Consider the following 288,358-nt stretch of genomic DNA (forward strand, 5'->3'; position numbering starts at 1 on the left):
TTCGTCCATGCAAAGAAAAGTTCTGTGAATACCAATTAGGTATGTAAACTTACTTGAAATACAATTCCCTAATCTATCGTTGCCTGTGGAATCTCCTCTTATCTTGTTTATTTTACCAAGTGTCCCAACCTTTTAATTTATAACCTGGGAAGATGGTACAGACAGACTTACACAGTCTCCTTGTGAGACTTCTTGAGCAATTCTAAACTCCGATTCTACTTTTAGAGAGAAAATGTCTTCCCTCATGTTCATATGAAAAATATACAATAAACATGCTTTACATATATATATATAATCACTATAAGTGCAATGTTTTATTTTATGTAATAAATCTTTTTAAGATAGTATCATGCTATGGCCAGCTTTCTTTCCTATTGATTCTACCATCCAACATGGCTGCGGACTCTAGGAGACGCTGAGGGGGATATAGCCATCCAGCCTGTTTCCTGTCATTTCCAGCTCAGGATTGCAAGCTAAAGGCTGTGGCTGGGTTATAGCCAAACGCCCTTTATGCTTGCCATTCGGTAAGCAGGTTTTTCATACGGTGTTGTGCACTTTTCTTTTTTGTGTGGAATCACAGTGGTGCCATTTAAAGGAGAACTGGTTCTTTCAATTTGCTTCAACATCTGCACAGTTTATCTATTCATATATGAGGACTGTTTCTTCCTATGGATGTTTATATTTACATTTTTTATTATTTGTAGTTTATTTGGCGCAGTTTACTTAAATTTTTTCTAGTTCTTATGTGTATATCCCACAATAAGCTGCTGCCTATTTTTTTATTTTTTTTTCATTTAATGTGTCTAGTGTGGTATTCCCCCTTGTTTTTCCATACCCTATTAGACATATTTCTATGAAATAAATGTTCTTCTTTATGTATATATTTTTTTCATTTAGATTTAACCCCTTCCATACAGGGCATTTTTACCCCCTTCCTGCCCAGACCAATTTTTAGTTTTCAGCGCTGTTGCACTTTGAATGACAATTGCGCGGTCATGCAACACTGTACCCAAATTAAATCCTTATGTTTTTCCCCCCACAAATAGAGCTTTCGTTTGGTGGTATTTGATCATCTCTGCGTTTTTTTTGCTCTATAAACACAAGAAGAGCGACAATTTAAAAAAAAAAAAAAAAAACACAATATTTAATTTTTGATTTAATAAATATCACAATTTAAAAAAAAAAGTTTTTTCCTCAGTTTAGACCGATACGTATTCTTCTACATATTTTTGTTAAAAAAAAAAAAAAAAAATCGCAATAAGCATATATTGATTGGTTTGCGCAAAAGTTATAGCGTCTACAAAATAGGGAATAGATTTGGCATTTTTATTATTTTTTTTTTTTACTAGTAATGGCGGCGAACTGCGATTTTTATTGTGACCGTGACATTGCGGCGGACACATGGGACACTTTTGACACCATTCACATTTATACAGCGATTAGTGACTGGCAGGGAAGGGGTTAACACTAGGGGGCGCTGAAGGAGTTAATATGTTCCCTAAAGTGTGTTCTAACTGTAGGGGGGAGGGCACTCACAAGGGGAGGAGATGTGTGTTCCTCTGTACTGGGAACACAGAATCGGGCTCCTCACCTCTGACAGGAGGTGGATCTGTGTGTTTACACACACAGATCCGCACTCCTGCCGTGATTACCGGGAATCGCGGGTGCCCGGCGGACATCGCGGCCACCGGGCGTGCCAGGTCACAAGCGGTGCGTGCCCTAGGTCGCCAGGAAGAAAGGACGTCATACGACGTCCACCCGGATCGAGGAAGGGTTCCTGCCGGTGTCATTTTATAATGGCCCAGTAAGGAAGAGGTTAAGAAGTCACTGTTCTTATTAGTGTGTATTCCTGTGTGAGGAAAGGAGAAAAAGCACAGGAGATTTCAACTACAAGGTGAGGTGGTTATTCCACGTAAGGGTCTGACAAAAGAGGCTGTGAAATGCGTCACCTGTGTCCCCCTGCTTATGTACCATTGTGTGCCGATGTTTTTACTTTTCCAATAAATTCTACTTGCATTGTGTATGGGAGTATTACCATCCTTCGTTTCTTCACACAGGCAGATGACAAAGGTGCCCATTTTTACATAGGCATCCTCCTTCTCCCTGAAAGGAATTATACACTTTGACGACCACCCTGGTTTATGCAGTCAGACCACCGGGACCCATGGATCTTTGAGAAACAGGCTTGAGTGTGTTCATAAGATCTCTGACTTTGAGGAAAAACAGTAGCTTAAATACAAGTGAAAGAAGGGAGGGGCTGCGTTTTAATGTATATGTGTCTACAGGGCCGATCCGCCCTATAGGCTCACTATGCAAGCCGCTTAGGGCCCCACAAAGCTGCGGAGAGCCCCCAAATTACTAGAGGCCCTGCTTCTCAACTCGCTGGCTGCATAGGAGAAGAGGTAAGAAGTCAGCACCCCCAGCTTCTCACTTTAATGTAAGATGTCATTTCCGACAGCAGAATACCCCCTCCCCTGGCTTCTCAACTTTAATCCTTAATGTGACATGTCACTGTCGGCAGCCCCCCCCCCCCCGCTTCCTTCTCAACTTTAATGTGACATGTCATTTTGCTTAGGGCCCCAGGGAGGTCAGGATCGGCACTGTGTGTCTAAGGCCCCGTACACACGATAGAATCCATCCGCTGAAAAATCCCAGCAAATGGGTTTCAGCGGATAGATCCTATGGTGTGTACACTCCAGCGGATCTGTTTCCGCGGATATTTCTCCCCAGATCGAATATTTGCTGACATGCCAAACAAATCCATCTGCTGGAATCCATCCAAACGGATGGATCCGCTGGTCTGTATAGACTCACCGGATCCATCCGTCCGAAGGGATCCCCCGCATGCGTCGTAATGATTCGACGCATGCGTGGAATTCCTTATATGACAGCGTCGCACACGTTGCCGCGTCATAATCGCGGCGACGGCGCGACACGTCATCGCCAGAGGATTTCGGCGCGGATTTCAATGCGATGTTGAGTACACTCCATCGCATTAAAATCTGCTGAAATCCTCGAGAGGATTTATCCGCGGAAACGGTCCGCTGGACCGTATCCGCGGATAAATCCTCCCGTGTGTATGGGGCCTAAGGGTTATACAAACTCAGTAGTTTCTTATCATGATTTAAACTGCCGACTAGATAACAAAAAATAGCTGCTACATGAATCAGCTTAACCACAGTGACTCATAGGGTGTGTAAAAAAAACAAAGGTTACCGATGCGCTATAAAAATATAAAAAACTGATAATAAATAATTTGAAAAAGCTGCCAGCACCAAAAGTCTTAAATACAAAAAACTCAATGCAGTGTGGTTAAAATGTGGATACAGCACTAACAATGTTGAAAATAATTAATTGATTTAACAATTCCTAAATGTAATGGAGAAAAAACTCTAATGCCGCGTACACACGACCGTTTTTCATGACGTGAAAAATTACATTTTTTAAAATAGTAATTAAAAACGATGTGTAGGCTCCATAGCATTTTTCTTGACGTGAAAAATGGGCATTAAAAATTTAGAACATGCTCGAATTTTTCTCGTCGTTTTTTTTCACGTTGTCGTTTTTCACTTCGTGAAAAACAGTTGTGTGTAGGCTTTAACAACGAGAAAAAAACGTGCATGCTCAGAAGCAAGTTATGAGACGTATGGTGGCAAAATTGGCTTTGTGCAGAGCATACCGCCATTTTGCCCTGTGCTAAAAAGCACATACTCCGTCTTAATGAAATAAGCCATCTTAAACTAAATAAATTCACTCACCATATATTCCCTGCCATTCATTCAGTCAAGAGACCTCACCAAATGTTCTCATTCCTTCTAGCTCCCAGTCATCACTGACCTGGAGCAGCCTGCTGTTTTATTTATAGGGTCAACATCAGTAACAAAAGGTGTGGCTTCACAAAACAGCCAATCAGACATGTTGTATACTTTCAAAAGAACCAATCACAAACATGTGATTCAAACAATGCTAGTAGTGGTGTGTGCAAATGGCTGGGGGCAGTGACCATGCTCTGTGAGAGACAAAGGAATCAGACAGCATGGTCACTGCACAAAGCCGTGTGCAAACCAAACCAAAGCCAATGGCCCGGATTCAGGTAAGACTTGCGCATTATTTGCGGAGGCACAGGGCAACGATTTTGCCCTCGCAAAGAATTTGCGCTGCCCTCGATTCACGGAGCAGTAGCTCCGTAAATTGCGAGGGCGCGCCGGCAAAATTGCCCGGCGTAAGCGCGCGCAATGTAAATAATCCCGCCGGGGGCGGGAATCATTTAAATTAGGCGCGCTCCCGCGCCGAGCGTACAGCGCATGCTCCGTCGGGAAACTTTCCCGACGTGCATTGCGGCAAGGACGTCATTTGCTTCAAAGTGAACGGCGTCCAGCGGCATTCACGATTCACTTACGCAAACAACGTAAAATTCGAACGTCGCAACGCGGGAACGCCGGGTATCCTATAGCATTGGTTACGCAGGCGCAATTGCTACCTGAATCTGGGCCAATGTTGCAAACCATACTAAATCATGGATCAGATAACCATAATTCTGGTATAGTTATGCTACAGTTTTTGTCATTTAATGCAGTCGACAAGAAGTGGCCAGTCCCTTGCTGAGGCATAAATGAACGTCCCTAAAAGGAGCTCGCAAATCTGCTGTGTCCATGAAAAGGTGTTTGGGCCAATGGCCTTCCACCGTCTGTATGCGTGAATACGCTCACTTGAGCACATTACAGCAAAATCGACAATGGGGGGACATCTGACAACATACATTTATAGAAATTTCCACAACAGACGGGAGCGCTTGTTCTGGTAAAACTAGCGTTCGTAATGGAGATAGCACATTCGTCACGTTGTAACAGACTGAAAAGCACGAAGACTGAAAAGCATGAATCATCTCTCACCAAACTTTTACTAACAAGAAATCAGCAAAAGCAGCCCCAAGGGTGGCGCCATCCGAATGGAACTTCCCCTTTATAGTGCCGTCGTACGTGTTGTACATAACCGCGCTTTGCTCGAACATTTTTTTTCACGATCGTGTGTATGCAAGGCAGGCTTAACAAGAATTACGTCGAAAAAAACGTTGTTTTTTCTAGAACATTAAAAATGGTCATGTGTACGCGGCATAAGAATGGAAAAGGCAAGATACCAATGAAAACAAAATAAATGAATGAAACAAAAACACAATATAGTGTAAATCCGTGGATCAAAAAGTGAAAAAAGCAACACTAGAAACTGAAAACAAAACAAAGTTCCAAAGTAAAATAAATGAATCAAAGTCCCAATATAATGTAAATCCGTTAATCAAAAGATTTAAACAGTAAAAGTCTGTGTAAAGTATAGGAATAAAAAATATTTTGTGAGAAGAAATCCTTCATCCAAAGTACTTCAAACCCAAGTGAGTAATGCATCTCCTCACCGACTGGATTGATCACCTTAGGTAGTCTCACAGAGCATAAGGAATTCAGTCTCCCAAAAACCTATATGGATGTCTGGGTATGAGACTAGATCCATGACACTCGAAAAATAGAAACAAGAAAAGCTCCCATGGTGTAGTGCTCAATACAAAGGAATTTAATAAACTAGATGAATTGCACTTACAAGATATCCAATCTTAATGAGCGGTGAAGTAAACGCTTCAGTATACAAGCTAATAAATATAAACTAAATAAACTATATAATTAAAATCCTGAAAGGTGTTTACGGATTCCCGGATTGCATAAATGGATTGATTTGTCTACGCCTATAATTAGCTAGTCTATGGAGACACATTGCTGCTAGTAAAAACAATCTTACATTTATTTCCCAAGAAAAGTTGAATATTCTAACTTCACACATTAAACAGCCGAGTATATTTATACAAAAGAACAAAGAAACTTATCGTTTCATCGACTGGTTCTGGATGATAAAAGGGAACAAGCCAAAGGCTCACATGAGCATGCAAGGAACAAAAAGAGGACAAGAGGACTCTTACTCTTCAGTATGTGCTTTTAACATTCATTCCCCTCACCCATAACCACCCCCACTTGCCTTTCCTGTCCAACCAGATATTGCCAAGGTATTCCTTCTTTTCTGTTTGAAGCTTGTATCACCCCAGGTGGTCTGGAGACAAGCCCTTTTGCTATGCAGATTCTAATATGCTACCAAGCTTTAAATGTAAATTCCAGAACTATGATCTTAAACCATGTTGCTTTCCAACATATGCCGCTTTGCGCCTAAAGGGCACACATCACCTTCTTCAGACATGGCTCCTATTGAACAGTCCATAACTGTCTTAAAGCGTGTCGCTCCCCAACATGTGTTTCAGAACCAGTACCTATGGAACAGTCCTTAACTGTCTTAACGTGTTGCATTTTTCAACATGTGCTTCAGAAACAGCTCATATGGAACAGTCCATAATGGTCTTAACGTGCTGTGCTTTCCAACCTGTGTTTCCAAACCAGTACCTATGGAACAGTGCTTAACTGTCTTCCAAAATGTGCTTCAGAAACAGCTCCTATGGAACAGCCCATAATGGTTTTACAGTGTTGCGCCTCTCTACATAGGCTTCAGAACTAGCTCCTATGGAACAGTCCATAATGATCTTAACGTGCTGTGCTTCCCAACCCCTGACGCTCTGCTACTGGGTGACACACCAACATCCTTCTTCCGTGACAGCTTCCATGTCACCATTCTGTGTCTTCTCCTTTCCGATATCTTCAGGACGGGGTACAGTACAGGCAAGGGGTGTTCATTCACCAGCACACACTCGGGGCAGCATATCAACCAGTTTTCAGATACAGAGTCTCGAGGAGGGCCTTACTCGCCCATATTACTAGACTAAAATACACCTTTATCACACTATACCATGACATAAATCAAACCATTACCATAATATATGCATATATATCAGGGCTCAAAATTGTAAGTCCTGAGCTACTAGCCAGGCCTCAAGGGTTACTCGCCACCAGTTGCCCCACCCAGCCCCTAATTTCGCCCCTAAACACACCCTCATAAATTTCAGGAAATGACACTTAAATGTTTTATGCAGAATTAAGTTAAAAAAATAAATCTGTATCCGTGCCCACCAATGCAGCCTTGTGTCCACCAAATGCAGCCCGTGTCCACTATGCAGCCTACCTGGTTCCTGTGTGCAGGGGAGGAGAGGAACAGGAGAGCCGCCCAGGTGATCAGAGAGCAGCGCGGGGAACACAGGATAACGGTTTTCATTCTACTTTCTGTGTTCCCGCCACGCAACGTCATATTTAGCCCCACCCCCTGGCCGGGGAACTGTGATTGACAGATCACCCGTCACCAGGATTGGACAGGTGATCTGTCTATTAAAGTTCCGGGACCAGGAGGCGGGGCTGGATCTGATAGCGAGTGGCGGGCAACACGGCAATTAAAATGAAAACTGTTATCCTGTGTTCCCTGTGCTGCGCTCTAAACACCCAGGCTGCTCTCTCTTCCCCCTCCGCGGTCACTGGGAGAAGGACTCCCATTACACACAGGCTGCTGGCTGTGCTCGCCCCCCCCCCCCCCTGGCAGCCCTTCCTCGCCAGACCTCAAAATCCACTCGCAAAATGCGAGCAGGCGAGTGGATTTTTTGAGGTTTGATATATATGATCCATCCAATTATACCTCCCGCTCCCAACCTCCTATAACTCTTTATTGTAGATACGGGTCGGGAGTAGGCAGGCTTGCTCACAGTGGTCTTTCCTACCACAACTTGGCCTGTCTGCGGTACCTCAGGGCTCTGAATTGGCAGCAAAGTCTCTAATTTGTACGAAGAGACCCTACCGTCAATTTGTCCCTCAACCTTCATAGCTAAGCGGGAGAGCTTCCTATATATGTTTTGAGTCTAACAACACATAAATCTGAAACAATGACAAAACACACAAAGTTCCATCCCTGTGACTGGATTTCAGTGACCATGCCCAGGGTATATCATGCACCTCTACCTGCTGTTAGGTTCAAGAAACACCCTAGTTCCATGACTAACGTTCCATCGGTATCCTTTAGGACAAAGAGAAAACTCATCTATGTCCCAAATAATACCCAGGTGCTTCCTTCCCAGCAATGATGTCTCCATCCAGAACACAGAGTGGAATATCTTCCCAACATTTTATCGTTCACCCCTGTGTATTGACCTGGCATGCAAAGGACATCATGGTCATGCCTTCGACAAAGGGAAAAAATCAACCTGCCCCCAGCTTCTGTACTCTCTGATCACATGTGGGAAACTTAGCCACAAATGCAACAAGATAGAACCCCCAGTCAGTAAGCCAATTAATGCCACCAAATATACAGACCGAGTCAGCACTTCTGTACATGGGATCATACAGCAGAACACCGTTCACAATCCAAACTAGTACAGCCCATCCAGGCATTCGACCACCACTTCTGATTAGTGTAAGCGACGTGTTTTGGCAAAGTATTACTGAGCTACCTCATCAGGCCACTGCCCCTCATACAGAGACTGTACAATCAGCCTGATATTGGTTGATAACTCCGCCTGCCCCTGCATGCACGCCAGAGCCAATGACATATTTCTGTCCTGTACCATTTCACAATCTCTACCAACCTCTCAACATGGTTGACAAAATCTTGAGCAGCTTTACACTGGGTATTTATGTGACCTGTTAAATGTTATTAAGAATGTGTTTTTGTTTCATTCATTTATTTTGTTTACTTTGGTATCTTGCCTTAGTTTTCCATTCTTATGCCGCATACACACACAACAGTTTTTTATGATCAGAAAAAATGCAATTTTTTTAATTGGTCGTGAAAAACAGTCGTGTGTATGCTCAAAGAGAAAAATGCTCGTTAAAAATTTAGAACCTGCTCTATTTTTTCTCGTTTTTCACGTCGTCCTTTTTCACGTCGTGAAAAAACTGTTGTGTGTACGCTTTAACGAGGGGGAAAAACCGCGCATGCTCAGAAGAAAGTTATGAGATGGGGAAATTGGCAAAAGCAGCCCAAAGGGTGGTGCCATTCGAATGGAACTTCCCCTTTATAGTGCCGCCGTACGTGTTGTACGTCACCGCACTTTCACAAACGTGTGTATGCAAGGCAGGCTTGAGAGGAATCATGACAAATCACGTCGAGAAAAACGTAGCTTTTTTTCATGACATGAATAACGGTCATGTGTACGCGGCATTAGAGTTTTTTTACCATTACATTTAAGATTTTTTTCATCAATTGATTATTTTCAACAGTATTAGAGACTCATAGGGTTTGTTTCTATGCAAACTGTTAGTTAAGCTGTTTATGTCAAAACGCATACATAATACATACAAAAGTTCATTCCTAAGAAAATGAGGGGAATCTAAAAGTCAGTTATTTTTACATTCCATTACACTCCCCAGCTATTTATACTTGTCTTCTGCTCCATTCACCCAACAGAGGAAAAAGGAGAAGCCCTGTATCAGGATCAAGTTGCTCTGGTTGGTACATGCACTGGGTTAAGATAACTATCTAATCGCTCTGGCATCTTCCACGGCATAGTGGGAAAAAGGGCAGTGAGAAATATGCTCTCCTTACCTGGAATAAACCAATATTCCACCCCCGCTGGCGAACGGAGCAGCAGTGGAGCAAGAAAAGGTAGGTATGTGCAGCTGGAAGGAGACAGCAAAGTGCCTTTTTTACAGGATTTTTTAGACTCAAATCTACATCTTTCTATGTTGCTACATGATGTTATTTTTTCAATAGCTTGATACATCATTAAAGGGGTTGTAAAGGTAAAAAATGTTTCCCTAAATAGCTTCCTTTACCTTTGTGCAGTCCTCCTTCACTTACCTCATCCTTCCATTTTGCTTTTAAATGTCCTTATTTCTTCTGAGAAATCCTCACTTCCTGTTCTGTCTATAACTCCACACAGTAATGCAAGGCTTTCTCCCTGGTGTGAAGTGTCATGCTCGCCCCCTCCCTTGAGGGGGGGGGGGGCGAGCAGGAGAGTCAGGACGCTCTCTACGTTGCAGATAAAGTAGCTGTGTGTTATGTGGGCGCCCTGACTCTCCTGTAGTCCAAGCACAACACTCCACACCAGGGAGAAAGCCTTGCATTACTGTGTGGAGTTATAGACAGAAGAACAGGAAGTGAGGATTTCTCAGAAGAAATAAGGACATTTAAAAGCAAAATCGAAGGATGAGGTAAATGAAGGAGGGCTACATTAAGGTAAAGGAAGCTATTTAGGGATTTTTTTTTTACCTTTACAACCCCTTTAAGGGGTGTATAATTGTCAGCTATCAGTATATATTGGATAACTGTTTATGAGCACTGTATAGGAATCGTACCACCCCTTTCTGAGTGGAATATACGGTTTGAGACTTCCTGTAATTATAGAACTTTTAATTTGCGTTTCATTTTCCTACATAATTAATGGATCGTAAAAACCTGATATCTTTAGATGTAGGCAATATAATACTGTTAAGAACTTACTGTTGGCTGGAAGCAAATCTTCATAACTGAATTAACTATTTAATATAAGGTTATGGAAACAGCCATACCGCTTATAAAATAATGATACTCATAACCAGTTCCTTTCCACTGATCCATTTGTGGATCTCCTTATTATATCAGGAAACAATTTACGGTCTGTCAATAACATTAACTTTCTAAATATGTTTCCCTGCTTTTAATTTACTGTACCATTTACTGTACAAGTCATAAACAATTCTTGAAAGCCTCACTCTGGGCTGCTTATAAACGTATCAATGCAGTAAACCCCCTTCCACCCTATGCATAGGTTTAATGCTCATTTGGGTAGGGGAAAGGGAATAAATTCAAATAATTAAGTTATCCCTTGCTCATTTCATTTTGGTTTTGCATCTCATGTAAGGTATTTTAAGAGTGCCCCTTTAATCACTTCACCTCCAAAAGGTTTACCCCCATCATGACTAGGCTATTTTGTGCAATAGGGCACTGCACTAGTTTGACAATTGCGCAGTCTTGCAACTCTGTACCCAAATAAAACGTATGTCCCTTTTCCCCCCACAAATAGAGCTTTCTTTTGGTGGTATTTGATCACCTCTGTGGGTTTTTTTTGTGCTATAAACAAAAAAAGACCAACAATTTTGAAAAAAAATATATATATTTTTTACTTTCTGTTCTAAACCACATTCAATAAAGAAGATAAAAAAAAAATATTTCTTTATCAATGTATACCAAAATGTATTCTGCTACATATTTTTTTGTAAAAAAAATCCCAATAGGCGTATATTGATTGGTTTGCACAAAAGTTATAGCGTCTACAAACTATGGATATTTTATTTTTTATTTTTTACTAGTAATGACACTGACCAGCAACTTATAGTGGGACTGCAATATTTCGGTGGACAAATCGGACACCTGACATTTTGGACACTTTTCTGGGAACCAGTGACATTATTACAGTGATCAGTGATAACAATATGCACTGCCACTGTACTAATGACACTGGCAGGGAAGAGGTTAACATCAGGGGAGATTAAAGGGTTAACTGTGTGCCTAGCTAATGTTTCAGTGTAGTGGGGGAGGTACTTTTACAAGTAGAAGGCATGGATCGGTGTGTTTCTGCTTTACAGAAACACAGGATCCATGCTTTCTGTACTGACAGAATAACAATCTGCCTTGTTTACATGTGCAGACTTCCATTCTGTCAGTGTACTGAATGATCAAGCGGGTGCCAGCAGATATCGTGTCCGCGGGACCCGTTGATCACCTTCCACTGTGTGAAATCACATGTTGCTCTACATAAAGATGACCTAAGCTATAAGAAGATTGCCAAGACCCTGAAACTGATCTGCAGCATGGTGGTCAGGACCATACAGCGGTTTAACAGGACAGGTTCAACTTAGAACAGGCCTTGTCATGGTCGACCGATGAAGTTGAGAGCACGTGCTCAGCGTCATATCCAGAGGATGGACGTATGAGTGCTGCCAGCATTGCTGCAGAGGTTGAAGGGGTGGGGTCAGACTGTCAGTGCCCAGACCATACGCTGCACATTGCATAAAATTGGTCTGCATGGCTGTTGTCCCAGAAGGAAGCCTCCTCTAAAGATGATGCACATGAAAGCCTGCAAACAGTTTGTGGAAGACAAGCAGACTAAGGACATGGATTACTGGATCCATGTCCTGGGGTCTGATGAGACCAAAATAATCTTATTTGTTTCAGATGGTGTCAAGCGTGTGTGGTGGCAACCAGGTGAGGAGTACAAAGACAAGTGTGTCTTGCCTACAGTCAAGCATGATGGTGGGAGTGTCATGATCTGGGGCTGCACGAGTGCTGCCGACACTGGGGAGCTACAGTTCATTGAGGGAACCATGAACGCCAACATGTACTATGACATACTAAAGCAGAGCATGATCCCCTCCCTTTGAAGACTGGTCGAAGACTGGCACAGTATTCCAACATGATAAAAATCCCAAACACACCTCAAAGACGGCCACTGCCTTCCTAAAGAAGCCGAGGGTAAAGGTGATGGACTGGCCAAGCATGTCTCCAGACCTTAACCCTATTGAGCATCTATGGGGCATCCTCAATCGGAAGGTGGAGGAGCACAAGATCTCTAACATCCATCAGCTCTGTGATGTTGTCATGGAAGAAGACTTCATTGGCAACCTGTGAAGCTCTAGTGAACTCCATGCCCAAGAGGGTTAAGGCAGTGCTGGAAAATAATGGTGGCCACACAAAATATTGACACTTTGGGCCCAATTTGGACATTTTCACATAGGAGTGTACTCAATTTTATTGCCAACGGTTTAGACATTATTGGCTGTGTGTTGAATTATTTTGAGGGGACAGCAAATTTACACTGTTATACAAGCTGTACACTCACTACATTGTAGCAAAATGTAATTTCTTCAATGTTGTCACATGAAAAGATATAATAAAATATTTACAAAAGTGTCAGGGGTGCACTCACTTTTGTGAGATACTGTATATGAATATGGGAATGTATTTTCTTGCGTACATATACATGCATTTAATTTAACACATTTAAAAGGGTAATTTCAGCCCAGACTTTGTTTTTAGATTTTGATGGAAAAGGGAAGAGCATTATCCAGGGTTAAGATGTGAAACTTTCTCAGTAGTTAAACTATGCAGTTTAGCCCTATTCTTTGTTAATATATAGTGTGTGTGTATATATATATATATATCTCTTTCACAATATAAATTAACCCCTTGTAGTAGAGATTATCTGCAGCTGAGTTGCATATATTTGTTTTTGTACTATAAAGGGTTTGTGTTTGCTTTTTTTTAACCCCATCATGACAGGTGATACAAAAAGTATGCTGCTGCTACAAAATGTATTATGGACAGCAAGTACAGGTTTGCTTGCAATAAACGGCCCTGCCTAAGACATGCGAGTCTATCATGCATAATATTATATTACAGTCCTAGATACGGTCAACGGTACAACAAATAACATGAACTTATTTTTTTAATTAATCAAAGTTAAGTATTTTAGAAAATTTGCGCTGCACTCTTGATATTTTTTGTTTTGTTTTGTACAAGTGAGATGATATAGCTAGCCATATATTCATGCTATTGTTTAAGATTGATTGCGCGGATAGTTCACATTTTCCTTTTTTAAATCACAGTCCTGTCTCAAAATCTGCAAAACAGTTGATTCTTTAAAAAAGAAATTGATCTCCAAGTATGATAATATGTACCAGATTCAACCTCTATAAATATATATATCCCTTCTGTTAGGCCCCTTTCACACGTGCGGACCGTATGTCCGCTTTTTCATCCATCTGTTTGCGGATGAAAAAGGGACATACATTGGTCCCTATGAGATTGTGGGTGTCAGCGGATGTTCATCTCGATCTCGTCCGCATCCGCAAAGATCAGATTCTGCCGACGAAAGAAAACCAGATTTTTCCTTCCGTCTGCGGATCGGATGAACACGGACATACGGTCCGTGTTCATCCAATCCCTGCATAGGGGAGAGCGGAGAAAAGACAGGGTGGTCCCGCCCCCTGGGCGGTACTGTATTGTGTGTGATGTGTTTAACACTTTCTACAAGTTTCTGCCTAGTCACTCCTGAATGAAGGCTAGTACCCACTTTGTCAAGATTACTGCTGTGTCCGTCCATGAATGAAAGAGAAAGTAGTATTAGAGCACAGACGAACGCTAAATTATCTCACTGCAGGTCAAGATGGGATGTGTAAGGTATTTCACACTGACTGTTGTATATACATTTCTGATAATGAGGACATTATTAAAAGGACATCTTGCCAAGATAAGAACTACAGAATAAAGCCAGAGATATTGCTAAAGATGAATGGAACCCCTTTAAGGGTTTAGGAGGTTTTGGCAATTTTTTATATGGCATAGCAACATGGTTACAGAAATTAGGCGCTTACATTGTGATGTTCCCATTTCTCATATTTGTTATTTTCTATCTCATCGGACTATGCCTCTGTGTGACCACCCGCTGTACCAACAAATGGTCCACCAGCACCGATGATCCCATTATTGTGAGAAAACTAAGAGAGAGCTGAACAGCACGCCATCTCTCTGCGCCAATTTAACAGGAGTAACCAGCAATCGGCTGAATGTAACGTGGAGAAGAATGGTGTCAAATAAACAAAAGGAGGGAAATGACATTTGCTGTATTGTTCATTTAAGCAAAAGAGACTCCATTTTATTCACGCTGTTGAAATGTGTTCTGTAACTCTCACCTAACACACAGACACATCATCTTCTGCTAGAAGCTCTCTGTCTCTACTCCCCCCTCCAGGTTTTACCTTTGCAATTGTTCTATTCGCTAGCTTCTAATAATATATTCCTATTTGTTAGCTTTTAACCACTTAAGGACCGGACCGATATGCTGCTACATGACCCAAGGGGTTTTTACAATTCGGTACTGCGTCGCTTTAACAGACAATTGCACGGTCGTGCGACGTGGCTCCCAAACAAAATTGGCGTCCTTTTTTCCCCACAAATAGAGCTTTCTTTTGGTTTTTATTTTTTGCGCTATAAACAAAAATAGAGTGACAATTTTGAAAAAAAATGCAATATTTTTAACTTTTTGCTATAATAAATATCCCCCAAATACATCTAAAAAAAATATTTTTCCTCAGTTTAGGCCGATACGTATTCTTCTACCTATTTTTGGTTAAAAAAAATCGCAATAAGCGTTTATCGGTTGGTTTGCGCAAAATTTATAGCGTTTACAAAATAGGGGATAGTTTTATTGCATTTTTATAATTTTTTTTTTTTTTACTACTAATGGCGGTGATCAGCGATTTTTTTCGTGACTGCGACATTATGGCGGACACTTCGGACAATTTTGACACATTTTTGGGACCATTTAAATTGCATTCTTTATTGTGAAAATGACAGTTGCAGTTTGGGAGTTAAACACAGGGGGCGCTGTAGGATTTAGTGTTCACTTAGTGTGTGTTTACAACTGTAGGGGGGTGTGGCTGTAGGAATGACGTCAACGATCGAGTCTCCCTATATAAGGGATCACTTGATCGATGCAGCGCCATAGAAAAGCACGGGGAAGCCGTGTTTACATACGGCTCTCCCCGTTCTTCAGCTCCGGGGAGCGATCGCGACGGAGCGGCTATAAACAAATAGCCGCGCCGTCGTCCCGGATCGCTCCCCGAGGGAACACGACCGCCTCATGTAGCGGGGGGGGGGGGGGGGGGGGGTCCCGATCGGACCCCCGACCCACGCCTAGGCAGGGACGTACAGGTACGCCAATGTGCCTGTACGTGCCATTCTGCCGACGTATATGTACATGCGGCGGTCGGGAAGTGGTTAATAACATACCGTATTTGCCGGTGTATAAGGCGACTGGGCGTATAAGACGACCCCCTATTTTTCCAGTGAAAACATTATAAGTATAAGACTACCCCCCTTCTGAGGCAACACCATTTAAAAAAAAAAAACATTAGAAACATTAAAAAACACAAAAGCAAGAATGCCAGTTACTCATCCGCCATGCTGTGATATGTCATACAGTAAGGCCTCTTTCACACGGGCGGATAGAATGGTGCTTTTAGCTGCAGATTTTCTAATTTTCTACCGCAGCTGAAAGCACACAATGCTTTCCTATGGCCCCCATTCACACACTACGTTTAGCTGCGGTTTCGTTGCATGCGGTTTGGTGCAGATAGAAAAAATGGATTTCACTGCGTCCAGGAACGGCTTTGCGCAGCTATCCGCGAATAACTGGAGGTAATCGTGGTGATTTTTATCTGCTGCGGATAGCAGCGTGAAGGTGGGAAAAAAAAAAAACAGGAAGCACATCAGAATCGCTAGGTATACCTGGGAAATGACACAGGAAGTTGATTAGAGGGCTAGAGGAAAGAGGAGAGTGCAGCATGGTGATGGCGGCAAGAGATCTCTCACACAAGGCCATAAGAGCCCTTGTCCATGAACGACCAGAACCAATGTCCAGGATACGCAGACAGGGTAATGAAGAGATTGAAGTGGGAGGAAGTGTATCGATTTCTGACACCGAACTGGGACAATATGTCTGCTAGTGAACAAGATGGACGAGGTGAGTGCTACATTTGTTATGTATATGTTGTATATGTTGATCATAGTACCATACAAGCTCAAGATTTACCCCATAAATGACCAGGCCATTATTTGCAATAGAGCAGTGCGTCACTCAACGTTTATTCATATATATTTTGCAGGAAAGGATATTTACACTAGATGGAGATCTCTACGCGACCGCTACAAAAAAAAAAATCAATGAGGAGAAGTCTGCTAATCGAAGGGGAGCACCCTCGACCCCCTGGAGGTCTAACCCCCATGCAGAGGCTTTATCGTTTTTAAGGCGTACCACCGAGATGCGTCTGAGTATATTTATATTTTTTTAACTATTTGTATTTTTAAGGACCCCCCTCTACACTGTGTATTTTGGCAGGCAGTTTAAGCGCTATGCTGTGGAGCGCCTAAATAGCACCTTAATATAAAACTCCTGCACTACCTGAGTGCTTTCACACTGAGGTGATGCGTTTGCGAGACTGCTCCAAAAGTCCTGCCAGCAGCAGCTTTGGAGTGGTGGTATGTTTCCCGCTCTTTCACCTCTGCTTCCGCGTTAATACCGCTGGCAATGTGTTTCTGCTCTGCCGAGGTGCATTACGGTCTGTATTAACCCTTTTTTCGGGCATTAGCAGGGGTTAAAATACCACACCGCTAGCGGCCAAATACCATACTCATACGGTATAGTGCCACTAAATACAGGCGCTACACCATCACCACACAGCCCGCCCAGTGTGAAAAGTGGCCTTATTAACGCATTGTGGCCATATAGCCACAGTGTTCCATTCATTTCAATGCTCCTTCACCACTCCAAATATGCTGTCCTACCAGTGCACTGCTACCATGTGAAAGCCTTTGGGCAGCAGCTGCATTTTATGGCCAGTTTGTAAGCGATTTTTTTTGTGCAAAATCGCTACAGTGTGAAAGGGGTCTAATTAAAACAGGAAAAAAGAGGATGTTGTGAAAGGATTCTAAAACCTTGCTTGAATGTTACCCCAGCTACAGATAGAGGGCTATTCGGTAGTGTACACATTACAGTATTCTGCGAACACGCAAACCATTGTATGGATTTTCTTTTTTTTACAATTCTAATGTTTTTTCAAACCTAGAACTGTCTCAAGTGTTTCCACAAGAGTGAGGCCCAGAAGTACGTCACCAGAAAATGATGATGCAAGTAAAGAAACAATTTCAGAGGCAGTACCCAATGAAAGTCAAGCAGGCACTACCTCCATCCACAAACAACTCACAACTTACTACTGACACAACTGGTGTTGGTACATTTTAATATTCGTGTGTGGGGTGTGGTCCGCATTCATCTCTTTTGGCCACATTAGTCTTTGGAGGTGTCCACAATACTTGGCTTTGTAGGTCTTGCTGCTAATATAATTAAGTGTGTTTTTGGAGGCAAAATCAAGTGCCTATGTCTGATTTATTTAAAACAGGTGCTGCAAGCTCTGCCACTACTTTAAATATTTTGGGCAAGCATCAGGTGTGGCAGTTGCTGTCCACCAAGTGTGACCTCTACTTCAAAAGCATAATCTGTATATTCTATCTATTTGCAGGCAACTTCTGGTAGGAGAGTCCAGTCTAGTGCTACCACTCGTCGACCACGCCGTACTCAGCAAGAACCCCCTTTTGAACAATATTTTGATCGTTTACTTGAGGAGATGAGAAATCAGTCACAAAACCCAACCTCCAAAAATTATGAATTCCTCAACATGTATTTGAGGATGTGACTTTCTGTACTCAGGGAATTTCCAGCAGAAAAGCGTACAGAAGTCAGGGGTGATATATATACCGTATTTATCGGCGTATACCTGGCACTTTTTTGCCCTGAAAATCAGAGCAAAATCGTTGGTGCCCGATATACGCTTTCCCGCGCCGAGTTTGAACACTGCGCCGGCATATACCAAGCGCAGTACACTCGTGTATATTCGGGCAGGCTCGGCTACTCTCGCGCTCATGTCCTGGACGTACAGGACGTAAGCGCGAGAGTAGCCGAGCCTGCCCGACTATACCAGAGTGTACTGCGCTCGGTATATGCCGGCGCAGTGTTCAAACTCGGCGCAGGGATCGAGCGGGGAGGACACCGCAGGACGCCGGACCCGACAAAGAGGACACCCGAAGCCGCAGACGGATGCTGGACCCGACGAAGAGGACACCCGAAGCCGCAGACGGACACCGGACCCGACGAGGCCGCCGCGCAAGACACCAAAACTGTAAGTACTAAAATGTTTTTTTTTTTTTACAGGAATGCGGGTCCACTTTAGGGGTGCGCACTATACGCCGGAGCGCGCAATACCCCGATAAATACGGTATACATATCTAACCTACATAATTTCTGCGTGCAAAGAGCAACGCCCATATCCTCGATTTCAGCCATGGGGGTCAAGGTTTTAATACACCTAGTGGGTCATTTAATAAACCGTTGCCAAGTCAACAAGATCATGAAACCACACCTGCCTTGAACCCATACGCAGGACCCCCGCCAATGTATACACCCCTTTCGCATCTCACCCTGGTTTGCAAAGGATGCATTTTCAGCCACAGCAAGGTAGTTCACCCTCATCTTCCCATTCCGGATCAATAGTAGATGTTGGTAGTGAACCAAGCCACTATACCCAGCGTTCCTATCCAGTTTATGAAAACTTGTAGTTTTCTTCCAATGTGTTATTTATATTTTATTTTTCAGTTTTTGTTAATGTTATGTTTTTGATACTTTTAAGCGAACAAAAGGTTAGGTTTATGGCACTTTAAGCAGGGGTTGTAAATAATAATTATTTTCCCCTAAATAGCTCGATCCACCATCACTTACCTCATACTTCGATTTCGATTAAACGTCCTTTTCTTCTGAGAAATCCTCACTTCCTGTTCTTTTGTTTGTAACTTCCTGTTCTTCTGTCTGTAACTGCACACAGTGATGCAAGGCTTTCTCCCTGGTGTGGAGAAAGCCTCTTGAGTGGGGAGGCACGACAATGGAAAAGTATTTCTTGTAGTTGAAGTAGCGGGAACCGGATTTTGGTGGTTTGATGAGACGTATGTGTTCCCCATCCAATACACCAATGCAATTTGGGAAGTTGGTCTTCTCCCCAAATTCTTCCGCTATCTCCTCCCACAGACTTGATGTTGGTTCCGGCATCACTGTTTTAATCTCTTCCCAAACAACAAGGCAGGTACTGTGCACTATGGTAGACACAGTGGAGATTCCCATTAGGAATTGATGATAGTGAGAGGTGAAACTGGCACCAGTGGCAAGGTATCTGCAATACAAAATTGAGAAGAGTTCATAAAATATAACAAAACTAAAATCATTAGACATAGAAGTAAACTGTAGATATTAATTAAGGGCAGTGATGCCAGACACATCGCTGCTGTGATATAGATGTACACACACACACATACATATATATATAATATGTATGACTTATGTGAATAGTAACCTGCATGTACATGAGCTTCATCCATTCATGATATGGAAAGCCTACCTTAACACAAGTAACAGCCGTTCCTCTGGACTTCTCTCTTCTCATATTGGTCCTGGTTCTGGTCAGGCGTCCTCCAACAAGTCCCAAGAGCTCATCAAAACTTGCCACCGACATCCTCGTGAAATGGAAGAACTTGTCTCCGTGAGACCTCAGCTCACAGTACATGAGGGCAAAGTACCTGATAGACAGATGCTGGGAGGTTAAGGGATGGACCCAATAACGACGAGGACATCTAAACTCAATTTCTCTTCTCTTCATCCTCATCATCAGCAATATGGTCATTGCAAGCAAACTATAAGCAGTAATTTTTCCAAATAAATTGAGAAAAAACACACAGATCTCTCCTCTCTCTGCAAAACTGCACCGCACACTGAGGCAGAGAACAAAGACACAGGTTTGCATGCAGAGAAGCGAAATGCATCATGGGTAGATCAAGGGACAAGGGACAAAAAAGCTGTGGGAGTGACTATACATTTCTACCGCCGTTAAACGCAACCGCATGTAAACGCATGTAATCGCGGTGTGCAAATGCAGCTGATCGCTGTGCCTGGAGTGTTGATTTTCTGATAAAATTATGATGCTTTTATCTGCGGCAAAACAGCCGCCCGTGTGAAAGGCGCCTAAATCAAAACATTAATAACACAGACAGATTTCTTGAATGCCACACCTCTGGAAAGTAGATTTTTTTCTAACCAAACCTATACCACATTTTGGTTACATTCTATGGGAATTGTCCACTAAAATGCATTTAATAAATGTATTAAAATTCACTAGTAATACAACCACCCCCCTGCCCTATGTCCCAGATTCACCTGTTCCTCTTGGGTGCATGGGACCTCAAAGGCAAACAGCAGGATATATAGTAAATGGGAGATCAGTGAATGGATTTACCCTGTGAAGTATGGCGAGCGATGTATTCTTTTAATGAATACAAAGCCTGCTTGGATTGGCAGAGGCTGTAGCATCATCAACCATCATCTCTCTCTCTCTCTCAAAGCTCTCTCTGTTACTCCAATCCAAGCAGGCTCTGTGTTCATTAACAGAATACATCACTCGCTGGGATTGGCTCAGCGGCGAATACTGTAGGTGGCTGAATCCACCTACAGTATTACCGGACATCCAGCGGGCATCCAGGGGGCTGACATCCTTAGGGCAGCATTCTTTACCCAGCGTATAAGATGACCCCCGATTTTTTGCCTTTTTTCTAAGTGTAAAAGGTAGTCTTATACGCCTGAAAATATGGTATTTCTATTTGTTAGTTTTTAATAACATCTCACACCACCCCTTTCTTACCTATGTATAAAATAACACGTAATATTACATTTTGACACTGAAAGGACATTTTACACACAGTGATTGTGTCCTGTGTATCTGTTCCTGCATCTGCAGTATTAACTTCTGTTTTTAGAATCTCAATCAGAAATAATTCCATAACTACCCTTTACCAGCCCTTAGCCTTAATGCTAACAGGCTGGTTCTTAGAATTTGTGCAAATATGTCTTGATAGTTGGATGCCAATTTGGAAAGCGGCTTTATTTGCATTCGCACTGTCCTAGTTAACACCCACCTGTAAAGGTGAGCCTCCATGAATAAAAACTAAACTCCAAAAAATGAAAGGTGTGGGCCAGGGACAGTAATGATGGGGAGGAAAAGGCAGATGATGGAAGTCCTACAACCAGGAAATGAGGTGGGCTGAATCCGATGTTCTCACAGTGTGCAATGAAATCTGAGCAAGCAAGTTCAGTAGAAGTGCAAAACTGGAGTTCAACTCTAAAATTTACAGCAATAATACACAACATAATACACAACACACCAAAAATGAAAACGCCTGTTAAGTGTTTTATTTCAAAGTTCAGGTCTCCTGCAACAGGTACTGTCTTACAAAATTCTACTCTTTATAGAGTAGGAATCAAAAAGTTTCAGGAGTAGAGAAATTCAAATATTCTTGGTTCAAATAAATTAAATATAAACACTTTGTCAAAAGTAGCATCAAAAATGACCTTGGTTGCATATATGTCTCTTGACATCAGAACGGCGCTTGTACAAAATGAACATTCACTCCATATGGTCTGCAACACCTTGCAGAGCAGACCCTGTTGCGCAGCAAAGGGTTTCAATAAAATCCAAGAGTCCCATGCAAAAGTCTTATAGTAAAAATATTCCAGTATCTGTGAAAAAACTAAAGCCCTTTCTCATTCTCAGTAGGATCAGCTTTCAGGTGTCTGCACAGTGACATAATTTATACACTGGAGTCACTGTGCAAAAATTTTGGTCCATTTCTGCAATACAAATGAACAGAACAAGTGTACCTGATATATGTGCATCATGACTAGAGGTGAGGTACAGAAGGTCCCTGATGTCCCATTATAGGACTAAAATAGATGTGTGCTTGCCTCTGTATTGCACATGTCAAAGTCTGTGGTTTCAAGATGACAAAGGCCTACAAATAAAGTAGGTGTGTGTGCCATTCGGTTCTTCAGGCTGAGAGGAAGTGATGAAAATATAAAAAGGAAGGTGAGTATTGGGCCATGATGGTAAAGTGATGGGGTTGTCCTTGTAAATGTACAGGGTAAATAAGCCAGAAACGTATCATCCAATAACACATGCCTTCCTGGCTATACTCCAGTAAAGAAGCTTGGTAAAAAGTACAGATTTTTTGGGGGGTTTGTTTGGGATTGGTGATTACACACAAGCCGATTCTCAGCCAAGAACTAGCCATTATTCTGCCTGTGTATGGGACAGTCCCCAACTTTCAAGGAGGTCAGATATCTACTTGATCTTGAATGCCTAGCGTGAACGATGACAGGCAAAAGGGAGTTAAGGTCAACTTTAGAAACAGCTGGGTTATACTGGTGCCTACAGGAGAATTGGACAATGGTAAATAACAATGTTGGCAAATAATGTAGGCCAACCTCCTATTGCTAGCATACTGCAGCTTGTAGTAAAGCAGTACCAAAAGCATGATCATAAACACAGAGGGGGTGGGACCCGTGTCCCTCAAGGGACTTAAATAAAAGCATTTTTTGGTGAACACAAGAATTCAATCTTTTTTCACTTGGACATTGAGGGACACAGGATGTCATTAACATTCGGGACATCCAAAAGTTGGTCAACCGAGGGGTGGGCAACACAGCAGCAAACCACTTACAAGCCCAATGAATACAAAGGAACTGGTCACTGTCTGCAGCTCAACCCTATGTTTCTTATGCCCAAAGCTCGTCTCAGATGGGGTCTGAACATCCACCTGGCAGAATTTAGACAATGTGCGAACAGAAAACATAGTGGCAGCCTAAGATTTTTTTGGTAAGACTTTTCCAAGCAGCGCTAAGAAAAGACGTCCATTCTAGGAAACTAGTTATTGGTGCCCATTTAGTAAGCTAGATGGGTATATGCAGCACATTTTGTTTAACTTGGAGTACCATTTACTAGAAAGTAGAATGCAACTAAATGATTGTTCATTGTTCAGAAAGTATTCATATTGATAAAATGTGCAAAAACAAAAAAAAGTAGTAAGATAGGGCCAAGTAATCTCGGCCTAGTGTTTCATTATGCCAACTTAGCCTGAAGAGAGATCCTATATGATAAGCAGCAGTATTCAGTGAGCTGACCAATGCTGATCATGTGCACTACCAGGATCAGCAGAGTTACTTTTTTGGTCTTTAAGTATTCCCAAGCCCCCCTCCCTCATGAGATAACTGCCTGGCATGCCACCCATAAGTGAAGGTATCTCCAGTAATGAATGGGCAGCGTCCTTTTTGGGAACCGCTTGCCCAATGCCAAGTGCTTACAATCTGATATCAACCAACCAGGAAGGAGCGATGGTGACATCTTGTTATAGAGATCTCAACCCAACCTATTTAATGGTAGAGGTCTTTACGTTTTATGCACAATCTGTATATAAACTACCCTAATGCCCACTGTTAGGAAGGGGGTAAAACCTCTCCTGTTAACTATGATTATGCTGCTTCCTCTCCTTTCCAAAGAGACCAAGCTTAAAGATTTATAGAGTTCTGCCAACTCAGGGACCTAGCAATGTCTAGACATATGTACACCTAACATCACTGTAATGTCTGACGCCAACAAGGGAAAAACTCAGGTTGTTTTAGCACTGGTAGAGATTTTCTGATGGTAATAGCTTTTCTGTCTTTGAAGAATCACATGGTATTACCCAAAGTGCAGCTAATAACACTGCTTTAAATGATACTAAACAAATGTGGTATATTGCAACTGCTAGATGTATAAGGTCAAATGTCTCCTTCAGATGCAACTCTATCAAACGACAATAAGGAAAACAATGTAAAAGATCTCAAACACAGTCTTCCATTAACTGTGATCACACAGGGCCATTTGAGAATACCCATCATGTATGGAAAATAACTGAAGTGAAGGGTAATTCCTGAGCTGTAGAGTTCAAAAGAAATCCATGTCTGAAAAGTCAGTTTAGACTCCTCTCCAAGTAAATTTCACATTGTTTGTAAATCCAGAAGCAGGCACAGATGTGGACTGGTTCTAGAACTGACTCAGATAACTCTCGCTCTTCTGGTATGAAATGTTAACCATCACGCATTATTCATATTAATGCTGATCAAGCTGTTATGGACTAACCATAATTCAGTCTAGGAGCATCTTCAAGTTCTCCATGTTTAACCGTACCTCAGAGGTTTACCATATTGTAGAAAAGATTGGCACTAGTGGAGTATGTGGTCTATATCATACTTTTCACAGAACTTGTTGGTAAAAGGGATACAGGTCAAGTATTCAATCCAAGTCCAGTTAATTGGATGTACATAAAGCCAGATGACCAAAGAGGCAAAGAGACCAATAAAAACAAACAGCGAGATGATGATCATGACTCTCTTGCGATACTTGTCAACTGTGCCAAAAGTAATGTATGGAAGGAAGGCGAAGGACAGAAGTAGACCACTGATGAAGCCAAAAATGTGAGCTATGTTGTCAATCCATGGGAGCAGTCCAAACAAGAACAGAAAGAGGACGATGCCAACAAGCTTAAAGAAGGCTTTCCATGGTTTGGCCAGTATCTGCCAGCTCTGGAAGAGTTCAACAAAAAGGCATGCCAAGAGACCAAACTGAGATCCGGCAGGACCAACCTGCAGACAAGGAGAGAAAAGGGAAACATTAAAAGAGAACGTAACAAAATGCAGTGAGGTTTTTAGGTAGAATTCAAGGCAAAAACAAATTTTACATGGTAAGGTCTGTTTATCCTTATACAACCAAACTTGTCTGTCTAAAGTTTCATTTTAAAAGCCACAAGCCAAAAATTCACAGCCAATGCCTGGATATGTTTCGAACTATCTGGTGCTTAATTATAAAGCCTTAGGCCCCATACACACGAGAGGATTTATCCGCGGATACGGTCCAGCGGACCGTATCCGCGGATAAATCCTCTCGAGGATTTCAGCAGATTTCTATGCGATGGCGTGTACACACCATCGCATTGAAATCCGCGCCGAAATCCTCTGGCGATGACGTGTCGCGCCGTCGCCGCGATTATGACGCGGCGACGCTGTCATATAAGGAATTCCACGCATGCGTCAAATCATTACGACGCGTGCGGGGAATCCCTTTGGACGGATGGATCCGGTGAGTCTGTACAGACGAGCGGATCCATCCGTGGGATCCGATTCCAGCAGATAGATATTCTGTGCATGTCGACAAATATTTATCTGCTGGAATTCGGAAATATCCGCGGATAAATATCCGCCGGAGTGTACACACCATAGAATCTATCCGCTGAAACCCATTCGATGGGATTTATCTGCGGATAGATTCTATCGTGTGTATGGGGCCTTAGGATTAAGAATCTGTTGGCGTGAAAAACACATAAAAGGCATTAGTTGCAAACAAGTGGATTTGTAGCATTGATCTTAAAGCCTAAGTGAAGCCAAAAAAAAAAAAAAAAACACAAACTGAAATATCAGCACAAGAGACATAACTTACAGTTTGATGTGTCCCTTGTGTTGACTCTTCCTCGTTTTAGTAGGAATCCTCCTCGGTCCACCAGCCCTCTCCGCTCACTGTAATCTTCCTTGTGCGACAGCGGTTAATACAACTAAAGGACTGTCAGGAGCGGTCATCAAGAGAGCCTGACTATACTTGTCTTTTCCTGCCAGATCCGCCATTCGTAAAAGCTGTACTACAGCTTCTATGAATTAACCAGAATCTAGATTAATAGCTCTGCCCCCCTCCATTCTGGCATCCTGAGAGCTTTGCCTGATCAGGACTGCTCAGGATTCAGGCAGAGCAGGGGCACTGAATGCTGCTGCAGTTATCTGCTCTGCAGGCATCTCTAAAAGGGCCTGTGCTCAATACTTATCACAAGTTTTATTTATTTTGTTAAATTGAGTCAATTTAAAGTGATATTAAAGCCTCAGCTTAAAAGAAAAATAAATAAACAAACATGTCATACCTGCTCTGTACAATGTTTTTTCACAGAGCAGCCCTGAACGTCTTCTCTGGTCTCCCACCGGTGCTCCTGGCTCCTCCACCTTGACCAGTGCGCCCCCAATCGCAATCCGCTTGCTATGGGTGCACTGGTGCATACTAGCTCCCAAGCCACGCTCTATGTGCCCATAAAATACAGAACCGTGGCTCAGCCTCGCCCCTTGCCCTCTCTGCTGAGTCAGCCAATGAGGAGAGAGAGAACCAGGACAGCCAAGGCTCCCGGCTGGAATGAGAGGGATCTCAGGTGAATATTGGGGGGGGGGGGGCTGGCAACACACAAAGTTTCTTACCTTTGCCCTTTACAACCACTTTAAGACTAGGTTCACACTGCTGCAATGTGATTTTTATCTGACTGCACCAAAGTAGTTATAGGAACCTTTTCTGAAAATGCTCCATGCCGAGTCGCATTGATGTGAATGGACACCATTGAAATCAACGTGATTTCCCTTGTCATGCGATTCTGTGAGACTCAAGTCACATGTGAAATCACACTAGTGTAAACCAGGCCTAAGAGCCTTTAACACAAAGACACAAAACAGTTTAATTTTCAAAGCACATCATTCAAGACCTATAATGAGGGCAAGGACAAAGCTGGATCCCTGGACACACAAGTTTCCTTTTATTAAATTCAGCAGCTACTGTATTTGTGGCTGCTAACTTTTAATATTTTACAAACTGACCGACACTCACAAAAGAAATAAAACATGTACAAATTAAACTGCAAACAACTGGAAATTAATCAGCTTTGCATAACACCCTGTTGTGATTTTTCTTTTACTATACCATGTCATCAAAATAGAATTTGCTTTATTGTTATGCAAAGACAAAGGCACTAACAGAAAGGAGAATATTATCAGGAAATAACTGACACTCTGAACCAGGGGTCTCAAACTGGCAGCCCTCCATCTGTTGCAAAACTACAAGTTCCATGAGGCATTGCAGGGCTGACAGTTACAAGCATGACTCCCACAGGCAAATGCATGATGGGACTTGTAGTTTTGCAAAAAACTGGAGGGCCGCCAGTTTGAGACCCCTGCTGAGTGAGTCTGAACAGAGACCAATATAAACATTTATGGCTCGGGAAAGTACAATGACCAGTGAGAGCGACAAACAGATCCTGGCTGCCTGAACACATATTAATGACAGGCTAGACACATATAGCTAGATTCAGGTACGTTGCCGCAACTTTAAGGCGGCGAAGCTTAAGGCATTTAAGCTACGCCGCCGTAAGTTAGCGAGGCAAGTACATGATTCACAATGGACTTGCCTGCTAAGTTACGGCGGCGTAGCCTAAAGCGGGCAGGCGTAAGGGCGCCTAATTCAAATGTGTGTAAGGGGGCGTGTTTATGTTAATGGAGCTTGACCTTACGTTTTTGACGGGTTTTTTTTAACTGCTCATGCGCATACATTTCCCAGTGTGCATTGCGGCTAAGTACGCCGCACGGGCCTATTGATTTCGACGTGGACGTAAACGACGTAAATCCCTATTCACGGACGACTTACGCAAACAAAGTAAAAATTTCGAATTTCGAAGCGGGAACGGCGGCCATACTTTAACATTACTATTCCATCTATTAGATGGAATAACTTTAGGCCTGATAATGCCTTACGGAAACGGCGTAAATGTACTGCGGCGGCCGGGCGTACGTTCGTGAATCGGCGTATCTACTGATTTGCATATTCTACGCCGACCGCAATGGAAGCGCCACCTAGCGGCCAGCCTCAATATTGCAACCTAAGATAGGACGGCGCAAGCCGTCGTATCTTAGATATGTTTAAGCGTATCTCTGTTTGAGAATACACTTAAACATAAGTCGGCGTAGATTCCGAGTTAGGTCGGCTTATCTGTAGATAAGCCGGCCTAACTCTTTCTGAATCTAGCTAATAATCTCAGGTTAATTGCATGAAAGCTGGAAAGTCAGACACGAGAGGGAGATGTACGTGCCCGAGAGAGTCACAGGTGGGTGACACAGAAACACTTTCATCCAGTACGGTGCAATAAGTAAAGATACCGAAAGATTTTAAGGAGACCAGACATCAATGTTATGTTTATGACAGTCTTCCAAAGGGAAGGAGAACAGCCTTCTACTAATAAGGGTGGTTACATGAAATGTCAGGAAGCAAACAAACTCCTGCGCACGGGTGGATTGTCCAACAGTTATTCAATATTCCACATGGAACACACCAACAGTGTCAAAAACAGTAACAGTGGCCTTGCTGCGCTCTGATGAAGTGACACACCTCTATCCCCCCTATTCTGAAGTGCGGGTCGAGGGGTATCTACCACATCGTTGTTGACAAGCCTACTATGTCAGTTCTCTTGTGAGTAGTTTTTCATTACCATTTTATTTTATTAAATCTGTCAACGGTAACACACTAGGCTGGTGAGCCTTTCTTTCTTTGCTTTTGACATGAAATGTCAGGATTTAATTCCGTCCAGCTTGGTGCACATGTGGTAAAGGGGCCGTTTCCATTTTTTATCTGAAAAATCTAAAGTGCCTACAGTAATTAGGGAAAGGCGGTAGGCTGGGATAGATTTACCCAATGATAACTGCTGTTCCTCCAAAAATGCCTATGTCTGAAATATTTCCCCATGCCTCCTCCACAGACACACATGCCGGCACACACAGCAATCCCATAACCCTCCTCCGCAGGCACAAACATGGTGATACTTACAACACTCCCCCATTGACACAAACATACTGGTGCCCACAGAGCACTCCCTCATCCCTCCTCCATAGACACAAACATAGTGGTGCCCACAGCACTCCCCCATCCCTCCACCATAGACACAAACATACTGGTGCCCACACCATTCCCCCCATCCCTCCTCCATAGATACAAACATACTGGTATCCACAGCACTCCCCCATAGACACAAACATGCTGGTATCCGCAGCACTCCCCTATAGACACAAACATACTGGTGCCCGCAGCACTCCCTCATCCCTCCTCCCTAGACATATAGTAGTGCCCACATCACACCCCTATAATTTTCTGGGGGCACAGCCCCACTGCCAGAGATATTTTTTAGTTGCCTAGAGTTGGGCTTTAAACTCTACATGACCTAAGTGTCACAAGAGAAGCTTGAGTTGGTTGCACCACTTGTATAAATCTATTTACAATGAGAATGTAATGGTGCTAGAGCTACATATAAGAAGGCAAGTAGAGATGCAAGGTATTTACACTGACTCACCTCTGCCCTATAAGGCAAGAATAAGGCACTGGCCAAGTTCCCTGAGATGCCACTCAGGATGTAGATGATGGAAATACGAAGCCAGCCTGCCAGCTTCTCCAAGTCACGCAGAACTGTCATCTGGAAAATCACTGAAACCAAGCAATGAATTACCCTAAAAAAATAAAGAGAGACATAATCAAACTACAACATTCGATCAATATCACAGTACTGAAGATACAGTGCCTTGCAAAAGCATTCATCCCCTTGGCTTTTTACCTATGTTGTTACATTACAGCCTTTAGTTCAATATTTTTTTTTAAATATATACATAAAACTATTTTTCAGAAATAAAAAAATTATATTTGGCATGTGCATATGTATTCACCCCCTTTGTTATGTAGCCCATAAAAAGCTCTGGTGCAACCAATTACCTTCAGAAGTCACATAATTAGTGAAACGATGTCCACCTGTGTGCAATCTAAGTGTCACATGATTGGTCATTACATACACACACCTTTCTGAAAGGCCCCAGATGCGGCAACACCTAAGCAAGAGGCAACACTAACCAAACACTGCCATGAAGATCAAGGAACTCTCCAAACAAGGAAGGGACAATGTTGTTGAGAAGTACAAGTTAGGGTTAGGTTATAAAAAAAAAAAAAAAAAATCCAAATCTTTGATGATCCTTAGGAGTACAATCAAATCTATGATAACCAAATAGAAAGAACATGGCACAACAGCAAACCTGCCAAGAGACGGCCTCACACCAAAACTCATGGACCGGGCAAGGAGGGCATCAGAGAGGCAGCACAGAGACCCAAGGTAACCCTGGAGGATCTGCAGAGTTGGATAGCAGAGACTGGAGTATCTGTACATAGAACGACAATAAGCAGTACGCTCCATAGAGTTGGGCTTTATGGCAGAGTGGGCAGAAGAAAGCCATTACTTTCAGCAAAAAACAAAATGGCACATTTTGAGTTTGCGAAAAGGCATGTGGGAGACTCCCAAAATGTATGGAGGAAGGTGCTCTGGTCTGGCGAGACTAAAATGTAACTTTTTGGCCATCAAATAAAACTATGTCTGGCGCCAACCCAACACCGAAAGAACACCATCCACTTTTTCAGCAGTCTGGACTGGGAAACTGGTCAGAGTTGAGGAAAAGATGGATTGTGCTAAATACAGGGATATTCTTCAGCAAAACCTGTACCACTCTGTGTGTGATTTGAGGCTAGGACAGAGGTTCACCTTCCACTGCTAAAGCAATACTTTAGTGGTTTAAGGGAAAACAAGTAAATGTATTTGAATGGCCTAGTCAAAGCCCAGACCTCAATCCAATAGAAAATATGTGGTCAGACTTAAAGTTTGCTGTTCACAAGCGCAAACCATCCAACTTGAAGAGCTGGAGCAGTTTTGCAAGGAGGAATGTCTCAGTGGTAAGATGTGGCGAGCTCATAGAGACTTATCCAAAGTGACTTAGAGCTGTGATAGCCACAAAAGGTGGCTCTACAAAGTATTGACTTTAGAGGGGTGAATAGTTATGCACATTGACTTTTTCTGTTATTTTGTCTTCTTTGTGGTTTGCTTTGCAGTGATAAAAAAATATATATATCTTCAAAGTTGTGGGCATGTTCTGTAAAGTAAATGATGCAAATCCTCAAACAATCCATGTTAATTCCAGACTGAGGCAATAAAACATGAACAATGCCAAGGGGGTTAATACTTTTCCAAGGCACTGTATTTCAATGTTAATACTGGCAATACAAAATATAGAACATGTCTGAAATAGAACAAACATTTTGGGTCTTTGGTTCTTGATATAAACTCCCTATTCACATTTCAGTGCAGCTAAAGCATACCTTTCAATTATTAGCTAGAGTACAGAATTACCTAAATGAGAAAAAAGTCAGCTTACAGGTACCAGGCTACACTGGAAACAGACCAATTACTTTTACAAAGTACTGGCACAACCAAAGAAATTCGTTTTTTAAGTGAGCTCCAGCCCAAACTTTTTTTTTTTCTTATTAAATGTGTTTATTAGTAGTTTAACCACTTGCCTACAGGGCACTTTTACCCCCCTCCTGCACAGGCAAACTTTCAGCTTTCATCGCAGTCACTCTTGTGCGGTCATGCAGCACTGTGCCCATATGAAATTGTTATATATTTTTTTCACACAAATAGATTCTTTTGATGCTATTTAATAAAGACCAAAAAAAAAAAAAAGTTCATCTTTGTTTTCCGTTATAGAATGTTGCAAACAGGTAATTTTTCTCCTTCACTGATGTACGCTAATGAGGTTGCACTGATGGGGCAGTATTGGTGGGCATCAATTCTCAGCACTGCTGGGTACTGATAACCAGGACACGGACGATCAGAGCCCTGATTATCAGTGCAGAAGTCTCCTTTCATTCACACTAGCAGGTTACCGACTCTCTCCTCACGCTGTGACAGCGTGAGGAAAGGAATGTGGATAACCAGCAAGTGTCTTTACATCGTGAACAGCTGTGATTGGACACAGCTATACGCATTGTAAGGAGCCACTGATTGGCTCTTTACCCCGATCTATGATCAGCTGTGTCCAGGGCTGGACTGGGACAAAAATTTGGCCCTGGACTTCATCCAGACCGGCCCACTTGAATTCAATAAAATGCTGCCCCCACCCCCCCGAAAAATCACGCCCACCAAAAGGCCCCTACATCCATTATTGTATATCATGAGAGGGTGAGAGAGAGGGGAATGAGAGAGGGGAATGAGAGAGAGAGGGAGGGTTGAGGGAAAGGGGTGACAGGGGGTGGGTGAGAGAGGGGGGTGAGTGTAAGAAAAAGAGAGTGAGTGTAAAAGACAGGGGGTGAGTGTAGGACCCCTTTTTACACTGCGGCGTTTTTTAGGCGCTTTGGGGCTAAAAATAGCGCCTGTAAAGCGACTGAAAAACTCTTCCGCTGCAGTCCCAGTGTGAAAGCCTGAGTGCTTTCACACTGGAGCGCTGCCAGGGCGTTAAAAAAGTCCTCCAAGCAGCATCTTTGGGGCGGTGGAGGAGCGGTGTACAAAATGCTCCTGCCCATTGAAATTAATGGCCACCGCAGCTGAAGCGCCTGCAAAGCACTTCGGCAGCAGCGCTACATGGGTGCATTTAACCTTGAATTCGGCTGCTAGTGGGGGTTAAAAGCGCCTGCTAGACACCGAATAGTGCAGTTAAAACGACAGTAAAGTGCTGCTAAAACTAGCAGTGTTTTACCGTCAATGCCTGCCCCAGTGTGAAAGCAGCCTAAGAGTCAGGGAGTGAATGAGACAGAAGAGGGAGCTGAGAGACAGAGGGGGGGAGCTGAGAGACAGAGGGGGGGGGAGCTGAGAGACAGAGGGGGGGGGGAGCTGAGAGAAAGAGGAGGGGGCTAAAAGAGGGAGGGACTGAGAGACACGGAGACTGAGAGACAGAGGGGGGGACTGAGAGACAGAGGGGGGACTAAGAGACAGGGGGGTCTGAGAGAATCTCTGTTTTAAAAAACGGCCCACTGAGCCATCGGCCCACCGGGAAACTCCCTGTAGTCCCTATGGCCAGTCCATCCCTGGCTGTGTCTAAAGGACCCATCGATCACATAGCGTGCCACCCGCATGCTGCAGCGGGTGCGATCATGGGAGGACGTCATACAAATTCCTCCCAGACTTGGCCGACTGTGCTGTAGCCGTCATTATGCTATAGCATGGTTGGCAAGTGGTTAAACAAGTAAATAGTGTTACAGTACAGCTTGTTGTAAAGACAATGAAGAATACATGCGGTAGGTCAAATCCTACTGCGAGATTATGGATGGCCCAGAGATGCCAGATGATGAAATTCTTATACATTGTGTCCAATCATTCTGGCTTCTATCTTTTCATGGAATATGACTGAATTTATCCTTGACTTTGTTTCTGTCAAGGAAAGGGTAAGTGATTTTCTGGCTTTGCCAATGGTTTGCTTGTCTGCTGTTAGAACATACAATAGTAATTTGCACTTGGTTTTGGAAAAGCATGGAAGTTTTTAGAGTGCATGTTTGGCTTAAAAGAGGACCGCAACGTCCATTTGTTCGAAGACCATATTGAAAAAATATTCCCAGCAACAACATTTTTTTTCCCAGTGGGGAAAGGGCTAGAACCTCTCTGGTCATTACTCCCATGTTCCCGTTGGGTAGAATTTTTTTACTCCCTGTATTGCCGACACAGATAATAAGGCTAAAACCCCAGATTTACTCTACGAAAATGAAAGGTTTCAGCTGAATTCTACATAGCTGTGAGAATATAATTCATATTACACAGTGGAAACTTTATCCCCCTCTAAAATCTATTCAAAAATACATACCCAGCATGAAGGAACAGTGACAGCCACAACCTGTAAAACTGATCTGGCACTTCGGGATTCAGAAATGGCAGCAAGCCACAAACTTCATCTAAACAGTGGACCTGTGGACAGAGAAGTTGATTTACAGCAGTGTATCTTGAAGACAAATACTTCTTAAACATCTCTAAATGGGGATGGAGTCTAAATACAAGGTCCCTATGGTCTCTCATTCAAGTGGCAATGACTGGCATATTGGCTTCAAAATCATTGACAATCTTTGACAATCAAAACACTGCTGTTTTTGATCTACCTCCTCTGCAAGACCCATAAGTGCCTCTAAACCAGTTTTAGATGGTGAGCACTTGGGCATCTACTTCAAATCATAGAGTGCCATGGCTACCCTTGAATCGGCTCCAACATCATATCTTAAAACAAAGTGATGAGCAAAGAAACAGAACAACAAATCTGTGGAATTAGTATCAAAAATAGACTCCGATGACAAATAAGAACACTCACCTCTTAGCAGCCGGTGTCCAGCTTGTGATCCCGAGAGCAGACAGGATGACAGCCAGCCTTGAGAAAGAAGGAATTGCCCTGGAAATTATTTGCTGTCTCTCCTCCACCCCTTTCCACGTAGCAATGTCAGTGTGGTGCACAAGATGCGGCCATAGACACTGGCGGCCTTTCATCCCCTGTGGCAGGTTCAGTACATGAGGACAGAGATTACTGAGGGCATACTGTCTTCACCTAAGTTTCCATTGGTTATCCTTGGTTACAGAGGCACAACCCTTCTTTTGATCGGCTCCATGCTGAGGTTCTGTCTTGGTCGCCACAATGCAGTAAGAGATGCTTCCAGAATGTAGCCATTCCTGGTTTCTTCGTTGTAAAGAAGAAGAGTGGTGAACTGAGACCTTGTATTGATTATAGGGGTCTCAATCGTGTCACGATTAAGAATGCTTATCGGATTCTGTTAATTACAGAGTTATTTGACCGCTTCAAGGGAGCAAAGGTTTTCATGAAGCTTGATTTGAAAGGGACATACAATCTCGTCAGAATAAAGGAGGGTGACAAGTGAAAAACTGCGTTCAATACTAGAACAGGTCATTATGAGTATGTCGTAATGCCTTTTGGCCTTTGTAACGCTCCAGGAGTTTATTAACGATGTCCTCCGAGATTTGTTGCAGTTATGTGTGGTAGTTTATCTCGACGATATCCTCATATTTTCCAAGTCCCTGGAGAGCCACCACACAGATGTCTGTCGTGTACTTCAGAAACAGAGAGAACAATCTCCATTGTAAATTGGAGAAGTGCAAATTTCATCGTGAACAGGTTAAATTCCTAGGCTGGCATGTCATTTCCACTGCTGGTTTTTCGATGGACCCAGAGAAACTTTCAGCAGTCCTAAAGTGGCTCGACCCCTGGGTTTACGTCCTCTGCAGCGTTTCCTTGGCTTTGCCAACTATTATCGGAAGTTTATTCGTAACTTCTCATCTCTGACTGATATGATCAGAAAGGACGGTAACCCACAGAGTTGGTCTCCGGAGTCCATGAAGGCCTTTGAGAATCTAAAGCTGCTCTTGTTTCTGCTCCTGTGTTGGCACATCCTGATCTTATGTTGGCTTTTTTCCTGAAGTTGATGCTTCCAAGACTGGAGTTGGTGCCCTTCTGTCTCAACATCCTAGCTCTGAGAGCGCTATGCATCAGTGTGGCTACTTTTCCAAGAAACGGTCACCTGTGGAGCGCAATTACGAGATTGGTGATAGAGAGCTGTTGGCGATCATTTTAGCTCTGAAAGAATGGAGACATCTCCTCGAGGGTACCACTGTGCCGGTTCTAATTCTTACTGACCATAAGAAGCTCACATTCTTGTCTGAGGCTAAACACCTCTCTCCCAGAAGGGCGCAATGTTTTAATTACATTGTCTCATTCTTACCCGGTACTAAGATGTAAGGGCTGATGCCTTGTCACAACAATTTTCCTCCACTTCCAAGAGGGAGTCGGTTCCGGTTCCTGCGATTCCTCCTGATCGTATTCTGGCTACAGTTCGCACCAGTCTCACTTCTCCATTGGGTAAAAAAATTCTTGCTGCTCAGGCCGATGCTCCTCCTGAGAAACCGTGTGACCGTTGTTTTGTCCCAGAGAGTCTCCGTACTGCCGTGCTCCAGACTTACCATTCTCCCAAGGCTGCTGGCCACCCTGGGAAGAATCAACTCTCTTGGGTCATTTCCCAACAATTCTGGTGGCCTAGTCAATGTGCTGATGTAACCGCCTTAGTAGCTGCCTGTTCCGTGTGTTCACAGAGTAGGACTTCACTACACCTTCCAGTGGGCCTCCTACAACCCATACCCAACGGAGAGAGATCCTGGACCTACCTGTCTATGGATTTCATTGTGGAGTTACCCAACTCCCAGGGGGGGACAGTTATCCTTATAATGGTTGACCGGTTCTCGAAAATTTCTCATTGTATTCCACTTAGGAAGCTGCCCACTTCTAACTGGCTTCCATTTTTTCTCAAAAGATCTTTCGCTTACACGGTCTACCCAAGGCGATTGTCTCAGACAGGGGTAGTCGGTTTGCATCCTGGTTCTGGAGAGCTTTTTGTGCACAGTTGGGAATTCAGCTTGCTTTTTCCTCTGCGTATCACCCGCAGTCTAATGGGACTGCAGAATGAGCCAATCAGTCCTTGGAGCAATTCCTACGTTGCTATATTTCTGACCATCATAACAACTGGTCAGACCTCTTACCGTGGGCGGAGTTTGCTCACAATAGTGCCTTGAATTCTGCTTCCAGATTATCCCTGTTTACGGCATACTATGGTTTCCAACCTTCCATGTTGCCCAACTTGTTTGTTCCACAGAGTATTCCTACATTAAAAGGAGCATCTCCATGGTCTTTGTTCCACTTGGGCACACGTCCAGGAGGCTTTCCGACATGCTAACGATAGGTACAGACTTCATGCTGACCACAGACGCCTGCCTGCGCCTTCCAACCAGGTTGGGGACAGAGTCTGGTTGTCATCTCGCAACCTCCGACTTCGTGTTCCTTCTCTAAAGTTTTGGTTTATTGGGCTGGCCTTTCCGTATCCTTCGCAGAATTAACCCAGTGGCTTACGCATTGGACCTTCCTCCTAGTATGCGCATCTCAAATGTGTTTTTATGTCTCCTCATTGAAACCTTTGGTCTGCAACCTCTTTGCCACGTCCTTACCCTATACAGGTTCAGAACCATGAGGAGTATGAAGTACAAACCATTGTTGACTCCCGTAGGTTCCGTGGGCGCATAAAGTACCTGGTGCATTGGAAAGGGTACAGTCCGGAGAAACGCTCTTGGGTCTCATCCTCGGACATGCATGCCCCTTTCCTCCTCCGTGATTTCCATAGACATTTTCCCCTCAAGCCCGGTGCGCCTCTGAGGGGGAGGGGTCATTGAGGAGGGGGTACTGTCAGGGCTGGGCTCAGCCCTTCAATCTCTGAGCTGGCCGCTCAGCTTTCGGCTAATTGTCAGCTCCTATCTCTACTTAGTGACTCACCTGTTGATGATTCTGCTCGTCAGTCCTGCCTACTTAAGCCTTCCAGTTCAGATGATCTCTGCCTTTGCCTTATTCAACATCACAGAGACCTCCTGCATTCCTGTTGAAGACTTGTTTGGCTGACATCCCTTCTGGCTCCGGATCCTGCTTGCTGTTCTACTACGTTCTTCTCTGGCTCTATGACATTTGGCTTGGCTGACTATCCGATCTGGTTCCTGAACTCTGGCTAGGTTTTGACTACGCTTACTCTGTTTATCTTTTTATTATTATTAATAAACAAGTGTGATTTAACTGTACTTCCGTCTCGTTCTGATTCATGGCTTCTGACACTGTCCTGCAGGACTTGTCTGGACCTGCTCTCAGCCTCATGAGCTGGACACAGGTTGCTTAGATGTGAGTGTCAATATTTGTCAAAGAGTCTATTTTAGATACTGATCCCGCGCTCTTGCTGTTCTGTTTCTTTGCATGTCACACCGGATTGGTCCCAGGATCCATGATCAGGAGCTGCATAACCACTTGAAGACCAGGCCTTTTTCTGACATTTGTTGCTTAAAAATCTGGATTTTTTTTCCAAAAAATTACCTTGAACACCCAAACATTATATTATATTATATATATATATTTAGCAGAGACCATAGAGAATAAAATGGCGTCGTTTGCAATATTTTATGTCACACTGTATTTGCGCAGAGGTCTTGGGAAAAAATGCACAGTAAAGTTAGCCCAATTTGTTTGTAGAATGTGAAAGATGATGTTAACGCCAAGTAAATAGATAGCCAACATGTCATGCTTTAAAATTGCGCACAAATGGAATGGCGACAAACTACGTTACATAGACGTCACTTTTTTTAAACAGTTGCCTGTTTAGAGTTACAGAGGTCATCTTGCGATAGAATTATTGCTCTCGCTCCAACGATCGCAGCGATACCCTGTAAACACTGTTTACATTAGTGGGCACAACTTGCGCATGAGTTCGCTTTGGAGCATGAGCACGGAGGGATGGGGCCCTTTAAAAAATATTATATATATATTTTTTTTTTCACTGTCCCTTAAAAAAAATATTTATCACTTTTACTGCTGTCACAATGAATGTAATCATCCCTTGTGACAGTAATAGGCAGTGACAGGTACTCTTATGGAGCGATCTGAGGTCTATAAGACCCCAAACCCCTTCTTATGCAATTAAAAGTATTCAAAACTCCAAGATTTGCATTTTGTAATAATTTTAACATTTTGAAAACTGGTGCGATTGGCTCCAGAGTAAACCGGTGGTGACGTTGCTTCTGGGTTACTACATCCGAGACCCGATCAAAGCTGTTTTCGGGTCTCTGGCCAGCTGGTGGGCTAATATAGACTATTATTAATGTCATGTGTATGTAATAAAATATTTATGTCATATTTAAATGATTATACAGTTGGTCTACACAATCTCATTGTTAATCCTACAAAGTGATGATCACTGACCTGTGAACAAAGTGTTGCCTCTTCATGAAAATATCCATGCATGAAAGTACAATACTCCCGAGTTGTTATTTCACAACTAAAAGAAAAAGAAATGAATATGCAACACATTAGCACACTTACAACCATAAAGAATCCTTCAATAGCCTAACATACACCAACTGTAGTGTTGACGGTCCTCCACTGCCTATACAGGGAAGGAAAGAATGCCATATAATAAACATTCAGTGCCAGTTTTACTACAGGTGCAGAAATAATTAGAGCAAAGAACCAAGGGTAATGTTGTGCACATCTGACCTGACAGAATGTCGCACGGTAGTTCTATACTGAAGGAGGCCGACTTATTGCAAAAAGTTTTTCTTAACCACTTATATGTTTTTTAAAAGAAGAGGTCTTAGAAGATAACAATGGTGGGTGTTGCAATTCTTTATGTCACACGGTATTTGTCAGTTAAAGCGACGCAGTGCCGAATCGCAAAAAGGGGCCTGGTCCTTTAGCTGCATAATGGTCCGGGGCTTAAGTGGTTAAAGAGTGTGGTTAAAAGAGGGATGCAACACCATGGTAAACATGGCCCTGTCCCAACTTTTTTGACATGCTATCAATTTCAAAATTATGTCGTCCCACTTTTTTTCTCTCGTGGTGATTTACTATTTTAATCGGTACTGAGACATTGCGGCAGACAGATCGGAGACTTTTGACACCATTGACATTTATACAGCGATAAGTGCTATAAAAATACACAGATTAGTGTCACTGGCAGGGAAGGGTTTAACAGTAGGGGTGATTAAGGGGTTAAATGTGTTTCCTAGTAAATGTTTTACTGTGGAGGGATGAAACTGACTGGGGGATGAGACATATCGCTGCTGTTTGCAATTACTACAAACAGCAGATCTGTCTCTTCTCTCCTATCAGAACGAGGATTTGTGCGTTTACACACACGCGCGCACACGCGAGGCCTACAGCAACACTGAATGAGCTGCAGGAATATCTGGCAAGTTCTGGCTGTGTGGTACATGTCACAAAAATCTCCTGTATTCTATATATGTCTGGGCTATGGGGCAGAGTGGCAAGATGAAAGCATTTTCTTATGAAAAAAAAAAAAAACATCCAAGCCCGGCTAAATTTTGCAAACTTATCTAAAGTCTCCCAAAAGCATGTTGGAAAATGTGTTCTGGTCTGATGAAACCAAGGTTGAACTTTTTGGCCATAATTCGAAAAGATTTGTTTGGTGCAAAAAGAACAATGCACATCACCAAAAGAGGCATGGTGGTGGCAGCATCATGCTTTGGGGCCGTTTTTCTGCAGCTGTAATAGGGGCCTTCAAGGTAGAGGGAATTATGAACAGTCAATATTGGCACATAGCCTTCAGGCTTTCAGCATGACAATGACTCAAAGCATACATCCAAATCAAAAGAATGGCTTCACCAGAAGATTAAAGTTTTAGAATGGCCCAGCCAGAGCCCAGACCTGAACCCGATTGAAAAAAGGGATTTTTGTACTCACCGTAAAATCCATTTCTCTGAGTTCATAGACGGACACAGCATCCTTTGGGTTATGTTCTTCCTACCAGGAGATTTTAGGCAGAATTCTTACAGCACTTAAGGTGTTAAAACTTTCCTTCATGCCGCTCCTCCCAGGGGGCGTGGCTCCCCCAGGCATAACCCACACCCTGCTCCAGCAGCTTCAGTTCGTAACAAGCAGTACAAACCAAGGAGGGGTGGGTGCTGTGTCCGTCTATGAACTCAGAGAAATGGATTTTACGGTGAGTACAAAAATCCCTTTTTCTCTTTCGTTCATAGACGGACACAGCATCCTTTGACCTTAGGGACGTCCCCAAGCAGTGTCAAAAAAACGAGGGGTGGGAAAAATAACACAGCAAACAACAGGTTACACCCCAAACAAAACCGGAGTTACTCAACGGAGGAACTCCAACCTTAAACTGCCGCCTGTAACACCCTGCGGCCGAATGAGGCATCAGAAGATGCACTCACATCCACCTTATAAAACTTTGAAAAAGTGTGGACCGACGACCAGGTCGCAGCCTTACACACCTGTAACACAGAGGCTTGGTGTCGGAAAGCCCAGGAGGCTCCAATCGCCCTGGTCGAATGCGCCGTGACCCGAAAGGGAGGCGCCCGCCCCTTCAGGGCGTAGGCCTGAAGCACAACCTGTCGGATCCACCTGGAAATGGTGGCCGACGAGACTGCCAGGCCCTTACTGGGACCGGACACAGACACGAACAGCGAGTCCGACTTCCGGAACGGAGCTGTCGCCGACAAGTAAACTCGAAGGGCCCGAACCACATCCAGAGAATGTAAAACGGCTTCCTTCGGGTTCTTCGGCTGAGGACATAATGATGGAACAACAATGTCCTCGTTAATGTGAAAGGCCGAAACGACCTTCGGAAGAAAAGAAGGTCGCGGGCGCAGCACCGCCTTATCCTGATGGATGACCAAGTAGGGGGCCTTGCAAGACAAGGCCGCCAGTTCAGACACTCGTCTGATAGAGGTAATAGCTACCAGAAAGACCACCTTCTGCGACAAAGTCAGCAAGGGGATCTCCCGAATGTCCTCAAAGGGGGCACGCTGAAGCGCCGAGAGGACCAAGTTCAAGACCCAAGAAGGTAGTGGAGGGCGCACCGGGGGGGCCACATGCCGGACCCCCTGCACAAACGTGCGAACCAAAGAGTGCGCTGCCACGGGACGCTGAAAATAAACAGCCAGAGCAGAAATCTGACTCTTGATCGTGCTCAAGGCAAGAGCCTGGTCCACTCCCCGCTGTAGGAACAGCAGGATCCGGGACACCACGTAAGTACGGGGGTGCCACTTCATCTCCTCACACATAGAGATGTATGCTTTCCATGTACGATGATAAATTTTTCGAGAAGTGGACTTCCGTGCACGCATCATGGTAGAGATTACCGGGCCCGACAGGCCCCAGTCCTTCAGTACCTGGTTCTCAACAGCCACGCCGTTAAAGCCAGTGACCGTAAAGCAGGATGGAAGATCGGGCCCTGAGACAGGAGATCTTCCCTCAGAGGCAGGCGCCAGGGGGCGTCTGCCACCAGACGTACCAGACGTACCAGGTCCACGTACCAAGAGCGACGCGGCCAATCTGGGGCGATCAGGATCGTTGGAATCCCTTCGGCTTCCACCCTGCGCAGGCGGGGTAGGAGCCTTAGAGGAGGGAAGGCGTAAATCAGGCGATATTGACCCCAGGGAGCCACTAACGCGTCTGACGCGTCTGCCCACGGGTCCCTTGACCTGGCCACAAACCGTGGTACCTTCCGATTGAGACGGGACGCCAGAAGGTCCACGTCTGGAGTGCCCCATTTTTGGCACAGGATCTGAAAAACCTCCGGGTGGAGAGACCACTCCCCTTGATCCAGAGTCGTGCGACTTAGGAAGTCGGCTTGCCAATTCAGAACTCCCGGAATGTATACCGCTGACAGGGCCGGAACGGACCTTTCGGCCCACCGAAGTATGTGAGCGACCTCCGTCGCCGCGGCCGAGCTCCTTGTGCCGCCCTGATGATTGACGTACGCCACGGCCGTGGCGTTGTCGGACTGGATCCTGACAGGACGGCCCTGCAGCTCCAGGGACCACCTGACAAGGCACAGCTTGATCGCTCGGAGCTCCAGGATATTGATCGGCAGGCGGGACTCCTCCTGAGTCCAGCGCCCCTGGGCTGACTGGGTGCCCCAGACGCCCCCCCAGCCGAAGAGGCTGGCATCCGTCGTGACCACTGTCCAGCGGCACGGAAGAAAAGACTTCCCGGACCGAAGCACCGGAGACGTCAGCCACCATGCCAGGGAAGACTTGGCCAGATGGCTCAACCGAATCTGGCGATCCAGAGAAGATGGGACCCTGTCCCATCGTGACAGAATCTCCTTCTGTAGTACCCTGGTGTGGAATTGGGCATACGGAACCGCCTCGAAGGAGGCCACCATCAGACCCAGAACCCGCATGCAGAAGCGAAGAGACGACCACTTCTGGGTCGACAACTGTCTCACTGCAGATTGCAGGGTCCGCAGTTTTTCCGATGGGAGGAACACTTTTGCCTCCCCCGAATCCAAAACCAGCCCCAGGTGTTCCAGCCTCTGGGACGGAACCAACACTGATTTTTTGAGATTCAGAAGCCAGCCGAACTCCTGCAGAGTCCGACACGTGATGGACACGTCCTCCTCTAACTCTGAGCTTGAAGAAGCTCTCAGGAGAAGGTCGTCCAGGTATCCCACGATAGCGATCCCTCGCTGCCTTAGCAAGGCCAGGATCGGGGCGAGCACCTTGGTGAACACCCGTGGTGCCGACGCCAGCCCGAACGGGAGGGCCACGAATTGATAGTGGTCCTCCCCGATCGCAAAACGCAGATACCTTTGGTGGCTTGTGCAAACGGGGACATGCAGGTATGCGTCCATGATGTCCAAGGATGCCATGAAGTCCCCCTGGTGGAGGGCCGCTATGATAGAACGGACCGACTCCATCCTGAATCGCTGCACCTTGACAAAGGAGTTGAGGGCCTTTAGGTCCAGGACAGGGCGAACCCCTCCCTTCTTGGGAACCACGAACAGATTGGAGTAGAACCCCCGAAACCGTTCCAGCGAGGGAACCGGCACAACCACCCCTCTGTCCAGAAGATCCTGGACAGCCCCGGACAGGGCTAGCCGACGATCCGGAGGAAGCTGGAGGTTGGATGGAAAAAATCTGTTTGGGGGACAAGAGAGGAACTCTATCTTGTACCCCGAGGCGACCACCTCGCAAACCCAACGGTCGGTCAGAAGAGAATTCCACCGATCCGCGAAGTCGTGAAGCCGTCCCCCCACCCGAGACCCGGGCGGGGGCAGACCTTCATGCGGAAGCAGGCTTGTCCGCAGGCTTGTTTGGTTTGTTAAACCAGGGGCGCTTACGCCCGGCAGCAGGGGCTTTTGCCCCTTGCGGACCTTTTCCAGCCGCGCTGGGCGCACGAAAAAAACGCTTAGGGGTAGTAAAAGTAGGACCTTGCTTGCGGCGAGGTTCCTTACCCTTCCCCGACTGAGGAAGCAAGGTGCTCTTACCTCCAGTGGCATCCTTAATGATGTCATCCAGGGATGCCCCAAAGAGCCGTCCGCCCTTAAAGGGCAAATCCACCAAGGCCTTTTTCGAGGACTGGTCAGCCGACCAGCACTTCAGCCATATAAGGCGGCGCAGAACCACTGCGTAGACAGAAGCCCTGGAAAGCAAAGGAATCGAATCCATAGCCGCCTCACAGAGAAACTTCTGACCCTGAATCAACTGCTCAGCCAGGTCCCTAGAGGACTCGGAAGCACCCTGGACCTCCAGATCCTGCAGCAGGAGCTTCGCCCTTTCAGTTAGCGTCTGAGCAACCAGGGCGCCGGCCAGAGCCGGCCTTACCGCCGAACCCACCACCGAGAACAGGGAGCGGGCCACGGCCTTCACTCTCCTATCAGCGGGGTCCTTGAAAGCAGGAGCCCCCTCCACAGGCAACGTAGTAGCCTTACTCAGTCTGGACACAGGAGGGTCCACCGACGGAGGAGTGACCCACTTTTTTAAAAAGTCCTCCTCCAGGGGGTAACGGGTAGCAAAGCTTTTAGGAACAGTAAAAGCCTTTTGCGGTGTATCCCATTCCTTATACAACAAATTGTCCAAATAAGGAACACAAGGGAATACCTTAGCGGTACGCGGTGGTTTGCGGAATCCAAAAGGGACTGACACCGCTGGTGTCTCCGCCACATCCTCTAAATGAAGAGTCTCACGTACCGCAGTTATAAGAGCTCCAACAAATTCCTTGTCAGCAGACTCCGCAGCAGAGTCATCCTCGCTGTCCATGTGGGTTAAGCCCGCATCCTCTGACATGACAGAACCAGAAGCAGCAACAGCGTTATCAGATTCTGCGTCAGAGATATCCCCAGAAACAGCCTCTGGGGGGGGCGCTTTTTACCCCCCAATCCAGCACTGGCAGCTTCAAACCTGGTGAGAAAAGATTCCAGGACAGCCGACACCGATTCAACAGATGTGGCAGGGGAAGGGGCGCTAAGGGTTAATTCCGGCATTGTGAGGAATGAGGGGCCTGATTCAGGCTCCATATTGCAGCTGCCGTGTCACCCCCACTGCCAATGGCAGGAAAAAAGTCCCCCACAGGTCACCTCCCGGCCGCTAGAGCACAGTCTGGGGCCCCCTGAGACTCACCACCCCCCTGGTACAGCGCGGTCTGTGAAGGACAAGTGTGTGCTGAGGAGAAGCTGCAGCGCTGCGTCTGTCCCCTCAGAGGATTTGCGGTCTTTTTTCCCCGCCGAAACGGCCACTAGAGGCCGAACTAGTGCCGAAAACGGCGCCGGCCACAAGAAAATGGCCGCCGAATAATACAAGCGCGGCTCCGGCAAAATGGCCGCCATTGCGCAGTTTTAAAAAGACAGTGTACCCAAAAAAGACAGTACACCAAAACAGCACACAGCACACACAAAAATGCCCAGAATGACCACCACAGTCCCCTGCAGCGACACAGAACAGCCCCAGCCATACCCGAGTGAAAAAAATATGAGCCCCAGGGAAAAAAAAAAAAACCCTGCACAGCCGTCACCCAAAGGGGGAAGGAGGGAGAGGAATAAGGGAGAGAGGAAAGCAGGGAAAAACCCTCAGTCGACCTCCCAAGGGAAAACATTCCAGCCAGACCACTTACCTGAGTAAGGGGCCACTACTTACCTGTCCTGCGACTACCCGGCTGGAGGTATCCCAGACAGACCAACGTCCGCGAACGGCATGGTTGTCAGCCAGACACACTGTGACAAGGCCATAGAGACCGGTCATATGTGTGCCCTAGAACCGAAGTTCCCCGGCCGCCCCTGGAGCAATGGGGCCTGTCGTGGACGTCCCAAAGCGGAGCTGAGGGCCGGCACACGCTCGAAGGCCGAACCTGGGGGGACTACAAGGGTCGAGGACCCAGCCTGTCACCCAGTCGGCTGTTGATAGAAGAATCGCAGGATTCAAAAATAAAATAAAAAAGCGAGGAAAAAACTCGCAAGATGCAAAAAAAAAATAAAAAATTTGCAAGAAAAAACTCCAGAGTCCAGGACTCCAGAGAGAGCCTGACTCTCCTGACGGTTAGGCAGAAACAAACTGAAGCTGCTGGAGCAGGGTGTGGGTTATGCCTGGGGGAGCCACGCCCCCTGGGAGGAGCGGCATGAAGGAAAGTTTTAACACCTTAAGTGCTGTAAGAATTCTGCCTAAAATCTCCTGGTAGGAAGAACATAACCCAAAGGATGCTGTGTCCGTCTATGAACGAAAGAGAAATCTGTAGGGTTATCTGAAGAGTGCACAGGAGATGACCGTGCAATCTGACAGCTTTGGAGCGTTTTTGCAAAGCGTGGGCAAATATTGCCAAATCATACCCAAAAAGAGTGCTGTAAAAAACAAAACAAAAAGGTGCTTCAACGAAGTGAGTGAGAAACTTGTATAGCGCTACATATGCGAACTGAATCGCCTCAAGGCGCTTCTCGTATCCATTTCCTACTATTTTTTTGCCTTCAGAATAGATGGGTTTTTATTTTTTTCTGAAGGCCTGATGATTCCTGGTTGGTAAAGCGTTCCATAGTCGAGGTCCTTGGACTGCGAATCTTCGTTCTCCTTTGGACTTGTATCGGGCCTTGGATATTTGGAGTAGATTTTGGTTGGTAGATCGAAGGACGCGGTTTGGGTTGTGACATTTAAATTTTTCGCATAGATATTGGGGTGCACTGTTTTGTACACATTTGTGCGTCAGGCAGAGTGCCTTAAACGTGATTCGATCTTTTTATGGGCAGTCAGTGAAGGGACCTAAGCGAGGGAGAGATTGATTCCCATGTTTTTTTCCCTGTTACAAGTCGTGCCGCCGTATTCTGGACGACTTGTAGACGAGCAATTTGGTATTTTGTGAGTCCGGGGTAAAGGGCGTTTGCATAGTCGAGTCTGGAGTTTATTATCGTTCCCACCACGACTGCTATGTCTTCTTTTGGGATAAAGGGAATGAGTCTACGTAGTAGATGCAGCAGATGGTGGGATCCGCTGACTACTGAACTTATTTGTGCATCCATTGTCATGTCGGAGTCAAAAGTGACTCCAAGACTTTTGACTTTGGTGCTAGGGGTGATGGTTTGTCCCAAAATGGGCGGGGGCATCCATGTTGTCGTAGCGAGTCTTTTTCCGTTGCCGTGGAACAGAAGAAGTTCTGTTTTTAAGCCATTGAGTTTAAGGTAACTCTCCGTCATTCAATTCTCTATCAGAGATAATGATCCTTTATCCTTTAAAGCGGGGGTTCACCCAAAAAATTTTTTTTTAGCATTACATTCTTTTTTTTTTTTTTATTTGATTGTCGTACATACCGTATTTTCACCGCCGCTTCCGGGTATGTAATCTGCGGGACTGGGCATTCCTAATTGATTGACATCCTTCCGACCGGCGCATACAGCGCGTCACGAGTTGCTGAAAGAAACCGAACGTCGGTGCGCAGGCGCCGTATAGAGCCGACTCGCAGTCCGGCTTCTTTCGGCAACTCGTGACGCGCTGTATGCGCCAGTCGGAAGGATGTCAATCAATTAGGAATGCCCAGTCCCGAAGATTACATACCCGGAAGCGGCGGTGAAAATACGGTATGTACGGCAATGAAATAAAAAAAAAACTGCCGATTGTCATTCTGACAATTCGGCTGAATGTAATGTTAAAACATTTTTTGGGGTGAACCCCCGCTTTAAGTATTAGTTTAAGGGTCTACACCCTCTATGCAACCATATTTTAGTTATTTGTCCTCCACCTAAAAGATTTCAGTTTGTTGTCCATCTGAGTTGTACAGTTTATAGGTCACAATAAAAAAGGTGGAAAAAGTTCTGAAATGATTTATCGTTGTCTCAATTATTTTACATTACAAAACCTGACATTTTAACAGGGGTGTGTAGACTTTTTATATCCACTGTATATCATCTATTGTTTTAACAATAAAGGCTCTATTTTAGAGTTACATGCAACCTGGATTATTGCATGCCAGCAGCCTGATTGATGGCGTGCTTCTCATCTTCTGAACCATTACGCATGAAAGCATCCCAGCTTTTTGCCTGTATTGTTGTTCTTAGGCTTCATCCCGTATAGTGTAAAATGTTAAAAATCAGAATTAAAAACCAAAACCAAAAAAAAAAAAAAAAAACTCAGTTTTTTGACCATCTGCGTTCCATTAGAAAGAATACTCTTTAATGGCATTAGAGGAAATCTTTCCAATAGTGAGGGAAAATTGACAGTTGTCACAGCAACAAGTTTTCCCACTAAAAGTTTCCTCCTCTATTCTTGTTCGGATAACAACTAAAATTTTAGGAATTTCCCTCACTTTAGTCCCAGTTGTCACAGGACAAATAAGAGTAAATCTCCCTAATGGGGATAGACAGCAATAACAACTGCACAGGGGCAGGAACTTCTTACCATAACAAAAAAATAAAGAAATGGTATTGGCTTCAGATAAGTATCAGGATGATTTCACATATAAGCAAAATGTACGTGTTAAAAAATACCCCCCCCCCAATAAAATCCACCATTTTGTTTGCAAGCTGGTCACACTTTCTGTACTCATTCAGCACCCTCACCTTCCTTTAGTACCAATACAACAAGGCCGTCCTTTAATTTCACAGTCCATGTGCTTCAATCCAGTGTGGTTATTTTTGGGCTGGTATGTGCATATCTAGAGAAAGATGAGCAATAGTGAGAACATTGATGGGTCATTTACCCACAGGCATGGCACTCTGTCTAACCCTATGACACTTACCGGCCATTTCGTGATGTCATCAGGCCAGACATGTGGTGTGATGGAAGCCGGCTCCTCACAAGTCCTTTAACACATCAAATCAACAAGGTCAGCTGAAACATAAGCCCACGTCCAATGCGAAGTATAACAGTAAACATTGATTGAACATTGAGGGTGACAGTGACATCATGACAAAAGTAATATGCGAATGGCAGACACAGCATTTACAAACAAGTCCAACAGCTTTAACCACTTCCCGCCCGGCCTATAGCCGATTTACGTCCGGGAAGTGGTTATGAAATCCTGACAGGACGTTCTAGAACGTCCTGCAGGATTTCATGCCGCGCGCGCCCGTGGGGGCGCGCATCGCGGCGATCGGTGATGCGGGGTGTCAGTCTGACAACCTGCATCTCCGATCTCGGTAAAGAGCCTCCGGCGGAGACTCTTTACCACGTGATCAGCCGTGTCCAACCACGGCTGATCACGATGTAAACAGGAAGAGCCGTCGATGGCTCTTCCTCACTCGCGTCTGACAGACGCGAGTAGAGGAGAGCCGATCGGCGGCTCTCCTGACAGGGGGGGTTCGCGCTGATTGTTTATCAGCGCAGCCCCCCCTCGGATCGCCACACTGGACCACCAGGGATGCCCACCCTGGAGCACCAGGGTGGGCAAAAAAAAAAAAAAGCCAGCAAAAAACAAAAACAAAAAAAGTCTAAAAAAATAATAAAAAAAAAAAAAAAAGATGCCAGTCAGTGCCCACAAATGGGCACTGACTGGCAACCTGGCAAAAATCAGTGCTGCCACCCCAGTGTCCATCAGTGCCACCCCAGTGTCCATCAGTGCCACCCCAGTGTCCATCAGTGCCACCCCACAGTGCCCATCCATGCCCAGTGCCCACCTATCAGTGCCCATCTGTGCCACCCATAAGTATCCATCAGTGCCGCCCATGAGTGCCCATCAGTGCCGCCCATGAGTGCCCATCAGTGCCGCCCATGAGTGCCCATCAGTGCCGCCCATGAGTGCCCATCAGTGCCGCCTATGTGTGCCCATCAGTGCCGCCTATGTGTGCCCATCAGTGCCGCCTATGTGTGCCCATCAGTGCCGCCTATGAGTGCCCATCAGTGTCGCATACCAGCGCCGCCAATCAGTGCCACCTCATCTGTGCCCGTCAGTACTACCTCATCGATGTCCATCAGTGCCATCTCATCGGTGCCCATTAGTGCCGCCATATCAGTGCCCATAATTGAAAGAGAAAACTTATTTACAAAAAAATTAACAGAAAAAAATAAAAATGTAATTTTTTTTCCAAATTTTCTGCCTTTTTTTAGTTGTTGCGCAAAAAAAAAAAAAAAATCGCAGAGGTGATCAAATACCACCAAAAGAAAGCTCTATTTGTGGGGAAAAAAGGACGCCAATTTTGTTTGGGTACAGTGTAGCATGACCGCGCAATTGCCATTCAAAGTGCGACAGTGCTGAAAGCTGAAAATTGGCTTGGGCGGGAAGCTGCGTAAGTCCCTGGTATGGAAGTGGTTAAACATTAAAAATCTCCCCTACATATGCAAACATTTAATGTCTGTGTGTTAATATATGTATGACCCTAGATATAGGCTAGGAGGTAATAATGGCTCAGCAGGGGCTTGCATTGAAGAGATGTAAACATTATTCATTACCTAGGAATTAACAGGCTTTGATGTGAAAGTCAAAGCCATGTTCCTACGGCTAAGCCAACTTATCACTGCTGCAGGTTAGCTATAGAACAGCACGTGTTAGAAAAGCTGGCTTCAACTCAAACGGGACATCGGTTTACAAGCAAGATTAGTGCCACTAGCTGCAATAAATTCTCTACGACAAATAAAACTACATACATTTGTGTTTAATTTACCGACACATTCCTACACTTACACATAAGTAATAATCTTGATGGCACTGTAGGAATAACTTGTTCTTTATTCACAAATTGCAGTTGCGGACAATGATGTACAATCCATAGCAACCAATTCGAATGAACAGATTTTGGCTGATGAATTTTCCCCAATTGCTATTGGTTACACACTCTGCTCAAAGACCATAAACTAAGAGGGCCACACATTGCACATCAAAATCTTCACTGAGGAGGACTAGTATAGGCGTTTTACAGTTTTTGGGAACATTATTTTTATTGTTTTAGCAAATAAAACAAACACAGTACAACAAAAAGAAGACAATGGACAAGGCACAGAACGCATTGGCAACCAGTGTTACAACTAGTTCAACTAAGGCCCTTTTCACACTACAAAATAAATCCGTTTTAATAATCCGTTTTAAAATCCGTCAGATAATGTTAAAAAACGGAAGTTATACGTCCTTTATAAAATATCATTAAAGTCTATGGGATTTTTTTATGTTCCGTAAAGATCCGTAATAGTCCGTTATAACATACGGACGTTAGTTATAACGGAATATGTGACGGGTCTTGCACTATTTTTTGTCAATTTTTTGTCCGTTGCAAGTAACGGATATATTAACGTCCGTTATATTTTAACATTGAAGTCTATGGCACATGGACGTTAGTAAATGTCTCCGTAAATGTCCGTTATGTTAACGGACGTTAATTTTACTGAGCATTGATATTCAGGGGAACCCCGCTGTCAATTTAAAACAAAAATGACGTGCGGTTCCCGGTAAATATCCATAACCAGACCCTTCAGGTCTGGTATGGATATTCAGGGGAACCCCGCCGTCAATTTAAAACAAAAGTGACGTGCGGTTCCCGGTAAATATCCATAACCAGACCCTTCAGGTCTGGTATGGATATTCAGGGGAACCCCGCCGTCAATTTAAAACAAAAATGACGTGCGGTTCCCCCTAAATATCCATAACCAGACCCATTATCCGAGCACGTTGACCTGGCCGGCCGCAGAAAAGAGGGGGGGACAGAGTGCGGCCCCCCCTCTCTCCTGAACCGCACCAGGCCACATGCCCTCAACATGGGGAGGATGTCCCCATGTTGATGGGGACAAGGGTCTCATCCCCACAACCCTTGCCCGGTGGTTGTGGGGGTCTGCGGGCGGGAGGTTTATCAGAATCTGGAAGACCCCTTTAACAAAGGGGACCCCCAGATCCTGACCCCCCCCCCTGTGTGAAATGGTAATGGGGTACACTGTACCTCTACCATTTCACGAAGGAAGTAAAAAGTATTGTAAAAAAAACACACCGACACAAAAGAATAAAGTCCTTTATTAAAAAAAAAAAAAAAAAACTCCAGCGCTGAAAAATCCACTCGTTCCCGGCTTCCTGCGTTGTCCTGATCCTGCGACGGGTGCGGGTGATCTCCCGCGATGAGAAGATCCAGCGTCGGGTGATCTCCGCTCCGGCGATGTAAAGATCCATCCATCCGGCGCAGCAGCATCCCGGACCTCCTCTCACCGCTGGGCACAGCCCAGCGAATGAGCGGCTGAAGCTGTGACATTTCTTATATAGAGGAAGCAGAGCCACCCGTCAGGTGACCCCGCCCCCTCTGACGTACCCTCTGCTACGTCACTGGGGAAGACCAAGAAGAGGAAAGACCTTTCCTCTTCTTGGTCTTCCCCAGTGATGATAAACCTCCCGCCCGCAGACCCCCACAACCACCGGGCAAGGGTTGTGGGGATGAGACCCTTGTCCCCATCAACATGGGGACATCCTCCCCATGTTGAGGGCATGTGGCCTGGTGTGGTTCAAGAGAGAGGGGGGGCCGCACTCTGTCCCCCCCTCTTTTCTGCGGCCGGCCAGGTCAACGTGCTCGGATAATGGGTCTGGTTATGGATATTTAGGGGGAACCGCACGTCATTTTTGTTTTAAATTGACGGCGGGGTTCCCCTGAATATCCATACCAGACCTGAAGGGTCTGGTTATGGATATTTACCGGGAACCGCACGTCATTTTTGTTTTAAATTGACGGCGGGGTTCCCCCTGAATATCCATACGACTTCTGGAGCTGGACTTCAAGAAAGGGTGAAATGTTTTTTATTAACGGACGTTAGAAAGGAATGATATAACGGATGTATACGGATATATACGGATAAACGGTAAAATATTTATCCGTATGTATCCGTTATTAAATCCGTTAATAAACGTCCGTTAATAGGTGTAATACGGATATTATAAAACGGACATACAATCCATAGTGTGAAAGAAGCCTAAGATCTACTAACCACCCACACCTCCCTCCCTCCCACCAGTGCAACAAATCCTACAGAGCGGATCAGGAGGGATAAATAAAGTAAAAGTAGACTCCACTGTAGAGCATTATTACACATGGTAAGAAAACAAATACCATATGGCTTTAATCCAGGAAATAGATAAAGTAGCAACATATAGAACAGATCAAAAAGATATTAATCAGGTAGGTGTCAGCAGGGAAGCCTCAAACCAAGTGTTGTCATAGCAGACAGCCAATCATGCCACACTTTCACTTTCTCAGACAACCCCTGCTCGAGCAAGTAGCTTTATATAGGAGGCAAAGCCTTATTAATCAAGCCTTTCCAAAATGTCAAGGAAGGGGCCTCAGGTTTTTTCCAGTGCAGTAACATAGGCTTTTGAGGATGAAATAATGAGATAAATAGGAACGTCCTCTGCGCTCTAAGAGGTGCAAGCTCCTCCACAAGCCCTAGGAGACAGACTGAAATAGTCAAAGGAATTGGAAGGGCAGTCAAGCTCATGAAAAGTACGGGTGACAGATTGCCAAAACTCCTGTATCTTCAAACAGTGGCAGAAAACATGGTCAAAGCCATCTGGAGAGGATGTGCAACGCCGACACTCTGCGGAACTAGAACTGGAAATTCTGTCTAGTCTAGCCAGGGTATAATAGATTCTGTGAAGCAGTTTAAATTGGATGAGGCAATCCCTATCCAACACCAGAGTTTTGAAAGGGTAATCGCACATATCCCAATCAGCTCCTTGAAAATTGGGAATCAAAAGGTAGCCACTGTTCACTGCATTTATCAAGTGCCTTTGGGCGCACAGTAAACAATTCCTTATAGACTTCTGACAAAGGTTTAACTACATCTGCACACAGAAGCTGATCCAAGTAAAAGGACCAAACCTCCAGGGTGACAGAACAAAAAACTGTGCGACAAAATTCATGTCCCAACTGCAGGTAGCGAAAAGGTACCAGTTTGAGAGACTAAATTTGGATTTCAATTGATCAAACTGTACAGAAGGTCCCTGCCTCAACAATATTCTTCACATGTTTAATCCCACATTGGGCTCAAAGTATAGGATCCCAGACGGCACTAAAAAAAGAGAAAAACGGAGAGAAGAGAGAACATGCAACCCCCTCCAGTTGCATTACCGTCTGTGCCTTGTCTAATGCACTGTAGCATGCATAAACTCAGTTTGGGGTAGGATAACTTGGGGACCCCAACAGTCCAAATTAGAAAGGCCTTCGTATGAACCCAGGAGAGAAGCTTCCAACATTAACTGCATCTCCATCATCCCTAAGCAGCCATCGTCACACAAATACCATTTGTCTGTGTAAAAAATATTTATAAAAGGTCCGGCAAGGCAAAGCTACGCTGACCCAAGGGTTCTTGAAGAACACAAATCCCTAGCCTAGGATGAGACAAGAGAAAAAAGGCAGAAACTGAAAAGACTGTCAATTCTCTTAAAATATGATAGAGGGACCCAGATAGAAGAAGAATTACGCAGGAAATAGGAAAACTGGTAAAAAAAAATGTTTAAAAAAAAAAAAAAAAGACGGATCTGGCCAAGGATAAGGCAAATGCTGCCATACGTCCAGCCTGCATTTGACAGTAGGGACCAAGGGCAGGAGGTTAAGTGCTGTATAACCCCCAACTCAAAAGGAAAATCTTTAACACCAGATACATAAAACTGGAAACCCAAGGTAAAGGACTATTGTGGTCCACTTGGGCCCGAGCCCCTTCAATCGATGGGGCTCGACTGGCCTTAACCCAATTACCCTTAAGATCAGAATACTTGGCAAAATTATAAAAAAAAAAATGTAAAACTGCTCCCACAGAAGGGCTAGGGTTTGGCAAAAAAAAAAAAAAAGAAGAAAGGTCAACAGCACAGAGAGCTGTACATTAATGGATGCCTCCCACATCAAATGCCCCCACCACCGCGACTTCGGAAGGGTGATGGCAATAGGATCCATAATAAGCGCAAACAGGGATGGAGAGACCGGACATCCCCATCGACCCCGCATATACATTTTAAAAACGTCCCACACCACAGGAAGAGCAGACAAGAGAGATATTGTCCTCCCAATAGCTAGAAAAGGAAGGTGCAACCTGGGCAGACAAGACTCCACCTCTTAATATCCCGGACTAAGTCACCCTGCACCATCCCTGACCCGTGACAGGAATCCAAGGAGAATAGATAAGGGGGTTTGGTCAGAGACCTCCTGGGAGATAGCTGGCACCCTGCACCACTTGTAACAAGGAAGCATTAGCAAATGCCAAGTACATCATCGAGGAGGATCATAGGTTTTAGATAAATGAATAACTTCTAGTATCAGGATGTTTCCATGGCCACAGTTCAGTCAAGGAGGCTGTAGCCGCCCAAGACTCCGAAGAGAAAGACCTTGTCAGGTTAGAAGAGTCAAGCGCAGCATCTACTGCATTCAAATCTCCTGCTAGAAAGGGGAAGGTGCATGCAGGAAGCCAATTTACCCAACAGGTCATACAATATTTGCACCTGGAATGGTGATGGTACATAGGAAAGGGAGGTCGGATCATATTGGTCCCATAAAGAATGATGAAGGGAATCTGGTAACCGAGGATGGGGAGATGGCGAAGGTATTGAATTTATTCTCCTCCTCAGTCTTCACAAGGGAATTGGGGGGCTTCAGTAACCAAAACTGCAATGTTTATCCACATAACATGTCACAGGAAGCACCCTCAAGGATAACAGAGGACAGAATTAGAACTAGACTTGCAAAAATGTAACATTAATAAGTCACCGGGACCAGATGGCTTGCACCCGAGGGTCCTTAAGGAACTCAGTCAAGTAATTGCCAGACCAATTTTTACGAACATTCTACTGACTGGAATGGTACCAGCTGATTGGAGAAAAGCCAATGTAGCACAATATTTTAAAAAGGGCCAAGATATATCCCTGGGAATTACAGACCAGTTAGCCCAACATCAAATTGTATGGAAGCTCTTGGAGGGGATGATAAGGGACTGTATATACAAGATTTTAGTAAGGACAATCATTAGCAGTAATCAGCATGGATTCATGAGGAATCGTTCTTACCAAACCAATTTATTAACATTCTATGAGGAGGTAAGCTGCCATCTAGATAAAGGAAGGCTCGTAGACATGGTGTATCTGGATTTTACAAAAGCATTTATGGACCATAGGGTGAGTACATGTATTGAAAACTGACTACATGGGCGAGTTCAGAGGGTAGTGATAAATGGGGAGTACTCAGGTACGGACATAAAATCACACACATAGGTTGGACTTGATGGACTTATGTCTTTTTTCAACCTTGCCTACTGTGTAACAAACATTCAAACACACCATCTAAGTAAAGATATTAGCAACAACAATTAGGTAGCGACCCACATGATCAAAGATAACCTGATGGGCTGGTACAGGGGACCGCCCTACTAATCAAAATAGACACCCCCTGGGCATAGGTACAATAAGTAGCACGCAGACCCCTCTGCACCCATGGGCGGTGTAAGGTCAAGACTCGGTTACCATCCAAATGGTTCTCCTGTAGGAAAACAATATGAGGTTTGATAGGTTTGAGGTATTAGAACATCAAGGCTCCCAAAACCTTTCATTCAAGCCTCCGATGTTCCATGACACCAAATTAAGTGAGGACACCAACATAAAATAAATTTTGGAGTAAATAACCACCAGGATAAAGCACCCACAACCGGAACAAAGGATTTCAGAGAACTTCACAGAAGAGGTATTGCAGGCAAGTAAAAAGGAAATATTGCACACGACTCACCAACAAAACATTTGAACTCACTGCTGCTGTGTAAAACTAAACACACACCAAAAAATCAGATACACACAGCCTGTACTCTGATTTTTACCCAATTATATAAGAAATGTGACCAATAATAATAAATAAAAAAAAGTCTACTAGTTCAATAAACAGCTGCAAAGGGACCGAGGCTCCAAACCATAGGAGGCAGAAGGACATACTGTATTTTAAAGAGTGAGAGGGCAGAACTGTACAATACTGTGCCACGGTAATGGGACCATGCAACCACAATCTTCATACTGGCGAGTGCAGTCAGAAAAACAAATGATCTTCAGGCTCAGAAGTCAATACGACTCTTACAACAGAAAGTAACATGGATACAAGGCAACAGGAACAATGTCCCAGTGAGAAATCCAAAAGGTATAAAGGGTGCCAATTCATTTGTTGGCCCCTATGGGCATATCAAAGAACTTCATGGTCCCCGATATGGTACTTGGAGCTGCTGACTTGGATCGAGCATACTATAAGCTATGTCTTTCTCACTCAGCCTACGTCAAACCTTGGTGAGGGATTAATTGCGTTTCTGTGTCTTCGACAAAAATCTAGGAAAAGCATTGATTTGTTTTTTTCAAACTGCAACTCCCGTCACTTCCTAGCTTCAGCAAGAATCATGTCCCTGTCTTGGAAATTTAAGAAGTGTACCAGGAAGGGTCTAGGGGGAGGGCCAGAGAGGCGATTGCCAGTGGGGACCCTGTGAGCCCTCTCCACAACCTCAGTAGAAGGGATATTTGGCATATCTAGCAGCTGTTTAAAGAAGGACCCAGTAAAGATGGCAAACCTACCACCCTAATTATACTCCTCTGCCAATTTTCTGCATCCTCCACCTTGCTCAGCAGGGAACCAATCAGTGACTGCAGGTTGGATAACTACACCTTATGAAAGTCCCATTAATCTTCCACAGAGCTGATGCAATCTTCAGCCTCTAAGTCACCCTCTGATCTTATCCAGATCATGGTGGATTAGTGTGCACTCCGAGGCCAGATGGTCAATGCGAAGCATGAGCACCACCTTACAGCCCTCTATTGCATCCAGGATAGGCTTGGTGATTGCTGCTGGATCCTGATCTGCTGTTTGGGAGGAACCAGGAGCTGCAGCCAGCAGCGGGGAGCCTGTCCCAGGAGAAGGTTTCGAGATGTTCGTCTGCATCCAGGATGAACGATGTGCACCCGCTCCAGGAAGAAGACAAGATGGCACTGGGGGAATACGTGATGCACCTCTTCCTGGATCTTTGCAGCTTCGGGTACTGTGGTGGCATCCCTGAGCCTTTAGCCAAAATAATAGTGAGCACAGAGGGATCCAGAATAGGCAAGGATGCAGAGGCTGCCGCTAAGACACAGAAAAGTGTCCTTTAAAACATGAGAAAGGAACGAATGATCTCTGAGCTCTCGTTCTGCCCATTCGCCCGAGCTATTGAAATTAATAGAGATGGCTGACAAGCTTCGATGCCTCATGCTACTTAAAGGAGAAGTATTGCTATAGTTCAGTGGATCACAGGCGTGCAGTTCATTCTACACTCACGTGACCCGTTTTCAGGCAACAGTGGACTTTACGTCACTCAGCCGATCTAGGCTCTGGATCGATCACGACTTTACAGCCAGAATCCACCCAGATGCCTGGATCGGCAGCTGGCTGATCCTCTCAGTGAGCCGCTGGGCCAGCAGCTCCCGTCCCCTTCACAGTCCAGCGCGCCAGTGAGCAGTGGGGGGACAGAGCAGAGAGCTGGTGACTGACAGTGATTAGCAGTCTTTGATTGCTCGGTTTTCAGTTTATGAAACAGTGGGGGACAGATGCAGAATCAGACCGATGCTACATCTACTTAGGAATGATTTTTTTTTTTTTTTTTAACAAACTTTTATGATGTGTTAACTTAACACATCACAACACTACTGTTCTTTTGTGAAGAGCACTGTGTGGTGCCATTGTTCTATTCATGGCAGGCATTAAAGGGTGGTTATGAGGCTTTAAAAACTGCTAAATACTATAGAACAGTGGTCATCAACCTACTAACAGGTCAGGTTTGCAAGATAACCGAAATACGTCACAGGCGATATAATTTGCTGCTCAGTGATTGCAGTATTCTAGTCTGCATCTCCCCAAGGTAATACATAAAACCTAGCCTGTTGGTGGGCCCTGAGGACAGGGTTGATGACCACTGCTATAGAACATTAAAATTACAGGCTTTAGATGTTCATCAAATCCATTTTTTTGTGCAACTCACCGGGGGTCTTGATGGCACACAGCTCCTGAAACTCTCTTCTGACCATCCTGCTCAGGTGCATTATGTTCTGGCCACTTTATAAAAGTTGCCAGTGTTTCCTACCAGTGGAAAAAAAAAATACCAAAAGAATTGTAGATTAAGCTGATCTCCAGGCAAACAGCTAAGTATATAAACTAAATGCATACATGCCTTGAAAAAGTATCTCCACATTTTGTCATGTTACAACCAAAAACGTAAAATGTATTTTATTGGGATTTTATGTTATAGACAAACACAAAGTGGCACATAATTGTGAAGTGGAAAGAAAATTTGAAATGTTTTTCAATGTTTTTTTTACAAATAAATAGATATGTTTAAGTGTGGTGTGCACTTGTATTCAGCGCCCACCCGAGTCACTTTGTAGAACCGCCTTTCTCTGCAATTACAGCTGCAAGTCTTTTTGGGAATGTCTCTACCAGCTTTGCACATCTAAAGTGTGACATTTTTGCCCATTCTTCCTTGCAAAATATCTCAAGCTCTGTCAGATTGGATGGAGAGTGTCTATGAACAGCAATTTTCAAGTCTTGCCACAGATTCTCAATTGGATTTAGGTCTGGACTTTGACTGGGCCATTCTAACACATGAATATGCTTTGATCTAAAACATTCCATTGTAGCTTTGGCCATATGTTTAGGGTTGTTGCCCTGCTGAAAGGTGAACCTCCACCCCAGTCTCAAGTCTTTTGCATACTCAAAACAGGATTTCTTCTAAGATTTCCCTGTATTTGGCTCCATCCACTCCATCCATTTTTTACGGTGGGGATGGTGTGTTCAGGGTTATGTGCAGGGTTAGTTTTCTGCCGCACATAGCGTTTTTCTTTTAGGCCAAAAAGTTTAATTTTGGTCTCATCTGACCAGAGTACCTTCTTATGCGTTTGCTGTGTCCCCCACGTGGCTTCTTGCAAACAGGACTTTTTATGACACTTCCATAAGGCCAGATTTGTGGAGTGCATAAATAATCGTTGTCCCGTGGACAGATTCTCCCACCTGAGCTGTGGATCTCTGCAGCTCCTCCAGAGTTACCATGGGCCTCTTGGCTGCTTCTCTGATTAATGCTCTCCTTGCCTGGCCTGTCAGTTTAGGTGGATGGCCATGTCTTGATAGGTTTGCAGTTGTGCCATACTCTTTCCCATTTTCGGATGATGGATTGAACAGAGCTCCGTGAGATGTTCAAAGCTTGGGATATTTAAAGTTTAAACGCTTTAAACTTCTCCACAACTTTATTCCTGACCTCGCTCTGTGTGTACCTTGGCCTTCATGATGCTGTTTGTTCATGAAGGTTCTCCAACACAGTGGTCATCAACCCTGTCCTCAGGGCCCACTTACATTCCAGGAGAGAGAGAGGGAGAGAGGGAGAAGGGGAGGAGAGGAGAGATATATTTTTTGCCCCTGTACTTCAGTTTTGGGCACCAGTTCACAAAAAGGATATCGGGAAACTGGAGAAAGTGCAGAGAAGGGCAACCTAATAGATAAGAGGCATGGAGGAGCTCAGCTATGAGGAAAGATAAGAGGAACAGAGGAGATTAAGGGGGATATGATCAATATGTACAAATATATTAGGGGTCCATGTTGTGACCTTGGTGTTGAGTGTTATTCACTTTAAGGTCAACAGAGAGGAGAAGGGGACACTCTATACGCCTAAAGTAAAATATTTAATCTCCAAATAAGGAAAGGTTTCTCCACAGTAAGAGCTGTAAAAATTTGGAATAGACTCCCTCCAGCTCAGTAGATTGCTTTAAAGCAAAGGCCTGGATTCTTTCCTAAATGTACATATTTGGGTACTGACATTTATAGGCAACGTTGATCCAGGGCAAACCCGATTGCTTCTCAGGGGATTAGGAAGGAATTTTTCCCCTGCTGTAGCAAATTGGATCATGCTTTGCTGGGGTTTTTCGCCTTCCTCTGGGATCAACTGTGGGTATAGGACTGTGTATATAGAATCGTATGATATTTATTTTTATAGTTAAACTGGGTGGACTTGTGTCTTTTTTTTAACTTGACTATAACCAGGGCCGTCTTTAATATGGTTTGGGCCCTGGGCAAACATTTTTTTTGGGCCCCCCTCCAGCTTATTTTGGGCCTGGCTGGTTCACATGTATGTGTTTTGGCAGCCCTCATTTGTGCAGGCACAGCAGCCCATTGATTTGAATGGGCTTCCATGCCTTTGTTTCCTGCAGAAAAAAGGTGCATTCAGCATTTTAAAAATACATTTGCCTTGAAATCCATTCTGCTTTTGCACCATGCTACTTACCTGCAGTTCTTGCACACACAATCGCAATGGTTTTTAAAAGTGTGACCTAAACGTCTAAAAATGCAGCAAGTTTGACAGTGCGGGAACTGCAGATAAGTCACAGCAGACAGCAGAATGGACAGACAGTGCTGTATTTCATTGCTTGATGGGCATAGGTGTGCCGTGTACGCAGCCTATTACATGAGGCATGCGCTTTTCTTTGCAGGAAACGCAGGCATGGCGGCCCATTCAAATGAATGGGCTGCTGTGCCTGTGCAAAACACATACATGTGAACCAGCCAGGCCCAAAATAAGCCCATCAAGCAGTTAAATACAGACAGTAATGCCAGGTGCTCTGAGGCCTTACTCAGCCTGGACTGCAGGTCTGGTCTGTGATTTAAAGAGTTCCTCTATTTTACACATGGCATGGCATGGGGTCCCATGGTGCTAAAGCAGAATGGACAGACGGTGCTGTGACTCCCATGCCATGCCATGTGTAAAATAGAGGAACTTTTTAAAACACTGACCAGACCTGCAGTGAAACATCAAATATTATAAAGACTTTGGGCACACTTTACATTAGCAAACAGTGACATTACTTGAGGAGCAGGACATGAACAAGAAGTCAGCCTTTTGTAGATCAAACTGGGGATGCTCTAAAATCACATTCTAATTCACTTTTATATACAAGCAGCACCCAGTGGCAGGAAGGGAGAAGTGCACGTCTAAAGGGAAGCCAGGGGTGCTGTACATTTTAAAACACTGGGAAGGGACACTGACTGCGTGCCGCTGATGATTTTCAGCGCTGATTTGTGGTCAGCACAGGGGCTTAACGGGCGGCTCTGCTTTGGGCCCCCAACAGTGACAGGGCCCTGGGCAGCTGCCCCCGTTTGCCCTATGGTAAAGACGGCCCTGACTATAACTATATGGAAGCCATTTTGCAAAGGATTTATATTTCTGCCCATCCATAAGATATACACAGCCTCATTATAAAGCACAGCCAAGGAAATGATGCCACTTACAGATAAAGAATACAGTGGTGTCTCCCCTTCACCCCCAGACTGCTGACTGGACAGTAAAAAAGCAGCAGGAGACTGATGAGGTCACCGGTCTGCTGACAAACCTCTCTTCTCCTATTAGCATGTTGTCAGCACCTTTGCATGAGGCAAGTTTGTCTGAAAGACAGGAAGTCCCAGTGCTGCCCCAACCTCTTCTGAGCTGACGGCTAGTTTTATGGGGGATTGAAAGGGGCTTATATGAAGTCAGATTCCATACACGCACTAGTTTATTACTTGAGAGCTCAGCTTTAGGTACACATATTGCACTGAAAATGTTAAACTGCAACTAATCTTGTGTCTAAAGAATTTTTCTTTTTAGCTGGACAATTATTGTCATTGTAACAGGAGTGACTTTAGGGGCACAGGGTGAATGAGAACCCCACTATGGTCCGTGCTAGTCACATTTAATGCGGTCAGATATTGTATATATATATATATATATATATATATTGTGTGTTGGCTGATGTATACTAGTAAGCTTGCTGTGATGAAAGGGGTGGGGTGTGATTGCATTCCATTGTCTATTGTGGTAATTAAGTCTGCTATGTGGATTGGAGCTTGGTAGACAGTCTGCATACCTATTATGGGATGTTCAAGTGTTTTGCTGTGAGGAAAGGGGGGGGGAATCACTCCAGCAACCCCCCCTGCTAAGACTGTTTACTGAAGGAGAAGTTTGAACACACCTGACCGGTATCACCATTGTCATTGGACAATTTAACCCACCCTGTTTCCCAAGGGTGGGAGGGATGTATTTTGAAGAGGAATGTATTACCATGTGCAGATAATAAAGATTCATTCCCTGTTTTGAACCTCAACCAGAGCTGTGTGTCTCGTTTCTGGGGGTAATTCTTATCGGTCGTGTTCGTTTGCCTGATTGTGGAGTGTCGATAAGGTGTCTTGGGTGGAATGGAATATCGTGTACGGATTTAACCCCTGTCCCATTTGGGGTTCCGTTACAGTCATCTAGTGGCAAATTAGTGTTTATGTGGTTAAAGCAGAGTGGTGCCCATCATTCTTGATTCCTTACCGAGCAAACCCGCTTTAGTGTCTGCACACACCCCGATTTATCATTTTGAACGCAACAGCCTGACTCCCGTTCTAGATCATGCTCTCTGTGAATCAAGCGATCAATTTGTGCATCCCGACGTATGCAGGGCGAAAACTTTGCTCCAAGGTGAATCAGAGCTATCTGAAAGATACAAAGTCCAGAATATAAAATCGGGTATAACTAGTCATGTAAATAAAGGGCAGATATCAAAGTATTTTCAGGAAAAAAAATGAAGGTGCACACCCTACCCCGTTTCCACATGCACTTACCTTCATGGGTGATACGTCTTCACAATCTATGCAACCGGGCGCAGTGGGACCTGTAGTTTAAAAACTGTGCTGTTCCTCTTCTTTCCCTAGGGACACTGGGATGGATCAGAGTGGTTCTGATTGGTCTGCACCAGGCTGTGTGGATGGTAAATCTGTTTCGCCAATTTAGGCAAGTAAACGTGGGGGACCAAGGGGAGGGGAGAGTGTAGGGTGCTAGTTTACCTTTTAATTTTTTTCTAAAAAGGTGAACACTTGAAAAGGGGAACTGTACTTCCAAACCCGAAAGGAGTGAACTCCTGCACAGTCATGGGCGTGACATCTTAGGACGGCCAATAGAAATAGCTGGGGATCAATACCTGAAAGCCCCCAGGCTTAAGATGTCAGTGAACAGCAGGGAGATTTGGGGGATCACAGATGAGTGTACTTCCACTTTGAAGTGGAACTAAACCCTCCTGTCTTTTACAGTTAAGGAAGCTGCCATTTGGTCTGTTAGATCTGCAGCTGCTATAGCGCTGCACATGTGATCAATTAGGACTCCGGCCATTTGATGTTTTTTTGGAAACAGTTAAATTGATGGGTTTAGTTCTGCTTTTAAGAAAATGTGAAATCACATGGGAGGATGGGAGGGCCAGTGGGGATCAGTGCTCCAGACCATATAGCAATGTGTCACGGCCCATTCCCTGCACCCCTCTGCATATTGGAGGGGGTGGGGGGGGGGAGAAATCACACTCTGTTCTACACACTGCTGATCAATGTGCTCTACTGTACGAACTTCTGACCTCTGTACAGTGCCCCCACTCTGCCCTGCTGACCCCTGTACACTGCCCTACATACTATTGACAGCTGGACATTGCCCTGCATACTATTAACCACTGGACACTGCCCTACATACTACTGACCCTCGGACAACGCCCTATAAAACTAATAAACCCTGGACATTGCCCTACATACTACTAATGCTGCGTACACGCAATCGATTTTCGGCATGTAAAAAAAAAGTTTTTCAGCATGTAGAAAAAACAAAGTTTTTTCCAACTTCATCGTTAAGACGTTGCCCACACACGGTCGTTTTAAAAAAATGCTCTAGCAAAGGGCGGTGACGTACAACAGCACTATAAAGGGGAAGTTCCAATGCGCATGCCACACCCTTTGGGCTGCTTTAGCTGATTTTGTGTTAGTAAAAGACGATGTGCGCTTTTCAGTCTGTTACAGCGTGATGAATGTGCTTACTCCATCACAAACGGTAGTTTTACCAGAACGAGCGCTCCCGTGTCATAACTTGCTTCTGAGCATGCGTGGGTTTTTCACGCTGTTTGAGCCCACACGCGATCTTTTTTTACAACCCGAAAAACAACATCGCTTAACTACTTGCCGACCGCCCACCGTCGTTATACGTCATCACTTTAAAGATGAATATCTCGGTAACGGCAGCAGCTGCTGCCACAACCGAGATATTCATCTCTTCAGTGGGCGGTCCGGTACACGATAACGGCGGTCTCCGCGGCGGATTCGCCACGAGATCGCCGTTATCGGTGGCGGGAGAGGGCTCCCGCCGCTCTCCCGCGCCCTCCGCCGCTTACCGTAGCCGTCGGTAGCGGCGGAGGCGATCGGGACCGTTCGGCAGCTGAGCGAGGTTACGAGTGAAGGAAAAATCTCCTTCACCCGTCCCCATAGCTCTGGCGTCTTAAAGCAACATTTTTTTTTTTGTCATTTGAAAAAATTACATTTTCAATTTTTTTTTTTTTTTTTGCATTTAAGCCTAAATATGAGATCTGAGGTCTTTTTGACCCCAGATCTCATATTTAAGAGGACCTGTCATGCTTTTTTCTATTACAAGGGATGTTTACATTCCTTGTAATAGGAATAAAAGTGATAATTTTTTTATTTTATTTCAGTGTTAAAAATGTTAAAATAAATAAAAATAAATCCGAAAACCAAAAATTTTTTTTTTAAAGCTCCCCTTCCCGACGAGCTCGTGCGTAGAAGCGAACGTATACGCGAGTAGCGCCCGCATATGAAACCGGTGTTCAAACCACACAAGTGAGGTATCGCCGCGATTGTTAAAGCGAGAGCAATAATTTTTGCCTTAGGCCTACTCTAACTCAAAAAATGCAACCTGTAGAATTTTTTAAACGTCGCCTATCGAGATTTTTAAGGGTAAAAGTTTGACGCCATGCCACGAGCGGGTGCAATTTTTAAGCGTGACATGCTGGGTATCATTTTACTCAGCGTAACATTAAATTGGGCCAAATTTATTGTTGTCTTATTTTTTTATTTAAAAAAGTGAATTTTTTCCAAAAAAAGTGCGCTTGTAAGACCGCTGCGCAAATACGGTGTGACAAAAAGTATTGCAATGACTGCCATTTTATTCTCTAGGGTGTTAGAAAAAAATATATATAATGTTTGGGGGTTTTAAGTAATTTTCTAGCAAAAAAAAAATGTTTTAGTCTCGTAAACACCGAATCTGAAAAACAGGCCCGGGGCTTAAGTGGTTAAAACGTTGTTAAAAAATGCAGCATGTTCGAAAAAAATTTTGGTCGTTTTTCAGAACCCGAAAAATGATGTGAAGCCCACACACGATCGTTTTAAATGACATTTTTTTAAAACGTTGTTTTTTTCATGCCGAAAAACGATCGTGTGTACGCGGCATTACACTTGCCAGAACTCAACCTGGGTAGTCAGGTGAGAACAGACAACTGAGCCAGAATTAAGGTCATCCAGGCCTAAAACTAGTCAAGCAAGTCAGCCTGCAGTACCAGTTGTTCTGCCTTCATGATGGGCTCCAATGGTTTTGGGGTGACCATTTACTCCCCAGGCATGAAACAAAATAGTAAATGTTAAATTTCTCACTCACCAACGCCATCTTTTCAAATAGGCCAAGTTAATATTTTTACAGCAAAGTTTAGTTCATGCTACCCTTGCTATTTTTTTTTTTTGAAGGGTACCACACCCCAGTGAGCTTTCGTCTCTTCCATGTTGCCAAGGTAGCTCTCCACCTCTTAGAGTTTGCCTACCCCTCACTTTTCAAAATTTATATCCATTGCAACGAATACAGGAGCAGTAGAAAATTGACAGCATGGAAGTGTAACGGAGAGAGGTGTATGTGGTCACTATGATAAGAGGTCAGAACATTACACTTACCGAACTTGGGCCTATCCAAAAGTTTTCCTGCTGTATGTATTTCACACTCTCATACACACCTTTGTTCCTAAGGACCTAAAAAACAAAAGACATAAGCTATAATCTGCTACAAAAACATGGAAAATATAGATGTAAATCAATATGAGATATTGGTCCCTCCATTTCCACACGTTTAATACAATATTTATCATTGTAAATACACCACTTTTGCATGTGATTTTACATGCGTTCAGAAGTGTGCAAAAAACACGATTCGTGTTTGAGGTGCTATTTACAGTTAATGGCACACAGACACAGCAAGCAGATGTGCGCAAATTTTTTTTGCCAACCGCGCCAAAATGCTCAGCTGAAAAAAACACACAAAGAATGAAAAGATATGAGCTACTCTTTCGCACGAAGAGCAGCTCACTGAAATAAATGGGTTGCCTTATGTGTGTAGTGTGATACCTGACTTTGTGTGACAGTGTGAATGGGCTCTTTCTGTTGTTGGGAAATATTTATTCAAACACATTTAATACAGGTTCCTTCATGACACTGATGTTACAGAGCATATGTAAACATATATGGGTTTTATTAAGACAGAGTACAGCAGAGGCAGTTTGCTTTCATATGTATAACCCTGTATGAACAGACCAGCATTGAGGAAAATGAAGTGTCGCTTCTCTTATTCACAGTAAGAAAAATATATACATACAAATACACTGAAAAACAGTGGCGGCCCATCCATTAGGGGCCCCCCTATAAAAGTGTCCGGCCCCCTGATCCACATTCCGGGGCGCCGGACGCATGGATTCAAAAAAAAAGGGGTGTTTTTTTTTGAAGCACGTGATTAGAGGCAGAGGCTCCAAAAAAAAAAAAAAAGTGGGCTTGGGGTGCAGAGCACTGCACCCAAGGCCCACCCAGTTGTGTGACAAAAGCAAATGAATATTCGCCATTGTAACACGGATTCTCCTTCAGGCCAATCTGGAAGCAAGTCGTCACCCAATTGGCCGAAAGGACATCCAATCGGATTGGCCGACAGGAGGAGGGAGGAGACACAGGTGATGTGAGGCAGCAACCGGACAGAACAGCTTGGAGCACTGCCAGCAAGATGGGGTAAGTGAGGGGCACCAACCTACTCAACCGACCCGGGGGGGGGGGGTGTGTGTGTGTGTGTCATCCGTGACAGGTGGATCGTTTGTCGCCGCTGCCCACCCCTAAAAAAGAAAACAAAAAAACACCAACTGCCACTGCAAAAAAAAAAAAAAACACACATTCAAGTTAAATCTGTAGGGCATTATTAAAAGAAAACATTTTTATGAAAGCAATTCAGTCCCAAAACAAAAAAAAGAAACAAAACCAATATCTGTTCATTTTAAAAGGAAGCAAATGAACGATATTAGGATATCAACTTGCCAGTTCAGTGGCGGTGTGTTGCGCAAATCCAATGGGTGCAATGCCATATGTACCAATGGCAAGCAAAGTGATGAGCACATGGACAACTGTGACCCAATAGGTAAAGTAAGGCCTGCAAAAAGAATACAAAAAATAATAATAAGTTGACTATGCACATGCCAGCTATGTTCCTAAAAAGTGCATATGTGCACAAAACTTTTGCAAACTATACAGCTTTAAAACAAGTCCCAACTGACCTCTGTACTACAGGCAGTGTGGAGTAATTGAACTGCAAAAATCACAACAGACTTTGCTGTTTAGTTTAAAAGGCTCATAGAAAATGATAAAGGAGCTGTGATTTCAAAGTCTCGGTTAAGATTTTTGAAGATGAAATTCTTCATAATGCCTGCAGTTCAAATAGATAATTTTTAAAAGGTATTTTAATGCTAGTGAGAAATGTGTGTTCCATAAAAAAAACATACTTTCCCATTAACCCCTTGCCAACCGGCGGCTGACTATTTACGGCCGCAAGGTGGCTGCCAATATACGGCCTCCGGCCGCGCGCCACTGGGGGGCACGCGCGCCTGGCGGCCGCGATGTCCGCCGGGCACCCGCGATTGGCAGTCACAGAGCCAGGGACGTGGATCTCTGAGTGTAAACACAGAGATCCACATCCTGTTAGGGAGAGGAGACAGATGGTGTGTCTCTTGTACATAGGGACAACCATCGGTCACCTCCCCCAGTCAGTCCCCTCTCCCACAGTAAGAATCACCTAGCAGGGAACATATTTAACCCCTTGATCGCACCCTAGTGTTAAATGTTGTTTGGCAGCCACGTCGCACGACCGCGCAATTGTCATTCAAAGTGTGACTGTGCCAAAAGCTGAAATTTCGCCTGGGCAGGAAGGGGGTATATGTGCCCAGTAAGCAAGTGGTTAATGTTGTGGACAATGCAGCTACCAAAATGTGAATGATTAATACCATATTAAATCTCACCTGTGACTGTCAATATGCTCCAGTTGGTTCTGCACTGTGCTGCTTATACTCCGCCTGTAGGTTCTGTTTAGCCAATTCCCAACAACGCCGAGGCCGTAGAGGCGCTTCTTACGATCAAAGGCAAAGTGTTTTACCTGAGATGCAATGCGCTTCCCTCTACGAGGGTGGACAGCCAAAGTAGGAGAAGGCCTCACAAATTCTCTCCTGCAAAAAATAAAAACATATCATTGCCTCTTAATCATCAAAACAATCTCTTGCGTTTATATTACGCCTAGAGTTTTTTCACCATCCTGTTCCTTTTCCTTGTGACCTGCAATAATGACAGCTGCACTCTTATAGGATGCAATGGTCACAATTCACTTACCTTTATTATTTCACATAAATACCAATATCCTGTGTAGTGCAGGCATTTTTGCCTTTTAATATTATATTAATGTTGTGCAGTGTTATTCCATGGCTAATGCTATAAATCGGTATTTGGCACCACCTAGTGGCTAAAACGTGAAATGGACTTCATTTATTTTTGTTTTCAAGAACATGGTGAAATATTATGCAAATGACCTACCCATGAACACTCGGGGCTGAAGTGCATGCTGGGTAGGAGATAAAAGGCCCTGAGGTGGCCATCTTGGGTCTCTTGTCCCTGGGACGCATGGCCTGCCAGCAGAGCTCTGTTTGTGTGTGGGTTCCATAGAGCTCTGGCCTACATCAGGCGGAGCAGAACACCCCTTTGATTCTGCTTTATACCACAGCGTGCTGGAGCAGCCATGTGGTCGAACCAGAGACCCTTGAAGGAGGTAACTGAGGACTCTCGGTCGCCTGTGAAACAGAACAGCGTGACAGTGTGGTCGCAGCAAACAGACTGAGATCCTGTGGAGCTGAGGTATCCATTTGTCTGGACCTCGTGTGGTGAGAGGTCTGATGCTCAGAACTTTGCACTGCTTTTCACACACCTAGACTGATTGCATAGTGTTGCTGGGACCGGTAGTTCCACGGAACAGTTCAGTTCAATAGAGTCACCTGTGCATAGTCCTCAAGCCTGATTTAACTATTTAGTGACTACCGCTGGAGGTACATTTCTAAGAGAAGTACACAGATACTTTTCACAATTTAAGCTACTGTCCTATGTTGTTCTACATTGCTTTATTGATCAGAGAACCCTTTGGATTACAATCTTTGTCTCACAATAGCTAGCAGAAGACAGAAGAAAGAAGACCAGAGAGACTGTACTGTATTCTTACCGCAAGGCCTTGCAGTGCTGTTACCACTTACTAGAGGCTGTAGGGGGAATATTGAGTTAATTATACTGCGATATATCATTCTTGCCAAATACTGTGTGCCGCATAGTGGGTTTCACAGTGTCTACATGGTGTGCTGGAAGTGGGAAGGTGCTCGGTGCTGAGGTTGTTGCCAGAGCATTAGTCCCACTTGGAGACACTCCTGCCGAAGCAATACAGGTGGCTCTCAGACGATTGCCACCTACAATCTTTTGTCTCATTATTGTATACCAATTGTGGTTCCATGTTAACGATAAAACCTGTTCTAGTAAATGTACCTTTTGTTTTAACACAATTTGTTGTGAGGCTTGTTAATTCTCCAAACAGGTGTAGCAGTGTATGCCCGGGTAACAACACAGGTAAAGTGAATATAAACTGTGTCTATTCACCTGTCTTTTATTATTGAGCTTCACACCAGCACTGCACCACAGCTGTGTCGAGGGGAGTGAGACCAAATTATTGGAGGTGTTAGAGCAGAGTACAGGCCCAATCAATCACCAGCGACTCCTTCGGGGGTGAGCGCTACACCTGTTTGCTTACTTTTGGCTTTGCTCAAAGTAGAGGTAAAAGCATATCCATGTTCACAGAATATGGTGTGCAGGCTTGTCCCAATACCAATCCAGTGGGTTAGTTAATGTAAAGAAGAAAGGATCGCCACTACTCCCAACCAGTTAAGATGAATAAATGATAAGGAGCAGCCTCAGCCTACATGTCTCCACCAAACCATACATCCTGATGCATTTTGTCCTGCCCACCGGGGCTTAGTCATGACTATAACTAAACCCCATTGGGTGGTACGCAATGCATCAGGGTGTGTGGTTTGGTGGAGATATGAAGGCTGAGGCCGCTCTGTTAACATTTGTACTCAGAGTCTCAGGTTACCGTACTAGGAAGGTCTGAGGGGAAACGGAAAAGTGACCTGGGGTGTGCCGGGGTCACGTGGTCAGTATGCCTTAAAAGGGGGCATACCCAAGTAGAAGTAAAAAAGAGAAGAAATAGCAAGAAAAAAGGGGGAAGGGTGGGTGGGACATGAGAAACCGACGACAGGAAAAGGATAGCCTTCCACTTATTCAGCTGGGTTGGTTAAGGGTAGCGACAATCCATTCCTCTTTATAAATACCAATGTCATTTAAGTCGATAATGGCTTGACCACCAATGGCATTCATTAACTTGGATGCCACGGTTTACAAGTTAAACATTTTAGAGTGTGAAATTTATACCATATATCACAGCACACGCAATTAAAAAACTGTAGAAACCTCTATAGCCTGTTAATAGTCAAACGCAGCTTGCTAACAAGGTGGACTTGTGCTGGACATCAGTTTAAGATGCTTCTCAGATCATTCCTAGTCCACTGACAATTTAACCTCCTAAGCAGAATCAGCCTACCCTTGCAGTACACAACACTCTGTACTGCATTAGAAGTGGCAGGTTATAACCATAAATGGTTAAGCAGGCTTCTTCTATATACCCATTTCAGAGCTCTGCTCTGACTTATTCCATTTTGTGTAAAAAATAAATAAAAGCTTTATACTCACCTGGAAGGACTCTACTGCACCCACAGTATCATTTATACTTACCAACAAAGCACTGCCCTGTTGGTATACACCAGCAGAGTTAGCCCTCTAAACCAATTTGGTTTGGCAACCACAGTTACACTAATAATTCTACAGTGTCTTGAAAAAGTATTTATACCCCTTGACATTTTTCAAATTTTTGTCATGTTACAACCAGAGCGTAAATGTATTTTATTGGGATTTTATGTGATAGACCAACACAAAGTGGCACATAATTGTAAAGTGGAAGGAAAATGATCAATGGTTTTCAAAAATATTTACAAATAAATACAGCGGAACCTTAGATTGTGAGTAAAACACGCTCAGTTGGTACAGATGGCGGAGCAGAGGTATCTTCTAGCATGAGAGGAAAGTCTTGTTATGCGACTCATTTTCTTTCCACCACTGAAGAGGATCACCACTTCTGTCAATTACTGGCTCCTTCAAATAGAGATAAAGTTCATCATCCAAGCCGATTCATGCACATTCAGAAAAATCCTTTGCACGATGCCCCAATAGCACGCCAACCATGGCATCAATTCGACTACGATGAAGATTCTCTTCTGCTCATTGTCTTTTTTGATGTTTGTCTGTTTTTGCAGCATCCTGCTATTCCAGATTAGTAACCTGCTCTTCCAAACTTGATCTTTCTCCATGAACCTTCAGCAGCTCGTGTTGATCTTCTGTCAGACATTATTTTGCCTTGGCCAATACATCATCAGAAGAGAAAGAATGATTCTTGCATCGGTGAGGCTGTTCCTCATGACCAGCCTGAATGTTTTAATGCCATGTGTGTTGGGTCCTTAATTCTCTTGAACACTCTCACACACAGGATGACAGATGACACAAATGCGTTGTGTTGACCTCTTCAGTGTCACGTCCTCTATGAGGAACAAGATCAAGATCAATGATCAGCAAGCGGACAAATATATCCCCCATGTTCCCCCAGAGCTTGCTTCTGTTCCAGCATTCTTTGCAGCATGTGAAGTGTTGAATTCCAATGTGTTGAAACAGCCTGAATTTCGCTGTTTTGGGGTAGGCCAAGGTCTGCCTAAATGCACCTCAGTCGCTGCTTGTCAAGAACTGAATAGTGGAAATGGCCTGTGCACCTCTTCAGCATGCCAATCGTATCCATCAAAGCTCTCTGGCTTGACAGATGATCATTTACCACAAGTTGCAGGGTGTGTGCCAAGCAACTGAGGTCAGACACTCCAGCAAGCCTCATTCCTCTCACCATGTTTGCGCCGCTGTCATGAAGCACAAGCATCACTTGGTCTTTGTTTATTCCCCAGTCTTAAAGGGGTTGTAAAGGTTCATTTTTTATTTTCTAAATAGGTTCTTTTAAAGCGGAGGTTCACCCAAATAACTTTATACAAGACTAAATTCTTTATACTACCGGCATGTACAGTAGGCACTTTTTTTTTTTTTAGGCTGTACATACCTTATAATCTATATTCGCAATCCGGCTTCCGGGTACTTCTCCTGCAGGAGTAGGCGTTTCCAAGCTGAGCCGCAATGTAATCCGGGCGTTCGCCCAGATGATTGATGTCTATCAGAAAATGTTCCCCCCGGCGGATAAGGCCCCGCCCCCCATATTGCGTAGGCGCGTCACGGAGTTTCTGAAATGAGCCGAACATGTAAAGGGGAGAGACTGCTCTACACGGCGCCTGCGCACCGACTAGGAGCTGTGTAGAGCCGACTGCGCAGGCCTTATCCACCGGGGGGAACATTTTCTGATAGACATCAATCAGCCCAGATTACATTGCGGCTCAGCTTGGAAACGCCTACTTGCCGGATTGCAAATATAGATTATAAGGCATGTACAGCCTAAAAAAAAAAAGTGCCGACTGTACATGCTGGTAGTATAAAGAATTTTATATAAATGTTATTTGGGTGAACCTCCGCTTTAAGCTAGTGCATTGTTGGTTAACTTACCTTTTCCTTTGATTTCCCTTCTAAATGTTTTTTTTTGGTCAGAATTTCTCACTTCCTGTTCCTCCTCAGTAAGCTGTTCTGAATGACTAACCCGCAACCAGAACGGCTCAGATGATGGGGGCAAGTTTACAGAAAGTGAGAAATTCAGACAAAGAAAAAAAAACATTTAGAAGGGAAATCGAAGGAAAAGATAAGTGAACCAACAATGCACTAGCTTAAAGGAACCAATTTAGAAAATAAAAACCAAACCTTTACAACACCTTTAACCACTTCCGGACCGCCGCATGTACATTTACGTTGGCAGAATGGCACGGACAGGCACATCAACAAACCTGTACGTGCCAGCCCAGACGTGGGTCGGGGGTCCGATCAGAACCCCCCCCCCCCGGTACATGCAGCGGTTCCTGTGGCTGTCCGAGCGATCCGGGGATGAGGGGCGGCTGTTCGTTTTTGTCCGCCCCCTCCGGATCGCTCTCCGCAAATCCGCGCGCTCCCCCTGCGTGTCACTTCCTCCTCCTGTGTAAACACAGGAAGAGGGAAGTGATGTGATCTCTCCTCTCGGCTGTATTTTCAACCGCCGCTGAGGAGAGATCACATCACACAGTGAGTCTGCACAACACTACACTGACACCAGGACACACAGGCACATTAACCCCTTGCGATCACCCCACCCCCCTGTCACAGTGTCACTGAATGCAGTGATCATATATGTACTGATCACTGCATTTAGTGTTTTAGTGTGACAGGCAGTTAGTGTTAGGTCCAGGGTAGCCCCCGTACCCCCACAAAGTTTTAACCCCTTGATCACCACCCTAGTTAACCCTTTCACTCTCTATTGCCAGTGTCACTAAGCAATCATTTTTCTGATCGCTGTATTAGTGTCGCTGTTCCCGCTAGGTAGCTATTTTTTTTTTATTGCGATTTTTTTTTACTAAAGACATGTGGCTGAATACATTTTGGCCTAAATGTTTGACTAAAATTTAGTTTATTTGATTTTTCTTATAACAAAAAGTAAAAAATATATATTTTTTTCAAAAATGTCGCTCTATTTTTGTATATAGCGCAAAAAATAAAAATCGCAGAGGCGATCAAATACCACCAAAGAAAGCTCTATTTGTGGGAAGAAAAGGACGTGAATTTTGTTTGGGAGCCACGTCGCACGACCGCGCAATTGTCTGTTAAAGCGACGCAGAGCCAAATTGTAAAAAACCTTTGGGTCATTTGGCAGCATATTGGTCCGGTCCTTAAGTGGTTAAAGCATGCCTAGACACATTTCTCTAATGTACTCCCCAGTGTGGGATCCTTGCATCACCTTTGTATTCAACACCAATTGCCTTTTATTCAATCCGCTGTCAATGAAGTGGCATGTAAGACTCATTAGTTACTCTGTTGGTTTGAGAATACTTTTCACTGTTCAGTGGGTACCTTGCGGCTCAGCTCTGGACATCAACCGCTGAAATCCACAGCCAGACACTATTGTAAATGGTTGGTTATCCGTATCCATCATCTCTGCAATTGCTTTGTCCAGCTGTTGGAATCTTCCATCGGAATTTAGCCACTTAGCTTTTTTCTGAAACGTATGTTTTATTGTTTGGTGAGATTGTGGCATTTCACTTTGTGATTAAGTTTGTTTTCTCTGTGCTTCATTATATAATTCAACATGATGAACTCTTATATGGGCCCAAAGATTTGACGTATTTCTATTTTTTGCAGTTGATCCCATGCTCACATTGTTTGTGCATGTGTTGCACACTGCAGCTTTTCCTGCAGATAGTTGAGACGAGAAATAGTGCTGGCTGGCACCTTGCTGTGGGGGGTGGGTGCTGGCTGGTACCTTGCTGTGGGGGGTCGTGGGCGGCTGCTGGCTGGCACCTTCCCGTGGGTGGCTGCTGGATGGCGTACCTGCCCAAGAGACGAGGAGAGGAAGGCTTAGGCCCAGTGCACGGAGGCACAACAAAGTTGTGTGCACGTTCCGCGCACTGTCTGTGGGCTACTGGGCCCCAAGCAGAAGGCCATGGCCCGCAGATATCAATATTGGTCTAGTTTGCGACAGATACCGATGTTTCGAAAAATGCGGATATTGGCCCGCAATAATCGCCCTAGCCGACAATCGGTCGATCCCTACTTTTCAGATATTTATTTGTAAAAAAAAAAAAATTGAAAACCACTTATCACTTTCCTTCCACTTCACAATTATGTGCCACTTTGTGTTGGTCTATCATAGCTATCTTTAAATAGTGGGCCGCAGTCCGGATCAAGTCACTGTCCTATCTGGACCCACCACGGTCAGGCCATTTAGGAGCCGTCTCTTCCCCTCAACTGCCACTAGCACTCTCATCTTCACAAAGTTGATATTGGGAGGTAGCACAGCGATGGACGGAGGGCAGGAGCTAACTGAATGGTTGCTAGAATGCAGAGCAGTCCTAGCAACCAATCACAAGCTGGTTAACAGGAACAGTTGTGCAACTCCGGCCACCACCCAGAATAGTCCTGCCTCTCAATGTCAGCTCTAGACCTGCTGTACCTCCCGCTCTCTGCCCTGTGTAAGGTAGAAGATGGGTAGAGGGCTATGTCACTGCTAAGAAAAATGGCGGGGAAGCTGGAAGAGGGGGTGATATGAAGGGGGTCGGGGAGAAAAATTTGAGGGGGGTTGGAGTTAGGTACTTCAGTGTGAAGGGGGGCGGGCGGTGCTATAAAGGGCGTGAGAACATTAATGTGAACGGGGGGGTGAAATAAAGGGGGTCCGAGGACTGTAATGTGAAATGGGGGACTGTGATGTAATGGGGGGGGGATCTTAATGTGAAAGGAGGTTGTGATAAAAAAGGGAGGGGGTTTGTGATGAGCAGAGGGGACTGAGAACACTCATGTTCTAACGGGGTAGTGATATGAAGGTTTTGAGGCTAGGTTCACATCACTGTCATTCTGCGTGTAGGCAGCCCATTAATTTCAATGGGCTGCCTTATATGCAGAAACGCAGAAAAATAAGTCCCTGACTACAAGAATCAAGCGTGATTCGGACCTCTGCTGAAAGGACATTTTACTGACTGGACCTCCTGAATTTTAATTCAATACCCCTAGTCCAGGGATCAAAATTTCAAGTCCTGAGCTACTAGCCAGGCCTCAAGGGTTACTCGCCACCAGTTGCCCCGCCCAACCCCTACCCTGCCCCTAATTCCGCCCCTAAATACGCCCTCATATATATTATCTCATGAAATTACACTTAAATGTTCTATGCAGAATTAAGTTATAAAAATAAATATTAACAACAACTTTATCCATACCCAAAAATACAGCCTGCCCGTGTCCGCCAATGCAGCCTGTGCCCACCAGTGCAGCCTGTGTCCCGGTCCTCAGTGCAGCCTGTGTCCCCAATGCAGCATGTGTCCCCAGTTTCAGGGTGCTACATACAGAGTGAAGACTTCGGGTGGTTGCAGGGTGCAGTTAGGTACAGGGTGCAGGGAGGTACAGGAGGGTGCAGGTAGGTACAGGAGGGTGCAGGTGGGTACAGGGTGCAGAGTTCCACCACCAAATCACCATCCTGGACAGCACTGTCTTCCCCCTCCCAGCACAGACACACATTCCCCTTCCTGTACAATTAGCTCTCCCCTCTGAACACAGACCTCAGATACAGCACGGCTCAATCCAGTGAGAGAGATGCCCCTCCTCCTAAGCTCCTCTCATGACCTGTATGACACGTCAGAGTTGGGGAACAGCCGCCTATCAAAAGCTTCCCCTCCGTGGTTGTAGTGTGACAGGCAGCGAAGAGTGATGCTGCAGGAGTGCGGACGGGTGCAGAGAATCTGCCCTCCTATAGTGATGCCAGTGCTGGGGAACATAACAGATTTCATTACAATAGCTGTGTTTCCCTGCCCTGCGGCGTCATATACAGCCCCTCCCCCTTGTCCGGGGAACTTTGATAGACAAATCGCCTATCAAAGTGCCCGGACAAGGGGGAGGGGCTGTATATGACGCCGCACGGCGGGGAAACACACAGCTATTGTAATGAAAGCCGTTATGTTCCCCACTCCACAGCGCTCTAATCAGCCAGGTGGCGGTGGCGGCTCTTCTCTCTCTTTGTCTACGATCGCTGGGACAAAGGCTCCCATACAACCCGGACCGATGGCGGCGCTCGCCGCCCCCCCCCCCCTCCAGGCAGCCCACATTCGCCCCCCTCAAAATCCACTCGCAAAATGCAAGCAGGCAAGTGGATTTTTTGAGGGCTGCCCTAGTCTTTCACATAAAATCCATTTATGTTTTTAGTTGTAACTTCACAAAATGTGGAAAATTTCAAGGGGTATGAATGCTTTTTCAAGGCACTGTATATACATCTCAAAATAGAATTCATTGCAATACGTTTTTCTTTAACATACCTTCCCTTATATTCTTTCCCCCACATCTTTATGTTAGCCAAAGTTCTGGGAATGGGTTATGGAATTCTAGCTGTAGAGTTATCCAGTTTTCTCTTAGTCATTACAAGATAAAGGTTCCTCTTCCATCAGGTTTTTATGCTATTCATCTTAAGATGAGACCCTTTTCTTAGTGCATGTCTTCTGTTGGTGGTGGAAAGCAGTCCGAGCGCATCATGAGATATAGAGATACAGAGACATCCTGCCCCTTTTGAGCTTCAGTTCGTTAGAACTTTCCCACTGGATCACCATTCACTCTATTTATAAACTTCTAACATTTAAATGGATTCTCCGATTCATCTTCTTTGCTTTGGCTAAAAATATTATTACCAAGGGACATGTGTACATTGGACATAAAAGTGGTTTTGGCTGGGGAACAGACACAGTTTCTGTGCTGCAAAGTACAATTTGAGCCCTAAATCAAATCATTTCTAATGATTAAAACATAACTAATGCTGTATGGCAAACAGTAAGGAATGGGTTATATGATAAAGCACAGGTCAAACCTCGCTACAGATAATATTAAAAAGGATCCTTGTGTAATCTATTGTACTGATGGCTTTAGCTAAGGCTGAATGTGAATCAGATATAACATACACACTTGTCGAAATGTTTTGGGAATGACACAAATATACATTTTCACAAAGTCTGCTGCGTCAGCAGGGGTGGACTGACAACTCATGGGGCCCCCGAGCAATAGAAGATTATGGGGCCCCCGGGCTTACAGATGGCCACCACGCCAGGAGGCATTGCATAGGCAGGGCAGCTAAAATCTCAGGATTTTCACATCAAAAGCATGTTGGTTTTGGACATATCAGGGACAGATGTAAAAAATAAGAAAAAAAAACACAGCTTTTTACATACTGTTCCTGGTTTTATTGAGCCTGGCAACCCTGATGAGGCCCCCTAGTGGCATGGGGCCCTCGGGCAGTGCCCGAGAGTCCCAATGGTCAGTCCGCCCCTGTGCGTCAGTATTTTTATTTTTGTCAGATGTTACTATGGTATACTGAAGTATAATTACAAGCATTTCATAAGTGTCAAAGGCTTTTATTGACATTTACATTAAAGTGGTTGTAAACCCGATTCATGAAATTTGAGCTGGGCACATATATCTGCAGTGTTTTGTTATCGCTTTTCAATAAGCCAAGTCTTATAGCTCTCTTCTAAACAGTTTCTCTGTTATCAGCCTGAGAACTCCTGACATTTTTTAGACAAAAGCAGCCTGAATTCTTTGTCAAAGGAGGTTGCTAAAATAGATTAGCAGAGAGCAGCTTGTATTACAAAACAGCTCTGAGAGTCTCTGCCTATGTGGAGAGAGGGTGTATGTCTTTCCTCCAATCAGCAATGTTAACTATCTTGGCTGTATGCCCAGACATCACACTCTGTGTTAACCAGGAAGAGAAAATCTCCTAACAGGATCTCAACTTTCAAAACTGTATATAAATGTGAAGAGAGCAGATATACATATAAAACCTATGTAGGGAGATTTGGTTGATCTCTGTGTATCATCTGAGGCTGTTCACTTCACTGGGTGTATGGAGGATTTACATCCACTTTAAGTTTATGCAAAGAGTCAATATTGTGTTGACCCTTCTTTTTCAAAACCTCTGCAATTCGCCTGGCATGCTGTCAATCAACTTCTGGGCCACTTCCTGACTGATGGCAGCCCATTCTTGCATAATCAATGCTTGGAGTTTGTCAGAATTTGTGGGTTTTTTTTGTTCACCTGCCTCTTGAGGATTGACCACAAGTTCTCAATGGGAATAAGGTCTGGGGAGTATTCTAACCATGGACCCAAAATGTCCACGTTTTGTTCCCCAAGCATTGTTCATCACCAAACTGTTTTTGGATGGTTGGGAGAAGTTGCTCTCGAGAATGTTTTTAAACCATTCTTTATTCATGGCTGTGTTCTTTGGCAAAATTGTGAGTGAGCCCGTTCCATTGGCTGAAAAGGAACCCCACACATTGATGTTCTCAGGATGCTTTACTGCTGGCATGACACAGGACTGATGGTAGCACTCACCTTTTTTTCCCTCGGAATGAAATGTCTTTACCCAGTCATCAGCAGTCCAATCCCTGTACCATTTGCAGAATATCAGTCTGTCCCCAGTGTTTTTCCTGGAGAGAAGTGGCCTCTTTGCTGCCCTTCTTGACACCAGACAATCCTCCAAAATTCTTCCCCTTACTGTGGCTGCAGATGCATTCACACCTGCCTGCTGCCATTCCTAAACAAAGCTCTGCACTGGTGGTCCCCCAGATCCTGCAGCTAAATCAACTGTAGGGGACAGTCCTCGTACTTGCTGGACTTTCTTGGGCGCCCCGAAGCCTTCTCCACAAAAGTAGTGGAAACGTTGTTTATGGGATCAAGTTCATTTTAATGGCAAAGAGGGACTTTACAATTGCAATTCATCTGATCACTTCATAACATTCTAGATTATATGCAAATTGCCATTGTAAAAACTGAGACAGCAGACTTTGTCAACATTATTATTTGTGTCAGTCCCAAAACCTTTGGCCACTGCTGAACAAATAAATACAGCTTGAAATTCATTATTAAAGCGGATGTCCGCTCAAAAAAAATATTAAAAGCCAGCAGCTACAAATACTGCAGCTGCTGACTTTTAATATTAGGACACTTACCTGTCCTGGAGTCCAGCGGCGTCTGCAGCAGAGGACGAGCGATCGCTCGTCACCCTGCTGCTCCCCCCTCCATCCATGGTGAGGGAACCAGGAAGTGAAGCACTCCGGCTTTACTGCTTGGTTCCCTACGGCGCATGCGCGAGTCGCGCTGCGCCCGCCGATTGGCTCCCGCTGTGTGCTGTGAGCCGAGTGTTCCCAGCACACAACGGGGGACGGACGGGATGTCAGAAAAAAAAAAACGTCTTTTGCCCGTGACGTGTGGCCGGAAGTGGGTGCAAATACCTGTCTTTAGACAGGTATCTGCACCCCCTCCCCCCTGAAAGGTGTCAAATGTGACACCGGAGGGGGGGAGGGTGCCGATCAGCACGACTTCACTTTAGGGTGGAGATCCGCTTTGAGTCAATTTTTTTTTTAAATACAATTAGAATAAATAAGTGCCTGGGATATGTGTGATGAATGCAAATATGCTAGCAAGGAACATGTTAATAGGAGGAGAGAGTAGAGGACAAGAGTCTGATCTTTCACTGCCCAACTGGGAGTGGAGAGAGGGCACCAATGTATCTTAAATCCATTTTGTTCATTAATGTAATGCAGAGGTGGTGAGGCTCAGCAGTCACACAGGGCAGCATCACCAAGCATGCTGAGGAAGTGGTTTATCGGCGTTGTCACTTCAGATAACCCTTACAGCTATACAGCGATGTAGCAATCACTTGAGGCGGGATCCAGGGATTTATCCTACAACACTTCCTCTAGACACAGGACACCTTTTGGGACCTTACATTTCCTCTTCAGAGAGTCAACCCTCTAGCAGCCTCTGTGATGATATCATTAGGGGCAAAATGAGGATTTCTTCACTTGTATAAAATAAAATAAAAAAAGAAACATGGCTGCATGCTTATATAGGGGAGAGGGACTTGACACGCCCAAAATTTTGCCTAATCAGAAAATGACTGTTTTTAATAAACAGCCCACTAGTTGGCGCTTTTCCTTTTTATACACGCAGGAGTAGAGGGGGAAATCGCATTCGATTCTTTGCAGTGCAATTTGCGCACACGCACCACAAAGTATCGGTATTTGACCGAAAAGTATTGTTACTTGTACTCACCGATAAAAAAAACTGCATCAGTGTAAAACAAGAACTGTTTAATGTTACACCATCTAGTGACACCCAGCGAATTGGTTTTCTAAAGGAAATAGACTGTTCACTTTACAAGTGCAGTTGCTCCAGAGCTTAGCAAATTCTGTGCAAAAAAATTTCTTTGCATGTGATTCGGTATTGTTTTGCAAATGAAGCTTGTACTCATTTACCAAGCTCTGGAGCAACTGCACTTGCAAACTGTACAATTTATTTGCCTTTAGTAAATCAACCCCATAGTTCCAACGCAGACAACAATGTCTTCACAAGACTCGTAACCCTTGTACACACGACCAGTTTCCTGCCAAGAAAACCGGTCTTCTGTATACTTTGTATGCACGGTAGCATACAATGTTAGTGTGGGGTGTAGCAAGATGGCGGCGACTGAATCGAATGTGACGAGACACTGCGTTCTTGCCATTCAAAAGAACGGCGGGTTTTTGTGTGGCCGTGTGTATACACGGCTTTTCAAGGCAAGCCTGCCAGGAAAACGTTTTTGTTTCCCCAACGGGATTACCGGTCGCGTGTACTGGGCTTGGGGGGGTACTTTTAAGCTTTTTGAGACCAGATTACATTGGTATACAGGAAGTTACAAATGGACACAGAATCAAGTGATGTAACCTTTACTCCAATTGCAGAGTAATGTGCAAAGCTGTACATGTCTCAGCACGATATTAGGGATACTCACCCACTTGAAATGGGAGCATCATCAGTTGTTGTCACAGGCGCTCGGAAGTAAGCAGCAGAGAGAGGAGGAGATTCAAAAACGTCATCTGGCATAGAGAAGGTTTCATCATGCATGTCCACCTACGGCAATCAGAAAATTAGAAAAAGCAAGATAAATATCAGCATCACACCCCTCAATCTCACAGCACTTAAAGGTCTACCTGTCATTAAAAAAAATAAAGCCAAGCAAAGAGAAAAGGAAGCTGAAAGCTAAAGCTCTACTAACTTATTTTAAAAATTCTAAAGATTGAGGTGATTACAGAAGTTGATGGTTTATGTCTCGCCCATCATACTGCCACCAAGCCTCTGTAGGAAGGGGTCATTCTCCAACTCCTGAGCTACATACTACTTCCAGATCAGTGCAGCAGAGTCAAAACCAATGTTCTAATCTAATCCATTTATAACTAGCAGAGTGGAGCTGCACACAGATGATGCAATTTACTGCAATAAACAAAAATGACCAAGCATTTAATCCAGCTGACAGCTAAATGATTTTAACTTTAGATCGTCTCTTAAGGTTATATTAAAATCAGGGGTCTTTGTTGCATACATCTGCAAATATGTGTGAACTGCCACCACCACATAATAGCACATCTGCCATGTGCTCAAACTAATACGCAGCCCAGCGTGAAAACAGCAGCTTCTATTGATGGCTCCTCAGACAGGCCTTTTACTTTGTGATAAATTATCTGTACCTGTACTACATTAAAAACGTTGCTGTTCTATATCAGGGGTCTCCAAACATTTCAAACAAAGGGCCACTTTATTGTCCTTCAGACTTTAGGAGGGCCAGATTGTGACCAGCAGGGGCAGAAAATGTCATGGGGCCGGCATCGGTGAGAATAAATATGGCCTCAGGGTTGGTGGCCAAAAGGAGGAGGCGTATTCCCCCTATTAGTAGGAGGAATAGTATCCCATCATTGGTATTGGTGGAATATATAGTGCCTCACATCAGTGGGAGGAATTGTGCCACAAGGGCCGGATAAAGGCTAGCAAAGGGCCCCTTCTGGCACTCGGGCCGCAATTTGGAGGCCCCTGTTCTATATAATGCTTGTGTCTCTCTCTGATATTTACTTTATTACTGGTCTGACTTTCCAACTTAACAGCCGATTCCTTCAGACTTCTATTCCACTTTCCAATGACAGTGTATGGCAGTGAAAAAAAAAAAAAGTACTCTAATTGGATGGAGTGAAGAAGGGTGGTGGTCAATGATGGAGCTTAGCAACAAACAGTAACATCAGCCATCGAGCAGCAAGACTTTACTTTTAAACTAGAGTACGAGTTGACTTTAGGCCTTGCCCCTTATGCAAGAATGACTGCAGCAAGTAAGTGCGACATCCTGAGACGCTAAAGTAAAGGGCGAACAAATATCAGTGGGAGAACTGGAGGTACAACTGCTAAAAACCAACAGGCAAGCTTCGCCCTCACTCTCCAATTTTCTTTACAAGTCAATCTCTTTCTTTCTCTCCAACATAACAGCTATGCTTGCCACAACTCTCATTTAATCTTTTAACAGAAACCTGTCAATTAATATAAAATTTAAAGTGATTATAAAAAGGTTGTGATTTTTTTATTTTTTAAATAACAAACATGTTCTACATACCTGTTCTGTGCAATGTTTTTGCACAGAGCAGACCCCCCCCCCCCCTCCTCTTATTTTGTTCCCCCCTCGCCGGCGGTCCTGGCCCCTCCCCTTTGCCGAGTGCCCCCAAATACCTCTTGCTATGAGGGCACTCGAGGAATGGACGCTGCTCTCAAGCACATCTCTGGATTTAGATGGGGCTCAGGTAAGCATAAGGAGGGAGCCGCAGCCAGAAGGTTTTTTTTACCTTAATGCATACAATGCATTAAAGGAATTGTAAACCTTTGGTTTTTTTCACCTTAATCCACCCCCAAGCCCCCGTTTTACTTACCTGAGCCCCAAACTTCAGTGGGCGCAATCCCACGTTGTTCTCCCTATGCCTGATCGGCCCTTCATTGGATAGATTGATAGCACAGCAGCCTTTGTCTCCTGCTAATCTCAATCAAATCCAATGATGCGGCCGCCGGGGGGTGGGACCGAGTCATACATTCGGCGGCTATGGATGCCGATTGTATGGCATGGGAGTGCACCCACAAGGTAACCCCCTCGGGAGAGAGCTTCCCAGAGGAGGTTAGCTCTTGCGGGGAGGAGCCGCGAGAGCCGCTGTGGGACCCCAGAACAGTTGGATCGGGGCCAAAACTAACTGCACAGTGGAGGTAAGTATGACATGTTTGTTTTTTTAAATCGAAGCTTTAGTGTCACTTTAAAAAAGGTAAAAAAAAAAACCTTCTGCCTTTAGAACCACTTAAAATAACAAGTCCTACTCGCAACAAAACCCATTTGAATTTTCTGCAGAGCTCTTTAGTGCTATGGTGTGAATAGTCAAGTGTAGCACCTCAAGCACACCATCTGCTGACTACAAATGGTACACTGGAAATATTAATCTGACATATTCCCCCCCAGCAAAAAGTAAATTTTTTATTTTTATTTTACTTTTAGTGCCCAACATAATATAATACTATCAATTCCCTTTAAATTGTCCATTTAACCTCACCTTACACTTATGTACTGAAACTGCAGTATACAATTTTGGTGCATTTATGTTAGGATGATGATGCTGGTGTTGAGTGCTTAACCCGTACCTCTGTTAGAGCTTTATATGTGCTTTCTGTGCTGTGAATCTTGAAAACAAGTTTTATTACATAATCAGAAAGTTTCTTGCCTTACTGAAGAAGGAGGAATCCAGAGTATCTGGGGCATCTACTGTGTCCTCATCCATAAAGCTTGGATAGGCAAAGCTTCTCTTCTGTCCGGCTTTCCTGCTGTGAGGAGTGTCTAGTATGGGGCGACCCTGGAAAATCAATTCAAATTTTAAATAAAATTCTACATGTTGCATTTTATATCTGCAGTACATATCATGTCAGAATATTAAGCTGCAGTGCTTGACATATGTGCATATACACATGTATGGTAAAGTAAATGTAAAATGCACCATGCTGGCAGCTTAGTCAAAACATAGCACATGCATGCACATTAAGAAAATAACCAATTGAAGATTTTTATTTTTTATTTTTTTTTAAAGAATCCTTCCTGAGATTAATTAAGCAAAGTATATTGGGGTTTGGCTAATTATTTTCTAAAGCAGAACTCCAGCCAAAAAGATGATAAAAAGAAGAACCCATTAAAAATCATGACATGAGGAGTAATTATGATCTTGATGGCCCACAATACTTGAGCACCTTGCAGCAGCAGTCAGTTCAGTGAGGGAAAAAAGTATTTAATCCCCTGCTGATTTTGTACGTTTGCCTACTGACAAAGAAATGATCGGACTATAATTTTAATGGTAGGTATATTTTGACAGTGAGAGACAGAACATAAAAAAAAAAAAAAATCAGAAAAAACACATTTAAAAAAAGTTAGAAATTGATTTACATTTTAATAAGTAAAAGTATTTGATCCCTTTGCAAAACAGGACTTTGTACTTGGTGGCAAAACCCTTGTTGGCAATCACAGATCAGACGTTTCTTGTAGGCCACCAGGTTTGCACACATCTCAGGCGGGATTTTGTTCCACTCCTCTTTGCAGATCCTCTCCAAGTCATTAAGGTTTTGAGGTTGACAATTGGCAACTCAAACCTTCAGCTCCCTCCACATATTTTCTATGGGATTAAGGTCTGGAGACTGGCTAGGCCACTACAGGGCCTTCATGTGCTTCTTCTTAAACCACTCATTTGTTGCCTTGGCCGTGTGTTTTGGGTCATATTCATTTTGGAATACCCATCCACGACCCATTTTCAATGCCCTGGCTGAGGGAAGAAGGTTCTCAAAGATTTGATGGTACAGGTACATCGTTTGATGCTGTGAAGTTGTCCTGTCTCCTTAGTAGACAAACGCCCCCAAAGCATAATGTTTTCACTTCCATGTTTGACGGTGGGGATGGTGTTCTTGGGGTCAAAGGCAGCATTCCTCCTCATCCTCCAAACACAGCGAGTTGAGTTGATGCCAAAAAGCTTGATTATAGTCTCATCTGCCCACAACACTTTCTGTTCTGAATCATTCAGATGTTCATTAGCAAACTTCAGAAGGGCCTGTACATGTGCTTTCTTGATTAGGGGGACCTTGAGGGCGCTGCAATATTTTAGTCCTTCACGGCATAGGGTTTTACCAGTTTTCTTGGTGACTATGGTCCCAACTGCCTTGAGATCATCGACAAGATTCTTCCATGTAGTTGTAGGCCGATTCCTCACTGCTTTCATAATCACTGAAACTCCACGAGGTGAGATCTTGCATGGAGCCCCAGACTGAGGGAGATTGACAGTTATTTTGTGTTTCTTCCATTTGCAAATAAGCGCACTGTTGTCGCCATCTCACCAAGCTGCTTGGCGATGGTCTTGTAGCCAATTCTAGCCTTCTGTAGGTCTACCATCTTGTCCCCGACATCCTTGGACAGCTCCTTGGTCTTGGCCATGGTGGAGAGATTGGGAATCAGATTGATTGATTGCGTCTGGGGACAGGTGTCTTCTATACAAGCAACAAGCTGAGATCAGGAACACTCTTAGGCTGGGTTCACACTACTACACTACTTTCATCCTACTTTGCTCTGTGTTCAATGTTTCCCTATGAGAGCGTCTTGTAGCGTCCTACACAAGTCGGTCCGACTTTGAAAATGCTCCCTGTACTACTTTTGGTCCTACATTGATCCTACTTCAGGCCCATTGAATATCATTGAAGTCGGACCAAAGTAGTATCCTGTTCATGAAAGTAGGATGGATGTAGGACCAATGTAGGATAAATGTAGGACCAATGTAGCAGAGCAAAGTAGGATGAAAGTAGTGTAGTAGTGTGAACCCAGCCTCAGAGAATGCTCCTAATCTTAGCTTGTTACCTGTATAGAAGACACCTGGGAGAAAGAAATCTTGCTGATTGATACTAATTTCATGCATTAAAATCAAATTTATAACTTTTTTGAAATGCGTTTTCTGGATATTTTCTTTGTTATTCTGTCTCTCACTGTTAAAATAAACCTACCATTAAAAAATGTAAACGGATTTATTTTTTTGTCAGTGGGCAAACTTACAAAATCAGTAGGGATTTAAATACTTGTTTCCCCTCATTGTATGCATCTCTCAACTTCAAGGTCATACAAACATAGTCACAGCAAAAAATAAAAGAATACAAAAAAAAAAAAAAAAAAAAAAAAAAAAAAAGCAGCTTGCGCACAATATTAGATCTATCATATAAATAAGGCTGCATTCACACCTAGGCGTAGGCAATAGCGTCGTTTTCCGGCGTTTTTTTTAGGCGTTTTTTTCGCGCGTATTCATGCTAATATGCGCGTTTGCATACAGCGTTGTCCGACGTTTTTGTACTTAGACGTTTTTTTTTTAGCCAATAGGAAAAACTATCATCTTTTCATCACTTGTTGCTATGTTGGTAGATTTTTTAAATCTTCTGCATGGGCGACAAGTTCTATTGACAAAACGCCTGTAGCAAACGCTTGTTGTCGCGCAATACGCGCGTATCTGGCGTTTTACATTGATTTCAATGGAAAACCAAAAACGCTCAAATACGCGCATATCGCGCGTATTGCGCGACAGAAAAGGGTCCAGAACTTCTTTTGACTACAGGCGATGCGCGTCAGGCGCATCAGCGTTCAGATGTGAACCATCCCCATTGACTTTCATTGCTTTTCGTCCCTCTGGCGTTTGTTCGCGTCGCGCTACATGCGACAAAACGCGAAGGTGTGAATGGGGTCTAACCCTTAAAGGAGGAACTGCTGGCTGCTCTCATAATTTGTAATAAAAACATCTTTGCAATGCTGAAGCTTCCCTCCAACCACTTTGCAAATTATTTTATATATACTGTGATTCTGTACTTGCCAAATATGCTGAAATCTCCCCCTACCAAGTATGGCTGCAATAATTTTAACTGTGGGCAGGTGAAGCTGCTGCCTGTTCACTTCCTGGATTTACACAGACACAGAGGCACACCTCCAGCTCTCATTAGCCCTCTTATAACTCACCCCCCCTATCCGGCAAACTCAGAGAGAGAGAGAGAGAGAGAGAGAGAGAGAGAGAGAGAGAGAGAGAGAGAGAGAGAGAGAGAGAGAGCGCTATGCATGATGTCATAAGCCTAGGCTAATGACCAGACAAACAGAAAGTGGGCTGTATAAAGGTATTTACTGGCAGAAAAAATGTTTTACTATCCAAAGTTAAAACAACAAGGGCAGAGGATTTAATAGATGGAAGAATGAAAAACAATACTAAAGTGCCATATGTATATATAAAAAAAAAAAAAAAAAAAAAAAGTGTTGCGCTTATGGAAACCCAATATTACTTTACTGCGAGAATAATTAGTGAAGATCTGTGACGATAATATGTGAAACTCCAATAAAAAACTGTCTATGAAATGATCACCGAAAAGTCCTTCTGTGTCAAAATGTGAAACACGAAAAAGTTATCTTCCAATGTGCTCAACTAGATCTACTTCACCACACCTGGAGGCTTACCAGAGAGCCATGACCCCCCTTTAATGAGTAGTCATATTGCACATAGATGTTACAAATGCCATAGGATCAATGTAGCTATCAAATTCTATCACATTTCTCTATAAAATCATCTCAGAACATCACATGCATGGGAAAAGGAAAAAAAGAGCCAAGCGCTCCCAATAGTGTTATTCTTTTTCTAATAATATTTAATATTTGAGTAACAAAAAACCCCACACACAATAGTGCTATGTATTCACAGTGAATCAGGACCCAATCCGTACACTTCGGTCCGACTTCTTCCTTCATTTTTCATCACAAATTCCCGGTGACGTCATTTGTGACGAAATGTGTAGTGTAGAGTGGGACGTCGTGGCATCATCACCCAATTCACTGTGGATACATAGCGCTATTGTTATTATTTTATGAGAGTGTCTTTAACCTATTTTTAATTACATTTAATATCAGATTTACAATATTGGGAGCACTTGGCTCTTTTCTCTCTTCCCATGCACACGATGTTCGGAGGGGATTTCTTGAGAGACATGGTGGAATTTGATAACTACATTGATCCCGTGGTGGTTGCAACATCTATGCGCAATATTCAATACTCATTAAATGGGGGTTATGGCTCTGGTATGCCCTCACGTGTGGCACAATGGAGTGGAGTTCATGTAGTTGAGCACATTGGAAGATTACTTTTTTTGTCTTTAACACTGACACAGAAGGACTCTTGTGATCATTTCATGGACCTTGTTTTTTTTTTTTTGGAGTTTCACATAATATTGACACAGATATTCACGAACTGTTCTTGCATTTGCGTATTAATGTGTTTGGATTAGTTCTGCATTACATTTTTATAAACACTATTTAAATGATCAACACAAAATTGTGCACATAATGTAAACATTCATGTGCATGTTCAGGTTTACAGTACCTAAAAGAAAATGTAATAAATGCTGCTTAACCTTCCATGTTTGGTTGCTGCATCAGTTTTCTTAATTTTTCTCCCATTTCTTTTTACCTGGCAAACTTGCCAGCAACACTCTTCCTGTCCTAGGGTGACAACGTTCACTAACTGTACATCTGTAGAGAAGCAGTGTTGTCACCCTAGGACCTAGGATAGGATTACAAGAATTCCCCCCTCTCCTTTACTCCATAGCATGGGGAAGGGGGCTTCTGTAGTTCTCAGAGAAAGCTGGAAACCACTTCACTAATAAAGAGTGCAACACAGGCAGAGAGCACAGAAGATATTGGCTCTTAGGTTTTCTGAAAGGATCACCAGGTATTCAATTACACTTATGGAACAGATATAACAAAACGTTTCAGTTGATTTAACAGACCAAATACAAAAGGTAATGGTTAGAGATTGGCTACCCTTTAATATCTCAAAATGTAATTGGTAGGGTGAATCCAAGCTCTGATGCAGGGTTTTCCATCTCCAAAATTGAAGGTCACTGAACAGACTGAGTGTAACTCACCTTTATAATAGCGGCTGCAGCACGGAAACTCATGTGCGCCACACTCTCTCTCTTCCGTCTTGGAAAACGGCTATAGCCTGAACGCACACTGGTGAAAGAGGTTAGTGATAGGACTCCAGGGGTCACTGGGGCAACTCCTACGTGAGGGGTTCGTGGCCGATCCACCTCATCAGGTTGACGAAAGGCCCTCCCCCGTGCCAATGGATCAACAATCTGATAAGGGGAAAAAAATAAAAAAAAATAAAAAAAAAAAGAGAGAAGAAGTTAGTGAAAACACAGAAGGTAACTTTTGCATAAATCTTACTATTGAAATCTTTCATACACAGAACCAACAGTTACTTATTAACAGAGACACAATTCCATAAAGTCCAACCAAAAGACAAAATAACCAAATTGATATTATGTTAAATTTCAGGTCTCTTGAAGAGCTAGGGGGACCGATGGTATCAGAAGCTTCTTGATGTGTTGGACGCCTGTATTCCTGCTGAGCGCCATTTATTCTCCTCGCAGCCGCTACATCACTGATCATGTACAGACACTTTGGATGGCAGAAGGAACCACAGAGCCCAGCAGGAGGACTGGGTATCTGATGCATACTAATAACAATCTGGACTTGTACAGCAATGCCTATAGCTCTCCAAGACCGCAAAGGTTTACATTTTTATTTAGACTGATCGAGTTGGTTTGAGTGTTTTTGTATTTCCTGTAGGTGCAGGTTAACAAAAAATAAATAAAAATCTTGTTATGGTCATGGCTTCTTAAATCTTCCTTCACATTAACATTTGTAATGAATTATGCATTATTTGTGATTAAGGAATTCGCAGCGCAACAGTTCCAACTAAAAGGTCCAGCAGAACATCCATTTAGGTACAAACCATTTTCGCATTTGGTTGTACCCCAATGAGAAGTAAGACCCAGTACTCTAGACCAGGAGGTCTACAATGACAAAGCACCTGTGCAAACCCCCATCCTTAATGAACAGTGAGCCCTGGTTCACATTGATGCGATTTGGCATGCCAAATCAGCGGCAATTGCAGCGTTTAAATTGGTGCGACACTGCATTTGCAGCGCCGCACTGATTTTCAAAAGTAGATCCTGTACTACTTTTGGCGATTTCAGGGTGCCATTTCCATTAACATCTGTGCTGAAACTGGTACAGATGTCTTAAAGTCGCCCCCGAAGTCGGGACTGACATGTGGGAATGAAATTGTGCGAGTTCAGCTAAACTTGCATGATTTCATTCCTGCAGTCAGTGTGAATCTAGGCTAAAAGTGAGAAAAGTGTTAAAGTGTTGGGGCTCCTTTTTGGGTGTCCTGAGGGGCCATCTGAATAGCAAGGGCATTTGATAGGTAGTGAGGTGTAATATCGCCTCCTCACTGCATGATTTATAGTGTTTGTAAAGCCATTAAAAAAAAAAAAAAAAAACATACATGTTACACTTACCTGCTTAATGGTTTTGCACAAAGCAGACCCGATCCCCCTCTTCTCGGGTCCCAGAGAGTGCCCCGGGGACCCGAGCAAGCAAGCAAGCTGCTTGCTATGTGTGTGTTTGCTCCAGAGACACTTCTGTGTCCATAAGACAGCAAGTGAGAGCCAATGGCTCCTGCATCTCAGAGGCCAATGAGGGAGGAAATACCCAGGAGAGCCTCGGCTCTTGTGCACATTGCCGGACCAGGCTTAGGCAAGAACTAGGGGGCCTGAGGGGGTAGCTGTACACTTAAGGTTTTTTACCTTCATGCACAGAATGCATGTAGGTAAAAAGCCTTTAGAACTACTTTAACCCCTGTAATGCTGCACTACCTGCTACAATCGCATGCACTGCATAGGATTGTGGCAGAGCCCCACTGAACTCAAGGGGCAGGTTTGACAGGTGGTGCTGCTTGTCAAACTCTGCACTCCAAGATAAAAATTTTGAATCCAACAGTTAAGGCTACATTCATACTTCTGATAAAGTGCATGAAAAAAAAAATCCCCAACCCAGTGTTCTTCAGGACCAAAATCAGCCAATGTCCAGCTATAAGTTTCTGTAATATACAGTTTTGCTCATAAGTTTACATATCCTGGCAGAATTTATGATTTCTTGGCCATTTTTCAGAGAATATGAATGATAACAATCAACTGTGTTTACCCTTTATAAATCATAATGACAAAACAGAAACTACCCAAATGACCCGGATCCAAATTTTACATACCCCACTTAATACCGTGTATTGTCCCCTTTTGACATCAATGACAGCTTGAAGTCTCTTGTGGTAATTGTGGATGAGGCTCTTTATCTTCTCAGATGGTAAAGCTGCCCATTCCTCTTGGCAAAAAGCCTCCAGTTCCTGTAAATTCTTGGGCTGTCTTGCATGAACTGCACCTTTCAGATCTCCTTAGAGTGGCTCAATGATATTGAGGTCAGGAGACTGAGATGGCCACTCCAGAACCTTCACTTTATTCTACTGTAGCCAATGACAGGTCGACTTGGCCTTGTGTTTTGGATCATTGTCATGTTGGAATGTCCAAGTGCGTCCCATGCGCAGCTTCCTGTTCCTCCAGTATTTTTTTTATAACTTACTGTATTCATCTTTCCATAAATTTTGACCAAATTTCCTGTACCATTGTAGCTCACACATCCCCAAAATATCAGCGATCCACCTCCGTGTTTCACAGTAGGAACGGTGTACCTTTAATCATAGGCCTTGTTGACACCTCTCCAAATGTAGTGGTTATGGTTTTGGCCAAAAGGCTACATTTTGGTCTCATCACTCCAAATGACTGTGCCAGAAGGTTTGAGGATCGTCTTTGTGCCGTTTGGTGTATTGAAAAAACACAAAAACTGCGCTACAACACAATGATTTCAAGGCAGCAGCTATCGTGCGAAGTACACAATCAACATAAATAAACAAAAAGCCGCGCCAAGTAAGTATGAAAAAACCTCTTCTTTTAGAGAGAGAGGTTAACAGAAAGTCCAAAAAAGAGTCCTTATATTGATAAGCATAAGCTCCCAATATAACATCCGACAAATGTAATTCCTTAGACGTTGCTCGTGTTATAATACTGGATCTTTCAATCACCCGGTGACATATCATACAAATCGTGAGATCCCTCCACCGAGAATAATGAGCCTCTTACCAGATGGCAAGTAATCAGAGCAATTGGCTATAGCCCAGCCACGGCCTTTGGATTTCCCAGAAGTCACAGGACAGGACCAGTAGCGACACGACCTTGGCTTAACAATATTGGGCTTATATTGCATGCAACGGGATTTCACCAACTTCACGGGTACTTTTTTCTTTACAGTCACATCACCACTGCTGCCTCCTGAACTGTTCAGTGATCCAGATCCCGACTCTGCCAGCGGCTTTTTGTTTATTTGTGCTGTTTGGTGTATTGTAAGTGAGATACTTTGTGGCATTTGCGTAATAATGACTTTCTTCTGGCGACTTGACCATGCATCCCATCTTTATTCAAGTGACTCCTTATTGTGCATCTTGAAACAGCCACAATACAACACATCTGAAGTTATTTGTGTTTTTTTCTTTGCATCGCAAACACTTTTCCTGGCAGTTGTGGCTCAAATTTTAGTTGGTCTACCTGACCGTGGTTTGGTTTCAGCCAGAACCCCTCATTTTCCACTTCTTGATTAGAGTTTGAACACTGCTGATTTGCATTCTCAATTACTTGGATATCTTTTTATATCCCTTTCCTGTTTTATACAGTTTAACTACCTTTTCCCGCAGATCCTTTGACAATTATTTTGCTCTCCCCATAACTCAGAATCCAGAAACATCAGTGCAGCACTGGATGAAGGATGTAAGGATCTGTCAGGAGTCCAGAAACTCATTTACCTTTTATACACACACACACACACACCAATTACAAGCCAACAGATCACAGATGAGGATGTTACCTTTAATAGACATTCAAACCCCTTTGTGTCAACTTGCATGCATGTTATGAGACCAAAATTACCAGGGTTTGTCAACTTTTGATAAGGGCTATTTGGGTAGTTTCTGTTGTGATTATGATTTATAAAGAGTAAACACAGTTGATAGATAATAAATGGCGTCAGCCAAACACTAACCATGAGTGAAAGAAAAGTTTTTGTGTCATTCATATTCTCTGAAAAATGAAAATGACAAATTCTGCCAGGGTATGTAAACTTATGAGCACAACTGTACATTCAGCAGAGGCATCAATTAAGGTTTTAAAGGGGAGGGTGTGTACTCTTAAGTATAGGGTCTGCTTTTTTGTTATGGATTTGTTTTTGTTATGGATACTTTAGATGTTCAGAACGAATGATAAACTGTGTGATTTGACAAATTTTCTGACCCAAGTGAACCACACTGAGACACAATCATTGCTTTAGACATCCAAATTTTCTCCTTTGATCAGTTTTCTGACAAGACTCTAATTGGGAAATGCTGGTTAAACCTTCTGGCAAGATTTAAAGGTAAACATACCTTGGGCATTCGGCAAGTGGCAGGGGACTCTGTGGCCTGGAAGGAGGGCGTTTCCTGGCTGGGCAGTTCCATATCCCTCTGATACTGAGGTTTAAGCTTTCCATATCGGAGGCTGCAGTGATGAAGGCTTTTACGTTGCCACTGTTGTCGCTTTCCTTCCCAATCATTGCTTACGCCAAACCACTGGGCTGTGCCCCTGTAAAGAGAAAAGAGTCAGCTCATCTCTAGCAACAAGGAGGATCTGATCTGATCTCCTTACCACAGTTTCATATAATTTGACTTAGATTAATTTTAACCTCCGGGTTATTTTAGGGTTGTGGGAGGAAACAGGAGCACTTAGAGAAAATCCACCGACTCAACACAGTGTCCCTGGGGGCAGGGCCGGCCCTATGATGGGACCGGGTGGTACCATGGGTACCAGGCAGCACTTTTAGGGGGGCAGCATACTGATACCCGCCAGCCCGTTCTGCCACCCAAATAAAATTGATGTCCTTTTTTTCCCACAAATAGAGCTTTCTTTTGGTGATATTTGATCACCTCTGCGGTTTTTATTTTTTTGTGCTGTAAATATATATTTAACTTTTTGCTAGAATAAATATCCCCAAAATTTATAAAAATAAACTATTTTCTTCAGTTTAGGCCAATATGTATTCTTCTACATATTTTTGGTACCAAAAAAACAAAAAAAAAACACAATTAGCGTACATTGATTAGTTTGCGCAAAAGACATTGTGGCCGCGGGCAATTCACAGGTCCATTTATACTCCTGGATACATGTATAGAGCCATGGCAGGTCCTTTTATACACCTATATGCATGTATAGAGCCATGACAGGCCCTCTTTATACATCTATAGAGCCATGGCAGGTCCTCTTTATATTCCTTTACATGTAAAGAGTCTCGACAGGTCCTCTATATACATGTATAGAGCCATGACAGGTTCTCTTTATACATCTATAGAGCCATGACAGGCCCTCGTTATACTCCTTTATACATGTATAGAGCCATGTCAAGTACTCTTTATAGTCCTATATACATTTATAGAGCCATGACAGGTCCTCTTGATATTCCTTTACACGTAAAGAGAAATGACAGGTCCTCTTTATACTCCTATATACATGTATAGAGCCATGACGGGTCCCCTTTAGTTATCATGATATAAAATAATAAATGTGGGGGCCTTTTGGTTGGCGTGATTTTTTTTCTGGGGGGGCAGCATTTCATTCTTGGTCCCAGGCAGCACAATGTCTTGGGCCGGCACTGCCTGGGAGGAATTAAACCCATAAGCTTCAAGGGAAAATAAAAATCATTTTGCAAATAGCAAAATCTTTCAATGAGGACCTGCAACAGGACAACATTTGTTTGTGAGGGTGTTAGTAGATTGGAGCCTTAAAAAAAAAAAAAAAAAAAAAAATCAGGGGTTCTACATAAACATATCCATACACCCCCATGAAAAAAAATATATATATATTACATTACATTTGCTTAGTTCTGATGAAGAGGGCAGCTTTGCACCCCTCAAAACACACTGACTGCCTCTGAAGGAATAAAATACTTTTGGACTCTAATCTATGAGTGTGGCGCTTCTACTTCCTCCCTCTTTTATTACACAGCGTAGTCTCAGCAGAACACGGCTTTCCTGGAAATCCACAAAATGTTTTCAATATACCAAATGCATGCAAACGTCTAGCTAGTAGGGGAGTAGGGATGTGGCTTCTAAAAGCCGTGATGTGTAGTCTGCTCCCGACTTTAAAAGCTCACATATTACAGTTGAATGTATCTAAAAACCAGGATAATGGAAAGGGTTCACAGAAAGAGAGCCAGGGTGGTAATACAGCTTAATAAAGTCCTCAGCCACTTCCGCTGGAAACCATCAAGTAAGCACACCACATTACATGTGTATGGTAGACGTGTTCATTGCTAAATTATTTCAAGAATCTCTTTTCTTACATACACCAATTATAATTTTTTTGGTTACTGTCGATTTCCTGCTTCGTGTTCACACCATTTTCACCCCGTTTCTAAAGCTGCAATAAAGCGCCTGCCTGCTCACAGGGTTTTTTCTTTCTTTAATTTTTAATTTGAAAGGGAACTTCACCCCAAAAAAGGAAACCCTAAAGCATAGAGATCCTCTTAGTTGGCATGAAATGGGTCGCTGCGTTTCGTGGGCAAGGGCCACTTCATCAGGACCATTTAGTCTCTCATGCTGGGGTAAAAAAAAAAATTCATAGAAATTATGGTAAGTGCCGGTTCACACAGGGGCAACGCGACTTACAGCGCGACTTTGCATGGCGATTTGGAGGCGACTTCAGCATGACTTAGCGCAACTTACAACACGACTTGAAGTTGCCTCCAGGACAGGTGACTTCGGCTGTGGCCAATCACAGAATAATCAGCTCTGTGGGAGGGAGGGGTTTGCCTGAGTAAACTATTTTCTTTCCCATTACCATGATACCCCCTATTTTGTAAACGCTATAACTTTTGCTCAAACCAATCAAACGCTTATTGCGATTTTTTTTTTACGAAAAATATGTAGAAGAATACGTATCGACCTAAACTGAGTTTTTTTTTTATATATTTTGGGGGGATATTTATTATAGCAAAAAATATTCATTTTTTTCAAAATTGTCACTTCTATTTTTGTTTATAGCGCAAAAACTAAAAACCGCAGAGGTGATCAAATACCACCAAAAGAAAGCTCTATTTCTGGGGAAAAAAAGGACGCTAATTTTGTTTGGGAGCCACGTCGCACGACCGCGCAATTGTCAGTTAAAGCGAGGCAGTGCCGAATCGCAAAAAGTGCTCTGGTCTTTGACCAGCAATATGGTCCGGGGGTTAAGTGGTTAATTGGGATATTTATTATAGCAAAAAGTAAAAAAATACTGTGTTTTTTTTTTTCAAAATTGTCGCTCTTTTTTTGTTTGTAGCGCAAAAAACGCAGAGGTGATCAAATACCACCAAAAGAAAGCTATAATTGTGGGAAAAGAAGGACGTCAAATTTGTTTGGGAGCCACGTTGCTTGATCGCGCAATTGTCATTCAAAGCGTGACAGTGCTGAAACCTGAAAATTGACCTGGGCAGGAAGGGGGTGAAAATACCCGGTATTGAAGTGGCTAAAGATCCATTTGCTAAAACTACAACTGATCAGTAGCTGCTGCATTGATTATAAATAGCTACTTTTACAGACCATTCTGCAGTTCGCTCCAAAAGAAACTGTTGGGCAACTTAGCTATACATTGTTTTTATTGGCTGCAATGTACTTCGTGCTCCTAGCAAATGAATGCCAAGGAGCTCTTCAATTCTCCCTTATGTGCAAAATGACTTAACAGCCCACTCCTGCAGCCTTCTGGGACACCCAGGTCACCCTTCCCAGGAGGCTAAAGTTTCATTTAGCACAGAAATCAAGCAAGGTCTTGCTCTGTGTACATCACAGCACCAGATTTTTGTCTGCGCATACACAAGATCTGGAGCTGTGTCATTCATGGTAGGGGTGCTGCAAGTACCAGGAAAGACAGCCAGCTGCTGATGATTATATATATATATATATATATATATATATATATATATATATACACATACATATACATACACATACAGGGAGGGTCTGGGCATGCAGCATAAAGATTAAAATAAACATTAGAAGAGGACAAGATGGGATTTACTTGGCTGGTAAATAGGTTTGTGCAGCAATAAAGCCAACACGCCTGGAATGATATATTGAAGCAATGCAGGTATGCATGCGATATACAATCAGCCTCTGTGGACGCTGTAAATGGTACTATACCATTAAAGGGGGTGGTAAAGGTGCAATTATTTTTCCCTAAATAAATAGCTTCCTTTACCTTAGTGCAGTCTTCCTTCACTTACCTCATCCTTCGATTTTGCTTCTAAATGTCCCAATTTCTTCTAAGAAATCCTCACTTCCTGTTCTTCTGTCTGTAACTCCACACAGTAATGCGAGGCTTTCTTCCTGGTGTGGAGTGTCGTGCTCGCCCCCTCCCTTGGACTACAGGAGAGTCAGGACGCTCTCTAAGTTGCAGATAGAGAAAGGAGCTGTGTGTTAGTGGGCGTCCTGACTCTCCTGTAGTCGAAGGGAGGGGGAGAGCACGATACTCCACACCAGGGAGAAAGCCTTGCATTACTGTGTGGAGTTACAGACAGAAGAACAGGAAGTGAGGATTTCTCAGAAGAAATAAGGACATTTAAAAGCAAAAATCGAAGGATGAGGTAAGTGAAGGAGGACTGCACTAAGGTAAAGGAAGCTATTTAGGGGGGGAAAAAATTTGTACCTTTACGATGCCTTTAAAATAATTCCTTGTGTTTTCTCAATGAATGCGAAGCGTTTTCTGATTATATGAGGTGGAGAGAAGGTAGAATTGGGCAAGATTTTACTTAGGGAGGTGGAAGGTCCCCTTTAAGTTAATCAAGCTCACATATAAATCTAAAAAAAGCAAAAAAAAAAAAGTCCCTTTAGCACTTATAGATACAAAATATTTTAGGACAATAGAAATAGGATTTCCTCCTCACTTTCTTATGCTCTGGGAAAGTGAAGTTTGTCTTCTGAAGCCAGGCCTTTCATTTGGGGCTTCTTCTTCTGTTCGCTGGGGTTCCTGAAGACTTACACTTTTATGGTACACTGGTTTGGTCAAAGTCTGCAGAGGAAAAAAAAAAAGACAACAAAGCTGTATTAAATGTGTATGTCACGACAACACAAATAAAAAAAATCATAGTTAGTACATTTCTGCAATTCCTGCTTATTTTCACACGTTTTATCATTTTAAACACTTTGCATTTCAGAAAAATAACTGATGTACCAGAAATGTAGTGTGCTCCCAACTCTGACATGACAACACAGTGTATGTTTTAGCTCTGAATTCCAAAACGCGTGTCGTCAGCCCTGCCTTCTTCATTTCTGAAGAATTACGAAGAACACATGATGCCACCCCGAATCCATAACCCTTCCATGTGCACAGAGAAGTACAGGAAGTTATCAGCAGTGGTGTATTTTGGTTGTGTGCTGCCCCTAGGCAAGACTAAAATCCCCCCCCCCCATTTGTCCCACCCCAGCTGTGGTATACCATACATGTCTCAGGGTTTGGTGAAGAAGCTGCAGCCGTCGTTCACAGTGAACAGTTGTGGCTTCCTCATCAGACCCAGAGACAGAATTCATCCAAGTATCCTCTGGATCAACTGTGGGTATAGAATTGGGTATATGGGATTGTATGATATTTTATTTTTTATGGTTGAACTGGATGTGTCTTTTCAACCTGACTATGTAACTATATGTGGTCAATGGAGCAAAGGATGGAGTCAGCAGGGCAGAGGATGCACTGATGAACACTGATGGGCACTGTTGGGGCAGCACAGATAATTAGGATACTGATGATCAGTTTCCTGATTATCAGTGTAGATATCTCCTTATACACTTGAGGGTTAGGGGATCAGTAAGGATTTTTTTTCCACTGCTGGACAAATTGGATCATGCTTTGCAGGGTTTTGTTCCCTCCTCTCGATCAACTGTGGATATAGGATTGTGTATATGGGGTTGTATGATTTTTATGGATTTTTTTCCCTTCTATTGGTTGAACTAAATGGACTTGTGTCTTTTTTTAACCTAACTATGCAACTCAGGCTGTGACAGCATGAGGAAAGGAATGCCGATATTCGGCAAGTGTGTTTACATTGTGATCAGCTGTGGTTGGAAAAGAGCCGCTGCGATTGGCTCTTTACCCCGATCTGTGATCAGCTGTGTCTGAAAGACAGTGATCAGAGATCGCTCCAGGTGCATGCGGTTCTGGGAGGGACACCCTTCCAAAACTTAAAGCAGAAGTCCACCCTAAAAAAAAAAAAAAAAAAAAAAAAAAAAATAGCCAAAAAGGCTACAAAAAATTAGATTTTTTTTTTTTTTTAAATATACTTACCAGAAGTGGCTGTTACTAGGCAGATCTCCTAATCTGCCACTTCCTTGTCTGCGGTGGGTTTTCTTTCTTCTCCTCCTTGCGCTACCTCCTGGGAAATGGGGAGCGATGTCTTCTGGGACCTTGTGTGTCCCAGGAGACATCCACCCATTCACATAGCGCCGCGCGACTTGCGCATGCGCAGTAGGGAATCGGGCAGCGAAGCCGCAACGCTTCACTTCCTGATTTCCTCACCGAGGATGGCGGTGGGGCAGCCGAGACCCGAGCAATTGCTCGGCTTCGGCTGCCGACATCGTGGGCACTCTGGACAGGTAAGTGTCCTGATTAAAAGTCAGCAGCTACAGTGTTTGCAGCTGCTGACTTAATTTTTATTTATTTTTTAAGCTGGACCTCCGCTTTAACGGCCGTGCTGTATCCTATGGTGCTCAGTAATAAATTTAAATTGTGTATATGTTAATCTGTAAAACAAAAGCATGTGCGTGTCTGTATATGATACACACACACACACACACACACACACACACTAAAATAAGACATAAAATATCAGTTGATAAAAAATACACAATAGTTTTCCTTTATGATGTAACTCTTTATTTGGCATATAAAATATTTATTAATATTAGTAGAAGCCAATAAGGTAGATAAAAAATATTCCATGTCCGTTTTATTCTGATTGGGCTACACTTTTACACAACAGATAAACGATCATAGTCATACCCGAGCCTGTTTATGGTCTCCGGCGCCTTCAGTGGGAGGGATGGTGATGGAAAGATGAGGCGGCTTTCGACTTTGCAAACGTGAGCTGCTCCCGTTCTTGTTAACTGAAGCCATCTCTAGACAGAAAAAAAAAAAAAAAAGTGACAAATCCAATCAGAAACTGCGTCCGATCTCTGCTCTGAATGAGGCCGGGTACACACGGACAAACATGTATGGTGAAAGCGGTCCGTCGGACCGTTTCCACCATACATGTCTGCCAGAGGGCTTCTGTACGATGGTTGTACACACCATCGTACAGAAGTCCGCGCGTAAACAATACGCGGGGCGTGTCCGCGGTGTCGCCGCGTCGATGACGCGGTGTCGCCGCGACAATGACGCGGCGACGTGGGCGGCCCGCCTTTAAAATGCTTCCACGCATGCGTCGAAGTCATTCGACGCATGCGAGGGACGGCGGGCGCCTGGACATGTACGGTAGGTCTGTACTGACGACCGTACATGTCCGAGCGGGCTGAATTCCAGCGGACTGTTTTAAAACAAGTCCAGGAATATTTGTCTGCTGGGAAAAGGCCCGGCGGGCAAATGTTTGCTGGAATTCGGCCCGCTCGCGCCCACACACGACCAAACATGTCTGCTGAAACTGGCCTGCGGGCCAGTTTCAGCAGACATGTTTGCTCGTGAGTATGGGGCCTGAGGCTCAATACACAAAAGGTTGATGTTGCACTCGAAATCCTGTAGCACAGAAATACTCACCTGCTTCCACTGTGTTGCTTCCTTGCTAGATGGATAAACAAGACATTGCTCCTTTGCTGGTGAGTAACATTCTGCAGCATTTCTCTTAGCAAGGAAGCAACTCCTCGCTCATCAGCCAGAGAGGGAGCAACTCTGCACATGTCGGCAACAGAATCCCAAGTGTAAAGTATGTCACCAGGACATCAAGGATCTCCAGAAAGGGTGCAAAGCTTTATTTTGCGGTCACATCCTAATTACAATAGCAAAGTTTCAGAGCCACGCGGGACCTCTTCATCAGGCATGTGACAATTGATGGCTCCGAAACGTCTATTTAACTATGATGTGATGTGATCGCTACAGAAAGCTTTGGACCCGTTCTGGAGATCTTTGGTGTGCTGGTGACATACTTTTCGCTTTGAAGGTTGCCAGCCGGTGGCCGCTGTAACACCAACATAAATTTACTGCTAGTTTCAGAACGTTTGCAATGGGAATATTGCGCTTCAGAATGACACGTGTGACAAGGTACTTACACAAGGATGGCAATCTTTATTATTAGTCACATGGACCCGGCATTCACTATATTTAGTCTCCCAAAGTACACAGAACATGGAAATGCAATTTTCGTAAATATATACCGCTAAATACCTTTTATCATCAGCAGTATATAGCAGTCTTGTGACTTTGATTAGTGTGTGGCTGAGCACTGGTTAAAGCTTGGAGTTTTCATACTGATCTGAATGTAATACGAGTCTGCAAGACCCCTGACCCTCTGGTCTGGACAGTGCCGATTGGCCCTGTGTTGATCACATGCACCCCCCCCTCCAAAGAACAAACCTCCTTTAGCAATACACACCAAACTGAGAATGTGCAGAGTGCCCCCAAGGCTCTGTACTATCAGGAGATGGATTGGGGACAGTGAAAGGGGAGTATCAGACAGCCTTTTTACACAATGCAGAGGATTAACCCCTTAGATTTCAGTGAGAAATTGACACCCCGCATCACCGATCGCTGCACATTTACAGATCTTCTCTAAATCCTTAAGGTTTCTTGGCAACTCAAAGTTTAAGCTCCCTCCACTAATTTTCTATAAGATTAGGGTCTGAAGACTGGCTAGGCCATTCCGTGACCTTAATGTGCTTCTTCTTGAGCCATTCCTTTGTTGCCTTGGTGGTATGTTTTGGGTCATTGTCATGCTAAAAGACCCATCCACGACACATCTACAGTGTTCTGGCTGAGGGCAAAAGGTTCTCATCCAAATTTTTACAATACATGGCCCCATCTATTGGCACATCAATGCGGCAAAGTCTGCCTGTACCTTTAACAGAGAAACAGCCCAAAAGCATAATGTTTCCACCTCTGTGCTTGACTGTAGAAATTGTATTCTTGGGGCCATAGTCAGCATTTTACTTGCTCCAAACATGGCGAGTCCCCCTCCTCAAGAAGGCACATGTAAAGTCATGCCAATGAACAGCTTCTAAATGATTTAGAGAAAGATCTGCAGTCAGATGAGACTAAAATTGAGCTCTTTGGCATGAACTTGACTCACATTTGAAGGAAGAAAAATGTTGACTATGACCCTAAGAACACCATAGCTACAGTCAAGCATGGAGATGGAAACATTATGCTTTGGGGCCGTTTCTCTGCTAAAGGTACAGGCTGACATTTCCGCATTGAGGGGCCAATGGATGGGGCCATGTATTGTAAAATCATGGATGAGAACCTTCTTCCCTCAGCCAGAAAATTGAAAATAGGTCTTCCAGCATGACCCAAAACATACTGCCAGGCAACAAAGGAGTAGCTCAAGAAGAAGCACATCAAAAGGTCCTGGAGTGGCTTAGTCAGTCTCCATACTTTAATCCTATAGAAAATGTATGGAGGGAGCTGAAACTTTGAGTTGCCAAGAGACAGTTGTGATAGATTAGGCTAAAATCCCTATTTTCAAATTAGGCTAATTCTTTTTATTATTAGAATCACTGAAATGTTTCTCTTTCCTATATTCCTCCTTATACTGTTTATTTGTTTTTATACATGCGTATATATGGGAATGATCAATACTGCTTATTTTCCTTGAGGATTTTATATCAGATATTGTTTTAAAGTTATGAACCCAGCATTGAAAATATGAAGAAACAGATATTACATTGTAAAAAGTTATGGAGTTAATGGAGAAAGAGCAGAGAAGATTTCACCCCCCCCCACACTCTTCGCTCTCACTCCCAAACCACCCCTTCTTTCTAAATTCCTCAATTGTAACAGGAAAGCCTTCCCCTCCCCCCTCTTTCTCACTCAGACCAGCTTGGAAGGAAATTTGCAGAGCTGACAATGGACTCTTTACGACACGTGAATTCACAAGGGTGTGTGTGCATGCCCAAGAATGGATTTCCAAGAAGAAACCATCCCTATATGAACTGACCAATGAGGGCTTCATGCCAAGGACAAGCCACACAGGGGGGGTGGGTGAATGGGTGTGTATGTATAATGTGAACCAATCAAATGCATGTATTTGTGATTCTATGCTTTTAATAAAAGTCACTTTCTGTTGGGCTGAGAAGCTGAGAGAGGTGAGAGATGTAGATTCTTTGTCTGGACTGCATATTTCACCTTATTAATTTGAATCAAACGGCAGAATGGGTAATCCTGAGATATTGTATCAGGGCCTCATCCACATCACAGCCAAGAAACCTTAAGGATTTAGAGAAGAAGATCAGTAAAGAAGAGTAGACCAAAATCCCTCCCGAGATGTGTGCAAACCTAGTAACCAACTACAAAAAACGTCTGACCTCTGCGCTTCCCAACAAGGTTTTCTCCAGCAAGTACCAAGTCATGTTTTACTTGGGGATCAAATAAATTATTTTATTCACTGAACTGCAATTAAAAAGATTGTAAAAAAAAAAAAAAAAACCCTGCAAGACAAAGGCATAATGAGCTAGTATGGTCATTATGAATCATTTACCTTACATTGAAGCAGCGGTCCTCGTACCCCCCCCTCCAGCCGGCGACATCTCTCCCCGAGTTACTTGCGGGTATCGCAGGCTCTGGCGCTGTGATTGTCTGAAACCGCGATGACGTATCACCTGCGCGGGACCCACTGGTAACAGCACACTCACTGAAGCAACAGCACATACGTGCCACTGCTTCAGTGCGCATGTGCCGATGACATCAGCACATGCAAATACAGGGGATATATCCTAAACCGTGCAGATTTAGGAGATATTCTGGGTAGCTACAGGTAAGCCTTATTATAGGCTTACCTGTAGGGCTTACAACCACTTTCATTTATAACATTTGTATCATGTGCTTTTTCTGGATCTCTGGTTGATATTTTGTCTCCATCATTTAAAATATAGCTATGATAAAAATTATAGATCATTTCTTTGTAAGTGGGCAAACCAACTAAAATCTGCAGGGGATCAAATACTTATTTTCCCCACTGTATCCACATCCACCTGCAAATCAGGCCGCAGGAACCTGCTGCATTTTTGTTGCAGTGGGCACATTTTTGCCATGTACATGAAGTCCTTATACGCCTGTGAGATAACACAGGGAAAAAGACATGTACATATGAATTGTTAAATATGTGACACATCATTCCATGCGCTCCACATGATACTGTACTTTTGTATTGTTTTTCTGGAATGACCACACATTTGTCAGCTTTCGTGGGCCTGTACTGCCACCTGCTGTCATTAAATGTTATAGCACGTTATAATTGGAAACACAGAAAGACACACAAAAGTGCTAATAATTCTCTAGCACAATAAAATTATTCTCATAAAAGTTGTAAGCAATATCGCATACAAAAGATTATCTGCTGAAGATCAGAGGGAAAGGGCACAGGCTGCATACACTGGAATCAAACAGGATTTAGGTTTCTAATCCGGTGTTCAATATCTAAACTAGGGTTGCACCGTTGCAGAGCATTTGCACGTATACTTGTGCAAATGCTCCGATGCTTAATCCGATACCTGGGCAGTGGAGGGTAATCAGTGCAGCGATCACCCCAGACTGTCCCCTGCTCCTCCTCCGGTCCCCCTCCCCCGTCCCAGATCGGTCAAGATGGAGAGCGGAGGAAGTAGCCGGTAAACATGATATACACCGGCTCCTTCCTTTTGTGAATGATCACGAATCTGTCCATACATAACAGCATCAGAATCTGTGTTTATGATGCTTCAGTTTATAAATAGAGAAAGCCGCTGTCTCCTGTCCATTCATCTTCAGGCTGCAGAGAAAGACTGGGGAATCTGTGTCCACCCTTTCTCGGTCTCAAAGGGGAGATATCAGGGGTCTAAATAAACCCCCGACATCTCAGCAAAGCGTGCCCCCCCCCCCCCCCCCGCAGGTCTGATAATAAGAATATAAAAAAAAAAAAGGAAATAGTGATAAATATTTAAAAGTTAAAAACATTGCAAAAACAAAAACAAAACAAAACAAAAAAAACAACACACACCGACACTGTCCACTCCCCACCCCCCAAAAAAAAAAATACAAGAAAAGCATTGCAAAAAATAAATAAAAAAAATTATACATAAAATTGTAAAAAATAAAAAAAATTGGAAGAAAAATAAACACAAAATAAAAAAACTACCGATACAGTACACGCGCCATCAGTGCAGTGGCTTCATATTATTGCCACTGTCAGGTGACATTAGAAAACAAAATTATTGGCATCAACGAATACTTGTGGGGGGGAAGTATCGGTACTTGTACTTGGTCTTAAAGTGGCATCGGTGCAACCCTAAAACTCAAGAACAAAAAAAAAAGGGACATTGTCCATAGATCCTGTAGCTACATTTTCCCATTTTCAGGTTAAGTACAATTTCTGCAGGTACATAAAATACCTGGTAATCCTGCCAGTAATCTTGTGTACTGCACTGAAAACTCAAACAAGGTTATGAGCCTTTCCAGCTACCTCCCTCTGTGTAATGACATAAGGAGAGGATGTGTTTGTTGTCCACAAAAGGAGAGCCACCAAGGGGGATGGCACTGCTACTCCATACATACAGTACAGTGAGTGAGCGTGATCACCCCAGGACAGGACGAATTTAGATCTCAGTCCTGAGAATTGCACACTTCTGCCACACAGCACCTGATCTTTCTCACCTGCAGTTTTGCCTTTGGTTGTTCTCACCTCCACCTATTGACCTGAGAGTGAAAGAAGCAGCCAACTGATGAGCTCATTTTTCTGCCCCCTTCTCCCAGTCTGAATGCTGCTTTACAGGGTATTGGGAAAGACTAAACAAGTCAAATGAAGATACCTAAAACACTTTGCATTTTATGCTAGAGGGAATTTTTTTTTTATTTTTTTTATTAATAGGGTGAATCCTCGCTTTAAAGGGGTTGTAAAGGTAAAAAATGTTTTCCCTAAATAGCTTCCTTTACCTTAGTGCAGTCCTCCCTTACTTACCTCATCCTTCCATTTTGCTTTTAAATGTCCTTCTTTCTTCAGAGAAATCCTCACTTCCTGTTCTTCTGTCTTAACTCCACACAGTAATGCGAGGCTTTCTCCCTGGTGTGGAGCAAGCCTCTTGAGGGGGCGAGCAGGAGTGTCAGGACGGCCACTAACACACAGCTCCTTTCTCTATCTGCAAAGTAGAGAGTGTCTTGACACTCCTGCTAAAGAGCCTGAAAACTAGGGTTGTCCCTATGCTGAGCATTTGCGCGAGTAATTGTACTCGCGCAAATGCTCCCGATGCTTCTGCCGATACTTTTTTTTTTTTTTTTAAGGTGACGAGCAGGCTGAGAGGGGGCGGAGAGCGGGGGTCTGAGAAGGGGCTGAGAGTGGGTGGAGAGCAGGACGAGCAGGAGCCCCAGCAAGATCCCCACCGCGGAGTGCAGCTCCATCATCCGATCCTCCTCCATCCTCCCCACAGACACCTGTCATCCCGGGACAGTACAGTCCCTGGACATACCGCCAGTACAGAGCAAGGAGGGGGCGGGGGCCACACAGACTGGAGAACTCCCGAATGACAGAGGAGCGGGGCGTGTCTGAAAGAGGGAAATCCCGGCCAGCCAATTGGATGGACGAGAGGTACGCACTCACCAATTAGAAGTGTGGGCTGGGCACATGGGCGTGTCTGTGGGCGGGTAAGTCGCAGAACACGCTGCAAGGCATGTCCAGAACTACATTTCCCGTCATCCTCCTAGACATATGACGTCACGGCCCATATGTGACCCTCCATGGACGCCTCAGATGGCAGCCAGGGAGAGGACACACACCGGCTCAGCAAGTTCCTCCTGTCCACCTGGGTCGAGCTAGCTACTGGAACTGTGTGTACCATGGGGAAGGGGGGCGTGGCAGCTCTGCACAAGTTTAGGGATTGCTGAGACTTGTAGTGCTGCACGATGGTAATGACAAAGACAATGTGCAGGAGTTCTGTAGAGCTGGGAAAGTCATAATAGAAGGCCCCTGTAATCTATATACATGGGGGGAGGGGCTGTGTCTTAATGACCTCTGACCCCGCACTGACCTTAAAGTGACCCTATCGTTAAAGGAGAATCGCAGCCGAAACAGTTTTTGTTTCATATTAGAGTATCTTTTTAACCATTTCAGCCCTGGTCCATTTGGCTTCCCAATGATGGGCCATTTTTTGCGATTCGGCACTGCGCCGCTATAACTGACAATTGCGCGGTCGTGCGACGTGGCTCCCAAACAAAAGTGCCGCCTATCAGTGCCATCTAACAGTGCCCATAACTGCCGCCTATCAGTGCCAGCCACCTGTCAGTGCCCATAACTGCCGCCCATCAGTGCCACCTGTCAGTGCTCATAGGTGCCACCTATCAGTGCCCATCAGTCAGTGCCATCTATCAGTCCCCATCAGTCAGTGCCACCTATCAGTGCCCATCAGTCGAACCGACACTTGGCACTAAAAAAAGTATCGGTAATCGGTATCGGCGAGTACATGAAAAAAAAAGTATTGGTACTTGTACTCGGTCCGAAAAAAGTGGCATCGGGACAACCCTACTGAAAATCCAGTGTGAAAGGGGTCTTAATGTACATGGGACGTTTTGAAACCTCTCCCGAACGATTTTAAACTTGACAGATATAGTTACCAGTGTTTTTAACAACATCTGTTTTTCTGCGTTTACATGTCGCGTTTGCGTTTAGAAGCGTTTTTTTTTTCAAATATGCAAAGTTACCGCGTTTACAAGCCGTTGGTGTTTCAAATGCCTCTGAAAATCTGTCCATAACTGATTTTTTTTGCTTTCCAAAAAATGCTTCTAAACTCAACTGCCTAGAAACTACCCTGTGTACATGTACTGATAGGGTAACAGAGGAGGGTTTCGGGGGCAGCTGAAAAAACCGCCCAACTGCTCCTAAACATCCGTTTACCAGCAGCAGTGTACATGAAGCCTTAGGCCCCGTATACACCATCGGATCTATCAGCTGAAAACGGTCCGCCGGACCGTTTTCAGCGGACAGATCCGCTGCGTCCGCTGACGGATTTCTGTCTGATGGTTGTACACACCATAAGACAGAAATCCGCGCGTAAACAATACGCGGGGCGTGGCCGCGACGACGTGGGCGGCCCTGGAAGTTCAAAGCTTCCACGCATGCGTCGAATCAGTACGACGCATGCGAGGGATGGCGGTCGGTCGGACGTGTCCGGTGAGTCTGTACAGACGACCGAACACGTCCGACGGACAGGTTTCCAGCGGACAGATTGGTTAGCATGCTAACCAATTTTGGTCCGCTGGAAACTGTCCAATCCGCCGGAGAATTGTCCGGTCAGGCCTACACACGACCGGATCTGTCCCCTGAAACTGGTCCGTCGGACAAATATCAGCGGACAGATCCGGTCGTGTGTACGGGCCCTTACAGGGTTTGTAAACCCTCGTCATTGGATTTGTGAGCCAATGGCTGTACTGCTATAAAACTATCCAATCAAGAGCAGAGGACCCCAGGCAGAGAGCTAGGGAACAAAGGGCTCCGGTGAGTAAAATGGGGGTGCTGGAGGGCCGGTCACTGTAAGAAGTTTTCACCTTAAAGCATAGGATGTATTAAAGGTGAAAAACACGAGGGTTTACAACCCCTTTAATGTGAATAAAAATGGAATATTTAAATCAGCAGCCAACTAAGATTTGCTAAAACTGCCCCCAAAAAAATAAAAAGATGTTTCTCTGTAACCAGACAACCCAGAACATTATTGGGGGTACTCTGTAATGGAGATTACATTTCCTGCTCATGTAATTGACTCACTGCTGTTCCCAGACATGCTTCTCTTATTACTCTCTGATTAGATCACTAAAACAGACACTCCTACACATTGCTCCGGAAATAGGAAGTTATTGTATCAGATACAACGGAACCTAATGAGAATAAAACAGTTATAAAGTTTGCTGCAATCCTTGCAACATGAATAAATGACCTGGAGAGGATTTTTTCCCAGTGGTAGCAGAATGCAAAGGCTCGGCTACTTAAAAAAAATGAAGATAAAAAGTAAACAACATTTTATACTTACCTCCTCTGTGATAGTTTGACACAGAGTGGCCCCGAACCTCCTCTTCTGGGGTGCCCCATAGCAAGCACTTGCTCCGGAGCTGGGCTGTGTGCTTCCATAGTTGCTCACAGTGTGTCTCAACCCCATCCCCCACTCCCTCCTCATTTGAATGGCTCCAGCTGCTGCATCTTTAGCTGAGAGGAGACAGGTAAAGCAGTGATCCTGCTTTCGGGCATAGCGCTGAAGTGAAAGGGAAGCCAGGTAAGTATTTGGGAAAGTGGGGGAGAAGGTTAAGAGGAGCGGATATTGGAAGGTTATGTTACCTAAATGCATAGAATGGTTTTTCGGCTCTAGCATGGCGCTTTTAACCCCCGCTAGTGGCCGAATAAAGGGCTAAAAGCACCCACAAGGTGCTTTGCAGGCGCTTCCCATTGATTTCAATGGGATGGTGTATTCACCGCTCCTAATGCGCTGCAAAGAAGCTCCCTGCCAGCGCAGCGCCGAAGTGTGAAAGCACTTGGGCTTTCACATTTGGATTGCAGATTAGGCTTCTTTCAGGCACTATTTTTTGCTCTAAAGCACCTGAAAAAGACCCCAGTGTGAAAGGGGTCTAATGGTCCACATCTGTATTAGTAGATCCATCCAACTCTCTCTCCAGTTCAGTCATGGGAACATAAATCTAAAATTTAGGCCATTACTTCATTCTGAGCTCCTGTGAGTGGACTACATTAGAACCCACTTGGGAATGTCATACTGAAACGTTGTCTGTCATTTGTTCCACAGCGGTTATATTTGTACTTTTATGACACACTTCAGCGGTCACCTCGGTTACTAGAATCGTTAGGCAATCACTCTGCTACAAGAAGCCAAGTTGCCAATTAACACATCCCTGCGTTTCATAGGGAGAGGCTGGTACAAGGCTCTGACAGACATGTGTATACAAAGATCACAACTTCCAATCAATAAACCTTTAAAAAGCACCTGTGGCCTACCAGAGAACATGAATAATTCAGATATCTGTAGGAGAAATCATAAAGGAGCACATACATCACATTAAAGGGGTTGTAAAGGTATTTCCCCCCCCCCCCAAATAGCTTCCTTTACCTTAGTGCAGTCCTCCTTCACTTACCTCATCCTTCCATTTTGCTTTTAAATGTCCTTATTTCTTCTGAGAAATCCTCACTTCCTGTTCTTCTGTCTAACTCCACACAGCGATGCAAGGCTTTCTCCCTGGTATGGAGAAAGCCTCGAGGGGGGAGGGAATTTTTTTTTTTACCTTTACAACCCCTTTAACCACTTAAGGACCGCCTCCTGCACATATACGTCGGCAGAATGGCACGGCTGGGCACATCAACGTATATGTACGTTGATCTTTAAGCCCAGCCGTGGGTCGCGGGCGCGCTCCCGCGACCCGGTCTGAATCTCTGTGACCAGCAGACCCAATCGCCGCTGGAGTCCCGCGATCGGTCCACGGAGCTGAAGAACGGGGTTTTCCGTTCTTCACTGTGGCGGTGTCATCGATCGTGTGATCTCTTTTATAGGGATCCACAATCGATGACGTCAAACCTACAGCCACACCACCCTACAGTTGTAAACACACATTAGGTGACACATAACCCCTTCAGCGCCCCCTGTGGTTAACTCCCAAACTGCAACTGTCATTTCCAAAGTAAACAATGCATTTTAAATGCATTTTTTGCTGTGAAAATTACAATGGTCCCAAAAATGTGTCAAAATTGTCCGATGTGTCCGCCATAAATGTTGCAGTCACGAAAAAAAAAAAAAAAAAAAAAAATCGCTGATCGCCCCCATTAGTAGTAAAAAAAAAAAAAAAAATTAATAAAAATGCAATAAAACTATCCCCTATTTTGTAAACGCTATAAATTTCGCGCAAACCAACCGATAAACGCTTATTGTGATTTTTTTTTACCAAAAATAGGTAGAAGAATACGTATCGGCCTAAACTGAGGTAAAAAAAATGTTTTTTTTATATATTTTTGGGGGATATTTATTATAGCAAAAAGTAAAAAATATTGCATTTTTTTCAAAATTGTCGCTCTATTTTTGTTTATAGCGCAAAAAATAAAAACCGCAGAGGGGATCAAATACCACCAAAATAAAGCTCTATTTGTGGGGAAAAAAGGATGCTAATTTTGTTTGGGAGCCACGTCGCACGACTGCGCAATTGTCAGTTAAAGCGACGCAGTCCCGAATCGCAAAAAAGGGACCTTGGTCCTTTACCTGCATTTTGGTCCAGGGCTTAAGTGGTTTAATGTCCTTATTTCTTCTGAGAAATCCTCACTTCCTGTTCTTCTGTCTGTAACTCCACACAGTAATGTGGAGAAAGCCTCTTGAGGGGGGAGGGCATTTTTTTTTTTACCTTTACAACCCCTTTAAGATCTGCTATTGATGCATACATTCTAGACACAATTTCAATCTGTTCCATATTACACACTCTGCTCCTCAACACCTTCCAAACGGCAAAACTACTATTGTATTAACTTGAAACAAATGTCCCTTGCGAATGGCTTTAACCACCAGAAGATGGTATCTCAGCCTCATTCCCGAGAGGACCTTTTGAAAGGCCAGTCTACCCATAAATGACACACATTCACTTTGCTGTAACACAACGCATGCTACGGTGGATTGTGTTGCAGCACATTAAAGTGGTTGTAAACCCATTACAACCACTTTAACCTACAGGTAAGCTTAGATTAAGGCCTACCTGTAGGTGCAACAAATATCTCATTACACAGCCCCCTGCACCTTTGATACCCCTTCACATTACACAGCCCCCTGAACCTCTGCCCTCCCCCCTCCATTCAAATTACACACCCCTTAACATTACACAGCCAGCTGCACCTTCTGGCCCCCTTTTACATTACACAGCGCCTTGCAGCTACTTCCCCACATTTACATCACAGCCTCTGCAGCTCTTCCTCTACCTGCCTTAACCACATCCCACCGAGCCACTGCACATATACAGCCGGGTGGGCGCTTCCTCTGTTCAGGAACGTCCCTCAGAGGGGGATTGCACGCGCGTGCCCATGCAGCAGCGTGATCCTGATGCGCTTGTGTCACCCAGACACTGCGCATCTCAGATCGGCAGGAGGGCTCTGCGATTGGCCCTCCTGATCACATGACGGCTGTATCCAACGTCATCTGATGTAAATAGAGAGACGGTTGCTAGGCAATCGGCTCTCCTCACACGGAAGTTGTCAGAGAGAAGAGTGGATGCGATCGGCGAGTATGAGCAGTTTTTTTTACAGCGTTTTACACACTGATCACCAGCCTAGTGTAAACACACAAAGTCCCCAAAACACTGTCCACACACACACACACACACACACACACACACACACACAGGACCTCACACAGTAAAAAACACCTGTCCCCCACATATGTAACAGTAAAATCATATGTCCCAATGATCATCTGTGTACATCTGTCCATGATCACACAAACCAATTATACACTTAACGGGATTTTTTTTTTACCAAAGACATGCAGCAGAATAAATTTTGGCTTAAATTTATGACAAAATTAGATTATATTGGATTTCTTTTAAAATAGAAAGAAGAAAATATTGTATTTTTTCCAAATTTATGCAAAAAAAAAAAAAGGGAAAGCTCTATTTGTGTGAACAAAATTATAAAAAATTGAATTTGTGTACAGTTTTGCATGACCGCACAATTGCGAACAGACAGTTCGATGTATTTTATTGCAGAAGAGACATTAGCGTTAATTTACTAAATTTGAGTGCAAAATCTGGTGCAGCTCTTCATAGAAACCAATCAGCTTTCAGTTTTTTTTGTCAAAGCCTAAATGAACAAGCTGAAGTTAGAAGCCGATTGGCTGCCATGCACAGCTGCACCACATTTTGCCCTCTCTAGTTTAAAGTGGAGGTTCACCCGAAAAGTAAATTTTTAACATTAGATTGATGCTCATTTTGTCAAGGGGAATCGGGTAGTTTTTTTTTAATCGAAGCAGTACTTACCGTTGTAGAGAGCGATCTTCTCCGCCGCTTGCGGGTATGGGCTGCGGGACTGGGCGTTCCTATTTGATCGACAGGCTTCCGACGGTCGCATACATCGCATCACAATTTTCCTAAAGTAGCCGAACGTCGGTGCGCAGGCGCCGTATAGAGCTGCACCGACGTTCGGCTACTCGTGATGCGATGTATGCGACCGTCGGAAGCTTGTCAATCAAATAGGAACGCCCAGTCCCGAAGACCATAACTGGAAGCGGCGGAGAAGATCTCTCTCTAAAACGGTATGTACTGCTTCGTTTAAAAAAAAAAAAAACACCCGATTCCCCTTGACAAAATGAGCATCAATCTAATGTTAAAAAAAAAATTTCGGGTGAACTCCCGCTTTAAGTAAATCAACCCCATTGCATGTTTCTTCTGCAGCAAAGAGCCTGCCCGCTGCAATTGTTTTTTCAACTTTAGTTCTGCTTTAAGGGTAGAGAATCCCTCCACAAAGCATTGGCATGAGTGTAATAAACTGTCACAGTGAAAAAAAGAAAGGTTGGCTGCTGCACAATGAAGGGGTTGGTGCATGAGCCCACAGTAAATCCACAGTGCATCATTAAGTGCTGGCTCACATGAAAAAAGGTGGGAGATATTTAATATTTGGCATGTATCTACCATTACTTCCTAGCCAACTGAAAAGAAGTCCAGGATTTCATAGATCTCATATGAATGCACTAGCAGCTGTTGCAAGTAGAAAAATCTTTCAGGGAACAGCAGAGCTGAAGACAAGAAGTCCGCTCTCCGGAGGACACTAGGACAAAACTGAGACACAATGGTCATGGGTTAGTTATCCTATGCTGGCCACTGGATTTGTGTGTCAGTCAATATTCCTCCTCTAGGTGGCAGTAAACCCGACAGTCTAGAGTCTAGACTCTAAAGGCCTGTACACACAATATGAAAATCAGATGAAAAAAAAAATGGGTATGACGAGCTGTCTGCTGATTTTCGTATCGTTCGTACGGTGCTCTGGACAGCCGATTTCCCTTTTTTGTCAGACAAAAAAAAGCTGTATGTGCAGACTATAAAATATTTCTGATTCACTAGTACAGTTTTCCTACCAAAAAAAAAAATTGTAAGAGCAAGACTATGCATGCTCAGAAACGAAAGAATACATACAAAACCATTTAACACATTGGCCCGGATTCACGTAGATGCGCGTATCTTTGTGCGGGCGTAACGTATCCTATTTACGTTACGCCTCCGCAACTTTGACAGGCAAGTGCCCTATTCTCAAACCAAAGTTGCGGCGGCGTAGCGTAAATAGGCCGGCGTAAGCCTGCCTAATTCAAATGTGGTAGATGTGGGCGTGTGTTATGTAAATTTAATGTGACCCCACGTAAATGACGCTTTTTTACGAATGGTGCATGCGTCGTCCGTGAAAGTATCCCAGTGCGCATGCTCCAAATTAACCCGCAAAAAGCCAATGCTTTCGACGTGAACGTAAATGACGCCCAGCCCTATTCGCAAACGACGTAAAACGTGAAAAATTTGACGCTGGCCCGACGTCCATACTTAAACATTGGTACGCCTCATATAGCAGGGGTAACTTTACGCCGGGAAAAGCCTAACGTAAATGGTGTATCTGTACTGCGTCGGCCGGGCGTACGTTTGTGAATTGGCGTATCGAGCTGATTTACATATTTCTAGGCGTAAATCAGCGTACACGCCTCTAGCGGCCAGCGTAAATATGCAGTTAAGATACGACAGCGTAAGAGACTTATGCCGCATACACACCATCACTTTATGTGATGAAAAAAAAACGACATTTTCTGTGAAGTAAAAAACGACGTTTTTGAAACTTCAATTTTCAAAGACGAAGTTGCCTACACACCATCGTTTTTTCACAATGCTCTAGCAAAGCGAGGTTACGTTCACCACGTTTTTCCATTGAAGCTCGCTTCATAACTAGCTTCTGGGCATGCGCGGTTTTAAACGATGCTTTTTGCTACACACGGTCAATTTCTGTGAAGTAAAAAACGACGTTTTGAAAAACGACACATAAAATTGAAGCATGCTTCAATTTTTTTTGTCGTTTTTTCACAAGACATAAAACTACGTTTTCCCCCACACACGGTCATTTAAAGTGATGTTTTTAAAAACGTCGTTTTTTTTTCATCACATAAAGTGATGGTGTGTACGCGGCATTACGCCAGTCGGATCTAATACAAATCTATGGGTAACTGATTCTAAGAATCAGGCGCCAAGATACGGCGGCTCAGACTCAGAGATACGACGGCGTATCTGGAGATACGCCGGCGTAACTCGTACGAGAATCCGGGCCATTATGTCACTTCTGACGTATTCTGCCATACGAAAATGTTCGCATTGTGAGTAACCTCTTCCCTTTCGGCATGGCTCAAAAAAAAAAAAAAAGACGTTCGGTTGTCCAAAAATCTAAGCGTGTGTACGAGGCTTAAAAATTCCTGAGCTCGCTGGACTAGAAAGAAAAATAAATCCAAGTGTAACCATAAAGCACGAGTGCTCTAGGTGACGTATACACTCACACTTCAGGTAAGCAACAATATGACCAGAAGTGCAGAAAAAAAAAAAGCACAGCCGTACGCAAAGTTAAACTGCAATGCTCACCTGCTTTCCAGCGCTGCTTTAGCATCATGCAATCAGGTAAACTAAGGTCTTCTTCACATACACTACATTCCAGCAGCAAGAATCAGTGGATTCCTCAGACTGGATCACACATGAACCCAAACGGCTGCAGTCATTCAGCTTGTTCAAAAAATATATATATTAGGGCTGTGCAAATTAACTTAATCTTTAATTTTTTTGATCGATTACAATTCTTTTGATTGGTACTCACCTCTCCGCAGGCTTCTGGGCCTTCAGGGAGTTCCGTCGGAGATCCAGTAACGTCACAGACACCGGCGGGGCTTGCCGTGTCCATCTGAAGGGCTCCTTTGCTGTTACACTTCCCTCTGTCACTTCCCTCTATCAACCTGGAATTCTACAACCATCCACTGGGAGTTGTGATAGTTCCCTTCACGGGACATCTACATGCCGACAGACTGATGTTAACCTCTCCTCATCTGGATTCAGCAGTGGTATCGTTTTACACATTATTATACCAGTATCATACTTGGCTACATGTTTTTATGACTGCTTTTGTTACCGTTTGGTATTACTCGCACCATTTTTACAGTTTATGGAGCTACATTGATTTTATCTCCAGTGCAATATTTATTTGGTTACCTACTTGAAGACAATGGCCCGGATTTAGATAGGAGATACGACGGCGTATCTCCAGATACGCCGTCGTATCTCTGAGTCCGGCCAGTCGTATCTATGCGCCTGATTCAGAGAATCAGTTACGCATAGATTTCCCTAAGATCCGACCGGCGTAAGTGTCTTACACCGTCGTATCTTAGGCTGCATATTTACGCTGGCCGCTAGGTGGCGCTTCCGTATAGTTACGCGAGGAATATGCTAATTAGGTATTTACGCCGATTCAGAAACGTATGTCCCGCCGGTGCATTTTTTTACATCATTTAAGTTACGCTTTTTTTGGCATATAGTTACCCCTGCTATATGAGGCGTAGCTAATGAATGTTAAGTATGGACGTCGTTCTCGCGCCGAGTTTTGAAAATGTTATGTCGTTCGCGCAAGTCGTTCGCGAATAGGGCTGGACGTCATTTCCGTTGACGTCGAATCCAATACGTCCTTGCGGCGTACTTTGGAGCAATGCACACTGGGAAATTCCCATCGAGCGTTGCCTTTGTGTGTTTTTTGTATCCTGCTATCCATTTTTCCAGTGGTTGGTAGCTGCACTGGGAATCAGCCTGCAAGGAGATCAGCTAAAAAGTAGTTGGATCTGTATGTGCGTTATAATTAATCAAAATTAGTTGATTAATCGATAAAAATAAATAAAAAAAACGATTAATCGAACGAAAAAAATTTGATCAGTAACAGCCCTAACATATATTATATATACATATATACACACACACACACACACACACACACACACACTTCATAGATAGATAGATAGATAGATAGATAGATAGATAGATAGATAGATAGATAGATAGATAGATAGATAGATAGATAGATAGATAGATAGATAGATAGATAGATAGATAGATACTCAGTGGAGCCGTCCCTTTTTGCATTTATACACATATCCATCCAGTTAGGGATGATATCCAACCCCCGGATGCATTTGTCTGCACACAGGGTCACAACATGTTTTTTTCGTTTGTTTTTTTACATAAAAAATTTAGGTTGATCATTTCAAGTCCACATTTTATCACAAATTGGCATTTCCTCTTTGAAGCATTATTTTATATCTCTTAGGTTTATTCTCTCCTCCCCGCAGACACGTCACTTAGCAGCCGGATGGTAAAATCATAAATGTGCGATTGTTTGATGCACCGATTTTCACAAAATAAATAAATACAGCACAAATCAATAAGGTTGTATATTTCGCCTAATCCATGAACTGAAACATTTATTGAAAACATTTTGATCATATAGTAGAAAAAGCTTGGGAATAAATATGTAAATGAAATAATGAATAAAAAATAAAAAAAAGTCTCACATATAAGGACCGATCATTATTAGATGCTGCACCTGGAGCAATGCCGTCCAGTTCTGGGCACCAGTCCTCAGAAGGGATGTGCTGGAACTGGAGAGAGTCCAGAGAAGGGCAACAAAGCTAAGGCTGGCCATACATTATACAATTTTCCTTTAGATTTACCAAAACCATATAATATGAGGTCACATCTCAACACTTTCAATCTGTATACAATCAGGAGGCCCTTGCACTACATAGTTGAAAGTAAACCTAAAGAAATTGAATAAGAAAATTGGATGGTGTATGGCCATCTTTAATAAAGAGACCGTAGGACCTTTGTTATTCGGAAAGGTTACAAGCACTGAACTTATTCTATCTGCAGGAGACACTTGAGAGGGGATACAATTTCAATGTACAAATACCATACTGGTGACCCCACAATAGGGATAAAACTTTTTCCTCAAAAGCAAATTTAAAAAGACACGTGGCCACTCACTAAAATTAGAAAAGCTGTTTACCTTAAATTGTGTAGAGGGTTCTTTACTGTAAGAGCGGTAAGGATGTGGAATTCTCTTCCACTGGCAGCAGTTACATCAGGGAGCATCGATAGTTTATAAAAAACTATTAAATAGGCACCTGAACGACCACAACATACAGGGATATACAATGCAATACGGACATATAATCACACACATAGGTTGGACTTGATGGTCTTTTTTCAACCTCATCTACTATGTAACTAATGTAAAAGACGAGTGGAAGAAAATACGCGCCCTGCCTATAGCAAGTAACTTGATTCCAGCTGTCATTTTCCTAATGGAGGCGGGTGACTGGCTAGACTATTCTTTTGCTAAGCTTTTAAAAGCAGCTCCACGGATCACCCGGAGTATACAGCAACTCACTTTAAATAAAGGAGACGCACTGGTATGGTAACCTTGCCCTATTTGTGTCCCTGAAGATGATGTACACCTACCTCTCAGGGGTAACCTATGATGCAATCATCAGCAGGAATGAAGAAACACAGAAATCCACTAGACATAAATTAAAGAACACATTGGACACTATACAGTATACTGGCTTCATATGAATGATCTAAAGCCAATACTTTGCAATCAATGCATAACCAGCTAAGGAGTAATGATAGCGAACACTAAAGATTCACAACCACAAAGTCCAACACTTCATCAGTGCTAGATTTCAGCACAGCCAACATAGGCCATGGCCTAGGGCAGGGATATGCAATTAGCGGACCTCCAGCTGTTGCAAAACTACAAGTCCCATCATGCCCCTGCCTCTGGGTGTCATGCTTGTGGCTGTCAGAGTCTTGCTATGCCTCATGGGACTTGTAGTTCTGCAACAGCTGGAGTCCCGCTAATTGCATATCCCTGGCCTAGGGCGGCAAACACCCACCCACATATCCCTCAATTTTTTTTTTTTTTATCAAAAACAGTTTTATTTAGAAATTTTCAATACATGTATACATGCAGGACCATCCTCGTAAGCAACATCTAGTGGAGTGGTCATTAACATATTTGACAATATTCAGAGCTCTGTCTGACCAACTAGGTGTCCTCTCACGAGGGAGCGAATAGTTCGTACTGAGCATTAGCTACATAAACCGGTTAAGTGCATGGAACGAGATAGACATTTCAGTGCAACATTGTACTAATGAACAATCTCGAGTCACTAGTGGGCTCACAGGCAGGGCCGATCCTAGGCAGGGTGCACAGGGTGCATTGCACCCAGGCGCCTGCAATGCATGAATGCATGTTATTTGCACGGCGCTGCAGAACGACATTTTAAAAGCCTTAAAGGCACCCCCTTTTTTTTTATGACTACGGGGGGGGGGGGGGGGGGGGGGCGGCGCCCCCTATGGACGGGCCACCACGGTTTCTGATTGTTTGGGGCATCCTGAAAAAACCTTGCCTGGAGAAGAAAAGGTGAGCGCTGCCATCAGTCATGTGTCATGCCAACAGAAAGCATCTGGAGACCATTCATGTGTGGGGTTGCTTCTCAGCAAAGGAAGTGAGCTCACTCACAATTCTGCCAAAGAACACAGCCATGAAGAATGGTACAAAAACATCCTCCGAGAGCAACTTCTCCCAACCATCCAAAGAACAGTTTGGTGACAAACCATGCCTCTTTCAGCATGATGGAGCACCTTGCCATAAAGGAAAAAGTGATAGCCAAGTGGCTTGGGGAACAAAACATTGAAATTTTGGGTCCATGGCCAGGAAGCTCTCCAGACCTTAATCCCATTAAGAACTTGGTCAATCCTCAAGAGGCTAGTGAAAAAACAAACCACAAATTCTGACAAACTCCATGCATTGATTATACAAGAATGGGCTGTCACCAGTCAGGATGTGGCCTAGAAGTTGAATGACGGCATGCCAGGGCAAATTGCAGAGGTCTTAAAAAAGAAGGGTTAACACTGCAAATATTAAGGCCCCTTGCACACTGGGGCGTTTTTCATGCGGTACAGCGCTAAAAATAGCGCTGCTATACCGCATGAAAAATCATGCCCTGTAGTGTTCAATGTGAAAGCCCGAAGGCTTTCACATTGAAGCGGTGCGCTAGCAGGAGCGCTCCAAAAGTCCTGCTAGCCGCATCTTTACCGCGGTATAGGAGCGGTGTGTTCACCGCTCCTATACCGCGCCTTCCCATTGAAATCAACGCGGGCGGTATTAACCCTTTTTCGGCCGGTAGCGGGGGTTAAAACCTCACCGCTAGCGCCCGAATATCGCGGTAAATACGACGGTATAGCCGCGCTACAAATAGCGCGGCTATACCGTCACCGCAGCTGCACGCCTCAGTGTGAAAGCAGCCTAACTCTTTGCATAAACAATGTAATGGTCAATAAAAGCGTCGACACATGAAATACTTGTAATTATATTTCCGTGTACCAAGTAACATCTGATAAAAAGATCTAAAAACACTAAATCAGCAGACTTGGAAATAATATCTGTGTCATTCTCAAAACTTTTGGCCACGGCTCTACCATGAACTTCCAGCTGACTCACTCAGCACAGGTAACAAACGTAGTGCTGAAGTTCGCCTTGTGTATGTAGAACATCTGATGCTTTAATTACAATACGCATAGCTAGTCAGTATATAGAAATAAAAGAATAGAATAAAACAGTTTTTAATTTTTCCACTATAGTGTAAAGCTGAACTCTGGAAGAAGGTATTTGGGTGGAGGAAAATAAATAAATAGAGGAAATGTTTCATTGTAGAAGTAAACTCTGGAGTTCCCATAACCACTTGAAGATTTGCCCACCTTCATGGCCAGGCCATTTTTTGCAATATTATATTTGTATAAAATTTAGGCCTATATGCATTTTGCTACATATTTTTGGTGAAGAAAATCCCAATAAGTGTATATTGTAGATGCTATAACTCTTGCGCAAACCAAACTATGTGATTTTTTTTTTCTTAATAGTAATGGCGGCGATCAGCGATATTGCGGCGGACAAATTCAGATACTGACACTTTTTGGGGACCAATGACACCAATACAGTGATCAGTGCTAAAAAATATGCACTGTCACTGTAATGACACTGGCTGGGTAGGGGTCAACATCAGGGGCAATCAAAGTGTTAGCTATGTGCTTCACGTTTTTTTTATAGCCCGGCATTGTCCTTCTACCAGTGATCATCAGCCTGCTGTGCCCATTGTGATGACTAGAGCTCCCCACCGTGTTTCATGTAACTGTTTGCTCCTCATCATATTTCTCTATGTACCTCAGTCAATTCTTGTTATGACCAACATATGTTATTGTAGTAGTTTTTTTCTTTGTTGAATGTTTTAAAATTCAATAAACAGATTTGCAAAAAAAAAAAAAAAAAAAGTGTTAGCTATGTGCCCAGCTTGTGCTTACTCACTGTGGGGGGCTACTTTGACTAGAGGACAGGATCAATATCTTCCCTTCTGACACAACGACAATCTGCCTTGTTTACATAGGCAGATTGTCATTCTGCCTGTGTCATAGGTGGGTACCCTGGGTAGGGCTCCTGCTGTGTGTGCGCCCCTGACCCGGAAGGGTTAACTCACATACTAGGTACGTGATTTGGCACAGAGCGGCCACCCTGATGCAGCAAATGTATGGTGGGCTGTATGCAAGTGGTTAAATGACACCCCAAAGCACTGTTACAGTAGTAGTCAACAGTAGTAGTCAACGTACCCAAATTGCAGAAAACATTTCAGACTGTTGCAGCTTTTTGGCAGCCCATTCATGATGGAGCACTGCCAATACATTTTAGAGCACAGCAACAACCAAGAAAAGAAAAAAAAACAAAAAAAAAAAAAACGTGACTGATCTTTTAAAAGTAGATCTAAATCCAACTTCTAATATTTCATCTAAGCTTTAACATGTTATGATGGTTTCAAAAGTTACTTTGGATTTTGTTTCAATCTGGAGCTTTCATGTGCATCTACTATGTTGTCATATGCACCTCTGTAGAGACTGCAAGTGGACATGCCAACATTGCACAGGCATGGAGCACTGTTGTTTCTATCGGAAAGTCAGTCTAGACTCGCAGTGATGGCAAACCTTGGCACCCCAGATGTTTTGGAACTACATTTCCCATGATGCTCATCTACACTGCAGAGTGCATGAGCATCATGGGAAATATAGTTCCAAAACATCTGAGGTGTCAAGGTTCACCATCACTGGTCTAGAGCAGGGGTTGCCAAACTTTTCAAGCAAAGGGCCAGCTTACTGTCCTTCAGGCTTTAGGGGGGCCGGACTGTGGCCAGTGAAAAATGTCTCGGGCCCAGCACGAGTAAGAGTAAACATAGCCTCAGGGATTGTGGTCAGTAGGAGGAGGAGCAATGCCCCATCATTGGTATTAGACCCCTTTCACGCTGGAGTGTTTTTCAGGCGTTTGAGTGCTAAAAATGGTGCCCGAAAAGCACCTAAAAACTGCCCCTCATGCCTGAGAGCTTTTACACTGGGGAGGTGCGCTTGCGGGACGGTAAAAAAGTCCTGCTAGCAGCATCTTTGGGCCGGTTTTGGAGCCATGTGTACAGCGCTTTGGAAGTGCCACAACACGGATGCTTTTAACCCCGGACACTAGCGGGGGTTAAAAGTGCCCTTCTAGAGGCCAAAAAGCACTGCTTAAACTGCGCTAAAGCGCTTGCAGCCAACGGACCCGCCGCCCCAGTGTGAAGGCAGATATAGTGCCCCAGTGACCTGGGCATTAGGATAGTTTATATTACACCAGTCATATATATTTTTTTTGCACATCCTACACTTGTCCAACCTAGTCAGTGGTTAGCCCACCTTTTATGAGGATTCCTTGCTGTCCTGTAGGCAGCCATTTTTCTGTAGCATCACCCCTGACCTCACGGGTTGGGCCTTAGGTTGAGCCTGCCTCTAGACCAGTGGTTCTCAACCTGGGGGTCGGGACCCCCTCGGGGGTCAAATGATGATTTGCCAGGGGTCACAGAATCCTGGGCTCTTCCTGAAGCCTACATCGCTCTCCCAGCCTGTTCTCGGTCACCCAGTTGGCTGTTCTTGGAGCCCATGGCTGCCCACTTAGCCTCTTTGCAGCCGCCCATTCAGTTCACGGCATGGCTGGGGGGGCAGAAACTAGAGGTCAACGATGGATGTGAAGTGGGAGGGGCTGAAGGAGACCCTATCTCCTGATTTCGGCATAGGTGTCACTGTGAGACACCACAGTGCTGGAGACACAGTGAAGCCGGAGACAGTGAGTAACACTACCTGTGATTAGAGTTGCCATTAAAAGTCCCAACTACAGTTCTCAATTTAGCAGATGACCTTGATCAAGAGCATCTAAGTTGGCTGATAATTGTGATTTTAATAAGGAGATAAATGTAAAATGTGAAATGTATGTTTGTATATGAGAAAAGAAAAAAATCAATAAAGAGATTTAAAAAAAAAAAAAAAAAAAAAAAAAAGTTGGCTGATCAGAACTCCCCCTAACACTGCTACTCATCCCATTCCCCCCCCACCAAGGAGTAATAGAAGAATAAAAATAGAGGATACATGGAAGGGGGAGGAACAAAGAAAAAGTGAGAGAACGAACAAGAGACTGCTAAAGAGAGAGGGATGGGGGGAAAAAAACAAGAAATTAGGATAGAGACGGAGCAAAGGGAAAGGAAGGAGAACAAAGAGAGAGTGGCACATCCTAAAATGTACCATACAGGGTTTTAATATTGTATGAGTGGAAGGTACTCAGGGAGCGATAAATGTCCGTGGGTTAGGGGGGCAAATTACTTGTCTTGGCTTGGGTGCCAACAACCCACGCTATGAAAATAATTTTACTGTTGGGGGTCCCCACAACTCAGGAAATTTTATCAAGGGGGCACGGCACTAGGAAGGTTGAGAACCACTGCTCTAGACCCTTTTGTCTATCAAGGGAAGGTAGCGCCACCACCCCCATTTTATTTTTGTTTTCATAGTGCCCCATTGTTGGTGTTAGTAGGAGGAATATTGCCTCATATCATTGGCAGGAATATTACTCCAAGGGCCAGATAAAAACTAGCAAAGGGCCACATCCGGCCCTCGGGCCGCAGTTTGGGAACCTCTGATCTAGAGCAAGGACGTGTAGCTGTTGCTGAAAGGAGTGCATGTAAATAAGAAGTAGCTGAAAGAGGCTGGATCAAGCGCACAGATTTCAAAATCGATATAAAAAATAAATAATAATATGAAAACAGTATTTTAGGGATAAACATAGCAATTCTCTAAAAGGTTCTTTAGAAAATATAATATAATTTAGGTTTTAGAGCCACTTTAATCATTACTATAGTTCCCCCAAGTTTAAGATAAACCTAGACTGCCCAGTCCTAGTGAAAGAAGCACCTCTGTATTTCTACACAAATCACCATCAATTGGGGCTGCATACCCTGTAATGTAATAAAAGGCTACCCTCGCAAATTTACTTCATAGACAACTTAACAGTAACGTTTGGCTCGCACAGGTTTGCAACTTAGAATTGCTTTTAATCACAATGTTAGCAGGATTAAATTACATTCTTGTAGCTTGAAAATTCTTTGTGAGTGTACTGAATGGAATTCATACTACTGCAATCACACAAAAGAAGAATACAAAATGGTAAGAGGGAAAGCCTATGGGTTCCGGTTGATATTTGATCTTCGTGAGATGGAACACACCAGGATCCACCCAGAACTCAATAACAAGCATTTTAGGAAACTACTTTAGAACCTCATAATTTTGCATAGTCTATAGGTCACGTTCCTGACATTCTAGAATGTCAGATGTTCACCTACACCAGCGGTTCCCAACCAGCCTTCCTTCCTGTTGGCCCTGGATTCCTCTCTGCTCCGACAGGTAAACTTGAGCTGTTGGAGCAACTGATGGGAGCCACGGCTTGGCAGAAGTGTGTCATCTTATACTCCCACTAGCTCCTACAATGGGGAGCCTTCTGACTAGCTTCTGTCCTGGGTACCTACAGCAGTTCTGCTCAGGCCTTCCCCCTCAGGCTCTTGTCTGTCTCCTACAGACTATTCCCTTGCCAACAGCATCCATATAGTTAGCAGCCCCTCATTGCTCTGACCCTCAGACTTGGGTCTCTGGCTTTCACAGTGCACGCCTACACTCTCTGGGGTCTCCAGTGCATGCCTGCACTCCTCTGAAGGGTGGAGGCCAGAACCCTGGTCCTGACTCTACTATCAGGCCCACACATACCTGAACAATCAGTGTGCCGGTGAGTCTCAAAACTTGGACCCAGGACTAGAAAGAAGAAATCCCCAGGCTCCAGGTCCCAAAGTGGACTTTAGTAAATAATGAGGAAACTGAAACGCCAGTTTCCTCCATATGTTATAAGCTCCCTGGGTCACTACACTGGTGGGGTACCACACTAGCACTAAATTTATATATATATACACACACACACATACACACACATATATATATATATTTTTTTTTTTATTTATATTTTTGCCTTGGCTAAAAATATACAGATCAGGAGTTCCAATTATGTATACTTCCACATTCTGTATACTTGCTCCAGTCCGGTCAGCAACACGACGCAAGAGGGTCAGCATTTTTAAAAGGAAGTTATCAAAAGCAGGCTTTCTTTGAAAGCAGCAATCTACCCAAAATGTATATTTATATTCCAAGGTGATATTCTCTGAAATATTGCCTGTGCCATGCGCAACACAGGAAAGGCAGGGGGAGATTAGAGAGCTGAATGCATGGCTAAAGACCTGGTGTAGGAAGGAGGGATTTGGGTTTCTTGAGCACTGGGATGACTTTTCATTGGGGTGCAACCTATATGCTAAGGACGGTTTGCACTTGAATGGAAGGGGGTCTGCTGTGCTGGGGGAGAGGTTTATGGGAATGCTGGAGGAGTATTTAAACTAGGATTGAGGGGGGAGGGTGAACTAGAATTACATCGGGTACACAGGTCAGCTAGGGGTCAGACATTAATGGAGAGTGGAATGGGGATAGATGGGGGAAGGGTCATGGCAGGTGACAAGAAAGTTCCCATGTTGCAAACAGCCATTGGAAATAATAGTGCCATTTGTACTACTATAAATTATATGAAAAACACTAGAGAAAAATGTAACAATACATTTAAGTGTTTGTTCACCAATGCCAGAAGTCTGCCAAGCAAAACAGGTGAGTTGGAAGCTCTGGTGCATGAGGAGAGCTATGATGTAATCGGTATTGCTGAAACTTGGCTTCAATCCTCACATGACTGGGCTATTAATATTCCTGGCTATGCTCTCTTTCGGAAAGACAGGGTAAAAAGGAAAGGTGGAGGGGTCTGTCTCTATGTGAGAAGTGACCTCAAAGCAAGCGTGAAAGAGAACCTGGTTGATGGAGAGTGTGGTGAGGCTGAAGCATTATGGGTGGAACTGCATACAGATGTGCGTAGTTCAAAATTAATCATTGGAGTTTGTTATAAACCACCCAATGTTAATGAGGAGGTGGAGACTCAGCTCCTTGCACAGATGGAAAGGGCTGCAAGGGCTGGGACGGTGATAATAATGGGGGATTTTAACTACCCAGAAATTGACTGGATTAATGGCACTTCTGGGACAGTTAAAGGACAAAAATTTAAAAACCTATTGCAGGACAATTTTATGGTGCAGTTTATTGAGGCCCCAACTAGGAATGATGCTCTGTTGGACCTGATAATCTCAAACCATGCAGAGCTTATTACTAATGTTCAGATAAAGGAACACCTGGGTAGCAGTGATCATAACATGATTTCATTTAATGTTAACTATAAGCAGGAAATACATACAGGAAATATTAAAACACTAAATTTTAAGAGAGCAAATTTTCCAAGGATGAGGGCTGCTCTCCAGGACTTGGACTGGGAGGGACTATTGACACAGATGAACACAGAACAGAAATGGGAATTTTTCAAAAAGACTGTGTGGAACCTCACTGCAAAGTATGTTCCCATGGGCAATAAGTTTAAAAGGCTAAAAATAAAACCTATGTGGCTCACGGGCAAAGTTAAAAAAGCTATAAACAATAAGAAAGTAGCTTTTAAAAAATATAAAAATGAAGGAACACTAGTGTTGTTTAAATGTTACGAAGAATATAACAGGATATGTAAAAAGGAAATCAAGGATGCAAAAATTCAAAATGAACGACAGATTGCAAAAGATAGTAGGACAAACCCCAAAAAATTATTTAAATATATTAATAGTAAAAAGGTGAAGTCTGAGCATGTAGGCCCCTTACAAAATAATCTAGAGTGGGTGACTGGGGACAAAGAGAAGGCAAATTTATTAAATGCTTTCTTCAGCTCTGTGTATACAATGGAGCATGGGGGAGCTCATGTCCAAAATGGGGGTGGGAGTGACACAGCCCCAAATCCACAATGGCTCAAAAGTGATATGGTCCAGAAATATTTAGACAGAATAAAGGTGGATAAAGCACCTGGACCAGATGGCATCCACCCACGGATCCTAGGTGAGTTGAGCTCTGTCATTTCAAAGCCACTGTATCTAATATTTAGGGACTCATTAATGACAGGAATAGTACCACTGGATTGGCGTAGAGCCAATGTGGTGCCTATATTTAAAAAGGGAACAAAGTCTTTACCAAGTAACTATAGACCTGTTAGTCTAACTTCTATAGTTGGGAAGATACTGGAACGTTTAATAAAAGACCACATGGATGAGTTCTTGCAGGAAAAAAACTATTTAAGCAGCAGACAACATGGATTCATGAAAGACAGAAGTTGTCAGACAAACCTGATTTCCTTTTATGAAGAGGTAAGTAAAACCCTGGACAGAGGCGTGGCTGTGGACGTGATATATTTGGATTTTGCAAAAGCGTTCGATACAGTTCCGCACACACGGCTCATGTGTAAGGTAAGGTCTACAGGATTGGATATATCAGTTTGTAAATGGATAGAAAATTGGCTGAAAGCCAGAATTCAGAGAGTCGTGGTTAATGATTCTTACTCTGAATGGTCTAATGTTATCAGTGGTGTACCCCAAGGTTCAGTGCTGGGACCCTTACTTTTCAATATATTTATAAATGATATTGGGTCTGGGATCAAAAGTAACATTTCTGTCTTTGCAGATGACACCAAGCTATGCAGTGGAATAACGTCCTTGCAGGATGTCTCCAATTTACAAGCCGACCTCAATGCTCTGTCTAATTGGGCGACTGAGTGGCAGATGAGGTTTAATGTTGATAAATGTAAAGTTATGCACTTGGGGGCTAAGAATATGCATGCATCATACATACTAGGGGGAGTACAACTGGGGGGATCTGTAGTGGAGAAGGATCTGGGGGTTTTAGTTGATCATAAGTTCAATAATGGCATGCAATGCCAAGCTGCGGTTTCCAAAGCGAGCAAAGTCCTTTCTTGTATTAAGAGAGATATGGACTCCAGAGACAGAGATATAATTTTGCCCCTGTACAAATCATTAGTAAGACCTCATCTGGAATATGCAGTTCAGTTTTGGGCACCAGTTCTCAAAAAGGATATCGGAGAACTGGAGAAAGTGCAGAGAAGAGCAACCAAACTGATAAGAGGAAGGAGGAGCTCAGCTATGAGGAAAGATTAGAAGAACTAAATTTATTCACTCTTGAGAAGAGGAGAATAAGGGGGATATGATCAACATGTACAAATATATAAGAGGTCCATACAGTGTACTTGGTGTTGAGTTATTCACTTTACGGTCAACACTGAGGACAAGGGGGCACTCTTTACGTCTAGAGGAAAAGAGATTTCACCTCCAAATACGGAAAGGTTTTTTCACAGTAAGAGCTGTGAAAATGTGGAACAGACTCCCTCCAGAGGTGGTTCTGGCCAGCTCAGTAGATTGCTTTAAGAAAGGCCTGGATTCTTTCCTAAATGTACATAAAATAACTGAGTACTAAGATTTGTAGGTAAAGTTGATCCAGGGTAAATCCGATTGCCTCTCGGGGGATCAGGAAGGAATTTTTTCCCCTGCTGTAGCAAATTGGATCATGCTCTGCTGGGGTTTTTTGCCTTCCTCTGGATCAACTGTGGGTATGGAGTTGGGTGTATGGGATTGTATTGTGTTTTTTATTTTGTTTGTTTATTTTTTTGTGGTTGAACTGGATGGACTTGTGTCTTTTTTCAACCTGACTAACTATGTAACTATGTAACTATATGTAACTATTTAGGTTTCTAGCAGATGCCCGATTATTAAACCAAGGGACAGTTTCTCTCTCTCTCTATATATATATATATGTATATGTATTTATTATTTAGCTCCCTGTCTATACTCCTGGGTCTGCACAGCCATTGTTCTATTACTTTGATCATAAGATACTCCCACAATCTCTTCTGGCTTTTTATTTTATACTATGGAAAATGCTATAGGAGTTGCTGAACATACAAAAGGTGGGATGGAAGACCCAAGACTCCCAGGTGCACTGGATCAGCGTCAGACTATAGTAGGGAGAGCTTGCTGTCAGTATTCAGGGAATATAAGATGCCAGAAGTTGCCACAGTCCATCAGTCTCCACTTGTAGATTAAATTTTTACTTTTGGGTGAACCAACTCTTTTAAAAGTACATATCTGGGAAGAATAAAAACGATTTTTTGCGCTACTTGCAACATGTAAAACCGTAAATTATTACAGAGCGGTACAAAACATGTATATAAATTTCCTGGACCACCCCACTGTGTATTACTGCCTAAGCCCTCTTCCATACCTGTGCGACCCAGTCCTGCGACTTGGGACTGTAAGGTCCCCTGACAAGTCGCACCTCATGATTTCCAATAAGTCCCCTTCACATCTGTGTGTCCTCAAGTCACAGCGACCTCAAAAGCAGCCCCTGCACCACTCTGGTTCAACCTTGGCGTGACTTGAGGTCCATAGACCTCAAAATTATATTTGCACTGTCGCTGCAAAAACGCATTAAAGTTGCTGCTAAAATGCATGACTTTCAAATCGCAGAAGTGTAAAAAGGGAGCCCAAAACTAAGCTACTGCAGACCCAATGCATGCTATTCTGGAGACTCAATTCCTTCAAGAGCACCGATGCCCATGTTCTTCCAAACATGTGCTTATGTCACATGTATGTATGCAACATCCATGCAAAACATGTGTTTATTCAAGCATGCGTTTAGGCAACAAGCATGTATTCTATTGCTGTACCTGCCCAACTGCACTTGGCGCCATACCAATTTTGTGCCAAATGCACAATGTGTTATGTCTCCAGAGGCTCCACCTGGTATTCCCAGGACCACATGGCTTAAACATACAGCTCCCGGTCCTGTCAGGGGGAGAAATGCCTGACTGTCTGTTCATACAATGTATGAACAGCGATCAGTCATTTCCCCTAGCGAGGCCACCCCCCACTACAGTTAGAACACACCCAGGGAACATACTTAACCCCTTACCCTCCCCCTAGTGTAAACCCCTTCCCTGCCAGTGGCATGTTTATAGTAATCCAATGCATTTTTAAAGCACTGATCGCTATAAAAATGCCAATTGTCCCAAAAATTTGTCAAAAGTGTCCGCCATAATGTCGCAGTACAAAAAAAACAAAAAAACGCTGATCGCCAAAAAAATGCCATAAAACTACCCCCTATTTTGTAAACGCTATAACTTTTGCGCAAACCAATCAATAAACGTATATTGCAATTTTTTTTTTTTTTTAAGAAAAATATGTAGAAGAATACGTATCGGCCTTAACTGAGGAAAACAATAGTTTTTTTATATATTTTTGGGGGGTATTTATTATAGCAAAAAGTAAAAAATATTATTTTTTTTCAAAATTGTCGCTCTATTTTTGTTTATAGCGCAAAAACTAAAAACCGCAGCGGTGATCAAATACCACCAAAAGAAAGCTCTATTTGTGGGAAAAAAAGGATGCCAATTTTGTTTGGGAGCCACGTCGCACGACCGCGCAATTGTCAGTTAAAGCGACGCAGTGCCGAATCGCAAAAAGTGCTCTGGTCTTTGACCAGCAATATGGTCCGGGGGTTAAGTGGTTAATCTTGCTTTTTGAACAGCCTCTTCTCTTTTAGCAAGTCATCTGCAGTTTCACCCATATTTATAATGGGTGTCATAATGCGGTTTAGAATATAAGCTCTATGGCAAGAACAGCAGAATTCTCCATTGCACCATTAAAACAAGACACACAAGAAGCACATTAAGAAATAACAGCAGTCAAATTATAATGTGGTTAAAGCTCACTAACATTTCCTCTGCATGTCATTTATTCTACTGGCAGAAAATGAATACATTAATATGAATACACAGCAATCCTTTGTCCAAGTGCACTTGTCCCGGGTAAGAGAGCAAGATAATGCCCTTTCTGCCCTATCCCGCCTGTGTAATAAAACCCACAGTCATACAGATACTCAGAAAGGCAAATTTGTACATGTACAATAGGCTCTGTGACACATGACGGGATGGGGAGCGAGAATCTCATAATTCTGCTTTGTATGCAATGTAATAATTCAACACCCAGATGTCCGTCTGAGTCATTTTTGAAACAAAACACCAATGTCTCCTTAATGCCTTATCAAAAGGGAATTGTTAATGGGATTTATGGAATCTGTTCTAGGGCTTTTTTCTCTTAATAAATTGCATTTTATAATTTGTATAAGCCCAGGTTCACACCGAGCTGCGGGAATAAAGCATCGGAAGTGGTAAAATTTCTCTCCTGCATGTCAGTCCCGATTTCGGCCGCAATTTCAGAGACATCTGTGCAGCTTTCAATGAAAATTGCAGCCCAAAAATAAACATAAACATATATTGCAAAAAGTAGTACAGAAACTATTTTTTTTAAATCGATGCAGCTCCACAGATGCAGCCATTGACGGCAATTGCCGCAGATTTGACATGTCAAAACGCTCCAGTGTGAACCAGGGCTAAAAGAAATCGCGACAACATGGAACACTTCTGTGTAGTTAAAGTACACATAACCCTAAATCAATAAAATCTTACAAAGCTTACATGTTAAAGTGGTTCTATAGGTAAAGGGTTTTTACCCCAATGCATCCTCTGCATTAAAGTGGTAGTCAAGTGTGATTTATACCTACAGGAAAGCCTAGAATATGAATGAATATCTCCTAAACGTGCACCGTTTAGGAGATATTTACCCTGGATGCGCCACTGAAGGGTTTCCTTCTAAGGCAAGAATTTCATATTGTGCTAGTATGCAATGCATACTAGCACATTATGCAATTGTCTTTTAAAAAGGGGGAGTTCCGCTCCTCTTGAACAGTTGCCACTTTTGAGCAGCGGGGGTAGCATGTACCAGTTTGACAGGTACCCACATCCGTTCCAATCGCCACGGCGGTCTGAAACAGAAGTTCACCTCCCCCTGCAGTCTTCTAGGACACTGACCGGTCCCAAAAGACTGCCTCCACCATTCACGACTCGCATGCACAGTGTGTACCCGGTTGCAAAGCCATAAGCGGTTACAGCTGAGTGCCCATAATGAAGATGCCGGGGACCGAAGACCACGGGTGACACTGACTGGTGTAAGCACACCGCAGGATCGTGGGACACGCAAGTGCCTGTTTTTTTTTTTTTAAGTCAGCAGCTACAGTTTTTGTAGCTGCCAACTTTTCCACACAGGTGACTGGAACTCCACTTTAAAGGGGTTGTAAAGGTTTGTTTTTTAGTTTCTAAATATGTTCCTTTAAGCTAGTGCATTGTTGGTTCACTTATCTTTTCCTTCAATTTCCCTTCTAAATGTTTTTTTCCTTTGTTTTCTTTGTCTGAAATTCTCACTTCCTGTTCCTGCTCAATAATCTGTTCTGGCTGACTAACTAATGATGGGGGCAAGCTTACTGAGGAGGAACAGGAAGTAAGAAATTCAGACAAAGAAAAAAAACACTCAGAAGGGAAATCGAAGGAAAAGGTAAGTGAACCAACAATGCACTAGCTTAAAAAGGAACTTATTTAGAAAATAAAAAAACAACCCTTTACAACCCCTTCAAGGTGAAAAACCTGTGTCCAATCTCTCCACCCCCAAATATTTACCTGAGCCCCATCTTGTTCCAACGCTATGTATCCTGAAATCATAGCACTCTGCCTCAGTACTCCTCCCACTGCTAGCATCATGGTGGCTGAGGACTCTGAAGAGAAGTTATACAAATGCCTTGATCGGTGTGTTGTAATATGTTGGCTGATTTATGTGGGATATCATATGATTATATATATGTATAAGTCCAAAATTGACCAGGCCAGATTTCAGTTGACATTTGGTACCTGTTAATATAATTGCACATATATCAAAAGAGGCTTGTTGATGTCAATATGCAAAGATCCACGATAAGTCTAGTTTACACATCAAACCTGTACTCAGGCCACATTTGGTATCTGTAATCTAATTGCACATATCAAAAGGGGTTAGTGGCCAAACAAGATTTTCTACACATATCAAAGGGAACAGATAATGACTCTGATGTGCTCAGGCCACCTTTGGTATCTGTAATCTAATTGCACATATCAGAGGAGACTTGTTATTATGCAAGAATGCAAATTAGGGCATGTCTCCCGCTGGGCTCATTATCTGTCACTCTGAAATACAGGATGTAGATCAAAGACGGACAATCAAATTGCTCAGCCATTCAGTGGATAGGCAATATAATTCTGGAGGTCAGTCATGAATATGAAGGCACAGGTCTAGAATTAGAATCTAGGAAAAGATGGGACTCTAAATCTACTTTTCGTTGTCATATTTACTCTGTGGATTTGTATCATCTGTGGACGTTGTTCTGTATTGGAAGTCAAATAAATTGCACTCTCTGGAGAACTTGGGTGTTGCTGCTGGAACATAACTTACATCATCATACTAATACCTAAATATCAATTATCTACTGGACACTATATGTTAAATCACTACACGGTGGATGTCAGTCCAGCTAAGAGGGCGTTCCTCCTTTATATGCAGACTGCTCTAGGTAATACTCAAAATGTTAAGCCTCTGTGATTCATAGAAATGATATCCAATGATTGAAAGGGGCAGGCCAGGGATAGTAAGGTTAGGAAGGAAAGAACTAGATGGTACTGAAGATCCTCCAGCCAGGAAATCAGGCATTTTCTGACTTTATTCATCTTTCAGTACACATGGTGAGCAGCTCACAGTGTGCAGTGAAATCAGACCAAACTAATGCCCCGTACACACGATTCGAAAATAAATAAAAATAAATCGGACGACAGATCGCCCGTTTTACCAAAGTTACGAAAATTCTTGTACGACAGAATAAAAAGTGATGTCATGGGTAGTATTTGCACTGTACCGATTAAAGCCAAAATCATACGATCTTGTTATCGTACGAGAAAAAAAAATTGTGTTTGTCATCAGCTCTCAAACGATCGTGTCGAAAGTGGCATTTTTCGTCCGATCGTGATAGGACCAATAGCAATACTTTATACTTCTGTCCTTCAAAAAGAAGTATGGGATTTTTTTTATCCCATATTAATACTTACCTAGGTGGTAATCTGTCCCCTCGCCATCCTCTTCACTGAGAACCGAACCACCGAACATCGCCGATGGCCGAGTTCTCTCACCTCTCAGAGTGGAGAGCTGCTGCCTGTCCTCTCACCTCTCAGAGTGGAGAGCTGCTGCCTGTCAACCATTAACATGCTCCAAAGCACCCACCCCACCCCCATATTGAGGGGGCATGTTGCCTGGTATGGACAAAGAGGGGGGGAATCCCCAATTGTCACCATTGGAAGATTTTCCCTCTATTGCCGTTCTAGTGACAATTCAAAATTATAGATTTTTTCACCTGGGTGACAACAGCAATTAATACAAACGAGAGTGTGAATCACCCCAACGGGGGCCACAGGTGACAACAAAAACCTGACATGTTCTAATCCCTCTCTACACTATCCAACAGTAGCCAGTATGGACAAGAATTTACAGATTATTAACAACCAGTAAACCTTTACCAACCTCTGTAGCTGCAGGTACCATGGAGATCGTTCATCTCCACACCAATTAATATTCAGGATAAAGGTTGTCTCCATTGTGTAGGTCATCAAAAACTAAAAAATATATGGGCAAACCTTTTACATTTAATTCTGTGACCCAGAGTCAGCTGATGACGAGCAAAATTGGGCGCATAGAGCCAGCTGCCTGCTAACTTCACCTTTCAGGGCATGGCTAAGAGCTGGAGCCAGCTTCGCCCACCTCTTTGAGAGTCTGGTGCTCCAGTGACTAACAGTCACTGCTGTCCATTTCCAGCGGATTAAGAGCTGACTGATTAACAGTCATATGATCGCTCAGCTCTTAGTCTTAGACCCAGTGTAGTTGCAGTGTCACATGGAAGCTGCAGCATGCTGGTGAGTATGTATAAACTACAGCAACATAATCACTGATACATTTTCTTAAAATGGTCTTGAAAATGAAAATTGAAATGCAGTCTATTTGATGCCTATACAGTGCGATATTGCACTTAAATTTGTATTTGTCTCTTTCCAATTGAATTTATTAGTTTGTTACCTTTTAAATATGTACCACAATCTTTGTATAACTCAGATTGTTCTCCTTTATTTTTATTCACAAAAAATAAACAAAATTTGACAAGGAAAATTGAAATGAAAAATTATTAAGACATCTTTACAAATAATTAGGTGCCATACAACGAATAAGAGATCGATTTAATTTTTTTTTTATAAATCTTTAGGCCTCATGCCCATGGGCGCTTTTACAGCTTAAAAACGCCTATCCATGTTATGCTATGGTCTTAAGCCCACACAGACGCAAGGACCTGTAAGTGGCATAGGTGTGGGGTTCCCCCCAGGACGATACCAGACCCTTCAGTCTGGTGTGTATTTTAAGGGGACCCCCCACGCCAGAAAAATAGTCCAAAACCAGACCCTAGTACGCAGCCTGGCAGGTTAGAAAAGGGGGGGGGGGACGAGAGATGGCACCCCTCCTGGACTATACCAGCACACAAGTCATGATCCGACTTCTATTCAAATTAAATGGAGGCAGAGAAACGCTGCTACAGCTAATTTTTTATAACGCACGTGGGCATAAGGCCTAAATTGGTTTTTTTTTTTTTTTTTTTTTAAAGGTCAGCAGCTACTTGTAGATGTAGATGTAGATACTGTAGATGCTGACTTTTAATAAGGACACTTACCTGTCCTAGGTACCCGTGATGATGGTCCCCCGGTGGCGATCGCTTGGTCCTGGCGCCCCAATCCTGTCTAAGGGAAACAGGCAGTGAAGCCTTCACTGCCCGTTTCCTACTGCGCATGCATGACTCGCACATCACTTTGTGAAAGGGCGGCTGCCTCCTGGGATACACACAGTTCCCAGAAGGCAGTGCGCACCCCATTCAAAAAAAAGACACCGCGAAGGAGGACGAGGAAGAAGACGACCGGTGAAGGAAGAGGCAGAAGAGCTACTTCTGCATAGCAACCCTTTCTGGTGATTTTTCTTTCAATTATTTTTTCAATTTTTGGTAAAAAAAAAATAAAAACCTGGGTGGAACTCCACTTTAATTTCTGCATCATCCATGACTCCTAAAATGTAAACAGTCCTCTAAATTCCAATTAAATTAACTAAGCATCTGTTAGTAAACTAGGCAGAAACATTCAAAAGAAGTACACACACACACACACACACACACACACACACACACAGGGCTGAGAATGACCGCTACGGAACGACTGTCTTTTGCAATAAGCTGTGACTCCATTTCCTGAGACATTACCACAGTCCCTGTTAGTGTTTTACCACAAATACCAACACCCACAAGCCCTTCCCCCCCATACACAACATACAAAATTCACATTCAATGAAGAAAAAATAAAATAAAAAAATTAAAAACACGAACAGCAACAGTGATGATCTAAAAGACCAGTAAATCTAATAACGCACAGAACATAAGTACTGGGGCATCAGAATTGGAGAAGTATACGCAAAACACACATACTCACTCCATGCAGCAGCATCTGTCCAATGCTGCAGCTGTCCCATGTTGCCTCTAAAACAGAGAACTGAGCGATCATAACTTTTGATCGCTCAGTTGATGGGATGCTCTGAGTGGGGAGCAGTGACTGACAGTCACTCGGCTTTGCTAATTACATCGCTCAAAGGAGTGTCAGGCAGTGGGAGGGGGTGGGCATGACTGGCTGTGGCTTAAAGCCATGCACTGAAAAGCGAGCTATCAGGCAATGGTGTATATCCCAACAATATTGTTGGTATTCTTCCAGAACCTGGTGAGGCTCTACCCACTTCCAAAATGGCCACCACTGCACGCGTGCGGTGACATTTCCAGTCTGTCAACGATGTACATTATATCCTGCACATGGGTAATGGGGGGGGGGTCCAATAGAGAGCAGTATTTTAGGTGGACACATGCATGCTAACTTTAGTTGACACTCAGTGTGTTCTTTATGTTTTTAGTTCGCCTTCAGAGATTTCCTGCTGTGTATAACACAAAAGAGGGCATCCCAAGAGAGGCATGGTTGTCTGCATCTTCCCTGGTACTGGAGTGTTGCAGCCAGCCCTGCTCTTGGATGGACCCATTTAAATATATATATATATATATATATATAACGGGTCCTCTCTGTGGTCCAATGTATCCAATTATCCCCCCCCCCCCTTTCACTTTAGAAATATTTAGAAAAATTGACAGTTACAAAAATACTATGCGGAAATTTAAACAAAAAACGAGAGAAGTTTTCCTCCACAGATAATGAACTTTAAACAATGATGGAGGCATCAAAATCTATTGATCCATACAAATTGAATCGTTGGGTACCAGTAATCAGTTATCAGAGAGAGGGTAAAAAACTGCGCTAGAAAAAAAGAAATGAATAAAAAATAAATAGATGAACCAGTCCAAAAAAACAGCAATCAATGTGAGATATAGCACAAACAAACGTATGGGAGAAGAGTTGCGCTAAATAGTCAAAATAAAAATAAATGATATGAATAGTCCCAAAGTTATGCACGATTGGACAGAAAATGCAATATGTCATACAATGTTCTGGAATTTGGGTCAAAGCCTTATTAAAGACATGCTTACCAGATAGTAAGCCACTAGAGCAAGTGGCTATAACACAGCCCAGGCCTTGTGGGATAACACTAAGGGCTCTTTCACACGTCCGTTCCGTTCGTCCGTTTTTTGGACGTCCGTTAACGGACCGCAATGCTTCCCTATGGGCTAGCGTCCGTTAGCGGATGAGCATCCGCTAACGTCCGTTAGCATCCGTCTGCGTTCAGTTCCGTTTTTTTGGACGGAAGAAAACCCTATTTTTCTTCCGTCTAAAAAATGGAACGGACGAAAAACGGACGTTAACGGATGATCCGTTTATCATCCGTTCCGCTAACATCCGTTTTTCTATGTAAAAAGCCCCAAAAAAAAATAAAAAAACGGATGCAAAAACGGATGCAAAAACGGATCAACTGATGAAAAAAAAACTGATCTGAAAAACTGAACGGACGTGTGAAAGAGCCCTAACTCTCCAGTGTGTGGTTAAGGGCTCTTTCACACGGAGCGGACCGTTTCCGGGTCCGCTCCGTGTGTCTCCGTCGGCTCAGCGGGGGTCCCCGCTCAGCTGTCGGCGGATAGGGCGGTCCCCGCACACAGTGCAGGGACCGCCCTGTCTCTGCTCCGCTCTGCCCTATGGGGAACCTGATGCAGACGGACCGTCTGTCCGTCTGCATCAGTTCCGCTCCGCCGAACGGAAGAAAAAATAGGATTTTTTGTACTCACCGTAAAATCCTTTTCTCTGACGTCCATGGACGGACACAGCTCCCTAAGTCTTGACAAGTGGGTTATGTTCCCTGTTTACAGGAGAGGACTAGGCAGAAACATGTTAAATACATGTTAAATTAACAGAGTTGAACAGCCCCGCCCAGGGGGCGGTCCCTCCAGACATAACCCTCCTCACTGCAGCATGCAGCCTCAGTTCGTAACAAGCAGTACAAACCTAAAAAGGAGGGGTGGGAGCTGTGTCCGTCCATGGACGTCAGAGAAAAGGATTTTACGGTGAGTACAAAAAATCCTATTTTCTCTTATCGTCCATGGACAGACACAGCTCCTTAAGTCTTGACAAGTGGGACGTCCCCAAGCAGTGTCAAAACGAGGGGTGGGAAATATATCAGTAAAACCAATTTTAACTTCACCCCAAAACAAGCAGAGCTCCTCAAACGGAGGAGATGCAACTTCAAACGGCCGCCTGCAAACGCTAGCGGGCGAACGCATCATAAGATGCACTCACAGCAACCAGGACATTTTGAAAAACAAAAACGTGAACGGACGACCAAGTCGCCGCCCTGCACACCTGTGACACCGACGTATGAAGTCGGAAAAAACCCCGGAAGCACCAGGTGCCCTGGTCGAAAGTGCCGCGACCGGAAAAAGGGGGGCCTGCCCCCTAAGAGCATAGGCCTGTATGACGGTCTGTCAGATCCACCTAGACAGGGTGGTCGACGAGACCGCCAGGCCCTTTGTGGGCCAGACACTGACACAAAAGAGGGTCAGATCTCCAAAACGGAGCCGTAGCAGGTAGATACACCTGCAAAGCGCGTACCACGCCTGAAGTATGAAAAGCAACCTCCGCAGGATGCGCAGGCCGAGGACAAAAAGGACGGACGGAACAATGCCCCTATTCAGGCGAAAGTCCGAGACCACCTTCGGAAGAAGGGAAGGTCGCGGGCGCACCACCACCTAATCCTTATGGAGGATCAGAGACCCCTCTAAGGGAAGAAAAGGGCCACCTTTCGAGATAGTGTTAAGAGAAAATCTCTCTGAAGTTTCCAAAGGGAAAGCTCCTGAGGAACCAGGAGCACCAGAGTCAAAACTCATTGTGGAAGAGATGGGCCAAGAGGGGAGCACAAAGAGGTACCCACAAGGGCCACTGAAAGAACACAGCCAAGGCTGAACTCTGCTCCCAAACGGTGCTTAAAAGTAATTTGAGATCCACACCAAGCTGTAAAAAACAGCAGGACCCTGGCCATCGAATACGTCCGTGGACGTCACTTCATCTCTTCGCACCAAGAGATGTAGGTCTGCCAGGTGTGACTGTAGATTCTCCTGGAAGAAGACTACCATGCCCTCAACATGGTTGAGATGACCGAGTCAGACAGACCCCGGTCTCTTAAAGTCTGGCTACCAATAGCCATATTGAGTAAGTTAGTGACTGTACAACAGAAGGAAGTATGGAACCTCGAGACAGAAGGACCTCTCGCCCTGGCGACGGCCAGGGTACCTCCGTTATGAAGCGCCCGAAAACGGCGTACCAAGGACGCCAATGTCAATCTGGAGTGATTAGGAACATCGGGATCCCCTCAGCTTCCACTCTATGGAGCACCTGAGGAAGCAACACAAATGGAGGAACGGTATAAGGCCGCTGATACAGCCCCCCACAGGGTCACCAGCGCAACTTACGCGTCAGTACCAGAGCACTAGACCTGGTCACTACTTCGACACCCTTGTGGTGGAGACGAGCGGCCAGGAGATCCACGAGTGGAAAAAAAAAACAAGGCGAGCCCGAGCCGTGTAACGACACAGATCTTCCTGGGCTAGAACCCAGAGGCAACTGCCTGCAGGGCAGGCAGTCTACCGCTGAGGCATAATCTCGCCTGCCCTGTGAGACTCACTTCCTGCAAGGGAACAGAAAACCAGTCACCCTGGTCCAGCATCAGGTGACTCCAGTAGTCCGCCTGCTGGCATACCCATGGTAGACCGAAGCCACGGTCGTGGCGTTGTTGTCTAGTACCTTGCAACCGCCTCGAACACGAGGAGAATCAAAGCCTGATCATGGGACAAAGAACGGTAGACAGGGTCCACAGCACCCAGGCGGCCTCCCACCTAGGTACTAACCAGGCCCGACCCTGGGTAGCCACCAAGATCAGAAGAGAGCAGGCACATTCAGGAAGTTGTGGCCGTAGGTCCATGCAAATCCAGCGACTCTGGGCCGACTGGACCCCCCCCCCCCAGGGGTCCCCACAATCCGTGAGGCCTGCATCCGTCGTAAACAACGACCACTGGAAGGAAGGAACAACTTCCCGGGCCGAAGATCCAGGGATCTCCGTCCCAACTCAGAAGACTCCGACTAAGTGGCGCACCTGAATCTGCCGATTACAGAGACAAGAAATTTCTTACCACCTGGACAGTATTTCCTGGAAAGCCCAAGTGTGGAACTGGGCATACAGTACCGCCTCGAAGAAGGCTACCCACAGGTCCCGGACCAGCATGCACCCGGAGAGAAGACCGATAGCGTGATGCCAATACCCTCACTGCAGACTGAAGAGTCTGCAATTTCTCCAGGGGAAGAAGGACCTTCGCTCCCTTGGAGTCAGACTCAGGACCGGCTCCAAATGTTTAGCACCCACCCGAGACTTCGGGGGTCTGAATGGCTATAAACAGCTCCATTAGGTCTGAGACAGAAGCTGCCCTCAGAAGAAGGTCGTTCAAGAAGCCCACGAGGCAAAACCTCACTGTCCCAACAAAGTTAGGATAATTGCGAGCTCCTAGGTGAAAACCCTCAGTGCCAACGCCAGATCAAGAGGGAGGGCCACAGACTGACAGAAGCCCTCCCCCATCATGGAGCACAGAAAATTCTGTGACATATGCAAAACGGGACATGCATGTATGCGTCCCTGCGGGACTTACAAGTCCCACACTGTTCTCAGGCAGACCAACAAAGGCGAGGAATAAACAAAAAAAGAACTCCAAGGCCGAGAAGCGGTATTCTGAGCATCCCAATGGCAATCCCATTGACTGGGAAGCACTGGCTACAACAGACACAGCTTCTATGGTGACACAACTTGGATGTGTTTGAGCCTATAGGACACCTGCCTTAGACCGGCCGGACGTGGATAGGCGTAAACCCTATCTAGGACTCTGAAGAGACCACCTCGCAGACCCATCAGTCAGAGAGCAGGGAGATTCACTGAATTGTGAACCTGTAAGCCGCCCCCCCACCTAGAGCAGGGAGGGAAGACGACTGCATAGGGCGTTTACACACCCAGGGACAATTTAGTCCCCCAGCTGAGCCCTTGTCGGCCCCCGTAATAATACATACACAAAGTTTGTATGTATATTATGGAAGTGTATGCACACATGTCTTTGGAGGGTGGGAGGAAACCGGAGTACCCGGAGGAAACCCACGCAGACACAGAGAGCGACAAAGTAAGCTCCAGCTAGATTGGTGTCAGTGTCCGGAATTCGGACCGATGACTCTTGCTGACAAGTAATGACATTAACCACTACACCACCGCGTACCATCTCTGAAACAGAAGCCCTGGATAACAAGGGCGCAGCATTCAAAGAAGCATCACAGACCTATATGAGGCCCTGGACCAACGGGTCCGCTAGCCTAATATCCTTGGTACAGAGACGGTGCTCTTCCACTGTCTGGTGCAAAATGCTCACTCAGAAATCGACTGAGACTCCAGAGTAGTAGCCACAATAGGCCGCAAGACGGACCCCAGCATGGTAAACATGACAAGGGCCAGTACCTCGGATCTTCTAACAGCCAGATCCATACAAGCGGGGACTCCCGTAATAGGGAGAGTGGTCAGCTATACATGACACCCGGAGGATCCCCTGAAAGGGCTCTCCTCAAAAGGGCACTGAACCGCCAGGCGGTGAGGGACTACACCTCAGCGGCTTTTCTCATTCCGCATCTTAGAAATGATCAAAGAAGGGCAAGAAGGAGAGAACCTACACAGAGCGGTCTGATTTGTGATCCAAAAAAAGACCGAGCCCTCGGCGGAAACACAGCTGCACTATACAGCTTAAGAGAGTCCCTTACAGCATTGAGAAGCGCACCCATAAATGCCTTATCCTGCTCTTTTTTTTTTTTTTTTACTACCCAGGTACCTGGTCCATGGCTTCATAGCAGAAAAACAAAAGTACCCCCCTGAGGGTGGGACTTTAAAAGGTGACACACAAAAAAAAAAAAAAAGTGTCATATAGACCATAGAAAAAAGATAAAAAACACATATGGTCACAAATTCAATAATACGGAGCATTCCCCAGGGGGTAACGGAGGGAGGGGGCACTCTTTTAACCCCCGCCCATCCGCATTCCGCCCCCAGCCTGGCCCAAAAGTGTCCAGGGCTAACAAAGAAGTCTCTGTGGAGATCCCAGGTGCTAACACCTGCCGCTGAGCATGTAGGGGAAGGACCAGATACTGACTCCAAATATAAAAGACATTTACATGTGTATGTAATACCTGTCTTAACATAAAAACTGACGCTCCCAGGGCCCTATACAGGGCATCTTACCCACTCGCTGCGCTGACCCGGGGAGTTAACAACTTATCCCAATATAAGTCTGTTAGCATAGCCAGGGGACTCACCTCAGGAGGAGACTGCCCAGCGCTGCTGACCGCTCTCATCACACAGCGTGTGGAGAGGAAAGAAACCATGAAGGAACTGCGGCGTCTGCAGGGACCTGTGTGCGCCGTAGATACAGCACTAGGGGTCAGGACTGCACAAAGATGGCCGCCCGCTGCACATGGCGCGGCTACGACAAAATGGCCGCCAATGGGAGTTTTCAATGTAATTGAAAACCTCCCAAAAAATGGCGCCAGCGTCGGCCAAACGGCGGCAAAACGCCACATTTTAAACAGGGAAAGCCTCCTAGAGCCTTTACAGTGAAAACCCCCACAGGAAAAACCCAGTATCAGACAGTAAAAGGTGCCAGATAACACAGCCCTCTCAGGAAAGCCCCCCCCCCCCGGACAGCGTGCCTTAGCAATGCAGCAAGGGAAAGGAGCAGGGAAGGGAGGAGTGCTCCTCCACTGTCAGGGCACCTCCGAACCCCAGGAATGCCCAGCCGTACCAACCCACCGAAGTAGGAGGGACTGTACTTACCCGTCCAAAAGAGGACTCGCTGACGCATTCCTGACAGACATACAACCGCAATGGAGGTAGCTGTCGGCCCGGTCCACTGTGAGTGAGGCAACACCACAGCCCAGTCATATGTGGACCTCGGAGCAAAGCTCACGGCCACCTCAGGAGTCATGAGGTACGGCGTGGCAGACCAAGCCTCTTTGCATAGGTGTGTCCACGCTTGCTGGTCGGACTGAGTAGACTACAAGGATCTATAATATCCAGCCTGTCACTCAGCCGACAGTTGAAAGAAGATTCTTCAAGAAAAAGTGAAAATAAAATAAAATAAAATAAGATAGAATAAAATAAAATGTCTCCTCAGGGCGCTGGGCCCAAAGGGAGCCATATGTCCTTCTCCTTTGCTAGGCAGAACGAAACTGAGGCTGCATACTGCAGTGAGGAGGGTTATGTCTGGAGGGACCGCCCCCTGGGCGGGGCTGTTCAACTGTTAATTTAACATGTATTTAACCATTTAACATGTTTCTGCCTAGTCCTCTCCTGTAAACAGGGAACATAACCCACTTGTCAAGACTTAAGGAGCTGTGTCTGTCCATGGACGATAAGAGAAATAGGGTTTCTTCCGTTCGGAAAAGCGGATCCCGACTGACACGGACGCTAGCGGATGCTCCATCCGCTAACAGACGCGTTCCCATAGGGATTCATTACAAGTCCGTTAACGGACTTGTAATGAGCGGACGAACGGTCCGCTAGTGTGAAAGGACCCTAAAGGTCTCCAGGTGGATTTGAAATCGGCTCTGCAACTGATTGGTATATTTTTTTTCTTCTTTTTGGTTAATTGGTTTTAGTACAATATTGCCAAAGTCAATGATTAAAAATTATAACCATTAAACTAATAGTATGAGAAATAAAAAAACTGCATCAATTGGCACCCAGTGAATAGATCACACACAAGTGTACCACCACCGCTTGAAGAGCCTCCTTACCAAACAGGGAAGTAAAGCCACAAGTATCCTGAACAAATGACAATCAAAAGACACCCAATAAATAATCTGCAATGTGCACCACCACCGTGTAAGATGTCTTCCTTACCAGATAGCTGATAAAGAAGGCAGAAAAATACTGATAATAATTCTCCAATTGAAGCAAGACTGGGGACCGCAGGATGGATGGATGCAGGGAAAACTTCGGCTATGAACCGTGTGCTCCGTAGATATCGTGGGAATAAATAATTTTCAACCAAAAGAAAAATAATGGACTATAGTGTAATACCATCGATACTGGTTTAATCAAGTAAAAAGGGTAACACTAGATATCTACTGAGCATACTGTTCAAAGCCTAAACTATATATAACACTTATATGTGACATATGGTATCCAACAGTGAATAATAAACAAATGAATATATATTACCAAATAAATGAACAATCAATAATAAATGTTCAAAAAAAGTCCAAAGTGAATAAAGTGATGATAATCCCTATATTCTGGAACGTGAAGTGAGAAAAACCGCCACCATCCAATATAGAAGAGGCTTACCGAAGGTAGTGAACCCAAAAGAACGTATGTTCAGAAGGGTCAACTGAGCATGGTATGAACCACTGGAAGAACTGGATCCTCAGCCGCAGTTCCCAAAGAAACAATACCCACACCAATCAACGTGAACAAGAGGGTGCTTCGATGATAAGTAGCTTCCAGGTGGAGACCCAATGGGATGTAGATTGAAGAAAAAAGAAAAAGGGCGCATAGCATAATACTGTATATAAATGAAATTTAATGTAGGTAGGAACACTTACATTAAAGTGGTTGTAAACCCACTATTTTGACTTTTACCTACAGGTAAGCCTATAACAAGGCTTACCTGTAGGTAAGGAGAATATAAACCTGCACGGTTTAGGAGATATTCCCCTCGCAATGCGGGCGGCGCATGCACAGGGGGGAATCCACGGCGAAAAGACCGGCATCCACCGGACCCTGACGATTTTAAATCTCCCGCGCGCGGGAGTGAAGTCATCGCCGCTCCAGCCAATCACAACGCTGGAGCGGCTATACCCGGAAGACACGCCGGAGCAAGATGACATCCTGCTCGGCGTGGACCAGGTAAGTGGTGGTCACCTCGTTCCGAGGTAAGTATTTCATAATCTGCTAGTATACGGTGCATACTAGCCGATTATGCCTTTTGCCTTGCAGGTTTAAAAAAAAAAAAAAAAAAAAAAAGTTTATGCGGTTTACAACCGCTTTAAGAAGGATAAAAACAGCGCTTGTAGGTAAAAACGGCAGCAGTGGAGTCTCCCGCTGATGTTTTTACCTACAAGCGCCGTTTTTATCCTTCTTAAAGTAAGTGTTCCTACATACATTAAATTTCATTTATATATAGTATTATGCCATGCGCCCTTTTTCTTTTTTCTTCAATCTACATCCCATTGGCTCCAATTCCCGGCCCTCATTGGTTCTCCACCTGAAAGCTACTTACCATCGAAGCACCCTCTCGTTCACGTTGATTGGTGTGGGTATCGTTTCTTTGGGAACTGCAGCTTTCATCCATAGGCTGGTGACAGCTAAACTCTGAGTATTCAGTACTCATAGTACAAAGTTGTTGTAATATGCTTTTATTGTTTAGTTTTGTTATGTTTATTATTTATTCTTGTAAAGCCAGTTACATTTATGACCCTGAGGAAGAGTGATGCTCAAAACACACCAAGCAGCCTTTACATCAAGACTGTTACACATTAAACTATGAAAGTTGCCTATGGGGCTCTGTTCTCCTATGATCTAAACCCATAATATATGTTTTGAGTAGGGCTGTTACTGATTAAAATATTCATGTTCGATTAATCTATTTTTTTTTTTTTTATCGATTAGTCAACCAATTTCATACATTTTTCGGATCACCACCATATATAGTCCCCCACTGTAATATCCACAGACATCTCCCCCACTGTAATATCCACAGACATCTCCCCCACTGTAATATCCACAGACATCTCCCCCACTGTAATATGGTCCACATCTCCCCCACTGTATAGGAAGATTAGTGCTTGCTTAGTCTTACCAGAGAAGCCAGCCGAACATGAGCAGTTGAGGCTGGGTGATGACATCAGCACGCCGCTCTAGGCTCACCTAGGCCGCAGCCGGGTGAACCAAGATGGCCGCCGCTCCGGGAGCTAGGCTGAAGCCGCTGCCTTTCCTATGGCCGAGGCAGCAGCGGAGCTCCGCAGATCATGTGGTGTGCCGATCCGCATATGGTGACTCGTTCGGATCACGGATCATTTACGATCCGTTGCACCACTAGTACCGATCAAAAGAATTTTGATCGATCAAATAACGATTAATCAAGGAATTAATCTTTAATTTCCACAGCCCTAGTTTTGAGCCATGATTTTATGTTCTGGAGTAAAGATGCAATGGTTTTTAATATACAAATGTTGGCGTTTGAATTATATCTGGTGCTGTGAAAGTCCCATAGACCCATCGCATAAATTTTTTGCATAGCGGAATTTGTGGACACCTGACCATCAAACCTAACTATGCTGTCAAGGGTATTTAGACATCCTTCAAATTCTGGTTGCTTCCAGTGAATATATTGGTAGCACCCCTCTACTATAGGTAGGTGTTAATGTAGGATTTTTGTGAGGTAAATTTAGGCAGGCCTATGCTTCAGGCTAGGCCTGCTTGTTTTGATCTGGGGACAGGGAGTGGTTAGTGTAGCAGGGGGTTAAGCATGTCCTAGGGAGCGATTCTGACTGTGGGGGGGGGGGGGGGGGCTTTGCTACCAGTGACACGACACGACAGTGATCACTGCAATATTTTGTGTCACACTGCATTTGCGCAGCGGTCTTTCAAACTAAATTTTTTGGGGAAAAAAATACACTTTAATGATAATATATTTATAATAATATATTTATAATAAAATAATATTAATAATAAGCAATATAAAATAAAAAAAACGTAAAGTTAGCCAATTTTTTTGTAGAATGTGAAAGCGGATGTTATGCCACAAGAATCGTGATCTTTATTCCAAGCAAAAAAAAAATTGTTATTCTCATTTTAGCCATCTCACGTATTTCAGAGATTTTACAGGCATATTATTGGTGTTTTAGAGTTTTTTTTGCACCTGAATCAAAATGTCTGGAGTTTGCGTCCTGGGCTTGATAAGGGGGAGGAAAAAGATTCTTCAGGCATGAAAAGGCGCCAATCGCACATTGACAGTCATTCCCACTGGTGTCTATGGAATCAAAAATGCCAGAATATGCTATAAAAAAAAAAAAAAAATAAAAAAAAAAAAAAAAAACTCTTGTACTTTTTACAGTGTACAGCATAGAGTGACTGGGCATACAAATGTGAACAGGCACAATTAGAAAGGATAGAATTCTGCATAGTCAGATGTAGTAAGGGAAAGCAGAAAAAACGCTCAAGTGTGAAATGGGACTGAAGACTTTTCTTGGACTGAATCCCAGCATCAAATATCAACAAGTGCATCAAATATATATTTCTGAGAAGATCCACCCATGAATTCTTTATACATAGTTGATGACATCCCTCTCACCACATCGTTCACACATTCCTGGCAAACCAATTTAGAAAACAAAACAAGAAATCCTTTTTCTATAGATAGCACATTTCCTAGAGCCCGAAAGGATTTGGACTGGTAAAGCCTTGAGTCCAGCTAAGCTATTTTACAGTTAAAGCGATAAGCAGTGGTTTTGCACACAGCAGCCTGGATCCTCCTCTTCTCAGGTCCCCCCGCAGGCACTCCTGGCACTTCCCTTCTGCAGAATGACCTGAGAATAAGCGGGTTGCAATGGGGGCACTGGAGCAGGTTCGCTCTCGAGCCACTGCCCTGGGTATCTATTCACACACAGACCTGCTGCTCGGCCCCACTATTATTGCTCTTCATTAGCTCACCAATGAGGAGGGAATGTCCCGGAGCCGAGGCTCTTGTGCACATCGATGGATCGCGAGGGGGGGGGGGGGGGTGGATTATCGCTGCATAGAAGGTTTTTTACCTTTATACACAGAATGCATGAAGTTAAAGAGCCTTTAGAACCACTTTAATACTAATAAACCAACAGGTTCAACCCAACATTAAAAAAGGATAAAAAAGTAAAAATGAACTGTGACCCAGGACATCACTTCTGAATTTTTATTCCGTCTTACGAGAATTTGTGACTTTAGTAAACTCTTCAGTTTAGATCTGAGATTAGCATGCCAAAAAAAAAAAAAAGTGTAAGGGCTTTAGGTTACATTTACACTACTGCATTATAAAAAAAAAAAAGAACAAAAAAAAAAAAAAAAAACAGTTTCATTTAAGGCAGTAAGACACCATCCCACTCTGCTCTGCACATGCTCAGTTGCTCGCAACTATTGGCAGTGTGCCCAAAATCAAACAGGCACTAGAGGCCAATCAGCTGGCAGCTTTAAGATTTACTGTTGCTGAAGGGGGAAGAAAACAGGAATGACACAGACTGTGCTAAGAAGACACAGATTAGAGAGGGAGAAAAGAAAAACGGGGGAGGTGACAGGACCAACTCTGCTGCTACAGAGACACAAAGGGCATGATAGTAGCTTGACAATAAGGCCCCTTTCACACTGAGGAGTTTTTCAGGCAGTACAGCGATAAAAATAGCACTGCTATACCGCCTGAGGGCTTTCACACTGAGGCGATGCGCTGGCAGGAGAGAAAAAAATCTCCTGCAAGCAGCATCTTTGGAGCGGTATGTATACCGCTCCTTCCCATTTAAAACAATGGGAAACCGCGGTAATACCGCCCGCAATGCGCCTTTGCAGAGGCGCATTGCGGGCGGCATTAAACCCTTTATCGGCCGCTAGCAGGGGTTAATACCGCACCGCTAGCGGCCGAATCCCGCGGCAATTCCGACGGTATCCAGCAGATGAACATGGCCCATACAGATTCCCCAGAAACAAGACACAGCTCTGTTCTCTGGTTCAACGAATAGATTTTAATGGGAAACTCAGGCTTCTTATATACACCAAAAAGCATGCTGCAGTAATCAAAGGGACAATGACACACTCCACCCACAACATCATGGGTACTAACAAGCCTCCAATACACATCTTGGGTAGACTTTCTGGCACCGGGTCTGACACAATCCACATGAGCTAATTAGCCACAGCTGACAAGTCAGACATCATGACTCCGGCTCTTCTCACCCGATATACAATACATATTTATCATCAATAGAAATTCACACAATACAGTGTTAATTAGCATCACACAATGAAAAGGTCTACATGACAGTAGCAGACTTAATTACCACCTTAACAGTCTGTGTTCCCACATGAATGAATCACTCTATTGACCAGTTGGGGTTAGAATCAACAACCTGTAATATTTCAAGATATCCTGCAATACATTGTGAATTATCATTACTGTCCCATCTCATGTAATCCGAAATATCATTTCTAAGTCACCCTATGCCCCTAGTGGACATTAGATGACCCTAGATACAAGAGTCATTGGTGAAGCTGAAACAGGAGTACCCCACACCCTTCAAGAGCCTCTGGGTCCTACGGGTGCAGGACTTTCGAATGCTCAGGTAAGTAAACGGGGGGGGGGGGCTGGGGGGCCTGTAAGCATCGGATGTTTTTTCACCTTGATGCATTACAACCCCTTTAACCTCTTTTGGTAGAATAATTTGCCCCTTCCGACTAACTTTCTCACTCCTTGGTTATATCCCGCCTTGACTACTGCAACTCCCTCTTCACTGGCCTACTTCTACACATGCCTTCCCTCCTTTAGTCTATTATGAATGCTGCTACTAGACTTATACACCTTCGTAACCAATCCACGACTGCTGCCCCTCTCTGCCAATCCCTTTACTGGATTCCACTAACCTTTTCTGTAACCTCTCCCATCCTCTGGAACTCCCCACGCAAGTATGTACAGTCAGCTCCTACCCTGTCCACCTTTAGGCAACCCTTGCCAGGGTTGTCCCGATACCACTTTAAGACCGAGTACAAGTACAGATACTTGCCCTGTGAACAACCCCCCCCCCCCCCCCCCCCCCCCCCCCCCCCAAGTACTCACCGATACCGATTACCAATACTTTTTTTTAATGTCATGTTACAGTTTGACTAATGGGCACTGATAGGTACAGATGGCACTTATGGGCAGGCACCGAAATGCAGCACTGATTGGCAATTGCATAATAAATTACATTATGATGAGAGGAAGGATTTTGCAATGCTATATGGCATATAGCATTGCAAAATCCTTCCTTGCCTCTCATCATTCATGTCATTTAAAGTGGTTGTAAACCCCTTTACGACCACTTTATGCACAGGTAAGCCTATATTAAGGCTTACCTGTAGCTACCCAGGATATCTCCTAAACCTGCACGGTAGGGTTGTCCCGATACCGATACTAGTATCGGTATCGGGACCGATTCCGAGTATTTGCGGGAGTACTCGTACAAATACCCCCGATACCCAAATAGAATACTTCACCCCCCACCCCACCCCCGCCGCCGCATCCCCGCTGCCGCCGACTGTGTAATACGCGGCGGGAACATTACAGCTTTGAATAGCTGTAATGATTCGCATCGCGCATAGACACTCCCCCTTGCTCGGGTTAACTGTCCAATCCCGAGCAAGGGGGAGTGTCTATACGCAGCGCGAATCATTACAGCTTTAGCTGTTATGTTCCCGCGCGTATTACCAGTCGGCGCTCGGCGGCAGCGGGATACAGGTAAGGGGGACATCGCTGGATATGGGGGGGACAATGTCTGCATATGGGGGAGACGATAGCTGCATGGGGGGACAATGTCTGCATATGGGGGAGACGATAGCTGCATGGGGGGACAATGTCTGCATATGGGGGAGACGATAGCTGCATGGGGGGACAATGTCTGCATATGGGGGACAATGGCTGGATATGGGGGGGAGATGATAGCTGCATGGGGGGACAATGTCTGGATATGGGGGGGAGATGATAGCTGCATGGGGGGACAATGTCTGCATATGGGGGAGACAATGGCTGGATATGGGGGAGGACAATGGCTGGATATGGGGGAGACAATGGCTGGATATGGGGGAGACAATGGCTGGATATGGGGGAGACAATGGCTGGATATGGGGGAGACAATGGCTGGATATGGGGGAGACAATGGCTGGATATGGGGGGGGGGGACAATGGCTGGATATGGGAGACAATGGCTGTATATGGGGGGGGACAATGGCTGGATATGGGAGACAATGGCTGGATATGGGAGACAATGGCTGGATATGGGAGACAATGGCTGGATATGGGAGACAATGGCTGGATATGGGAGACAATGGCTGGATATGGGAGACAATGGCTGGATATGGGAGACAATGGCTGGATATGGGAGACAATGGCTGGATATGGGAGACAATGGCTGGATATGGGAGACAATGGCTGGATATGGGAGACAATGGCTGGATATGGGAGACAATGGCTGGATATGGGAGACAATGGCTGGATATGGGAGACAATGGCTGGATATGGGAGACAATGGCTGGATATGGGAGACAATGGCTGGATATGGGAGACAATGGCCGGATATGGGAGACAATGGCTGTATATGGGGGACAATGGCTGTATATGGGGGACAATGGCTGTATATGGGGGACAATGGCTGCATATGGGGGAGACAATGGCTGCATATGGGGGAGACAATGGCTGCATATGGGGGAGACAATGGCTGCATATGGGGGAGACAATGGCTGCATATGGGGGAGACAATGGCTGCATATGGGGGAGACAATGGCTGCATATGGGGGAGACAATGGCTGCATATGGGGGAGACAATGGCTGCATATGGGGGAGACAATGGCTGTATATGGGGGAGACAATGGCTGCATATGGGGGAGACAATGGCTGCATATGGGGGAGACAATGGCTGCATATGGGGGAGACAATGGCTGCATATGGGGGAGACAATGGCTGCATATGGGGGGACATGGCTGCATATATGTGAGGGGACAATGGCTGTATATGGGGGGGGACAATGGCTGGATATGGGGGAGACAATGGCTGCATTTGGGGACACATTTAAAAAAAAGTATCGGTATTCGGTATCGGCGACTACTTGAAAAACAGTATCGGTACTCGTACTCAGTCCTAAAAAAAGTGGTATCGGGACAACCCTACTGCACGGTTTAGGAGATATCCCCTCTCCCCTGCATGCTGCGACACCCATATTGGTACACCTTGCACTAGGCTGCAGTAAGCCAGCAGCAGACATTTTGTTACACCCAGTTCAAACTAAATGGGCCGGGTGGAACAAGATGTCTGCTGCTGGCTTACTGCAGCTGAGTGCAGGGTGTACCAAGATGGGCATCGTGATGTTTACCCTCCGACCGAGACACGGAAAGTCACTTCCTTTACCAAATGTGACGGCTCCGGTCACCATTTTGGATGGAATATGCAGCGGCGCCCTGCACCACTGCCAGCTTACCTACCCCTAGTTACACTGCTGCCAGACCGATCTTCACTCTGCTCTCTCTGCCTGCCAAATTCCAGTTCCAGATATCGGATAGGGCTTTGGGAGCATTTGTGTGAGTACAAGTACTCGCACAAATGCTCGATAACGGTCCCGATACTGATACTAGTATCGGTATAGGGACAACCCTATTGAAAACTAATTTATTCAGGGAAGCCTACCCCACCTTCAAAAACTGTACTTAAAGGAGCACTAAAGGAAAACATTTTTTTTTGCTGAAATAACTGTTTACAGGGTATAGAGACATAAAAGTTAACTGATTCCTTTTAAAAATGATTAAAAATTGATTAAATTCAATCATATAATGTGCCTGTAGTTTCACTTTCGTTTTTAAACTGGTTTCATGTTTATGTGAAGTAAAGAGACCCACAGAACAAAAACAAACAAATCCAGGGCAGTGTTTTGTTTTTAAAATGAATCTGATTGGTTCTGAGAAGTTTTAGACACACAGCTTGAACCACAGTGAAAAGCTGCCATAAGATTTTTCATAAGGAGCCAGACAAGCAGGAAGTGTGGAGATCACAGCAGAATTACAGCAACTTCAAAGCAAAAACAAACAATGAGGACATGAAACCAGTACTGCAGTAAGGTAAAGGAAGCTATTTAGCTATAAAAAAAAAAAATTCCTTTAGTGATCCTTTAAGTCACCTCCATCAGATCATCCCCTGCAGCTATTGCACCTCCCCTCCCTTTAGATTATAAGCTCCACAAGCAGGGCCCTTCTATCTTGACCTGTTTTGCAACTGTATGGTCCCCCTTTAGACCCCTTTCAGATGGGCACCTCCGCCTAACGGAATCCGCTTGCACAGCAGGGGATCTCTCCGCTGATCCGCGCTGAGCAGGAAGAGGACAGGTCAGTCCGCTCACTTCGCAGAGCGGAGACGGACAAAATCCCGCTCTCCTCTATAGGGAAATCGGAGTGAAAACAGATCATATGCGATTGGATCCACCAGACGGATGGGAAATAGGACCACCATCCATCTGGATTTTGCTGACAGGATCCGATCGGATGTCAGCGGACAGGTCACCGCTGACATCCGCCACTTCAAAGAAGGGACTGGAGGGTCCGACCAGGTCCGTCTGAAAAACACAGTCGGACCTGATCGGACAGTCTGTGTGAAAGGGCCCTTATATTGAAAACTGTTGACACTATATAAATCCTGATTATTATTATTAATGAATAATGTAGTGGTTTTCAAACTATGATCTTTGGACCTTTTAAAGGGGGTTGTAGGCATGTGCTGGGTAGTCCACAGGCAGGTGGACAGTTGGGTGTCAGAGGGTGGTGGAAGTTCTCAAATCCCAACCTGTGATGTAATCCTTAAGCAACAGGTGAGGAAGCTAGTTAGAGACCCCCTACCAGGTACTGATGCAGACCGCTGGGAGTCTTGTCAAGCAGCTACCGTTAAAAATATACTCCGAAAGGCAAGTCATTAAAAAAAACAGAGTGGAACACAAGTGAGGTTAATTGGTGTACAAAATCAGTTGATGAGATCCCCTAGTGTGGATGTTTTATAAGGTATGGTGGGGTGGAGGGGGTTTGTATTTAGCTGTGATAGTTAAACTAGAACCAGAGGCGTTGCTAGGGGGGTGCGGTCCGCACCGGGTGACACCTGCTAGAGGGGTGACACCATCCCGTTTTTTTTTTTTTTGCTGACATGCCCAGCCTGCCCTGTGCAATCCCAGCCTGCCCTGTACCACCCCAGCCTGCCCTGTGCCACCCCAGCCTGCCCTGTGCCACCCCAGCCTGCCCTGTGCCACCCAAAACTTTCCCATGCCACCCCAACTTGCCCTGTGCCACCCTAACTTGACCTACAACACCCCAACCTTCCCTATGCAACCCTAACTTGCCCTATACCACCCCAAACTACCCTATATCACCCCAACATGCCCTATACCACCTTAACCTGTCCTATACCACCCCACTACACCAACCTGCCACTATACCACTCTATACTACCCTAACCTGCCACTATACTGCCCTATACTATCATTTACAGGGGCTGGTTTGGGGTGCGCCCCGTGCCCGTGCGCTGCCTGCTTGGTGCTGGGCAGCCTAGACAGAGGGGGGGGGGGGTGACACCATGTTTTACCGCACCGGGTGACACCAACCCTAGTGACGCCACTGACTAGAACTGGTTAATAATATTTGCTCACAATGCAGTCCAGCTACAGTTAGCTCATAGCAATGTGCATTTTATAATGTCTCCCCACCACTATATATGTCACTGTGGCCCCGGAGCAGTCCATGGCTGAGGGCCACTGATTATATGAAAAGCACGAGGCCCAAGCAAACAGCATCATGCTACAGATTTCATCAGAAAAGGCAGAAACCTTCTTGCATACCATGCATTTTCTAGGTTGAGCGCTCTGCAATTTTCCGGATATAAAACTGGTGGAGATAGACAGGTTGGAAGGAATGCGATTACCTGCAGGTCAGCTGGGTCTTTTTATGGCCGGGCTCATCCAATTCGTGGCCCCGAGGTGTCTTGTAGAGTGGGCATTGGCTCTTTTTTTTTTAAAAACCTGCACCAGATGTTAAGGCGAGGTCCAGCGGCCCAGATGTTAAGGCGAGGTCCAGCGGCCCACGGGCTAGAGAGAGATAAAACATCTGTTAGCTGCGGAAGAAAATAGAACACTAATAAAAGTGTACGGCTTTAAATGATAGTCATATATAAGTAGTAAAGAAACATGAAATGGTTTAAAAGCATGGACTAATATATTGCAGTTATACTGAAGGTCAGTAGGGGGAAGGGACTTCATCACACATACATGGAATACCAGGACACAGGCTGCCCCTCCCTAGAGAGGAAAAAAAAAAAAATCACACAGACAAGACAAAAAAAAAATAGCAACAGCATATAGAAAGTTCAGGCAAGTACTAGAGAAGTGGAGGGCAGGAACAAAAAGTACCATGTATTATATCATATCCATACAGACAGCATATACATAGGTAGACAGTGAAGAGTTATAAACACCTACAAAGAGTTTATTAAAGCTGAACTCTGAGCACAAAAACCTTTGATCATTGTTAGCCCACAAAGGATTCATTGTGTTTGTACCAAAATTTGAAAACCCAGTTACTACCTTGTAAAACGTAGCAATGACACATAGCCTGTGCAGACAGAAAAGCTGTGGGAGGGACCCAGATGACCCAATCACAACAGACTGCCTGCAGAAAAGGACAGAAGGGGGTGGAGACAAGACCAGTCACCATGCAGAAGGAGAGCGAGCAGTAGTGACCGGTCTTTATTACCGGAAGCTCCGGCACAAAGCTTCACACTGTATTACCGCACAGAGCAGGAAGAAACAAACAATGCACTCCAAGATTTAAAGAGGTAGTAAGTAAACCTTTACAATCCACTTTTTACTGCAGGTAGGCCTATAATAAGGCGACTTACCTGGAGCTACCCTGGATATCCCCTAAACCTGCATGATTTAGGAGATATCCCCTGTATCTGCCAACGTCATCGGCACATGCGTACTGAAGCATTGGCATGTGCCATTGTTTCAACTAGTGTGCCTTTACTGGGGGCTACTGTGAGCATGCGTGGAAGTGACGTCATCGCAGCTCTGGCCAATCACAGCGTCCGAGCCTGCGATACCCAGGAAGTAACTCTGGGAGCGATGTTGCCGGCCGGAGCTGTATACTGGGACCGCTGTGGGGGCTTCGATCTAAGGCAGTGGTCTCCAAACTGCGGCCATTTACTTGTAATCTACGTGGAGTCTTCGAGTATGAAATGCGATAACCCTAATCACCCAAGGCCTGAGGTGTGCCTTGGCCTAGCTGGTCGGTATGCCTGAAAAGAGGGCATACCCTGAATGTAAGAATAAGAAAAATACAATGAGTAGGAGTATGCATGAAACCTGGGGAAACGGGTGGATGGGGAACCCAGAAAATGACAGCAACCCAGCCCTGATAGGGGAGGAGGCTTAAGTAGCCCTCTCAGACTCCTCCCACAAACACAGGCTGGCCCCTTACACTTGCTGCTATCCAGCCCTTGGGGCATTATCCCCCCCCCCCCCCCCCCACTGTCTGCAACTAATGATAAGGCACTATTCCTCCCACTGACACCAACGCTGGGGAACTATCACTGACACCAATAGCAGAGCAGTATTACTACCACTGACACCAATGATGGGACACTATTCCTCCCATTGATACCAACGATGAGGCATTATTACGACCACTGACACCAATGATGGGGCACTATAAATCCCATTGACACTAACAATGGAGTACAAATACTACCACTGATGGCAATGATGGGGCGCTGTTCCTCCCACTGATGGCAATGATGGGGCGCTGTTCCTCCCATTGACGGCAATGATGGGGCGCTGTTCCTCCCATTGACGGCAATGCTGGGGCAGTATTCCTCCCATTGACGGCAATGCTGGGGCAGTATTCCTCCCATTGACGGCAATGCTGGGGCAGTATTCCTCCCATTGACGGCAATGCTGGGGCAGTATTCCTCCCATTGATGGCAATGCTGGGGCAGTATTCCTCCCATTGATGGCAATGCTGGGGCAGAATTCCTCCCATTGATGGCAATGACGGGGCAGTATTCCTCCCATTGATGGCAATGATGGGGCAGTATTCCTCCCATTGATGGCAATGATGGGGCAGTATTACTCCCCCTTATATTATTCAAGGGTGAACGGTTTACTCCTACTGACGCCAGGACATTTTCTACTCCCACCGGCCACAGTCCAGCCCTCTTAAAGTTTGAAGGACAGTAAACTGGCCTTTTGTTCAAGAAGTTTGGAGACCCCTGATCTAAGGTGAGGATTTCATAATGAGCTAGTATGCTCTGCATACTAGCTCATTATGCCTTGGTCTTGCAGGTTGTTTTTCTTTGTGGGTTTACAGCCACTTTAAAAACTTTTAGAATAGACATGCCTCCTGTAACTTATACACAATGGTTTCTTATTCCAGATTCCAGCTTTAACCACTTGCTGCCCATCCCATAGCAGATTTACTGCTTGCTATAGGGTCGCTCTACTGTGCAGAATCAAGTATACATACACGCGATTCTGCACTTTCGCCTAGGGGGGGCACACCGTCGGCAGCCTACTTCTGCTGTGATTAATCACAACAGAAGCTGATCTGCGGGTGCCATGCACTGGATGTCCACTGGCACCCACCAATCGTGTGTAAAACACACGGAACGGAGATCTGCCAATGTAAACAAGGCAGATCTACACAGATCTGTACCACACAGGCACAGAGAGCTGTACACTGAAAAACTAACGTACCTCTGTACCTGGGAGAGACAGGCGTTTGTGTACAAATCATTGACCGGCTGGGGCTGTGTGCTGGCAATGGCACATTCCAGTGACTACTTGCATGCAGTTTGTTTTCTGAAATGACCAATGGATCTCCCAGATAGTGTTGAGCAGAATATGCCATATTCGATTTCGCGATATATCTCGAATATATATTCGAATATTCGAGATATATTCGCTAAATTCGAATATTCGTGATATTTTATCGAAATGAAATTATTGCGATTTTTCGCTATTGCGAATGCGAAAATAATTGCGATTTTTTGATAACTGCGGTAGGAGCACTCTGATTGGCTCAGAATATTCGTGATATTTTATCGAAATATCGCAACATGCGAATGCGATATTTATTGCGCAATTTCGAGAAATGCTGGAGGAGCGCTCTGATTGGCTCAGAATATTCGTGATATTTTATCGAAATATCGCAACATGCGAATGCGATATTTATTGCGCAATTTCGAGAAATGCTGGAGGAGCGCTCTGATTGGCTCAGAATATTCGTGATATTTTATCGAAATATCGCAACATGCGAATGCGATATTTATTGCGCAATTTCGACAAATGCTGTAGGAGCACTCTGATTGGCTCAGAATATTCTTGATATTTTACAATACAAAATAATTGCGAATATTCGGCAAATGCAGAAGGAGCACTCTGATTGGCTCAGAATATTCTTGATATTTTACAATACAAAATAATTGCGAATATTCGGCAAATGCAGAAGGAGCACTCTGATTGGCTCAGAATATGCTTGATATTTTACAATAGAAAATAAAAAGTGTTTTGCATTGGTGGTGATTCTTTACTCTATCCATCTGTCACAGCCGTTTGTCAATCAAACACCTTAAAGATTGAACACGTTCATGCTGCATGCTTTGGACTTTTTTTCACTTCACATATCAAAGACATTTTTATGAAAGATTATTTTTCTATTATTGGGACTATATTTCTTTATATATTTGTTTCACTGTGTATTTCACAAGTTATTTGCGCTTGCTTATTTTATAATTTGCCCACATGTCTTGTCACTAGACATATTTTTTATTCTTGTAGAGCGACTCCATTTTCTGTCTTGTATTAATTTATGTTGTATAACATTTTTGAGTTGCTGCTGTATTCTCCCCTTTTTTAAGGTATGCGCAATTTTTTCCTTCTTACAAAAAATAATAATATCAAACATACAAATATTCATAACATACACATACACAAAGCCCCCCCCTTTTGCATCAGAGACAATCAGAGTTCTCCTACCACAGTTATCGAAAATTCGCAATTATTTTCGCATTCGCAATAGCGAAAAATCGCAATATTTTTTTTTTCAATTTGGCAACATAAAAGGATCGCCTCAGCTTAGCTACTCTGCCCAGGGTCTCTAATCATACCAGCAATGCTTTTAGACGTCGATAGGATGTGATCTGTTTTAAAAATCAAATTGAAAAAATGCGAATATTCGGAATTGCGAATATTCACCGCGAAATTCGAAATATAGCGCGATTTCTCGAATATGCTATATTCGAGCCGAATATTCGCAATGCGAATATTCGTGAGCAACACTACTCCCAGATTAAAGAAGAAAAAAAAGTTAATTGACCTTTCCCTATCTAGTGACACCGCATATGGGACTAGAGCGATTTCATTTTTCCTTCATGTTTAGTTTCATGTACTGTAACCTTCTAGATATTGTTCATCTGTTGGATGGTTTGCATATTAATACAACTTTTTTTTTTAAAGAAAAAGAAATTAACTTTACCGATTTCCTGCCCATGTGACAGGAAGTTAAGGAAAATCTCCCCTATGGGACGTATACAGCAAAAAATTTGACTTTTTTTTACCACTTGCTACTCGTAAAACAAACACAGCAAAGTTTGGGCTTTAAATCCAAAGCTAAACTCCGGGCAGATATAAAATACATGAAAAAAGCGCAGTTCTGTATTCAAAAATACGTCCTTAACTGATTTCTTTATTTTTAAATGCACACATTGCGAGTCCCAGAATTTACTTTGGCATCACCTTTTTGCAGTCCCTGTACAGCAGAATCAAACAGAGGGGGAAAAGGAGCACAAGAAGCCAACGATTATGCTGCAGTGCAAGTAGAATGCTGATTGGAGGAGAGAGCAGAGTGATCGGTTTTCGGGGGCATTGGATTTCATTAATTTGCATAGATTTCCTCTCACTTCCTGTTTGGCTATGGGGCAGGAAGTGAAGGGAAGTCTCTGCAATGGGTCAGGGATGGTAAAAAATAAACTGACAGGGGTTATAACCATCCCTTAATCTATCCAAAATGAAAAAAAAAAAAAAAAAAAAAATTGCATATAGTTCTACTTTAAGCACACATTTCTGATAATTTTATGGAGAAGACTAAGAAGATATAGCCATGCCAATGGTGCAGCAGAAAACAGCACAGTGAGGAAGGTTTGTGGTCCAGGATGATAGGACAGTAAAAATTAGAAGCAGCTTACGTTACACTAACAGTGTAGCCCAAGCCGGCGGGGACTCTTTCCGTGCTGCCCCCCTGCAAAATGCTACCCTTGGCCTGGGTCTTGTTGGCCTAGGCCAGGATATAGCATTTCCCCCATGCACACTGGAGTGCTGGGCTGTGGAGAGGACGGGAGTGACCAGCTCAGGCTCTCCGCGGATCACTGAGGGGCTTAGCCGGGTGCCAGTGCAGACATTTTGGGTAGATCCTGACCATATGGTAACAATCCTTTCTGAGCCTGGACCGACTGACGTCAGCCCGCTGTCAGCTGAAAATGGGTCACAGGAGTGCAGAACAAACTGCACTCCTGGTATCCACAGGAAAAGTACAGCCAAACAAGCTTTGGTTGTACTTCTCATTTAAAGCGGGGGTTCTCCCTAAAATTTTTATTATTTTTTTCTAGCATGCCATTCAGCATACTAGCGCGAGCTACAGTATGCCTTTATATATTTTTATGGCGCCGTACTCACAGTTTACGTCACGAAAATAGCCGAAATAGGAGTTTGCTCTTCACGGCGCCTGCGCAGTCAGCTCCGATGTCTGTGCGCAGGCGCCGTATAGCGCTGTGAAGAGCCGAGACCTACTCCGGCTATTTTCGGGAAGCGAGACGCGCCATAGCCGGCCGTCAATCACGTTCCCTCTGCATAGGAACGCCCATTCCCCACGGGGGAGTCTGAAACTTTACTACGCGATTAAACTGGGAGTACGGCGCCAAAAAAAAATATAAAGGCATACTGTAGCTCGCGCTAGTATGCTGAATGGCATGCTAGAAACTTGTTTTTTAGGGTGAAACACCGCTTTAACTGCATATCTTCCAAACAGTTACAAATGGCAAAGGTACTGTGGTGGAGCGCTACGCTAGGAATTTATGAGCGGCAGACTTTTCTCCTCAGCTCGTTGTGAGTGAGGCATTTCATTACAGCATTGTCAGCCTTGTTTTGGTCGGGACATGTTTGTCATTCAACCCCCGTGACCCCAAGGATTGTGTCATGGTTCTTTTCCCCTGAAGTCACATGTCTTCTCTAGTTCCATGTTGTAATCTTTTCACAGATGCCATGTCTGAACTTGTTGTAGGGGGAATTCTGCTGTCTTACAGCTCATGGAAAAGAGGAATTACCACGATACATTTCCATGATAGGACCATCAGAAGTAAATAGACAGCTCATGTTACAGACTGGAAATGCTCCTCCAAGAGGCCGTCACCTGCTGGCTTGGAGGGGGTACAGTGTGGGAAGAAGGGAACTGACTGGAGTGTATTAAATGGTCCCGTTGTCTCCACCTCAGGCAGCTATGCACATCTGGCACAAGCCATCTGTGAAAGAAATCACAGCATGCTGGAGCCAAGGACCTATGCAGGGTTAGGAGAAATGTAATACATAATACAAAAATCAATACGCAACAGCTCTCCACATAATGGCCTGACATACTTTTTTAATGTATCTTCTATAATCCATTTCTTTAACAGAAAATAAGGGCACTTTCACACTGATGGGGTTTTCCCCAAACCGAGGTGCAGTGCAGCATATCCATAATTTTGGTGTGGGTTAACTGCGCTTTGCCATGGACTTTCATCATGTCCTTTCTGAAAGCACACCAAAAACACAGGACATAAAAGCACAGTCAATGGAAAAGCACAGCAAAGGCATCTTTCACACTGCCGTGATTTTAAAGCAGTTTCAGGGAATGCCTGTGTAAACTTAAGGTCTGTGGACCTCAACTCGCATCAAAGTTGGACCAAAGTAGTACACAGACTACTTTAACCACTTGCTTACTGGGCACTTAAACCCCCCTTCTGCCCAGACCAATTTTCAGCACGGACGCAATATGAATGACAATTGCACGGTCATACAACACTGTACCCAAATTTTTCCCACAAATAGAGCTTTCTTTGGTGGTATTTGATCACCTCTGCAGGTTTAATTTTTTGCTAAAAATAAATAAAAATTGATTAATTAACATTAATTTTGCAAACAGATAATTTTCCTCCTTCATAGATGTACGCTGATGAGGCTTCTCTGATGGGCAGTAGGTAATGGCAGGGGTTGCTGGCGGCACACGAGGCAGATGTGCTTCCTTCCTCTTGGGACCGATGTCCCTTTCACATAAGCCGGTGATCGGCTTTTTTTTCTCCTCACGCAGTCAGTGCGAGGAGAAAAAAAAAAGAAGAAGATTACCGGCTTTTGTTTACATCACGTGGTAAGCGGCTGGGACCGGCCCCTTACTCGGATCCGTGATCACCCGAGTCTCAGTGACTCGGGTGATCACAGCACGCCCCGCATTGACGTCCTCCCGGCATTTGGGGTCCGCGCTGTAGCCGTCAGTCGGCTATAGCGCGGGCGCCAAGTGGTTAAAGTCAGTGCGACTTGAAGTCGCACAGATATACTAAACACATGCTGGTAGGTTAATCGGATGCGTGTGCAATTTTGAAGGGTGACATGTTGGGTATCTATTTACTCGGCATAACTTCATCTTCATATTATGCATAAACATTGGGCTAACTTTACTGTTTTTTGTGAAGCACAAAACTGTTTTTTTTTTAAACGCGTTTGAAAAATTGTTGCGCAATTACAGTGCGAGATAAAAAGTTGTAATGACTGCCATTGTATTCTCTAGGGTCTTCGCTAAAAAAGCATATATAATGTTTTGGGGTTCTATGTAATTTTCTAGCAAATAAATTATGATTTTTACATGTAGGAGAGAAATGTCAGAATTGGCCTGGGTGCTCCAGAACTCCTGAAGGTGCTCCCTGTATGTTGGGTCTCTGTATGTGGTCACGCTGTGTAAAAGTCTCACACATGTGGTATCGCCATACTCGGGAGGAATAGCAGAATGTGTTTTGGGGTGTAATTTGTGGTATGCATATGCTGTGTGTGAGAAATAACCTGCTAATATGAACATTTTGTGAAAAGAAAAAAAAAAAAAAAAAAAGGGGGGGGGGGGGGGAAATATCTTGATTTTGCAAATAATTGGGGGGAAAAATGACAACTTAAAAAAACTCACCATACCTCTTTCTAAATACCTTGGAATCTCTACTTTCCAAAAAGGGGTCATTGGGGGGTATTTGTACTTTTCTGGCTTGTTAGGGTCTCAAGAAATGAGATAGGTCGTCAGCACTTCAGGTGTGATCAATTTTCAGATATTGGCACCATAGCTTGTGGACTCTATAACCTTCACAAATACCAATTAATATACACCGATTTGTACTTATTTTTAGCAAAGATATGTAGCAGTTTACATTTTGGCCAAAATTTATGAAGAAAAATTAAAAATTTTCTAAATTTTATAACAGAAACAAGAAAAATTCATTTTTTTTTTTTTTTTTTTTTTTTTTTTTTTTTTTTTTACAGAATTTCCAGTCTTTTTTCTTTTATAGCGCAAATTTTTTTTCATATGGGTACAATGTTGTATGATTGAGTAATTGTCATTTAAATTGTAAGAGCACCGAAAGCTGAAAATTGATCTGGTTAGGAAGGGTTTAAGTGCCCAGTGGTCAAGAGGTTAAAAAGGTGGAAGTAGTGTCATTGTTCCATTGAGGTTTAGAATATTAGACAAAAAGGGACAGACATAAGATCAGCAGAGAGATGGAACCATGCAGTGTGTCAAATCTCACGAGGATAGATGCAGGCAGAGTGCCGTGAAATCTTAGTTTGTGGATTGCATGGATCAAGTCAGTCAGACCACCAGTAGAAAAATGCTGACAGGAGGTAGAGCAGAGGGCTGACCTCATCCAGTGTGCTTGGGCTTCCATTCAAGAATTCTGTGAAGACATGCTGGAACTTGTAGTTCCTTAACAGCCAAGTCTGCAGCATAACTAGCTCACTATCTACACATCAGTGGCATTTATACGTGAACTTTTTCCATTAATCCCATGAACTGAGCAAAGCTGTACATCTCTGAAGACAGACCATTAGCAATTACCCAAGTGCTTTCCCATTGCTTTATTGAGAGCCCCCATGCAGAACAATGGTCTGTCAAAATAGACATATTGTGCCATCTCCAAACAACATAAATAATACACAAGTCTGTCTGATGGGAAAAAATGTACAATGGGTCACGCTAGTCTGTCTCAACTTCGCTTTTCACAGGCCAAAGCCTTATGTTCCAGCTGGGACTCGCATCAAGCTGAATGTTAAACAGCCGATACTGGGGAACGCATCCAATTTTTAAGAGCCCCCTCCCTTACAACGGTCTTTAATACACACCCTCCAGTATGTGATGAGATGGTGACAGATGGAGCGGAGGAGGCCAGAAAGGAGCCAGTGTCCCTGGCAATGCCACGAATTCTGGAAAGAGAAAGTGCCACATGGCATCACCCACTACAAATATCACCCAGTAATTCGACAAACTCAGATCTGTTCCGGGTTTGCTAAATGCCCCAGGCGTTGCCCCTCAATGAGGTACAGTAACAGCACTGGGAACCTGTCAGAAATCTAGAAGATCAGGTAATTATTAACTGCATCTTACCAAAAGATCTCAGGTTCCTACTCCTGTGGCTCCCTCAAGTCCCAAATCTGGGCTAAGGCCGTGTTCACACTGCTCTGACATGAAAATCGCACGACTTTGACTGGCGCCTTCAGGCACGACTTTGACGCAACTTCAGAGAACGCCTGTGTAATCTTTCTGTAGTGTCGGATCTAAATCACATCAAGTAAGATGAAAAACCGACTTGGGTGCGACTTCCATTCAATTCTATGGACTGAAAATCGGACAGAAGTGGGACCAAAGTAGTGCAGGAATCTTTTCCAAAGTCGCACCTACACAAGTCGGTCCAGTTAAGACGGCTCTCATAGAGAAACATTGATTTTTACATTTGCACTCAAAGTCAGAGCACATATTGCACCAGTGTGAACGGGGCCCTAGGGCCCTTTCACACCAGCGGACCGCATGTCCGTTTTTTCATCCATCCGTTTATAGATGAAATACGGACATACATGTACCCCTATGGGATAGCGGGTGTCAGCAGATGAACACCTGCTGACACCTGATCTCATCGGTGTCCGCTATGCTCAGATTCTGCAGACGGAGGAAAATCCTATTTTTCCATTCATCTGCACATCGGATCGGGTGAACATGGACAGACGGCCTGTGTTCATCCGATCCCCCCCATAGGGGATAGGGGGACCGCCCTGTCATCAACTGAGCGATCCCCGCTAAGCAAGCGGATAAGAAAGGCACGGATCCTCACAGGATCCCTACTTCTGAAAGGGCCCTTTGTGTCACAGCACTGCACCTTTCTTGTGACCTTTTTGTAGGCCCTTTATCATATAGAATGGTTCCAAAGCCTGGTTCATACATTCATGTTAGAAAACGTATACATTTTACATGCAGTTGTCCAATTCTGGCCATGTTAATTTGCAGCCTGGTGGTTGAGAGACAGTAAAAATACAGATCAATTGCCTGTAAAAGAGGCCTAAGGGCATCTTCTCATAAGACCTGGGCTGCCCTGTATTTACTTGTCAGTCAAATCATGACATCACACCTGCCTAGGCATCACAGGTGGAAGACAGGAGGAGGCAAGTAAGGATTGTTCAATAACGCACTGAGATATTCTTATCATGGAAACAATTTTCTCTGCGCTTTTAGGGCATTGGGAACTAGTGCTGCAACTAACGATTATTTTCATAATCGATTAGTTGGCCGATTATTGTTTCAATTAATCGGATAATAGCCTTAGAAAAAAAAAAAAGTTTTTTTGGGCCAATTTGTTGTTGGGCAGATTACAAAACACAAATTGCCGCAAAAACACATTTCATGCTTTTCTGCAGCTTCTCCATTGAAGTATATTGAACCAAAAAATAAATAAAAAATAGCACCGTTTTGTGTTAAAAAGTCCTTGCCCTTTCCAAATACGCAGCAGCTGAAAAAAAAAAAAGCATGGATGTGATCGTGTCCCATAGGAAAACATGTAAATGAACTGTGATGTTTCTGCTAAAAGCACCAAAAAGGTGTGAACCCAGACCTGAGCTATTTAGTAACATAATGGGGTTAAAAAAACAAAAAGAAGTACAAAAAGAGCAAATTATCGCTACTGTTAAGGGGTTAATTTTTTTACTGTGGGACAGTGAAAGTAATATTTACAGTAGCGATTTGCTTTTTTGTACTATAAAAGGGCCAATTTTAGTTTTTTTAACCCCATTATGTTACTGGCCGATTAATCGATTATGAAAATTGTAATCGATTAATTTCATAATCGATTAGTTGTTTCAGCCCAATGCACAGATATGAACAAGGCCTAAATTGAAGCCAGTGAAAGCAGGTCAAAGTGTCCCCTGGTTGCAGTACAACCATTTCTCCATCCATTAGCGGCTTTGACCAAACGCACAATGAGACAGATTGTAAGGTCTATTGGAAAGCTGCGTAAATCGCGCTGCACTGGTAACTGTGTCCAAGCAGAACTCTAAAAATGTACCTTTTGTTTTGAATTTCTCCTTAAAGCGGTAGTAAACCTGCACAAAAAAAAAAACCCCTGCAAGGGAAATGCATAATGAGCTAGTATGCAGTGCATACTAGCTCATTATTAACTACTTGCCTCAGAACGAAGCCCCCGTATCAAAGCCCGGTCCACGCCGAGGGAGCTGACATCCTTCGTCAGCGCATCTTCCGGGTTTGCGGCTCCGGCACTGTAATTGGCCGGAGCCGCAATGACGTCACTCCCACGCATGCGCACGGGACTTTACTTCCCGGCAACGCTGCCGGACCTTAAGCTGAGGCATTCAGAGCGTATGCACCACTGATGTCAGCAGCTGCATGCATAGGGAATATCTCCTAAACCGTACAGGTTTAGGAGATATTAATTTTACATACAGGTAAACCTTATTATAGGCAAAAGTGTAAAATTTGGGTATATAACCGCTTTAAAAAAACAGAACGTTCCTGGTATCAAGTGTGCCTTCAGTCTCATAGCTGTATAAATGTAGCATTAAATCTCAGGCATGTCTGCCATCTTTGGGAAAAAGTGGAGTGAGATTTGGAGACGCCCCTGCCAAGCTGCTCACGGTTTACCTTTCTGGCTCTGCCTCTGACATGAGGAAGCAAATCCCTGCCTCTACCAAGATGGCCACCTCCATACAGAGACACAGAACAGAACAATGCATGAAAAGTCGATAATGGGGAAAAGGGTCAGCTTCAGGGGGGCCACAGGTAATACTGGCGACTAGTCCTTTGTTCACAATGTCTGCCTTTGTCTTGGGCACAGCTTTGAGAGTGGTTTCTCTTAAACAGTGGAAATTTAATGGCAATCTGCGAGAATCCAATGTAATCAATTTATCACCCAAGGCCCCTTTCACTCGGGGTGGATCCATTGGACGGACTCCGCTATCTCAGCGCGGGAATCGCTTCGTTGATCCCCCACCGAGCAGGTGGATGGCAGGTCCGTTTCCTATTCTCTATGGGGAGATTTGTTTTCATTCAATCTGATGGCGAACATATTGCCCTCTGTCTGTTTTGAGCAGATCTTGTTGGATTGGATGGCAATACGCCTGCCCATAGAAGTCAAAGGGTGGCCCGCACAGATGCGCTTAAAAAAAAAAAAAAAAAAAAAAAACAACACACACACACCAGACAGGCGGGTCTGAGCGGGCTGATCGTTTGAAAGGGACCATAAAGTGATATTAAAAAGTCTTTTTTTGTATAAAAACAACAAACATGTTATAGTGCCCCCACAGCAAGCAGCTTTCTATGGGGGCACCCGAGCAGGCTCGCTCCCCTCTCTCTCTTCACTGACTTTGACGGGAGACAATGGCATCTGCTGCTGTATCAGCCAATGAGGAGGGACAGTCCCCAGACAGCCGAAGCTCTCGTGCAGATCTCTGCATCGAGATGGGGCTCAGGTAAGTATTAGGGGGGCTGCTGCACACGGAAGTTTTTTTTTTATCTTAATGCATAGAATGCAGGGAAAAAAATAAATAAAAAAAACCTTCTCCCTTTATAACCACTTTAATCCAACCATCACTAAAATATCCCTGTATACAGAGTATCTGATGTATCTAAGCAGGTGCTACGGCAGACAAATCACACCATAAGGTACACACATCTGTGAGTCTACCACCAGCAACTATATGAATGGTAAACACAGGCAACAATACACAAGACACTAATCTCTCATTTAGCCCAGGTTCACACTGGGTACGATTTCCTTCGATTTGAGATGCGATTTCACATGTGAAATCGCATCTCAAATCGGCGGCATTTGCCGCCAATTGTCGGCAATGACACTGTCCTAATCGTTGCGACACCGCATCTGCGGCGCTGCACCGATTTCAAAAAGTAGTACCTGTACTACTTTTTGCGATTTCGGGCCGCGATTTACACCTGCACAGATGTCTCTTAAATCGCGGCCGAAATCGGGACTGCCAGTGGGAGTGAAATCGTGCGAGTTCAGCTGAACTCGCATAGCTTCACTCCCGCAGCCCAGTGTGAACCAGGGCTTAGTTATGCAGAAGAGCGCAGGTTAGATCGGCAGATGATTGAGTAATCTTTGAGTGAACCTACACTTGCCGAGACAAGGTCATCCAGTGCCTAGGGGCAAAGATGCCAAACTGAGACAGCCCCCCCCCCCCCAATTACACATGAGTCAATGTCATTAATAGAAGAAAATATCTTTAAAATAAAATCTCACAAAGGCAAGTACATCCCTCACATTTTTGTAAATATTTTATATCTTTTCAAAATAATTCAACACAGCCATTAATGTCTAAACTGCTAGGGGGAAAAAAAGGGAGTACACCCCTAAGTGAAAATGTCCAGATTGGATGCAATTAGCCATTTTCCCTCTCCGGTGTCATGTGACTCGTTAGTGTTACAAGGTATCAGGTATGATTGGGGAACAGATGTGTTAAATTTGTTGTCATCGCTCTCTCTCATGGGATAGCAGACAGCAGGATTGACATAAATAATAAAAAGAACACTACTACCTTATTTTGGAAAAAAAATGTTTGGCCGCGGCCTTTATTATTGGCTTTAATAAATAATTAACAATAAGTTAAACTTTAATAAAAACACATAAACAGCTCAGCCATTACGGCTCAAGCTGCATCATAAAATAAAGGGAAACTCCCCACTGGACAAAACATAACTTTGTTTAACTTATATACAAAGAAAGCAGTCCCCCTTTAGGCCCAATTCAGATTTGCACTACAGTCCATTTAACATGGTTTCCTATGGAACACATTCTGTAGTGCAAATCTGCAAAATGCTAAAAATGCATTAGGTGTAAAAAAAAAAAAAAAAATGCATTAGGTGTGAATCCAGCCTTACAGGTGACAACAGCCACATAATAAAGTTGAAAGCCTGCGACAAAGGGAGGGTGGGTGGGAACACCACAGCTAGTACTGAGGTGACTGAGCCTTTAGGGCTCTGAATCCCTCTTTTTATCTCCAAATCCCTCAAAGAAACCCCCTTAGCTGCCCAGATACAGAGGTCACCTGACCATCTCGGGCAGCCAAGGGCCAATTATGACGCTTCCCACATTTTTTAGTCCTGAGGAAGTTGTCCAATAATAAGTTATTAAACCCCTAAACTGCCCAGCTACAGCTACCCCTATCACCAGCTGTTCCCAATTTAATGGGAACCTTTCACTCTATTTTTTGTTCTGAAGTAAAATAAAGAAACCCTGCTGCGGCAATCCCATGAGGCAAGGGGGCTTAAACGGTTTTCCCCCTTTCCTTACATACTGCTCAATTGTTTCTCTACATTAAGATGGCATAGGCCTTTAAGAATTATACCAAGACCCTGAAACTGAGCTGCAGCATGGTGGCCAAGACCATACAGCGGTTTAACAGGGCAGGTTCCACTCAGAACAGGCCTTGCCATGGTCAACCAAAGAAGTTGAGTGAACGTCCTCAGCGTCATATCCAGAGGTTGTCTTTGGGAAATAGACGTATGCGTGCTCCCAGCATTGCTGCAGAGGTTAAAGGGATGGAGGGGTCAGCCTGTCGGTGCTCAAACCATACGCACCGACACATATCGCACATACAAGTGGACCAAGGACATGGATTACTGGAACCATGTCATGTGGTCTGATTAGACCAAGATAAACTTATTTAGCTCAGATGGTGTCAAGCGTGTGTGGCAGCAACCAGGTGAGAAGTATGAAGACAAGTGTGTCTTGCTTACAGTCAAGCATGGTGGTTGGAGTGTCATGGTTTGGGGCTGCACGAGTGCTGCCAGCACTGGAGAGCTACAGTTCATTGAGGAACCATGAATGCCAACATGTACTGTGACATACTGAAGAAGAGCATGATTCTCTCCCTTCGGAGACTGGGCCACAGGGCAGTATTCCACCAGGACAACCACAAACACCTCCAAGACGACCACTGCCTTGCTAAAGAAGCCGAGGGGTAAAAGGTGATGGACTGGCCAAGTATGTTTTCAGACCTAAACCCTATTGCACATCTGTAGGGCAGGGTTTGACAAATTTGCTTGGAATCTAGAAGTCAGCTAAAAAAGTTAGGAGCCAAAAAACGCACCCCGTCCCGACAAGCTCGCATGCAGAAGCGAACGCATACGTAAACGGTATTCAAACCACACATGTGAGGTATCGCTGCGATTGGTAGAGCAAGAGCAATAATTATAGCCCTAGACCTCCTCGGTTCAGCGGATGCCCATGCTTAGCCACGGCCTCAATTACCGGCCGGTAAATGAGGTCGTGGTTTTGCGGCCTTCTGCAGCCCTAAGCTTCCCCAGGCGCCAGGTCACAATTTCTTGTCGCAATCGCGACCTGGTGCCCGGATTTTGTCGAGGCCTGCTGTAGGGCATGCTCAAAAAAAGGTGGAGGAGCGCAAGGTATCCAACATCCACCAACTCTGTGATGTCATAATTTGCACGCTAGTCTCATATCAAAAATGAAGAGTTTACTTTTTCTAAAGTTACAAAAATTCTCGTATGACAGAATAAAAATGCGAAGGTGATGTATTGCATTTTCGAACAGCTGTACTGATTAATCAAAAATCTTACGAGAAAAATTTTCGTGCTTGTCCCATGGGATAATTTTGCATGAATTGTCGTGATCAGCTCTGTGTACTTACGATCAGATTATCGTACTATCAATTTGAATGCGGTATTTTCGTCCGATTTTCCGATCGTGTGTATGGCCCATTAAAGCGGTTCTCCACCCTAAAGTGAAGGTGCGCTGTTCGGCACCCTCCCCCCCTCCGGTGTCACATTTGACACCTTTCAGGGGGAGGGGGGTGCAGATACCTGTCCAAAGACAGGTATTTGCACCCACTTCCAGCCCGGCATTCACGGGAAAAAGAAGGGCATTGCGTCATATCCCGTCTCCCCCCCCCCGTTGTGTGCTGGGAACACTCGGCTCCCAGCACACAGCGGGAGCCAATCGGCGGGCGCAGCGCGACTCGCGCCGTAGGGAATCGGGCAGTGAAGCCGGAGCGCTTCACTTCCTGGTTACCTCAGCGTGGATGGAGGGGGGAGCAGCAGGGTGACGAGCGATCGCTCGTCCTCTGCTGCGGACGCCGCTGGACTCCAGGACAGGTAAGTGTCCTAATATTAAAAGTCAGCAGCTGCAGTATTTGTAGCTGCTGGCTTTTAATATTTTTTTTGGGCGGAACATCCGCTTTAAGTGGAAGAACTGCTCTACTTAGATGGCCCTTGAGCAGTTGTCTCTTTCACACACGTGATGTGTTTAGGGGAAGTGCTGAGATTCCCATAGACATGAATAATTATAGACTCAGAAAGGGAAGTCTTACAAAGTTTTCGTTTTGAACTGACCTAGCACACAAAAACATAAAATAAAAAAATCTTATAGGCAATAACCCATTACAGAAAAGTGGGATACTTTTTAATAGGAAACTGCAGTTATCAATAAATATAACCAATTATCATTATAAACTAGAAGAAATATCTGACATGCCATTCAGTACCCAACACACTACAGTGTATTTTGTCCACCTACAAATCATGTCATACTGAAGGTCAGCACAACATGTACCATATATACTTGAGTATAAGCTGACCCAAATATAAGCCGAGGCACCTAAAAATGGGAAAATGTATTGACTCGAGTATAAGCCTAGGGTGTCCATCTGCATGCCTCACTGTGTCCATGTGCATGCCTCACTGTGCCCATGCCTAGACTGACGTTTAACATGGGAGTCTATGGAAGGGGTGCTCAGGTTTGAAAAAAAAAAATAAAAAAACACACAACACACGGTCCTCACCAGCCGTAGGTCCCCCGGACAAACAGTGCACACTTGTAGAGGAAGAGTGGGGCTACATGTGTGCCAAGGGGCTACATGTGTACCTATGGCCAGCCAGTACCGGGTCCCCAAATTCTGGGAGATCAGGCGCAAAAAGGTGACTCAAGTATAAGCCGAGGGGGGCATTTTCAGCACAAAAAAAAAAAATGTGCTGAAAAACTCGGCTTATAGTTACATAGTTAGTCAGGTTGAAAAAAGACACAAGTCCACCCAGTCCAACCACAAAAAACACAGTACAATCCCATACACCCAACTCCATACCCACAGTTGATCCAGAGGAAGGCAAAAAAAAACAGCAGAGCATGATCCAATTTGCTACAGCAGGGCTTACACTCGAGTATATACAGTACTGGGAATATTCTGCCAGTAAGGTGTTGCTTTGGGCTTACGTTATTTGGCCAGCGGACATGTGAATAGAGTTTACTAAAAGTTGAGCTTGTGGAGTCTTCGCCGAAATGACAAACCACCAAAATAGAACAAGTAGGTAAAACAAAAAAACGACTGAAGCATAATATCCAGTACTGGTCTCAAATAAAAAAAAAAAAAAAAAAAAAAACAACTACAAAGAAAGTGTAACAACAGATACCGAGGGATTTCATGATTCATGTACTTTCATACAAACCACAGCACAGGAAAGCCACAAAATTGTGCGAATTAACTTAAAAAAAAAATTAAAATAAAAACACACATGAAATCCAGCAGAAAAACATGTTCCATGGCCTTGTGTACATTATACAGTCATACACATCACACTGTGATGACACATGCAGAATTCAATACCCTCTCTGTCCAACTGGCTAGCAATAGAATACAGAGCAGTTAGTACCCGATTGTAAAAGTTGTTTTTGATTCTCCAAAACTATATAAAAATGAAAAAGAAATGCACCCTTACAATTTGTATCCAGCCATACTAGCTACAGAGCTGTTGGCAGATATAATGGTCACCACACACACACTTCGATTCAATTATGCGATCAATGAGCGAATCAAAACAATCAAATGTGCAAAAACAATTGAATATACACAATATCCTTCCAATCAATTTAGATCAAACTGAGCCAATAGGTCAGAGAAGAAATCTATCAATCGTGTTCTCGTATTTTGATCAGATGTGAAAATAGATGCGATCAATAACTTATGCTCATTTCTTACAACTATCTATGGAAATCAAGTTCTGTGTCACATCAACTGAATGGGTTTGCCGACTATAGATTGATTATTTCTATCAGCGGAAATCAATCAGAAAATAAATTGATTATTTACTGAAGCATGTATGGGCACCAATCAAATTGTATAGTGAATATAGTCAGCTTTAGGTGAGAGGACTGCAGATTATGGAACCCAAATTAAACAAACCTGACTTCCTGTACTCCCCATACAGACCCCCCCACCCCCCATTGTGTCCTCATACTCTCTGCACTCCCCATATGCCCCCCCCATACACCCACCTATGTCCTCAAACTCTGTTCTCCCCATACAGACACCCCCCCCCTCCATGCCCTCATACTCCCCAATACACCCCCCCCCCTCCGTGTCCTCATACACTGCACTCCCCATGCACCCCCCCCCCCCATGTCCTCATACTCTGTACTCCCCATACAGCCCCCCCCAATATGTCCTCACACTCTGTACTGCGCATACCCCCCACGCCATGGCCTCATACTCTGTGACCCTCCCATAAAGACCCCCCCCCCCCGATGTCCTCATACTCTATACCAGACCTGGGCAAACTACGGCCCGCGGGCCGTATACGGCCCGGCGGACCTTTTAATCCGGCCCCCCCCGCCGCCGCTGCCACGTTAATCACCGCGGCGGGGAACATTACAGACAGCGTTCGTTTGAACAGCTGTTTTGCCCACTACACATAGACACTCCCCCTTGGACGGATCTGTCCAATCGCGAGCAAGGGGGAGTCACATAGACACTCCCCCTTGCTCGCGATTGGACAGATCCGTCCAAGGGGGAGTGTCTATGCGCAGCGGGGAAAACAGCTGTTCAAACGAACGCTGTCTGTAATGTTCCCCTCCGCGGTGATAACAGTAGGCAGGGCCGGTACAAGGCAGGGGCGGGAGGGGCGAGTGCTCCGGGCGCTACCATTTAGTGCAGGAGGGGGGCGCAATCAGCCAGTGTGTCACTCACTGTCACAGCGCGGGGCCACGGGCAGCGGCACTTAACACATTGTGTGCCGACTGCCTGGCTGCCGAGTGCGCTCCTGGCTCCCTTTCCTCCTGTCACTTTGTGTGCTCGTCGCTCCCCCCCCCTATTCAGTTGGTTGTGCCGGTTCATTTCAGTGGCGTGCGCCGCGTGACGTCACACCGGAGGCGAGGTCATGAGGTGAGAGAGGGAGGACTCGTCTCTGCGCGGGGAGCCCTGTGTCTGTCGGCGCTTGCAAGAAGGACAAGTCACGAGGAGCCTCCTCAGCCTGCCAGTGCCTAGTCCTACAGTGCCTAGTGCTGTCTGCAAGCAACAGAAGACTGAAGTAGTCAGTGTAAAAAAAGTAAGAAAACACTCCTTAAATAATGAAATTACTGTATTGGGGAGGGGAGGCGGACTGAGGTGAGGTGACCATCATTTTTTTAATAAATACATGTCAAAAAAAAAATTGTGTTATTTTTAGCCACGTTCGCCGTCTCTGACTAAAAAAAAAACATTAATCGCAGCCACTGTGCCATCAATTGTCGCCACTGTGCCCATCACACGCAGCCACTGTGCTAACACATGTAGCCACTTGTGCCAACACATGTAGCCACTTGTGCCAACACACGCAGCCACTGTGCCACCATAAATTGTCGCCACTGTGCCCATCAAACGCAGCCACTGTGCCAATCACACGCAGCCACTGTGCCAATCACACGCAGCCACTGTGCCAATCACACGCAGCCACTGTGCCAATCACACGCAGCCACTGTGCCAATCACACGCAGCCACTGTGCCAATCACACGCAGCCACTGTTCCCATCAAACGCAGCCACTGTGCCAATCACACGCAGCCACTGTGCCAATCACACGCAGCCACTGTGCCCATCAAATGCAGCCACTGTGCCCATCAAACGCAGCCACTGTGCCAATAACACGCAGCCACTGTGCCAATAACACGCAGCCACTCTGCCCATCAAACGCAGCCACTGTGCCAATCACACGCAGCCACTGTGCCCATCAAACGCAGCCACTGTGCCATCACATGCAGCCACTGTGCCATCACACGCAGCCACTGTGCCATCAATTGTTGCCACTGTGCCCATCACACGCAGCCACTGTGCCATCAATTGTCGCCACTGTGCCCATCAAACGCAACCACTGTGCCATCACACGCAGCCACTGTGCCATCACATGCAGCCACTGTTTAATCAATTGTTATTGATTAAACAGTGGCTGCCTGTCCCCAGCCTCTGTCCCCCTCCTGTGTCATGTCCCCAGCGTCTGTCCCCCTCCTGTGTCATGTCCCCAGCGTCTGTCCCCCTCCTGTGTCATGTCCCCAGCGTCTGTCCCCCTCCTGTGTCATGTCCCCAGCCTCTGTCCCCCTCCTGTGTCATGTCCCCAGCCTCTGTCCCCCTCCTGTGTCATGTCCCCAGCCTCTGTCCCCCTCCTGTGTCATGTCCCCAGCCTCTGTCCCCCTCCTGTGTCATGTCCCCAGCCTCTGTCCCCCTCCTGTGTCATGTCCCCAGCCTCTGTCCCCCTCCTGTGCCATGTCCCCAGCCTCTGTCCCCCTCCTGTGCCATGTCTATAACAAGTACTCGTACCAGTTGTCCAACAATGATATTTACTGCTTTTTATAAAGAAATACAATTGATTTTATGCAGTATTGAGTTTAGCCTTTTGGCCCGGCCCTCCAAAATATTTTTAGTTTCTCATGTGGCCCCATCGAAAAAATAATTGCCCACCCCTGCTCTATACCCTCCTATACAGGTCCCCACCATGGCCTCATACTCTATAACCCATACACATCCCCATGTCCTCATACTTTGTGACCCCCCAAAAATACCTCCAGCAGATCCTGGCTCTCCACCCGGTCTCAGTTTTCGCCGGGCGTATTGCGATTCTCCAAAGCAGTCCAGCACCTCCATGAAGCCACGCTGTACTGTCCCAGGCCAGTATGACACATACTAGCTGCTTCCAGCCATAACTGCCCTGAGGAGGAGCAACTCGCCCATCACTGTCTGCACTATCCCATTCAGCCGGAGAGCCGCATGGATGGAGAATCCTCCAACCTCAGCTCCGAATCTACCACCCGTCGCATCCTTTTGGATATGGCCCGAGACACAAATTTTTATGTTACACAGGTGACCGCTCCAATAATGGGCAAGAAGATAAAAAAAATGTAAACAAAAGTAAACCCCATTGGGCTACATGTAAGCTAAACCCACCTGCCTAGCGCCCAGAACTGAATGTCCCAGGCGTCGGGGGATATGATTTGAGCATCCCTGAAACAGTGAATGGGCTGACAAAAGCCCTGGCGACAGGCCGCAATTTCTAGTAACCATGGTGACCTGGACTCTATAATTTGTCGAGCCCTGTACAAATACATAACATGTACTGTATCAATGACCAAAAGTATAAAAAACCCATGTGTTCAGAATATATTCATGTTGTAATGCGCTGGGCAAACTGTTGGCGCTATATAAATCCTGTATATATATATATATATATATATATATATATATATATATATATAATAAAAATAGTATGTCCATCGTGACTTACATTATTGTAGAGACGTTAGGACAAAACCCAACACGTTTCAGAAAAAGTCCTTCTTCAGGGGATATGCCGTGTATAGTAGATCAACAACAACACGTAAATAATAGTTGTATACAGATGGTTGCAAACATAGGGCTACGAACACACTGCTCGTCCAACCTGGATCTGGATACATCCCAGGGGCCAATGCACATTCACTGAGGCTACCATGTGTAAGAAAGCAGCCACCCACTCCCATCTTGATGTCATCCATTAACCATTGGATTACTTCTAAATTGTTTTACCTGCATGGCATTGCTAAACATTATTTTCCATCCTCTTCAACGAGTACTGTCCATCATACTTTTTTTATTTTATTTTTTTTATGTGCACCAACAATCACATTTTCTGGACAAGCTTTGGTGGTGTACCGCCTTCTTCCAAGGTCCAAACAGTACTAATACAAAGTTTTAGGAGAATGAACTTTGTGTATTAGTATTTCTTGGAACAAAAATGTAAAAGGTTAGTACAAAAAAAAAAAAAATTCAAAAATCATTGACAGTACTAATGTTTTTGTTGCACATGCATGCACTTATATGGATAAAATAAATAAATGCCTCTGACTGAAGAAATCCCACAGAGCAAACATCGGACTTTATACCCAATAACGTTACAATAAACCACTTTGTGTGAACTGCAGCACCAGCACGACGTTGTACACGAGATAACATACGGGATTAGTAGGAATTACAGAACGTTAGAATTGCTTTGAGGATTACATTAGTAGAGATTAGAAATTGCTTACAGTCCCGCTAAACGCATGTCAACTACTCATTTATTTACATGTAAAATAATGGATAGTATGCAACAATCAAAAATACTCATGTATTACTAAATATATTGAGGGACATTGCATGGACACAAGCACTGATCTTTAGATAACAATCCAAAAGATCCTGCTACACCACCCTGAGGATCAGCACTAATATCAATTCCAATGGCTCTGCATGTCTCCAAACCTGGCCCTGCCAGTCTGACCTGCTGTCTTCCTTGAGTCGATACTAAGAAGATTCAAATCAAGTCCCCCAGCAGAATTGGGGAAAAAAAAATCTTCAATTTTCAGGACGCTTCCTGGCTTTGCACGCGGTCTTCGTTAACCCTCCAGCTACCGATATATCAGCGCAGAAGCACGTACCACTCTCCTTCGAGGACAAAAAGCCACAATGACAAGACGTTCAGCGCACTAGTGGGACTGGGAGCCGCTAGCAGCAGAGGAGTTAAGACGGCAGAATATTTAGGTGACAGATTTGCAGCAAATAAACAGATGGGTCACCGTGGAAACGAGGAGGGAAAGGGACATGTGAATTCCAAGATAACCCACAAACTCAGGAAAGAACAGGCGGTAGAGTAAAGTGATGCTGGATATCCACAAGCTGATGGTGAACATGCTGTTCTTAATGAAACTGCTGAGTATCTATAACAGCAGACTGTACAATATTACAGATAATGACCCATTTAGACAGCATGAGCGCCAATGGTGTCAACCCTGACCAAACAAGGCGGGAATTGCCACTCAGTGCTCTGGCTGCCCTAAACACTGAAATTTGGTTGCTTTGGATAACAGCACATCACTGCTCTTTGTTACGTGTTAATAAACGATTGGATGCTTTCATAGAAAGACATCAACTGAAAACGCAATTTATAGGTTTTCCATACACAGACTTGTTCAACACTTGGCAGTAACAAATCCTATAGATTTGGCCTCCAGATACTGGATATGGGTGGTAGGCACATACAGATTATTGAACTATGTCTTGCATCCCAAGCTATTGAACAGATGTTTTGGTCTTCACAGTAACCAAGACAAATGAAGAGAAGGCCTAAATACATGTCTATCAATGATCTGCCTGCTTGGACAATTAGGCCCGGTTCACACTGAGGCGACTGACAAGTCACACTCCATTTAGTGCAATGGAACCAGAGTGACTAAAGTCACTCCGACTTAGAAGAAAGTTTCTGCACTACATGGAGGTTGACTTCTGTAACGGCTACCCCCTGGTGTGAGGGTCTCAGCCGTTTGAGACGTCCTTTTCCCTGGCAAGCTGCGATATGCAGGTACCGCCGGTATCTCCCATCGAACGCCCTTCCAAGAAACGAGACGTACTACGTTTGAAGGGTCCAGTAGACTGACTTTATTTGGCATATTTCACCTGCTTATATCTGGTACAACTGTTACAAGAACAATGACAGTTTCCGCCCTCCCCTTTTCCCAGTAGGGGGCTTCAACACAGACCCCCTGAAACAATGACATCTCCTTGAATTAATCACTTGACCAGTTTCTAGACGCTTCGGCACCTCACCCCACTTAACATTTCCTGGCCAGGCACATAGAATTCAATTAACCTTTAAAACAATTATCACTCACACATAATCCCCATCAGCATACACCTCACAGGGGGGCTGTTTACCTGCACACAAAAGAAGAGTTCATTATCTATGCGAAGGGAACATTAGCATTCAACAATGAAAAGAAACTTGTCCAATTAACCCTTTGAGCTCAGAATACAATGTGGTACATCCAATGGTGACAAGCCATGCAGTTCCTTGTAGTCCCCCTGCACGAAGATTATAACTGTCTCGGCAGCATGCATGTGTCCGTTACAACTTCAGAGCGGCCTGCATTGACTTCTATTTAAAAAAGTAATTGGGAGGCTGCCAGACGCACTGGACTTGCATACCGCTGGGGGTTTTCGATCTCAGTCACTTTCAAGAAGGCTCAACATTCCTACACCCTCAGGTCCCCGGCAGGTTTACCTGACTTGTTCGCTTTCATGGATATAGACCCTGTCGCTGTACCAGATTGGCTCCAGCCGCTGCCCGGAAGCCGTCCGGGAAGTAGAACCGATGTCCCTCAGGAAACAGGTTGTAGATCTGTTGCAGTACAGAGCTAAGGCAGCATTGCAGGTCTTCCGGAAGCTTTCGTATGAATCGGGAGACAAATGCGGGAAGCTGTTGGCTAGATCAGTCAGGAAACAGCGGCTCAACGCATATATTCCCCAGATTATTGCCCCCTCGGATCAGCGGAAGTCCACACCATCCCAAATTGTGTCAGAATTCAGAGACTTCTAATCTTCTCTTTATAACCTCCCGGCGACCGCCCCAGCCAATGCCACAATACGAGACTATATCTCGGCTTCACGGATCCCCCAATTGTCGGCGGAGGCGAGGACGGGGCTGGAAGATCCCATTACAGTGGAGGAAGTGCAGCGAGTGTTAGGTGGGATGAAACCGGGTAAGGCGCCGGGCCCGGACGGGTTCACGCTTCAGTACTACCGCACGCTTCTGCCTCTAGGCCCTTATATGGTAAGGATGTTCAACGGTTTGGGAGACGGCGGGCAGTTCCCTAGGGATACTCTCAGAGCACATATATCCCTTATACCGAAGGAAGGCAAGGATCCGGCGGCGTGTGGCAGCTACAGGCCCATTTCCCTTCTTAATATTGACCTTAAGCTGTTTACTAAGATCTTGGCCAACAGAATGTCTCAGTTCATCCCAAGCTTGATTCATTTAGATCAGGTGGGTTTTGTCCCGGGCAGAGAGGCGAGGGACAACACCGCCAAAGTGCTCAACCTCGTTAATGTGGTCAACACGAGGAAGATCCACTGTGCATTCCTTAGCACTGACGCAGAGAAGGCGTTTGACAGGGTGAATTGGTCCTTCCTGTCCGCTGTTCGAGAGGATCAGCTTGGGACACAAAATGTTACAGTGGATCCACAGCATCTATTCCATTCCTTCAGCTCAAATCAAAGCGAACGGTATCCTCTCGGACCCGTTCCAGAAAACAATGGTACAAGGCAGGGCTGCCCGCTCTCGCCCCTTCTTTTTGCGTTGGCCTTGGAGCCCTTTTTGTGCACTGCGAGGTCTAGTCCAGACATAGCCGGGTATCAGTGGGAGAAGACCAGTACAAAATCTCTGCCTACGCGGATGATCTTCTATTCTCACTAACTAGCCCAACAGTGTCTCTCCCGAACTTACTCAAGGAATTTGACAGGTATGGGAAACTCTCTAACCTGAAAATCAATTTTGATAAGTCAGTTGCTATGGGGCTTAATATACCCACAAGTAGGCTGCGCTCGTTACAAACGCACTTTGGATTTAAATGGTCTGACACCTCCCTTTCTTACCTGGGAACCCTGATCCCTAAAGATTTGAAACACACGTTTGAGTTTAATTTCCCACCCCTCCTGACCAGAAGCAGATTGCTTTTGGAGGACTGGGCCGGGGGCCTGCATTCTTGGTTTGGCAGGTGTAACCTTTTGAAAATGTCCATCCTCTCGAAGTTTCTCTACCTGTTCCAGGCTCTACCTATTCGGATCCCGCCCCATTATTTCAAACAGGTGAATTCTCTCTTTACCAGGTTTATCTGGGCAAAGTCTAGCCCTAGACTGAAGAGGCGCTATCTTACTTTGCCTAAACGTTGTGGAGGGCTGGCTCTCCCAGATGTGCGGCACTACTACTCGGCAGTTCATTTGGGACGCATAATAGACTGGAACCGCCATGGCAAAAACAAATTGTGGACACAATGGGAACAAGCGCAGTCTGCTGCCACGGTGGGAAAGGCCGTCTGGTGTTACGATAGGCTGCCCCCAGAACTGAAATTACACCCGGTGATAGGCTTCTCTGATTTTCAAAAACGCTCTTTCCTCCAGGGAATCCCCCTTGTATCAGATTCTGGGCAACCCCGCTTTCCCTCCCGGATTAGATGGGGCGGCTTTTGAGACACTTCGGACATCGGGTGGGGACCAGGCCCGTCACTTTCTGACTGACAATCACTGGCCCACGGTGGTCGCACTGACCGACGATAGTGGCCAGTTTCAACTTCCCTTCTGGAATGCAATGAGGCTACATCATTTCCTCCACTCAATACCCAACCCGGCGCAACACAACCGTGATCTGACAACATTTGAGGAGTACTGTGGGGGTGAAGGGGTGGTACCTAATATCCTGTCCAAAACCTGACATACTCAATTCCCCGCACTTTCTGCATCGATGGGAAACAGACCTGCAGCGCTCGTTCACCGAAGCCCAGAAACAGAGGTTTTTAGAGAGAATCCAATAATTGACTATCTGTACAAAGATTCAGGAACTAAATAATACAATTTTGACCCGGTTGTAGTACTACACTCCCAGTCGACTCCGTAAGATCTTTCTGGCTACCACAGATAGATGTTGGAGATGCCCGACGGGGGAGGAGACGCTTCTTCACCTCTTCTGGTCTTGCCCCCTACTGCAGCACTACTGGACGAAAGTCTGCACGGTCACTCAAAAATTTACTGACCATCAAATTACGAACGATCCACCTGTCATCTTGCTTCATGCCACTACACTTCCGATTTTTTTGTAACTCCGAGCCGGATTGTGAGACACCTCCTGAATGCAGCCAAGGCGTGCATCCCGCTTTTATGGAAAAACACCAGTCCTCCGACTGTGGCGATGTGGCTGCGTAGGGTGGAGGAGATCAGAAGACTGGAGGACTTGGTCCATTCAGCTCAAGATAAACTGGTACAACACTCCCGGGCATGGCGGCTTTGGACTATGTTCATTTATTCCGATGAAGGGGTGGCTATGTTGGGCAATTGAGCGACAACGTATGTCAATTAGAGCAGGTGCCATAACTTCCCCGTGTGGTGTGGTCCGGTCCCCTCCCCCACCCCCTTTCCCCCTTTCCCCCTTTCCCCTCCCCCTGCCTAACTTTCTCTCTCTCTCTTCCGATCTTACTATACTCTTCTTTCTCTGTCTTATGCGCACACAAGTGCCAGGTATAGGGCATTAAGGGATATTAAGTGCTGTATTAATGGTGTGGGCCTGGTTTTAGGTCCAGGCCGGGCCTTTATGTGGAATAACTTAAGTCCGCCAGGTGGTACTTCAGTGTTTAGTCATGTTATGCACTCACGGCATGTCTGGTTGCTTCCCACCGCACCATAACTGGGGTTGGAGCTGTGCCACCCATATACCTGTATATGTAAATTTTTGAATTGTGTACTGTAATGAACTTCACTGTTTTTTCTGTTTATTTTTCATTTTGAAAACAATAAAACGTATATTTGAAAAAAAAAAAAAAAAGTAATTGGCAAGCTGCGCGGATGTTGCGCTGTGCGGCTTCAAAGTTGGGCGATTTTGAGGCCGCCCTAGCATGAACAGAACCTTAAACCTAAAGCTGAACTTCTCCCAAAGGGGAACGTTCTGCTTTACCTCCTTTTTGTTTTTGGGGGGGGGGGGGGGGGAGCGGGTACCCGATTTTGACAGATAACCACTCCCAGTCAGTTTGCCACCGAAATCGGAGTGGAAATTCACCCCCACCTTCCTCGCGCAGGCTCTTGGGACATGTCATAGGTCCCAGGGAACTGCCGGAACATTCGCTGGGCGCAGTGTAGCTTGCGCATGCACAGTGGGCAGCCAGCTATGAAGCTGCAAGGAGTCACAGTTGGCTATCCACAGTTAGGATGCCTGTGCCTGTGCCTGAACCCAATGACCGGCAAAGTCAGATAAGTTTGAACAGAGATAGGGCTTAAGGGCACCAAAAACCCAAAAGACCAGAAGCAAAAAGCTAAAGAAAAAGGAGGGCAGTAGGACTATAGAGGTACAGCGTACGGAGTCCCTCAAGGATCGCCTCTATCGCCGGTGCTGTTTAACATCTATCTTCGTCCTCTTTTTAAAATCATTAGCAGCCAAAAACTGCTTTATCACTCATATGCAGACGACACGCAACTGTATTTCCGTATTTGCAACAAAAAGGATCACCATCTCAATCTAGAGACATGCCTCTTTGATAGAGAACTGGATGACAAAGAGTTATCTTAAACTCAACGGAGCGAAAACAGAACTTCTTCTGTTTCACGCCAAGCGCAAGAATCAACCTGCAACAACTTGGATACCCCCGCTCATTCTGGGCAAAATCATCACCCCTAGGGCCAAAGTCAAAAGTCTCGGGGTCACCTTCGACTCCTTCATGACAATGGACGCACAAATAGGGTCAGTAGTCAGAGGATCTCACCATCTGTTACGCCTATTACGCAGACTTACTCCTTTTATTCCCAAAGAAGACATAGCGGCCGAGGTGGGAGCGATTGTAAACTCCAGATTGGATTATGCAAACGCCCTGTACCTCGGACTCCCAAAGTACCAAATCGCTCGTCTGCAAGGCGTTTAAAATACGGCCGCCAGACTAGTGACTGGGAAAAAACCCTGGGAATCAATCTCACCTTCACTGAGAACCCTTCATTGGTTGCCAGTAAAAGACAGAATTGTGTTTAAAGCACTCTGTCTAACGCATAGATGTATCCATGGGAAGGCTCCCCATTATCTATGCGATAAAATAAAAGCTCACAACTCCAATCGCGTTCTGCGATCCACCTACCAAAACCAGCTCCAAATACCGAAAGCCAATTACAAGTCCAAAGGAGAAAGAAGATTCGCGGTCCAGGGTCCCAGACTATGGAACGCTTTACCAACCAGCATTCGGTTGGAGGAAAATCACTTAGCATTCAGAAGAAAGATCAAAACTCATCTCTTTTGATACCAAAAGAGACAGGAACAACAAGCGCCCAGAGGCGATTCAGTTCGCATGTGCCGCGCTATATACGTTTTTCATTCATTCATTCAGGGTAAAACAGGTAAACTCAAAAGAGCAATTATTATAAAAAATATAAATTTATTAACATATTAAGAAAATAAAAACATTACACAGCAATTGCGGCGATCTTATACGGAAGTGGGAACCTGGTTTTGACCGTTATCTGCTCCCCCGAAAAGGTGCCCAATGTGGCAGTGAAGGGGGAGGAAGCAAACAAGCCAAGCTTCCCCTTTTGGGTGGAGCTCGGCTTTTATTGAACAAGCTGAAGTTAGAAGCGGATTGGCAACCATGCACCAGATTTTGCACTCTGCGGTTTTAGTAAATCAATCCCACTGACTTTAGTGTTTTGAGTCACAGAGTAACTACACAAATCAGAACTTCTAAAGTCTCTAAAATGTATAAACTGCATGTTCTTGTTTAGTGACTGAAATGTATAACTGTTTCCTATGTGCTCTATTCAAACTGCAGCACAGCCAGGAGGTGCGGTGGGTGGTAAAATGCAGACTATAGGGCAGGGGTCAAGTCCTGGGAAAAAAAGTGTGGGAACACACCCAAGATTCCCCTCACTGTGCCTATCATGCAGACTCACTGTGGCCATCAACATAGCCTCACTTGTGCCCATCAATACAGCCTCACCTGTGCCTGGGATTATACACTCTACCACTGTGTCATGGAGCTTGGGTCTACAATGTTCGGCAGCCGGCCACTGTAACAAAGTCCCGCCTCCTAGACTGGCAGCGGTTTCTCTGACGGAACACTGATCCAATGCCAGGAAATTGAATCCGTGCTTCGTCTATCACAGGAGCCGGTACTTTGTTACAGTGAGGTACACAAGAGGAGGGGGGAGGCCACAGCGCAAAGTGGTCCCAGGGCAGACGGCCTACAGGGAAATTTCCCGGTAAGCCAGTCTGGCCCTGCTGCCAACAGAAACGGCGTTCCTGCTGTGAAAAAAAGAACAGAAACAATGTTCGATGCGTTCCTGCAGGACTCCAGCCCTGCTATAGGGGGAGATTTACCAAAACTGGTGCACACAGAATCTGGTACAGCTGTGCAAAGTAACCAGATTAAAACTTCAGCTTGTTCAATTAAGCTTTGACAATAAGTCCCGGTTCACACTAGATGCATTCACTGCAAATTGGCACCACTTCTAAATCGCAACCTGTTCAAGCAAACTGATTGCGGACTGTATGTTAAGTGAATGACAGCCCGCAATTAGTTTGCAAAATGCAGTGCGATTTGCAGAATCGGATTGCATGGGTGAAAAAAAAAAAAAAAAAAAAAAAAGCATGAGTTTGTTCCAAATGCGATGCAAATTCAGCTATACTTCAGCATCGTTTTGGTGCAGTTGCAGCGCATTTAAATTACCGTACATATGCACCGCATAGTAGCCCATTATGTGTCACTTACCTGGAATCGAAGCCTGCGATGTCCCAGATTTCCTCGCCGACTGGAAGTGTCCATCTTCCTTCCGGGGTCACGGACTCCGGGTCTGTGACTGGCCAGAGTCACGTGACGTCACTCCCGCGCATTCCGCCAGTCACGGCATGACTTTTAATAGGAACGGCATGGCAGGAGCTTTCTAGAAGAAACTCTCGTACAGGGAATTGTAATCATCTCCTAAACGGTGTAGGTCTAAGAGTTAAATTACAGCACCTACAGGCAAGCCTTAGGCCCCTTTCACACTGGGGCAGTATGTGCGTTGGCAGTATATTTTTTGTGGCACTATACTGTCAGAATTGCGGCGGTATTCGGCCGCTAGTGGTGTGGTATTAACCCCCGCTAGCGGCCGAAAAAGGGTTAATACCGCCCACAATGCGCCTCTGCAGAGGCACATGACCGCGGTGTCCCATTGTTTTCAATGGGAAGGAGCGGTATACACACACACACACACCACTTCTCTTACTGCGCCAAATATGCTGCTTGAGATTTTTTTTCCTACCGCCAGCGCATCGCCTCAGTGTGAAAGCCCTCGGGCAGGAGTATTTTAGGCGTTATTTATGCGCTATTTCTAGCGCTAAAACGCCTGAAATATGCCTCAGTGTGAAAGGGGCCTTATTCTAGGCTTACCTGTAGGTGAAAGTGTGTTGTAAGGGTTTACACAACCACTTTAAAGCTCGTATGAGATAATAGTGAACGCAGATACATATTATACTTCAAAGTCGAATTGTTCATATACCATTTACCTGCAAGCTGGATTTGAATGAATGGGCCTTGTACTTGAAAAGTGAAAGGAAAGATTAGCCTATAAGAAACTATTGGAATCCAGCCACCTTGTCTCATATCAGGTTACAGAATGTAAGGGAGAGGCAGATAAGCACACTACGGGTCATACACACACTTTCCTACCAGGACCTGTGTCATCTGATGCTACCTGTCCAATGGGTGAGCCCCGTCAGGCCCTGGAAAATACGCTGCGGTTATCAAACCAGAATTCTTATGCTAATTTACAGAAAAATTTATTATTGAAATTCAATCTGATATCAGTATGAAATCAAATGTCACAAAATGAATAAAACAAAAAATACATTTAAAAAAGTGAACTTGTTGTCCATAGCAACCAGCCGTTTCCACAGTGTGTTTGAGACTGTAGCTAGGAGTCTGTTGTTGCCAAGGGTAACGGAAACAACCCAGTTACTATGCAGAAAGGCAGCCATTGGACACAGGGCCCGGAAGATCGCAGCGATCACTGTATATAGCACTGACTATAGCAACTGCATTCCCAACAGTCCCACAGGTATGACTGAATCCAGTGGTTCAAATACAGCCCGAGATCTCTGGTCCCCTATCACTGCCCTGTGGTGATGTCCTCTTCTGGATCCTGCAATGACCCCGCCGCAAAACTTCTAACAGAAAGTATTTGTACCATGAAGCCACTGACGTGGACACCCAAACACTGTTAATTTTGGCAGCAGATTTAGTTTTATAGCCTTATGCCGCGTACACACGACCGCTTTTCATGGCGAGAAAACTGCCATTTTTTTAGATCGGTCGTGAAAACCAGTCGTGTGTATGCTCCATAGCAGTTTTTTCGACGAGAAAACTGCCTCCAAAAAAATTAGAACCTGCTCTATTTTTTTCTCAGCGTTTTTCCCATCCTTTTTCTCATCGCGAAAACCATGTCATACACAATCGTGTATGCTTTTCCGAGGGGGAAAAAAATGTGCATGCTCAGAATCAAGTATGAGACGGGAGCGCTCGTTCTGGTAAAACTAGCGTCTCTCAAACTATTAGTAACACGAGGATCAGCAAAAGCAGGCCAAAGGGTGGCGCCATTTGAATGGAACTTCCCCTTTACAGTGCCGTTGGACGCCACCGCACTTTGCTCCAGCGTCTTTTTTCCATGAACGTCTGTATGCAAGACAGGCTTGAGAGGAATCACAACGAATTATGTTGAGAAAAACTTTGTATGACAGGAAAAAAGGTTGTGTGTACGCGGCAGGACTAAAATCAAATTTTTAGTTTTAGCCCTGGTTCACACTGGGTACGATTTGGAACGATTTGAGATGCGATTTGACATGTCAAATCGCATCTCAAATCGGTGCCAATTGTCGGCAATGGCACTGTCCTAATCAGTGCGACGCCGCATCTGCGATTTCAAAAAGTAGTTCCTGTGCTACTTTTTGCGATTTCGGGCCGCGATTTACATTAAATTGCGGCCGAAATCGCGGCAAAATCGCAGCCGCAAAATCGCGCATTTTACCGCGATTTTGAATTCGCAGCAGTGTGAACCTAGGCTCAGTCCCATTTTAGTCTTCTGCAATTGTTTCAGTTTTAGTCGACTAAATCTCCAATACATTTTAGTCATCTAAAATCAAATGGGTGTAAAATTGTAATGCATTAGTTAACATTTCTCTACAATTTCCAAACTCATTACCGTATTTATCGGCGTATAACGCGCACTTTTTTCCCCCCTTAAAATCATGGGAAAATCATGGGTGTGCGTTATACGCCGATCCCCGCTTTCTGAGCGCCTCCGCCGATATATACCAAGTGCAGTACACTCGGCTGGGTTTGGCCACGCTCGGCTCCGCGAGCCCAGCCGAGTGTACCGCACTCGGTATATGTCGGCTTTCTAAGCGCCACCTTCGACATATACCGAGTGCAGTACACTCGGCTGGGCTCAGCCACGCTCGGCTCCGCGAGAGGAGGACAGCGCGAGAGAAGCGGGAAGAAGGACAAGGACAAGGCCGCCGGGCAACTGTAAGTTTTCCCCTAGGATTCTCCTCTAGGTTTGGGGTGCGCGCTATACGCCGGTGCGTGCTATAGGGCGATAAATACGGTATATACCGCTGGAGTGAAAAATCTAATATGTTATTATTTATGGTATTGAAGTATGAACATGCACTACAGACCAGTGTTAATTTTGAAGTCAAATTTCAATTTAGTTTTAGTCTTAAAGGGTTAATAAAGGAAAAAAAAGTTTCCTTTAAAATAACAAACATGTTATACTTGCCTCCACTGTGCAGTTCGTTTTGCACAGAGTGGCCCCCGATCCACGTCTTCTGGGGTCCCTTGGCGGCTGTCTCTGGTCCTCCCCGCAAGAACTCACCACATTCATGCGAGAGCTCGCATGGTGATGAGTCCTTGCGGGCGCGCTCCCGTGGTACAGCGAGCGGCCATATCCGCTCACTGTATCACTCGGCCCCGCCACTCGGCGCGCCGCGTCACTGGATGTGATTGAAAGCAGCGCCAGCCAATGACTGGCTGCTCTCAATCCATCCGCGCTAGCCAATCAGCGGCGAAGAGGATCTCGGGACCGATCGCGGGACTTTCGAGGAGTCAGGTAAGTAAAACGGGGGCTCGATGGGCAGCAACATCAAATGTTTTTTCACCTTAAAGCATAGATTGCATTAAGGTGAAAAAAAAAAAAAAAAATGTTCCTTTACAACTGCTTTAAGCCCCATACACACCCATACATCAGTTTTCCTGCAGGTTTCTCTTCAGGTTTACCAAAACCATCTAATATGAGGTCAAAACCTCAAGAGTTTCAATTTGTATGCAATCAGGCAGGCCCTTGCACTACATGGTTTTGGTAAACCTGAAGAGAAAAACCCTGCAGGAAAACTGATAGTGTGTATGGGGCTTTAGACTTGACTAAAATGGCATTTTAGTTTTAGTCCCATTTTAGTCTTTTGACTAAAATGCTGTTTTAGTCGTATTTTAGTCATCTCAGTTGTTTGTCATATTTTAGTCGACTAAAATAGTATTCATTTAGTCGACTAAATTAACACTGCACCCAAAGAAGGACTCAAGTGGGAAGGAATTAAAGAGGAGATTCGGGACTGTAGTGCTGCGTGAAAAGATATTGTCATTTGGAGTCAGAGTTTGAGTATTCCCCCCCCCCCAATAATCAGATAGAGAGGGGTGAGCAGAGGGTGACATTGATCCCAAAGCAGAACACCAGATAATTTTTTTTTGGAGTGCAGGTGGTCAGATTTTTATCAGGACTGGTTTACATTAAAGCGGGGTTCCACCCGCGATTTTTTTTTTTCTTTTTCAAAAGTCAGCAGCTACAAACACTGTAGCTGCTGACTTTTAATAAGGACACATTCCTGTCCTAGGCGCCCATGATGTCCCCCCCCCTCCGAGGCCGATCCCTTAATCCTGGCAGCTCCCAGCGCCTCCATCCTTACTGAGGAAAACCGACAGTGCTGCTTCACTGTCCGTTTCCTACTGCGCATGCGCGAGTCTCGCGGCGCTTTGTGAATGGGCGGCTGCTTTCTGGGCTACACACAGTTCCCAGAAGGCAGCGCACCCCATTCCCCAGAAGACAACGTGGGGAGGACGAGGAATAAGACCCGCCGCGTTATAGGAAGAGGCAGATTAGGAAGATCCGCATAGCAACTGCTATTTCTGGCAAGTTAAAAAAATATATATATTTTACATATTTTTTCTAGGATTTTGGTGTATTTTTTTTTCTTTTTTTAGGGTGGACCTCCACTTTAACATGCAACCACAACATGTGACAATGCACATTACAGGCAATGGTGCAATGCGGGGAAATTCATTTGTCAACAGATTTGTATTGCAGCATTAATGGTGGTGTGCTGCAAAAAAAAAAAAATTAAATGGTGCATGCGCACATTAGTGTGCTGCAATGCGCTTCCATCGCAATGTGAGTTGGGGTGCCATGCAGAAGATTTACCTCTACTGGCTCCCCGCATCCGGAGAGTCACCTCTACCGGCTCCCCGCATCCGGAGAGTCACCTCTACCGGCTCCCCGCATCCGGAGAGTCACCTCTACCGGCTCCCCGCATCCGGAGAGTCACCTCTACCGGCTCGCCGCATCCGGAGAGTCACTTTTACTATTTGTTCAGATCATAAGTGGTCACTGGCACAGGCAATTACAATTTTTTTTTTTAAAAGTCAACTTTAACGCCACTTCAGCTTCAGGCATGCGTCATAAACCACAAGCTTCAAATCCCGGGGTTTCCTGTCCCATCTGACACATCGAAATGTAAGGGAAATTCAAATATTACACAATAACAGTTAAAACTGCTTTAAAAACAGGAAAAGATTTCCATACACAGCACTGTATAGAGAAGCAATACCCCAATACCCATGTATGTGTACAGACAACGTGGAATACTCGATAACGAGTGCACTACGAAAACACAGCTGTGCAGATCGCAGTCCCATGAGTAAGATGGAGGGAAGCGTATTTCCTGATCCCGCAGGGTAATCACATGAGGTATACCTAACTGACATCAGAGATAAGAGGAAAGAAAAACGTTTATGACAGAACTAGAGACAGGATGTACACAAGGGTCACACACAAGGGTCAGGATGGAAGGAAGGAGATCAGGAACAGAAGATCACATAAGCTGGCCATACACAGGAAGATTTGTGTTCAAACGTTCATAGAAAAATCATTAATTCAAAAACTTTCTTTGCATTGAGTCAATTAAAATCTCAGACAGACATTCTGTTTGAATGGCACCCCAGACGTATTAGACTCATCATACATATTACAATCAACTTTATGCAGGCCCCCGTCATGACACATTTGTTGGCAGATCTAAAGGAGATTGTATAATCCGATCTGCACACGAACACCCAACAACCGCCTTCTATGTGCAGGGCACATTAACGTTTATAAAGCGCAACGCACTAGGGATGCGCCGAAGTTATACTCGCCGAAACATATCTGGCGAAAATTGTGTTATCGCCACATTGCCGATAAGAGATAAAAATGTGCCGACAACGGCGCGGAGTCGATTTTGGTGCAATTTTGTAGCGCTTCAGTTTTTTTTTTTTATAGGTCATGTGGCTCAAACGTTTTATCAAAAACACAACACGGGTTTGTTATTGATGTGTTCTTGCTTCGTTTTTAATGCATTTCAACGGGGAGGTGCATTTTTTTTTATAACTGACCAAAAATGCAGCAAGCAGGATTTTTGATGTTCGGTTCGCATTTGTGCGATGCAGAAACCAGTGCGATTCCTGTGAGGGTTCCCGCATCGCACCTAAACTGCAGGCGGTTCACATTGAAATATGCGAACTACTGTGGGTATCAATGTAAAGTTAAAGCGGAGGGCCGCCGGAAAAATTTCTTTTTAAAAGCAAGCATCTACAAATACTGCAGCTGCTGACTTTTAAAATATGGACACTTACCTGTCCAGCGCGCCCGCGATGCCGGTACCCGAGGCCGAACAGTGCCTCGGTCCTCGGTTGCTGCCGTCGCCATCTTCGCTAAGGGAATCAGGAAATGAAACCTGTACCCTACTGTGCATGCAGGCTGAGCAATCCAAACGCTCCCTCATGTCTTCTATCTCCCAGAAGACAGCGGGGGGGACAGGAAGTGGTGTAGATTATCCGCAGATTCTGCAGCTATCTATGCCCGCAAGTGGGTGCAAATATAAAAGTATCTGCACCCCCCTCCCCCTGAAAGGTGCCAAATGTGACACTGGAGGGGGGGGGGGGGGGTTCCGAAAAGCGGAGGTTCATTTTTTGTGTAAACCTCTGCTTTAATGACACCCCCCCAGATCAGTTTACAAATCATCAGAGCGAACTGGTAAATGGTACAGGAATTGCATCGCATAGGTGTAAACACCCATGCGATCAGATGCCAGTGCAGACCAAAAAAATTCCCATTTTGGTTGGAATGCGATGCGATTTCAGCCATACATTTATAATGGCTGAATTTGCATCACACAGACATGCTGCCAATCACATGTGGTGCGATATCTGATCGCACAATTGTGAACCCAGCCTAACAGCACAACAGAAGGGCAACAGACTAGTGTAAAAGCCATACATGGAATTTAAAGGGATACATTTTTCTTGAGCTTTTCTTACACCAAGGCCCCTTTACCGTGACTTAAAAGTCGTGCAATTTCAGAGAATGCCTGTAAACGTGAGTTCTATGAACCTCGCATTAAAGTCAGACTAAAGTAGTACAGGGACTACTCTGAAGTTGGCACGACTTCAAGTAGCACATAGAATAGTTATCATTTGAAAATCATGGGAAACGACTCGTCATGCGACTTTGCAGTCCCAAGTTGCACAAGTATGAACGGGGCCTAAGGCCAAATGCACACAGGACATTTAAAAACGCCAGCGCTGCTGACAGAAAAAAAAGCAGTGTTAAAAACGAGCTGTTAAGATGCGTTTTTGAATAGCGTTTTTCTGCTTTTTTTTGTAAAAACACTATAAAATGTAAAAATACCTAAAAACGCCAAACGCATCTTAAAAGCTTGTTACAGCGTTTAGCCGCATTTTTGGGCATTTTGCGCTTTTTCTACTGCCCCTAAACGCTAATGCCTCTAAAGTTTACGTGTGCATGGGCACATAGGCTACTACAATAGAGTATAGTATGTAGTTGCTAAACAAATATATGCTCCAAGTTTGTGTGATCGCTGATGTAACTTTATGTGTAGCGATCACTAGTGAATAAATGCAGGCAAATTTTCCAGTAGTAAACATTGCCAGCGAGTCAGACTATCACACGGCAATATTCACGGATACAGAAAGTAGTAAAAAAAAAAAACACAACATCATGTTCATATAAAAACCAAGTGAATACTACATTAAATGTGACATGTCATGAGATAAACATATTGCTGTCTTCCTGTAGAAATGCCAATTGCCTGGCCGTCTTCAGCTTCAGTACCTTCCAAGTCGCTGACCATAGGGTCAGCGTATAGCAAGCATATAGCAAGTAGAATCAGAGTGAAACCAGAACTTCTGATCAGCATACATGCTGGGTCAGGAAAATAATCAGGTAGAGAGTCAGGCAACCAGCATTTTCAGAGGGTCAGCAGTGGCAGCCCACCTTTTCACTCAATAAAGTTTCCTTTAGCGCTCATTCACACTACAGTATATGCAGCGATGTGCATTTTTCTGCCCAGATCAGATTGAAAACAATTGTTTCCTATGTGTCATGTTCACACTACAATGCTGTGGGGAACAATACAGATGTGCTGTGCATCAAATGGCCCCGCAGGTCACTGTACAGAGAGCAGAAAGGAGTCTAAACCTGATCCCACTGCCTATTTATGGCGGCAGGACGGGTGGGCCACTAAAGCGGAAATATACTGTATCTGATCACCACAAAGCAAAAAAGTGATTTAAAAGTAAAGTTCCACCCAAAAAAAAAAATACACCGAAACCCCCCCCCCCCCCAAAAAAAAAAAAATAATAATAAAAATAATAATAATAATAATAATAATAATAATAATAAAATTGTTTTACTTACCAGAAATTGAGGTTGCTATGCGGATCTTCCTAATCTGCCTCTTCCTTGTCCGCGGCAGGTCTTCTGGGGAATGGAGCGCGCTGCCTTCTGGGAACTTTATGTATCCCAGAAAGCAGTCGCCCATTCACAAAGCGCCACGAGACTCGCGCATTTGCAGTAGGAAACGGGCAGTGAAGCCGCAAGTAAGGATGGTGGCGCCGAGACCTGCCAGGATCAAGGGATCGGCCTCGGGGGGGGGGGGGGGGGGGCGGGGTGCCGACATTACGGGTGCCTAGGACAGGTAAGTGTCCTTATTAAAAAAGTCAGCAGCTACAGTGTTCGTAGCTGCCGACTTTAAAAAAAAAAAAAACCATTGCGGGGGGAACCCCGCTTTAAATTCATTTTTAATATACACAGCAAACTTGCCCATCCATCCAGGTCTCCATGCTTTATTTTGAACACCCTCCTATCATCTCTGGCCATCTTGAGTAAGGGCAGATGATTATATATAATAAGAATAATAATATAATTATTATTATTATTAATAATAAATTATTATTAATTCATGTAGCATTTACTTTCTGGAATCCATATGCCCATAGCTCAGGCATGTAGTCAGGAGGGTATGCATAGCTGAGAAATCCCTACATCCCCCTCCTGAAGATTCCTGGGATGTAGAACATAATTTGCCTAGGCCAGAAACCAGAAGTAACAGAAGTTGAAAACTACTAAATATGATATCCTTTCCCATCTATTGACAAATGCTATCAGCAAAAGGATTAAAAATTGATTGCGAGAGTGAAGTTCCATTTTAATGACCACCAGCCACTGCCGCTATATGTCCATATGGAGGAACGCCATTTTGTGCTGACAGCATGCTCACTGCACGCTCGCAACATTATGATCGAGCTGCCACAGACACTTCCTAATCATGGTTTACAATTGGGAGCTCCTGATCATGTGAAGCAATGTCACATAATCGGGAGGACTGCCTCCCAGCAATAACATGGAACTAAAGCCTTGTACACATGCTTCGATTTTCCGAGGACCGAACGTACGTTTTTTTTGTGGAATTCTAGTCTCAAGTCGAAAGTCAAGAAGTTATTCACTACACTAAAATGAACTAACAGAAAACATCAGAAGTGACGTAATGTGTTGAATAGTTTTGTATGTATTCTTTTTTTTCGGAGCATGCGTAGTCTTGCTCTTGCGATTTTTTTGTACGTAAACCGTACTAATGAAATGAAAATCGGACTTCGAGTTCACATTCGACAAAAATGTTATAGTTTGCACATCCAGCTTTTGTCCGACGAAATAGCGAAATCGGCTGTCGAAAGCACAGTACTAACGATCCGAAAAATCGGCAGACGGCTCGTTATACAAATTTTTCCATCCAATTTTCGTATCGTGTGTGCAGAAGAGACGAGACAAGCTCTGTTGTCTGCAATACCACACTTACCTGTCTGCTTACAGTCCTCTGCTGAACGTACACTGAGCTGCGAATGTGCATTCCCAGCGCACGGTAGTTGTACCGAAATGACTGACACCTGTGTGCATGCGTGGGATGACGTCATCCCCACTGGCTGAAAAACCAGGCCCAGGAAGAAGATGACAGCGGCCGGTGAGAGATGTTACGCCTATAAACGAAAACGCGACTAAATGTCGGTGCCGCGTTTAGCCACGCTTGGCGTCTGAAACATGGAAATCTCCAGCGTCTGAACGAATTTTTTTGCTTTCAAAGAAACGCTAATAAAAGTAACCGCCTAAAAACGAGACGGTGTACATGGTTACATAGGATAACATTGAATGTGTTCAGGGGTGAAAAAAGCATCCAACTGCCTCTGAATGTCCGTTTAACAGCAGCAGTGTACATGGGGCCTAAAGGTTTGTTTTTTATTTTTTCAAAATAACAAACATTACCTGCTCTGTGTAAGGCCCTTTCAGACGTGCGGACCGTATGTCCGCTTTTTCATCCATCCGTTTCCGCTGACACCCGTAATCACCCGCCTCTGCAAAGATCCGATTTTGCGGACGGAAGCAAACCCTATTTTTTCTTCCATCTGCGGATCGGATGAACACGGACATATGGTCCGTGTTCATCCGATCCCCCCATAGGGGAGAGCGGAGAAAAGACAGGGCGGTCCCTGCACAGTGTGAGGGGACCGCCAGGTCAGCCGCCGGCTCAGCGGGGATATACGGAGCGATCCCCGCTGAGCTTACGAACACACGGAGGCGGATCATTATTGATCCGCCCCGTGTGAAAGGGCCCTTAGGGCCAGTTCACACCACATGCAGTCCAGTGCGGGTTTATTTTCTGCATCAAAAACTGGAAAGTAGGTTATATGGTTTTCAATGGCATAGTTCACACCAGTGCTTGCAGTTCCAGTGCATTCCAGTTCCAGAAAAAAAGTAGAACATGCTGCATTTTACCTGCACTGTAACGCTGTAAAATGCATCAAAAACCAGGGCTGTGGAGTCAGAGTCTAGGGAAATTTTGGGTACCTGGAGTCGGAGTCGGCAAACAATGCACCGACTCCGACTCCTACTAAATTTAGATTGGAATTAAAAAAAAAAAAAAAAGCAAGTTTAAATGTCCCAATTCACAAAAAGTTATAATTAATGACTCCTCTACTGTAAGAATAAAGACCAATGCATGCAGTGCCTCACGTAACCGCAAAACGAACACGTTAAGTGACCGTGAAGAAGCATGCTTTTCATGTGCTTCACTATATGGCACGCAACGCACAATTAGGAGCTGCAATACTTATACTTTCCATAGTGTTGTGTTCTGCTTTTACAGAGGAACGCAGCGTCCATGTGTAACCTAGCCTCTCACTGATAAGGGATTAAATAAATATGTTTTTTGCAGGACTAGAGAGTGAGACACTTGTATAAGTGAAGGGAATGGAGGGCCAATAGTTCAAGACTGAGCCTAGGTTCACACTGCTGCGATTTTGCCGCGATTTCGGCCGCAATTTAATGTAAATCGCGGCCCGAAATCGCAAAAAGTAGTACAGGAACTACTTTTTGAAATCGCAGATGCGGCGTCGCACTCATTAGGACAGTGCCATTGCCGACAATTGCCGCCGATTTGAGATGCGATTTGACATGTCAAATCGCATCTCAAATCGTACCCAGTGTGAACCAGGGCTGAAGCTGTAAACCATTGGAAAAACTGCTGTCATTTAGCCAAGGCTATAAAAACTTGTAAACTCCGATTGTTAGCTTAAACTTTAAACATGACTATGGGATTCTCCTAGGAAAATCATGTTTTAGAATAAATGCCCCTTCCTGGATCCTCCCACTGCCCTATCTTCAGCAGCAGATAAGCACACAAAGGAGAAAGCAGCAGCCCAACTACCTCTCTAAGATTATTTTCAGCCCTAAAAATAATAAAGTCTGACTTAAGAGCCTCTATGAAAGAGGATCTGGCAGAGGCAATTCTCTTCCTTAGAACTCTATATTGAATTGATTTGCATTTGCTAAGCCTATAACTACATTTCAAGATTAATATAAACCATTTCTAGGTTTTACAGATTTTGTTTTTGGTTCATTATAGATAAGCTTTGTTTTTGTTCTAAAACAACCAAATAATGTGGTTTGTATTTTTGAACTGGTAAAAATCCTGTTCCTGATGTTTATGCCTGCTGCTACTATCCAGCCACTTGATTGTTTTTATTGTGTTTGTCTTTTGCTTAAACTGTGCAATACAGTAGATTGTTGGCTTCCCAGCCGGTAGTCCTGTGGTAGGTTGTGTTTCTTTCCCTCAAGGAATGTATAAAATACATTCGCATATTAATACAGAGGAGTCGGGGAGTCGGAGTCGGAAGTACATAAAACTGAGGAGTCGGAACATTTATCTACCGACTCCACAGCCCTGTCAAAAACGCACTGGAACGCACCTAAATGCACTAAAAACGCACTGGAACACACTTGTCCTTATCTAAGGTTAATAAAAAAGAGGGTTGAAAAAAAAAAAAACTTTAGACTGCATTAAAAAACGTACATAAAACGCACTGGAATGCATCAACGCGTCAAAAACGTGCATGCAAAAAAAAGCACCTGGAACGCACCTGGATTGCTTTTCTATGGTGTGAACTGGCCTTAAGGGTTTTGCACAGAGTGACCCACGATCCTCCTTTTCTGGCTTCTCCTGTTCCTCAGGTGCTCCCGCAGAAAGACGCTTTCCATGGGGGCACGCGGCTGGAGCTGCTGGGCTCGTCACTGGAATGATTGGGTTCAGGAAAAAAGGGGCAGCTGCAGCACAGAAGGTTTTTTTTTTACCGCTTAACGCATATAATGCATCAAGGTGAAAAACCTTGGAGACTTTACAACGCCTTTTTTAAAGTCAGCAGCTACAAATACTGCAGCTGCTGCCTTTTAAAATAAGGACACCCGTGATGTCAGCACCCGAAGCCAATCTGTCTCGGGTGCTGCCGCCGCCATCTTCAGTAAGGGAATCAGGAAGGGAAGGCTTCACTTCCTGGTTCCCTACTGCGCAATCTGAATGGTCCCTGCTGTCTTCTGGGACCTGTGCATCTCCCAGAAAATAGAGGGGGGCGGAGGAGGCGCCAGACGTGGCGTAGCTAGCCATGTCTGGAAGTGGAAGCAAATACCTGTATTATACAGGTATCTGCTCCTCCCTCCCCCCTGAAAGTGCCAAATGTGACACCAGAGGGGGGGGGGTTCCAAAAAGCGGAAGTTCCATTTTTGGTTAGAACGCTGCTTTTAAGACCTTCTTAAAGGGCAAGAGGTTAAAAAAAAAAAAAAACACACACACACACACACATTACAAAATTGTAAGGCCTTGTTCACTTAAGCATACTTCCATGTGCTGGGGATACACAGGTGTTCCATTCATCCCCGTGCAGGCAGTTCCACTCATTCCAGTTGGGACACAGCAACTGTACAGACACAGCCGCTGCTCCCAATCCGACATCCGTATGGGTGCACATCTCTGATCTCACCAATCCGACATCCGTATGGGTGCACATCCCTGATCTCACCAATCCGACATTCCTGATCTCACCAATCAGACATCCGTATGGGTGCACATCCCTGATCTCACCAATCCGTATGGGTGCACATCTCTGATCTCACCAATCCGACATCCTTATGGGTGCACATCCCTGATCTCACCAATCCGATATTCGTATGGGTGCACATCCCTGATCTCACCAATCCGACATCCGTATGGGTGCACATCCTTGATCTCACCAATCCGACATCCGTATGGGTGCACATCCTTGATCTCACCAATCCGACATCCGTATGGGTGCACATCCCTGATCTCACCAATCCGACATCCGTATGGGTGCACATCCCTGATCTCACCAATCCGACATCCGTATGGGTGCACATCCCTGATCTCACCAATCCGACATCCGTATGGGTGCACATCCCTGATCTCACCAATCCGACATCCGTATGGGTGCAAGTCCCTGATCTCACCAATCCGACATCCGTATGGGTGCACATCCCTGATCTCACCAATCCGACATCCGTATGGGTGCACATCCCTGATCTCACCAATCCGACATCCGTATGGGTGCACATCCCTGATCTCACCAATCCGACATCCGTATGGGTGCACATCTCTGATCTCACCAATCAGACATCCCTGATCTCACCAATCCGACATCCGTATGGGTGCACAATCACATCCCTGATCTCACCAATCCCGTCTCTGATCTCACCAATCCGGCATCCGTATGGGTGCACATCCCTGATCTCACCAATCCGACATCCGTATGGGTGCACATCTCTGATCTCACCAATCCGACATCCGTATGGGTGCACATCCCTGATCTCACCAATCCGACATTCGTTAGGGGTGCACGTCTCTGATCTCACCAATCCGACATTCGTTAGGGGGGAATCCCTGATCTCACCAATCCGACATCCGTATGGGTGCACATCCCTGATCTCACCAATCCGACATCCGTATGTGTGCACATCCCTGATCTCACCAATCCGACATCCGTATGGGTGCACATCCCTGATCTCACCAATCCGACATCCGTATGGGTGCACATGTCTGATCTCACCAATCCGACATCCGTATGGGTGCACATCTCTGATCTCACCAATCCGACATCCGTATGGGTGCACATCTCTGATCTCACCAATCCGACATCCGTATGGGTGCACATCCCTGATCTCACCAATCTGACATCCCTGATCTCACATTGTCTGCATTCAGGAAACCCGCAGTGGATGTGTCTGTGCAGCTGCTGCGTCCCAATTGACATGAATGGGACTGTTTGCATGCAGATATATGGAACACCTAAAGCGATTGTCCAAACTGGGCAAAAGTCAGCAGCTACAAATCCTGTAGCTGCTGACTTCTATTATAAGGACACTTACCTGTCCAGGGATCCAGTACCATCCTCACATGGGCTAGTTCTTCCCTAGACTTTCGGTTTGAGGTCCTAACTGTGGGCAGCGCAAGTCTGGCTTTGTAAATGGTCCTGCAGTCTTCTAGGACCTGTGATGTATCCCAGAAGACTACGGGGAGGTGGGGGGAGGAGAACATCCGCTCAGATCGCCTATGTGATTTAAGAGGAAAAATAAATGGGTACCTGTCAAAATAACGTACCCCCTACCGCCCCAAAAAAATGTTTTAAAAAAATCACGTGCCAAATATGGAAGAGGAAGGAGGGGACAGGAAGAGGACTTAAAGTGGAACTCACCCTTTTGGATGGAGTTCCACTTTAAGTATGCCTGAATAGTGCGAGGCACTAAAACCGCACATCAGACCACCTCCTCACTGCCTGGCAAAATGGACAGCAGCTGGCACGCCAAAACTAACCATTTCAGTGTACGGGTAGCGTGACAGGCTTTGGGACTAATTGGGTAGGGTCTAGGAGTAGCTTCACACTTGCGCGGGTGGGTCGGCACCTGTTCCCGCAGCTGCAACTACCCGCACAGAAAACACAGGAGATGAGTGCGGGTACCATGAATCCTGGCACCTGGAGGCACTGGAAATCGCAGCAGCCGCTTCCCGCTCTTCACTTGCGGTTTCTGTGCAGTCTGCAATTTAAGAAAAATGGAGCCTGGACCTTTTCCCACCAGGCCCTAAATGTGTACCTGCCAATATAGGTGCGTTAGGGGTGGAGCGATGCGTTGTACTTTTTTTAAAAACTTTATTGAAGTGTCACAAAATGACACTTCACTGAACCCTATGCACCATAACACACTGCATAAAAACACACTTGATTTGTCTGCGATGTGTGAACAAGGAATATAGAGAACGATCGTTTTGTACCGATCTTTGCAGATCTCAGGACGTGGTGTGAAGGAGCCCCGATGGGCGGTTTATCAGATCTTCACACATTGTAGCAGAAAGCAGATACAGACAATGATAAACTCTACAGACTCATCACAGCCCTGGAAGACAGAACTTCACCTATAGACTAGACTGATCAGAGAGGTGTCGGAGCGGGTGGCACGCTTGCACAGCTTTGGGTTCTGGGTTCGAATGCCGCCCTCTACACCAGCTGCATGGAGTTTGTATGTTCTTCCCGTGTTCTCCAGTTTCCTCCCCCAGTCCAAAAAATAGAACTGGTCTCTTTCCAAAATTAGGAGTGCAGAAAAGAAGGAGATGAAGGGAACAAGTACTTTAAAGTATATAATAAATATACATAAGAATGACTGATGACAATACAATGGCAGAACCTAGATGAGGCCAATACAGAACACATTAAAAGAAGGACTAGATCCGAGGACAGTGTGGAAATCACAGGATAATGAACTACTACTCCCAGCAAAACCAGTAGAGTAGCATCCCTGTGCCCACAGTGGGTATGTAGTTCCTGTCCATACACACAGCCTGGACCCCCCCTTCCCTGCACTCACCTGTGGGCTCTCCCTGTCCCCAGCGCTTTGCTCTTCCTCTCTCCAGCACAACACACACACACACTTTCTGGGCGTGGCGGCGGTTAGCCAGCTGGATGGGCGTTCTTTCTGGTTGTGGGCGGGAACGCGAAGGAAAGTAGGAAGGAGACACGTGGGTGTGAGCTGAGTCAGGGAGAAGGTGTGAGGGGTTATTGGAGTGTACGCGCCAATACGGGGAGTCATGTGACCTGACCTCGGCGGGCTGTGGTAAAAGGTCTGGAGATCGCCAGCAGATGTACGTCACCTTCCCATAGACTGGGTGTGAGGGAGAGGTGGCGGGACTTGTCTGGACTGGCAGGAGCAGGGAATTGTGGAAGGAATGTGTGGGAGCTGAGGAGAGAAAATGGGCGACAATGAGGAATTATCCGGGCTGGCTCTCCTGAGCTGTCTGCCATGCTGATACATACAGTGATATAGGAGTGCTCTGGAAGCATTACCTCATAGAACCAGGAGGGGGCAGAAGCAGCGTGCCCCATGACAATGAATGGGGGGGAACTACATAGTGCTAAATATCTGAGTATAGCCTCAGGATGTGATTAAAGCGGAGCCCAATTAACCACTTAAAGGGGAGTTCCAGCTTTTTTTAAGTTTATTAAAAGTCAGCAGCTACAAAAAGTGTAGCTGCTGGCTTTTAATAAACGGACACTTACCTGCTCCAGCGACGCGCCAGCCGGGGCTCCGCTCCTTGCCCCCGCCTCGCCGGCCGGAGTCTTCATTCCTAGTGTGGGCACCCAGCAGTGACAGCTTTCGGCTTCACGGCCAGGCACCCACTGCGCGAGTGGCGCGGCGCCATCCGATTGGACAGGGAGGGGCTGCAAGAAGGCGATTAAGCTAATCGCCTTTCCAGCCCCTCGGAGGAAGTGGGACAGGAAGTCCCCTTCTCCTGAAGCCCCCACTCCCCCCCCCCAAAAAAAATTACATGCCAAATGTGGCATGTAAGGGGGCGAGGAGTGGGTTAAGCGGATGTTCCATTTTTAGGTGGAACTCCGCTTTAAGCCCCGAGCCTGTTTTTCAGATTCGGCGTTTACAAAACTAAAACAGTTTTTTTTTTGCTAGAAAACTGCTTAAAACCCCCAAACATTATATATATATTTTTTCTAACACCCTAGAGAATAAAATGACGGTCATCGCAATACTTTTTGTCACACCGTATTTGCGCAGCGGTCTTACAAGCGCACTTTTTTTGGAAAAAAATCACTTTTTTGAATTAAATAAGAAGACAACAATACATTTGGCCCAATTTTTTTCTATATTGTGAAAGATAATGTTACGCCGAGTAAAATGATACCCAACATGTCACGCTTAAAAATTGCGCCCGCTCGTGGCATGGCGTCAAACTTTTACCCTTAAAAATCTCGATAGGCGACGTTTAAAAAATTCTATAGGTTGCATTTTTTGAGCTACAGAGTAGGGCTAGAATTATTGCTCTCGCTCTAACGATCGCGGCGATACCTCACTTGTGTGGTTTGAACACCGTTTTCATATGCGGGCGCTACTCGCGTATGCGTTTGCTTCTGCGCGCGAGCTCGTCGGGACGGGGTGCTTTAAAAAAATGTTTTTGTTTTCTCATTTATTTTTATTGATTTTATAATTTTTTACACTGAAATAAAAAAAATAAAAAATGTGTCACTTTTATTCCTATTACAAGGACTGTAAACATCCCTTGTAATAGAAAAAAGCATGACAGGTCCTCTTAAATATGAGATCTGGGGTCAAAAAGACCTCACATCTCATATTTAGACTTAAATGCAAAAAAATAATGGAAATTTTGTCATTTAAGAAAATGACAACAAAAAAAAAGTCTCTTTAAGACGCTGGGCGGCACTGACGTTTTGATGTCACTTCCGCCCAGCAATGCTATGAGGACGGGTGGGGGCCATCTTGCCCTCACTCGCATCCTCACACAACAGGCAGCAGCACCCGATCGCCTCCGCCGCTACCGACGACTCCGGTAAGCGGCGGAGGGCTCGGGAGAAGGGGGTCCCTCTCCCGCCACCGATAACGGCGATCTTGCGGCGGAGACCGTCGTTATCGTTTACAGGCCCGCCCACTGAACAGATGGATATCTCGGTTGTTGCAGCAGCTGCTGCCGTTACCGAGATATTCATCTTTAAAAACAGGACGTATATATACAGTGGGCGGGCGTTAACCGGTTAAAAGTCAGCAGCTACAAAAAGTGTAGCTGCTGACTTTTAAGCACTTCATTACGGGGCATTTTCACCCCCTTCCTGCCCAGGCCAGCTTTCAGCGGTGTAACATTTTGAATGAAAATTGCGACGCCGTTCCCTAATGAATTTTTTTTCTCACAAATAGAGCTTTCTTTTGGTGGTATTTGATGACCTCTGCGGTTTTTATTTTTTTGCGCTATAAACAAAAAAAGCTATTTTTTACTATATTATAAATATCACTTTTTTTTATAAGTGTATATTGATTGGTTTGCGCAAATGTTTTAGCGCCTACAAAATAGGGGAAAGCTTAACCACTTCAGCCCGGAAGAACTTACCCTCTTCCTGACCAGAGCACTTTTTTTGATTCGACACTGCGTCGCTTTAACTGACAACTGTGCGGTGGTACCCAAACAAAATTGACGTCCTTTTTTTTCCCCACAAATAGAACTTTTGTTTGGTAGTATTTGATCTCCTCTGCGTTTTTTATTTCTTGCGCTATAAACAAAAGAAGAGCGACAATTTAAAAAAAATTTACTTTTTGATTTAATAAATATCACAATTTAAAAAAATATATATTTTTTCCTTAGTTTAGACCGATACGTATTTTACATATTTTTGGTAAAAAAAAAAACGCAATAAGCATATATTGATTGGTTTGCGCCAAAGTTATAGCGTCTACAAAATAGAGGATAGTTTTATTGCATTTTTTATTTTTTTTACTAGTAATGGCGGCGATCTGTGATTTTTTTTATTTATTGTGACCGTGACATTGCGACGGACATATAGGACACTTTTGACACATTTTTGGGACCATTTATATTTATACAGCGATTAGTGCTATAAAACTGCACTGATTACTGTGTAAATGTGACTGTAAGGGAGGCACTGAAGGGCTTAATTATGTTTCCTAGTGAGTGATTCTAACTGTAGGGGGAGGGGACTCACAAGGGGAGGAGACCGATGTGTGTTTCTCTGTACTGGGAACTAGGGTTGTCCCGATACCGATACTAGTATCGGGAACGATTCCGAGTATTTGCGGGAGTACTTGTACTCCCGCAAATATCCCCGATACCGAAATAGAATACTTTCCCCCGCCGCCGCCGTTACGCCGCATCACCGCTACCGCCGACTGGTTAATATGGGCGGGGAACATTACAGCTTTCATTTGAATAGCTGTAATGATTCGCGCCGCGTATAGACACTCCCCCTTGCTCGGGTGAACTGTCCAATCCCGAGCGAGGGGGGGTGTCTATACGCGGCGTGAATCATTACAGCTATTCAAAGCTGTAATGTTCCCCACGCGTATTAACCAGTCGGCGGCAGCGGGGATGCAGGTATGGGGGACATGGCTGCATATGGGGGACATGGCTGGATATGGGGGGGAGACATGGCTGGATATGGGGGGGAGACATGGCTGGATATGGGGGGAGACATGGCTGCATGGGGGGAGACATGGCTGGATATGGGGGGAGACATGGCTGCATATGGGGGGACATGGCTGGATATGGGGGGACATGGCTGGATATGGGGGACATGGCTGGATATGGGGGGACATGGCTGGATATGGGGGGGGACATGGCTGGATATGGGGGGAGACATGGCTGCATATGGGGGGGACATGGCTGGATATGGGGGGAGACATGGCTGCATATGGGGGGACATGGCTGCATATGGGGGGGACATGGCTGGATATGGGGGAGACATGGCTGCATATGGGGGGGACATGGCTGGATAATGGGGGGACATGGCTGGATATGGGGGGGGGGACATGGCTGCATATGGGGGGGACATGGCTGCATCTGTGGTGGAACATGGCTGCATTTGTGGGGGGACATGGCTGCATTTGGGGACACATTTAAAAAAAAGTATCGGTATTCGGTATCGGCGAGTACTTAAAAAAAAATCGGTACTTGTACTCAGTCCTAAAAAAGTGGTATCGGGACAACCCTACTGGGAACATACATCGGTCTCCTCACCTCTGACAGGACCTGGATCTGTGTGTTGCCGGGAAGCCATATGACGTCCACCCAGGATGGGAGATCCCATCCGTGAACGTCATATGACTATGGGCGGGTAGGGAAGTGGTTAATGGCATTTTTTTTATTTCATTTTTTTTTTTTCTTTTACTAGTAATGGCGGCGATTTTTATCGTGACTGTGACATTGCGGCCACTTTTGACACTATTTTGGGACCATTTACATAATTACTTGTGTCTCCCTCCCCCTCAGTAGGCATTGCTTTGGGACATCCCACTTAGTAATTACTAGGCTGTGTGTCCAGTGATGTACGATAAAGAAAATGGGATTTTTATAACAGCTTACATGTAAAATCCTTTTCTTGGAGTACATCACGGGACACAGAGGTCCCGCCCCTCTTGTTTGGGGATATTGGGACACTTATTGCTTTGCTACAAAAGCTGAGGTGCTCCCAGTATGGGAGGGGTTATATAGGGAGGGAACTTCCTGTCTAATTGATTACACCAGTGTCCAGCACCTGAAGGTGGAATATAACCCACTTAGTAATTACTAGGCTCTGTGTCCCGTGATGTACTCCAAGAAAATGATTTTACAGGTAAGCTGTTATAAAAATCCTATTTTTTTCAAACTTGTTGTTTACAAGTTAAAATCAGTTTTTGCTAGAAAATTACTTAGAACCCCCAAACATTCTATATATTTTTATCAGACACCCTAGAGAATAAAATGGTGGTCGTTGCAATACTTTGTCACACCGTATTTGCGCAGAGGTCTTACAAAGCATTTTTTTGGGAGAAAAAATACACTTTATTGAATTGAAAAATAAGAAAACAGTAAAGTTTTTTTTTTTTTTTCTAGTGTGAAAGATAATGTTAGGCCAAGTAAATTAATACCCAACATGTCATGCTTCAAAATTGCGCACGCTCGTGGAATGGCAACAAACTTTGACCCTTAAAAATCTCCAGAGGCGACATTTAAAAATTTCTGCAGGTTACCAGCTTTGAGTTACAGAGGAGTTTTTTTGCTAGAATTATTGCTCTCGCTCTAACGATCGCAGCGATACCTCACACATGGTTTGAACACCATTTACATATGCAGACGTGACTTACAAATGTATTCACTTCTGCATGGAAGGACGGGGCGTCTGCCCCCTCCTCGCTCATTAGAGAGCTGGGTTGTTGAGGGGGCGGGAGCTGAGAGGCTGAGCCGGATGTCGGTACAGAGACCTGACAGATCCCATTGTCACGATGACGCAGTACCTGGTCGAACTTCTGTGACGTCAGCAGAGAGCATATTTCAGCCCGCTCTCTGCTGAAAACAGGTCACAGGATGAATTGCCTTCCTGTGATCCACAGGAGAAGTACAGCCAAACGAGCTGTGGCTATACTTCTCTTTTTACCCCTTCGTGCCTATGTCTTTTTCTGACATTTGTTGCTCACAGGTTTAAAATCTGTATTTTTTGCTAGAAAATTACTTAGGACCCCAAACATATTATATATATATATATATATATATATATATATATATATACTGTATATATATATAAACAGAATAATTCTGCGCTGTCTCTAAATGGTAAGCAGCTACAAAACCAATCGACAAGTGGAAAAACAAACAGAACACATAAATGTAGCGCTAAGGTGTACCAAGTAATGAAAACACTGTGTTTGAAATGAATAAACATATATCTGTGAATACATGTGACAAATATGTGAAGAAAACAGTCTCTGTATTTACAAATAATTATGGTGATAGTTCAATGAAAGTAAGGGCTCTTTCACACGTAGCGGATCCGTAATTGATCCGCTCCGTTAGCCCGTTTGGCTCAGCAGGGATTCCTCCGTAAATCCCCGCCGAGCTGTCGCCGAACAGGGCGGTCCCCGCACACTGTGCAGAGACCGCCCTGTCTCTCCTCCGCTCTCCCCTATGGGGAATCGGATGAATACGGACCGTGTGTCCGTATTCATCCGATCCGTTCCGCCGGACGGAAGAAAAATAGGGTTTTCCTCCGTCCGCAAAAGCGGATCTTTGCGGACGCGGATGGTTGCGGGCGTTAGCGGATGCATCATCCGCTAACGTCTGCAATCCCATAGGGCTTCATTACAAGTCCGTAAACGGACCGTTTGTCCGTATGTGTGAAAAGGCCCTAAAGGTGATAATAATCCAAATGTGACAATTGATATATAAAGAGAAGAAGAAGCCGCCACCATCTGGAGAGAGGCTTACCGGAAGTATTGAAACCTGAGGAACATAAGTTCAAAAGGGTCAATCAAGCATGATAAAAATCCTGTGGGACCAATCAGCAGCTGCAGCTCTCATGCAACATCCATTTCTTCAAGGTGTGATGACCAAGGTAAGTAGGGGACAGATGCTTGTGGAGAGTGACCCACCAGAAGTCAAACAACAAGGCCAAATGGAGAGTAACCAAAAAAGGGCACATAGCGTAATACGAATGAATTTTATGTAGGCAGGAACACTTACATTAGATAAAAATGAGCACTGATCAAATAAAAAGGTGCAACAGTGGGGGTCTCCCGACGCATTTCGCAACCTAATGCATCGTCTGGGGTGTACACCCACTGCTGCCCTCCACAAATAAATACACAATATGACCTTACATCATTAGAATCCTCCCTGAGGTGTCCAACCAATTAATGACTACTTCCAGGTCGCCTCCAGAACTTCCAGCCTATACTCCAAGCCTTTATCTGGGGTTGGGTGACATCCTGAAACCAATTGGTTCCTGGAACCCGGGGGGTGTATCTTTTCAATCACAATGACTGTATGTCAAAAGACTGGAGCAAGCCTGTACAGAAGACTAGACCCTCCTTACTCAGGTCATCCACATGCACAGCGATCACTGACAGTACGGGCCAGGCATGCCCAATCATCCACACGTCATGCGGAAGCCGCGCGTTGCGTTCCAACTCGGACTGACCAGAAAGTGGGCATGCTCCCACAACCATAGGTCACTAAGATGCCTCGCTCCACAGCACGCGGGTGTCGCGCTCCACAGCACACATATCGTCATGTGCGTTCCAGGTCAAAATTGCCAACAGTTAAATTGTGTTCCACCAAATAAAGTTACAAACTAAAAAAGGGGAAAGACAAAATAAAAGAAATTTAATATAAATACAAAGTTTATTAAATACAATGAGCTTAAAGCGGATGTGCCAGTATAAAAAAAAATATTAAAAGCCAGCAGCTACAAATACTGCAGCTGCTGACTTTTAATATTAGGACACTTAACTGTCCTGGAGTCCAGCGCTGTCAGCAGCAGAGGACGAGCGATCGCTCGTCTCTCTGCTGCTCCCCCCGCCATCCTCAGTGAGGGAACCAGGAAGTGAAGCGCTCCGGCTTCACTACCCGGTTCCCTACGGCGCATGCGCGAGTCGCGCTGCGCCCGCCGATTGGCTCACACGCTGTGTGCTGGGAGCCGAGTGTTCCCAGCACACAACGGGCGACAGACGGGAAGTCAGAAAAACCTGTCTTTTGCCAGTAGCGTGTGGCCGGAAGTGGGTGCAAATACCTGTCTTTAGACAGGTATCTGCACCCCCCTCCCCCTGAAAGGTGTCAAATGTGACACCGGAGGGGGGGCGGGTGCCGATCAGCGTGAGTTCCACTTTAGGGTGGAGCTCCGCTTTAACCCACATAAATTTAAAGAGGGGGTTCACCCTATAATTTTTTTTTTCTAGCATTAAATTAAGCATAGTAGCGTGAGCTACAGTATGCCTTTTTTTTTTTGCCCCGTACTCACTGTTTAATCCTATAGTGAAGATTCAGACTCCCCGTGGGGAATGGGCGTTCCTATCCAGAGGGAAGATGATTGACGGCCAGGTCTGGCGCGTTACGCTTCTCCGGAAATAGCCGAAATAGGACTTGGCTCTTCACGGCGCCTGCGCCTAGTCTGTGCTCAGGCGCCGTATAGCGCCGTGAAGAGCCGAGACCTACTCCGGCTATCTTCGGGGAGCGTGACGTGCCATAGCCGGCCGTCAATCATCTTCCCTCTGGATAGGAACGCCCATTCCCTGCGGGGAGTCTGAATCTTCACTATAGGATTAAACAGTGAGTACGGGGCAAAAAAATAAATAAAGGCATACTGTAGCTCGCGCTACTATGCCTAATTTTATGCTCAAATGTTGTTAGTGTGGGTGAACCACCGCTTTAATTATACACTGCAATCAACCAAAAGGTTGTGCAACGTAAGTGGGTATATCAAGCCAAACCTTGAACATATTAAAGGATCACTAAAGGAAAAAAAAAAAATTGTTAAAATGCCCTGTGGTATCCTATAAAGTCATAATAGTTTAGTGATTTTTTAAAAAAAATTGTGAAAAGCGATTAAATTCCATCGTATCTCTTACCTACATCTATCTGGTTTCGTTTCTGCCTTTTACTTCCTGATTCTCGCCGCTCGTTCATGAGAGCGACGTCGCCGTCATGCTGGGAACTAAATTTCCCAGTATCCCTTGCGCATGCGCAGTTAAAAAACCGGGACGCGCGCTCTGTGCAAAGATTTGAGTAGCCCGCCCACTTTACTGCCCAACGATGGATCACACAGGCTGGCTGAAGTGTGGGCGGGCACAGTGAGAGAGGGGGCTGGAGGAGGCAGAGCGCACCCACCCCCTTCCATTCGGCTGTAATTAATGAAAGAGAGGAGGTGCTGGGGTGTTACAGACATGTAGTGTACAGAGGAGGGAGCGAGCACGTTACTCCCCACAGCAGGAATCCTCGCTCTGTGTTTCTTTTCTCAAACGGACAACCAGGAAATGGGGAGAAGAGACAAGCCATAGATCAACATCTGAGCAAAAACGAACAATGAGGACATGAAACCAGGACTGCACTAAGGTAAAGGAAGCTATTTAGCTAAAAAAAAAATTCCTTTAGGGTCCTTTCACACGTGCGGACCGTTTGTCCATTTTTTCATACGTCCGTTTACGGACTGCAATGCTTTCCAATGGGATAGCGTACGTTAGCGGATGAGCATCCGCTAACGTCCGTTAACATCCGTCTCCGTTAAGCTCCTTTTTTTTGAATGGAAGAAAACCCTAAAAACGGATGTTAGCGGACGATCCGTTTAACATCAGATCCGCTAACATACGTTTTTCATCAAAATATGTAATAAAAAGAAAGTTCTAACAAAAAAAAAAACGGATGAAAAACGGATGACAACTGATGAAAAATGGATGAAAAAACGGATCAACTGATGATAAAAAACTGATCTAAAAAACGGTCCGCACGTGTGAAAGCACCCTTAGTGACCCTTTAAGCCCTTACCCAAAAATAAACAAAGTATCGAAAATATATTAAAAATATGTGTTAAAAGCTACTAGAATGGAGACAAATATATCTAACCACTCTAGGGATATTTCTAAAAAGTCCCAAAAATTCATTGGATGGTGAATCCTATAAATGGAACTGTATAACAATTTTAATAATAAGTAACCTTAACCACTTAAGACCCAGACCAAAATGCAGCCAAAGGACCAGGCCAGGTTTTGCGATTTGGGACTGCATCGCTTTAACAGACAATTGTGCGACGTGGCTCCCAAACAAAATTGGCGTCCTTTTTTTCCCACAAATAGAGCTTTCTTTTGGTGGTATTTGATCACCTCCTGCGGTTTTTATTTTTTGCGCTATAAACAAAAATAGAGCGACAATTTTGAAAAAAATTCAATATTTTTTACTTTTTGCTATAATAAATATCCCCCAAAAATATATAAAAAAAAATTTTTTCCTCAGTTTAGGCCGATACGTATTCTTCTACCCATTTTTGGTAAAAAATCGCAATAAGCGTTTATCGGTTGGATTGCGCAAAATTTTTTGCGTTTTACAAAATAGGGGATAGTTTTATTGCATTTTTGTTATTTTTTTTTTTTTTACTACTAATGGCGGTGATCAGCGATTTTTTTTTCGTGACTGCCACATTATGGCGGACACTTCGGACAATTTTGACACATTTTTGGGACCATTGTCATTTTCACAGCAAAAAATGCATTTAAAATGCATTGTTTACTGTGGAAATGACAGTTGCAGTTTGGGAGTTAACCACAGGGGGCGCTGAAGGGGTTATGTGTCACCTAGTGTGTGTTTACAACTATAGGGGGGTGTGGCTGTAGGAGTGACATCATCGATTGTGTCTCCCTATAAAGGGGATGACACGATCGATGCAGCCGCCACGGGGAAGCCGGGTTTACACGCGGCTCTCCCCGTTCTTCAGTTCCAGGGACCGATCGCGGGACCCCAGCGTCGATCGGGTCCCACGGTCCCGGAGCTTTCGGACCGGGTCGTGGGCACGCGCCCGCGACCTACGGCTGGGTAGATGTACAGGACGTGCCGGTACGTCCATCTGCCCAGCTGTGCCATTCTGTGGATGTATATCTACAGGTGGCGGTCGTTAAGTGGTTAAGTTGCTATTCAATATAAGTGATAAATCAGTAAATTTCCTAGACATCACAGTGCTACACAATAGACTTACCACCAAAACTCATTTAAAAAACATTGACACCAATAGCTATTTATCTTTAAACAGTTGCCATTATAAGTCATGGCTATTGAATATCCCGAAGGGTCAGATAGTACGAATCAAAAGAAACTGTACATATGAGACTGATTTCCTTGCCCAAGCTGAATTTATTGGTAGGAGATTCCGAATGAAAGGATACCCAGAGGATTTTATCCAACAACAAATCCAATCGGTTGCAAAAATAGATAGGAACTGTATGTTGCAAGGAAAGAAGAAACAACAGCGCCAATTGGAAGCACCAGTGATAATACTTGACTATAATACCCAACATAAAGATGTGGAGAAAATAATTAAAAGACACTGGCATGTCCTAAAAAGTGACAAACATTTAAAGACATTTTGCCTGAAAAGCTCAAGATTATATACAAAAGAGCACCTACAATTAGAGATATTCTGGTTAAGAATGTGGTTGACCCCCCTCCACGGAGTGGGTATACTTTTTTCAATAAGAAAGGGTTCTTACCTTGTAAATATTGTTATGCCTGTACACACACACAAAAAACACAACTGAAAAGGACAGAGGGGCAGATTCACATACAATTGCATGGGCGCAGGGCATGTGAGATACGCTACGCCACTGTAACTTACTTTTGAAAGCTTTGAATCCAGAAAAAATTTGCGTCGTAAGTTACGGCGGCGTAGTGTATCGCTCGCGGCGTAACGGAGCGTAATTCAAACCGGCGAGTAGGTGGCGTGTTTCATTTAAATGAAGCGCGTCCCCATGCCGAACGAACTGCGCATGCGCCGTCCCTAAATTTCCCGCCGTGCATTGCGCTAAATGACGTCGCAAGGACGTCATTGTTTTGACGTGGACGTAAATTACGTCCAGCCCCATTCACGGACGACTTACACAAAAAAAAAAAAACGGAAACAACATAAAAGAACGCGACGGCCGCTCGTACGTTCGTGGATCGTCGGAAATAGCTAATTTGCATACTCGACGCAGAATACGACGGGAACGCCACCCAGCGGACGCCGAAGAATTGCATCTAAGATACGAAGACGAACACCTGTCGGATCTAACCCAGATGCCGTCGTATCTTGTTTTGAGGATTCAAAACAAAGATACGACGCGGGAAATTTGAAAGTACGCCGGCGTATCAGTAGATAGGCCGACGTACTTTCTTTGTGGATCTGCCCCAGAGTTTTTAGCTACTAACACAGGAGTATGCCATCCCATTAAAAACTTTATCAGTTGCCACACTAAGGGAGTTGTATATTCCTGCAATTTACAATACGTAGGAAGAACTAAAAGATCTTTGATGGTTCGAATCAAGGAATATGTTAAAAACATTATTAAGGGGTTCCCAAAACACAATGTTAGTCGACATTTTGCAGAGGTCCACAATAAAGACCCGAGACAATTATCGTTTTGGGGTATTGATAAATTTAATGAACCATGGACGGGTGCCCATCTGGTGAGAACAATTAGCCAGAAGGAATCTCAATGGATTCATTCTCTTCATACACTTGTACCTGATGGCTTAAATGTTGAGTTCGACATCAACTGTTTTTTAAGTAATTTTTAATGTAATTTTATTTCAGAGTGTGATGTATCTTTAACTTCAATTCCAATGCCCTGTTTACATTGGGTTACTTGGATGGGGTTGTGCGTCAGCTCTGACTCATTTTTAGATTAGTTTCATAGTCTTTGCTGCATGTACTTGAGACCTTTTGAGACCTTTCGTTAGAAGAATAGCAGCAATTTTAATTAGCCTCATTTATATATATTTTTTATATTTTTATAGCTTTTTGGGTGTACGTTTTTCTTTGTGGCAGGGCCGCATTGGACCCAGCCTGAGCATACCCATATAATTATAAACCTTCTCCACTTAAATATTTATTGGGTTTTGCTACTTAGGCTCATTGCCCTTCGTTGTTATATATCCCTAATTATGTTCATAATTTCAAATCATATTATATATTCTCATTTGATACACTGGATCAGAGTAATTTCATCTAGTTTTCCATCAAAATGGCCGCCGCTGAGATGGGAGACTCATCTGAGCCCGAGTAATCTTTATCTATGTGTCTATCTATTTTTCCTCCAATAAAATGGCCGCCATTAGATTCGGAGACATCAGTCTCCAAAATGGCCGCTGTCCCATTTCCGCCAGTAGTGTATATAAGGAAACACCATCTAGCCAATCAGAATCCTCTGATGAAGTCACGTGCCCGTGACGTAACGCGTAAGGACAGCTAGACGTAACCGGAAGTGACGCGGAGCCCCGTCCGACCGGTATTTTGTTCTCGCGTTTACATCTGTTGCTTGTAAGCAGACTTTCAATCTTTAATAAAACAACCCCCCTGTTTTACGTACTTCACCATGGAAGCCTTCGGTTGCAGTTGCAGTCACTTCAGGCTTTATTTTTATCGAGGGGAGGTAAGCGCTCTGTGAGCTCATTATTTTGGAAGATTCGTCTGTGAAACACACGTTGAGTTGCTATTGATGCCACTCAGCTGACAGCTATTGGACTGATATATATATACACTTTATTTGGCACAGATTTGCTACCAGCACTTATTCATTCAGCCTTTATTTTTGATTCTAGTTTTTAATTTTGACACTGAGGTGTCTCTAAGGAATTTTTTTGTTTTGATTATTTAGACACTTATTGTTACTATGTTATCACACTCAGCATATGCTAAATGTTTTTTGATGTGATCTGATTATTTCACGATTTTAGTGCATTGAGTGTGCGCTCATCACTTTTATTTTAGGCTGGATAATATAGATCCTTGTAGTCTTCTCAGTCCGACCAGCAAGCGTGGGCACATCTTTGCAAAGAGGCTGCGTCTGCCACGCCATACCCCATGGCTCCTGGGGTGGCCGGCGAGCTTTGCTCCTAGGTCCACATATGACTGGGCTGTGGTGTTGTCTCACTCACAGTGGACCGGGCCGACAGCTACCTCCATTGCAGTTGTAGTTCTGTCAGGAATGCGTCAGCGAGTCCTCGCTCGGATGGGTAAGTACAGTCCCTCCCGCTTTGGTTGGATGGCTGGGCATTCCTGGGGTTCGGGGGTCCTCTTCTCCTCCCTTCCCTGCTCCTTTCCCTTGCTGCATTGCTAAGGCACGCTGTCCAGGGGGGGCCTTCCTGAGGGCTGTGTTATCTGGCACTTTTATTGTCTGATACTGTGGGGGTTTTCACTGTAAAAGCCCTAGGAGCCTTTCCCTGTTTAAAATGCAGCGTTTTGCCGCCGTTTGGCTGACGCTGGCGCCATTTTTTGGGAGGTTTTCAATTACATTGAAAACTCCCATTGGCGGCCATTTTGTCATAGCCGCGCCATGTGCGGCGTGCGGCCATCTTTGTGCAGTCCTGACCCCTAGTGCTGTAGAATCATTCTACGGCACACACAGGTCCCTGCAGACGCCGCACAGTTCCTTCAAGGTTCTTTTCCTCTCCACACGTCGTGTGCTGGGAGCGGTCGGCAGCGCTGGGCAGTCCTCCTTATGTGAGTCCCTTAGGTACCCCTGGTCAGCGCAGCAAGAGGGTAAGATGCCCTGAATAGGGCCCTGGGAGCGTCAGTTTTTTTGTAAAGACAGGCTTACATCTACTACATACACTATGTACTGTAAATGTCTTTTATATTTGGAGTCAGTATCTGGTCCTTCCCCAACATGCTGGTGGCAGCAGCAGGTGTTAGCACCTGGGATTCCAACAGACCTGGTTGTTAGCCCTGGACACTTTTGTGCCAGGGTGGGGACGGGCAGGGGGTTAAAAGAGTGCCCCCTCCCTCTGTTATCCCCTGGGGAATGCTCTGTTATGGAGCCACGGACTAGGTACCTGGGTCAGTGCAGGATAAGGCATTTATGGGTGCGCTTCTCACTGCTGTAAGGGACTCTCTTAAGCTGGATAGTGCAGCTGGGTTTCCGCTGAGGGCTCAGTCTTTTTTGGATCACACAAATCAGACCGCGCTGTGTAGGTTCTCTCCTTCTGTGCCCTTCTTTGTTAATTTCTAAGATGCGGAATGAGAAAAGCCACTAGAGGGCTTTTGTAGTCCCTCACCACCTGGCGGTTCAGTGCCCCTTTGAGGAGAGCCCTTTCAGTGGGGATTCTTCTCCGGGGGTGGACCCTCAGGTTGTCATGTATAGGTGACCCCTATTGTGGGAGTCCCCGCTTGTATGGATCTGACTGTTAGAAGATCCGAAATACTGGCCCTTACCATGTTTATGTGAAAAAATGTGGAAATACTGCGCTGTCTGGTGGATAAACGGAAAGCAAATATGCATGCAGCTTTACATGTGAGAAACACACAAATTCAACCAATGTAAGGAATAATAAGCCGCGCAAATAGCGTGATGAATCAAACAAAAAATCAACCAGCATACATAATTATAATCATTGTGATGTTAATAGATTGAAATCACTTAAAACTAATAGGTTACCCTATTCGTAACACATTTCAATTAGTCCCAGTGAAAAAAAGAAGATTGAAAAAAATTTACAAAAATCAATGTCCTATTTTCAAAGGAAGGATGCATCAGATGGTAGTTTGGTGGCTGAAAATACACTGCTCTCCTTCAAATAAAATGGTGACATCAAACCAAAAGGAACCATAGAACAGTGAAAAGATAGAAAGGAAATCCTCCACTTTGCAAACAAACTGCCTCTAACCGAAGGGCAAGATCCCAACCAGAGATCTTCTGTTGGCGTGTGGCTTTCTACCTAGCCTAGGTATGCAGCAGGATATCCGGTATCCGATAAATCCCCCACCGCTCACAGATGATCAATAGTGATTATGGCCAAGGTGAGGAAGGAAAAAAGGCTGACATAGCGTAATCCAGTAAAACAATTTAATAAAACATTTTTAAAATCACACTTACAATAAGTAGATAAAAATTTGCATGTGAAAACATGTAGCCGGCCGGCTAATGCAGCCCGTTCACTCCGGGACACTGTATGTAGTGATGACGTCAGCACGCCGCTACAGCGCAATGATTATAATTATGTATGCTGGTTGATTTTTTGCTTGATTCATCACGCTATTTGCGCGGCTTATTTTTCTTTACCTTGCCATGTTTACCATGCTGGCGTCTGACTTGCGGCCTATTGTGGCCACTGCTCTCAGTCGCTCTCGGAATGAGCATTTTGCACCAGACAGTGGAGTAGCACCGTCTCTCTCCCGAAGATATAGCGGACCTGTTGGTCCAGGGCCTCATATAGGTCTGTGATGCTTCATTGAATGCTGCGCCCTTGTTATCCAGGGCTTTCTGTTTTTGGTTTTCTGCATACGGTGGTGTAGTGGTTAATCCCATTACTTGTCAGCAAGAGAGTCATTGATTCGTTTCCGGACACTGACAAGCATCCCAGATAGCTCAATGGGAGGCGTTAATGCCAGACACAGAAGAGGTCCCAGGTTCAAGCCCAGGTCCTGACATGTGCATTCCACTCTCCTGTCCGTGACGTTTGAGAGTATCAGCTTAACGCTCCAATCTGCCTGGAGTTTACATTGTCTCTCCCTGCGTCTGCGTGGGTTTCCTCCGGGTTCCTCCCGCCCTCCAAAGACAGGTGTGCATACATTTCCATAATATACATACACACTTTGTGTATGTATTTTTAAAGGCCTCCCAGGCCGCCAAGGGCTCAGCTGGGGGACTAATCTGTCCCTGGGCGAAAATGCTGGCACCCAAATCCCGCCAATCTATGTAGCCTTCCCTCCCTGCTCTAGGTGGGGGAGCGGTTTACAGGTTCACAATTCAGTGAACCTCCCTACTCTCTGACCAGTGGGTCTGCGAGGTGGTCTCTTCGGAGTACTAGATGGGGTTTACTCCTATCCACAGAACAGAGTTCTTTCCTCGTGTCTTCCTCGCCCGGCTTGTCGGTCTGCTTTGGGCAGTGTGGGACTTGCTAAGCTGCGGGGTAATTTTACCTTTCCTGCAGGACGGGAGTTTTGGGGCTTTCTATTGCCCCCCGGCTCTGAATATCTTTGTGAACATTGGGTAGTTCCGCAGGGACGCATACATGCGTGTCCCGTTTTGCACATGTCACAGAATTTTCTGTGCTTCGTGATGGGGGAGGGCTTCTGTCAGTCGGTGGCCCTCCCTTTTGAGCTGGCGTCGGCACCAAGGGTTTTCACCTAGGAGCTCGCGATTATCCTAACTTGTTGGGACAGCGAGGCTTTGCCTCGTGGGCTACTTGTTCGACTTTCTTCTGAGAGCAGCTTCTGTCTCAGACCTAGTGGATGTGTTTATAACCATTCAGACCCTCCAAAATTACGGGTGGGTGCTAAACATTTAGAGCCGGTCCTGGTTCCGACTCAACGGTGGAGTATCTAGGGTTGATCCGGACTCCTCGGTGGCAAAGGCCCTTCTTACCCTGGAGAAATTGCAGACTCTTCAGTCTGCGGTGAAGGTATTGGCATCGGTCTTCTCTCCGGGTACATGCAGGTCCGGGGCCTGTGGGTAGCCTCCTTCGAGGCGGTGCTGTAGCCCAGTTCCACACTCGGGCTTTCCAGGGGAAATACTGTCCAGGTAGTAAACATTTTCCTGTCTCTGAAATCGTCAAGATTCAGGTGCGCCACCTAGTCAGTCTTTCTGAGTTGGTGACGGAGATCCCCGACTCTTCGACCCGGGAAGGTTTCTTCCCTCCATTGGTCGGTGTTTACGACGGACGCAGGCCTCACGGGTTGTGGGGACACCTGGGGGGTCCAGTTGGCTTTGAGTTGCTGGACTTGCGCGGACCTACGGTCACACCTCCTTGAATGTGTCCGCTCTCGTCTGATCTCGGTAGCTACTCAGGGTCGGGCTGGTTAGTACCTGGGTGGGAGGCCGCCTGGGTGCTGTGGACCCTGTCTACCGTTCATTGTCCTACTATTTGGGTGATCAGGCTTTGATTCTCCTCGTGTTCGAGGAGGTTGCAAGGTCGTCCGATCTGGATTCAGCCGACAACGCCACGGCCGTGGCTTCCATCTACCATCAGGTATACCAGCAGGCGGACTACTGGAGTCACCTGATGCTGGACCAGGGTGACTGTTTTTTTGTGCTTAGGGGTGTTTCAGGTCCCTTGCAGGAAGTAAATCTCACAGGGCAGGAGACTTTATAGCTCCTGGATCTCCTGGCCGCTCGTCTCCACCGCAGGGGTGTCGAAGTTAGTAGCCAGGTCTAGTGCTCTGGTACTGACGCGTAAGTCGCGCTGGTGGCCCTGTGGGGTCTGTATCGGCGGTTTTATGTCGTTCCTCCATTGTTGTTGCTTCCTCGGCTGCTCCATAGAGCGGAGGCTGAGGGGATCCCGATGTTTCTAATCGCTCCAGATTGGCCTCGGCGTCCTCGGTACGCTGATTTCGGGCACCTCATAGCGGAGGTACCCTGGTGGTCGTCAGGGGGAGAGGTCCTTCTGTCTCAAGGTCCCATACTTCCTCCTGTTGTACAGTCACTGACTTGCTCAACATGGCTGTTGGTAGCCAGACTTTAAGAGACCGGGGTCTGTCCGACTGGGTCATCTCAACCATGCTGAGGGCATGGTAGTCTTCTTCTGGAAAGATCTACAGTCGCACCTGGCAAGCCTACATCTCTGGTGCGAAGAGATGAAGTGACGTCCACGGACGTACTCGGTGGCCAGGGTCCTGCAGCTCAAATTGCTTAAAGCACCGTTTGGGGGCAGATTTCAGCCTTGGCTGTGTTCTTTCGGTGGCCTTTTTTGGGCCCGTTCCTTGGCGGGTACCTCTTTGTGCAGGGGGTTTGTTATATACTTTCCCCTCTTGGCCTATCTCTTCCCCCATGAGTTTTGACTCTGGTGCTCTCGGTTCTTCAGGAACCTTCCTTTTGAAAACATCAGAGAGATTTTCTCTTGACACTATCTCAGAAGGTGGCCCTTTTCTTCTGTTAGAGGGGTCTCTGAGTTGGCGGGCTTGTCTTGCAAGCCGCAATACTTGATCCTCCATAAGGATTAGGTGGTGGTGCACCCGCGACTTTCCCTTCTTCCAAAGGTGGTTTCGGCTTTTCGCCTGAAAAAGGGCATTGTTCTTCCATCCTTATGCCCTCAGCCGGCGCATCCTACGGAGGTTGCTTTTCATACTTTAGGCGTGGTACGTGCTTTGCGGGTGTACCTGCCTGCTACTGCTCAGTTTTAGAGATCTGACCCTCTTTTGTGTCAGTGTCTGGCCCACAAAGGGCCTGGTGGTCTCGTCGACCACCCTGTCTCGGTGGATCTGACAGACCATCATACAGGCCTATGCTCTTAGGGGAAGGGCCCCCCTTTTCCGGTCGCGGCACTTTCGACCAGGGCACCTGGTGCTTCCTTGGTTTTTCCGACATCATGCGTCGGTGGTCGTCCGTTCACATTTTTTCCAAAATTTACATGGATGATGTGAATGCATCTTCCGATGCTGCTTTCGGCCCTAGCTTTCGCAGGCGGCCGTTTAAAGTTGCACCGCCTCCGTTGAGGAGCTCTGCTTGTTTTGGGGTGAAGTTAAAATTGGTTTTACTGATATATTTCCCACCCCTCGTTTTTTGACACTGCTTGGGGACGTCCCACTTGTCAAGATTTAAAGAGCTGTGTCCATCCATGGACGATAAGAGAAAATAGGATTTTTTGTACTCACCGTAAAATCCTTTTCTCTGTTGTCCATGGACGGACACAGCTCCCACCCCTCCTTTTTTGGTTTGTACTGCTTGTTACGAACTGAGGCTGCATGCTGCAGTGAGGAGGGTTATGTCTGGTGGGGGCTGTTCAACTCAGATAATTAAAAATACATGTTTCATTAAAAAACATGTTTCTGCCTAGTCCTCTCCTGTAAACAGGGAACATTACCCACTTGTCAAGATTTAAAGAGTTGTATCCGTCCATGAACGACAGAGAAAAGGATTTTACGGTGAGTACAAAAAATCCTTATATATATATATATATATATATATATATATATATATATATATATATATATATATATATATTATAAATAATGTTTGGTAGTTTTCTAACAAAAACAATTTGATTTTTACATGAAGGAGAGAAGTGCCAGAATAGGCCCGGTATTGAGGTGGTTAAGCTCGTTTCTTATCCACTTAAGGACCCCTTCACGCCGATATACGTCGGCAGAAGGGCACGGCTGGGCACAAGCATGTACCTGTATGTCCTCTTTAAAAGCCCAGCCGTGGGGTCGCGAGCGTGCGGTCCGAAGCTCCGTGCCCGTGGGACCCGCCGACCTGATCGCCGCTGGTGTCCCACGATCGGTCTCAGGAGCTGAAGAACAGGGAGAGGTGTGTGTAAACAAACCTTCCCCGTTCTTCATTGTGGCAATGTCAGTGATCGTCTGTTCCCTGATATAGGGAAAGACAATCACTGACGTCACACGTCCAGCCCTGCCCCCCTACAGTTAGAAACACATATGAGGACACACTTAACCCCTTAAGCGCCCCCTAGTGGTTAATTCCTAAACTGCAATTGCCATTTTCACAGTATTCAGTGCATTTTTATAGCACTTTTCACTGTGAAAATTACAATGGTCCCAAAAATGTGTCAAAATTGTCCGATGTGTCCGCCATAATGTCGCAGTCACGAAGAAGATCGCTGCCATTAGTAGTAAAAAAAAATTATTAGTAAAAATGCCATAAACTATCCCCTATTTTGTAAACGCTATAAATTTTGCGGAAACCAATCGATAAACGCTTATTGCAATTTTTTTTTTTTACCAAAAATAGGTAGAATACGTATCGGCCTAAACTGAGGATTTTTTTTTTTTTTTATATATATTTTTGGGGGATATTTATTATAGCAAAAAGTAAAACATATTGCATATTTTTTTTAAATTGTCGCTATTTTTGTTAATAGCGCAAAAAAATAAACTGCAGAGGTGATAAAATACCACCAAAAGAAAGCTCTATTTGTGGGGAAAAAAGGACGCCAATTTTGTTTGGGAGCCACGTCGCACGACCGCGCAATTGTCAGTTAAAGCCACGCAGTGCCGAATCGCAAAAAGGGGCAAGGTCCTTAACCTGCATAATGGTCCGGGTCTTAAGTGGTTAAATGTATTTTTAATAAGGGGTCACAAGACAGGTTGATTAACCTTCTTTTTTTTTTTTTTTTGGGTGTATATGTTTCTCTGTTTTTTGCAAATGGACAAGATCAAGGACCTAGTGTACTCTCTCCATCCAATCTGACAGAGCTTGAGCTATTTTGCAGAGAAGAATGGGCAAAAATGTCACTCTCTAGATGTGCAAATCTGGTACAGACTTCCCCAAAAAGACTTGCAGCTGTAATTGCAGTGAAAGATGGTTCTACAACAGTGGTTCTCAACCTGGGGGTCGAATGACAATTTGCCAGGGGTTACCAAATCCTGGGCTGTACCTGAAGCTCGCAACGCTCTCCCAGCCTTTTTGCGGCCGCCCAGCTGGGCTGTTCCTGGAGCCGCCTACTTAGCTTCTTCGCAGCTGCCCATTCAGGTCACAGCATGACTGGGGGGCAGAGACTAGAGGTCATCTGACTGGTGAGGAATGTGAAGTGGGAGGGTCTGGAGGAGACCCCATCTCCTGATTTCGATATAGGTGTCACTGCTATGAGACACCATAAAGCCGGAGACACAGTAAGTAAGACTACCTGTGATTATAGTTGCCATTAAAAGTCCCCACTACAGCTCTCAGATCAGCAGATGACCTTGATCACGAGCACCTAAGTTGGCTGATCAGAACTTCCCCCAGCACTGCCACTGATCACATTCCCCCCACCCCCCCAGAAAGGAGTAAGAGAAGGGGGAAAAAAATTAACAATACATCGAAGGGAGAGGAAAGAATAAGAGAAAGAACAAGAAAGATGGCTAGAGAGAGGGATGGGGGGACAAGAAATTAGGATAGGGGGAGATAAAAGGGAAAGAAAAGAAAACAAATAGAACGAAGAGAAAAAGTGGTACATCCTAAAATGTACCATAAGGGGGTTTAATACTGTACCTGTGGAAGGGACTCGGGAGCGCTAAAAGTATGTGGGTTAGGAGCGCAAATGACCTGTCTTGCCTTGGGTGCTGACAACCCACGCTATGAAAATTATACTGTTGGGGGTCCCTACAACTTTTTATCAAGGGGACACGGCACTAGAAAGGTTGAGAACCACTGTTCTACAAAGTATTGACTGAATACAAATGCAGGCCACACTTTTCACATATTTATTTGTAAAATAATTTGAAACCCCTTTATCATTTTCTTTCCACTTCACTTTGTGTTGGTCTATCACATTAAATTCCAATTAAAATACATTTACGTCTTTTAACCACTTGCCGTCGCCGCACCGTCGAAATACGTCCACAAGGTGGCTCTGCTGGGCGAGAGCACGTAATATGACGTCCTCTCTCCCAGCTCGCCCCCGACTCCCGTGCGTGTACACTCCTGTGCGTGTGCCTGGCGGGCGCGATCGCCGCCGGGCACACGCGATCGCTCGGTACAGAGCGGGGACCGGGTGCTGTGTGTGTAAACACACAGCTCCCGGTCCTGTCAGCGGGGGAAATGCTGATCTTCGGTTCATACAATGTATGAACCGAGGATCAGTGTTTCCCCTAGTGAGGCCACCCCCCCCCCCCACAGTAAGAACACACCCAGGCATACTTAACCCCTTCCCCGCCCCCTAGTGTTAACCCCTTCACTGCCAGTGGCATTTTTATAGTAATCCAATGCATTTTTATAGCACTGATCGCTATAAAAATGCCAATGGTCCCAAAAATGTGTCAAAAGTGTCCGAAGTGTCCGCCATAATGTCGCAGTACCGGAAAAAAAAATCGCTGATCGCCGCCATTACTAGTAAAAAAAATATAATAAAAATGACATAAAACTACCCCCTATTTTGTAAACGCTATAACTTTTGCGCAAACCAATCAATAAACGCTTATTGCGATTTTTTTACGAAAAATATGTAGAAGAAAACGTATCGGCCTAAACTGAGGAAAAAAAAAGTTTTTTTATATATTTTTGGGGGATATTTATTATAGCAAAATGTAAAAAATATTCATTTTTTTCAAAATTGTCGCTCTATTTTTGTTTATAGCGCAAAAACTAAAAACCGCAGAGGTGATCAAATACCACCAAAAGAAAGCTCTATTTGTGGGAAAAAAAGGACGCCAATTTTGTTTGGGAGCCACGTCGCACGACCGCGCAATTGTCTGTTAAAGCGACAGAGTCCCGAATCGCAAAAAGTACTCTGGTCTTTGGGCAGCAATATGGTCCGGGGGGTAAGTGGTTAAGGGGTATGAATATCTTTTCAAGGCACTGTAATGGTAAAAAGGACAAATTGAGATGTTGAATCTCCTTAAAGGGGTTGTAAAGGTTCCTTTTAAGCTAGTGCATTGTTGGTTCACTTACCTTTTCCTTCGATTTCCCTTCTAAATGTTTTTTTTCTTTGTCTGAATTTCTCACTTCCTGTTCCTCCTCAGTAAGCTTGCCCCCATCATCCGAGCCATTCTGGCTGGGGGTTAGTCAGCGTGCTCGCCCCCTCCCTTGGGACCAGGGCCGATCCTAGGGTCACAGGCGCCTGGGTGCAGAAATATTTCTGGCGCCCCCACATGGGCGTGGTCATTTTACTAACTCCTCCCCTTAAACTCCCCTACAAATGTTTCTATGGCAATGACTTAACCACAGAGATGCTCCCCCACAAAGTCTTCATTACCCTGGGATCCTTACATGATCTCTTAACAATAAAAAAAAATACAGGAAGAGAAGCAGAGTACTTTATTGGGACCTGGAGGGGGGGCCTCTCTGATGCACACAAAGAGGGCTTCTGTTAGAGAGTCTGTTAAAAAGAGCCCCAGACATACTACAGACATGATACAGGAGATGGTCAGAGACACATCAGTTCTGGACAGACACACACCTAGAGGCGATTCAGTTCGCATGTGTTGCGCTATATAAGTTTTTCACTCACCTATGCTCAGAACACTAGTTCTGGACGGACGGAGAGAAGGAGGGAGCGGAGAACTCTGCCACTTTGGCGCCCCCATCTCTGCAGGCGCCTGGGTGCAAAGCACCCTGTGCACCCTGCCTAGGATCGGCCCTGCTTGGGACTACATCCCTGCGGGGTGACGCTGAGAACACTGCTGTGGAGGAGGAGAAGGGGCATGGCTTTGGTTCTGTTCTCTTGCGCTGCCTGTGTTTGTGGTGCTGGGGTTGACTGCATGTAAGCTTGTAGTTCAAAATGAAAGTGCACACAAAGTGAAGACTCTGGTGAGACTTCAGCGTCTCCCCCTCTGTCATCCCCCTCTGTGTTTGTCTCAAGCCGGCCCCAAACCCCAACGCTATTCTTGTAGAATAAAATAAAAAAAATGCCAGCCTATCTCTATGCCATTAGAACCTGGCATAGCACACAGTGGGGGTTATTTACTAAAGGCAAATCCACTTTGCACTACAAGTGCAAAGTGCACTTGAAATTGCACTGAAAGTGAACTTGGAAGTGCATTCGCTGTAGATCTGAGGGGGACATGCAATGAAAATAAAAAACAGCATTTTAGCTTGCACAAGATTGGATGATAAAATCAACAGAGCTTCCCCTCATTTCAGATCTACCCCTCAGATTTACAGCGACTGCAATTCCAAGTACACTTTGCACTTGTAGTTTGCACTTGAAGATGTGACCGGCCTTAAGACAGCTGAAATTAGGTGTTTACAACACTCGTTTTTTTTACACTAAAGACACTGGGGGTTATTTACGAAAGTAAAATCTACTTTGCACTACAAGTGCAAAGTGCACTTGAAATTGCACTGAAAGTACACTTGGAAGTGCAGTCGCTGTAGATCTGAGGGGAAGATCTGAAATGAGGGGAAGCTCTGCTGATTTTATCATCCAATTATGTGCAAGCTAAAATGCTGTTTTTTTATTTTCCTTGCATGTCCCCCTCGGATCTACAGCGACTGCACTTCCAAGTGCACTTGTAGTGCAAAGTGGATTTGCCTTTCGTAAATAACCCCCACAGTGTGCTATGCCAGCCTCTAATAGAGGGGCTGGCATCGTTTTATATGGATGGGTCAACAAACAATTTAATAGAGAAAATACATGCCACGGTACATTCCATGCAGTGTATGGGCTGTGCTAGGCCCATTTATCCACTAGATGGTGCTATGTGATCACCAGATGAAAATAGAAGAAAGAAAGCGTAAAAAAAGAAAATAATGCAGTCATCGCGTCTATTGATAAGTTGCAATATAATAAATGCGTGCTTTTGGATTTAATACTGCTTTAGGTGTATTCAGTTACGGTTGGAGTTAGAATCGGCAGTGAATTAAAAAAATGTATAAAGCCCGAAGAAGGGATCTATGTTTTCCCAAATGCTTGCACTTTATTAACTTAAGTAAGGCTGGGTTCACACTACGGTTTTCCCGTCCGTCAGCCGCATACGATTTATATGAAAAACCGTATGCGGCTGAAACGGACGGGAACGTATGGAACCGCACATATGTACGTTTTCCATTGACATTAATGTTAAAGGAAAACGTATGCGGTTGCCATACTGTTTTAAAAACGACCGCAAAACCGTGGTTGAACACGGTTTTGCGTACGTTTAAAAAACGTTTTGCCAGCAAATCGTACGCACCCGGATGCATCTGAGTGCATACGATTTGCAATGCATTCTCTATCTATACGTTTTCCCGTCCGTGCCCGTACGTTTTCAATACTGAAATCGTATGCGGCTGACGGACGGGGAAACCGTAGTGTGAACCCAGCCTAAGCCAATAAATGATATTACATAAACTACAGCTTTCCACACTAATTAAAAGCGAGCAGGGTACAGTACTCTGGTACCGCTAGAATCAGTTAAAGTGTCAGGATTTAAGGTTGTACTCCAGGTATAATGTTAACCATTTAAGACCCGGACCAAAATGCAGGTAAAGGACCAGGCCCCTTTTTGCGATTCGGCACTGCGTCGCTTTAACTGACAATTGTGCGGTTGTGCGACGTGGCTCCCAAACAAAATTGGCGTCCTTTTTTCCCCCACAAATAGAGCTTTCTTTTGGTGGTATTTGATCACCTCTGCGTTTTTTATTTTTTGCGATATATAAACAAAGAGTGACCATTTTGAAAAAAATACAATATTTTTTATTTTTTGCTATAATAAAAAAAAATTCCCTCAGTTTAGGCCGATACGTATTCTTCTACCTATTTCGATTTGTTTGCGCAAAATATATAGCGTTTACAAAATAGGGGATAGTTTTTATAGCATTTTTTTTTTTTTTTTTTTTACTACTAATGGCGGCGATCAGCGATTTTCTTTGTGACTGCGACATTATGGCAGGCACATCGGACAATTTTGACACATTTTTGGGACCATTGTCATTTTCACAGCAAAAAATGCTATAAAAATGCATTGTTTACTGTAAAAATGACAATTGCAGTTTGGGAGTTAACCACTAGAGGGCGCTGAAGGGGTTAAGTGTGACCTCATATCTGTTTCTAACTATAGGGGGGCGGGGCTGGACGTGTGACGTCATTGATCGCCTTTCCCTATATCAGGGAACAGACGATCAATGACAGCGCCACAACGAAGAACAGGGAAGGTGTGTTTACACACACCTCTCCCCGTTCTTCAGCTCCGGGGACCAATCGCGGGACTCCGGCGGCGATCGGGTCCCGCTCGCCCGCGACCCACGGCTGGGCTTTTAACAATCGGATACAGGTACGTCATTGTGCCCAGCCGTGCCATTCTGCCGACGTATATCGGCGTTAGGCGGTCCTTAAGTGGTTAATTACATAAAACCACCATATAGGCCCACAAACCGCTCACCTATCCAGAGTCTATGGTGACTTATAGAAAAAAGTACAGCTCCAAGCCCTACAACCTATGCTGTGTTCCCGCCCTGTTTGACAGTGCAGACTCTGCACTGATCCGTGGAAAGAAGAAATGATCCTGGACTGCCGCACTCTGAGCTATGAGTAAGCATCTATTTATGATGTGAAACATGTTAGCCTTTTTTGTCCCCTGTGTCTACTTCCTACCATTGATTGCAGTGTTGCATGATTTTCTGGATATCATACAGTTTTGGATTTTATCCTTTGTTTATTTCGTTTAAATAAATCGCCTATCAGAGTGCGGCAGTCCAGGATAATTTCTTCTTTCTATGGTGACTTAAAAAAAAAGAACCAAGAATAAAACATCACTATTTAGACTTCAATGGATACCTAAATTAGAATTTCAGGCTATAACTAACTAAGCTTAAAACAGTTCCCACCCACCTTCTAGCTTCTATATTACTATATATACTTATTAATATATACTTATTCTCAGGACTCTCTGGTCCAGTCGTGTAATTTCCCCAGTGGCAGGCTTCGGAGAAGAGGAGAGAGCACCGTCAACGTATGGAATGCCTGGGCAGTGACCTCACCCATAGGCTCACTATGAGGCACCAGTTGTTGGCTGTCCCCCCTCCTCCCCTGAAGCTGGCCTCTGGGAAGTCGATCACTTGTCTGAAATGGAGTTCCCTGAGAGTAGGTAAGTATATGCATCTTCCTTCTATACAGTAGATAATAGATAGTATAGGTGTTGGGGGGGTATAGCCATTTTAATGTTTATTAGTTCCTTTCTGGAATTCCACTTCAACTGTAATAACGTATACATTATCAAAATAACAATCAACCAATTAATACTTTAAAAGCCATGTTTTCAATTTAAAACCATTTATTATACAAAAAAAAATACTATTGTATAGCAAATCCCCCCCTTAAAAACCCACCACAACTTCCTAGGGGAGTTTTCTTATACAGTATATGATTTTGATGCTATGACTCCCAGCACATAAATTGTCCAGAAGAAAGGATAGAGAGCCTAAAAAGCTCTCTGTACCGTCTGGCTATTTTTCTGTGATTATTTATAAATTACAGTTAAAGCGGAGTTCCGCCAAATTTTTTATTTTTAAAGTCAGCAGCTACAAATACTGCAACTGCTGACTTTCAAAATAAAGACACGTACCTGTCCAGGGCCCCCGCAATGTCAGCACCCGAAGCTGATTTATACCTCGCTCTCAGGTGGAGGTGCCGCCATCTTCGGTAAGGGAATCAGGAAGTGAAACCTTGCAGCTTCACAGCCTGGTTCCCTACTGCGCATTTGCGACTCATGCCGCACAATCCCACTGATCCCGGCTGTCTTCTGAGACCCGTGTGTCTCCCAGAAGACAACGGGGAGGATGGAGGAGGAGCCGTACGTGGCATAGATAGCCGCGGGTGGCTCGACTTTCTATGCCTGGAAGTGGAAGCAAAATACCTGTATTAGACAGGTATCTGCTCCCCCCTGAAAGGTGCCAAATGTGACACAGGAGAGGGGCAGGATTCCGAAAAGTGGAAGTTCCATTTTTGGGTGGAACTCCGCTTTAAGCATTTACTACTGTGATTGCCGCAGTCTTCTGGGTCCTGTGTCAAGTGGCTACCCCACTGCACACTGACCACCAGGGGGTCTTTCGCTCATCACTGCCACTATTAACAGAAGGCTTTGCATTGTTTTTTCAATAAATAAAAAAGTGCTGTCTGATTGGACAAGGTGGATAGTTGGGGCAATGACATCATGACTGAAAAAAATACCCGCCGTTATGTGAATGGCACCAGGGCAGTATAGGACATAAAAGATTGTGACAATCACTATATTGGCACTATTATAGTGGTTATCAGCTTCCTCAGTGATCCCTTAGGTATGAAACATACATACTTACATTGGTTCAAGCTGTACCATGTAAGTATGCAATTACCTGGAGTTCAGCTATAAGCGTCAGGATTAGGTTTGGGGTTATGTTTAAAGTGGGTGTGGTTTTTAATCTTCATGCATTCAATGTGTGAAGGTAAAAAACCTTTAGTGTGCAGCTCCCCTCTCATCCCCACTAGTACTTACTTAAGCCCGATCTCAATCCAGCGATATGCACGAGACCCAAGACTCTTCCAGGTCTCTCTCTCCTGATTGGCTGAGATGCAGCAGTAGCCATTGGCCACAATCACAGTCAGTGAGGTGGGGGACGGGGCTAAGCCACGCCTCCTTTGTCTTACGGAGAGAGCGGGTTCGGGAGCAAGCTAGTACTAGGCTGCTCTGTGCAAAACCACATGGCGTGTTGGCCATTTTCAAACAATATTTAAGCACATGGTGACAAAACCACTCACCACTTTGCCTCTGAAGCAGCCGGCCTGTGCCCGGCAAAACCGCTCAGGCGCATCTGGTGTCCTCATTCTCTCTCTGCTCCATTGGTAAATCATTTTTCTGTATTCAGAAAGCAAGATACGCCGACATTAGCCTAAGATGCGACTGGCGTAAGTCTCTTACACCGTCGTATCTTAGGGTGCATATTTACGCTGGCCGCTAGGTGGCGCTTCCGTAGTTTTCGGCGTAGAATGTGCAAATGACCTAGATACGCCGATTCACAAATTTACGTACGCCCGGCGCTATTTTTTTACGTCGTTTACGTTAGGCTTTTTCGGCGTAAGGTTACTCCTGCTATTAGGAGGCGCACGCAATGTTAAGTATGGCTGTCGTTCCCGCGTCGAAATTTGAGTAAATTTGTGTAAGTCGTTCGCGAAACCAAAGACGTCCTTGCGGTGTACTTTGGAGCAATGCACACTGGGAAATTCCACGGACGGCGCATGCGCCGTTCGGGAAAAACGTCAATCGCGTCGGGTCACCAAGAATTAACGTAAAACACGCCCCCTCATCCACATTTGAATTAAGCGCGCTAACGCCGACCCCATTTACGCTACGCCGCCGTAACTTAGAAGGCAAGTGCTTTGTGAATACAGCACTTGCCTCTCTAACTTACGGTGGCGTAGCGTAAATACGATACGCTGCGCCGCCGTAACTATGCCCGCCCCTACCTGAATCTAGCCCTGTGTGTGTGTCCAAGCATTATTCATTCCAGAAACATGCTTGTAATCCAAAGCACTTGTATATCAAAGCATTTTTTTTACAGGGTATAAAAGAGAAGAGAGGCACCTCTAAGTGTAGCTATAAGTTGCTAAATGTTGTACCTTCATTAAATGTAACAATATTACTACACTTCTTTTTTTTATACTCCGTTGTGACGTGACATTACTTATATTAAGACATCGCTTGTCAAGGCAAAATTTATTAAAACATTTTGCTCATCTTGCAAAATGCTCTCAAACCAAGTTACTCTCAAACCAAGGTTTTACTGTATATATTATGTAGTTCTTTGGTGTTTGAGTTTAAATCAGGCACCAGGGCAGTATAGGACATAAAAGATTGTGACAATCACTATATTGGCACTATTATAGTGGTTATCAGCTTCCTCAGTGATCCCTTAGGTATGAAACATACATACTTACATTGGTTCAAGCTGTACCATGTAAGTATGCAATTACCTGGAGTTCAGCTATAAGCGTCAGGATTAGGTTTGGGGTTATGTTTAAAGTGGGTGTGGTTTTTAATCTTCATGCATTCAATGTGTGAAGGTAAAAAACCTTTAGTGTGCAGCTCCCCTCTCATCCCCACTAGTACTTACTTAAGCCCGATCTCAATCCAGCGATATGCACGAGACCCAAGACTCTTCCAGGTCTCTCTCTCCTGATTGGCTGAGATGCAGCAGTAGCCATTGGCCACAATCACAGTCAGTGAGGTGGGGGACGGGGCTGAGCCACGCCTCCTTTGTCTTACGGAGAGAGCGGGTTCGGGAGCAAGCTAGTACTAGGCTGCTCTGTGCAAAACCACATGGCGTGTTGGCCATTTTCAAACAATATTTAAGCACATGGTGACAAAACCACTCACCACTTTGCCTCTGAAGCAGCCGGCCTGTGCCCGGCAAAACCGCTCAGGCGCATCTGGTGTCCTCATTCTCTCTCTGCTCCATTGGTAAATCATTGGTGCATGGCTACGTTCATTCAGGAAGTGCATTCCCTTGCATGAGAACTATGGGTCTATATTTCCATGGATAAGTATACAATACTTACATGCATGTTTTTACAAGCACAGCCATTGACTTTGTGACTAGTGGGTCTTGTTCAGTCACTTTGAGGATACTTTTCCAAGCAGCCAATGGAATGGTTTACTTGAGGATGGGATCACACTAGTGTGAATTGGATGCAGTTTTTTTCCAATTCGCATGACAGGAGAATGTGACCGGCTCTCAATGGAGCAGGTTCACACATCTCTGTGGCGGCTGCGGAGCGGCTTGCACAGGAGTCCTGTGCTTCTTTGGCTCATTTTCAGGCAAAAATTCAGCCCTGGTTCATCCTTGAAATGGAGAACAGGGACGTACCGGACCCCTGCTGTGAGCCCCTCCGCACTGAGATGTTAACCCAGCCTCTATGTGCATTGATGTACGAGAGAGATTATGTTCACAAAATCCATCCTGGGACCATAGAGACTTTTGCTCTAGATCAGGGGTCTCAAACTGGCGGCCCTCCAGCTTTTTTGCGAAACCTACCAAAGTTCCATGAGGCATTGCAAAGCTGACAGTTACAAGCATGACTCTCACAGGCAGAAGCATGAGGGGACTTGTAGTTTCGCAGCAGCTGGAGGGCCACCAGTTTGAGACCCCTGCTCTGGACAGCTATTGACTTTGTTTTGGTGAACATTCATCCTCTGGACCATGCAAATTCATCTCTCCCTTAGCACTATGGGAGTTTTCACAATATGAGTCACCCAGAGATCCATGTTTCTTCATTTGTCCCTTTACTTGGCACCTTGGAGTATTGATACTTATGACACTTATCATCATCTTTCACAAGGATATTTTCATTGAATGGCTAATAGCTCGTTTTACTATTGCCTCATAAAGTATTGAACACTTTGGGGTTGACTTACTAAAGGCAAATCGTAGTTTGCACTACAAGTGCAAAGTGCACTTGAAATTGCACTGAAAGTGCACTTGGAAGTGCAGTCGCTGTAGATCCGAAGGGGACATGCAAGGAAACTAAAAAACAACATTTTTGCTTGCACATGATTGGATAATGAAATCAGCAGAGCTTCCCCTCATTTCAGATCTACCCCTCAGATCCACAACAACTGCACTTTCAGTGCAAGTTCAAGTGCTCTTTGCACTTGTAGTTTGCACTTGTAGTGCAAAGTGGATTTGCCTTTAGTTAATAACACCCTTTGTCTCCATATCCATTTATCCACCATGCATGGGATCACCATTATCATTTTTGATTCTTTGATTTTTGGATTATTACTATACATTGAATATTTGTATAGGGAAAGCGGTGGATGCATGTTTTTAGGTGTGTGTATAATGTGGGTTTGGTACCATTTTAATGCATTATACAATTTGCATATATGAATTTAGTACTCTTGTTATATTTTTGATTAATAAAATGTGAATTTATTATAGTTCAGTAGGTAATGTTATATACTGTGGGCTAGATTCAGAGAGAATTTACGCCGCCGGCGTATCTTTTTTCTGTATTCAGAAAGCAAGATACGCCGACATTAGCCTAAGATGCGACTGGCGTAAGTCTCTTACACCGTCGTATCTTAGGGTGCATATTTACGCTGGCCGCTAGGTGGCGCTTCCGTCGTTTTCGGCGTAGAATGTGCAAATGACCTAGATACGCCGATTCACAAATTTACGTACGCCCGGCGCTATTTTTTTACGTCGTTTACGTTAGGCTTTTTCGGCGTAAGGTTACTCCTGCTATTAGGAGGCGCACGCAATGTTAAGTATGGCTGTCGTTCCCGCGTCGAAATTTGAGTAAATTTGTGTAAGTCGTTCGCGAAACCAATGACGTCCTTGCGGTGTACTTTGGAGCAATGCACACTGGGAAATTCCACGGACGGCGCATGCGCCGTTCGGGAAAAACGTCAATCGCGTCGGGTCACCAAGAATTAACGTAAAACACGCCCCCTCATCCACATTTGAATTAAGCGCGCTAACGCCGACCCCATTTACGCTACGCCGCCGTAACTTAGAAGGCAAGTGCTTTGTGAATACAGCACTTGCCTCTCTAACTTACGGTGGCGTAGCGTAAATACGATACGCTGCGCCGCCGTAACTATGCCCGCCCCTACCTGAATCTAGCCCTGTGTGTGTGTCCAAGCATTATTCATTCCAGAAACATGCTTGTAATCCAAAGCACTTGTATATCAAAGCATTTTTTTTACAGGGTATAAAAGAGAAGAGAGGCACCTCTAAGTGTAGCTATAAGTTGCTAAATGTTGTACCTTCATTAAATGTAACAATATTACTACACTTCTTTTTTTTATACTCCGTTGTGACGTGACATTACTTATATTAAGACATCGCTTGTCAAGGCAAAATTTATTAAAACATTTTGCTCATCTTGCAAAATGCTCTCAAACCAAGTTACTCTCAAACCAAGGTTTTACTGTATATATTATGTAGTTCTTTGGTGTTTGAGTTTAAATCAGGCTTTTCCAGTTGTATACTCACTGATATACTTCCACCGTTTAGAGCCATTTATTCTTATTTTCATTTTCATTATTATAATCTCTGTAGGTCATTTATGAGGTAATCTTGGAGTGCCTACTCTATTGTTTATTCTAAAGCTCTCCTCTCTCCACCTAGAAATGCTGGAGCTCTGGCAGAGTGACCATCGGGTTCATGGTCACCTCCCTGACTAATGGTAAAACTCTTTGAAGATCCGCGCTGAGGTGCCAGGTGTGGGCTGCTGCCCCCCTGGAGTACCCCAAAGGTAGAGTCTAAAAGATTATAATATGTATGGAAGGGGTGAGTGGTACTACCCACTACTTGAGTGTGGATAGAGGGTTGGAACCAATCCTGTTATTTCCGTGTGTCCAGAGAGTAAAGATGAATAATGATGAACCCGCAAAAATAATTATATGATAAATGTCGGGTAGCCAATAGGAGGGTGGACTCCCTTCACTTCCTCAGTAACGCCGTTGGGGGGTGCTAGATAACCCTACAGGCAATGGGCTACCCTGTTGCTGAACAGCAATATGTAAGTGAATCGCTTTTTAAATAAGTGGACTGATAATGTTGTGTCCCACCTCCTAGGGATAGTTGGTGAATATGTGAAGTGGCAACTTCTAATGTGATATGTGCTGTGACTGAATTTAGTGCAAACAAACACTTTACACGAAATCTAGGTCTCCTGTAGGGAGAGTAACATAAGGAACAGGTCTGAGAACCTGCTGTTGACTTTTCTTGAACATAATCGGGTATAGATTAATGAAAATTTGTCCGGTCCCTGTTGAAGTTGCAAATTTTCAATCCATCTATGGCCAGCTTTAAAGTCAGCATTAGGGGGTTATTTACGAAAGGCAAATCCACTTTGCACTACAAGAGCAAACTACAAGTGCAAAGTGTACGTGAAAGTGCACTTGGAAGTGCAGTCGCTGTGGATCCGAAGGGGACATGCAAGGAAAATAAAAAACAGCATTTTAGCTTGCACATGATTGGATGATAAAATCAGCAGAGCTTCCCCCCATTTCAGATCTACCCCTCCGATTTACAGCGACTGCACTTGTAGTGCAAAGTGGATTTGCCTTTCGTAAATAATCCCCTCAGCCTTTCCCCCAGCTCCCTTCTTATAGAATTTGATTGACAGCAGCAGGAGCCAATGAGGCACAGCACTGTATTGATAATGCCTGGTAAACACAGGCTGTTTTTTTTTTTTTTCCCTCAACCCAGGCTGAACGGAAAAAAAAAAACAGAGGAGCTCGCTGTATTAACCATGCAATGTTAGTACAGCGATCTCCCTGCTGAGCTATTGTGTTCTGACATGTGGACTTCACCGGTCATCTCTTGCAGCCTTTGGCTGCCAGCGCTGATCGAATGCTCGTTTTCCGTTCGGCTGGCTTCTGTCGGACAGGTAATTTACACATGGGCCACTGGTTTCTTTAGATCTGGCCAATATTCGACCTATGTGTACCAGGCTTACGCGTTGAAGGTGGGAACAGATAGTGCAAGTTTTTTTTTTTTTACAGTAATGCAGAGAGGGCTTCTTTCTAGGGTAAGTATTTCAAAATGTGCTATATTTTGCAATTGTCTTGCAGGGTTAAAAAAAATAAGTATGGTTTACTACCGCTTTAGGGGAAACTCTTGTAGCCGGATTCAGAAAGCATTTACGCTGACGAATCTTCTGATACGCCGCGTAAGTGCACTGATGCGCCGTCGTATCTATGCGCCTGAATTTTGGCTCCATCCGACCGACGTATGTCTCCTATGCCATCGTATCTTGGGCGCATATTTACGCTGACCGCAAGGGGGCGCTTCCATTGATTTATGCGTCGAATATGCAAATGACCAAGATACGCCGATTCACAAACGTACTTGCTCCCGTCGCTGTAATTACGCCGTTTACGTAAGGCGTACGTCCGGCGTAAAGTTATTCCACGTGAAGCAGGTGTAAGTCATGTTAGGGTATGGACCAGGGAACATCCGTCGTATTTTACGTAAGTCGTACGTGAATGGGGCTGGGCGTAGGTTACGTTCACGTCGTAGGCATTGAGCCGTCGTATCGTAGGGAGTATATGCGACGTGATTCTGAGCATGTGCGCTTATGCGCCGTTCGTTCGGCCCTTCATTTACATGGGGTCACGCTTCATTATAATAGATCACGCCCACTACCTTCCTACTTTGAATTAGGCGGGCTTACGCCGGCCAATTTACGTTACGCCGGCGCAACAAAGGGAGCAAGTGCTTTGTGAATACTGTTCTTGCCTCTCTATGTTACGTCGGCGTAGCACATATCAGATGCGCTACGCCCGTACAAATATACGCCGCTCTACCTGAATCCGGCTATATGTGTTTAGAACATACTCTACTCCTTTAGTAAATGAACCATAGCGACCAAGCATTATAGAAAATTTGATTATTACTGCAGGATTCATCTGGTCAAAATAATGGGGGGGGGGGGGGGAGCCTGAATAAATTAAACGAATGCAGGCACCACATCGAAGGACTGGTAAGCTGCAATATGTTTTGAATCTTTTTGTTCCTGGGTTTATAGGTAGATCCGGCAGATGCTTAGGCTTTTTTTTTATGACCAGTAGAGGGCAGCATTGCAGTAGGTTTCTGTAATTGTGTCATTTCACCATCTATCAGTGACAAGATGAAAGACTAAACATTCACTGCAGGAGAAACAATCACTGTCTGTCATTTAAAATAAATGCACCAGAAAGTTACATCTGTAGTGAATGTTTGGTGAATGTCACATTTACAGCTTTATAATTGTGCCTTTTGTTTACTTTGAGCCTGGGTTCACACGGTAGCGTTCACAGACATCGCATGTGATTCACACCCGCACTGTGGTACTGGTCACATTGCGATGTCTGTGCAATGCAAGTTCAGCCATACAGTTTTTGTGGCTGAACTTGCATTGGATTCACAGTAAAAAGGTGCAGGGACTTTTTCCCCCTAGAATCGGATCGCATGGGTGTTCTCACCTATGCGATCTGATTCTTGTTTGAATGCCCAGTTTGCACTGCGATCTGTTAACCGAGCTGGGGGTGTCTGGGTATTCACAATGTATTTACAACCTCAACGGTTCACAGACGTCAGTGTGAACTGCCTGCGGGAGATATACGGAAATCGGCTCTGGAATCACACTGGTTCCCACATCGCTACAGTGTGAACCCAGGCTCATGTAGGTTTTCCTGTCTATTTCACAAATCGCTGATTGGGTATTCATAATTGTCCCATACTGGTAGTTTAAACATTCCCATTGTGAAGCAATAACATGATAGTGGCGGCAATTGATGGCACAGTGGCGGCAATTGATGGCACAGTGGCGGCAATTGATGGGCACAGTGGCTGCGTTTGATGGCACAGTGGCTGCGTTTGAAGGTCACAGTGGCTGCAATTCAACTTTGTATGTCAATTCTCTTGTTTTTAATGAAATTTTGTATATTCTAACCATTATGATTTTTTTTGGAATTGTACAACAACTGATTTAGCTTCATTCTTCTTTTTCAAATAGGGCTGGGTGAGGCCTGGTAGAGAGGTGCTCCACTGCTAATAGTGTTGCATTGGGGGAATCCCTCTGCTGTGCTCTTGATCAGCTCTGGCTGTATAGGTTGACTTTAACCTCAAACTCTTTTTTATTGACTCCAGCAGGACCCTGCAGGAAGTCAACTGCTGATGTTTAACCCTGTCTTATTTATTTTGATAAAGTAAACACTTACCATCTGGTTAAGCATAAACTTGTGTGGAGTTCCATCTTTTATCACTTGAACAGGTGACCAGTGAAAGGTAACAACATTAACTGCATTGCATTATTATATGTTACCATTGTGGTCCCCAACTATCCAGTGGGTTCCATAATTGTTGGGGTTACCCAGTTGTGCCAAGGGAGGGTTCGAGACAGTTTCAGGGGTTGATAACCAGAGCGTAGACCCAAAACTAACCAGCAGCTCCTTTGGGGGTAGTGCTACATATGGGGGCTCGTCCGCGATTTCTACGACTCTGCAATCAACCTCCCCTAGACAGGACCCTTGCTAATACAACAATGGACCCCGCTGCTGCCACCGGGTGGTGTAAGGAAGAAAATGTTCCTCCTGACTCCTGTCTAGTGATTGAAATTAAAGGGGAAGTCTGGACAGAAGAGCAATTAACTCCAGTTTTGAGAACGTTATCCCCAGACAAGAAGCCATGGGTTATTGACATGAAGACAAACACCCTGAACCCACTCACTTACGCTTTATGTAAGTGGAAGAATGGAATCACTGACCATTTCAAGGGCCCTAGTGTGAAAACATATAATCAGAAAGAGTTCCTCCTGATACGCTGTCACGTACCTGGTGGTAGAGCCTGATATGCAGGGAGCGGCTACTCTTGCTCCTCTGACTCCATAGCCCCTGGTAGAGTGGACAGGGAGCTCGAGAGTGCAAAGTCGCACAAGCGCCTGGCAGGAACGCTGGTGCTGGTGCTGGAGCTGAGCTGGACTCCTGTGAACTCCAGGGAGATGTCAGCAGTGCTGGTGTTGGCAGAGACAGCAGACAGTTGGAAGCACAGTGCAGGAAGCCGGGATCAGCAGCAGGAGGGAGGTGTACTGTAGTACAGACACAAGCAGGTTCAGACAGGTCGGGTCATACACTTGCGGGCGGATCAGGTGCAGGGTAGAAGCAGGAGCAGAGTCGTAGTTCAGGCCGGATCAGCAACAGGCGGGCAGCAGTCAGATCAGAGGGACAGGCAGAGACGAGGTCAGACAAGCCGGGGTCAAGGCAGGCGGAAGGTCAAGGATGATCAGGAGCAAGCCGGGTCGCAGGAACTGGTAGACAATCAGGTAACGGGTATCAGATGGGTCTCAGAAGACGCTGTAGACCGAACAGCAAGAGGCCCAGTATCAGCCCCATTAAATAGCCTGGTTCAGCGCCAAAATGGCTTCAGCACGTGTCCATGACATACCCCCAGAAATGTCAGAAAAGGGTCCTACATCCACTAGTCAAATTTGCCCTAATTCAAGTGGGGTCAGTCAAAAGGAAGGGGCCCAAATTCTCTCACCATTGACCACCATTGGTCCTGAACTATGTGCTGTCCTGGGTGAAATTGTCGCCAAGTACAAGAAGGATCCCTCAGACTATCTGATGTCTGGGTACTGGAAGCTCAGGATTTTCTCCGGAAAATAGCTAGTGCCTTCAGCAGAAGATGGGTAGATCAGGCAGCCCAGGCTTTGGAGGAATGGGAGATACTTGAACCACAGAAGAAGCAAATGATCACGGAGAGTTTAAAAGGGCCTGCCCTAGAGGCTATACGCAACTTAAAACTCAGCAAAAAGGACTGTACTGCACAAGATTACTTGAGTGTTCTCCAAGATGTGTTTGGTCGTACTGAAAAAGTTACTGAACTCCTCTACCAACTGGAGCACTGCTACCAAAAGGAAGGAGAGAAACTGGGTTCATAAGACGTCTGGACAGGATCATACATCAGATCTTGCTAAAAAAAACGGGCTAGATCCTCGAAAAGTAGATGCAACTCATGCACAGCAGGTTCTACGGGGTGCCCAACCCTTGGACCCCATTGCCCTTTTGTTGCGAGCCCGCCAGGATGGTGGTATCATGGAGTATCCCGACTTGATCCAATTGGTCTGGGAAGAAGAAGTCATGTTGGACAATAAAAAGAAGAGCCAAAGGGCTGAACCCACTGCCAGGGTCAGAGTGATAAATGCTGATGAAGGTGACCCTCGTGTTGAACTCCTAAAGACTCTCAGCTGATAGAGGTTTCTCAGCTGATAGAAATGATGTCCATACTGACCAGCCAGGCAACTATGCTATCCAGTGGAAACCCTTCAGAAGAACCCAAGAAGTCCCTCAGCTCTAATGCGGCTCAGGTACAGAAGCCAAAGAAACTGTTAACCTGTTTTAACTGTGGAGGGGTAGGACATGTCAGGGAAGTATGTCCAAGCCCAGAGAAAGCTGCAGCACAGTACCTCAAGCCGGTGGGAAACTTTAGAGGGCCCCGGTGAAGGAGTCAACCAGGTGCCCACCAGTTTCAGCCAACTCCAAAAAAGTTAACAACGTGAAGAGACGACGTTGGGGGTCCAGGCCCACATCAAACACCCCCGTTGTTGCCTCTGAGCGACAAAATACCTCCCACTCCATACAGGGCCGGCCTTAGGTGTTCAGGCGCCCTGTGCAAGCTAATCCTGTGGCGCCCAAACCGATACACACTGACCGCGAGTGACGCATGCGCAGTAGGAAACGGGCAGTAAAGCCGCAAGGCTCCACTGATGGTTTCCCTTAGTTAGAATGACGGCGCCTGCACCCGATCCAATGGACAGATCGGCCTCGGGGGGCTGACTTTGCGGGCTCCCTGGACAGGAATGTGTCCTTATTAAAAGTCGGCAGCTACAAAATTTGTGGGTGGAACACCACTTTAATCTGACACCACCAACGCACTGAGAGAGAGAGAGAGAGAGGAGGGGGTGACAGAGAGAGAGATAGGGGAGGGGGGTGACAGAGAGAGAGATAGGGGAGGGGGGTGACAGAGAGAGAGATAGGGGAGGGGGGTGACAGAGAGAGAGAGATTTGGAGGGGGGTGACAGATAGAGGAGGGGGGCGACAGAGAGAGAGAGGGGGGGTGACAGAGAGAGAGGGATGAGAGAGAGAGAGAGTGGGTGGCAGAGAGAGTGGAGGGGGGTGACAGAGAGGAGGGGGTGACAGAGAGAGAGAGAGGAGGGGGGTGAGAGAGAGAGGAGGGGTGACAGAGAGAGGGAAGAGGGGGGTGACAGAGAGAGGGAAGAGGGGGGTGACAGAGAGAGGGAAGAGGGGGTGACAGAGAGAGGGATGACAGAGAGTAGGAAGAGGGGGGAGACAGAGAGAGGAGTGGGGGAGACAGAGAGAGGAGTGGGGGAGACAGAGAGAGGAGTGGGGGAGACAGAGAGAGGAGTGGGGGAGACAGAGAGAGGAGTGGGGGAGACAGAGAGAGGAGTGGGGGAGACAGAGAGGGGGGTGGGGGAGACAGAGAGGGGGTGGGGGTGACAGAGAGAGGGGGTGGGGGTGACAGAGAGTAGAGGGGGTGACAGAGAGAGGAGGGGGTGACAGAGAGGAGGGGGTGACAGAGTAGAGGGGGGTGACAGAGAGTAGAGGGGGGTGACAGAGAGGAGGGGGGGTGACAGAGAGAAGGGGGGGGTGACAGAGAGAAGGGGGGGGTGACAGAGAGAAGAGGGGGGTAACAGAGAGAAGTGGGGGGTAACAGAGAGAAGGGGGGGTGACAGAGAGAAGAGGGGGGGTGACAGAGAGAAGGGGGGGTGAGAGAGAGAAGGGGGGGCGAGGAGGGAGGGGGGGTGATGACAGGAAGGGGGCTGACAGAGCAGATAAGAGCGACCTTAGGGAGACACACAGCGTGAGGCTGGACTCTAGGAACAAGCAGGCACGATTATTCACAGTCCAGCCCCGCCTCCACATGTGACCAGCAGCCTCCGCCGGGCTAATCGCAGACCCCCATGTTATGACCCATTCGGCCAGTCACAGGGCTGAGGGCACCCGCTGGGCTCAGAACGCAACTCCACTGTATGACGCTGAACCTAACCTATAGCAGGCACGGGATGCGCGGCGCTACTCCAGATCCAGATGTTTCAGCCGGGGCCAGAGATCCTTTGCCACTGGCCACATGATGGTGGAATGTGTACCCGGGTTTTCGGTGGGTGGAACCCCGGGCACATATGTAAAAATCCGGACTGCCGGGGTCAAAACCGGACAGGTGGCAACCATACGCACGGCGCCCCCTGCTGGCAACCATACGCATGGCGCCCTGTGCGCTCGCACGGCTCGCACACCCCAAAGGCCAGCCCTGACTCCATAATTCATACTGCCCTGAGGCGGGAAGTCAGTGCACACCGAGCCCAACAGGAGTTGAGACCCAACAAAAACCTAAAAAAAGGGGTAAGTGTGCAAGTTACACAGCCTAGCAAGCAAGCCTCTAAAAACAAATTTCCGGCTAAATTAGTGGGCCCCTCCACAGTGGTCTCGATCCAAGGAAATCAAGGAATCTACAAAGGGCCTCCTTGATACTGGAGCCCAGGTCACTCTTTTATATAGAGACTTTTATGACAAACACCTCAAACACCTGCCCTTGCAAAAACTGGAAGAACTGGAAATATGGGTCATTGGAACTCATAACTTCCCTTACGATGGTTACCTGCCGATCAAACTAACCTTTGCCCCCTCAGTGGCAGGAGAGACAGAAACTTTCGACACCTTGGCAGTGGTCTGTCTTCGCCTACCAGGAGCTGGCAAGAGTTCCCTCATCATAGGGACCAACACTGACATAGTCAGGAGACTTTTGACACCTCTAGCTCAAGAACAGAGTACCTCATCCACAAGAATACACCCTATGTCGAGACAGGCCTACCAGCGCCTAGTATTGGAACAAAAGGCTCCAACCGAAGGGGTCGGTAAGGTATGGCGGCTGGATAAAACGGAGAAGATACTGCAGCCAGGAAAAGTGACCTGTTTGAAAGCCTCTGTCAAGGTCACCTGGGAGCAGCCAGGTCCCTTTATTGTTTTTTGAAGCAGACCCACAGAAGAGAGAAGGGGATAGAAGTGATCCCTGAAGTGGTCCCATTGAAGGCCCTACAGAGAAACCACGGGAAGGTCTCAGTGAGCATCAGGAACACTATGACAACACCAGTGAAGGTGCCGACCAGAATGCTGTTGGGCCAGGTGAACTCAGCCATCCCAGTTGCCCAATCCGACCTGAAGAAGGAAGAAAGGGATGAGGTCACCATGGAGCAGTTCTGTTCAGGAAACGCAGCCCTCTCACCGGAGTGGAGGGAGAGGGCCAAGGCTCAACTTGCCAGATGGCAGAAGATATTCTCCAAGGATGAATATGATGTGGGGTGTGCGAGGAGTGCCACCCACAAGATCCGCTTAGAGGAGGAAAAACCGTTTAGAGAGAGAGTCAGACTGGTCCCTCTGGGTGACCTGGAGGGTTTACGTGAGCAGCTGGTGGAGCTCAAGAGGACGGGAATCATCCGAGAGTCTAGGAGCCCTTACGCCTCCCCAATAGTGGTAGTTCGAAAGAAGAATGGGTCATTGAGGCTATGTATCAACTACCGAACATTGAACCAGATAACCATTCCAGATCAGTATACCACACCAGGGATAGAAGACGCCTTACAGAGTCTGTCAGGGGCCAAGTGGTTCAGAGTGATGGATCTAAAGAGTGGGTACTATCAGACAAATAAAAGATGGCTTTTATTACCACAATAGGGTTCTTCGAGTTCAACCGCATGCCTCCGGGTCTGTCAGGAGCCCTGGCCACTTTCCAAAGGCTGATGGAGAGAACAATAGGGGGCATGAACCTAATAGAAGTACTAGTGTATCTAGACAATATTATCGTATTTGGCAGAACCCTAGAAGAACACGAAGAGAGGTTGGAGAAGGTTCTAAAGAGGCTCCACGAAGAAGGCCTGAAGCTCTCCCCAGAGAAGTGCCAATTTTACCAGTCCTCGGTACACTACCTGGGCCACATTGTGTCCGCCGAAGGGGTGGCTACAGATCCGGAGAAGTTGGATGCTGTCACTTCCTGGCCAAGGACTACCAACGTAACCAAGCTCCGGTCGTTCCTGGGCTTCTGCTCTTATTATAGAAGATTCATGGAGGGGTTTTCCAAGATAGCCAGACCCATAATGAATTGTTAAAGAGTGAAAGAGAAGATGATGCCTTGGAAGCACACCAGACGGTGAAGTCCACTATGGGGCCAAGAAAACCTAAAGAGTCTATCCAGGACCAGTGGACTCCTAAGTGTGAAGAGGCTTTCACTCAGTTAAAGGAAAGCCTAACCTCTGCCCCTGTTTTGGCCTATGCGGACCCCAAGAAGCCCTACGAACTGCATGATGATGCCAGCTGAGATGGGCTGGGCGGAGTGCTATATCAGGAACATGATGGCCACCTGCTTAAATTCTTGGCCCTAAAGTGGGCGGTTGTAGACAAACTAAGGGCCATATTCTCGTAGATTTCCGGCGGGCGGCGCGTAAGCCATTTACACTCCGCCGCCCCAACCTACAGGAGCAAGTGCTGTATTCCCCAAACACTTGCTCCGTAGTTTGGGGCGGCGGAGTGTATTTGGCCCGGCGTATCTCCAAGGGGGCGGCTTCTATTTAAATTAAGCGCGCCCCCGATTCTAACGAACTGCGCATGCGCCGGGCTTAAAATAGCCCAGTGCGCATGCTCCAGTTCTCGGCGTAAAACGTCAATGACGCCGACGTGTGCGTCATTGACGTAAAGTCGTATTCAAGAACGACTTAGTAAAACGACGTACCCGACGGGAAAACACGACGCGGACCCGACGCCATACTTAACATGGCCTACGTGGGACTTGCGTAAGGTTACCCCTCATATAGCAGGGGTAACCTTACGCCTACGTAAGCGACGGTTACGCGACGCGAATTCGTTCGGGATTCAGTGTATCAGGCTCATTTGCATAAACAAATGAGACCTGAACGTAAACGCCACCTAGCGGCCGGCGGAGTAATTACATTTAAGATCCGACAGTGTAAGTGACTTACACATGTCGGATCTTCAGTGTATCTATGCGAAAATGATTCTAAGAATCACTTGCATAGATACACTGGCCAAAAAAGAGATACGATGGAGTATCCTGAGATACTCCATCGTAACTTTACTCAGAATATGGCCCTAAGAGACTATTTGTATGGAGCCGAGTTTGTAGTGAAAACCAACAATAATGGTTGGCTGCCCTTTCCGGTTTTACCTTCAGCCTAAAATACAGACCAGGAATTGGGAATAGGGATGCTGATGCCCTATCAAGAAGGCCCCATGGTCTTAACGGCCCCGACGAAGAATGGACTCAGTTGACCCCAGAAGGAGTGCAAGCTCTATACCAGGGAGCTGAAATTCAGGCCAAAGGAGGGTCCAAGGCCGAAGAGATTGGAGTTTCAGCTGCTGGTGTACCCAAGTGTTATTGTACTGTAACACAAGTAGTAGAAGAAGGCCTACCAAAGTTGTCAATAAAAGACTTAAGGAGAGATCAAGAGGAAGACTCTGGGAAGACTAGTATTAAAAGCCTTAGAAGAACAATGCCCAGATGTCTTACAGACTCTCCGAAGGAGGCCCGACTGTTACATAAAGAATGGGACCGATTGCAGATACATCAAGGGGTGGTCTACCGAAGGGGCCCCTCTGATGGCCTGGAGGAGAAGTGGCAACTGTTCCTGCCAACTAAACACAGAGAAGCGGTTTTAACCACCCTTCGCGACAATCATGGTCATCTAGGGTCTGAAAGAACCTTCCAATTAGTGAGAGACCTACATGCAGGCTGAAGTGGAAGGTTTCTGCCACTCCTGCATTCGGTGCATGCAGAGGAAGACCTTGCCTCACCGGGCTGCCCCAATTGGCCATCTTCAAAGTCAGGGACCCATGGGGCTGCTGTGCATTGACTTCCTTTGCTTAGAACCTGATCTGAGTGGACAAGGGAATGTTTTAATAGTGACTGACCACTTTACTTGATATGCTCAAGCATTCCCGACAATAGCAAAGGTCTTAGTGGAGAAGTTCTTAGTCCATTATGGATTACCACAGCGGATACACTCGGATCGGGGGAGAGACTTTGAGAGCAATCTTATAAAGAAACTGTTGGATCTGTTGGGCATTAAGAAGTCAAGAACCACTCCATATCACCCCCAGGGGGATGCCCAGCCGGAACGCTTTAATCACACCCTCCTGGACATGCTGGGGACTCTGAGCACGGAAAAAAAGCAGCAATGGAGTAAACATGTGCACGCCTACAATAGCACAACAAGTGATGCAACAGGGTACTCCCCTTACCGGCTGATGTTCAAAACAGAGGCTCGGCTTCCAGTAGATTTGGCCTTTGGCATATCCCTTGATCGCAGGTCAGCTACTCCCCACAAGGGGTATGTGGATCGTCTTCGAAGAAGTTTGAAAGCAGCCTATGAGAAAGCCCAGGCTACATCAGATCAAGAAGGACTGAGGAATAAGAGGAACTATGACCTCAAGGTCAGGATACAAGACTTGCAGCCAGGGGATAGAGTACTATTGAGGAACCTAGGCATTCCGGGCAAACACAAATTGGCAGACCGCTGGAAATCTCAGCCGCAAGCAGCTGCCAGGCCTTCCAGTGTACCAGGTTAGGCCGGAAGGGAGTACAGGCCCATTAAAGACTTGGCACCGGAATCACTTGTTGCCCCTCTCTGAAGCAGTCCGTCTACCTCCACAGTCAGATTCGTAGGTGACCCCCTCAACCTCCCAAGGATCCCGGCCAGTTACCAGATCCCAGTCATCTCCTCAAGATGTGGAAGATGGAGATCCTGAAGAAGAAGGGATGGAACCAGATTGGTTATGGCTGTCTCAGTCTCAAGAGTCCACGGCCACTCCTGTATCCCCTCTTGAACTGACCGATAAGGGGACTCTCTGGCCAGAGGCCCCCGAGTTTGTACGCCGTGCTATGCTTTCTGAGGACTTAGAGGATGAAACGGATTCCCCACCAATAGAGGACCTCAAAGAAACTTCATATCTTTCAGAAGAAGAAGCAGATGCCTTAGAAGAAGCAGATGTCCCTGAAGAAAAACCAGATGCTCCAGAGGAAGTAGAACTCGACGGGCCTGAGCAAGAAGAAAGAGTAACAGAAGAGCTTACAGAGTCAATGAAGCCTGTCACCCTTGAAACTTTAACACCAGGGGAGCAACGAGAAAGAAGAGTCATTCACCCCCCCCCCCCCAAAAGACTGACTTACAGCCAACTGGGTGAATGCTCTGAATAGGCAGTTTTTACTTCCAAAAGGACAGTTGACATGCCCGGTCCATCCACTGTAAATTTAGTAGAGGGCAACCTTAGCTCACCCCCTGGCACATCTGGTAGGGCCGTACCAGTTCAGTCGGCCTGTAGGCAGGGCAACCTCCTCTCCAAAGCTTGGTGGGGGGTTCCTCTGCCTGGTTCGTTTACAAATATGAACTATCTTATGCCTTGTTTATACTAACCAAATTTTCTCTGCGTGAATTTGAAAAGCATGTACCAGGTTGTGAATTACAACTATCTTTGGGGACCAAAGATTTTGAGTAAGGGGGAATGTGTAGCAAGGTACCACTTTCTATATGGTTGAAGGACTACCGTTGGTAGATAAAGAAGGAACTCAGCTCCCTCCGGTGGCCAATTGTAATATAGCCACCTCCTGTTTGTTTTACCCTGGTACAGCAATGAATGTTGGGAAATGAAGTACAGGGAGATAAAGACTCCATTGCCCTGGTCAACTGACAGACTACAATGTCCAGAGTGCAACTGCGTGATCCCAAAATACTTTGCGCCCGCACGACCTGCTGGGAGAAGGAATTTAAGGAGGACGTCCTTGGCTCACTCTCTCTGGACCGCCTCTCCAAGCAAATAGGAGGCCTGAGTTGAGGCTTGTCTCCTGGAGCATAGGCCTGAGAAGCCTGGGCCTAACTCATCTATGCGGATCGCCCCATCCTGAGGGGGATTCCTGACTGAGTGACCGGACCGTGTCCAAGAGCAGCTGGTGACCTGTTCGATCAGCAGTATGTGATGGTCGCGTGGAAGACCGGGAACTGTTGGTGACGGAAAGGACCAAGTGCTGGAGTTTTCGCTGACGGAACAATCCAGAGAGGCCAGGCCTGGTTGGGTGAGACGGGCACCTGCCCAATAATATTGACTGTGTTGCAGGAAGGTGGATCGTGTAGACTTGCCATTCTTACTTGAAGGCCCACATGCCACGTGCAGGATACTTTGCATCCGGCAGTGACTGTGCATTGACTGAGTTGGCGCCTGTGCGGCCAGCACACTTTACATTTGACTTGGATGTTTTTACTGTTTCCCCTTTGGATTACATATTGTTAACGTGCACCAACGAAAGGCTAGCAAAGACTCTAGTTATGGGAGAGGACAGTCGCGAACTGAGCTATTAAAGTAGGACAGGTGTCCAGGAACTGCCCACTAGGGGGAGTCTAGGAGTATAAAGCCTTTTGAGTACAGTACAGTTGGTTTACATTAAATCCTCATGTATTACTGTTTGTCAGGGCTGGGTGAGGCCTGGCGGAGAGGTGCTCCACTGCTAATAGTGTTGCATTGGGGGAATCCCTCCTCTGTGATCTTGATCAGCTCTGGCTGTATAGGTTGACTTTAACGTCAAACTCTTTATCATTGACTCCAGCTGGACCCCGAAGGAAGTCAACTGTTGATGTTTAACCCTGTCTTATTTCTTTTGATAAAGTAAACACTTACCATCTGGTTAAGCATAAACTTGTGTGGAGTTCCAACTTTTATCACTTGAACAGGTGACCAGTGAAAGGTAACAACATTAACTGCATTGCATTATTATATGTTACCATTGTGGTCCCCAACTATCCAGTGGGTTCCATAATTGTTGGGTTTACCCAGTTGTGCCAAGGGAGGGTTCGAGCCAGTTTCAGGGGTTGATAACCAGAGCTTAGACCCAAAACTAACCAGCAGCTCCTTCGGGGGTAGTGCTACACGTGCAATAGACATAGCGTTGTCAACTCACCCCAGGAAGTTAGAGGTTCACAGGATCTATGGCAGGAGCAACAGGTATTTTTTTTGTACATGCAGCTTTTAGCCTTTGTTTACATTGGAGCGACTTATCAAATAGCATGACAAGTCACACCCTATTGTCAGCAATGGCACTGTTAAGATCAGTGCACCACGACTTTGCGGGTGCAACTTGCATAGACATCTGTGCATCAAGTCGCATTGAGATCCGGCTTTGAAACTGTGTGATTTCAGATGACGTTGCATGATTTCAAAGTTCTCATGGGTCAATAATGTTGAGGGGACTTATCAAGAAAGTTTAGAAGAATGGGGGCTGCTATTGCTGACTTTCCCTTCTGAAGATACTAGTTCCTTGACTGTCAAGCTGATCCATTAGTTTCAGAATAACTTTGACTTTTTCATCCTTGTTCTAGGTTAATAACCCAGAAAGTACTAAAGCTTTGGAAAATCTGGAAACTAGCATTTTCGAAATGGGGTCAGCAATAGCAGCCCCTGTATACTTTGTTTTGTAAGGCATCCAAAGAAAACCTGTGTTTGGAGAAATGCAGATCCTGCATTTTCTGACCTCGTTCTGAGCATGCTAGTTGCCTGGATGTGTTGCTATGAAGAAGCATGCACATCACAAATGTCAGAGTTTCTTATCTGCATACTTGTCCATGACTCAAAACATCCTGAAGCCGCCAGATCAGGATTATAGTCCAGGAACCAGTATTTTCAGATGAATCAGCAATGGCAGCTTTCATTTCTCCTTTTTTGGGGTAGTGCTATTTTTTTTATTTATGCTGTATTCTCCTGAACTTCCAGAAGAGGGCGCAGAAGGACTATCACAGAATACATAGAGGTAAGAAAAAAAATCTAAAAACAGGAAAGATGACCAAGAAAACAGTGTGAGCACAGCACTGGGAAGAAAAGTTGCAGAAACAGCAACAAGACATGTGATAAGCCCCAATAGCAGAAATAACACAGACAGTAATAATGGGTCGAATGGCATGAGAATACTTAAATGGTACAAATTTCCCAAAGCTTTGTTGCAAAGATCTATCCATTTAATGATCCATCCAAGTCATCACGTACAACTGCATTTTTCCTAACTGTCATTACAATGTCAGATACTTTTCATTGTTCTTCTTTCCCACCTACTACCGATTCTTAATGCAGAAGCTCACTGCAATTGTTCCCAATCCCCCTGCTGTGCTGTCAACCCCATAATGCCAATATACTCCGCCCATTGCCTCTGCTATGGTCCCACAAACTTGTTTGGGGACATTAAAGACAAGGTGGTATAATTGTGTTGAAATATGTGTGGGCATGGTGTGTGGGAGCAAAGGAGTTCTGAATTCTGGAATGTAGGGAGCACATAATATGGAGGACTATGAAAAGAGAGTATGGTGGCATATAGAATTGAGGACTGTGGATGGATGGATGAGTAGGTATAGTGCACATAAGAATAACGACTGTGGATGAGTGAGGAGGTATGATGCATACAAGAAACACCATATAGATGGATGATGAGGTAAGATGCACACGACAAATAAAGACTGTGGATGAATGAGTAGGTATGGTACACATAAGAATAAATATTGTGAGTGAATGAGGAGGTATTCTGCACAAAATATAAAAGACTGTGGATGAATGAGGAGGCATGGTGCACATAAGAATCCAGACTGCAGATAAATGAGGAGGTATGGCGCACAAAGGAATAAAGAGTGTGGCAGAATTTCACACGGTCAGTCCGATAGTTCGACCAATTGGACCCACCATTCACCTCTAAGTAGTGGCAGACATAAACAGACTTGTGTCCTACCTCCAATTCGATCCGAAAAAAAGTATAGCAGAGCAGGCACGGACATGCCATCCACCCGCTCCGCTCATTGGGGCCCGCGACCGGTTGCCAAGTCGCTTAAGTGGCCCTCGCGCTTCAAAAGGTTGGGCACCCCTGATCTACGGTAAAAAAAAATTTATGTGCACCATCTCTCCCATTCATTCATAGTCATTTATGAGGTGCACCATACCTCCTATTCAACCACAGTCTTTATTTGTATATGCATCATACCTCCTCATTCATCCACACTCTTTATTTGTTTGTGCATCATGCCTCCTCAGGGGCCCAAGGCTGCTTTCACACTGATGTGCTGCGGTTTACCCATGCCGCGGGTGCAACGCAGTATACCTTTTGGCTTTCCTGCACTTTTCAATAGACTTGTATTCATTGGGTGAATCTGCCCCTTAGCTATTTAAGAAATGTCAGATGGAGGAGCAGGCAGTCCGCGAAAGCGTTTGACGAGGCTGGAGGAAGTCAGCATCCCCATAGAGCTTGTCTGCAAAAGAAAGCATGAAGTGCTCCAAAATCTCCTGGTAGACGGCTGCGTTGACCCTGGACTTAATGAAGCACAGCAGATCAACACCAGCAGATGACATGGCTCCCCTAATCAACACAGACTGTGGAAACTTTACACTGGACTTCAAGCATCTTGCAGTGTGTGCCTCTCCATTCCTCCTCCATACTCTGGGTCCTTGGTTTCCTAATGAGATGCAAAATTTGCTCTCATCAGAAAAAGAGGACTTTGGACCACTGAGCAACAGTCCAGGTGTGTTCTTCTTTAGCCCAGGTAAGACGCTTCTGAAGTTGTTTGTTGTTTAGGAGTGGCTTGACAAGAGGAATACGACATTTGAAGTCCATGTCCAGGATCCGTCTGTGTGTGGTGGCTCTTGGTGCACTGACTCCAGCCTCAGTCCACTCCTTGTGAAAGTCCCCAACACTTTGCATGGCCTTTTCCTGACAATCCTCTCCAGGCTGCGGTCATCCCTGCTGCTTGTGCGCCTTTTTCTTCCACATTTTCCCCTTCCACATAACTTTCTATTAATGTGCTTTGATACAGCACTTTGGGAACATCCATCTTATTTTGCAATTACCTTTTGAGACTTTCCCTCCTTATGGAGGGTGTCAATGATTGTTTTCTGCACAACTGTCAGGTCAGCAGTCTTTCCAATGATTGTGATTCCTACTGAACCAGACTGAGAGACCATTTAAAGGCTCAGGAACCCTTTGCAGGTGTTATGGGTTAATTAGCTGATTAGAGTGGAATACGTTGAGACTGGAATAGTGTACCTTTTCACAATATTCAAATTTTCTGAGATTGTGGATTTGGGGTTTTCATGAGTTGTAAGCCATAATCATCACAATTATGACAATACACGGCTTTAACTATCTTGCTTTGCTTATAATGAGTTTATATCATATATTAGTTTCACCTTTTAAGTTACATTAGTGAAATAAATAAAATCATAACAATCCTGTTAAGTCAAATTTCTGCTCTTAGAGACCGAAGCTATAGGCTGCTATAAAGAGAACTATAGCCACATGTCAACAAATACCCTCAATCTGTAGTCTTAGGCTGTTTGGGTGACATCACAGGCTCTTTCTTTTCTTTTTTGACATTGATGGTGGGCATTTCTTCCTCCTGAACTGAGTGGTGTTCACACAATGATGTGTGAGCACTATGATGTTACTTAGCCAAAGAGTACTGTGAGTCCAGGTTGCGTAAAGACATTGACTACTGGGGGGGTGTCTATGACAGCCTGGACTTGCAGTGAATTAAATGATGCTGACGGTTATTTAACCCTGGAAAAACAAGGCCGAGAAAGGGGAGTCAGCACTGGAGCATGAAGGGGTACTTAGTGCTTGCCCCTTTAATTCAAAAATATTTAATAGGATTTATGTTTTAAGAACTTCAGGAAAGCTGTTTACAGCTTATTAAATGCTTCATAAATGTTTGCTGAAGCAGATATTTTTCAGAATAGAGTGTGTAAGCTAAGATTAAACAATACCCATGTGTTATTTACAGACAGGTGTGCTTTAGAAATCAACTAAATGGGGTCATGATGTTCTCCTACAGGATGTAAAGGACCCAACAGGGACACTTTTGGAAGAACGGTGGTGCAGAGTCAGGCAAGATCAATCAGAGGTAAGTGTTGAACCAGGTAGACTACATTCAGAGGGGGGAATGCCTTGAAGAATTAGAGTACAGTTGCCTATTTTAGGGGGTGTATGGGTCCTTTTATAGCTTATATACACAAAAAAAAAATATTTCATACAAGCTTAACAGTCAGAGTGGATGAGAGCACCATAATGCTGAGGAAAGCATTTTATCTGTGTGGTCGCTCATACATCCCTTAGTGCATTCATCAGCAATCCAAGCTTTGTTTTATGCCGTTTTTAAAACTGTTTGCGGAATTCTTTATGTTTCTGCTGCCAATGAGGTGGGCCCTTAAGAAAAGCACCTTGGGCTTAAATTAATTAGCTGTGTAAAGGTTAAACTGGTTCTGCATGTCATTAGAAAGTTCATTTCACATCTAATTAGCTAAGAGCAGTATCTTCCTCTGAACTGGAAATCCACAGTGTAATGTAAAATCCCTCAAGAGGGAACCATCTGATTCTCACATATACAGGTTTAAAGGAGAGTGCGGGCGTTTATTGGAGATATGCAGTGGGTAAAGTGTTTTTGCTGGTCCTGGAACTTCATTGCACATGATAATCTGCACGGCTGTAGGTGTGATGGGGCCCTATGGCAAAGTCATTAAGGGCCCCACTTGTCTCTCTGTTATTGCATGGGTTTTTCATGTTTACCACTAGCAGTCAGCAGGTGGTGCACCAAAAAATAGCAGGAAATGTGAATTTGTGTTGCCTGTCACTGGTGACATTTATGTACGGATAGCAGAGCATGGATGGTATGCTGTCTTTTTTTACTCACATATATTTTACAGGTATAGTGTTAAATGGCTTTGTATAATTTTTTTACTAGCTATATTAAGTCTAGTATAACTTTTCCAACCTTTTTTACAGGTTGCACCCATTAGACTTTCTTAAAATGAAAGCACAGTATAAGCTGTGCATTTCAAAATGTGTCTCTCTGATTTAGACCCTAATTAAAAATGTGGTGCTGTCTAAATAGAGCAGAAAGGGATTCCTGTACGACTTTGGGCGCGACTCGGGGGAAACTTGCATTGACTTCAATACAGAAGTCATTTTGCAAGTTGCCTCTCAAGTCGCCTTGTTGAGTTGCCCCCAAAGTCGTGCCGCCTGTGTGTGAACCGGCTCTTAGAATAACTCAACACAGAGCCATTAATGTCTAAACCGCTGGCAACAAGTAAAAATGTCCTAATTGGGCCCAAAGTGTCAATATTTTGTGTGGCCACCAATTATTTCCAGCGCTATCTGGAACACTGTGGATTACTCTTATGCCGCGTACACACCATCACTTTATGTGATGGGAAAAAAACGACGTTTTTAAAAACGTCAATTTAAATGACCGTGTGTGGGGGAAAACGTTGTTTTATGTCTTGTGAAAAACGACAAAAAAAAATTGAAGCATGCTTCAATTTTTTGTGTCGTTTTTCAAAACGTCGTTTTTTGTGTCAATTAAAATGATAGTGTGTGGGCAAAACGACGTTTAAAACTACGTTTTTAAACCCGCGCATGCTCAGAAGCAAGTTATGAAGCTAGCTTCAATGGAAAAGAGTGCTGAACGTAACCGAGCTTTGCTAGAGCATTTTGAAAAAACGATGGTGTGTAGGCAACGTCGTTTTTGAAAATGAAGTTTCAAAAACGTCGTTTTATTTCATGATTTAAAACGTCGGTTTTTTTCATCACATAAAGTGATGGTGTGTACGCGGCATTAGGCATGGAGTTCTCCAGAGCTTCACAGGTTGCCACTGGAGTCCTCTTGCATGCCTCAATGACGACATCAAGGGCTGGTGAATGTTGGAGACCTTGTGCTCCTCCACCTTCCATTTGAGGATGCCCCACAGATGCTCAATAGGGTTTAGGTCTGGAGACAACTAACCAAAATCTAATACAAATCCCCAAGGCCCGCTACAAGACCAAAGGAGAACGAAGATTTGCAGTCCAAGGGCCTCAACTATGGAACGTATTACCAGCTAATATCCGAACGGAAGTGGATCACCAAGCCTTTAGGAAAAAACTCAAGACCCACCTATTCTAAAGGGAAAGAGAAGGAAATGGATACCAAGCGCCTTGAGGCGATTCAGTTCGCATTTGTAGTGCTATACAAGTTATTCACTCACTCACTCACTCACTCACTCACTCATCATCTTTACCCGCAACTTCTTTAGCAAGGCAGTGGTTGTCTTGGAGGTGTGTTTGGGGTTGTTATCGTGTTGTAATACTGCCCTGCGGCCCAGTCTCCGAAGGGAGGGGATCATGTTTCAGTATGTCACAGTACATGTTGGAATTCATGGTTCACTCAATGAACTGTAGCTCCCCAGTACCGGCAGCACTCATGCAGCCCCAGACCATGACACTCCCACCACCAGGCTATGGGACAAGCACGCTGAATGCTGCGGCTGTTTTGTTTTATATTGATCATTTTTATTGACTGTACATGTAGGTTGCTACAATAAATCCTTTCACAAGTAAGACGGGCTTCACTATATGCTGCTTTATTTCCATTTGGTGATGACATCCCCTTGATTGGGTGAGACGTCCACTGACTGCTGGAAGTTTACTGCTTTGTTGTTGCCTGGAACAAGTGAATGGTTGCAAGCTACTTAATCTACTTACTGGGGATTGACGAGTTCAGATGTGATCCCTTGGGAAGTTATTAATCAATGCCTATCACTTGCTGATATCTGGTGAGCAGATTTGATTCTCATGTGGTATGTTGTGCTTCCCTATACACATTGAAAACTGGTGAAGGGATTATCATATTTCCTCTTTCAATACTTTAAAGACTGTTGCTTTTTTATTAGTGCTGCATGTGGACTTTTTACACTCCACCACCATGCTTGACTGTAGGCAAGACACAATTGTCTTTGAACTCCTCACCTGGCTGCTGCCAAACACACTTGACACCCTCTGAACCAAATAAGATTATTTTGGTCTCGTCAGACCATATGACATGGTTCCAGTACGACATGTCCTTAGTCTGCTTGCCTTCAGCAAACTGTTTGCGAGCTTTCTTGTGCATCATCTTTAGAAGAGGCTTTCTTCTGAGATGAGAAAGGAACGGTAAGGTGTTCAAAATTAGTAAGAGAAACGCCCCAGTCTTAACACATCCCTAAACTAGAACGGTCTGTGTACACCACGAGTGGTGTGTTTTCCTCGACGGGACTTTAAATTGGTAGACTGGGTTTGTTGAGTGACAAAAAAGTGGTCAAAAAGGTATCAAAATTGTATAAATGTATTAATTAAATGAAATGACGGCCAGGACTTAACATAAAAGACAGCATCCAGGTGACCAAGGGGAATAAACATGGGAAATATACTTGTCGGCGGCAAAATTATTCATTTAGAAATGATAACAAGACATAAACAACAAAAATTTGGGATTGTAAAATCCGAGAAACTGTCTGTACAGTGGAGACAGATATTCCAACGTTTCGAGGCTTCTTTATTTTGTATGGCCTCTTTTTCAGGGGAGGGGCGATGCAACTTGTGTTGGCAGCAAAATCTAAAAATATCCAAAAGGAAAGAAAATGCAAACAAGAAGAGAAAATAAGAAAACAAAAATAGTAGTCATAAGATACAAAAAATTCCCTCAGCAATGCTCTCAATGCACATAGTGCAGTATTCAAGTACATGGGGAGATGGGGGGGGGGGGGGGGGGGGTCAGTGTGGCAATGCAAATTAGTGCATTATGTCTGCACGCCAAAAAATTATACAATTATTAAATTAATTGGAATTGGCGTAAATTGTAGATAAAAATTGAAGAAAATTGGGTATTTCTTTGCTTACCTATTGAGGCCTTTTACTTATATTTTTCAGCCTGCTGGCCAAAAAACTCTATACCAGGCATAGTCAGTACACCTTATAGGACAGATGATCAAGCCATATACCTGCAGCCTTGGTTTGTGTCCAGGTATCCACTCCTTATAGGTAAGCAAAGAAATACCCAATTTTCTTCCATTTTTATCTACAATTTACGCTTATTCCAATTAATTTAATAATTTAATAATTTTTTGGCGTGCGGACATAATGCACTAATTTGCATTTCCACACTGGATACCTGATTTTTTCCAACTACCCCTTGAGATTGACATTTTCCAATCCTTTATCTGTCTACTGCATCTTTCAGGTGCCGCCTGTATCGTGGATCACGCATTCACACATACCGTCTGTTGCGTCAATGTAGTTTTTCGCTCTCCCCCCCCCCCCCTCTCCCCATGTACTTGAATACTGCACTATGTGCATTAAGAGCATTGGTGAGGGAATTTTTTGTATCTTATGACTACTATTTTTGTTTTCTTATTTTCTCTTCTTGTTTGCATTTTCTTTCCTTTTGGATATTTTTAGATTATGCTGCCAACACAAGTTGCATCACCCCTCCCCTGATGAAGAGGCCATACAAAATAAAGAAGCCTCGAAACGTTGGAATATCTGTCTCCACTGTACAGACAGTTTCTCGGGTTATGCAATCCAACATTTTTGTTGTTTATGTCTTGATATCATTTCTGATTGAATAATTTTGCCGCCGACAAGTATATTTCCCATGTTTATTCCCCTTGGTCACCTGGATGCTGTCTTTTATGTCAAGTCCTGGCCGTCATTTAATTTAATTAATACATTTATACAATTTTGATACCTTTTTGACCACTTTTTTGTCACTCAACAAACCCAGTCTACCAATTTAAAGTCCCGTCGAGGAAAACACACCACTCAAGGTGTACACAGACAGTCCTTCTGAGATGACATTATAGCAAGTAAATTATGCGCAAGAAGTTTATCAGAGCATTGTTATTGGAGGCAGCATAGTATAAAAAGCTGAAATCAGTGGAAGTTCCGGCTGTTTGGGGTGGTGATGGGGGATGTGCAGGTATGTTTGAATGGGAGTATGTACACAGGGCTGCCGTCAATAAGGAACAGAGACCATGTTCCAATCTGGGAGACAAACAAGGAGAGAGGCGCCTCTGGGTGCAGTACTTAAGACAGTAGGTAGGTATCATCTGGTGGAGTCTTTTCCCTTTGTCCCTGGTACAGCGCTGTGGGATGCAGGGGATTTGTCCTTCTGCCACTGGTGTAATCTTTGATTTTCGGCGGTGGGCAGGGGGATCCTGTGCAGGCGCTGCGAGCCGTGTGTGCCGATGGACGAACAGGGATGACGTCACCAGGAAAGCGACGCGCTTCTGAATGCTGGCCGCGAATGACAGGGCTGCCGCATTCCTTTCTCAAGCTGATTCCTGATTCCTTTCTCAGCTTGAGAAAGGAATGCGGCAGCCCTGTCATTCGCGGCCAGCATTCAGAAACGCGTCGCTTTCCTGGTGACGTCATCCCTGTTCGTCCATCGGCACACACGGCTCGCAGCGCCTGCACAGGATCCCCCTGCCCACCGCCGAAAATCAAAGATTACACCAGCGGCAGAAGGACAAATCCCCTGCATCCCACAGCGCTGTACCAGGGACAAAGGGAAAAGACTCCACCAGATGATACCTACCTACCCTCCTGGAAAATTGTATCCACACGTTTTTGATTGACCACCAAAATGTGAGTGGCTTTTTTACTTGTGTTTTTTAAAAATGTAAAAACTGTCTTAAGTACTGCACCCAGAGGCGCCTCTCTCCTTGTTTGGCTTCTGAGATGACAGCCATGTAGGCCAATTTGATGCAGTGTGTGGTGTATGGTTTGAGCACTGACAGGCTGACCCCCCCCCCCCCACCCCTTCAACCTTTGCAGCAATGCTGGCAGCACTCATACGTCTATTTCCTAAAGACAACCTCTGGATATGACGCTGAGCACGTGCACTCAACTTCTTTGGTCGACCATGGCGAGGCCTGTTCTGAGTGGAACCTGTCCTGTTAAACTGCTGTATGGTCTTGGCCACCGTGCTGCAGCTCAGTTTCAGTGTCTTGGCAATCTTCTTATAGCCTAAGTCATCTTTATGTAGAGCAACAATTCTTTTTTTTCAGATCCTCAGAGAGTTCTTTGCCATTGGGTGTAATGTTGAACTTCCAGTGACCAATATGAGAGAGTGAGAGCGATAACTCAGAATTTAACACACCTGCTCCCCATTCACACCTGGGACCTTGTAACACTAATGAGTCACATGACACCAGGGAAGGGAAATGGCTAATTGGGCCCAATTTGGACATTTTCACTGTTGTTGCCAGCAGTTTAGACATTAATGGCTGTGCAGTGAGTTATTTTGAGGGGACAGCAAATGTACACTGTTATACAAGCTGTACACTCACTACTTTACATTGTAGCAAAGTGTTATCTCTTCAGTGTTATAATATAATATATTTACAAAAATGTAATGGATGTACTCACTTTTGTGAGATACTCTATATATGTATATCAGATATTTCTTGATAGCTGCTCTGTTTGGTTATCAAGAAACCAGATGGTATCACTGTTGAATGCTGTCTTAAAAACCAGTGGAACAGAAACCCTAACACTAGTCCCGCCTGTTGTAACAGTAACAACCCCATAACTCTATGGCCCTGTTCACATACTGTATACTGGAGTGACATGTATTTTACCGCAATCAAATGCAGGTCATTGCAAAGACACATAGAAAACACACCGTCATGTGCAGTACGTTGCGTTAAAATGCTACATCATGTATGCATTCTAACGCAACGCATAATAAATACATGCAAATGCACATTGACACAAGTCTATTGAGAAAAACAATAAAGCTTTTTTTTGTCCCTTAAAAGGACCCATATGGCACCCATTTTAGAGGGGAAGTAAAGCGTGTGCAGTGAGGCAGGGTTTATAGAAATAAATGAGAGACAACGTAAATTCTGGTATAATGCCGCGGACACACGACTGTGAAAAATTACATTTTAAATGTCATTAAAAACGATCATGTGTGGGCTCCAGTGCATTTTTCATGACATGAAAAATGGGCATTAAAAATTTAGAACATAGTTTTTCACGTCGTGTATAGGCTTTAACGACGTGAAGAAAACGTGCATGCTCAGAAGCAAGTTATGAGACTCGTTCTGGTAAAACTAGCGTTCGTACTGGAGATAGCACATTTGTCACGCTGTAACAGACTGAAAGGCACGAAGACTGAAAAGCGCGAATCGTCTCTCACCAAACTTTTACTAACACGAAATCAGCAAAAGCAGCCCCAAGGGTGGCGCCATCCAAATGGTACTTCTCCTTTATAGTGCCGTTGTACGTGTTGTACGTCACTGCGCTTTGCTCGAGCATTTTTATTTCACGATCGTGTGTAGGCAAGGCAGGCTTGACAAGAATCAGGTCGGAAAAAACATAGTTTTTTCTAGACCATTAAAAATGGTCGTGTGTATGCGGCATTAGGTTCTGTGGGTGTTCTTTACACCCACATTGTATGAGCAATGGATGCACTCAAACTGTTTGGCTTTCCCCAGTCTCCTCATCCACCCCCTCCTCAATATAGCTAGCACAATCACAATGGTTAGGGCTGTTACAACCAGAAAACCTGTTTGCCAGTGCCTTTGCAAAACAAAAAACGTCTTTGTCTTGCTCTATGTTTCTCTTACTCCTTCTGTCATCCCACAAACAGGAAAAGGATGTGATGTCAGAGGAAATAATCTGCAAAATGCATAGCAACTTACTGTGCATAAAAATGCATGTCAGTGTATGTTAAAATGCACTCTTAAAAATGCATGTCAATGGCATGCAACACACTTCCAATTTGTTTGCATTTTTATGCATTTTAATGCATGTTTTCCTGTCAACAGGCCCTAATATTTAAAGCCGAACACCAAAGATGATATATTGTGTATTTGTAGCACCCTCTAGTGCTCAGACTAGGGTAGGTAAATTTTGTTTCTGACTCACAGTATCTGGGTAAGTCTGGGATTTTGGTCGGGGTTACTGTAGGTCAGGCCTCTGGTACCTCCCCCTGGTTCTAGAAGCTTGGATAAGTTTCTGGAAGCTAGTGGGTGGAGGCCAGGGGGCTCTAGTCTGCATATTTATGGAAATCTGTTAATAATCAGGCAGGAAGCCTGGCAGGGTGGCTGAGTCAGCCCAAAAAATGTAGTAGAGCCTGGCCAGCATGGGAGTCGGGTGGAAGATGGAGTCAGGAAGCTGTGTCGTGTAGCCTGGAAGGGGACCCCGGGACTGAGGAAGGGGCTCTGCCTCCAGGATGGGAGCTGACAAAGGAAGAAGGACAAAGGCATATCTACTAACCTACAGTCTGTTCTAGGAGACACTCTGGCTTGCAAACAAGAGCCTAGAAAGTAGGAGGCTTGAACAGCAGTCTCTTCCAATGCAGCAGGTTTTCCAGGGACAGTGTGAGCACCTCTACACCCCAAGGGCATAAAAGGGAGAGAGCACCCTGATGCAATATCTAGCAAGCTTTCAAAGATAGTGCCAACAAGCTAAACCCAATCCCTTATTCTCTAACATTTCACCAAGAAGCCAGGTGGGATGGTATTTTTAAGAAAAGGTATAGACAGCTCATACAAGTTGGGACTTTGCTAGAATTCAACCCAGGGGACACATAGCTCCTAGAATGAGCCATTGCCATTTTTATAAAGACTGTTGCTGCTTCATAGGGAATACAGTCGTGGATTTGTCATTTTTACAGTGTACATAGAAAAGAAAATTGTCCTCATTAGTTGTTCCTCAAGTCAAGTTGAGCATCCCATAAGCCCTATAACCTATCCAAGTTGTTTTCCCCAATATAACAACAAAAACAAGCCATAGACTGATTCCTTGTTTTTGAATGAGAGTTAAAAATGTGTATTGCCTGGCTGTACAGGAATAGAGGGACCCAAAAATCCTGCGGCCCTCTAGGGAGTAGCACCCTCACATACTTGCATTGGTCCAATGAAAGTATTCATATGGAATACCTGATGTACCTCTGTGGAAGCTATACAGTGGGTACGGAAAGTATTCAGACCCCCTTAAATTTTTCACTCTTTGTTATATTGCAGCCATTTGCTTAAATCATTTAAGTTCATTTTTTCCTCATTAATGTACATACAGCACCCTATATTGTCAGAAAAACACAGAATTGTTGACATTTTTGCAGATTTATTAAAAAAGAATTTTTTATTAAATTTATTAAAATTTTTTTAGTAGAAGCACCTTTTTGATCTAATACAGCAATGAGTCTTTTTGGGAAAGATGCAACAAGTTTTTCACACCTGGATTTGGGGATCCTGTGCCATTTCTCCTTTCCGATCCTCTCCAGTTCTGTCAGGTTGGATGGTAAATGTTGGTGAACAGACATTTTTAGGTCTCTTTAGAGATGCTCAATTGGGTTTAAGTCAGGGCTCTGGCTGGGCCATTCAAGAACTGTCACGGAGTTGTTGTGAAGCCACTCGTTATTTTAGCTGTGTGCTTAGGGTCATTGTCTTGTTGGAAGGTAAACCTTCGGCCTAGTCTCAGGTCCTGAGCACTCTGGAGAAGGTTTTCGTCCAGGATATCCCTGTACTTGGCTGCATTCATCTTTTCTCCAATTTCAACCAGTCATCCTGTCCCTGCAGCTGAAAAACACCCCCACAGCATGATGCTGCCACCACCATGCTTCACTGTTGGCACTGTATTGGACAGGTGATGAAGCAGTGCCTGGTTTTCTCCACACATACCGTTTAGAATTAAGGCCAAAAAGTTTTATCTTGGTCTCATCAGACCAGAGAATCTTATTTCTCACCATCTTGAAGTCCTTCAGGTGTTTTTTTTTTAGAAAACTCCATGCAGGCTTTCATGTGTCTTGCACTGAGGAGAGGCTTCCGTCGGGCCACTCTGCCATAAGGCCCCTAATGGTGGAGGACTGCAGTGATGGTTGACTTTCTCTCATCTCCCAACTGCATCTCTGGAGCTCAATCACAGTGATCTTTGGGTTCTTCTTTACCTCTCTCACCAAGGCTCTTCTCCCCCTATAGCTCAGTTTGGCCGGAAGGCCAGCTATAGGAAGGGTTCTGGTCGTCCCAAACATCTTCCATTTAAGGATTATGGAGGCCACTGTGCTCTTAGGAACCTTAAGTGCAGCAGATTTTTTTTGTAACCTTGGCCAGATCTGTGCCTTGCCACAATTCTGTCTCTGAGCTCTTCAGGCAGTTCTTTTGACCTCATGATTCTTATTTGCTCTGACATGCACTGTGAGTTGTAAGGTCTTATACAGACAGGAGTGTAACTTTCCTAATCAAGTCTGATCAGTAAAAATAATAAATGGTGTCACAGCAAAGGGTCTGAATACTTAGGACCATGTGATATTTCAGTTTTTCTTTTTAAATAAATCTGCAAAAATTTCAACAATTCTGTGTTTTTCTGTCAATATGAGGTGCTGTGTGTACATTAATGAGGAAAAAAATTAACTTTAATGATTTTAGCAAATGGCTGCAATATAACAAAGAGTGAAAAATTTAAGGGGGTCTAAATACTTTCCGTACCAACTGTACATCACTGTAGTAGCCCAAGTTACTACAATGATGGCACAGCCACCGTTCAGAGAACACACTGCGTTTTTTCTTTATGAATGGAAAGCATTTGCTGATTGGACGCGGTGGAGATTGTGATGGCACCACCACACCTCTACACTTCATCTACTACTACAGTGACTTACATCTTCCACAGAGGCTGATCAGCCCCTCTAATGTAAACATAAAGTACACCTGTCAGGAGAGAGGTATAGTGGCGGCCATTGCTGGCCTTTTGCTATGAATGTTAGTGTAGCACTACCCCCGAAGGAGCTGCTGGTTTGTTTTGGATGGCATATTACTGTACCTCTATTTCTCCGCCGTCTAGGGTACTGGATGAGAGCTGAAACAAAGTCACTGTCCACACGTTGCGTTCCTTTTTCTCTGCTTTGTTTACTGAACGTGGTAAAAGAACTAACAATAGATTGAAGAGGTGAAATAGGTTATAGGTAGTGGGTTCAGGTGAAGAACTTGATAAGAAGCACTCCTGCTTCCAGACATGAACTCTCGTTGCCACTCTAGCCAGAGTGGGTAGTGTGCCCCTGGATAGGCCTCTCTCACTAGTCCTAGCAGCCAGGGCGCTACACAGAACCTTGGTACAGTCTCTGCCACTGACCTTCCCAAAGGTGGAGATACGTTCGGGCCAGAATCCTCTCAATTTAGGATTAAGCACCCGAATCTCTTCTCAAAGTAGTTACTTGTGAAATCAGGAAACTGACGGGCGATTAGGGTTGCCACCTGTACGGGAATGACCCGGACAGTCCGGGTTTTGCCAGTTGTGCCCGGGTTTTTATCCTCCTGAAACCCGGGAACAACAGCATAGCTCCAGTCCCAGCCACTGTGGGAAATCAGTGTGGATCCTGTCCTCGCCAGGGCTAATGATTTCCAGGATTGTGTCTTCACTGCAGAGTGCTCTCTCTCTCCCCTTCAGTGCAGCGCTAGTGAATCCTGTCGGCTGCGGCTCAATCACTGATATGTGCTCTCTCTCTCCCCGGCACTAATGAAGTTTTAATGCCCCGCTTCCCTCTGCGCCAGCACCAGCAACCGATAAGCAAATATCATCACCGCTACATACAGAGCCGCTATGTTGTTTCCTCCCTCCGACTCTCTCCACCAGCAGTGTTCTCCAGCGCTGCCAAAAGATACAGGTGGAGCTGGAGCTATCGGCTGCTGCTGATCCTGCCAGAACAGATGTCTGCAAGAGTTTGTTCTGCAGAAAGTGTGGAGAGGTGAGTTGGTGGGGTTTTGTGAGATAATGAAGTTTGTGTGCAGGGGATTGAGATTGGGGAGGGGCGATGAGAGCAGTTTCTGCAGCAGGGTGGCCAGTGCTACTGCTGTACAGCTAAATTCAGTTGCTCTATGCATGCCACTGCTAAGCAGACTCTGCAGTGCTCCATGAACTAGGGTTAATTCACACCATACACTTTTATACCATCTGCACCCCTCTCACGTTTATACTAGCCACCTCCATACACTCCACACTCCTCTCAGGTTTATACTAGCCACAGCCATACACTCCACACCCCACCTCATGTACATACCACCCACCGCCATACACTCCACACCTCTTTCATGTACATACCACCCACCACCAAACACTCCACAACCCCTCTCATGTCATACTACCCACCACCATACACTCCACACCCCTCTCATGTCATACTACCCCCCACCATACACTCCACACTTTTCTCTCATGTCATACAACCTGTTATATCCTCTGTGTTGTGAGAGACACAAGACTCTGGTCTGGAACAATGGATGTTTATTTCAGGTTATCCGTACACTGCAACATTTATCTCAGGACAGTACATCTTATCTGGTTCCTTACATGTGCTTTCCAAGATGGCTACTATGCCCCTTGACCCTTGTCATCACTGCTGGGTGGAGACAGCCTTAAAGTGACAGTACATGTGGAACCCTTCAGGTATAACACCTTCCATCCATCCCTAAACAAAAAAAAACAACAAAACATTAACTGATAACTGTCCAATAACAGTCCTCCAAACACAGGATAATTACAGAACTTCTTCCGCATCCAGATGGGAGACCAAGCTTCCAGGGACAGTTGTGGGGTTAATATGTCATCGGATCACTTCCGTCGAAAGTCTCGTAAACCGCTATTGTAACTGAAACCAGTCAGAAAGGCGACAGTGTCGTTGAGGCCGGGCATCCAGTGATTTAGGACCAGAGGAAACAGGGCTGGCCGCAATGGGCACCGGCGGGACCAAGAAGGGATCCCCCAGCTTAGAGGGTAAACAGACCTCCGGACCGTAGCTGGAGGGCTCTGTTGGAGCTGAGTTCAAAAGTTCAGAGTCCCCCAATCATCAGTCTCCGTGCATTCTGATTCGCTGGGAGCAGATCCTTAAGACACTGGTGGTTCAGCCGGCATCAGGGATTCAGGCAGTTGAGAACGAGGACGCAGTTGGTCCGCATGACGTCTGCAAATGGAACCATCTTCCAGGCGGACCTTGTACATCTTGGGTGCCAAAGTCTCTGCAATGACAGCAGGAAGCCAACGGGTGTTGGAAGCCCCATAAGATCGGGCCCATACCTTTTGTTGGGCTGTAAGTCTGGGGAGCTCATTGTGTTTGACCATCTTGTCTTGGGACTGCAGTACATGTTCCTGGACTGTTTGAGGGTGGAGCATATCCAAAACAGTCCATGGCTGCCGACCCAGAAGGAGTTCTGGAGTTTTCCCAGTGGTTGCATGTGGTGTGTTTCTGTAAGCAGAAAGGAAGGAGTCCAGCTGCTGGGGTGACAGGGAGTGTTGTTTACTTCCAGCCACTGTAGCTTTGAAATAGCGTTTGAAAGTCTGCACAAACAGCTGTGCTTGACCATTTGTAGTCGGGTGGTAAGGTGCGGTCAACTTGTGCTTGATGTTGTGGGCAGTCAGGAAATGCTGAAACTCCTGACTGGTGAATTGTGCACCGTTGTCTGTGACGATTTCTCTGGGGTATCCAAACGTAGCAGCGAGATGTAACAGTATGGAAACAGAACACAGAACTACAGGAACACAGGAACCTTTGGCAATGACAGGACAGAACAATGAACTGACAAATCCCTCAGAGTGAGGCAGTGTTTTATATCCTAGTTGATTGGATAACCTGCCTCAGCTGAACCAGGAGAGACAGGTGCAGATTGCAAGGAAATCCAGAGAAGGGTGATCAGCACATCATTCAGAACCAAGCTTAGATGGAAAGCAGGCAGAATACCAAACTGAGGGGTGGCTCAGAGGCAAAGAACTGAAGCAGCAACAGAGAGGTCCCGAGTTCAATACCACCTAGAGCCACTTGGGGCACGACCACGCCTAGCCATCTGCTTGGCACGGTAGGGACCGTGACATCATGCCACTTTAAAATGGGTGTACACTATGATCAGGAAGGTGTGTCCTCTGATTGGGCCTGCAAAGTCCAAGTGTAGGCGAAACCAAGGAACCGTGGGCCAAGTCCAGGGCTGGACGCACCCTCGAGGAGGGTCTCTTGCCGTTTGTGCACATCCAGCACAAGCATTCACATATGTTGTGATATCTGAGTCTAGGTTTGGCCACCACACATAGCCTCTGGCCTTTTGTTTCAAACGTGTGCCCCCGGGATGACCAGTATGTAGCAAGTCCAGATTGTGTCTCCGGAGGGTCTGTGGAATGATCACTCGGTCTCCCCATAAAACACAGTTGCCTGCCACAGTTATTTCTATACGCCTACGGAAATAAGGTTCATACTCCTGTGTGACGGTTGCAGGCCAACCGAACCGTACCCAGGAGATTATTGTTTTTTTAGAAAGGTATCCTTGGTTGTATGGGCTGCTATCTTCCCGGAAGACAAGAAGGACAGGCTGGTGTAACGACAACTCTTGACCGGTGGAGAAGAGTCCATGGACCTCCCTGTCAGTCAGGACATAGCGTCCGCATTAGCATTGGCATCATGACCACAATACTGGATTTTGTAGCTGTATGCCCCCAAGAATAAGGGCATAGCGTTGGAGGCAGGCCGCAGTAGTCTGGGAGATGCCTTTGTCAGGGCTAAAGATCTGAAGGAGTGGTTTATGGTCCATCAGTATGGTGAATGCCCTACCATACAGGTAAAGATGAAACTTCTTAATTGCCCATATCAGCGCAAGAGCCTCTTTGTCAATGTGTGAGTAATTTCTTTCTGCTTTTGTCAAAGACCTGGAGGCAAATGCCACTGTTTTTTCTGACCCATCTGGTAAGATAGTACCGCCCCCAGACCATAGGGTGAGGCATCACAAGCCAAGGTGAGAGGCTTCTGGAGGTCATAGTGCAAGAGCATGCGTGACGCCAACAGCTTGCGCTTAGAAACTTCAAAAGCACGTTGGCATGCAGCCGACCAGTAATAGTTCAGCAAGCCAAGGTATGATCGCAGCTGCTGGATGTTGGCTGGGGCTGGAGCTTTTATTAAAGCACCAACCTTGGCTTCTGTGGTGTGTATACCCTCTGCATTCACAAGGTGGCCACAAAACTCCAATTTAGGCACCATGAATTGGCATTTTGCTAAGTTCACTTTCAAACCCTGTTCTTGGAGTCTCGCCAACACAAGCTCCACATTCTGCTTGTGTTCCTGGTCGGTCCGTCCCGTGATGATCATGTCATCTAGCATGCACTGCATGAAAGGAATGTCCGCCAAAATCTCATCCATTTTTCATTGCCAAATGGCTGGGGCGGAGGCTACCCCAAACACCATCCGATTGTATTCATACAGTCACTTGTGGGTGTTGATAGTCAGAAACTTGTGGGAAGAAGGATGGACCTCAAACTGTAAATATGCTTGTTTGAGATCAAGCTTGGTGAACTTTTGACCCCCTGCAAGAGAGGCAAAAATGTCATCTACTTTGGGTAGGGGATACTGGTCTATTTCCAGTTGGGAGTTCAGTGCCATGCGGAAATCGCCACAAATGCGCAAGTCCCCATTCACTTTCTTTACCGGTACAACTGGTGATGCCCACTCGCTGTGCTCTACCTTTGAGATGACACCTTGTTCCTCCAGCCGACCTAGTTCTGCTTCCACACCTGCTCGGAGTGCGAAAGGTACTGTCCGAAGATTTGAAGAACCTAGGCTGAGCGTTGGGTTTCAGCTGGAGTCTCACACAGTCATGCTTTATTTTTCCAACTGGTCATCAAAAATCTTTGGGAACCGCTGCTTCAGGGACACCACCCATCCCTCATTATCTCCTAATGGAATTGTAACAGTGTTACAGGGATTAATGGTGATGTTTTGCATACCAAAGTGAGCAATCCAGTCTCTCCCAAAGAGAGGGGGTCCCCCATTTTCTAGGATATATATAATGGCGGTCTTTGTCTGACCCTTGTACAATACCTTTACTTTTGCGTAACCCAGTGGGTGGAGTATCTGCTTTGAGTATGTCTGCAGTTTGATTGGTGTTGGGCGGACAGTTCGGGTCTGAAGTTGTCTCTATTGTTTCTGGGTAATAACTGAAGCTGCTGCTCCTGTGTACACATCCATCTTGAGTTTCTTTCCCTCAACGGTTACATCTACAGTCATTGCGGAGGGTGCTGAATGCATATGATGTATGTCTAATCTGTGGAGCACTTCCTCATCCTCTGACTCAGATGATGATGTATATCTTCCCACCGTATATGTCTTTGTCTTGGGGTTCAGAGGTTGTTTATCTCGCACCCTCTTGCTATGGCAAACTCGTTTCAGATGGCCGGTCCTACCGCAATTATGACAGGTCTGATCCTTAAGCCGGCAGACTTTGTGATCATGGTCTGTATTCCCACAATGGTAGCACGCTGACTCCCGGCTTGATGGGGGTCTGTATTTCCAGTTTGCGGCAGTTGGCTTGACTGCTGTTCTGAAATCTTCCTGCTTCACCTATTCCCTTCTGCCCTGGGGGTTCAATTCCTCTGTATCTTTCACAGCCATTTCCATCACTGAAACTATCTCAATTGCCTTTGTAAGGGCCCTTTCACACGTGCGGACAAACGGTCCATTTTTTACAAGTCCGTAAACGGACTTGTAATGCTTCCCTATGGGATTGCAGACGTTAGCGGATGATGCATCCGCTAATGTCCGCAAACATCCATGTCCGCAAACATCCGCATTTTCGGACGGAAGAAACCCCTATTTTTCTTCCGTCTGGCGGAACGAATCGGATGAATACGGACACACGGTCCGTATTCCTCCGATTCCCCATAGGGGAGAGCGGAGGAAAGACAGGGTGGTCTCTGCACAGTGTGTGGGGACCGCCCTGTCCGCCGACAGCTCAGCGGGGATTTACGGATGATCCCTGCTGAGCTGACGGACACACACGGGGTGGATCAATACGGATCCGCTCCGTGTGAAAGGGCCCTAAGAGTAAGGTCTTTCTCTGTTAACAGTCTCTTTTGGCTAGCCTCACAATTCATGACAAACTTATCTCTGTGCAGTAGGTAGGTACTCCCCAAAAGAACAGGTAGAGGCTAGTCTGCGAAGGGCGAGCACATAAGCTTTAATCTCTTCAACTGGGTTTAGGCTGGAAGTGATCCTCTAGCAGTGTCAGCAGCTCTGCCAATATCTTAGTTGCTGGTTTTACAGGGGAAAGGAGATCCCTAAGAGTGTCATATGTCTTGGCACCAACCACTGTCAGAAATACTGCTACTTGCCTGTTGTCTGGGATGGCATTTGCACTGAAATACTGTTCCAGTCTCTCAACCCAGGAACTCCAGGATGTCTGTTCTCCATCAAACTCACTTAATGTCCCGATTAATGAAATTTTCCTGCTGGGATCTGTGATTGCTTTTATCCAGGTGACAATCCACAATGTCTCTCTCTCTCTCTCTCTCTCTCTCTCTCTCTCTCTCTCTCTCTCATCTTATCTGGTTCCTTACATGTGGTTTCCAAGATGGCTACTATGCCCCTTGTCATCACTGCTGGGTGGAGCCAGCCTTAAAGTGACAGTACATGTGGAACCCTTCAGGTATAACACTACCCACCACCATACACTCCACACCCCTCTCATGTCATACTACCAACCACCATACACGCCACACTCCTCTCATGCCATACTACCCACCACCATAAACTCCACACCCCTCTCATGTACATACTACCCACCACCATACACTCCACACTCCTCTCATGTCATACTACCCACCGCCATACACTCCACACTCCTCTCATGTCATACTACCCACCACCATACACTCCACACTCCTCTCATGTCATACTACCCACCGCCATACACTCCACACTCCTCTCATGTCATACTACCCACCACCATACACTCCACACCCCTCTTATGTCATACTACCCACCACCAAACACTCCACACCCCTCTCATGTCATTCTACCCACTACCAAACACTCCACACTCCTCTCATGTACATACTACCCACCACCAAACACTCCACACTCCTCTCATGTTTATACTAGCCACCACCATACACTCCACACCCCTTAACAGTCCCTGACTATTTTAAGGTTTTGTCTGTCTTTAAAGTATTCTCAGATAAAATGTTAGCTTTCTGACTATTTTCAGTGTACACAAAATCATATGTACTGGAAGAGTGTTTTTGTTTTATTTATTTTTTTAAAGGATTGTGCTGAGGTTTATACATGTCTGTGAGACACTTACTTGTGACACAGCAATTGGAGATTTTCCTACCCTCTGGGACGGAAAATATAGATTTTATTAAAAACAGGAGGCGAGTATTATGCTATAATCTTTCTTTACTGTCAACCAGCAGCAAGAGAGTTAATGAAAAGAAAAAACGTTACACAGATGGATATGCAAATGAACATAGGTAGACTGTCCAATCAGGTAACAGAGTATGCTATAAAGGTGAGGTGTAGATGATGCTCTTCCTCTTTCTTGATGATAAACTAGACTGGAAACCACTTGAACTGGAGGCTAATTGGGGTAACTTGAACTGGAAACTTATACTTCAATATGTCATGAAGTCCACCGTAGAATAGGCGTATTTAAGCTGAAAAAAGAATACATTATGTAAGAACAAGATAAATCTCTAAGGGTAGGGTATTAGGGTGGGATAATACTCGCCTCCTGTTTTTAATAAAATCTATATTTTCCGTCCCAGAGGGTAGGAAAATCTCCAATTTTATGGCAAACAGGAGGCTCATATTATGCTAGTTCAAAGCTGTGTACCCTAGCATTAAATAAACATACAACCTATAGTTATAATACATTCATAGACACATGAGATTCAGGTTTAAAATAGAAATTCTTAAAGGTGGATTCTGAAGACCAGTTTGCTGTTCGCATTAAATCTGATAGTGAACCACCTGATTGAAATACCTTAGTGGCCATAGTGCCTCTGGTGGAGTGGGCGCCAAATATGGAAATGTCAATGCCTGCTAAATCCATGGTTTGTCTCACCCATCTAGCTAAGGTGGGTGAGGAAACTGGATGGAAGGGTTTGCAGTAGGAAATCAGTAATTGAGATGAGACAGGGTCTCTAAAAGGGTGAGATTTAGTTTCATAGGTTTTTAGACATTGGACTACACAAAGGTTTGGGTTGAAGGGAAAAGCCGGATAGAAGACCGAATGTAAGTTGGTCTTTGTGCGTCTGAAAATGGAAAATCGAACGCCCTGGGGGGGGGGAATTGTCTACGGGATATATCTAGGGCTTTTACATCCGCTACTCTTTTGAGGGAGATAAGACAAAGTAGTACCGTTAGTTTGAAGGATAGATGTTTAAAAGACAGATTCTCGTTATCGCCCCAGGAGTTAAGAAAATTTAAGAGGATGGAAACATCCCAAGTAGAAAGGTATTTGGGTTTAGGAGGTCTTTTGAATTTTATGCCTTTCATTAATTTGCAGACCAATGGATGTTTCCCTACTGGAATAGAATCTACGGGTGAGTGACTCGAGGAAATGGCTGAACGATATACGTTAATAGTTCTGTAGGCCTTGCCGGAAGAGAAAGCGTCAGATAGGAAATTTAACACGTGAGGGAGAGGTGCATGTAAGGGATCCAGATCCCTTTGCATGCACCAATTAGACCAAAGTTTCCAGGCTAATCTGTAAGCTGTTCTGAGATAATTCCCGATTGCCTGATAACTTCCAGGCTACTAGGGAAAGAACTCCTGAGATTATTAGAGGATGAGGATTCTGAAATGGGTCTAGTAGAATAGAAGGGAATACTGGGAGTAATCGTGGGTAGTCTATGCTCATCTCCAGAGCCTGAGGGAACCATGTTTGGGATGGCCAGTAAGGGGTTATCAGAACTATGTTCGATTCCAGGTAACGTGTCAGAAGAAGAACCCTTGAAATTAGAGTGAAGGGAGGGAAAGCGTAAGATGTTCCTTTCGGCCAAATTTGTAGAAGGGCGTCTGTCCCCAATGCTTCTGGGTCTGGACGCCAACTGAAGTAAGTTGGAATCTGTCTGTTCAGGCGTGATGCAAACAGATCTATTTGTAAAGGACCCCACAGGGAGTTTAGATGTTGAAAGATTGGCTTGTTCAACATCCAATCGCTGGAATCTGTTAGATAACGGGAATTCCAGTCTGCGATGGAATTGGATAGGCCTGGGATGTATTCCGCCTTCAATATAATGTTCTTGTCCAGGCAAAAATGACAAAAATCCTTTGCCATGTTCGCCAAAGGTTTGGATTTCGTACCTCCTAATCGATTGATGTATTGTACTGCGGATATGTTGTCCATGCGCAGGAGAATACAACAATCGGACCTGTCTCTCGCGAAACTCTTGAGAGCAAATGATCCCGCTAGGAGTTCGAGACAATTGATATGCAACCGAGCTTCGTCTGGAGACCATTTCCCTCTCGTTGTAAGAGGGCCGCAGCGGGCACCCCAGCCTGAGTTGCTTGCATCTGATTCTATTATCAAATCCGGATGTGGATGGAAGATTGTCTTCCCATTCCACATCTGGATGTGAGTCAGCCACCAAAGTAATTCTTCTTTGGTGTCCGGGGTTAGTGTTATCTCATCGGAATATGCCAAACCGTCTCTTAGATGTTGAGCTTTTAGTCTCTGTAGTGCTCTGTAGTGCGCTTGAATGGAAGCTGATAATAGACCGACAATCCTTGCAATTGTCCGAAGAGATATTTGACTTTTGTTCAGGACTGAGCGAATCTCTCTTCTGATCGTCTTCAATTTCCTGTTTGGAAGACTCAGAAGGGATAGTTGGGTGTTGACGAGAAAACCCAGAAATTCTACCTCCTTTGAAGGGGTTAAGATGAATTTCTTGTAATTGATTATGAATCCCAGCATGTTCAGAAGGGATATTGACCATTGAACGTGTAACTGAATGGTCTGAAGTGATTGTGCCATGATCAAAATGTCGTCTAAATATATTATTAGACGAACACCCCTGCTCCTCAGAGCCGCTACTACTGGTTTCAGTAATTTCGTAAAGCACCAGGGGGCAGATGACAGCCCGAACGGGAGACTGGTGAATTGCCATTTCTTGTTTTGCCATAGGAATTGAAGAAATGGTTGGGAATTCTCGTGCATGTGTACAGAAAGGTAGGCATCTTTCAGATCTATTTTTGTCAACCAGTCGTCTTGTAATAAAAGGTCTTTTAACAGGTGAATACCTTCCATTTTGAAATGGCGGTAATGGACGAAATTGTTTAGGTATTTCAGATTTATTACTGGTCTGAAACCTCCGTCCTTCTTTTTGACCAGGAACAGGTTGCTCACAAAACCTGGAGTTTGTAGGGGAACCTGAACTATGGCCCCTTTGGAGTAAAGCTCTTTTATCTCCAGTGAGATGAGCTTTTTGTCCTCTTCTGAGAACCTTATTGGGATAGGGTCCTGACTTAGAGTCGGTAAAGAGGTGAAATCTATCCGGTAACCTAACACGGTGTTCAGAATCCACGCATCTGAGGTTATCATATTCCAACTTTGGAAAAAAATACATTATCCTGCCTCCCAAGGGAATTGGGGAAAAACACCTCGGATGGGGACTTACCAAATGAAGGTCTTGACCTGGGAAAACCGCGATGGCCTCTCGCTCTCCAAGGTCTACCTCTTTGTGGGAAGAAAGGGGATTGTTGATAGGTGTTAACCGGTTGGGCAAAGTGATCTGATCTGGGAGGGCCTCTGGGGAAATGACCTTCGGTAGAAGGTCTGCTGGGAAATCGGCCCCTACGTTTCCCAGCTCTGGGAAAAACTCTTGGTTGGAAAACCTTTTTGAGTGACGATTGGGCCTTGTCTAGAGATGTAAAGAGAGCCACGTATTTGTTGATCTCTTTTATAAAAGAGTCACCGAAAAGTAGACCCTCTGTGATGGAAGATGGTGGAGATGAAGCAAGATGCATAAGCTGTGGATCCAGCTTCATCAGAATCGATCTTCTTCTTTCGTTAGAGATGGCCGCATTGGCGTTGCCAAATAGCACAAAGGCTCGCTGAGCCCAACCTTTCAGGATATTTAAATCTATCGGGGTGTTAGATGAAACTGCCTCTTCTGTTAAATCCAGAATCTTAGCTAAGGGGCCTAAAATGTCTAATAATTTGTCTTGACAGAAGCGAAATGATCTGTCCACACCCTTTTTTGGGTGTTTTCCTGATTTTAGAAGAAATTTTACTAGTGCGGGGTCTAATTCAGGTGTATTGGCTAATTTCTTTGGGAGGGAAGGTCTCGGGCACTCTGCTCTTAACTTACTAGCCTCGTTCTTATCCAATGGTTTCTGGATGCAGAGGCTTAAAAATTTTGTAACTAAGGAATGGGCCACCCATTCTCCTGAACGGGGGTGTTTAATTTGACCTGGGTCGAAATACGGGTCACCAGAGCCGTCTAAGATCGTGTCCTCGGACTCCTCCTTTTCAAGGGGTATACCCTCTTCCGTATCAGAGACATACTCGTATTCAGAGTCTCCTTCCTCGTCCTCATTAGAACAGGAATTGCTGGACGAGGTACGGTAAGAGTCTGGTTTCTGCCTTTTTGAGGCCATTTTTACCCGTTGAAAGAGCAACTCCTCCCGGGCAGAGGGTGTAATGTGTGACTTCTTGTCACTAACAATAGCCTTTCCTTTACTAGAAGGCTTAGAAGATTCACCCTGGTTCTCCATCAGGACCATTCTTTTAGAATGGGAGGGACCGGTATGAGATGCATGATGTCGCTTTTGAGACACTTTACCCCCTTTTTTCAATCCCTGGATCATGTGGGATGTAGAGTCCTCCGCTGACCAATAAATGTCAGATGGGGTAGGTAAAGGTTGCTGGGTAACCTGAGGTTTACTTTGGGACAGGGCCATGACTACCGATTGTGCAATGGAATCATGCATAGAAGATATGGCCGTTTGCATAGCAGAGTGGATGGATTTATCTACTATGGATTGGATTTTTTGGTTTTCCTCAGGGGTATCTGAGGGGGTAACGGTAGTGTGATCTTTATCAGACATAGTGGCTGAAGACAAATTGTCTTGCAAGAGAAAATATAATAGGACAACTAATTAGTATATGCAGTCGAATTATATATATCTGTTTTGTATCAGCAGATAATACACATGTCAGTAAGCGGCATATATATTAAAAGCGTATACCTCAAACATACATATATATATATTATAATTAATATTCAGACTGCAGCTCAGTGTTTGTAAGTATATATATCTATATATACATATACATCCACAATTACCTATATATACAAATGTATATATACATACAACTACATGTATATATCAATGAACAAGCATAAGTTATTTAACATTAGAAATTGTGAATGCTATGTTTTACCGTATGTGTTACTATGTGTGTGTGTGACAGGCACACAGTCACACAGAAGAAAGCATCTCTTGCTTGTGTCCCTGACAGAACTTTCTGTCAGGGAAACAGCGGTATCGCAGTGTTGCAGTGTCGTGAGGGGAGACACTGTGTGACAGGCTGCGAATCCGCGCGGTACCGCGCACAGCTGATCACCAGCTGAGGAGAAAAATGATAGCCTGTAGTGTCGGGAACCCGTCGGAACGGCCGTGGTGAAGGGACGTGGGTTGTCAGGGTATGAGAGAAATGTTGAAAGCGGGAATGAATGAAAAAAGGTGAGGAGACACCTGGGAAGATAATGAGTAGGAGGAGGGGGGGGATGGGCAGTGGAGGTGCTGATTAAGGATGAAAGTGTGACCCTGCAAAGCTGAGACAAGTGCAGGTTTGCAGGGAAATTCTTTGTCGAATATGAGTATAAATATATATATATATGTAAGAGTTATATATATATATATAATCTAAATATAAGCATAAGCACCTGAGGAGAATTTTTTAAAGTACTTATCTGGCTGGAGCAGCAAGAAAGAGGAAGAGCATCATCTACACCTCACCTTTATAGCATACTCTGTTACCTGATTGGACAGTCTACCTATGTTCATTTGCATATCCATCTGTGTAACGTTTTTTCTTTTCATTAACTCTCTTGCTGCTGGTTGACAGTAAAGAAAGATTATAGCATAATATGAGCCTCCTGTTTGCCATAAAATCTAAGATTATTTTATGGTAAAATTTATAGATTATTTTCTGGAGACAAGATTGCTTTTGTTTTATTTAACTATGCCCCTTCCACTGTTAACACAAGTTGGCCACACCCACCCTTCGCCGTCGTGCGCTGTGCGCACCACATTACCCAAAGCTGTCCAGATATTTTACAATCCTATAGTGTATTCTAAAAAATAAATAAAATCCTGTGCGCTGCTTAAGTGTTCAGGTTTGGCTTGGAGAAAAGGTGGCAACCCTACGGACGATCACTGCTCAGCCTTTCAGTAGTAATGTGTCCTTTAATGAAGTTTAGGCCTCCCTGAGTGTACCAGCCTCTTGCTGGGTGCTCTCCAGACAGGTACTTCATTTGGTGGCTTCCTCCCTCTAGGATGGACAGCGCAGGACCACTTTGTCAATGCAAACCCAGTCCGGATACTGGGCCTGCTCAGCAAGACACGACTCCAGACCAATGTGGTCCCGGAGCCAGGAAACTCTGAACATGCACCCCCGGCCAGGAGGGCCACACACAGGGGTGGTGGGACGACTACCCTGGGCGGAGGACGACGACCCAGAACCCGTGACATCTGTCCCTTAAATACCCCTCCGCAGCATGCACAGCAAGGCGAACAACCCCCACTGATTGGCAGCTAAGAAAGAATACCCAATACACCTGGATCTGACTGCTGCCACCCTTGGCCTGGGGTGGAACTGACATCCCAGACAACAATAGTGGTCACCTGCAGTACAGCCACGGCTGGAACAGAGGTCCAAATTTGAAAACAAATAGGTCAGAGGTAACTAACCCTCTAACTAACCTCTAAATTTAGAGCAGGGTCAGCAAAGAAAACAGCTGCCCGCTACATTAGTTACCTGGATGTGTCTCTTAACCCACTGACCTACAACAAGCATGCTGTAAATGAGTGTCAGTTTATATCCATACTTGTTCCAGGTCAGTGACTTCGAAAAGCATCAGAATCACAGCCAGAGAATAAACATTCTTAAAGAGGAACTGCAGTCTGCTCACATAATTTGTAATAAAAACATATTTTCCATTCTGAAGCTTCCCTCCAACCACTTTGCATATTATTGTAGCGCTACCCCCTCAGGAGCCGCTGGTTGTTTTGGGATCGGCGTATTAAGTTACCTTCTATCGTTGTCTAGGGTGATTGTAGTTAGTAGAGCAGTAAACGAATGTCCAATCAGCAGATAAGATTTTCTGAATGCTTTATTGTCTCGGCCCAACACGACCAACATCAACATGAGGTAGGACAGAAAAGGTTGATGAAGTAAGAGAACCTTGCAGTATCAGGCTTGGATAAGAGACGAGCAATCCTGCTCTCAGTAGTAGTAGATACAGTTCGTCGCAACTCTCGCCAGAGTGGGTAAAGTGCCCCCGGACAGACTCCTGCCACGAGCCTGGCACCTGAAGTGTCACTTTAAGGTTGCTGGGAGGAACAGGCCCCTGCCACAGGTCTGGCTCTAGTGGGGCCTCTGCCACAGGCCTAGAATTTGGATGAGCGGAATAGTTGATCTTATTCTCCCAGTAAATTGTGCTTTGGGATCACCGATTGACAGTACTGAGGTTATCTGTCAGTATTCGGTCACCCAGATCCCCGATTGTTCGTTCCAGCTTCTCAGACAACCTGCCTCTTGGTTCTCCTAGAGCCGATTCCCCACCGCACAGCACACAGCTTGGGATCTCTTCAGTAGAGTTGGGAGCCCAGTAAGTCACTGGGGCCCCCAATAGCATCAGTTGCTCCAGGCCAGGAGGGCCCAGAGTCAGGAACTCTGCGTTGCGTGCGACCCCAGGCCAGGTAGGCCATAGTGGTGGGGCCCGCAATGTGCGCACACCCTAAAGGTGGGTGCCGCACCCGGAACAAGGAACCCGCGAAGAACCCAGAACAACGTCTTCCGCCACAGAAATACTCCTCCCCAGCATGCCTCGCGAGGGAAAACTCCTCTAATTGGCTGCTAGGAAAAAGCGGCTCCGCCTGGACCTCTCTGGCGCCACCTGCCGCCCAGGGATGGTGTCTCATCCCTAGAACACAGTCTAGCACGCAGAACAATCCAGATTTGGCGACAGCCAAATTTGACATCAATTCAGAATGAGAGCAAACTATCTCTCTCATTCTCCCACTAACTTTAGCGTAGCGCCTTTACTGACAGTAAGGGGGCGCTACATTATTTTATATATACTGTGATTCTGTACTTGCCAAATATGCTGCAGAAATCTCCCATTCACTGAGTCTGGCTGCATCCATTTTCACTGTGGGCAGCTGAAGCTGCTGCCTTTTCACTTCCTTGATTTACACAGACACACCGAGGCACACCTCCAGCTCTGGAGCACTCATTGGGCCTCTTATGACTAACCCCCCCCCTACCCTTCCTGGCAAACTCTCAGGAGAGTGAGAGAGAGAGCTGTGCATGATGTCATACGCCTAGGCTTTTTACCAGACAAGAAACAGGAAGAGAGCTGTGTAAGGTATTTACTATCCAAAGTTAAAACAACAAGGGCAGAAAATGTAATAGATAAAGTTGAAAAAAATACTGACGTTCCGCTTTAAAGAGAAGTCAGAATTAGCATTCTCTCATAGGTGCCCTTCCTGTGCTATTAACCACTTCCCGCCTGGCCTATAGCAAAATGACGGCCGGGTGGTGGTTCAGTTATCCTGACTGGACGTCATATGAAATCCAGCAGCATAACAGCCGCTGCACGACCGCGTGGGCTTGCATTGCGGCGATCTTGGTGCGATCTCGACGGAGGCTCTTTACCACGTAATCAGCCGCTATTCTATCATATTTTCCAACTCGTCAGATTCTCCAACCAAGTCTCCTGCACATGCGTGAGCGCATCCATGAGAACGTCATTCTGATTCATGTCGTCTTGCTATCAGAAAAACCAACTCCACACTGCGCATGCGCAGCCTTTCATTAACGCGCTAATCCGATCAATAAATGAAATAGAATAACACCACTCGCCACTGCACTGCGCCTGCGTGGTCCTCGTTTACAATCCCCTGTCACCTACGATATTCAAAACAATGCATACAAAGCAATGCTTGCTATACAAAGCAATGCACATTATACAAAGCAATGCACGCTATACAAAGCAACGCACATTGTCCTTAGGGGAGATGGGTGCCCCTGTAGGGTGTCACTGTCCACAGGGGTGATGGGTGTCCCTGTCCTTAGCGGAGATGGGTGTCCCTGAACCCAGGGGAGATAGGGGTCCCTGTCCCCAGGTGAGATGGGGTCCCTGTCCCCAGGAGAGAAGGGGTCCCAGGCCCCAGGGGTGATGGGTGTCCCTGTCCCCAGGGGACATAGGGTGTCCCTGTCCTTAGGGGAGATGGGTGTTAGTCTATTTCTTTTATTCAGGGCATTAGCATGTTAATTGAAAGGCCGCACATGCGCAGTGTGGAGTTGGTGTTTCTGATAGCTAGAAGACGTGAATCAGAATGACGTTCTTGTGGATGCTATTGCGCATGCACAGAATACTCGGTTGGAGAATCTACCGAGTTGGAAAATATGACAGAACACGGTGTCCAATCACGGCTGATCACGATGTAAACAGGAGGAGCCGTTGATCCGCTTTTCCTCACTCACGTCTGAGTAGAGGAGAGACAATCGGCTGCTCTCCTGACAGGGGGGTCTGTGCTGATTGTTTATCAGTGCAGCCCCCCTCGGATGCCTGCCCAGGACCACCAGGATGGCCACCACACTCGACCACCAGGTATGCCCCCCTAGACCACCAGGGAAATGCCAATCTGTGCCCAGGCAGCTGCCAATTAATGCACAGGCAGCTGCCAATCAGTGCCTACCCACAATGCCAACCCGTGCCACCAGGAAGGCCCATCAGTGCCACGTATAAATGCCCATCAGTGCCCAGCAGTGCTGCCTATCAGTGCCATCCATAAGTACCCATCATTGCAGCCTTTCAGTGCCCACCATTGCCACCCATGAGTGCCCTTCAATGCCCATCAGTGCTGCCTACCAGTGCCCATCAGTCCCGCATATCAGTGCCTGTAAATTCCACCTCATTGGTGCCGCCTTATCAGTGCCCATCAGTGAAGGAGAAAACGTACTTATTTACAAAATTTTATAACAGAAAAAAAGAAAAGCTTTTTTTCTTCAAAATTTTTGGTATTTGTTTAGCAAAAAATAAAAACTGCAGAGGTGATCAAATACCACCAAAAGAAAGCTCTATTTGTGGGAACAAATTCATAAAAATTATGTTTGCGTACAGTGTAGCATGACCGCGAAATTGTCATTTAAACAACGCAGAAAGCTAAAAATTGGCTTGGGCAGGAAGGGGGTGTAAGTGCCTGGTATTGAAGTGGTTAAATCCTAGCCATAGAATTTTCTGATTCTGGGTTTTGTGACCATTCAAACTTTAAATCAGTAAATAATTGTTATATTAATATGCAAATGTTTGAAGCATGACAAATACTCCTTTATTTCCACTGCCAGAAATTCATTGCATAGATGCTGAGTTTTTGGCTTAAAAAAGGGAAATGCATTGATGATGGATATTGCACACTGAAAAAGCAAGGTATGCTATTAATAAAACACTGGTCACAGATACAGGCATGAGTTTATGACATTTTCTGTTTCTGGAGAGCAAGTAGCGAGGCTGAAAATGTGTCTACATGGTAAGCCCAGGTCTGTCATCCAAATAAAATCATCACTGATGTGCTTTTAAAGCATAATATCTACCGAAGCGATGGTTAATACATTTTCGTCAATGGATGGCGGAAATTTTGAGGATTCTTTTTTTGTCTACATATATTGTGTGTATTTGCACACATATATGCCTCATAGATCACACTTATTACTTTTCACCTTTCTGTAATGAAAAGGCCTGTATGCTACGGATTCCCCCCTCTCCAGCAATATCTGTCGTGACCAGTCCTATCAGCTGTATGATCCATCTTCAGAGAAGAAATTGCTTTTGAAATGAACAGCACAGAAAGCGCACTGGTGAGCTTGTACAGGGGGTTACAGGGGTAATGGAATTCTCAGATAGCGAGGAGGGCCAGCTATTAACTCTTCGCATGACTTGTCCAATATTCTCGCACATCAGCTGTGCCATAGATATTAGAGGGAATGCATTTCACAGCTTCTTTGAAGATCTTGGCACCTGCCTCTCTCCACGGCAGCAGCGAAGCAATTTTTCTGCTGCCAGGATGGGAGGGGGGGGGGGTTTCATCTCTCCTTCTGTCTGCACCCACATATCAGGAAGTCTCACATCCTCCCTCGCTGCTATTCTGAGATGTGCAAGGATCTCCCCAAGCATGATATATATATATATATATATATATCTCACACAGGTGGCTTGAAAACAATACATTTTATATATTTTTAGGATCGTTGCTGTTTTAGGATTATGATAACTAACCTACTCTTAACTGTAGCACTGCCTTAGCCCTGGTTCACATCTGAGTGATTTGGAGTGCTTTTCTAGAATTTCAACAATGCTTGACTTGAGGTTTCCCATTGTATCCTATGATACTCATTTACACTTGAGCATCAAGTCACTTCATGCTTGTTGCTAGAAACTTGAAAACATTCATGAGGTTTTTTTCTTTAGGCAGATTTGCATGATTTAGGTATCTATAGACTTTAATCAGTGTGTCACAGAGCAGGCATAACACGTGTTTTTCGTGCAATTGTTTGCCTGTCCTTCTAGTAACTAGCTTTCCGTTAGCTACAGTAGGTGCCGCCGATTTTGTATATCCAGCCCGATGGGATCGCGCTGGATATCGCCGCTGTGCTTCTCGCATTTGCCGCCCCCACGAGATGCAGCATAGGAATGTATTGCGGGCGACGAGCAGGAGGAGCAACAGAGCTCGGCGCTGGCTCCCGCGACGGGGATCGCGGGGTGGCCAATGTCATGCTGCCTGACTGCGATTATGTAAAAAAACGCGGTCAGGTACTGTTAAGCAAAAGTGTTCTGGCCTGAAAATTGTGTGTACAAATAGGCATAAAAATGTATAAGGAAGCTTGGGTATGAACTTAGCATAAAATATACCTACGTATGCTACGGCCTCAGGCCGGGTTCATACTGGTATGACACGACAGTCATACGACTGTGGATCCGACTTTGCCCTGTGACTTGAAGTCCGATATGCGTCTGGCTTCAGTGAACAGGGATCTGACTTTGATCCCCGACAATACCAGGCACTGAGTCTGGTATTCTGCAATAAAAATACTAATATCAATCAAGACTGCCTCCTTTCCCAGTTGAAACCTTATCGGGTGAAACGCCGCGTCGGACGGAGCCCCAGTATCAGACACAGCCATCACCCAGCAGATCGGTAATTACTGACCGCTGGAAGGATTACATGTCTCAGAAAGATATTGGTTACTTTTCTTTTTAATTAACCGCTTTGCATATGGATTATGTGAATTTTAAACGCTGATGTCCACTGCAGCAACTTTTAATAAAGAGGTCTTTATGAACTTTTTCAAACATAATGCACTATGAAGCCTCTTTTTTCCTCTAATTACATCTGCTAATTATGCCATCCCTGGGAGAGCTGTGAACGAGTGGAGCTGAGCTGATCACCATTGTTCCTGTGAACTAAAGAGGACGGATCCACCTTTCCTACACTCCTATGACCCGTGGAATCTGCATTATTTGCCTGTATGATCTCCTAACAGAGATCCATCTTTCATGGTAAGGGGCCAGCTTGCCCAAATTTATCTTGTGTCTCTGCATGCGGATGTACATGTATTACCTGTGAAGCCAGCTATTTTTTACTAAAACTCCAGCAACTGATCTCCTCAGTTCCCAGATGTTTACAGAGTGTTGTTAAAAGAAGATGGGATGCTAAACCGTGGTAAACATAGCCTTGCCCCAACTTTTTAGTGACAAGTTGCTGCTATCAATTTTAAAATTACTTTTTTGTTTTTGTTTTTATTCTTAAAACAGTACGTTTTCTCAGTTTAAGCATTTGATATGTTTTCTATGTTCTATTGTGAATAACAAAGGTTTATGAGACTTTCAGATCATTGCATTCTGTTTTTATGTACAGTATATTTTACACAGCGCTTCAAATATGTGATGTGAACCACAACAAAGGTAAATAAGTGATAAACGTATTGTACACAAACAAGTAGAGTGGCTGCACTTATTTACTTGTTTGTGTACAATACGTTTATCACTTATTTACCTTTGTTGTGGTTCACATCACATATTTGAAGCGCTTATCATTTACCTTTTCTCATTTATTATCTGTGTCTTGTGATTATAAAAATGTGAATTAACCTGTAACACATATCCATCAAACACATATCAAAATAATTCATGTATCCACATTAATAATTATTTCGCATTGATTGAAATATAAGCCTATGCATGATTGGGAAGAATGTTGTTGGGAAATATGCGGTTATACGGGAATATAAATAAGCATATTATATCGATGCAAAGGTATACTAATTGTATTTTATGAAATATAAAGATACCAGAGTCGTATGTAGATGTGTATGGATATACATAGATGTATATAGATTATATATATATATAAATATATATATATAGATATATGTCGATAGTTTACCCAAAAATATAAATATCCAACGTATAGATTATCTCACAATAAAGGTGAGACACCTAGTGGCTGGAAGTGATATTACTTGAGGTTCTCCAAGCCCAGAGAACAAGTCAATTATTAAGCTGTCAGCCAATAGAAACCAGACACGTCTTGACAGGAACGCCCATATGTGCCACAGGCCTATGAGTGAAGGACAGTTGTCAGAGGGGCAGAACTGAGTATGATCTTTATGGTCCTATTGTTTTGATCGATATAAAGTTAGAGAGTGAGAGAGCGAAAAGGATCTTAAAATGGGAAAATGAAAGAGGACCCCAAGGAAGACCCCATCAATAGGAGCGCCCCATGAGAGCAGGAATGAAGCAATGACTGAAATATGATACAGGGAGAACTGACTCCGATGGGGAGGGGGCACACTTGCACTATGCATGAAGACTGCAACGATTTTAGCTCTGGTCACTTGCCAATAGGAAATAGCCATGTTGGGAATTGGTAACTATGTCATTTT

General features: G+C 44.8%; 1 protein-coding gene across 1 annotated transcript; it reads right to left on the reverse strand.

Annotated features, from left to right (window-relative positions):
• Window positions 1-21,765: 21,765 nt before the first annotated feature.
• RHBDF2 (rhomboid 5 homolog 2) lies at window positions 21,766-205,180 on the reverse strand. The gene is made up of 19 exons (XM_040330100.1): window positions 204,996-205,180; window positions 157,608-157,770; window positions 101,745-101,860; window positions 99,637-99,761; window positions 95,111-95,306; window positions 90,663-90,875; window positions 85,418-85,546; window positions 82,636-82,754; window positions 68,999-69,202; window positions 68,025-68,136; window positions 66,630-66,704; window positions 63,199-63,360; window positions 58,846-58,943; window positions 48,662-48,725; window positions 48,483-48,577; window positions 38,888-38,963; window positions 33,917-34,017; window positions 29,605-29,758; window positions 21,766-25,054 (listed from the first exon to the last, which is right to left on the reverse strand). Exons 3-19 carry the CDS (start codon window positions 101,856-101,858, stop codon window positions 24,635-24,637), a joined length of 2,457 nt encoding a protein of 818 aa, XP_040186034.1. The 5' UTR covers window positions 101,859-101,860; window positions 157,608-157,770; window positions 204,996-205,180; the 3' UTR covers window positions 21,766-24,634.
• Window positions 205,181-288,358: the final 83,178 nt, after the last annotated feature.

The sequence above is a fragment of the Rana temporaria genome, chromosome 12, assembly GCF_905171775.1.
Source record: "Rana temporaria chromosome 12, aRanTem1.1, whole genome shotgun sequence".
In the NCBI taxonomy this organism is placed as follows: domain Eukaryota; kingdom Metazoa; phylum Chordata; class Amphibia; order Anura; family Ranidae; genus Rana; species Rana temporaria.

Coding starts and splice junctions, on each gene's coding strand:
- RHBDF2 (XM_040330100.1), bottom strand. CDS start 101,858: ATGGCTTCAGTTAACAAGAACGGGAGCAGCTCACGTTTGCAAAGTCGA. Junction 29,759..33,916: donor TCACTGTTCCTTCATGCTGG/GTATGTATTTTT, acceptor TTATTTTTTTAG/GGTAATTCATTGCTTGGTTT. Junction 25,055..29,604: donor TCTTGCCTTATAGGGCAGAG/GTGAGTCAGTGT, acceptor CCTTGTCTGCAG/GTTGGTCCTGCCGGATCTCA.